The sequence below is a fragment of the Chelon labrosus genome, assembly GCF_963514085.1.
Source record: "Chelon labrosus genome assembly, chromosome: 14".
NCBI lineage: Eukaryota > Metazoa > Chordata > Actinopteri > Mugiliformes > Mugilidae > Chelon > Chelon labrosus.
The window spans coordinates 9446035-9730728 of record NC_140347.1 but is presented as its reverse complement, the minus strand read 5'-3'; the positions used below and the strand labels follow the sequence as shown (position 1 = coordinate 9730728).

General features: G+C 43.0%; 10 protein-coding genes across 11 annotated transcripts; 5 read left to right on the top strand and 5 right to left on the bottom strand.

Annotated features, from left to right (window-relative positions):
- Positions 1 to 58745: 58745 nt before the first annotated feature.
- On the top strand, positions 58746 to 75949 carry hsf2 (heat shock transcription factor 2). 2 transcript variants are annotated; one of them, XM_084560601.1, is made up of 12 exons: positions 58746 to 59158; positions 59643 to 59751; positions 61304 to 61431; positions 61746 to 61870; positions 61972 to 62047; positions 63427 to 63488; positions 63681 to 63741; positions 64621 to 64754; positions 68163 to 68447; positions 68906 to 69008; positions 69411 to 69474; positions 72724 to 75949. In XM_084560601.1, the coding sequence occupies exons 1-12, from the start codon at positions 59066 to 59068 to the stop codon at positions 73050 to 73052; spliced, it is 1569 nt and encodes a 522-aa protein (XP_084416727.1). In that variant the 5' UTR covers positions 58746 to 59065; the 3' UTR covers positions 73053 to 75949. The 2 variants fall into 2 exon arrangements, with proteins under 2 accessions (XP_084416727.1, XP_084416726.1); XM_084560600.1 differs by having other exon boundaries at positions 58748 to 59158; positions 63663 to 63741.
- Positions 75950 to 77627: 1678 nt separating this feature from the next.
- On the bottom strand, positions 77628 to 84792 carry serinc1 (serine incorporator 1). Its single transcript, XM_084560212.1, has 10 exons — positions 84644 to 84792; positions 82944 to 83105; positions 82472 to 82665; positions 81897 to 81976; positions 80843 to 80980; positions 80567 to 80736; positions 80186 to 80276; positions 79042 to 79183; positions 78711 to 78935; positions 77628 to 78591 (listed from the first exon to the last, which is right to left on the bottom strand). The coding sequence occupies exons 1-10, from the start codon at positions 84680 to 84682 to the stop codon at positions 78453 to 78455; spliced, it is 1380 nt and encodes a 459-aa protein (XP_084416338.1). The 5' UTR covers positions 84683 to 84792; the 3' UTR covers positions 77628 to 78452.
- Positions 84793 to 85217: 425 nt separating this feature from the next.
- Positions 85218 to 96685, bottom strand: slc35f1 (solute carrier family 35 member F1; the record flags this gene model as incomplete). Its single annotated transcript, XM_084561045.1, has 8 exons — positions 85218 to 87260; positions 89603 to 89757; positions 90568 to 90620; positions 90861 to 91017; positions 91158 to 91317; positions 92995 to 93122; positions 93994 to 94169; positions 96591 to 96685. 8 exons carry the CDS (start codon positions 96683 to 96685, stop codon positions 87027 to 87029), a joined length of 1158 nt encoding a protein of 385 aa, XP_084417171.1. The 3' UTR covers positions 85218 to 87026.
- Positions 96686 to 98787: 2102 nt separating this feature from the next.
- On the bottom strand, positions 98788 to 104395 carry nus1 (NUS1 dehydrodolichyl diphosphate synthase subunit). Its single transcript, XM_084560583.1, has 5 exons — positions 103757 to 104395; positions 101953 to 102081; positions 100993 to 101145; positions 99750 to 99849; positions 98788 to 99651 (listed from the first exon to the last, which is right to left on the bottom strand). Exons 1-5 carry the CDS (start codon positions 104166 to 104168, stop codon positions 99561 to 99563), a joined length of 885 nt encoding a protein of 294 aa, XP_084416709.1. The 5' UTR covers positions 104169 to 104395; the 3' UTR covers positions 98788 to 99560.
- Positions 104396 to 104688: 293 nt separating this feature from the next.
- On the top strand, positions 104689 to 112462 carry psmc6 (proteasome 26S subunit, ATPase 6). The gene is made up of 14 exons (XM_084560276.1): positions 104689 to 104898; positions 105384 to 105463; positions 106478 to 106517; positions 107749 to 107801; positions 108252 to 108319; positions 108804 to 108918; positions 109499 to 109586; positions 109710 to 109771; positions 109882 to 110005; positions 111320 to 111381; positions 111507 to 111627; positions 111728 to 111808; positions 111894 to 111965; positions 112051 to 112462. The coding sequence occupies exons 1-14, from the start codon at positions 104814 to 104816 to the stop codon at positions 112167 to 112169; spliced, it is 1170 nt and encodes a 389-aa protein (XP_084416402.1). The 5' UTR covers positions 104689 to 104813; the 3' UTR covers positions 112170 to 112462.
- Positions 112463 to 114075: 1613 nt separating this feature from the next.
- cgrrf1 (cell growth regulator with ring finger domain 1) lies at positions 114076 to 120197 on the bottom strand. The gene is made up of 6 exons (XM_084559696.1): positions 119770 to 120197; positions 118471 to 118607; positions 118133 to 118310; positions 116646 to 116793; positions 116123 to 116230; positions 114076 to 115409 (listed from the first exon to the last, which is right to left on the bottom strand). Exons 1-6 carry the CDS (start codon positions 119871 to 119873, stop codon positions 115095 to 115097), a joined length of 990 nt encoding a protein of 329 aa, XP_084415822.1. The 5' UTR covers positions 119874 to 120197; the 3' UTR covers positions 114076 to 115094.
- A 178-nt stretch (positions 120198 to 120375) lies between these two features.
- Positions 120376 to 134144, top strand: ddhd1b (DDHD domain containing 1b). The gene is made up of 13 exons (XM_084560211.1): positions 120376 to 121460; positions 123057 to 123233; positions 123558 to 123686; positions 124093 to 124240; positions 124335 to 124444; positions 126316 to 126422; positions 126651 to 126907; positions 127893 to 127968; positions 128381 to 128530; positions 128684 to 128748; positions 128882 to 129060; positions 129465 to 129716; positions 130537 to 134144. Exons 1-13 carry the CDS (start codon positions 120701 to 120703, stop codon positions 130719 to 130721), a joined length of 2595 nt encoding a protein of 864 aa, XP_084416337.1. The 5' UTR covers positions 120376 to 120700; the 3' UTR covers positions 130722 to 134144.
- A 1649-nt stretch (positions 134145 to 135793) lies between these two features.
- stxbp6l (syntaxin binding protein 6 (amisyn), like) lies at positions 135794 to 141903 on the top strand (the record flags this gene model as incomplete). The annotated part of the gene is made up of 6 exons (XM_084560368.1): positions 135794 to 135815; positions 137618 to 137785; positions 138685 to 138815; positions 138910 to 139228; positions 140748 to 140882; positions 141602 to 141903. 6 exons carry the CDS (start codon positions 135794 to 135796, stop codon positions 141772 to 141774), a joined length of 948 nt encoding a protein of 315 aa, XP_084416494.1. The 3' UTR covers positions 141775 to 141903.
- Positions 141904 to 158991: 17088 nt separating this feature from the next.
- On the bottom strand, positions 158992 to 178890 carry meis2b (Meis homeobox 2b; the record flags this gene model as incomplete). Its single annotated transcript, XM_084560027.1, has 12 exons — positions 158992 to 159050; positions 159461 to 159550; positions 159697 to 159755; positions 160279 to 160355; positions 164065 to 164204; positions 173569 to 173683; positions 176900 to 177046; positions 177183 to 177233; positions 177380 to 177430; positions 177625 to 177766; positions 178095 to 178327; positions 178873 to 178890. The coding sequence occupies 12 exons, from the start codon at positions 178888 to 178890 to the stop codon at positions 158992 to 158994; spliced, it is 1182 nt and encodes a 393-aa protein (XP_084416153.1).
- Positions 178891 to 205646: 26756 nt separating this feature from the next.
- Positions 205647 to 210344, top strand: LOC311499896 (uncharacterized protein). The gene is made up of 6 exons (XM_084561035.1): positions 205647 to 206427; positions 206524 to 206708; positions 206789 to 207045; positions 208594 to 208714; positions 208952 to 209087; positions 209191 to 210344. The coding sequence occupies exons 1-6, from the start codon at positions 206244 to 206246 to the stop codon at positions 209379 to 209381; spliced, it is 1074 nt and encodes a 357-aa protein (XP_084417161.1). The 5' UTR covers positions 205647 to 206243; the 3' UTR covers positions 209382 to 210344.
- Positions 210345 to 284694: the final 74350 nt, after the last annotated feature.

Genomic DNA, 284694 nt, shown 5'->3' with positions numbered 1-284694 from the left:
GGATGCAGCCTGACACACTTTAGGAACAACTAAAAAAAAACATGAAGAACAGCACAAGGTGTTGACCTGGCCTCCAAATTCACTAGATCCCAAACTGATCAAGTATCTGTGGGATAATTCACATGATGAGGCCCCTCCCCTCAACCCATAGGACACAAAGGCCCCCCCACTAACAACATTCTGTTACCAGACACCACAGGACACCCTCAGGAGGCCCATGTCCATTCTCTGATGAGTCACCACAAGGGAGGCCTACACAATATTGGGAAAGTGGTCATAATGTTATGCCTGATTGGTGTATAAGTCTACCTATAAAGTTATTTTGCATAGAGAAGGATCATCAACAATGAGCCTCCATGCCAAGTTTGGAAACACTAGCGCTGTTGCACAGAAACGTTGCACATCAAAACAGCGTGGGCTAATTTACGTTAGCTTATCTTTCTGTTGACGTAACGCTCTCCACTGCTGTTTTCTTTTGTTTAATAATTGCCAGTATTAAATTGTCATATCCATGCTTATCTTTCATTTGTTAAAATCAGTGTTTTTCAACTCGCCAGGAGAGGTTTTTCGTTGCACAACCAGAGGGACACAGCTCCCACAGGGGACAATGAGGATATGTCTTTGGCATCTGGAAATTTGGGGATATTAACAAAAAAACATTTTAATCTGAAACATTTCTACGTGGTGTAATGTTCTCATTAGTCTGGTCTGATGCAACTTTGATTAATTTTGCTTTCTAAAACCTCTCAAGACTTGTTTGTGTTCACAGAAAGAGGAATTTCTTTAGATTAAGTTAGCTCCAGCGCCGTTATTAACCCGCCTCCCTTTGACCTGTGACCCGTCTACGCCAAGCGTTGCTGTCTCAGGACACTATAACGTCTCCGTGTCTGCTTTGCTGTTTAGTCTTTCACAACAGAAGCGCGACTGGCACTTTGGAGCATAAATGAAAGTGACCCGTGTTCTTTACGACAGCTTTTCTCATCATAAAGTTTTTCGAGTCACGGCTGCAGTTAATTGCTGGTTCAGTCCTCCCGGGGAATAAAAATAAAAGGCTTGCCGCCGTGCGTCCGCGTACGTAAATGTCTCTGTCCCTGTGTGTCTGTGTGTGGGTGTGAGGTTTAAGGGTGTGAGTTTTACTGCCCAAACACGGTATTTTTGTACTTGCTTCGCTCCATTCACACAATATTAAAAGACAATTCTCTAGCCGTGAGACTAAAGAATTGCAGTTTGAATTATTCTTTATATCCTCATTTCAATTGAAAGTCTAATATTTGCTCTGTTTTCATATTTCCATGTCCTTTATTTTCTGTTACTGCACAAATTGATTAATCCTAACCCTAACCCTGTTCCACTCATACTGATATGATAAACAGCATTTGAATGGGTTTAAAGTGCAGGAAGGGGCAAAGGGTTTCAGAATCATAGCCGTTTCATGCACAGGTGTGGGATATTTCCTCATTATAAAAGGCCTAGAGTCCCAGTGTGGCATTTGCCTTGGAATCTGTGGCTGTGAACCCATATCATCCATCAGAGAGAGACAGCTGCTCAAGTGAAACAGGCCATCCTTCGAGAGCAATAACCAAACACACCCATCCCAGAGATGCAGGGACACAGTCAACAGTGGTACATTCTTACACAGCAGACTATGTCAAAATGCATTTATGTTATCAGTATCTTCCGACCCATGGGCTCACAATGAGAAACACTTGGGGAATTATTTTATGTTTCAGTGTTTTCAAGCAGTTGTAGCACTGTTTAAGTCCCATGAATCACTTCAGTCGTGGGAAAGACTTAAACCAAAGGTCAAAAGTCACTAAATGCTGATGAAAGTCGTCTGATAGTGGTACAATTCAATTTTTATTTTTGGAAAATCTATAACAATCAGCATTGTCTTTAGGTGCTTTATAGAGGCCAGAGCTGGAAACCCACAGAGCGAGGAAAAACCCAAAAACCAGCTCATGTGCACCCAGACAGGCTAGGAAGGAGGTGAGAAAATTACAAGCAAGCAGATAAACTCAACCAAGACATCAATCAATGCCACATTTCTGACCTCAGTTGTTTTCTTTCTATGTTTCCGACTTTTGGAAGCGTATTCCTTTCTTGTTCCAAGTTGGGTTACTGTTTGTAATTGAAAGCAACACGCCTGCTGGGTGAGACAATCAGCCTTGTATTTGGGACACAGGCTTAGGTAAACCTGACACAGGTGGCAAACCAGGTGGCAAACCTATGTCTAATTAAAATTCACGCATGTATTCCATTTCCATTCCCTTTCCAGTAAAGATATTGTTTAAACTCACCTGCCTCGTTGGTGTTGTGCCTTTCGAGATCTTCTCAACTGCCTTCAATAGCCACATTATGAACTCGGTTGACCTGTGACAGCACTCTCGGACTCGAGACTCAATGCCTCCATTGCTGGCTCCCCCACCTCGGCTCCAGTTATGAGCCACCTCTCCTAGCCGGAATGTTTTTTTCTGAGGACTCCAACAATTGTCAACCATATTCGGTTCAGTGCAGCCTACGTTTTCAAGTACAGGCCTCGTGCCTCCCCTCTGATCATTCCAAGGTAGCGTTTATCATTTCCCATTTTTTGGGCTGAGGATAGGGCTGAGTAGGACAGAAATTCTCCCACGTGTTCTCGGTGGAACTTTTTTCTGGAACCCTGCCAGGAATTTTGAGCTTCACTTCATGAGTCAAGACAGGGCTTTATGGGTACTGTGCCAGGGTAAACTGTTATGTGAAGATTGGTTGCCTACAATGTTTGCCACCCAATGCTACGGGTGACCACCTGGTGTTGCCGTGCCTCTTGCTGCGGACTTCCCCTCTCCTGAGTCCGGATAAAGTTTGAGTTGTTAGGGCCGACTAGCCATGCTAGGAGCTGCACTGCATTGCTGCTGACACATTTCTACATGCTGCTGCTTCGCCTTTGGCTTTGCCTTCCTCTTCTTTTACACCAGCCTTGTCGGTAACGTTGCTACAACTAACAGTGTGGTGGCCTGTGCTGCTTGGCCTCCAGGCAACCGTCAGTGTGGTAGTGTGAAATTTGCGTTCCTTTTCTTGATATTGGAGTGACAATCGTCTCTTTTAACATTTTGTCTATTAAAGAAAAACAGTTTTTTTGGGGTGGAACCACATCTTACGCCTGTCTGCATAACAAACCAGGATTTATTGTGAACAATTTATGATCCCTGGGTGAAATTCTGGCAGTAACAACTGAACATAGACTGACTAAAAGGGAACAAGAACTCTCGGACTGCTTTTTCCCGGCAATCTCACACGTGGCTAATTCCCGGTATCCCTTCAGCTAAGCAACTACCACTCCATAGTCTGCTGCTGCCCATGGAGGCCGGCAGAACGAAGCTCTGTCCAGAGGAATGACAACACCGCCTGCCGGAGGCGAGGTCCATCTGCTGTGCTCAAAACAGCCATTACCTCTCAACTTGACAAGGCTCACCGGGAAAGAAGAGGTCACTAAAGCCATACAACTTTCCCGAACCATTCTTCTAGATATCGAGTTAAACTGATTTCTCCCTCTGTTGTTCCAGAACACCCAGTTTTAGTGGAACACAAATTTTATTGACTGGGAGCTTGCTAAAAAGCCGGGTTTATCTTCTGCTTCCCTGGAGGCGTTCTGTTCCGTTATTATGCAAGGTAACCCGCTCCGCTCAAGCCCTGGAACTCATCACAGATAACGTTCATTCTTTGACATCTCTTGTGCCTCTTTTGACACAATCCAGCCTCTCAGAAGTTTTCTGCAATGATCACGACCTGGCCCGGGTTGCAAACTGACTCAGAAGTGGCTGTTTGACCCGCAGAAAACCAGCCGGTCGAATGTGGTGATGAGGAACACGAACGCACCTCAAGGAGCTTAACGATTACGGTCAGATATTTAGCTTTTTGCACCTTCTGTTGTTCCAAATATTCTCTTACACTAGTTAATGGATTTGTTACTTCCATGTTGGACCACTGCAATTCCATTTGTATCGGGATGTTCAAATTAATAACTCCAGCTGATCCAAAATGTTCCTGTGCAAGCTGCAATGTACCTTAAAGTTCTCCTAGTACCTTAACAAGACACTCTCAAAGGGAAGGACGGCTTGTGGTTCCCTTAGTTATGATACTGTAGCCTAAGCTGCTGGGATGCACTCAGCATTTGTCTCTATTCTCCTCTTTTTGTCTCTCTCCCTACATTCACATGCTGCTGCTGCTCTGAGGCACATTATTACCTCTCCGTCTCTCCCTCCCTCCCTCCCTCTTTATCCTCCGATCCCACTTGATTTGCTGTGAGTGTCTCTGGCCTGGATCTGCATGTTTCTCATCTGTGGTGCTGGCCCCACCGACCTACCCAGGGTTCATTGCCCCCCGGTTATCCGTTCCTACCTAACTGTTAATGTAAGAATTCTACAATCAGCTTTATAATATATGAGGTCATGAAACTATAATTATTACTGGAACCAGTAAGCTGTTACAACAGTCAAACGATGGTTACTCTCAGATAAGATGTGATTTTGCTCACTTACCAGCTCTGGATTCATTATCTGCACACAATAAAGCAATCCAGTATGGCATCCCTAAAAGGCCTCTACATTTCTTGGTGTGTATGCATCGGTTAGTGCGATGGAAAAGCAGTTTTGTGTGCAACTGAGCTGCACTGTAGTTAATATTCACTCCTCCTCGTTTATGTGCAGTAAGCACAGTAAACAGGACTCGATAAAATAAGCACTCCACCGGATACACCCCTCAGTCAGTATATTAAAACGGCGTCATGGTTCAGTGGGTGAAGCATTGCAGTGTTACAGACATGTTCTGCTGAAAATCAAGTAATTCATTTGATGTGCTGCTGATCAAACTGAAACAGGGTGGTATTTCATTTTTGATTTTTCATTCACAGTCGTGAAAAACTATTCATTCACACAGGCAAAAAAACGTGTCTAACTCATGCATGCCATCTAGGAGTTAACACGAGTCCTTGAGCTCTGCAGAGCCATGAAAACACACCAGGTAGTCCAGCTGAGGTTATGCAACCATTAGTAACAAAAGCGCTGTGGGACTTTTATTTTGGATGTGCCTGGGAAAATGTGAAAAGCACTCCGAGAAGCCCTACCTCCATACTGCCTCTTTAAGACCCACTTCGATAGAGCCTTTGCCAAAGTTGGAATGAAAAGCTCATTTTGCCTCTTCCTCCGAACCAGGAGAGTGCCCAGAAACTCCTCCAAAGTCTCCTCACAATCCCAGAGCTCTGTTTTATGAAAAAGCAATATGACTTTAGCACTACATGCCTCTTTGGCTTAGGTTGTAATGCTTTTATTATTTAGACAACGGTGTGTTAAGGCAGTAAGGTTCAAAACATACGCACACTTAAACATCCAGCGTTCCTGGTATCTGGGAAATGCCACACTTCTCCACCACCAGCATCTAATAAAAGTGTCCTAAGAATGTTTCATTACAAGACGGTGTATCCATGCTTGTGAGACTTTCAAGTTCTGTGAACCTATGCCAAAATGAAATACGGTTGAATCTGCTCCACTACCTACACTTTGCACTTATTTGAACAAAAATAAGAATAAATTGAGGCGTAAGTAAAAAGAGACATATATAAAGATTATGGGCTTCACATCTTTGGCATTTGCATGCAAAATGAAAACAAATATGAGCAACATCTACAAGTACAGTTCGCCCATATGTTATGTGCGTCACAGTCGGAGGAGGCTGGAGGTGCTGGGTGGTGCAGCACAGTGGAGCCTGATGGCTTTTGGCAAGAGAGAACCTCCCACATGGTTTTTGTGGCATGTGGCTGAATGAGTTTGTGGCTGAGCTGCCTCGGCTCAGCGTAGAGAGGACGGTTTTCAGTTTCCGTCCCGTGCCTTTTTTTTTTTTTGTTTCACAGTGTAACTGTCCAGGTCGCCACTACAGAGCTGGCCTTCTTCACCAGCTTTCATAGTTTGCTGGCACTGCAATTCCTGGTGCCACTTTTCCCCAGAAAGAAAACATTGGCCCTTCAGACTAGTAGGACCTCTGTCGCAGTCTAGTGTGCACAATTAGAGGACCTGAACCTCTTTAGTGTTGTCTATCATGGTGTATCCAAAAAGCATTTTAGAAAAGGCAAAAGCTTCTTTAGTTCTAGGTGAGGTGTGTCAAACATACGGCCCACGGGCCAAAAGCAGCCCTCCAGAGGGACTAATGTGGCCCGCATCATCAATTTGCAAAGTGCGAAAATTACATAGAAGGCCTTTCAAGGCCATTTTTCAAAGAAAATAACTGCTATCTCTAATTTGTTCACTGTTTTAGTAAGAGAAATTCTAATTTACTTGTTGTTCTTCTCTGCACTAATACAAATGGAAAAAATCTGGAGTCGTCCATGCAAGTCCCACCCACTAACATGGAGGAGGTCGAGCTTATGACCTATACTGCAGCCAGCCACCAGGGGGAGCTCTACTTGCTTTGAGTTCACTTTTGAGGAGCTGTTCCGCCATCCATCTTTATACAGGTCTATGGGCTGAACATTTAAGACTTCAACACTCAAACCTTTGTGGTGGCTACCTTGCTTGTCTTACTCCCTTCAGCCAGCCCACATCTCGGGAACAGCATTCGACTGGATTCTACAAATCACCATCCCAGGAGTTGTCTGGAAGATAAAGACTTGCACTGATGGTGCCGTGATAAATCAGCAGCAGTCCAGAGGAAATGCTTTTTCTTAGATCTAAACAACGGGTTAAAAGTACATACCAGATGTAATATCGGGTCATTTTAACACAAATGACTCTCCGTCCAGCACCTTTCTACTCAAAACCTTCTTGTACTTGGCTTTAATAAACCATATATACCATGTCAATTGAGTCTAGACTGAGTTTATTTCGTTTAGCAGATGTCAAAAAGCTGACAGTGTGGCAACAGTCTATGGGCTGAACATTTAAGACTTCAACACCCAAAGCTTTGTGGTAGCTACCTTCGCACATTTACACTGCAGGCAACAAAAGCTACGCTTATACGTGGCATATCAAGTGTTGCTCAAGCGCTTGTTGATGTTTCTGGCGACATTATCCCTTCAAATGTTAACCGGTGATGAATGCATACGGTCTGCTGTTGCATCTCCAAGTCAACGGAGTGTCAAAAAAAGTTCAAGCAAGGCCCCGCTCACAGTTTGCGAGCCATGTGATCCTTTTCAGGGGAGGCAAGAGCCATGCATTGGTATCTACTGTGGTAGTTGTCCAACATCTTTGTAATCTGTAAGCTTCTCTTAAAAGTGGGTTCACATAGCTGCAGGATTGAGTTTGTGTTCATTTAAAAATAGAGAAAAGGCTGGAACAGCATACAACTGGATTCTACGTACCATCATCCCAGGAGTTCTGCGTCCTCCATGTAGCAAAGGCATAAATGAAAGGCATGAAAGTTCAGGGCGGTTTAACACATCTGACTTGCTGAACCAGAGTTAATTAAAACTGTAAAAGTGCAACCACGGACCGTTTAAAAACCCTATCCATAACCGTAAAAGCAGTGCACAGAATATGGTAGAATGAAATGAATTATTTTATTGGAAAGACTGCACATTTTTATTTTTTTTTGCTCAAGACAGCCTTTGTAAAGCAGGAGTTAGTGGTGTGTGTCCTCACATGCCCCGGCCCTGTGCAAGAAGTGAAAATGTTCCACGTCACGTAGACACACACACACATTCGTGCACACACATACTTTAGCTTCAGCTGACCATAGACACACCCAGCTTCTAAGACAATTTTACACATCCTGCAGGCATCCTCTCCCTCTCTTTCTCTCTCTCTCTCTTTCTCTCTCTCACGTATTCATAGACACTCACATGCACACAGGAATGTTCTTAATAATATGCCATATAGCGGCAGAAGGTAATGCACGAATGGAAATGTGCTGTTCCCACCTATGTATGTCTCTCGCCCTCGCATTCATCAAGTGTGTTGTGTGGCTGCTTGTAAAGTCCTCCCACCCCTACATGATTTTCAGACTGGCATGCTAATTGAAAACAGCACTCCAGCTTCCTGCCTTTTCAACTTCCTTATATAGATGCTGGCACCCTGACACACACACACACACACACGTGCACATGCACACACCTTCTCCCGAACTAAAGACTCTCATAAGCTACACGAGTGTAGTCCAGAGTAAACCTGGCATTTATACTAATTTAGCAGCTGAAAATATAGATATGCAGCGTTCCCTGTCGCACCATTTCATGTGATTTGGCTTGATGGGGACAGATGTGGTGTGCACATCACGGCGTTTAGAGCCACTGGTAATTTCCAGTGCCACCGTCTTCTTCAGACGTCTCTATTCTGCTGGTTATGGTGGCATGTGGCAACGCATCACCACAGCACAACTTCTTTAGATGAACTGAGTGACATTAAACCATAACCTACTAAAGCTACTAAAAAGGAAGTTAAATAGACCTAGCCACAGCTAATTTTAACTTGACTGACATTTAGAACATTTTTTTCACGTCATATTTGTATTGCCGAAGATGATTTAAAGCATCAAACGGCACATACGTGCTGAAACAAGGCAAGGCATATCTTTTGGGGACGTATTTTCATCACTAATTATGTGTGTACAAGGAGAATCTTCGCCTACGTCTTCTTCATCTTCTCCCGCTTGTCATCTTCTTCCGCTTGTCCGGGTCTGGGTCGCGGGGCCAGTCCAGACAGCCCTCTCCCCAGCCACTTCTACCAGCTCCTCCAAAGGAACCCCGAGGCGTTCCCAGGCCAGACGAGAGATATAATCCCTCCATCGTGTCCTGGGTCGGCACCGAGGTCTCCTTCCGGTGGGACATGCCCAAAACACCTCTCATGGGAGGCGTCTGGGAGGCATCCTTACCAGATGCCCTAGCCACCTCAACTGACTCCTCTCGATGCGGAGGAGCAGTGGTTCTACTCCGAGCTCCTCCGGTATGTCCGAGCTCCTTACCCTATCTCTAAGGCTGAGCCTGGCCACCCTAAGAAGGAAACTCATTTGGGGCCACTTGTATTCACAATCTCGTTCTTTCGGTCATTACCCAAAGTTCATGACCATAGGTGAGGGTTGGAACATAGATTGCCCGGTAAATTGAGGACTTCGCCTTTCGGCTTAGCTCTCTCCTCGCCACAATTGACCGATCCTACCCTCACTCGTGAATAACACCCCGAGATACTTGAACTCCTCCACTTGAGAGAATCTTTAAACTTGAGAGAAACATGGAGAATGTGCTTCCTAATCTAATACATTGTAATAGGTAACAGAATCGGGTTGGGGAGTTAGATGGAGGTGACTGTATAGACCAGGACCAGACATTTTAGGCACCCGGTAAGAGTCTGGCAATGACAAATTTCAGACCAATGCAGATCCATGGGATGAAAAATATGCATTTTTTTTTTATCCATAAAGGATTATCTTTTAAATTTCTTGATGACAAAGGCACATCAAAAAATGCATGAAAACACAATAACCGAGCTATAAATTGAACAGAACTTGAGGTAGTAGAAATGTTTTTCCCAATTAAATAAAAGTAAAATAAACAGAATGAATTGTTTCTGGTCATATCTAAATGAATAAAAATCTTTTAGTACCCCAACACACTCCTGGCAAACTAAACACACAGGTTTGACGTTTGAACTTGCTGGTATTTGTCAGTCTAGATGGGGTTAAATCCATGGTTTTCATTGTCAGTTCTACGTTTCATTGTTGAAAAGGACATGATTTAGACTCGATACAGTGGTACTACTCCTGTTGAGAGTGTTGCATTCACAACCATAACAGACAAGGCCACTCGGGAGTTAGTCCTGGGCCGCATGTGGCCCATGGGATGCTAATGTCCTGGTATAGACTATAGTAGTATTACTTTTATTGTTAAGTAACAGTACTTGGCCTGAACCTGAGCCATCCATTATGCTGAAATAATGGATGTGGTCTTTGTTTTGATTCTAAGCATTTATACAGACAGATGTACATATAAGATTGATGCAAGTCACAAGTTTTGCAACAATTTATTTGTGCTTGTTCTGCAATTTGGCCTCTTTCTTTTGTTTTTAAGATTTGCCCTCTCCAGAAAACTTTGCTGTACAGCTTGTCCCAAGCTTAGAAAGTTTCCTTTGGGAGAAAACCAAAACCAAAATCATTTGGTTTTGGTTTTATTTGCCTTTGTCTGGTAACAAATATTTGAGCTATTTAAGTGAATTAAAAAAAAGACAAGATGTCAGCGTTGGTACCATACTATACCAAAAACAAATACCATTCATTCCCCTCACATGGTCATTAAAACAAAGGAAGTGGGTTTGCTTTGAAATGCAACAGACTGATAATGCGTAGACCTTTGCTTTTCCATCTTGTGACCCAGGATATGAGCTGCTCCAACATTCCTCTGACTCACCGCCACAACCAAACAAAATAATGCTTCCATTTGTTGAACCTGTGGTTTATTTTTAAATCTTTTACTCCTTTATTATTTTATTCCTAATCCTTTCATCTAGAAGTGAACCTGATAATTGCCCTGGAGGCTGCTGAAGATAAGGACTGGTACTGATGGTGCCATGATGTATCAGCAGCGGTCCAGAGGAAATGCTTTTTCTGGGATCTAAACGACGGGTAAAAAGTACATACCAGATGTAATATCAGGTCATTTTAACACAAATAACTCTCCGTCCAACACCCCTCTACTCAAAACCCATGCACTTGGCTTTAATAAAAAGCCTTCGTGTAGCCTTAAGTTATAATTGATAAGTAGTTCCCCTTTTCAGTAAAAAGGCCTTTGGCCATCATGGCTGAAAGCTGTTAGCTTCACTCACACACAGTTTGGTGTGAAAAAAGTATTTCTGCCTCATGGATATAATACCATATCAATTGAGTCTTTTTCTTTTAGCAGATGTCAAAAAGTTGACAACGTGGCACTCTAGCGACAAGTTGTAATTCTGTTGTTTTTTTGGACAAATACACAAAGTCAAATCTAAATTTTGAGATATTTGCATAGCCAACATGGTTAATGGCTGTCACCACTTTGAGCAGGGGCTAATTTTAACTGTGTATTATTTCTGTTTTAAAAGACCAATTTCAATTTTATTTGTATAGCGTCAGTAACAATACAAATTGTCTCAAGATGCTTGCTTTACAACACCCGGACTGTTGCTGACTCATCCATTGCAAGGACGAGTCAGCAAAATAGGCAACATTCAACAAGCTCTAATAAGTTCCAAACTAGCTTTTTGAAAAACCACACCATGCTGAAAAAGTTTCAGTGAGACAGACTATAAATCAGAGATTAGTGGATCAGATATATGGCATCTAATAACCCTAACCCGAACCCTAAGCCCTTAAGTGAGTGAGCAGCTCCAGTCCAGGAACAAGGTAAGCGCAAAGAAAATAAGAGGCAAACATGACTGCTTTGAATGGCTACTCATTTAAAGTGCACTAAGAAAACAGTTGTACTGGTCTAAAATATTGGTTGTATTATGATGTACTGATGTACTCTTGAAGAGCGTTTTCAACCATTAAAACATGAGAGTTGTGAAGACTAATGACAACAGCAGCTGGTGTTGCAATGGCTGACAAGTTTGCATTTGTAAAATTATAAAAAATTGTTGCTAGTGAACAAAGGAAAGGACATGGCAACTTGAAAGAGCACAGTAACAAGATATATCAAATCTACTGAGTTGAGTTCCTGGAGAGCCAAATGTGTTGTTACTGCTATAGCAAAAACTGAGAGTCAATTTTGTTTTCCTTTTGTTTCCTGTTTTATTTTGAAAATGATCCCCTACCTTATGTCCTTCAGTTAATTTACTTCCTGTCATTGTCTGTTTCCCTCCCTTGTAGTTGCTTTCGACTGCCTTGTCTTTCCTTGTTGTCTGTGTGTTCCTTCCCTCGTAAAGCTGACCCATTTCTCGCCATACCAAGAATACACCCTGTCTTTCCCCTTGCCCATTGTCACACAGTCTGTGTTGTCTCGACTTCTGTTGTGCCTGCCTAGTTGTGTGCCTTCCTGTTTTGTATCTTCCTCACGGGTGCCTACCCTTTGTTACGCCCCTTTGGATTTACCCTGTTTTTACTTCGGTTAAATAACTCTGTTTTGGACTTTAACTGCTCATCACCACAGTGCCCTCTGTTCTTCATTTGCGTCAGTCCTCATTAAATTGTGTTGTCATCCAAGCTTTCCTGACTGTGGCTGGCATTTGGGTCCTCCCTTCTCTTGCTCACTGTGATACAGTAATTTGATCATACAATAAACCCAGTGGACACGGACAACCACATGTCTGATCTTAGGAGCCTTTGCTTACTTTGTTCCACATGTTTGATATTGCGACTATTTTGATATGGAGACTAGAGACACTGAGCATTAGCTAAAATTGCGTTGTTGGCATGTTATCTTCATTTCAACTGTAAAGTCATAGAGGTCCTGCTGCCCAGCGGGTTAATCTGTCTCAGGCCTATGCCAAGTCCACACCAAGGATTGCAGATATCTCAGTCCCTGTTCCCACAGATGTCTCTGGTCCAGTTTCCACCCACGAATCTGTTCCTCTGTTACTCCATTCCTGTTCCTGATGACAATTCTGTTCCTTTTCCGATCCAGTATCTGGGTCTGCAGTGGTTTCTGCTCCAATTCCGGGTTCTGCAGACTCCAGCTTCAGCTGTAGCTTCTGGCTCTGCTGACTTAAGCTCCAGTTCCAGCTTCAGGGTCTGTTGATGCTGCCTCTGCTATGGGTTCTGCCAACGCTACCTCTGTTCTAGTGTCTGCTGACGTCAATGACTGTGTCCCTACTCCACTTGTGAATGCCTCCTGCCAAGCCTCTCCCTTCGCCTCCCGCCTCCAACCTAGCCTCCAAAGGTTGTTTGGCAATGGCTTCCCCGACTAGATAGTGAGGGTCACCATCCCTGCCATCATCATCCTCCCAACTGATCTCCAGAGCTTTAGCGGGACCCTCTAGTCTGCTCTGCATCATGGCCTCTACTCTACGTTTGCCTCTGGACCAACCACAGTTCCCCACAGACATTGCAATTGCTCTCGCCTGCCTCACCCTGCCTTTCGTCTGTGTGTCTCCACCCATTGTTAAGTTCCACCGCTTCTTGCTATCCCGTCAGACCTTGTGTTTATATATATCCTCGCCTTTCCCTTGTTCTTTGTCAAGTTGTCTGTTGGGCATTCCAGATGTACCAGTGTTTCCTTGCCTTTTGTTGTGCCTGCCAGTAGCAATCCCTGGTGGTGAGTCTTCCTCCTGGTTTTGTTAGCTGTGCCTTCTGTTGTCCGCTTTTAGATTACTCTCATTTGTTTTGGACATCACCTGCCCATCGTCTTTTATTCTTAATTTTTGTGAGACCTCATTAAACTGACGTTGGCCATCCCACCTGCCCTGACTGTTCCTTGCTTTTGGGTCCTCCTTATTCCTGCTCCACTTTGACACTTCCGGCTTTGGCTGAGTCATAATTTTATCTATACAGTGTCTAGTCTGACATGGGTTGTGGTGATACTGTGTAGGTGTTCTTATCTGGCATCTTCATCAGTTCCTTCAGATCTTTGCTGGTAGTTGTAAAAAACCTGGGCGTGATTTTTGACTCTGAGCTCAGTTTTATCCCACATATCAAAAACATAACAAAGATTGGTTTTTACCATCTTAAGAATATAGCCAGAGTCCGCCCATTTCTCTCTCAGGCCAGCACGGAGGTACTGATGCATGCTTTTATCTCTTGTCGTTTAGATTATTGTAATGCCCTGCTCTCTGGTCTTCCCAAAAAAGGTATCTCTAATCTCCAGCTATTACAGAACTCAGCTGCACGAGTGCTGACAAGGACCAGAGGGCGGGAGCACATTACACCTGTTTTAAAATCGCTGCATTGGCTTCCCGTGCGCTTCAGGATTGATTTCAAGGTTCTCTTACTTGTTTTTAAGTGTCTTAACAGTCTTGGGCCTTCTTATTTATCTGACTTACTTTTACCATATCAACCCTCGCGGACCCTGAGGTCGTCCGGCACTGGCCTTTTAACCATACCTAAAGTTAGATCCAAAACACACGGGGAGGCGGCTTTTAGTTATTATGGTCCCCGATTGTGGAACAGCCTGCCGGAGAACCTCAGGGCCTCAGAGACTGTTGATGTTTTTAAAAAGAGGCTCAAGACCCACCTTTTCAATCAGGCTTTTAATTGACTTTCTAAATTATTATCTTCCTCCTTTTAATCAGACTTTTACATTTTAACTATATGCTTTAGCTACATGTTTTTATCTATATTGTACGTTTTTATCCCATTTTACAGTTTTAGTTTTAGTCCCTCAGTTTTTAGCAATTTTTAGCTTTTAGTAGTTTTTATCAGACTTTTTTGTCATTTTCTTTTCCATTTTAATTTTTAATTTATATGTTACAAATACATGTTTTAATTTTATGAGCTGAAAAGCATTTTATCTACATTGGTCATTTTGTCCTATTTTACAGTTTTAGTCCTTGGCTTTTAGCCCCAGTGTTTCCTCATGGGGGCCGACCACACTGGGAGTTGCTGCTGGTCTACTCACGGGGGTGCTGACCTGTGGGCGGCTCTGGCCCTGGTGGCTGGAGGGCTTTGCACCTTGGTGTGGGGCCTCCTGTCGACCCGGGTCGGGGCTGTCTCTCTATGGCAGTGCTCCCTGTAGTCGTGGGCTGGAGGCCCTCTTGGTGTGGTTGGGCCCCAAAGGTGGCTCTTTCCTTGCTCCAGGTCTCGGTGTCTAGCCATGTCTCTCTTGTGCGGGGTGTGTGTGGGGTGTGTGTGTGGGTGTGTATGTGTGTTGGGGGTGGGGGTGGGGTGTGTGTGTGTGTGTGTGTGGGGGGGGGGGGGTATGTGTGTGTCTCATGTCTCTGTGTTCTTATGGGGTGGGAGGGTTGGATTTTTTGTTCTGTTTTTGCTGTTTTTAGCCTCTGTGAGGCACTTTGTATTGCTTTTAATAGGTATGAAAAGTGCCATATAAATAAACTTGATTTGATTTGATTTGATTTAGTTCAAAAACCAACTTACATCTTAGTGCTGAATAAGTTACGCTGTCTTTATAGTCGAGCACAAGTTTATGTTACCATCGTCAATCATTTAGGATATCTTGTGAAGTAGACCCAATGACTGAAACATGAATTTTGACATTTAAATCTCAATCATTTGTCACAAATTGGTAAATATCACGACAGCAATGGACATTTCAGCACTTTAAACCATTGTCTACACCTTATTTTATAAAGAATCTTGTCTCTGGCGTTAGGTGTGCCTGAGCACTAAGGACAAGAAATTTCCTGTAGGAAGAGTGAATCAGGATATTAAACTGGCAGACTTATGAACACCGGCAAGGAACACGAGGGAGGACTTGACAGTTAAACTGACTGAAAGAAATTAGAAAGGTACCCAACTATGCATATTTAATTATCAAAAGGCACTGTACACCCATCCACACCTCCAACTCCATCACAAAATTTGCTGACGACACTATAGTGGTTGAACTCATCTGAGATAAGATTTTGGGACAAGATCCAGAAACCAGACATTGTGGTTCTCCGCAAATAACCTCATAATTACCGAAAGTACTCTCTCTTAGATTATTCTCAGTAATTATAAAACCCATCTAAGTATTTGAAAATTCTTGAGCAGTATATTTAGTATTTATTGTCTATGTCTGTGAATGGGATTGTAGAATATTTTTAATGTATGTTTACATTTTATTCTTTTTATAAGGCCTTTTGCAATTTTGTTATATCATGCATACTTCAATTCCTTCTTTTTCTACTTTTATTCTAGAGCAGGGGAACTAGAGATCTTGAATGGATGGCCCAGAGGCTGAAAAGAGAGGGGGTCGACACATAGGAACAGCAAATAGGAGGGACTGAAAGCGGGGCCCATCTAAGGGAAGGGGAAATATCAGCTGACTCATAGGAGGGGCTAACAATAACGGAGGTTCCCGGTTTTGGCACTGGTTGACCAAGGTAATGGCCTAGGCTTGGTATCTATCGCTTGACCAAGCAAGACAACTTGGAACGGCGTCAATTAACCGAGGAAGACATTTTTAGAACAAGAGGTACGTCAGCTAACCCAGGAACAGAAGAAATCCACAGCCACTGGTGGATCCTGTGAAGGCAAGACAGCTGACAAGGAGAGACTGGATAATGCCGATGACGATGTGTGCAGTGATGCTTGTTCAGAATATTTAACCTTTGTGTGTCTACAAATACGCCACATAGTATATTTTGTACACACTGCTCACGTATTTCATTGTAAATCCATGGAAGCAAAGCTGTGAAATATGGCCTACGATTGTAAAAAAACTGCACATTTAAAAAGTGCCATCCAGTTCTTTCTAAGCAATAATTACAGTCTTTTCACGTCTTTACAAACAAAATAAAGCCTTTTAATTGCCTTTAGCTTGAAATTAATGCTGTCGCTGCTGTGACTGAGAACAGCTCCCATGCTCCCTGAAGTATAATTGTGGTTGATTTGTGTGTTTCCAACACAAAAGGGAAGATACGAGGCACGTTTACATGCAAACAGAAATCTGTTTGTGTGTGTGTGTGTGTGTGTGTGTGTGTGTGTATGGGGGGGGGGGGGGGGGTAGCTCTCAGAGTCTTGCCGGAATCCCTCTGAACCCTTCACACAGTTCCCATGGCGAGAAGTTCCTGTCATCTCACAGTGACTCGCGCACACACACACGCGCATGCATGCATGCAAACACAAACGCAGACCCCCCCACCCCCCCACCGACCGTCACTTAGTTTCCCTCGTAGCAGGATGTTTGGCTGTGTGTTAGATCTCTCTGTGTACTCTGACTGACATAGGCAACCCGAAGCAGAGAACACATGACAAATTCTTCCTGTGCTGAAGATAGTAACGCCCTCTGCTGATCAAACACAACACCACAGGACACGGCACATACGTAAAAGTCAGACCATATTATAAACACCCTATACAACAAATTCAAATGTGTGATCTAAAAGATTTACTGGTAGTGTTCCTGAGTTTAACGTGTTTGTCCGCAGTCAGTCAAAAGGCTTCATTTAATTTCAAAGAATACCTGTAAGGTATCCTGCAAACAGATAATACTGCAAACAGATAATACTGAACAACATGGCAGTGCATGGCAGACGAAAAACATTCATCCAGTCTAAATGACTAACTTAAATGGACTACAAAAGTAAAGGAAGAAAACTAAAATTGTAAAATAACAAACACAGGTGCGTCTTTATCGTTTATACTATTAAACACACTTATAATAGAAGTATGACTATCAGCAAACACTAGCCTAAACATCTGAGGAGGAACTTGATGATTTAAGTTATAAAACAGCCCCAACAACCTTTCACCCAGTAACAGCGGGGACTGGACACCCTGCCCTCTCCTACTGTTTAAAGTGTATCGCACCAATTGCATCTTATACATCAGAGATGGGAGAAGGCATCGTGAGATCAGCTGCTGGCTGGAAGCAGCTGATCTGGCAACACCTCACTGGACTGCAACAGCGAAGGGGGATCTGACCCCTAAGGCACTCTACATTCCACGTCATGAACTCTGCAAAGACAGGAAGAAGAAGGAGACACTGCTGGCACAAGGGACTGAAATACGTTTTACTTGCAGACTGGCTGGCTCTCTGTGATAGGAGTTGCTATGCGGAGCTAGTTGAGGCTTTACTTGCACACGATTGGGATGCCCCCTTGCTGGGTCTGCCAGGTCAGTTCAGAAACTGCTGGAGAGATTGTGTTGGCCGGCTAGCATATGAAGGCTGGAGAAGGCTGCGGGGAACGTGGATATCTGGGCTTCTCTATGTTTGATATTGCCACCAACCCCCGATTCAGCTAATTAGTTAAGAAGATGTAAAGGTGCATGGATGGATGGATCCAAAAATGTCTGGGTTTGGAGACACTTATTGCAATTTAAGACTTTTTCCCGATTATTCATAATGACATTTCTGATGTAGAGTGAGCTCAGTATTTGATTCTGTAAATGTCCTGAGTGAGGGAAGAATGATGTTCTGATTTATGAGTGGATTTGTATTCACGGCCACAAGGTTCTACCAGGAAAGAGGTTGTCCTGAATCTCTCTGTGCAGGCTATCAGCCGAGGAACATTTATTGAACGAAATGTAAAAAGGAAAATAAAAGCGTTCTGATTGCACAGACACACACACAAAGTGAACATAGAAAACAGTGTTGTGCTGTTTTAATGGTCTGGACAATTGAGCCCCTCTATGCTGTTGGTTCTCCATTTAAGTAGAAAAAACTGGCAGCAGTTCAGATCCTCTCTTTTCATTCCAGCTTCTCGCTCTCAGTGTCTGTCTGCCAACTTTGACGCCAGCCTGCCCATCGGGGCCAGTGCTTCAGGCTGCCATTCACCTACCGAGCATAAGTATTCAGACATGCCTCAGCGTTGCTAGTGATTTGAATGCAAATGATTGTCTTCTGGACAAGTTTCTTTAAATCCTACATCAAGACATGTACGCAGACATGTCCTTGTTTCATAAGATGCCGTATGACATGCTGTTGATTCACGTAAATGATTGTGATGCTGACGACTTAGGTAAACGGTTGGGCTAATTGTTTTGACATTACTGAAACCTGAGGTTGGGCATGATTATAACAGTGAAAAGTCAAACCTAGACTGGGAGGCTCCAGAATACTTCGTACATTTCTTTGCACAGAAGCCTCTTAACAAACCAATAATCCTCCCTCCACCAGTACCATGTATTTAGGAAAATGGATAACAAATGATTGTGATGCTGACGACTTAGGTAAACGGTTGGGCTAATTGTTTTGACATTACTGAAACCTGAGGTTGGGCATGATTATAACAGTGAAAAGTCAAACCTAGACTGGGAGGCTCCAGAATACTTCGTACATTTCTTTGCACAGAAGCCTCTTAACAAACCAATAATCCTCCCTCCACCAGTACCATGTATTTAGGAAAATGGATAACAAATTGTTAAAAATTTAAATGTTGATTATGAGACACCCTTAAAGGGGAACTGCTGTTTTTTACAACCTGGACCTTATTTCTGGCATAAAATACAATCGTTTACTCAGCCATATAACTTTGGTGTAATTTGTATTGGTTCGGGGGATAATTAGATCAGCATATATCCATATAGTGTGACTGACTGGGGCACCGAAACACAGCCTCTAAATAACGCATTATCTGCTGCGAAACTCGTTCATTTCACCAATATTTTGTTATGATACACTAGTGCTATTCCCCATTGAGTCCGAAATTACCTGTTATCATCATCCAGGGTCTGTAGACAGACCTACAGACCCTGGATGATGTCTTCTGACCTAGATGATGTCATCTCTGAGTGCCGTGCGCACCTGCGATGGTCGGCTTGTTTACCTGTAATTTGTTAATGCTATGGTGATATGATGATAACAGGAAACTCCAGACTCAACGGGGAATAGCACTGGCATATGATAACACAATATTGGTGAAATGAACGAGTTTCACAGCAGATAATGTGTTATTTAGAGGCTGCATTTCGGTGCCCCAGTCACTCCCACTATATGGATATACGCAGATCTAATTACCTCCCGAACCAATATAAATTACACAAAAGTTATATGGGTGAGTAAATGACCATATTTTATGCCAGAAATAAGGTCCAGGTTGTAAAAAACAGTAGTTCCCCTTTAAGGTTCAGTAAACAGGAAGTAACTTTAAACAGGAAGTGTCAACTCTCAACATGGACGGGGGAGCACAGATTATTTGTGTTCAACAGAGCACATTAGTGGATCCACAGAAACCATTGCGCAACCCAGTGCTCTCATTGGTTTCCTTGGAAATTGAGGAAGACTTGATGTGTGCTTCTATAATCAGGTTATCATTACATCATTTATTTTTTGCACCACCCGAAGATCAGCTGCTGCAACGACCCGCAAACAGAGAAAGGAAGGCATGTTATTGTAAGTAATACAAGTAAGATATGAAGATCTGGACAGACATAAGCTAAAGTGTGTTGTGTTACTAATGTGACGTGAGTCTAGTTGCAAATAATGCAAATCTACAATGTACAGTACATCAGACAAGACTATTCATTATATTAACATAATATTAAATGAGGTGCACATATTGGTTGTTTTTCATGATCTTTTTTTCTGCAAGGAGGAAATAGCTTCAGTGTATTGCTTGGTTTCATTCCCTATACGTTTTTGAATATGTGCATATAAAATTTTACCAGTGTACCAACGTTTAAGTTTATTATATAATCTTCTTTGCTTAATTATTTTTTGGTGTCTTTAATAAAGACAACAACAAACAACACATTTTCATAATCTAAAATTCCAGCCAGTGTTGTTAATAATAAATCTGCTCAGTCTCTTCTAAAGTTCTTTGGTGTTGTCACTGTGCCAGAGCAAATGAAGAGGGGCATCCGGGACTTCATGACAATAAGAGGAGTTTACATCAGCATTCTACCTTTTATTCAACTTAGCTAGATGATGGTTGGTAAAATAAGTAAAAAAGCAGGAGCACTGCATACCGGAGAGTACTTGTCCTCTTAAAGCTGAGATATAAAAGCAATCATTTTCTCGTTTGTGGTCTGCACCAGCTATGAACTCAGGCTCAGGGCTTGTGTAGCCAGAGGGAGCGAGGCATTCAAAAAATTCACTGGACTTCTATCAGGATTATAATCTGAGCTGTGGTTGGTGATACTCTGATCATGAAAAACCTACTGGTCAAACGTGTGGCCCTGTACTGCTTCTGATGGTGACGTGTCGTGATGCTGCCCCACGCTGCCTTTTATTGTTGGGGTGACTGATGCTTTAATGTTTGAGCTGGCAGGCCCTGCACTTTACCATCTTCTGCAATGAGGGCCTACCTTGACTCATGGAGCTTTGTCCCGGAAGTATGCGTCCATCAAACGTCACAGTGACCTTTTTCTTCAAACGCAGTGATGCAGCCTCACCTGTAGCAGAAGAGAGTTCTTCAATTACAGCCTGATAAAGCCACTGTAGCTCCTTCATGAAAGTAGGATGTTGTGATCGTATGAACTTACGGACAATGTTGGAATTGGTCTTCCACGTACGTTGAAATTTCTCCCTTTCAATATGTGTCGAGTCATTCAGGTTGTGGTCTAGTTTCCTCAAATGGTCATCAGTGTGGGGATCAAATATTATCCAAGCCGTAAGCAGTTCTAGAAGGAGGATTATTTTCCTTCTCTTTTTAAGAAACTAGTTGGTGTTAGTTTGGACATGTGCATCACACGCTTCTGCTATCTGTTGTTCAGAGGTGCAGTTCATTTTTGAAGTTTATTTTAGGACTGTCCTAAAATATTCAAGTCCCACATTTTGAGGTATTAACCTGCATGAATAGTATCGATTACCAGAAAATTTGAAAAGTGCTATACAAATAAAGATTATTATTATTATTATAAGATAAACTTCACGTCTCCTCTCTTTCAAGAGAGATTGCCTCTGCTCAAACTTCATGGTCATCGACCCTGACCGGACCTCTGGGGTGACGTATCACTCGCATATTACATCTGTTATCTGCCAGATATACGATAACTAACGTGTTTATACGATACTTTCAGGGCCTATTCGATATATAAAATGGCAAATATACGATAGATTCTCATTTGGCAATGAATAAAGCAGTTGTTTCTATAAAAAGGCTCAAACAAAAACTCACACAACCTCTATTAGAAATGTCTAATGAATCATACAACACAGGAACCTATTAAGACTAACCATGATAGCTCTATTCCTTTAATTTCCGTAACTGTTTGTCAGTTTGGGCTCTGGATCTTATCCCAGATTATCCCAGAGGCGGGGTACACCCTGGACAGGTCTCCAGTCTGTCACAGGGCTAACACAAAGAGACGAACAACTATTCACGCTCACCTACGGCCAATTTACCAGCATGTCTTTGGACGGTGGGAGGAAGCTGGAGGACATGGAAAAAACCCACGCGGACACAAGGGGAACATGCAAACTCCACACAGAGGGGCCACAGCTGGCCAACCAACCAGTTGTTCATCATATCAGCCCATTAGTTTAATGGGAGTTGGTTTCCAGAAGGCTGGAACAATATCTTCTGTATATAATACCAAAAGCTATTAGCGTTGCCCATATAAGAACAAAATACCAGACCAATGCTAATCTGAACAACATGTGAATTTATTTTTAATTGAACAAAAAAAAAATAATAAATTGCACAGTCGATTAAAATCTAAACAACACAAAGCTGTTGTTTAGATGTCTCCGACGATTCCACTCTGTTATGGAGATCTCAGCTTCTATGGACTCAGTCACGGGCAATTTATTTTCTTCCTGAATAATAAAAAAAAATAAAAATGTACGCAACAACATTACAAAGCAGCTCGCAGGCAGCAAAATATTATTTCAGTCCAACACCAGTAACCACAATCAGCCACAGGAAACACTGGTGGTAGTCACTGAGTGTATAAATAAGTTTTAAATGATCTGCGGCCTCCGGCATTAACGTGTTGTCTGGCGTAGCACGGTTGCGATAATTGCAAGTAAATGTGAAGTATGACACGACGGAAGTGTAAACGTGATCCGTCTAAAATTAAACTTGGATAAAGAATAAGAAGCTAGCAAGCCTTGGTTTCTCATGACCCTGTCACCAGTTGACTGCTTTTCCTTCTTTGGACCACTTTTGAAAGGTACTGACCACTGCGGACCAAAAACACCCCACACATGATACTGTTCATATGCAGTGCTGCTTAAAAGTATATGTACCTCTCAGAATTTTCTACATTTTTACATAAACGACTCGAAACATCAGCAGGAGTCCCGTCAGTAGACAAAGAGAAGACAACCAAGAAAATGAAACTGTAATATTACGCTTTTGTGTATGTTTATTCAAGAAAGCTATTAATTTGTACATATTTGTGGGATGCAAAAGTATGCAAACCCTTGCTTTTAGTATCTGGTGTAACCCCCATGTGCAGCAAGAACAGCAGCTAAGCGTTTCCTGTAACTGCTGATCAGTTATTACAGCGACTTGGAGGAAGTTTTGACCAGTCCTCGGAAAACAGAACAGCTTCAGTTCTGAGACATTGGTGGGTTTCCTCACATGAACTGATTGATTCAGGTCCTTCCACAACATTATTTATTAGATTTTATGAGTCAGGACTTTGACTTGGCCTTTCCGAAATATTCACTTTGTTCCTCTTTAACCGTAACATTGTCGAACGACTTGTTCTTGTGGTCGTGGTCTTGCATGGCGCCGTTTTTCTTCAGATTCATCTCACGTAGTGACAAATGTCCTGACAATTCATTGGCATAATTCAGTATTCATTGATCCGAGGACATTACCATCCCCATGTTTCACGGACGGGATGAGGTTCTGATGCTGGACCACAGTGTTGTTTCATCTCCAGACATGAGCCTCTCATTTAAACCAAATAATTCTACTTTGGTTGCATCCATCCATAAAACGTTTTCCCTGCAGTCTTCTTGCTTGTCCACGTGATGTTTAGCAAACTGTAGATGTGTAGAAATATTCTATTTGGAGAGTGGTGCCTTTGTCCTTGCCGCTCTGTCATGTTCTCCTGATGGTGGATTCATGAACATTAACATTAGTCAATGAGAAAGAGGCCTTTAGTTGCTTAGAAGTTACCCTGGGTTCCTTTATGACCTCTCAGACTATTATGCATCTTGTTTTTGGAGTGATCTTTCATGGCTACAGATTTGTCGATTCCAAACGTAGAGATGGTTTTGTAACCTTTTTTACAGTCTGGTGAGCAACTCAAAAAGCTCCTTTGTCCGTCCATACACCTTCTCCATTGAGAAGATCAGACTGTGGCAAGTGATTTGATTGAACAACACATGAGTCTCATTACATTGACTGGAAACACTTCTGGAACTGACGGAATCTAATTTAGCCTAGAAATTAACTCGTTACCCGCTTACTTTTGCACCTCGCAGCTAAGTTATATTGGCTCATTTTGGTTCTGAATAAACACATGCCAAAGTATATTACGGTGTTTGATCAGGTTCTCTTTGTCTGCTTTCATGACATGTGTAAAAAGTCCGCCATTGAAAACCAGGGCAACATGCTTAGATGACTGGGGCTACTGCAACAAAACATTCACAAATGAGGGATGAGTGCTGACAGAATGTTGCTATACAAGCAACCCCAGTGAACGAGGATGTGAGACCAATGGGAACTTTGAAACCAAACATATAGAAACTCTACTGAAGAAGCTACTCGGATGAGTGGTGAAACGTCTTCTCAAAAAACTCTACATGTCCAGCTGCCTTTTTAAATGCCTTTTTGGATATACCATGACCTGGATGACTGAGAACCTGCCCACACACCAGGGCAACTGACCTGAGATTGAAGATCATTAAGTAAGCTTGACACCAGGAACCTCCAAGGCCGGTTACCAAGACTAAGTGATAGAACTTCTGAAAGTCTACTAGAGGATGTGAAAGCAGCATTACAAACAATAAGATGAACGACAATCACAAGGAGCATGGAGGCCAAGATCAAGGCAACATGGAAAGAGTACTTTTCTTACTCACTTACGAAAAGAGGGCATATCACCTCGACCACATTTATCATCTCTCAACATTCATTAGCAGAGTTGACCCTCCTCTTTGGTAAATCCTTTCCAATGTCACTCTGTTACTGAAAACCAGACCAACTCGGAATAAAAGTTATTCTAAACAATGAGTCGAGGGTTTAAGCCTCCCTTTTTCACACACCCTAACACACACACATGCACAAGGAATCACACTCCCGTGCTAAATATGGAGCTCATGTGATGCCGTCACATGAATAACTGGTCGATTTCATTACAAAATAAAGTCCGCTTTTAATGGGCTCTAATTAGACCACTGCAGCACCAAATTACAAGTGAACAATGAGTAAAAACTTTGTACTTCTTCAGATAATAAGATCAGAGCTTGTCCGTGATTCTGCATTTCTTCTGAAGAGAGAACTCTGGAGCAGTCAGGTTCAGACGTGAAGACAACAACCTGACTTACCTCCAGATTGCAACAGATTTTTCTTTGTGTTACACCTCATTTTATACCAAAAAATATCTTCCTCTTGGGCTGGCTTTTTGCCTAAATTCAATTCCTTTTTTGGTGTTATCAACGTTTATCGGCTAATTTTCTATCTAAAATCCACTGCATTGTGTACTTTCTTTGTTACTCTAAGAGCTCAAGAGCATCACCATACGTGAGCTGGCCCTGAGATCCCCCTGCCACCCCTATGCATAACCTGGCTCACGTCTGTCTAACCGTCTGATGAGGGCATGGGTTGATGCTGAAACTTGAGACAAGGCTTGTTGTCCGATCATCTCCTTTGGATGGTACGACTGAGCAGGGATTTTCCAGACCTCCTCCCCTCTCTGCTTCACTGTTCCTGGCTCTCTGTTCTACACTATATCCATCTACTCTACGCATGTTTATTATAATTTTTTCGCAGATGCATGCTCCCAATACAGGTTATATATATTTTCACAGGTTGTCTTGTGATTACTTGTGCAAATAACTTATAAAAGCCTCTCTCAGACTATTATGTGTCTTGCTTTTGGAGTGATCTTTGTTGGTCTACCACTCCTGTGGAGGGTAACAGTCTTCTTAAATCACTGACTGTGAATTTGTGAATTCTCTTTGGAGATGGTTTTGTAACCCTTTCCAGCATGATGATCAACAGCAACTCCTTTGTCCATACCATCATACACCTCCACAAACGTGTTGTGAAGATCAGACTGTGACAAATCCTGGTCTCATGACATTGATTGGACACATTTCTGGACAAATGGACTCTAATTTGACCTCGAAAGGTTAAGAAGGTTAAGGTTACCTTAAAGGTTAAGGTTAAGAAATGAGTGATACAGACAATTATAACAAATGCCACAGACAACCCTAAACTGCTTCACTGGGGCAGTTTAGGTTGCCCCAATGATCCACTGGACCTTCACCTCATTACTAGCTTACAGGTAAGGCATGTAGTAGCTTTGTTTATGGACTTTGCAGAGTCTTAGGATTATGAAAAGGTATAAGGAGCAATACTTGTTGCTTTCTGACTGTCTCGGACACCAAATAACTGAAGTACTGGTGTCTTTTAGTTCGAAAGTCAGACCAAATTCCCCCTCCTACAATGTTTTTGTGGCGGGTCTGCTTCAGTAAAGATCTGCTCGGCCAATCAAATCGCTTGGGAAGAGTGGGTTGGAATTCGTTTACAATAAAGTAGCTCTGATTGGTTTTCCCATCCTTTTGAATCGGCTGAAACACACCTAATATTGAAATCCAAATGTCAAGTGATAAGAATTCTGATTCTGATCGACATGATCAACTCACACCCTGTGTGTGTGTTCACACCTGGGCTTTGCACTGGTCACTTGTGATCGGATTCCCAGGGATGGATGTTAATGCACAGTCTGGATGGGATCTTAATTATCCAAGCTTTGGCCTTTTTGTGCACCTCTACCTGTTTTTTGATTTTAATTTCAACTGCGATCTGTGGGTATTTTGATGGACAACAAACGGGGGGGATGCTGTCTGGTGCAGAGAGTTGACAGATAAACGCTATCAAATAATTGGAGGTTAAGAAATTCTGGAAGGGTAATATTAATTCAAAATATGTTCCCCGTCGTTATTTATACTAGGGGCGGCACAGTGGTTAGAACTGTCGCCCTGTTGCCTCACATCGAGAGCGTTTGGGGGGTGGTTGGGTTGGCCTCTAAAGCTCTGCATATATGTGCCCATGAATAGCCCTTTGTCCAAATTGTCCAAATGATGCAGTATCCCATGGGTGCCAAGTGTCTGCCCAGTGTTTCAATAGCCTGGTCAGAGGGGCCCTGAGCCTCATTATGAGCCTGACTACCATTATGTTGTGGACACACACACACACACACATATATACGCGAACAAACACACGCACGTATGGATTTGTCTCTCAGTTTAATTATTATTTTAATCTGAGCCCAGGTCTGAAGGCTGAACCTGCAGGGGGAAAAAAAAAAAAAGGACAAGATCACCCATTGATCCAGGCAGCGCACAGCCAAGAGAGGCCTGGTCTGGGTGCCAGTGCCCGGGAGATCACCAGGGAAGTGGCACCCAAACAACCCAGCACAAACACTGAATTTCTTCAGCAGCAAGAGATAGGGCTTAGCAACAGCTTTGTCTCAGCGCTGCTGGCCAAATTCGAACAGCACAAACATACTAATGCACAGAGAACACACTCACACAGAGAATCCATACTTAATTATATTTTATGTATAAGCCACTAAGATACTAAGATTTAGCTCTTTAGTAAAACATAATTTGCAACAGAAGAAAGTCTCTGTTGACTGATTTTAGAGAGAAACTTGGTCTCAACTCACTCCACTGTGTAACATCTTTTTCATTTCACTGTCAGTATCTCTACAGAAGTGAATCTGTTCACGCTCTACTCCACTTTTAACGTTAAAAGAAAGTTTAATGCAAGATAAGAACCACTCATCTACCCGGTTTCTTCTCAGCTTTTCTTAATGTCCTGAATACTGCACCCGTGCACTGCAGTTGTCACCGTCTTTGGATCTCTCTCGGCAAGCAATAAAGTAATTTTACTGTCCATAGTAAGGACTACTCAGATGAAACAAAAGTGCAGTGTGTTCTGTAGCTCTAATGGAACAGGAGGACACTGAACAACCATGTCCACCAAACCAAACCAAATCCACAGTTCTCCGAAAAGAACATTTCTACCTGGGTGCAGTTTTCTAAACATCGCGTACACAAGCCAGAAGACAATTGGGGAAATGTTTTGTTTCATGATTGGCTTCACTTTACTTTCAGGGCTTGCATGAAAGTAAAGCAAAAAAAAAAAAAAAAAACTTCCCCCTGTGGGCGGTCATTTTCCTCGAAACTCAGGTTTCTCTTCCAGAGGCCCGGGAGCGGTGCAGTATCTTAGCTGTTCCTAGCACAGCATGCTTCTGGACCGAGATCTCAAGCGTGTCCCCAGTGGGTTGGGTGGCAAGGAAATTCTCCCTTTTAATTGGAGGAACCCATCTGCTTGAGGGTGGAGAGACAGAAAAAAAGACAGAGAAGAAAAGGGAGGAGAGGAGGAGAAGAATGCAGCAGATGCATTCATGCATGCATGGATGAAACGTGCATGCAGCATAAAAATCTGATAGGAGTACATGATACCAGATGATCCATTAAACATGTGAGATTGAAAATAGATGAAAGGATACGTAAAGCCACCATACAAAGTATTATCCAGATAATAGCTTTATAGGTATGTTCATAAGGTTACTGGTATGATAACGAACCAGAGCACAGAGGCATGAAACTACACTGCCTGGCCAAAAAAAAGTCACCACCAAAACAAACAAAAAGGTCACACAGCCTAGTATTTTGTTGGACCGCCTTTAGTGTTGATTACAGCACGCATTCGCTGTGGCATTGTTTCGATAAGCTTCTGCAACGTCACCAGATTTATTTCCATCCAGTGTTGCATTCATTTTTCACCAAGATCTTGTATTGATGATGGGAGAGTCTGACCACTGAGCAAAGCCTTCTCCAGCACATCCCAAAGATTCTCAATGGGGTTAAGGTCTGGACTCTGTGGTGGACAATCCATGTGTGACAATGATGTCTCATGCTCCCTGAACCACTCTTTCACAATCTGAGCCCCATGAATCCTGACATTGTCATCTTGGAATATGCCCGGGAACATCAGGGAAGAAAAAATCCATTGATGGAATAACCTGGTCATTCAGTATATTCAGGTAGTCAGCTGACCTCATTCTTTGGGCAACATAATGTTGCTGAACCTAGACCTGAGCAACTGCAGCAACCCCAGATCATAGCACTGCCCCCACAGGCTTGTACAGTAGACACTAGGCATGATGGGTGCATCACTTCATCTGCCTCTCTTCTTACCCTGATGCCCCCATCACTCTGGAACAGGGTAAATCTGGACTCATCAGACCACATGACCTTCTTCCATTGCTCCAGAGTCCAATCTTTATGCTCCCTAGCAAATTGAAGCAGTGTAATTATCTAAGAATAGATAAGTCAAAGCATCATAACATAACTAAATTTAGTAACACTTAGTTTCTCTGTACGGAAGTTCATATGCACAGATGAGCTTGTGCTACATTTTCTTGTCACTTAAAGTACTTTAATTTTTGCACATGCTAAAGGGAAAGGACGTTGGTCATTTGGCTAAATTACATTCCATCTTGCACCTAACAAGCTACCACAGAAATAAAGTCACAACCAAGCTTTATTCCAACACACATTTTCACAAACTGAAAATGCAAGCCATGTGCTCGTGCACCGTGGAGGGTTTGGATTAACACAAAACGCTATAATGCTGCTCAGGACGGTGTGCCAGAGTCCTGCTGTTGTCAGGCAGAGGTCCTTGATCCTGGAGGAGAAAGAACTTGATTTGACAAAGCGCACTGGCTGAGACAATCAGCCTATCAACCTGGCACTGTTCCTTGAATCTGTCGGCTCCACCGCTCCCTCTGCAGCTGAGCAAATCCGCACCTTGCTGCCACTTGGTTTAAGTCCATGGATGAAGCTGAAAGAAATTCCTTTCTTTAACGAACGGAGCGCGTCCTGTGCCACATGTACATGATGCAGGATGTTACATCTCAAGCAAAGCTAAAACAGATGCAAATTGACTTATTTTCTTTAAGACATCTCTAGAACTGAAGAAGTAAAGAAGCCACTTGCATGAGGGGTGAAAGCTCTTCAAGAAAACTGAAGAGTAGTCACAGGCGACCTAGCATGTTAGTGTTGTTAGCAGCCATGCACGTTTGCAAACAGTCTTTGTAAAGTCCACAACTTTGTCCCGATTTTTGTGCATTCTTGCTGGAAAAGATACTGCCACACAGCTGACAGGGATAGCCTTAGTGTTCTCTTACTTTTTCTTACTCGATTTCTTTTATGCATTCATTCATTCATTTTTCATAACCGCTTGTCCTCAAAAGGGCAAGGTCTTGCAAAATCTAAACTCAGCAACATCTAAACTGAGCCCAATGTTTACTCAGTAAACACCGGGTTCAATGGCAAGTAAGTCGAGAAAACAGAGCTGAAGAATTGTGAACTGTGAAATATTGTGCCACAGTGCATTGTTCCAAGTTACAAGCTTTTATTTTTAGTATAAAAACAAAGGCTTGTAACTTGCTTGAGAGTACGAGGTCATCATTTTGATTCCATAGATGGCCAGTTAACCTTGCTGCCACCATAACCACCTTCCTAATATTATATAGGTCTCCCTTGTGCCTCCAAAACAGTTGGGACTCATCAGAGAATGGACATGGGCCTTCTGAGGGTGTCCTGTGGTATCTGGCAGCAGAATGTTGTTAGTGGGGGGAACTTTGAGGGGAGGGGCCTCTGTGGATCATCCCACAGATACGTGATCAGTTTGGGATCTAGTGAATTTCGAGGCCAGGTCAACACCTTGTGCTGTTTTTAATGTTCTCTGTATCTTTATTTTTCCCTTCCTTCCTCCTTTATAATGTTATGTAGGTTATCTTATTATTTGTTTTATTTTGTTTTATTTTCCATAATTATACTTTATCTATTGTTATCCCATTGTTACTGTGTAATCTCGGCTTCACTGAAAATGAGGACTACCCTCAATGAACCTCCGAGAATAAATAAAGATTGAATGAATGAATGAATGAGTTGTTCCTAAAGTGTTTTTGTGTGTGTTCCTGTGTCAGGCTGCATCCTGCAGGGGATGGCTGCTGCCATCAAGGAGTGTCATTGCTATGGGGTGGGGGTGCCTGGTCTGGTCTAGGTGGGTCCTACATGTCTAAGTAACATCCACATGAATACCAGGTCCAAATGTTTCCCATACTTCATTAGTGTATGGGTATGTAATACTATCTAATGTAACTAAAAAGTAAATCACAAAGTGTGCTGATATTATCAATTTTCTGAAACCTATGTGTAGACAGGTCAAGACTCAGCAGCAAAATGTGCCAAAATGTGTCCGTCTAATAAAGTTGTTCCAAACACACAAGTGCTGCTGGAGTCTTGACCTTTCTACAACTTCTTTTCCTCCTCTGTGCACCTTGGTAGCAGTTGAAGTTGCGCCAGAAATACATGTTTTTCTGAAACTTATTTGTGTCAGGTGAAATAGATGGCAGTATATAAGCAATTCCGAATCATCTGGCTCTGGCTTAGATCTCTCAAATCTTGTTAAACTTCTAACATTTTAATAAAATCCTATGAAATGAAACAACACTAAAAACTAAACAAAATAAAGAGGAGGACTTGGAAACAAACAGTCATTCCAGTCAGAGCAGAAATATAAATTACATGCTCAACCTAACTCGCACAAATAACTCATGATTCATAGGTTAAGATTAAGTTTAAGGTACGGGTCGGGTTTGGCTGTTATGATTGGGGTTAGGGAAACCCTCCAGGAAATGAATGTACGTTTATTTAAATTCCCCAAAAGTGTGTTTGTGTGAGCTTCTGCTCAGGAGCTGGGGGGATAAAACGCTTTGAGTCAACTTTACAGGAGACCTTTCGTTGTTTATTGAAGTTGTCTGGAGACTGCCGCCTTAGGACATCAGGAAATTAAATCATTGTTTTAAAGGTAGCGTTTCTGAGAATGCCACAGCTGAGTTCACAGGCTTTGTCTGTAATGTTCTGTGAGGAGTTATTTGCTGTTACACAGATGTGTTTGTAGGATATCGTTACCGAGTAGGCCACTATTAATCACAATATTTTACTAGGGAGACTTGAAAGTGTGAACAGGACTAAGACTGGATTGAATCCTATCTGTCAGACAGATTCCAGTTTGCCCATGTCAACAATGTGTCCTCCACTTCTACAAAAGTTAGTCATGGAGTTCCACAAGGTTCTGTGCTGGGACCAATACTCTTCACAATGGACGATGTTATTTCCTCTGCCGATAACGATGACACCCAGCTCTATTTATCCATGAAACCAGATTAAACAAATCAGTTTCCATGCGTGTCTTGAAATCCTAAAAGCTTGCATGACCTGTAACTTCCTACTTCTTGAGTCAGACAAACCCAAAGTTGCTTTGCATTTGTGTTTATTCCCAAAAACTTCCTAAACATCCCAATCATCTAATCATATGGTTTCTCTGGGCGGCATTACCATGGCCTTGAGGAACCCTAACCCTAACCCTTTTGCAGATAAAACAAGTGGCAAGGACTACCTTCTTTCACCAGCAAAATACTGTAAAAATTAGGAACATCCCATCTCAAGTCATTTGTTTCTTCAAGGCTGGAATACTGCATTATAAAAGGTTGTCCAAATAGCTATCCAGAAAGACTCCAACTGACTCAAAATGCTGCAACATTAAAGGGACTTAGAGAGATCATATTACTCCAGTTTTAGCTTCTCTCTTCACAAGCTCCCTGTAAAATACATATATGCTTACATACGAGGTCCTTAAAGGCCAACCTGGTAGCACCATATTACCACAACAGTGCTGCTCTGAGCACCTACCTCTAATTATACTACCTCTAATACCTCTTCTTTCTCTGTGTTCATTCTTTCATGGGATACTACTGAATAGCATTGTATGTATGTGTCATGGTTCTGTTTTTTTGATTCCTGTGTTCATGTTTTGAGTTTCGTTCATGTTTCATGTTTTTCAGTTTCCTGTTTTATTTTGTTGATATTGGTTTCACCTGTTTCTCGTCACCTTCCTGTCCTGTGATTTCCCGCCTTTGTAATTGTCTGCCACGCCCTGATTGTTTTCACCTGTTTCTCCTCTGCCTTGGTGTGTATATATAGTCCTGCTTTTCCCTTTGTCTTCTGTCGCATCATACTGTTTTCTACTGTTTCTCTGTGTTCCCACTGTTTTCTGTCTCTAGTCTCGTGATGTTACGTTTTTGTCTTTTCTGAAAGTTTGGATTTGTGTTTGGTTCTCCTGCCGCCTCAGCAGCGCTTTTTGTTTCCTTCTGTTTAATTAAATTAATTTTTGCCAACTTCTGCCTCCTCCTCCTCCTGGTGTCCAGCATTTGGGTCCTACCTCCATGGAAATCCACAACAGTATGAATTAATCTGCATCCTTCCGGTGTTCTTTTCTCCTGCTCTCCAGTTTTCTTGTTTATCTCTCTTTTCACTGTCTCTACCTAGTCAGGCTCTGGGTTTAGTAAAGCATCTTAAGTCAGTTTCCGTCATTATTGACACTACATAAATCGAATTGAATCAAATCAAATTAAATCTAATCAAGTCATATCAAATCCACTTCGAGCAGCTGTCAAATGCTCGATTGGATTTTTTTTTTTTTACTGTTACCTTTCGTGTACTTTAGGCTTCTGTATATAGGTTGTCATAAGTTGGAAAGTTTAGTATATTCTAAATAATGTATTCAAGCATATTAAACATGCCTTGTTCTATGGACAAATGTAAGGTGAAAACTGGTGCGCTGCTTTATTTTAAAATGCAAACATAGGCTTACAGACTGACAGGAAAGTTAGTAGACAATCAGGCAGGTAACAGATGACTGCTTACAAACAGTCAAGATTGCAGAAATCAGGAACAAATATCTAATATGCAGAAGGGCTGACAGGACAATAGGGCAGGAAGCTGAAAGGAGGACGGGAGGAGCCAGAGCAGATAGATAGAGCCATTAAAGAGAAACACCAAGAATGCAAAGCAAAGCAAAAAAAAAAAAAAAAAAGGCAGGGGTGTTCACGAGGACAAGTAGGAGGCTGCCAGTGAATGTGAACCCCTTGCGAAGGTCAAAGCAGGCTGATTGATCATCTGGCTGGATGTCAGACTTCAAGCCAAATGCGTGGGCAGTTGAGGAACTGTGGTGCTGAGCAGCTGAAAGGATCACCGATGCACCAAAGCCACGCTTTACTCTGGAAATGGCAAGGTCACAGCGAAACCTTGATGTCTGCAATGTAACTCGTCGGCATGCCCTGAGCGTGCATTAGAATACGTGAATATACTGAACTTGATGAAATTCTCAGGAACGGACCTGTATTACTCTGACAATATCATTTCTGGGACATATATGCACTCAAGCCCCAATGACATGGCTTTCCAGACTCCTGTACAACAGGAACTTCCGTGGCCAGTTCCAAAGATCAAGCAAAGTGCCTTGTGACCTACTACTGCCTACTAGAAGATATGGGATCCTTCAGGTTCTTGGTTATAAGGTGAACATCAATCATATGAAGCAGTACCTATCACAGTGAAAGAGATTGGAAACCAAGATCAAGGCAACACGGACAGAGGTTAGCCAGCTATTTGAACTGCATAAAGGTGTGATGAGAAATGAGTTACTTAAGAAGTAGAGCAAACTGGGAGCAAGACTCCCAGTCCTAACCATCTGAAGAGATACACCAGGAGAATAGACAGGATGTCCTCCATGGAATCAAAAGCCTAAAGCCTACTCTCAGTGGCCGGTTAATAACATGAGAGCAGATCCAGCAAGGCTGAAGAACACATGGGAGAAGAATGCACAGTGGCCAGTGGACCTAAGAACAGACCACAGCGGCCTCCGTGAACAGGATCCAGTAACCATCACAGTGGCGGACGTCCAAGAAAGGGAATCAGGAATTGAAGAGCTGGACAGCACCGGGCCCTGACATAATCCTTGCCTGAGTGTCTCCATGAGCGCCTCGCAGCACAAATGAACCGGCTGCGTTTACTGTTGACGTGAACCTGTTACCGTCGAGCACATGGAGTCTCCAACGCCATCAGCGAGCACTCCTTTGAACACAAGTTGTGAGTTCATAATTTCCAAAAGCAAATGCCACACATTTTGATTGGACTCTGACTGACGAAGATTAAATGAAGGAATCGCACACACCTGAAAAAAAAAAAGCCTTTGAATGAATTGTCCAATCGTCTTTGGTCAAAACTGTTTTTTTGTGCAAAAAAAAAAAAGTGCCTATGGTGCCGTCTAAATGCAAAGCATGTTGCAGCGAGCACAGAAACTGCCAGAGCTGTTAGCGCTAGCAGTCGTGGTCCGAGTATGGACAAGACGTGTTGGCATCCCAAACTGTTTTTTTTTGTTTTGTTTTGTTTGTTTTTTAAGTCAATACTGTTCTGAAAAAGTACTTAAAATGCCACTTTAACTTTAGGTCTGTTCAGTTTTGGCCAGGGATATTCATTTCATTTAATATTTAAATAATATTTAATTTTTCCAGACATTAAAAGAGCTTGAGTTTACAATATTCATGTCCGTGTCTATTAATTGATTCAGTCCTCCACTAAAATCCATTTAAATTGAACAAATGTTGCTTTTTAGGGCAAATATTGTTATGCGATTAAAATGCGATTAATCGAGATTAATTAATTACAAACCTCTAATTAATTAGATTATTTTTGTAATCAAGTCCCACCCCTATATTTTACACGTAATTAGTTCACAACTTTCAGGACAAACTTTACAATTTCAGTCTAACTACTGGTAGGGGACAAACTGGTACTTCCACTGTGCACATTACATAACTGTGCAACGCCAACAGTGATTTACAAATTTACTTGTCAGTCACTTTAAATTCAGATAAATAAATTCCGCTGTCAATGAAAGTTCCTCCAATGAGGTGAGCACTGTCATTGTTTGCATCATTTCCAACAATATGCACAGTACTTTTTATGATTTTGCTTTCCTTACATCAGCCTAAAACATCTCTTATGTATGACCCGATATGACTTGAGCAATTATGTGATTAGACTGAAGCTGTCTTTTATACCTGTAATTTACATAAAACATGGCCAGAAGTGCTTCTAAATGCTACCTGAAGTCCCTTATTTAACCTTGATTTCAGTCCTGCCATTATTCGGCCTGTAAATGCGCTCATCAGATCACTCTGCAGTCCACCGATGGAAGCGTAAAGGCGTGGTTTGCTTTCAACAAAGTTGCAGCTTTACACATACTGAGCTGCGTGTGGTTTCCCCGTCGCCTGAGCACAAAATTACCCACTGAATCTGGTTGATTTTGTGAGAGGCTTAATTAACATTCCCTGAGTGTTTACAGTCAGTTATTCAACCAAGTGGCTTTCTGTGGGAGCTACTCATTACTTTAACGCTGTCACAGTGAAAACAAATCCTCGCTTTAAGGGAAGGAAATCACGGGGGTAGGGGACTTTTCAAAAGATTGTTGTTTTAAAAGTCTGTAAGTTAAGTAGCCTACTTCTGTATGGGATCCACTCATTCTCAAAAATCCCTTTTTTTTTTTTTTTAAACAGACATAGAAAGTGACCCAGTTGGGTGTACACTGTGATTCAGTGTATCACAGCTGGTGACAATGTGCACAGCCACCCTGCGAGATGTGGGATAGAGGGTTGAGCTGTTTAGCCTTTAAAGTCCATGTAAATATACAGCAACCATTCAAGCACTCCGCACCGCACGGTTTCCCACACTGTTTAGGATATACAAACATCCCATGCCGAGTTCTACGTTTTGATCAGAGCATGCATGTCAGATTGGTACTGTGCATATCTGCTGGTTTTGATATGAAACAGTCTAACTGCCTCCCTGACAAATATACATTCATACGGTAGTTACAAACTCAGATCGTGTAGAGACACCGACATAATTTTAAAACCTCCCACCGCTGAACGAGCATGCAGCTCTGCCGCTGTCGAGTAAACATGCAATTACCCATCATTCTCAGCTCCACTGCTACTTACTTACCGAGTTAAATTCTGGGTCAAAGAGTTAGCGAGCAGAGGAATGTAGTTCCAACCAAGTTCATGTGTTAGACAGTACAATGCATTAAAGGAAGCACCGGGGTCACATCCATTTAAAGCCAGTAAATATATGGAATAGTTGGTGAAAGAAGCACTTTGTTAGAGTTCAACACGCTTTGTGGAAAAGTTGCAAAATATGCAACTCCTAGTTCGTCAAACTGCTCCTTGTATTTTTCAATCAGACAGACAAGATTGGAGTTAAAACATTCTCCCAAACTCCCTCTTTTAATGATTAACGAGCACATGTTTGAATTCGTACATTGTGTGTTAACAAGATGACTTGAATTTTACAGCTGAGCTGAGCTGAGCAGTAGTAAGAGGTCCCAATCACACAAATGAAAATATATATATATATATATATTGTGTTTGCGCATTTATTTATTCAAGAAAATTAATTATTTCTGCATATCTGTGAGTTGCAAAAGTATATGAACCCTTGTTTTTAGTATCTGGTGCGACGCCCTGAGCAGCAGCAACCTAAACATTTCCAGTAACTGCTGATCAGTAGCTGATTGGAAGAATTTTAGCCCATTCTTCAGTACTGAGAACCACTCCAATTTTGAGATGTTGGTGGGTTTCCTCACATGAACTGCTTGCTTCGGGTCCTTCCACAACCTTTGCTATTGGATTAATGGGGAACTACTGTTTTTTACAACCTGGACCTTATTTCTGGCATAAAATCTGATTGTTTACTCACCAATATAATTTTGGTGTCAGATATTTAGATTTGCGTATATCCATATAGTGGGAGTGACTGGGGCACCGAAATGCAGCCTCTAAATAACGCATTATCTGCTGCGAAACTTGTTCATTTCACCAATATTTTGTTATGATACGCTAGTGCTATTCCCTGTTGAGTCCGGAGTTACGGACGTGCAGCGGTTTGTTGTTCTTTGGCCAGCTGTTCCTCTCTCTGCCTCCACATCCTCCTTTCAACGAGCTCCTCATCCGTATACTCTGGCTCAAAACGTTAAGGACATCCATCATAAACGAAATCGTCGTCCTCAACCTCAGAATCTGAAAAATATTCAGCCATGTTGCAAAAAACTAGCAGTAGCAAATTACAGGTAAACAAGCTGCGCGGGGTGCGCGGGGTTCGCACGGCGCTCAGAGATGACATCATCCAGGTCAGAAGTTAGTAGGTCAATCTACAGACCCCGGATGATGATAACAGGTAACTCTGGACTCAGAGGGGAATAGCTCTAGCTTATCATAACAAAATATTGGTGAAATTAACGAGTTTCGCGGCTGATAATGCGTTATTTAGAGGCTGCGTTTTGGTGCCCCAGTCACTCCCACTATATGGACATACGCGGATGGACTTCAAATGACACCAAAGTTATATGGGTGAGTAAACGATCATATTTTATGCCAGAAATAAGGTTGAGGTTGTAAAAAACGGTAGTTCCCCTTTAAGGTCACGACTTTGACTTGGCCGTTCCAAAACATTAATTTTGTTCTTTGTTTGCTGTCTTGCTACATGTCCCAGTTTCTCTTAAGATTGAGCACGCGGCCAGATGTCTGTCCGCATTTTCTTTTAGAATTCGTTGGTATAATTCAGAATTCATTGGTCCATCAGTAATGGCAAAACCATCCTTGCCCCTATGCAGCAAAAACAGGCCCAAACAAAGACATTACAACCCACACGGGACAGGATGAGGTTCTGATGCTGGAATGCAGTGTTATTTCTTCATCTTCAAACATGACGCCTCTCATTTAAACCAAACTATTCTAGATTGGTCTATAAAAAAATTTCCCCAGTAGTCTTCTGGCTGTTACACACGATGTTTAACAAACTGCAGCCGGGGCAGAAATATTCTTTTTGGAGAGCAGCAGCTTTGTCATTACCACTCTGCCATGCACACCATGGTTTTTCAGTGTTTTTCTGATGGTGGACTCATGAACATTAACATTAGCCAATGTGAAAGAGGCCTTTAGTTGCTTAGAAGTTACCCTGGGTTCCTTTGCGACCTCTCAGGCTATTCTGCATCTTGCACTATTCTGCATATTTGTTCTTCCATCTCCTGCATACGTACTCACTACTCACATTGGCTACCTGAGATGGCGGACGCATAGTCCTTGGTCTTGGAGAAGTGAGTCTTTTCCAAACCAGAACATGAGAATGTGTAAGTGGCTGGTGGTCTGATGCGTCCTTAGAGACATGGGTGAGAGGCCTAGACTTTAATACTGCCTCTGCCTCGGCAAGCAACTCTGAAAGTTCACTGAAGCTCTAACCAGGATCTTCTTCAAGCAGGTCTTCACCGACACCACAAGTCTTTCCGAGGAGCCTCTCCACTTTGACTGGGCATTAGCTGTTGAATCTTCTCACTTCTGTTGAATCTCCTCACTAGCAATGGCTCCATTTGTTCACTTCTTCTCATATATACACGACTGAAGCATACGTGTAAAATCTAATCATTATACAAACAAGAGTACAAGATGTAGATGATGCATGTTACATGAGAGGAAGTTGATAATAACTTACTTTACATTACCAAACAGCAGGGTGAGAACCAGAATTTCTGTGACGTCCTTCGTATCTCAGCCACCCTGCCAGCCATCCTTCAGTCCGAAGCACAGCTTCACTGTTGCCAAGTCAAGTCAAGTCAAAGTTTATTTCTATAGCACATTGAAAACCAACCTCAGTTTGACCAAAGTGCTGTACAAGCAATATAAATATAAATAAAAATGTGCAAGCAAGGAAGAAAGAGTCCAATAAACTATGTTTGCACAATAAAAGACAAAGATCCTCCTCAACCTGGACTGAAGCCCAGCGAGAACAATGATTTAAAATGACCCAAGGTAGCATATAAAAGTGCATTAAACTTAATTTGATGGAAGGAAGGATGCAAAACAGGCCACGATACTATTCCAGTATATGTGCTAAAAAATACTTTTGAAAAATAAATGAATAAATAATGATTAGATCTTAGACTAGACGACAGTGCCAACAGCAGATATGTCTACTGACATGCTCTGAGCCCTGAACCGCAAGTTACCTCCAACAGGCAGGCCAGTGCCTAGCATGGTTGTCTGTTGCCAGGTTCGGTCACCAGGCAACCAGCAGTGTAGGAAAACCTACCGTTTGTGGCCCATTCGATGCTGGAACAGCCCATCCGGCCTGAGGTAGCCTGATTCTGAAATGGCTAATTTGCACGGCTTCGTTATCCCCGCTAGGTGTTTGGCCTGCCCAATTCTGCCACTTGGTCATTTCACCTTACCTACCAAGGTCAAGCATGCCAGCTAAATGTTTGTGTTTGTAGTTTTATTTCGGTCACTCTACAAAAGACCATTGTTAGCACATGCACTACACTAAGCTGCGTATGCACGGTTTGATATCAGGAAAATGTTTAATCAGCTGATACCAGATACTTGCAAACAGGATCAGCAGTACTATGTAATTATTTTATATTAGTTTAAGTGTTGATTCCCAAAGTAGATATGGCATTCTTACTGTAATTGCTACTGCAAGTGCAAATAACTTCAACACATACACTCAGTCACTAGACAGCTCATTATGTACTCTAGTGGACACGAATGTATACTAATATGTAGTAAAATCTTCTCTTGCACCGACACGTGTTTCTTTTATCTTGACAATCTAATTTTAGCAAGCAGGGCTAAACGACATAAATACTTTAGCGTTTTAATTCATCCAGTTTAACAGCATTTATTGCAGGACTGTTATTTTAGCATGCATTTGTTTTCATGCGTGCACCCAATGAACTGCCATGCGAGCGAGCACGCCGTGAATGAACGAAAAAAGCTAAATCGGAGCAACTGCATTCCCCTACGAACACATTAGGTGTGACACGAATACCGCAGTGCCTTTAACTGGTCCCTGTGAAGTTCTTGCTCCATTTATTGATGCAGGTTTAGTCACATTACACGTGTGCTGTGAGTTTGGTATTTGACTGCCAAACCTGTAAATCCCAATTTATTTGCCTCAGTCTTCTAATCATTGCAACAGAGAACGGAACACTTGCGAAACAAGAACAAATGGAATGCCGTGCTAAAAATGTTCCCTCACATTTCTCACATGAATAAATGTTGGTGTATGTGGGACACATTGTCTGCCTAGACCTGTACCTCGTGACCTTCTTTATTTCGCATGTAAAGAGTCCTCATGCCCATCTTGCCACATGGCTTTGTGTTGTGAAATACTTAAGTATTACATCTGTGCAAGGTTAAGATGCAATGACAGCTATACTGCGTTGTATTTCTTAATGTTTTCCACTTATTTCATTATTTTGTTATTTTGTTTGAGTGGTTCAAATCTTGTAAGTTGGCTTATGTACAGTGGTGAACTGATCTGATACTGATTCACATAGCGAATCATGTAAAATGAAGGTTAGCCCTGATAAGAGATCATAGCACTTGTATAGCAGTTTAAAAGCCTACCCTGACTTTATTCATCTTCTGTAACCGCTTGTCCTGTGAAGGGGTCGCGAGGGGACGGGTCTGGAGCCTATCCCAGATGTCATTGGGCCAGAGGCGGGGTACACCCTGGACAGGTCTCCAGTCTATCACAGGGATAACACAGAGAGACAGACAACCATTCACATTCACACCTATTACCAATTTAGAATCACCAATGAACCTAACCAGCATGCCTTTGGACGGTGGGAGGAAGCCGGAGCATGCAAACTCAACACAGAAAGGCCCCAGTCGGCCTGAATTTGAACTCGAAAGCCATCAGTGCTAACCGCCACGCCACTGTTCCACCTACCCCTGACATAATTAAAACAATTTGAGGCCTGTGTACAAAATGATGAATGCTCCCGATAAAGACGTCTTCTTCTTCTTCTGTAACCGCAATTAAACTGGATTGAATTAAACATAATAAGATCTAGCATTATACACTGCCTGGCCAAAAAAAAAGAAGTCGCCTCCAGGATTTAACTAAGCAAATAGGTAGGAGCCTCCTGTTGGGTAATTACTGCATGGGTGATTATTTTTCAGCTGGCAACAAGTTATTTAACCCCAACTGATGCAATGAGTAGCTACAGAATAAAGATAAATTAGTCCACTTACTTCAGTTTCGTACCATTTTCTTCATCCTATCAAGCATCATCATAAAGAAAAACAGTATGGAAGCATAATCAGAACTTCCTGAGATGACTGCACTGCTTGAAGATCTAGCTAGCCTTCAATTCACAGCAGTCTCTTGCCACAAGCCGTTCAACATCTCAAGCACCTACGTCTAAACTTCTGAGAGGAAGACTGCTTGGGTCATTGCCATGACGACATAATTAACAGCTGTAAGGAACACTATCTGGAAACAGCCGAACAGTTATCACCACACCAAAACGTCTTGTATGATCCACCGAGCAAAAGTCGCTGGACAGATAAACACCACTATAGCCGTTGGGGACTTTTCAATTAAGCAGTGAACCTTTCGTGTCCTAACTGTGTGGATATTACATTCTACAGAAGACCACTTCAGACCCATAAAAACAAGCTTAATCGCCTCCATTTAGTCACAGGCCTATACGCACAACAAAGTCCCAGTTGAGGCAGATAACCCACCCCCTCCTCCTCCAACGCCATCCACCCTAAAAAAAATAAAAAGAACACACACAGCAGTGCACAAACACTCCTTTATCCACAGACATTGTGAGTATTTATAGCCTCAATAACTCAATCTGCTTCATTAGAAGTCACAATTCTCGTGGAGAGGCCTTCCAGAGGGCCACCGAAGAAGAGCCTATTGTTCAGTGATTCTTCATCCGAGGCCTTGCATCAGACTCCCGCTTTTTCATCATCCTTCGGACGTGTTTGTTTTAAATACATTGATTTAAAACAAAAGTTATTGTATCTTGGGTTTTATAGAGATATATAAAAAGAGAGTGTGTGCTCTCCCTCAACAAGGGTTAGGGTTAGGGAACCATATTTAGAAAGTCACTTCACAATAAGAGTCTACGGGCTACAACAGAGCCGAAACAAAGAGGGGAACGACTTCCTGGAGTGCAGCAACAGGTGGGAGGGGGCATGGAAGAAACCAACTCATGCAATGGTATTTTTAGTATGAAATGTTCATTCAACAGAAAATATCAATCACATATAGCCTAATAGCTGAATAGCCACTTAATTTGCAAACACACTAAAAACAAGGCTTTCACCTTCGGCGGTGTAACAACAAGTACATTTAGCTGAAATACACTGCATAACACTGCAAAGTAAATTCGACAGTAGTTATGCATGACACCGGTAAAGGAAGAAGAATCTGGCTGAAATTTAAAGACATTGGGATGACAGAGCAGAGTGTCTTGACTGCAAAATGAAAATATATTAAGAGCAGGTTCCACCACAAACCTGCACAAGGACATTTGTACTGTCTGTTTACTGAATTTGTTTCTGTTTTTGCTTGTGTGGATTTGATTGCAGTGTTTTGTTCATTTGAAACATTGAATGCAATATGTATTTGTTGTGTTGGGCTAAAATATTAGGCTATAAACAATACTAAATAAAGACCATTCGGGAACCAAAAGTGCAGACTCTTCTTCGGGAGCCGTGGCAAAAGAGCCGGCTCTCAAAAAAGAGCTGAACTTCCCGTCACTACATTATACTTAGATGACCGTTGACTCTTTACATAAACTGCACTCAGGTAGAGAATTGCGAAGAGTGTGTGTTTTATGCACAGAATGACGCCAGACAAGCTTTTCATTGAAAGGCTGGATAATGACCGTGACTTTTTTGTTGTCGTTTGTGTGCATTACCAGGGGCCTGCAAAGAATGTTACACTTAATTTATTAAAAAGACCAAAAATGTCAGTAAATGTCAGCCGTGACTGGATGGGTGTAAATATGATGTGCAGAGTGCAACAAACCAAACAAAGGAGCAGGCTGAGGAGGATGCAGTAGGCCCTTCTAGAGACCAAGCCCACATGGGCAGGTACATGCAGCAGACCCTCCTATCTCCACCTGAAAGCCAGCATCAAACAAAGGAAGAGAGTGTGAGGGATCGTCACGTTATTCACAGGGAACGAAGCACCGCCAAGGCCGCCGGTGTCGGGGTGATCCGTATCAGGCGCCTTTTGGCATCTGTGCCGTGAGACAACAGCCAAAGGTTCTGCGGGACGGCTCTTGTTACCATAACTGTTGTTGAGGCAAAGAAATATGTTCTCTTAAAAACCAACCCAAAAACCGAAATAGTTTCCTAAAACCTATCTGGTTGAATTCAATTTTATTCATATAATCAGTAGCAATCAAATTTGTCTCAAGAAGCTTTATAGAACCCAGAGGCTGAAACTCCCAGAGCAAGCACTAGAAGGGGACAGTGGAAAGGAAAAAAAAACTTTCTTAACAGGATGAAATCTTGAATCACATGGCATGACTCATTGTTTGAGGCTGAGTTGGTAGAGACAACAAAAAGAGGCAGACAGGAAGAGCAAGTACATGGATAAAGGATAGACACAGCATACTGTATATACATGATATAGGTGATGGGAGAATGATAATGGATAAAAAAGAATGGATAGTGCCATTAAGTATAGAAAAGCTTAGTAAATATACAGTGTGCTCATAAAGTTCCTGTTATAAGAATAAACAACAGCACCGAGGCAGAAAACTATGGCCCTGTTCAGACTTAGCATGTGTGTTGAGTGATCCAAAGACATATGTGATACGTATGTGTGTTCATTATCATTCATCTGAACAGGCGTCTTCAGTCACAACTTATGGTTGGATCTCAACTCTGTGCCCAAAATTCAAATAAGCAGAAAACGTGGAACGTAATGAGCCGTGAATTCATGTAATCCCACCCTGATGTAGTGCAGGGTCCGTACCATAGACTCTAGAAAAGATGGACGACATGACAGCGCCTCATAAAGTGAAGCCAAAGCAAGTAGAGCTCCCCCTGGTGGTTAGCTGCAGTATAGATCATAAGCTCCACCCCCCTCCATGTTAGTGGGCGGGACTAGGGCCAAACTAAATGTCAAACATTTTTTTTTTAGGATTTGTTGATGTATGATCATGTGTGCATTTTTCCGAGACGCATATATTTGTATATATATTTATTTGACGCTATAAATAGAGGGTGTGGCATCATGATGATTGACAGTCGCCATAACAACTACTCCCTGGAGGCGGCCCGTCGGTCCTGAGAGTGTATGAGAGTAGGAAAAAAATAAACAAGTGCGGTGTGTAATCCACCATTCTTGTGTTAATCAAACAAATCAAACTTAAACGTGATTGGGTCTGGCGGAAGTATGGTCCTCAATAACCTCAATAACGCTCTCAGAGAGTACTCCGAACTTGTAAAATGGCACCCCCCCTCCCCCCTCCACCACCCGTTAATCCCTGGAATTCGAGCATCAGTTTCACTAAGTGGAGAAGCGTTGTCCATTTTTTATACAGTCTATGTTCCATAGAAAAGATCATTCCCATGGTATTAAAGGTAAATGAAGGTCACGGTCATTACTGGTGAAATACGGTAACTTATCTTCCACGTGGTCGCTTTGCATACATCAGCATGAACACATGACTAATTAACCACATGCCAATGCCGTTTGTGTGTGGGGAAATTAAAGCTTACTCATATTGAGTCAGTTGAGTAGGACAGTATGCACTAATAAAGATTGTGGTCACAAGTGAACTAGCTCACCATCCAGCGTGGGCCAAGTGATTAGATTTCAGATGCGCCCTCAAAGCATCTTCATGCCTGTACTTTAAGCTGGGCCAGGGAAGGAGAGATGACTGGTCTGAACTCCCACCGAGGCTTCACCTTCCCCTCAGTCTCAAGTTACTGCTCCTATAACAATAATAAGCACATCGGAGCACATCGTGTACAAGCTGGGGCATTAGTCAGCCCAAAAGCCATTACCAAACACTCACAGTGACCACTAAGATTGCTGATAGCTGTCTTCCATTCACCCACCACTCTAATTAAAACTGAATGGTAGGCATTTCTGAGATTCTGAGGCCCCTGGCAACAGGGTGGATGGTCAGATGATACCAGCGGTTACTAACTTCTCTATGTGTTTCACCACGGCTCCCCCGCAGGAGCTAAGGGCCAGAAAAAGCATTCATTATGAAGAGTTGACGCTGGGAGCATCTCGGTGACGCAGTCTTATGGACGGTGTTTAAGTAGTGGGCTTCTGAGTCAGCTACACGGGCTACTCCAAACATCTTGGCGCAGCCATAGTGCCAAGGCTGAAGAAGGATCATAAGAATTACCCTAACCCTGGTGCTGCCACCTAGAGGCAAAGGTTGGAGGTCATCTGAATCCTCCAACACAAAAACCTCATTCTTTGGGCAACATAATGTTGCTGAACCTAGACCTGAGCAACTGCAGCAACCCCAGATCATAGCACTGCCCCCGCAGGCTTGTACAGTAGACACTAGGCATGGTGGGTGCATCACTTCATCTGCCTCTCTTCTTACCCTGATGCCCCCATCACTCTGGAACAGGGTAAATCTGGACTCATTGATTCATTGGCTCACTGGCGACTTAATGCATTTTGAATATAAAAAACTGTGCTCAGCCATATGAAATTAGCAAATGAATGAATGAATGTTGGGGTTGTCGTTGATCTGAGGTATAGATTTTGAACTTAGTCCACAGTGACCCAATCAAAGTTGGTGAAGATTTGTTTTCCACAGCATTAAGCAATGGAGTGCGAATATATATACACTTGCCAGTTCATTAGGTACTCTAGTGAAAACTAATTTATTTTAATGTAGCAGTCCTGCATTAATTCTTAAATACCCTTTCATTATACACTACCTGGCCAAAAAAAAATGTTGCCACCTGGATTTAACTAAGCAAATAGGCAGAGGCACCTAGTGGATAATTACTGCATGGGTGATTATCTTTCAGCTGGCAACAAGTTATTTAACCCCAACTGATGCAATGAGTAGCTTCTCATTTCTTAAACAACCATGTCTAAAGACACATCCTGTGGTCGTGGAAAAGATGTTAGTCTGTTTGAGAAGGGTCAAATCATTGGCATGCATCAAGCAGAGAAAACATCTAAGGAGATTGAAGAAACTACTAAAACTGGGTTAAGAACTGTCCAACGCATTATTAAAAACTGGAAGGATAGTGGGGAACCATCGTCTTCAAGGAAGAAATGTGGTCGGCGATCACTTAAACGTTTGGTGTCCACTAGGGTACGTAAGGAACTAGCTAGTTAGTGTATATGCATACTTGTTGTCCTTAATTATACCTAAAATGTGTAAATAATATTCATTTTTAATACTTTGGCCCTAATCCTTGAGCCAACGGTCATAAGCAACAAAATAGTTTTCCTGCCTCGTATTGACTGGCTAGGCTTGTACTTCAGCAGTCTTCGCTTGTTATTAGCTCTTTTGTTTTTCTTCACAAATCAGGTGACTGACTCAGCCATTTCAGAACAGTCTGTTTCCTTTGCCCCCCCCAGAAACTCCTGAATTGCTCTCACAGTATGGTTTGGGTCACTGCCCACCTTAATCTCCGAGTTTGCTCTATGATGTCACTTCTCATTGCAGTCTAACCACCAGAATATTTATTCTCACAAGCTTTTTTTTTTTTTTTTACCTCGGTAAATGTTGCTCTGTTACTTCCAACTTGTTTCTCCTTATTGAACTAACATTTACGGTGCTGATCCTTTCCAAGTTATGCCCGACTTAGAACAAGTTATGCATTTGCTGTGTGTGATATCTCAACGCAAAGGAAGGAATAACTTAATGTATCATGTATGCAGAATATATCCTATTATTTTTGCAGGCATGAGAGCCCAGATACATAATTAGCATTACACTGTACATTTTATCAACACTAAACGAGCAATTAACAATTCTCCCAGCTCCCATAGACATACAGTAGTTTCCTGTGAGATTTCTTTTTTGTTTTTGTGGCAGCTTTCTTTTGTAAACCATATTAGGCTGCACGGAAATGAAGATTTGCACCAAATATAATGGCAATTAGCCTGACAACTGTTGACACTGATGCAATGTTTGCCTTGACTTCAAAAGCGGAAGTTATATGAGCAAAGAAAAGTCAAGTGGAAGCAAAATGCCATGTTTCTTGCCAGGACTCCATGTAGTCTCAACAGCAAAGTCATATGTTGTTGTTTTGTTTTAGCTTTCAAAGAAATTTAAAACCTTCCACCGAAATGAATCTTAAGTTCTTGTGTAAACCGCACGCAAGAAGAGACGAATAAAGACAAATGGTTTTATAATGGTTTGAGAAAGAACTGAAAGGGAGGAAAAGAACAAATGTGGTGTAAAAAAAAAACAAAAAAAAAACTGTGAAGATGTGTTTTATTGCTGTAATACACAGGTTACAAATACACGGGGCTTTTTGGTGAGATCATTTATTTTCAGTTTTGCGCTGGGGGTGAGAGGGATTGAAATACAGAACCAGTTAATATAAAGAGGCATACCTATTGAGTTACATCTAATCAAATGTTGTTTGAAAGTGCAGTAAAATCCATGTTTTGGCAGTCTAGGGTAGCTAATACCCGCTTGGCTGACTCTAAAACATATTTATTCATTAGGCTTAAAAAAAAAAAAAAAAAAAAGTCTGTTGAGGCCAGCAGTAATGCCACTCTTTTTTTCCTGTCTTTTTTTTTTTTTTTTTTGTGCAAGAGAACAACACATATAAAACCAATGTCCAAGTTCTCCATCCAATGGAAAATGTTAGTTCATTCCAGCCACTCTGTTCCAGATCCACAGAACAGCCTGGTATGTAGTCTTTTACCTGCTCTGAAACACACACACACAAACACGCACACACACACACACACACACACACACACGTTGCGGCATTAGCCAGGAATTCTTGGAACAGCCACACTGACCTACAGTAACTGTGATGTGTGTCATCAGATTACCATCAATTGTCAATTGTAACAGCAAACTTGGAAGAACTTTTAAAGTCAGGGTCGAAGGCCGTGTTTAAGACGACTTAACTACTTACTATCACCAGTGATGCTGTATTCAGTATACCGGCATATCAGTTGTAAAAGCGAGCTGCTTTAGACCCCTGGATTTCTGAGGTTCTGAGGTGTTATATGAAGTCTGAACCGCCCCTAGGAAGCAACGGTTTCTGCAACAACGGGGGTATGAAAGGGTACGCTGGAACCTGGAGAAAATTATCCTTGAATCAAGCTCCACTTCTCCTTCAAAGAATGAGAAGCCCTCTTTTCCCCACACTTTTCCAGTATTGGACAGAAGGTACTGTTTACCGTTTGCTACAAAACAAGCAGTCCAGCGTTTATAGGCACTCAACGCCATGAATGGCCAGCTAGGAAACAATTTCCAAATATTACAATGAATCATTCATTAAAGTCTAATTAAGTTGGCAGCTGTGGTGGCTTAATAATATATTTTCCAAAACTTCATCAGTCTGCTGAGGCAAATTGTGGGACAGCTCTAGTTGGTGAACCAATCTAGATTATGTTTATAATATATATTAAAAAAAAAACTCTTAATAAATGTGGTGGACCAAGGTAATACAGTTCACTTTTCAGATTTACAATTATATGCACTTTTACATGTAAAGTTGACTTCACCCATTTTAACACAGAATGCAGCAAAGTAAGCAAAATGCAAAACTAAATGGAATGGAAGAACAGCAAATGTGCTGACAGGAAATATCAGCCACAACACTGAAACCACTGACAAGAGAAGTAAATAACGTTGACCAGCTTGTGACAATTCAATGTTCTGCTGGGAAACTTTTGGACCTGGCATTCATTCGTGTGGATGTTACTTAGACATGTACCACCCACCTAGACCAGACCAGACCAGACTAGACCAGGCACTCCCACCCCATAGCACACATTCCTTGATGGCTCAAAAAACATGAAAAACAGCCCAGGGTGTTGACCTGGCCTCCAAATTCACTATATTCCAAACTGATCAAGTATCTGCAGGATGATCCTCAGAGGCCCCTCCCCTCAAAGGCCCTCCACTAACAACATTGTGTTGCCAGACACCACAGGACACCCTCAGAAGGCCCATGTATATTCTCTGATGAATTCCCAACTGTTTTGGAGGTACAAGGGAGACCTACGCAATATTAGGAAGGTGGTCATAATGTTCTGCCTGATAGATTTATTTTAGTATCAATAAAATGAACATAAATGACAAACTCTTACTTTTATATAAAAATTTAGGCTCTATTCGCTTTATCTCTATTAAATCAGAATGGTTTTGAGATGTGAAAAAAAAAAAGAAAAAATGAATCACATCAGAATAACCTAACGTGCACAGCCTTTAAGATTCGGGATGGGTATCAAAATCTCAAAAAGGTCAAGTGAAACACAACACAGCTTGCATTACCTGAAGTGAATCTGATTTATTCCAATTAAACCTCAACTGTTCTTGTAGAATTTTCCTGGCATCTTCTTGGCTGTGGTCTATTGCGAGAGCCATGAGCCACAGAGAGTTTAAAAAAGCTGCAAGAGCTGCCATTAAGAACTGGAGAAAGCATGGGCACGACGGTGATAATATCAGGAGGCCACTGGCGTCATGGAATACCATTTCCATGAAAGGGTGTGGAACATGGTCAATGCTTCAATGCTTAAGTAAGGGTACATGTCAAAGAAAGATCGGCATGAATTGCTGGACCTGAGGTCTCCCAGCAGACCAACACTCAAAGCCTCAGCCTGCCTCCACCAGCTTTTCATTTCTACATAGTTTACCCTGGTCCCATGTGTTCCCTAGGCAAACAAACTGATGAACACAGCCATGTGATTCTAAGAAAACTGGATTTATCAGACCAGGCCTCCTTCCATTGCTCTGTTCCTTGTACTGGATGTTCTTTTACGGCATATTTTATTGCTGTGGAAGAGGAGGCTTCCTTTGTTTTGTTTTTGATAGAGGGAATGCGAGAGTGGTATCTCGGAATATGTGCCAGAGACCGGGAGTTGGATGGCTGCGTATGGATCTTCACTAAAGGTTATGAGAATGAGCTCCAGTGTCTGTTTATTCTTTAATAATACACACTAATACACACAAACTAGCATTTACTTTTTCAACAGCTTCCGTAGGTCATCTTATGGATCGCACAACAAAGGCCGCTCTTTACTTGTCACCTGCATCAATGGACCTTGGGTTGCCATATGTCCTGATTGTGACACATCAACTTTAAAGACAAAATGTTCACCTTGGATTCGATTTGATTGAAGTTTATTGTCATTGTGCAGAGTATAGGTAGAGATCCAATGAGATACATAATGAGTAGAAGGTCCTATTAACAGAAGTGCAGGTATATACTGAGGTGACGGTACTAGAGCTAAGTGGTGCTTTGGCCTACTTCCATCTACACAGATGGAGAAGTACGCACAGTTGTTTTACATACAGAATGGACAGGTTGTTATTAAATGTACCATACCTAATATAGTACAACCCACTGACAGATGCCATGGAAACAAGATAATCAGTGTTAATCACTTCACTGTCTTCCCAAAGCCTTCAGTGTAGAACATTGAACCTTTTGTCCACAAATCTTTCAGCGCACATTCCCAAATCAACAAAAGAATGAGTCCTATAAATAATTTATGGGGTACCTGAAGACACACATGCACAGGAGATGCCCTCACAACTTGACAGCTCTGGAACATTTTTGCAAAGAAGAGGCGGAAAATATTCCGACATGTGCCAAGCCGACTCTTACCCAAGAAGGCTGAGTGCTCCAACAAAATCAGAGAGTGCAAGAGTTAGGTCAAGGAAGTGCATTCTTATGCAATTGGTTAATTATTTTTTCTGTTTTTAATGTCATTTCTCTAAAATGTGTCACATTGGTTTTCAGTCGCATGCCATATGTTGTTATTTATGTTGTTTACGGTCAAAGGAAACCCACAAGACCTACAAAAACCTACAAATTGACTCATTTAAAAGCAGAAAACGTCAAGGGTGCACGCTACCAAGTAAAACATTTCAACCCTTAATCATACAACCCTCAGAGATTGAGGAAATAAGTAAATTGTAAAAATGCCTTGTTTTGTTATTGTGAAAACACTGCTCACTTAGTGATTGGCTAGTCACGTAAATGTTACCAGCTTTAGTTTTAAAAACAAACAAGCGAAACAAAATCCAACCAACAAATTCAAGATCAAAATTGGATTTAGGTCTGGCAAGCGTGCAGACCAGTCAGTGGTATCAGTTCCTTCATCATCCAGGAAGTCCCTGCATACTCCCGCGACATGAGGCATTGTCGTTCACCAGAAGGAGCCCAGGACCCACTGCTCCAGTGTAGGGTCTGACAATGGGTCCAAGGATTTTATCCTGATACCGAATGGCAGTCAGGTTGCCGTTATCTAGTCTCCCCAGAACACCACTGACCCACCAACCTGGTCATGCTAAACGATGTTAAAGGCAGCATAACGTTCTCCACGGCTTCTCCAGACCCTTTCACGCCCGTCACATGTCCTCAGGATGAACCTGCTCTCATCTGTGAAAAGCACAGGACGGCCCTGCAGTGGCAGACCTGCCAGTTCTGATGCTCAAATGCCAATCGAGCTCCACGGTGCCAGGCAGTGAGCACATGGCCCACGAGAGGACGTCGGGCCCTCAAGCCACCCTCATGACGTCTGTTTCCAATTGTTTGGTCAGACACATTCACACCAGTGGCCAGTTGGAGGTCATTTTGTAGGGCTGTGGAAGTGCTCATGCTGTTCCTCCTTCCACAAAGGAGTAGATACTGGTCCTCCTGATGGGTTAAGGCCCTGTCTAGCTCTCGTAGAGTAACTGCCTGTCTCCTGGAATCTCCTCCAAGATCTTGAGACTGTGCTGAGGGACACAGCAAACCTTCCCAGCAATAGCACGTATTGATGTGGCCTCCTGGAAGAGCTGTCCTGCCTGTGCGATCCTCTGTAGGGTCCAGGTATCAACTATACCTGTTGTTAATTTCATTTACACCAAAGCAGCTGAAACTGTTTAACAACCCCCTCTACTACTTAACTGACCAGATTTTAATCTCATTGTACATGTGTATAGTGACAATAAAGGCATTCTGATCAATATCCCAGACTTTTAACTGACTTGATGCTATATTCTGATTAAAAATTCTTCCAATAACTTTTTGAGCGGTGTATTTACGTTTTATTTGTTTGATTGGGTTCTATTTGTCTCCTGCCAGGACTTGTGTGAAAATCCGCTGATGTTTTGAGTCATATTTATGCAGAAATGTAGAAAATTTTGAGGGGTGAAAACACTTCTAAGCGGCATTGTACGTGAGTCCGCTCAGGGTTCCATGTGTCTCAACTCAAGCCAGTCTCCAGCAGCAAGCTTATATGTCCAAATTAGGGTTGTCAAAGTTAACTAATGTGTTAACGCAAACTCCTTTTAACCCTCTAATTTTTTAATGCATGATTAATGCTCGAATGTTCTATTTTTATGACCCTGGCCCACCCTGTAATTTGGGAAACCAGGAAGTTATCAGAGCAATCAAACGGCGTGGAAAGCAAGCAGAATCTGAAGTGTGGTCGTAGTAAATGTTTTACCCTGCCGAGGCCAGTAATAGGCCCTATAGCGTCAAAACGACCAACAAAATCCCTAAAGAAGCAGAAAGAAATGACTCGGGTCTTTTGAACGGTGGATTCGGCTGCAGAGCTCTGCCAGACGGTTCCCTCAACGAGAACAAGTTATTTACTGTCGTAAACCGAGCATTTGGCTTTAGGAGCGGCTGAGATGTTAAGAGAAACGCAGACTTGTAAAATCCCTTCCAGGTACACGTAAAACAGATTTTAAGAAGTCTGGGAAATTTGTGTTAAATCAGAATTGAACATTTTAATTTAGCCCTGGTCCAAATGCATGAATGCGTTTTTCTGCATCACTAATTTTTAACAATATTGAGCAGATAAAGGGGCATTCCTAGTCACTACTTTTACATGTGGTAATGTAGTAATGCCGTCCAGAGTAAGTGCATGATTAGACACTGTGTTTCAAATATAATGACTTCTGTTTTGTCGGGTTTAGAAGCAGGAATGTACAAGTCATCTGAGCCTTTATGTCTTTAAGATATGCATATACAGTTGTATTATTTGATCATCGTCAGCATTTGGCCCCTACCTGCTTGATCTTAACATTTAGGAGCAGGATTAAAGTATGTCAAGTGACTTTAATCTGATTAACTCGAGGAATGTTGACCTCATACATGTGTGTATTAAGGCCAAGAATCCATTTAAAACATATTTAAGATGAATCAGATGGCAGTGAGAGGCTAAAAAAAAAAAAAAAAGTATTTTAAATTGGTGTAGCTCTTCTTATTAATGTTTCAACATCTGTTTTAATGTAGATTTCCCATTAATCTAAACTCGGTAACCAGTCCAGTTATAAGATTACGTTTGTAAACACGTTTTACACTCATCAATGAATGGTAAATTTAATTTTTTAATTTAGTTTTATATTGTATCTAAGTAAGTTGGTGGTATGGTGGTGCAGCAGTTAGAGCTATCTGTCTTTTTCTTAGTGATTGCACACAACCTCTATACCAATGACCACTGGAACAGGCCCCAACCTCTACAGGATAAGCTGTTAATGATAATGGATGGATGTACTGTATCCCAATAAACATAACTTGTTAATGAAAATGGATGGATGTACTGTATCCCAATAAACATGACTTCAGAGGCAAAGTCACACCCCTACCTATCCTCTCCACAAGACCCACGCACACATTAACACTCACATTCAAACTCGCGCGCACATACACAAATAAACACTTCTTCCTGCAACCCTGCCAAAAACCAAGATGACTCATTCGCTATAAATATTTTAAAAAGTCATTCATCACCACGGTTTTGCACCTAAATCAAATACGTGGTAATGAAAACACTGTGTTGAAAGGTTAGTACTCGGTGTTTGAAAGGGTACGCTTTAGCGATGGGAAGTTTTCTGAGAGCCGGCTCTTTTGCCACGGCTCCCAAAGAAGAGTCGGCTCTTTCGGCTCTCGAACGGCTCTTTATTTAGTATCGTTTCTAGCCTGATATTTTAGCCCAACACAGCAAATGCATATTGCATTCAATGTTTCAAATGAACAAAACACTGCAATCAAATCCATACAAGCAGATCCTTGTGCAGATTTGTGGTGGAACCTGCTTTTCATATATTTTCATTTTGCAGTGGAGACACTCTGCTCTGCTATTCCCAATGTCTTTAAATTTCAGCCAGATACTGCTTCCTTTACCGGTGTCACTCATAACTACTGCACTTGTAAGCCACAGCATCTATCCCCCCTCTCTCTGATTCAGAAAACTTTATTTCTCCCCGTGGGGCAGAGGTGGATTCATTCTGAATGAATGAATCCCCCTCTCTCTGATTTCACATAATGGTATGATCCTAAATCCTCACATGTTGTTGGTCACATGGCGTGTCCATCAAAACAAAGTTCCACCCCCGTCCTCACCCCAGCAGAGATAAACGAGCAAAAGTCAAAAAAACGGTGGCGAGTCGGCTCCTCTGATTCACTACCAAGCATCGGCTCTTAGATCCGTCTCTTTTGCACATGACACATCACTAGTACACTCATCTCTTACCCACAAGTCCCTAGCCCCCACAGCCCTGTAGAGTTTAAATAGGTTTAAGTAATAGGCCATAAATGTGTCACTATAATATATATAATGGTTGTTTGTGTTTTTTCTAGAAACATATTTAGGGAATTTAATCTAAAGACACTTTTATATGTTATATGTCATATTTAATGGCAATAAAAAAAAAAAAACCCGTATTAGAGTTTTGATTTCTTAACGTGTCCTGCACCTGCTACTCCTGTGGTTTCTCCAATGACAGGAATGTTCAAACGGATGCCGCTTACCTGCACATCAACAATCGTCACATTCTCGCCCCCCTACCTCAGCTGAGCTTTCTGGGTAGTCTTGTGTGCTTCCTGGAAATAAACATTATTTCTTGTGCCTGCCAGAAATACAATTGTGTCGTAAACGGGTGTGTAATTTACAGTACACAGGGTTCAGAGTGAGGACGCCTATACACTGAATTATCTTTTTATTTGAAGAATTAACACCTTTGTTGCATACGTTATTGTATATTTCTGGGATTTTCAAGCAAACATTTCACAGAACAACGTTTTCTGTTCAAGATTCTCCAAAACCTTGTTTCTATATACAGTTAATTATCATCCCAGCTGAAATCCGAACGTGCAGGAGGTAAATCTGTACATACAAGTATGCGTCAAACCCTTTGTATGCTATGTAGTGTTAGTCGGACTTTGAGCAGTGTGAAATGAAACCTTCTCGCATACCTGGGAGGTTGCAATGCACTCTGACTCTGGCTCTGATAATCCCCCAGTGTCTGAGTTAAAGAATGTACTAATTACAGCCATTTTAAAGGGAGCGGGTGACATCTTTTGATGTAATGTTACTATCCAGTCCAATTAGCCCAACACTTGTCAGCCTCGCTTAGCACTGACAAGTATACTGACTTGAAAAGGCAGAGCAAGTTACTAGTTTAAATTCACCACAGCCTGCCTGCCTCTCCTGGCTCGTTGCACCAGTGCTTGCTTATTTTTACTCGGTGTAAGCAACACCGTGCTAAGGTTTACAGGTTACACAGAGTAAATCATATCAGTCGCAATGTTGGTTTTTAAAGTGTTTTTCAGGGTCCGATGCCAGCTCAGCTGTTACCTGTAGCTAGTAGTCAGTGAGTCGTCTTTACGGAAAAGCAAGAGTGCTGACCTCTACTTCTCTTTTTCTATAAAGTCCTCATTTATGACTGGGAGGAAAATAATATAAAACAGAATTACATCTAACCCTAACCCCATATGACATAGTGCACATAAGGCACAGGAAAATCTTGTGCTTTTGAGTGTGTGTGTGTGTGTGTGTGTGTTAAATTTAACATAAATAACTGAAAACAGTTGCGCTCTAATGTGTTTACCCCTGGTATGATCATTAGGATAAACCGTCATTAGGGAAACAACCCAGACGCTCCTTTAAAACCAAGATCATTATTATGAGTAAGCATCAGGATGTTGGTAAAACAAAGCATTTTACTGAGAGAAGTATGCATACAGCAGCTGGGGCAGAACAACATTCAGTTTAGTCGGGTATTAAAATGAATCAGGGATTCCATCTAGTGGTCAGCTGATAAAATACATTTTCAGAAAAACTTCTGAAAGTTAAAGGTCATGGCAAACTGCTTAAAGGGTCGTTTTAAATGCAAAAACAATGCTTGGTAAATTAGATAATCTACAAACAACTCTGGTGTGGGGCTTTTTAGAACATCCTGAATTCTGGCACTTCTTATTGAAATGGGAGACATGCCACTAAGGTGCATCGAGCTGGGGCTGCAGTATTGGGCAAAATGACTAGGTTTTGTTTGAATTAGGGAGATCAGGTGTTGAGCTAAATATCTGCTGAATTGAGGGAAATGAAGCCACAGATTTAACAGCAAAGAGAGCAGAGGAAGGCCCTGTTTTTCTGTTAAGTCTCAGGTTAAAAGGACCACCCACTAGTTGAGAAACAAATGGACTTAAGCATATTGAGACTTGTGCACTGTGGATTAAATCAACACTTTTTTCATATGTAAAATGACAGAAACCCCTTTTATAAGAGACAGCCGGATTTTGGTGTTTAGTGTTTTTCTGCTAAATCTTTCTTTTTGCCACAGTGAGGACCGCGACCATCTGAACGTAACAACAGTTTTATCGTGTCTGCATGATGCAGGGCTAAATACAAAGATCTGATGTGGACGTTGCAAATGATCATGGAGGGCAGTAATGCACGCAATATCATCAAAACTTCAAAAATCTCAGTTCTTTCAAATCTTGTTCTGCTATTCTAATCTGACTTTTCTGAATTAAACTGCAGCCGCACAGCTTACTTTATTTGTCCACAGTGTAAACCTGGGGTGTCAGACCCAGGGTCCACATACAGCCCAGTTTGATCTCAAGGGGGCCGGACCATAATAATAGCACAACAACTGTTACTGTCCATTTGCAAAACATTTTATGAGGAACCTGAAATTTCATAACAATTTCTTAAAAGTGCAATTTCAGCACATTGCTGCCATCTGCTGTTTAGTTCAAGCTCTGACTAAAACAGTGTGACCCTTAGACAAATTAGGAATAGCAGTTACTTTTATTGGACAAATTGAAGTTAGCGTCTTCTGCATCATTTTTGCACTTTACATCTTCAACCTGTGGGCCAGGTTGGACCCTCTGGCGGGTTTGTTTTAGCCCACCGACCATATGTTTTACACTCCAGCAGCTGTTGGACCGCTATGCATCTGCCGGAAAAGTTGTTACTATGGTTGCGTGCATCTTTCCTGCACACGTGTGGTTGTGTATGCCCTGTTCAGAGCCTCCTGTATGTCACTGTGATTGCGAAGCAGCCGCCTACCCTAAACTTTTCCAGGAATACTCAATGAACAAATCAAATAAGCACAGCTATGGTGCCATGAGTTGAGTAGGATCATGTGTACACAATTACTTCCTTAGCTGTATATAACTAGTTAGTAACCAAATCTGTGAGGGGTAGATAATTCATCGGTGTGTTGCCTCTTAAGCATGGATCAAGTCAGTTGTTGTGAGTCGGCTTGGGAGAGATGCAGTCTCTTTCTGTTGGTGCATACAATCAGTGTGATCTCAGTTCAGCAGAAACTTCATCTCATCTTCTGTAACCGCTTATCCTGCGAAGGGTCGCAGGTCGGGCTGAAGCTGTCATCGGGCGAGAGGCGGGGTACACCCTGGACAGGTCTCCAGTCTATCTCAGGGCTAACACAGAGAGACGGACAACCATTCACACTCATATGCACATCTAAGGCCAATTTAGAATCACTAATGAACCTAACCAGCATGTCTTTGGATGGTGGGAGGAAGCTGGAGAACCTGGAGAGAACCCATGCAGACACAGGAAGAACATGCAAACTCCACACAGAAAGGAACCAGTCGGCCATGATGAATTCAAACCTTCTTGCTGTGAGGCATCAGTGCTTCAACAGAAACTTTATTTATTTTGTTTAACTAACCATTCAGTTGCATTTGTTTGCAAAAATGTTGAAAATTTGCTCCTTGGATTCAATATCTGAATCAAAACTAAATCTTAGTCCAAAGAATTCATTAGAGGAATATTAATTAACTTGAAGTGAACTTCTTTTGGCAATATAGTGAAGTAGTAATTCCGTTCTCAGCCTTAACACTTTGTCAGGATCAATATTTCTTAAATTAAATACTGGTTTTGGTCCCAAACTGTTGTTTATCTTTTAGAAAAAAAATATTATAAACATATGTTGACGGCATGAAAGTTTTTAGGCAGTATTTATTATAGTTTTGTCAAGAATCACTGCAGCACGTTCACTTTTAATTCCTCTTTAAAACGGTCTCTTTCGTTTGCATGGAGCTCCACGTGAGGAGTCTTACGTAAAATCTCTTCTGACCAATCAGCTGCCGAGCACTAGAACCGGAAGTTGTACGCTATTGGCGTTTTCCTAGAGGCAGAGTGTGTAACCTGTGTTTTTCTCTACGGGGGTAGGAAAAAAAAAAAGAAAACAGCAGTACACGTTGCGCATTTTCAGCGAAAAGTGAATTTATCCTTCTGAAGATGAAACACAACTCGAGCGTCCCGGCCTTCCTCACCAAGCTTTGGACGCTGGTGGAGGATGCAGACACCAACGAGTTCATTTGCTGGAGTCAGGTAACGCCGAAGCTGTGCATCGTTAGCATGCTAGCTAGCTGCTGAAGCTAACAGCAAAGAAAACAACAGCTAGCTAGCTAGCGATATTTACCTTTTATATTTACCACAAGTGTTAAATATGCCACGAAAAATTATATTGAACGAGTACGAGTTTCTTCTGGCCTGCATTATACGCCACATACTCGATTCTACATTGAAGCTATGGGCTAAAAAAACAAAAAAAAACCTTAACTAGGCACCAACTACTAGCTTTCCTGTTATCCTGTGATGAGCAGCTGTTTATTAACAACCCCATTAAATAAAACTGTGTCTAAACTCACAAATCAAGTTTATTTTGGGGCCTTTGTGTCACTGTAAATGTTTATATATGTGTGAACAGAGTTGTGGGCGTGTAGCTAAGAAAGACCACAATGAAATGGATCCAGTGATCACCTGAGGAGATTTTCTGACTGTCCTTGTCTTTTTTTTTTTTTTTTTTTTCCAGGAGGGCAACAGCTTCCTCGTTCTGGACGAGCAGCGCTTCGCCAAGGAGATCCTCCCCAAGTTCTTCAAGCACAACAACATGGCCAGTTTCATCAGGCAGCTCAACATGTGTAAGAAATGCGTTCATCGGGTCGTCTTGTCCTGGACCACACCCTCCCGCCAGTAGTCGGTTCTTTGCAGTGGGTCGACCAAGACCCTGTCCGGTGCTTCCTCTTTTAAAGAACCTTTTCGGCCACACAGCTTGCTTTATTTGTCCGACGTCCGTCCCAAACCCAAAGATATTCAGCTGATTGGTTCAGAAGTTGCACATATTATACATAGCTGTCCGTTCATGCAGCTGTAGACTTTGGTGCTATGTTTACTAGGGATGTCCCGATCAAACCCCGCCCCCCAGTCCGATACTGATCTTTTAATATTCCTGATCTGATCTTAAAGGGGAACTACTGTTTTTTTTTTTTTTTACAACCTTGACCTTATTTCGGGCATAAAATACGACCGTTTACTCACCCATATAACTTTGGTGTCATTTGGAGTCGTTCGGGAGATATTTAGACGATATTAGTCTGTCCATATAGTGGAAGTGAATGGGGCACCGACACGCAGCCGCTAAATAACGCATTATCTGCAGCGAAACTCGTTCATTTCGCCAATATTTTGTTATGAAAAGCTAGTGCTATTCCCTGCTGAGTCCGGAGTTACCTGTTATCATCATCCTGGGTTTGTAGATTCTTTGTCGAACGACTCCAAATGACACCAAAGTTATATGGGTGAGTAAACAACCATATTTTATGCCAGAAATAAGGTCCAGGTTGCAAAAAAACAATAATTCCCCTTTAAATAAACAAAATTTCCTCCCCTGGAGATTCATAAAAGCTTTTCTTATCTTACTCATATTCTCCTAGATTGCCTGTCCACACATTACGTAATATACAAACTGTTGACTGACTGACTTCATTTACCAAAGTAAAGTACTGCCACACAGCAGACATGTTTTAGCAACGTGATCTTCCTTCTCCTTTTTCTTCAATTTCCGTCAGCTGCGCTACGCTAGCCGACCCGCCACTAAAACAGAAGAAGACTACGACACACGCGATGCATGTTACATAAAGATGGACAGAGCTAGCATTCAAAATATTCATTGTAGTGATGCTTGGTATACAGAGTGCTCATTAAGTTACTGTATAGAAATAAACACAAGCTCATGGGGGGCCTAACGCTAATGCCCGGTGACTCATCTTTCTGCAGCGTTACCGGCTCTCTAGAAGAGGACCAGACGTTTTTTTTTTTTTTTTTTGTCGTACGCCGAGCAATATAGCTTGTTAAGCAGAGATTCAGCCAGGTCCTCTATGCAGTCCAAGCGCCACATACAGTCTGTAGCCTGCAGAGGAAATAAGCAGAGAACCACCAATTTGCTGATTGGTTGCTGTTTGTTATTGGCCTTATTGGAGTGTCAAATTTGAAGCCGTTTCATTTGTTAATAATCATTACTGTAACAAAACCTACATCCTTACATGGATAATAAGTAGTTCTGTTAGCGACATGTGACAGTGACTTAATTATCAGGACCGACGTTTCCCAGAAGAACGTCGCAGTAATGAGATCATCGCTGTTATTGATTGACGACGTGGAGCTCTGATTGTGTGTGTTTGTGTGTTTGTTCAGATGGATTTCGTAAGGTGATGCACATTGATACGGGGATCGTGAAGCAGGAGAAGGACGGCCCGGTGGAGTTTCAGCACCCCTACTTTAAACACGGACAGGATGATTTGCTGGAAAACATCAAGAGGAAGGTGGAGTGATCAGTTGGCGCTTTTCTTTTCGGCTGTCGACCGAATTAATATGTTTAAAATATAGTCAAAAGATCCCAAAACCCTTGAATAGCATGGGCTGTCAACACCGAATCAGTGGTGTTTACTTCTATTGACTATTGAGACACACTGTTTAACAGAGTTGACCTGTTTAACCTTAAGACCTTTGAAACATCTGTCTTGTCACTGAACAGGAAATTTAGTTTCAGATGTTAGATCAGTTTTGGTGTCATTTTAAAGTTTCCTGGGTTGAAATTCTGAAAATACAAGAGTTCATTGAGTTGTGCGTCTTCCAGGTTTCCAACGCCCGGCCAGAAGACAACAAAATCAGACAGGAAGACCTGTCCAAGATACTGGCGAGCGTCCAGAGTGTTCACAGCAAACAGGAGAGCATAGATGCCAGGCTGGCCACACTCAAGCGGTGAGTGTAGAGCTCGTAACTGGTTATAGAAAAAAGGAAAATATTTCTGTAAATGGCTGAAAAAAAAATACACACTTGTGAGTAAATGTTTTGTTGTTTAGGGAGAATGAAGCTTTGTGGAGGGAGATCTCAGATCTGAGGCAGAAACACGCCCACCAACAGCAGCTCATCAAAAAGGTTAGTGCTATACCGCACCATTTAGCTGCCATTATGTGGAACTCTGTTCAGACGCGTGGTTCCCATCATTTACCACCTGCTTTCTGAGAGAAACAATCTATTTAACAGAAGAAATAATATTATTAAAACATCCTTTCTGATGACTTTTAAGGATGTTCATACTTTCCTGCTTGAGATAATACTGTGCACCTTTGAATGTGGCACATCTTTAACAGGGAATTGTCTTTGTAAGGAATGTAAGGATTAATTAAACAGCTTTCTGATTGGCCTGCTGACATCAACCATCAGGGGTCTGAGTCATTAACCAGATGACTCAGAATGACTCAGACCGTTCATCAAGTCTTGACTTCCTATGTTATGTTTGGTAGGTTAGACAAGCAATAGGAATGCGGGTTCAATTCCCATAGAAAGACATTGAAAACGAATAGACTTGAGCTTGTTACATACTCCGCAAGAAGCAAGACATTTGTTCTTGTTCTCAAGGTGAGCAAAAACAAGAACAAAGTTTGTTCTGGTTGATTCATTTATACTTTCAAGAGCAGAAGTCCTTGTAGGGCCCTCCCACTGCAGCATATGTCACACTAATCATTGTGGGAGATGGACAACGAGAGGCTTTCGGATATCGGCCAGTCATTTCGGATCCGTCGGATTACGCCCTTCACACACACAGTGTGTTGGTCACACTGAATATTAGCATCTATGAGCTCACAGAGTGGCCGCTAGCATTTCCGCTTTTCCGCGTTAACCACGGCCTACTTCCGTTTTCTGACGATCACAGAACAGTTGTCGCGAGAAATAAGTTCTGCCCAGATGATGTGTCGAGAAGCTGCGAGAACAAAATGACGTCGTTTTGTTCTCGAAACCCTAGCCGTGAGAAAAAATTTCTTGCTTCTTGCGGAGATTGTAACAACCTTGTAGCTAGCATTGCAATTCTTCACACATAAAAACATCTACTATAGTCAATAAGCATGGGTATAGGAGAGGAAAAAGCTAGCATAAAAACAGAAAACTATTGAAAAGACTAGTAATTTCTTGTCTGCCAACGTTGCAACGCTGTCTCATTTCCATTTCACCTCTAGACTCTACACTGCAGATTTTTTTGAACTTTTTCAATAGGATTCACATTGTTTGCTAACGTAGCAACATAGCAACAGTAACATAGGAAGTTGGGACTTGACAAAGGGTAGAAGTCCGCTGGTTGGGGTTCACCAGAAGGCCAAGTGAAGTGAATTTTCAACAGATCAACAGAATATTTTGTCTCCCCCCCATGGCGCCAATGTTTTAGAATAAGCAGGAGTAAACTTTTTTTTATTAAAAGTTTGCTTTTGGAAAGAAAAAAGAGAGAGATGTTCAATCTTAGTCCTTATGTTTTCTTTCAGTTGATACATTTCATCGTCACATTGGTACAGAACAACCGCATCCTGAATTTAAAACGCAAACGGTGAGTTAACATCTGTTACAGCCCTGTTACAAATATGGGGTATGATATTGAAAATAAAATAATGTTGCTGTTAATGACTTGGAAATCAATTATTGATAATCATTTTGTTAAAGGACTTCCCTAACCCTACCCCATAAACTATAGTTTATGAACTTGTCACTGTCTTTTTGGCAGGCCAATTCTTATGAATAGCAATGGAAAGAAACCAAAATACATCCATCAGATCTATGATGACAAGGTGTGTGTTGATCAGGTCAGTAAAAATTTCTCATACGGTTGGTCACTGCTCATGTTATACTTGCCATACCTACATGGTTTGTACTTATTTCACGTTTGAATTGAAATTTTGAAGTAGTTTTCTTCAAGCGATCTTTGACGTGAGGCAGAATTCTAGTTATTTATACCGCGGTGCGTCACAGTCGATTAGGTTCAAGGATGTTTTCCGGAAAAGCTGTCTTAGGTTCGTGCCATGTGTCTGTTATCAAAGCCAAATCCAGGTCAAATTTTTTGAAGTCTCTTTCGGATTGGAGACACGTGCGCTTTTACTCAAACAGTTGGGAGAGTTACCTGTAAATCCTGAGATGAAAGTCTCACTCATGAAAGTGAGATTCTTGGTCTTCTCTTAGTCCGCAATCTGTTGGAACAGTCAGCCCCGGACAAATTGTCAGTTTCTTGAAATGTAGACAGTGGTTTGTTTTTTTCTTACTGTGGAATTTATTACAAATCATTTGGAGATCTTATTAAACCCTTGCCAGGCACATGCAATCACAACCTTTTTTTGAAGACTTAAAAGAGCTTGATCTTGGCTTGACAACACTGCCCACTTCAGTAGCCAAGAACAATGCACCCTTGATCTTAGCCCTAAGAGGGTTGAAAATATTAGCACCTAATCTGGAGCCACTGAGTCTAATTTTGTAATTGTACTGCACTATTTTTTTTTTTCTATGTGCCTGATTTCTTCTTTTGTTTTAAAAAGAACTACGAAAAGACAATTTTTTGAGTGATTTGTTGGCGTAAACCACTTTTTGTAACAGGCCTATATGTTAACAGAAGTCGAGCCAAGATAGCTCTGAAGAGGAAGTTTACTGAGGTTCAGATACTGACAGAGTTGTCATCATCCCCTCCCGTTTAGCCATCTGTCAACAGTCTAAATGGTGTGAAGGGCTCAGAAATATCAGAAGACGTCATTATCTGTGACTTGACTGAGAATGACACAGAGTCGACCGCTGAGATCACAGAGGAGTCACCCAGAACCTACGAGAATGGGTAAGACGCCTTTCTTTTTACTCTATTCTGTTGCTTTCAAACCGCTAACTGTTGAACCCGATGTAAACTAATAACGACTGCAGAACAAATAGGAAGTGTTTGCTTTGCGTCAGTGCTCTCCTGCGTGGTTTAGGGTTGTTCATTAAGGGGGCGTATTGTCATATGTGCAACTACAAGCACTCGAGCCCTGTGAACGTGGTGCAGATTGTTTTTCCTCTGCTTGAACATCCACCCCCGGTGTTTCTGCTATGATTTATTTAGGAATTATTTTACCAGGAAATCTGAATCTTTCTGGTAGCATTGCAATAATGGCATTAAATTATAGACTCCATCCGTCCAGACACCCCTCTCCCCAGCAACACATTCCAGCTCTTCCTGAGGGATCCCGAGGCGTTCCCAGGCCAGACAGGATATATATTTTCTGCATCTACCCTGGGGTCTCCTCCCAGAAGGCTGTGCTGGTGTACCAGGAACATGAGGGAGGCGACAGGAGACATCGTCACCAGGTGCCCGAACGACCTCAACTGGCTCCTTTTGACGTGAAGGTGCAGCGGTTCTACCTCAAGCTCCCTCCAGATGTCCAAGCTCCTAACCCTATCTCTAAGGCTGAGCACAGGAACCCTGTGTAGAAATCTCATTTCAGCCGCTGGTAACCGCAATGTCATTCTTCTGGTCATTACCCAAAGTTCATGACCGTAGGTGAAGGTTGGAACGTAGATCGACTGGTAAATTGAAAGCTTTGTCTTACGGCTCAGCTCCCTCTTCACCACAACACTTAGATGCAGGACCCACTTTATTGCAGCTGCCACTGCAAACCATCTATTTATCCCTCGGTCCATTGTACCATCACTCGTAAACATACTTGAACTCCCTCACTTGGGACAACTGGACCCCAACCCAGAGGGAACAATTGACCATATTCCGTGTAGCCAGACCCTTGTCTCAACCACTTCACAGTCAGCTGCAAAAACTCTCCAGTGCGGGCTGAAGGTCACGATCCGATGAAGCCAGCAACCACATCATCTGCAAAAAGCAGGGATGCGATTCTGAGGTTCCCATACCCTCTTCACCCCAGCTGCGCCTTAAGATCCTCTCCATGAATGTCATAAACGGTACTGGAGACAAGGGACAGCCCTGACAGAGTCCAACAACCACCGGAAACGAGCTCTTAGTGCTAAGGATACGGACACAGCTGTCTTTTGTTCTCACTTTGGTTATACAAGCAACTTGTGTCATCTTCTTGACGGGTTACCTTGACTAATCCTGAGAGCAATGTGAGTGTGAGTATGTGTGGGTGAAGGTTTTTCAAGGACAAGGCCTTGAGGGTGGAGTTTTCTTAAAAGCCTGATGCACTCCTACCCCGGAAGTATGCTTGCGTTTGTAGTAATCTCCGGGATGCACATGACAGGGATGTTTAACCTGACTGGCAGCCATCATTGACGTGGCATCATCAGTAGAAGAAGAGAATTCTTCTATCAGAGCTTGACATGGCTCTTTGTAGTCATTCCTGATACTTATGGACAGCTTTAGAGCTGGCTTTTCCAGATCCCCTTCAAAAGTGTTGGAACAGTGAGGCAAATTCCTTTATTCCATTATTATTATTCCATCTCAAGAAGAATATGAGACACGAGATCGGCATTTCAGCTTTCGTTTCCATTTGGATCTGATAAACTTAACTTAGGAGATATCATTATTTGTAACGGAACACCACATTTTTAGGCAAGCAAAAGTATCGGAACAGACTTAAAATAAATTGAATGAGACTAAATAAGTATTTAGTTGCAAATCATTTGCATGCAATAATAATGCATCAAGCTTGCGACCCATTGGCATCACCAAACTTTTGCATTCTTCTTTTGTGATGCTTTTCCAAGCTTGCAATGCAGCCATTTTCAGTTTTTGTTTGTTTTGGGCGGGGGTTACTCCCTTCAGTCTCCTCTTTAGCAGGTAAAATGTATGCTCTATAGGGTTTAAGTCTGGAGACTGACTTGGCCAGTCTAAGACCGTCCACTTTTTGCCCGCAATGAATACCTTTGTTGCTTTGGCAGTGTGTTTTGGGTCATTGTCTTGCTGCATGATGAAGGATCTCCCAATCAGTTTGGTTGCATCTTGCAATGTTTCTGTAGACTTTTGAGTTCATTTTGCTGCTGCCATCACTGGTTACATTATCAATGAAGATAAGTGAGCCTGTCCCAGAAGAAGCCATGCAAGCCCAAGCCATGGCATTACCGCCACCTTGTTTCACAGATGAGCTTGTATGTTTGGGATCATGAGCAGATCCTTTCGTTCTTGGTCGCTTTGGTAAAGGTTAAACTTTGTCTCATCAGTCCATAAAACTTTGTCCCAGAATGTTTGAGTGTTGTCTCTGTACTTTTTGGCAAATTCCAGCCTGGCCTTCCTCCTGTACTTGCTAATGAGTGGTTTGCATCTTCTGGTGTAGCCTCTGTACTTTTGTTCGTGAAGCCTTCTGCGAATAGTAGATTGTGATACATTCACTCCTGCCCTCTGGAGGTTACTTCTGATGTCACTAGGGTCTTTCTTTACAGCCCTCGCCATGTTTCTGTCGTCAACTGTTGTCGTTTTCCTTGATCTCCCCGTTAGACATCTGTTACTTAGTACACCAGTGGTTTCTTTCTTCTTCGGGACATTCCGAATGGTTGCCTATGGCCAATGTTTGTGCAATGGCTCTGATTGATTTTCCCACTTCTCTCAGTTTCACCATTGCTTGTTTTCCACCCATAGACAGATCTCTGGTTTTCATCTTGGTTACACCTCTAACTATAAATGCAGTCATGCAGTGTAACAGGACACACCTGGGCTACGAAACACACCTGTTGGTCACATGTTGCAATACTTTTGCTCACGTGAAAAAAATGGGTGGGTTCAAACAAAAGTATGGTGTATCAGATCCAGATGTAAATACCTGGAAATAAAAGCTGAAATGTTGGATCTTGTGTCTCATATTCCTCTTTTGATGTCAAACCCAAATGTTTTCAGTCTACAGCAAAGGTTAAGGAATTTGCCTCACTGTTCCAATACTTTCGGAGGGCGTGTAAGTTTGACTTTCTCTCAGACAAAAAACGGGATTTGGGAAAATTAGATGACACACTCTTGGACGTAATTGCAAAATCTGCCCAGATCAGCCTGAATACTACGTAGAGTTGTCTTCCAATCTAATGAACAACACATACTGTTGAGACGTCTCTCATTGTATCTTTGCAGCTTGCAATATGCATGGGCAAGTAATGAGAATGTATTGTTGTTTTGTCTATTTTACAGACTTCAGAACGACAGAGGAGAGTTTGAAATACAGATCCAACTGGCTTTACCTTCTATGTTTAAAATAACTAATAATATATATAGCTGTCTTTATTAACGGCATGCTTTTTTGTTAATATTCTCCCTCAGCGATATAGAAATCGTGGAAGTAGAGCTGGACAGCTGCGTGGTACTGCCAGCTGAGATGGAGCTGAGCACCACATGCGCAGATGACACCAAACAGACGGAGGCTGATGTGTCAGCAGCTGCAGATGCCAGCCAGAGAAGCAGCACTTTAGACAGCAGCAGGCCAACTAGCAGCGCCCTGCAGCTAAACAAGCCCTCTGGCTTGAATCTTGACGACCCCATGAAGATGATGGATTCCATATTGAATGAGAATGGAGCTATATCGCAGAACATCAACCTGCTGGGCAAGTAAGGGCCAACCTTAAATGATAGGATTGCTAGTTTTATGCATTAGCAACAGCGGCTGCTTTAGACGGAGGCTTTATGTTAGTTCCAAAGACCTGAACATTTTATGAAAACGTTATCAACAGCTTGATGGAATTCCTTGGACCACTTGGGCTCAAGATTGCTTTTTACAATGTGGCGGTCAAGGTCTTCATCCTAGAAGTCAATGACCCGTTTCACTGCATCATAATGTTCTGCAAAAACACTTAAACACGCATCTTAACTGCACATATTATATTTGAGGCCGGACAGCTGCAAACACTTAGGTTAAAATACACTCGGGAAAAGTCTGCATCGAAACAACAAACACTGAACGTGACGTTTAAAAGAAGAGAAGAACCTAAAAGTTGCCTAAATGTTCTACACACTGTACTGTACTGCATATTTCTGCTTATTGATGTAATGTGTGTGTGTTTTGTCAGACTGGAGCTCATGGACTATCTGGACAGCATTGACTGCAGTCTGGAGGACTTTCAGGCCATGCTCTACGGAAAACAGTTTGGCGTTGATTTTGATGGCTTAGAGGTAAAATTTTATTATTTGCACTTGTAACTAGAAAACTTGAATCAGTTGTAATACAGCATAGTTTTATTTCAGCGCTGTCAATAAGAGCATCAGAACAAGTTGTACTTTTTCAGTATTACTGGAAGGGGAAGGGAAGAAGGAATCCAAAGCAAGCAGATAATTTCAAACATGCATTTGGATAAAGCATACACGACACAAACAAGACTATGATTAAAAACACTGAACAAGGCAGCATTTAAAGTACCAACAGCTTTGTGTCTGAAAGTCTCTGTATTACAAGTTAACAAGATTACCAAGACAAAAAGCTTAGTCAGCAGTGAGTCATTATAAAGGTGAGCGGGCTGGTGTAATGTACGAATAAATGAATGTGAGCATAATGACTTCTTGCCTGTGTGTTTTCAGGAAAGCGTGTGCTCCAAAGACAATACTGACACCGACAGAGACAGGACAGACGAAGATAACACAGGTGAGTGTACATAATAGTATAGTGCAAAACATCTGCTAGGGTTACTAGTAGACGTGTTTGGAATGGTATTTTTGGAAGACTGTTTGTTGGCTGCATTATACTCTAATCATTCACTGCTGTGCGAGCTGCTGACTGAGAGAATAACACTGCTTTATAATGGCGGTGGTGGACAGAAATAGCTTCTGGAGCCATTAGATGTGAGGGCTAATCAAGCTTTTTTTGTTTTCAAACCACTGTTTTTTGTTGCGTAGCACCTCTACACTGCTGGGAAAATTGGGTGATGCAGCTAACATGAACAGTAGGTTCCAGTTAGAGAAGCACGTATATCATACAGATAGGCTGGTATAGATCTATACAAGCATAACATACTGACCACTGACAGTTGAAATAAATATCATTGACCATCTTGTGATAATTCAGTGTTCTCCTGAGAAACATTTGGACCTGGCATTCATTGGTGTGGATGTTACTTAGACATGTAGCACCCACCTAGACCAGACCAGGCACCCCCCACCCCATAGCAATGACACTCCTTGATGGCAGCAGCCATCCCCAGCAGGATGCAGCCTGACACAGGCACACACACAAAAACGATTTAGGAACAACTCAAACAAACATGAAGAACAGCACAAGGTGTTGACCTGGCCTCCAAATTCACTAGATCTCAAACTGATAAGGTATCTGTGGGATGATCCACAGAGGCCCCTCCCCTCAAAGGCCCCCCACTAACAGCATCATGTTGCCAGACACTACAGGACACCCTCAGAAGGCCCATGTTTGTATGTCTCTACCCAACCAGCCTCAACTCAATGGGTGCCCACTTATGAGCTTCTGCTCAAGGTTCCTTCCATTTTCAAATTCCCTTGCCACCGTCTCCTCAGTGCTACCTCTGGGGGTTTCAGGTTGGGCTTTGTAAAGCGTTTTGACCTAGTTTAGATTGTATTTGTGAACACACAGCACCCCATACGGACAGAAAAACACAGAATTGTAGACATCTTTTGCAAATTTATTAAAGAACAAAAACTGAAATATCACATGGTCACAAATCACACCTGGATTTGGGGATCCCATTCCTCCTTGGAGATCCTCTCCAGTTCTGTCAGGTTGGACGGTGAACACTGGTGGACAGCCATTTTCAGGTCTCTCCAGATGCTCAATTGGGTTTAAGCCAGGGCTCTGACTGGGCCATTCAAAAACAATCAGTTATTTTAGCTGTGTGCTTAGGCTTAGGGTCATTGTCTTGTGAAAGGTGAACCTTCGGCCCAGTCTAAGGTCCTGAGTACTCTGGAAAAGGTTTTCGTCCAGGATATCTCTGTACTTGACTGCATTCGTCTTTCCTTAATTTGCAACCAGTCATCCTGTCCCTTCAGCTGAAAAACACCCCCACAGCATGATGCTGCCACCACCATGCTTCACTGTTGGGATTGTCTGGTTTTCTCCACACATAATGCTTATAATTAAGGAAAGAAAGTTCAATCTTGGTCTCATCAGACCAGAGAATCGTATTTCTCATAGCCTGGGAATCCTTCGTGTGTTTTTTGGCAAACTGCGCGGGCTTTCATCTGTCTTGCATGAGGAGAAGCTTCCGTCAGGCCACTCTGCCATAAAGCCCCTATTGGTGGACGGCTGCAGTGATGGTTGACTTTCTAGAACTTTCCACCATCTCCACACTGCATCTCTGGAGTTCAGACACAGTGATCTTTGGGTTCTTCTACCACTCTTCTCCCTCGATTGCCAAGTTTGGCCTCCCTCAGTTGCCAGTCCTAGAGACTGCCAGCTCTAGGAAGAGTTCTGGTCGTCCCAAACGTCTTCCATTTAAGGATTGTGGAGGCCGCTGTGCTCTTAGGAACCTTAAGTGCAGCAGAAATCCTTTTGTAACCTCGGCCAGATCTCTGTCTCTGAGCTCTTCGGGCAGTTCCTTCGACCTCATGATTCTCATTTGCTCTGACATACACTGTGAGCTGTAAGGTCTTATACAGACAGGTGTGTGCCTTTCCTAATCAAGTCCAATCCATTTAATTAAACACAGCTGGACTCGAATGAAGGATGATCAGAGGAAATGGATAGCACATGAGTTAAATATACGAGTGTCGCAGCAAAGAGTCTGAATACTTGTGTCCATTTGATATTTCAGTTTTTCTTTTTTAATGAATTTGCAAACAAAAAGTTTACATTTCTGAGTTTTTCTGGTGATATGGGGTGCTGAGTGTACCTTGATGAGGAAGAAAATTAACTTAAATTCAAGAATTGTACCCTTTTTGTTCTAGTTGTGTGACCATGGTTATCTGGGACAGTTTTGCAGTCTCCCTATGCCTTGGCCCACATGCCTTGACATGTCTTCAGAAAAAAATGTGTTTAAAATATTAATTTTACTGGTTTTAAATTCAGACAGGGAACAAGTAAGGCTTTAAACTGTGGTCTCATGTCTTCCAGCTAGTAAGTGCCGTCTACAAGCATCCGTTTATAAAAAATAAGTAAATGTTCAGGCAGAAATAAAAACCTTTCATTTCAGTCTGTTCAAACTTCTATTACTCAATCCCCAGTAGCAGTCACTGTAATTCAGAGGGGAACTAAATTATAGTATTACCTTTCAAAAATAGACCTAAACCATGTCTGTACTGCGACCGGTTCAAGAACAGCTTTCAGTTTATTTTGGGTACGCCACGGATAGACGTTAAATAAGCCCTGTACGGAAATGGAAGCACGCCTTCAGATGTGTCTTTTAGTTCTGTAGTCCGTTCCAGCAGTGCTTTATTTTGGAGTTGTTTAAGCGTGTTCTCCATTTGATATGAAGAAATGACGAGTAGTAGGGGACTGTCCTGTCTCCTTTTCTGTTCACTCTTTACACCGGTGATTTCCAGTCCAGCTCTGGGTTCTCTGACAACTCTGCAGTGGTTGGGTTTATTAGAGATGGACAGGAGGTGGAGTATAGGACACTGATAGGAGACTTTGTGGAGTAATCCCAGGCAAACCACCTACTCCTGAATGTGGACAAGACCAAGGAGCTGGTCATTGACTTCAGGAGGAAGAGGACACCAGTGGAGCCCATCACCATCCAGGGCCTGGTGGTGGAAGTAGTGGACCACTATAAGAACCGGGGAGTCCACATGAACAGCAGACTAGACTGGAAAGCTACTGTTACCAAGCAGTTTCCCTTGTGGAAGTGTTCAAATTTAGGGAGATGGTGATTATTTTTAAGCAGTGGACTGAACGGACCTTACTCATCTTATTTTTCTGTCTCGTGTTCAGATAAGCAGCTGATCCAGTACACCTCCTGCCCCCTGCTGGCCTTCCTTGACGGTTGCACCGGTTCTTCAGACCTGGATCTGAGCAGCAGCAGCAGCAGCAGCAGCAGCAGCAGTGTCTCCTCCAGCACCCACTTCCAGCCCCCCTCTAGCCCCGGCGGGTCATCGAGGGCCGAGCCGCCGTCGGAGCTGCTGGAGTCGAAGCGGCCCCCTCGCAGCTCCCTGATTCGCTTGGAACCTCTGACGGAGGCGGAGGCCAGCGAGGAGACGCTCTTTGACCTGTGCAGACTGAGTCCCGCTGGACCCGAGGCAGACTGCCTGACCAGAGTGTAAGCAGTACGACCACAGACTCTGGTCCGAGAAGCAGAACTGAAAAAAAAAAGCAGCAGGCAGGTGGAGGAATAACTGGTTAGCACAGCTTTTTTTGTATTTAAGACCTGTTGCATTTAGTTGCAGAAATAACCAATTTTCATCAAGTATAACCGTTGCTTAACGACATACGGCAGACTAATAATACTAAACACACAGCCACCTCATGTACTTGACGTGTCTGTTTCTTTTTCGTTTGTTGCTCTGTACACAAGGCATCCCGGTAACATGTACAGTTCCATTTACGTCACCCAAAACTTGACGGGAGGCGCAGTATCACAAACAAAAACTCTCGAGGAATTAAGAAGAAAGGGATCCAAAGGGACAAAAGTCATTAAAATATCTCTATCTTCGTCTGATTCATCAACTAAGACCTGATGTAGTAGCTCTGCCTTAAGTCCGTTCCTGCTAATGGCCGCAACCACGAGCAGAAACGTGGACTAGGCTTCAGCTTCGAGGCTAACGGTACTCTTATTTCTGCAACTTTAATGCGTAATACGATGCGAACGGAACGAGCTGTGGCGAGGAAACGGCTTTCCCGTCACACCGATTCTCCGGAGACTCAAGAAGACGGAAGCCTTAGTTGATAATCCGGCCTTTTCCTCACCTTACCTGTAATTAAGGAACCAACCTTTGTACATACATCTGAACTTCTGTTCTGATTATCTTTTGTTACACGTCCGTCTGCAGAGCTGAGGCTTCAAAAAAAGCAGTATTCCTATCAGATAGGAGTATCGCCATCTGGGGCGGCTACTCCTCTTCGGACCTTTTGTTACGTTTGTTAAGTAGAAAACTGGAACACAGAGTGAACAAAAAGCCTAAACCTTGTTCAAAGTCACTTGGGTTTCCTAATCAGTGCCTGGTTCAGGCTTCACCGTGGCGGGCGCTAAAAAGGCTGTACAGTACGTCATTCTCGTGCATGCTGTAAATCTGGATGCAGATGCAAAAAAAAAAAAAAAAAAGATATCGTGAAGTGACTGTAAGCGATGTGATGTGTGCTCGTGACAACACGAACCCCCACAGCGGATCCCGTCATGCATTCCTTTAGCGGCATAACAATAAAAACCAAGTGGTCTGGGTGTCAGAGTTCACGTCTCGTCAGTTTTTGGTGCAATTATTTAGCTTTTTAACGAGGTTTCATTCTCGTGGCTCGTGGGCATACTATCAAGCCGAAGACCGAATCTGTTCTGGAACTTGAAGTCGCTGTATAAATGTGCATTGATCCAGCGACTTGCAGCACATACGGCATACCGCAGACTGTAAATACGCTTCATCTCTCGTTCCCAACTCAAATCTAGATGTTGTGCTTGCCGTGTTCGTGTTCAGCTGCTGCCGTTCAGCAGCCACCATCTTCACTGTTAAGACCTCATAGGATTTCTGTTCATGTGAATCAGAAGCTTAAGTCAGTGTGCGTTTGTCCTATACAGAAGCAGAAGTGTAACATTAAAATGGGACTGGCTGAAAGGAGGATTTAAACGTTACCGCTTGCTGTTACTCGAACCAGATTTGGTTTTCTTTTTGTCGAGGTAGCCTGAGGAGCATTCTTTGAATCAACTTTATGAACAGTAGCGATACCAGGTTGTTGAGAATGGTTAAAATGAAACCAACTAGATGTAATTTGTGGTTGCTGTTGTGATGGGAAGTTCGGCTCTTTTCCGCGAGTCGTCTCTTTTGCCACGGCTCCCGAAGAAGAGCCGTCTCTTTCGGCTCCCGAACGGCTCTTTATTTATAGCCTGATATCTTAGCCCAACACAGCAAATACATATTGCTTTCAATATTTCAAATGAACAAAACACTGCAATCAAATCCACACAAGCAAAAACAGAACCAAACTCCATAAACAAACGGTACAAATGTCCTTGTGCAGGTTTGTGTTGGAACCTGCTCTTAATATATTTTCATTTTGCAGTGAAGACACTGCTCTCTCATTCCCAATTGTCTTTACAGTTCCGCCCCCGTCCTCACCTGAGCAGACATAAACAAGCAAAAGGCAAAAGAACAGTGGGGAGTCGGCTCTCACTGGATGGGAATCGGCTCTTCTGACTCACTACCAATCATCGGCTCTTAGATCCGGCTCTTTTGCGCATGACACATCACTAGTTGCTGTATCTGAGCTGAACTCAGTTGAACTAAAGTGTTAATTCCGGGGAAAAACATCCTTGAGTAGACGCGTTGTGTTTGGCTCTTAAAGGGTAGTGGTAGAGGTCAGCCTTATAGGAGCCGTCCAACGGCGTTGACGGGACATCTTCTACTAGGAGCTAAAGAAAAACATGGCAACAGTTCTGACTCTTTCTTAGTCTGGCTGCTGCAGCGTCTGCTTTAACACAATTTGTCAGTTCACAGCTGACAGTTTTCAGCCCATACGCTGATCATACGTTGCCAAAATGCACCCAATACAGCCCAAAATATTAGATTGGTGTTTAGTGCTATAACCACCCAGATTACGCACGCAAGCGTATGTAGAAGTCACACAGCAACAAGCGGCAGCAGCCACCCACCGCAACTCCTCACAGGTAGCTACCAGGAAGCCATCGGATGTCATCATGTGCTCCGCCGATAGACAGATGGAGTGCTACACTTCTTCAGACTTATTATTTTTATCCTCGTTTGAAATCATTGTTAAGCATTGTCATGTGATGTTTTGCACTGCTATGTCTGATTTGTTTCTAAATAAACTTAAAATCTTCAAAGGAAAAAAGCAGTCCCTGCCCACTTACATCATAGATTCGCTTGTAAAAGGTAAGAAAAAAACTGTCCCAGATTTAGTTTGCTCATTCAATTTTCACCTGAAAAAAATGAAGAAAAAGTGCCAGGTCAGCAACACTGCCTGGCCAAAAAAAAAAAAAAAGTCACCACCTGGATCTAACTAAGCAAATGGGTACGAGCCACCTATTGGATAATTACTGCATGGGTGGTTATCTTTCAGCTGGCAACAAGTTATTTAACCCCAACGGATGCAATGAGTAGCTTCTCATTTCTTAAACAACCATGTCTAAAGACACATCCTGTGGTTGTGAAAAAGATATTAGTCTGTTTGAGAAGGGTCAAATCATTGGCATGCATCAAGCAGAGAAAACATCTAAGGAGATTGAAGAAACTATTAAAACTGGGTTAAGAACTGTCCAACGCTTTATTAAAAACTGGAAGTCAGTCGCTTGTCTAGTGCAGATGAGAGTTGGTCAAATACCAAGTTATGACACAATATTTCGTTTCTGGAGCCACTCATCAGCGACAGATGATGACTGAAGAGAGGCTGTCACTCCTCAGCTTTTATACTAACCTAAACGATGGTCTTATCTGCAGTCACATCACAAGATCACATGTGACTTGACACAACTCATTGTACTAACACCTCAACATCTCATGACACGCATTAACACTTCTCCTTCACGTTGACCATCATTGTGTGACATGCAGTGACAAATTTCCAGAACACAGGGACACAGAGGAGGCACTTCAAATACCCCCTCAGGCTGAACTCCTTCATGTGAGTTCTTTATGTTAATGGAGCGTACAACAACATATCCATTCATTCCCTGCAACCACATGATTATAATAGGGTAGATCTTCTGACCATACCACAAGCTTCCACCTTACAATCTAATGTTGCATCCACATATGTTAATTTCATATATAGTATTAAAATATTAAGGGACATTTAAGAATTTCCCTCACAGGAACCATCGTCTTCCATCAAAATCCTGATTGATGGTGATTGGCGATCACTTAAACGTTTGGTGAAATCAAATAGAAGAAGAACAACAGTAGAACTCAGGGCTATGTTTAATAGTGAAAGTAAGAACATTTCCACATGTACAATGTGAAGGGAACTCAAGGGATTTGGACTGAACAGCTGTGTAGCCTTAAGAAAACCACTAATCAGTGAAGCTAACTGGAAACAAAGGCTTCAGTTTGCTAGGGAGCATAAAGATTGGACTCTGGAGCAATGGAAGAAGGTCATGTGGTCTGATGAGTCCAGATTTACCCTGTTCCAGAGTGATGGGGGCATCAGGGTAAGAAGAGAGGCAGATGAAGTGATGCACCCATCATGCCTAGTGTCTACTGTACAAACCTGTGGGGGCAGTGCTATGATCTGGGGTTGCTGCAGTTGCTCAGGTCTAGGTTCAGCAACATTATGTTGCCCAAAGAATGAGGTCAGCTGACTACCTGAATATACTGAATGACCAGGTTATTCCATCGATGGATTTTTTTCTTCCCTGATGTTCACGGGCATATTCCAAGATGACAATGTCAGGATTCATGGGGCTCAGATTGTGAAAGAGTGGTTCAGGGAGCATGAGACATCATTTTCACACATGGATTGTCCACCACAGAGTCCAGACCTTAACCCCATTGAGAATCTTTGGGATGTGCTGGAGAAGGCTTTGTGCAGTGGTCAGACTCTCCCATCATCAATACAAGATCTTGGTGAACAATGAATGCAACACTGGATGGAAATAAATCTGGTGATATTGGAGATGCAACGAACTTTGACGTTGTAAAAACTGGCACCAACGTAGTCAAGAAAACGGACACATCTTACTTTTCCTCAGTTTTATTTAACGCACTTACAACACTTTTAGGTCAAGAGAAATGTCATTAGGATAAAAGCACAAATGAAACAAAACACAGCTGCACTGCGTCTGCTAAGTCTGTGAGAAACCACTTATATATATATATATATATATATATATAAATGGCAAACACTGTGAAATAACTTATCTAGAGGTTTTAAAAGCAATCCATTGTAAAAACTTCACAACTAAAGTCAAAATCCGAGTCAAAAACAGGAAAGCGGATAAGTTACGCCGGACACAACACGCTCCATGCAAGGTGACGCGCCGTCAGTCGCTCGAACCCGTCTGGGAACAACAAAATCATTTTACACGTAACAGTATTTCCACATATGTTACTACAGTACGTTGTCGTCGTCCAGGGGAAGGAGGGGGGGAGGCAATCAAACATAACATCCTTCATAAAAGCTTCATACGCTAAAGGGTGAGCTAACTGCGGAATGAAAGCAGGTGGAGTAACACCACACAGACGGTCACTTTTTAATGTCACGTCACGTTTTAAGGGAAAAAATCATGCGGCTCTGTCTAGAGGTGTGAAAGCAAACCAACGCGCTAACAAAATACGTACAGCTTATTTACAAATGCGACAAACCACTAGGCTGCTGGATGACGTTACATCTGAGAGAGGAGGCCGGGTTGGTTGGAGCAAAAAGACTTGATTTAAAACAACCCCATTCATCATCGTCACTCCAGCAGCAGCCGACGCGACCTACTGCGAATTTTCCCGAAACAAAACACAGACGAAGCAGAGCGTGAATGAATGTACGAGCGGCGGGACGGAGTGCGAGCCTCAGTCGAAGTCCCTGTTGACCAGGACCAGAGGAGCCACCAGCGTCCACACGTAGAGGGCGATGCAGATCCAGCTGGAGGAGATCTTCACCCACACCGACGGCCACTTGCTGGTCATGGCCTCGTAGTTGGAGTCGGGGCTGCGAGCGCAGAGAAAAGGGACATTTTTCGGGGGTTTTTAAACGATCCAAGCTGCCTCAAGACAATAAACATAAATCACGTCCCCATACAGACACTGTTAGATTAATCTGAAACCTACCTGTACCAGTTGGTGAGGGTCATCATTATGTAGAGCGACGCCAGGAAAAGCATGAAGTGGAAGAAAGAGTACGAATATGTCACCCCGTCCTTCTCGTTGTCCACGGCCCGGGTGTTGGCGCCGTCCTCCTCGAAGCTGTCGGGCTGGGGCCCGTCCTCGATCAGCGCCGACTCGTCGCTGGTCAGGGTCAGCTTGTTGACCTGGCCGTTGGACGAGTTGCGAATGCTACGAACGTACAAACGGAGGACGATGAGAGGCGGTCGTTTTCACGCGCCGCAAGTTACAAGTTATCTCGGCCTGCTCGAGTAAAAATTAAAAAGGAGTCCCTCACCTGGAGTAGAGGACACACATGAGGAAGAGAATCAACCCCACGATCCCCTGGGCGTCCCACCACTGAACCACGTGGTCTTGGCCCGCAGGAGTGGTGCTGTTCAGCCCGATGATACCCAGAAGGCTTGGGTTGCATTTCCTGTCTGCAAAACAAAGCCAAATGTATAGTTAGTTTCAATCTCAAGTCACAGGTGGCTCGCTTAGCTTAGCATAGCATAGCATAGCATAGCACAGCATAGGTTGTAGGGGCGTGCCATCTAAGGCACCTCACGATTCGATTCGATTCCGACTCGGGGTGCTACAATTCGATTATTCGACAATTATCATGATATTAACGATTATCGCGATTTCCGATGTATCTTTTTTCCCCATTCAGGATTTTTTTTCCTAACTCATACTTTTAAATCAGTATCCATTAATTAAAGTAACCAAACAAATTTATCTCCATTATCTTTTATTTAGGTCAAACCATCAAATGATCCAACATATTTTCCACCTTAGAACCAACAGGGATAAAAAAGTGTGCCTGTAGCAGCAGCCTATACAACAAAAATCTGCTCTTATTCACAATTATTAATATTATTATTATTAGTATTATTATTATTATTATGTCCACCAGGTTCTGGGTAATACGGTCTATAGGGGGCGCGACAAGTGACATGTATATATTTGAGTCCTATTGCCTACTCAGTTGGCAGACCCAGCTTTCCCCTAGTCACACTTGACCTCCTGTTAGCTCTTTACCCACCTGCTTTAGCCTATGACTCCCTCTAGTGGCAGACTGAGGCAATGGCATGGACCCCTTTATGATCGCTTGCGATTATCTAGTTATAATTAATATTATATTGGGCTCCAGCGTCCGCATCAGACCACGGAAACCCTGGTTGTTAACGACAGCGTACGGACGTAAATCCTGGATGATAAGATTCGTGTCACCCTTTCAGAGCTGCGGGGAAGTTATCAATTTGATAATTGATGAATCTAATAATCGATGTATCAGCACACCACTAATAGGTTGTAATTTTTTGCATACAGTGTCAAATTCTGACATGAGGACATATGTTTACATCTCAAAATCTGCTCCTTTTACAAAGGTGTGAAGAGTTATTACTATATCCCCTTTATATATACAAACATCCTCTCACCAGGCTCATTGGTCATGGCAGACCAGGTCAGGTACATGGTGTACAGGGTAACGAGGGAGGACTGCAACAGGCCAGACCTGGGCTGGGACTCCTTCACACAGAGAACAGCAGGCATTAGAGCAACGTCAGCAGGCAAAACCAAGCTTACGTCTTTAATAACACATCCCTGTAATTCTACAAGCTGTTCATTTTCTACTGCAGTGATGCACAACGCCAATTGCAGCCTAACCCCTGACGGCTAAATATAGTTTTAAAACACACATACGTACTCTATGCATCAATTATCTTACCAGCTGGATATTAAAGTGAGAAAATATAAGGTGTACAGTCCATAAATCTGCATAAATCAAACATGATACAGAGAAAAGAACCGGACTGAACCTGTATCTGTGGCAGGATGGACAGGACGGAGGCACCGACGCAAAGCAGCATGTTGATGCTGATGAAGACCTTGTTCTCGGTGCAGCCGTCGGAGTGGGTGTAGTAGATGTAAAACATCACCAGAGACACCAGGGACAGCAGGTAGTTGACTGCGGTGACTGACAGTAAAGCTGTGGACGCACAGTTTCATCACATTAACGGCAGCCAAACATTAAAAAGGCAGTTCACAGATTCGACCCATCAACAATCAAGTTTTTCTCGTGCTCGTCGTCGTACCTGCATACCAGCAACGAGAATTCCCCTCCTCCATCTTCTCCACCCAGGACTCGTTCCACGAGTGGGCGAAATCAATGAGCAGAACCAGTTGGATTAGGATGAAGCAGAAGGCTCCAGCCATGCCGACGTAGAACCAAACTGTGGGACAGAGAGGGCAATGACTTAATATTATCATTAGCCGTTTACCAAAACATATTCAACTTACAGTTATGTAACGGATTCGGGGCTTAAAGGGCAGACGCTCAGATTTAAACTGAAGGTCTTCACATCCACTACTACTTCATTTATTACTGTTGGTTTTATGTGCACACGAATAAGACTAAGACTCAGTAGCCTGGCCAGGAAGGTCCACCCAAAGCCAGCTGATTGACATCTTGGCAGCTCTACTGACCTCCGGTAGCTGACGCCACCCTGCACCGGCAATCACAACGCCGCCATATTGGCAGAAAAGCGTCATTTTCGAATTATTATTTGGTTGACAACAGCCAACTAACTTGTCCTCATACCAGTTACATCCAAAAATGGTCGACAGCCGTTGTGACCCAGGACGCCAGGATAGTCGGGGACGAGCATAGGGGAAATCGTTTTATAGGATTCCCAAAGATCCCGCAAAGACGGCAGTTTGCTTGTTTAATTTTTTAACACGATGTCCCAACAGATTTTCCGACACATCGAGAGCCCAGAGAGAGGGTGGAGAGGGCGGGGGGGGCTAACACACCTACTTAAGACTGTGGGTAGGAAGCCGGCGTACCTGGAGAAAGCAAGGGGAACACGCAAACTTACAGAAGGTCCCCAGCCTTCTAATTATTGCCCTGCTGGTACTAAGAAAAATTACAAAACTGGATCAGCGTTGGGTTAAAGTGCGTACATGCAAGTTGATAGCACATGTTGTTGTCCCCGAGACATTCATGTGAGAAAGCTATAAATAAATCCGTGACGGTAAGCAGGCTCAGCGTGCTCCTTGGTGTCACAGAGGTACAGGTACCTGCCGGCTAAGATGGATTTAATTCAAGAGGGTGGAGTAAAAAAAACAGCAGTCGAGAAGAATAGTTACCGGTGGTGAAAGGACCTTCTGAGATAAAGAATGATCCGACAGTTATGGCAACAGCTGCAGCGAACTTGAAGAACCAGAACCTGATAATGACAAAAAAAGTCTAAATTAGATATTCAGTAATCAAACTGTTCTTGAATCAGTCCCATATGTTCTCACGGGAGCTTTTACAGTTTGAGGATTTGCGTCATCTTTGTTTAGTGTCACTGTAAACTAAGTCTGGGCATCGCTACTGATTTCCTAAATCAATTCGATCCTAATTCTTTGTTTTTGTCGATCTCTTCTCTTGCCGTAATACTTTTTAAATCCGATCAGCTCTAAGGGCTGGCGGTGCTCTCAGAGTTGGAGCTCTCCCTCACACGTTGACTAATGTCTTTGTGCGGTTGCAGGAAATAGCATGCACTTTAAAGATCCATTCGAGGACTGAAGAAATAAAGATCGATCTGAATCAGGAAATCTGATCACAGCAAAATATTGCCAAAGCCTGAGTTTTTGTCATTACACACACACACACACACACACACACACACACACACACACACACTGAGGATGACGTAAGTGGTTAGACGCTGACTCACCCATTGTGCAGCGACGCTCGGGGATCTTGGCTGCTCTTAACTTTTATCATGAGCAGAGAGAAGAGCAGGAAGAACATGGCCATCCCAAAGCAGACTCGGTACACGGCCTTGTAGCCGACCAGCACATCGCAGTTCACGTGACCCTCCACGCCAGGAATAGTTGAACCCGTCCCTCCTTCACAGAAACCTGGAATCTAGAGCAGTGCAAGAAGACAGGCTAGGATGCTACACCGGGATTTGATTCGAGTCAACTGAAATGAATGGATTTATATTATAGCATCAACACTAATCTAGTGGCAGACAGACTGGCCACTGAAGTTAAATCACAAGAAAACCAGTGTCAGAGATGATTTTAACTAGAAACACCACTGTATTATTTAGAACACAGCATCTGATTCGCGTACTGGGACCTGCAAACCCTCTGGTTCATGGTCGACCCACTCAAATCTACAGTTCTCAATGAGGAAAATACCTTCTTAAGATGCCCCTCCATGCCGGGCATCAACATGATGCAGGCTACAGCCACTCCGAGCAGCAGGAAGAACGCATAGATGAGGCGAGTCACTGTGGAATTGTTTCCGCTCGGGCAGCATCGGCACAGCAGGCAGGGGGCGCTGCCGCACAGGCACGGTATCTGCATGGGCGAATCAGAAATGATAGCAGTCAGTCAACAGAACAGAAGGAGGGGATGTTACTACTTTCTGTTTGACGAGGTAGCCTGAGGTGCATTCTTTAAATCAACTTTATAAACAGAAAAGAGACCTGTCGTCCCGGTTGTTGAGAATAGTTAAAATGAAACCAACTAGAAGATGTGATTTGTGGTTGCCGTTAGTGATGGAAAGTCCGGGTCTTTTCTGTGAGCTGGCTCATGAGTCACGGCTCCCGGAGAAGAGTCGACTCGTCCAGCTCCCAAATGGCTCTTCTTTTTTTAGTATCGTTTATAGCCTAATATTTTAGGCCAACACAGCTAATACATACTGCATTCAATGTTTCGAATTAACAAAACACTGCAATCAAACAAAGTTCTGCTCCCGCCCTCACCAGAGCAGAGACAAACAAGCAAAAGGCAAAAAAAAATAGCTGGGAGCCGGCTCTCACTGGATGGGAATCGGCTCTTCTGATTCACTAGCAAGCATCTGCTCTTTTCTGAGAGCCGGCTCTTTTGAGCATGACACATCACGAGCTGATGCGTTACTTTCTCGTGTGGGAATAACAACACCCGGCTTACTTAAGTTACTAGTGATGGGAAGTTCAGCTCTTCTCTGAGAGCCGGCTCTTTTGCCACGGCTCCCAAAGAAGAGTTGGCTCTTTACGTAGTATCATTTATAGCCTAATATTTTAGCCCAACACAGCAAATACATATTGCATTCAATGTTTCAAATGAACAAAACGCTGCAATCAAATCCACACAAGCAAAAACAGAACCAAACGGTACAAATGTCCACGTGCATTTTGAGGTGAAGACACTCTACTCTGCCATTCGCAACTGTCTTTAAATTTCAGCCAGATGCTGCTTCACATAATGGTATGATCCCAAGTAATCACATATTATAAACAAAGTTCCACCCCTGTCCTCACCCTAGCAAAGACAAACGAGCAAAAGCCAAAAAAAACAAAGTGGGGAGTCGGCTCTCACTGGATGGGAATCGGCTCTTCTGACTCACTTACAAAGCAACGGCTCTTTTTTTGCGCATGACACATCACTTGCTCGTGTCGCAATAACAACACCCTGCTGTCTGAAGTAACCATCGCTTTACAAGGCAGCGATGTGTTGCAAGAGCTTGTGTTTATACCCCCTGTGACTTGTTGACATCCTAGCAAACATTAAACGTACAAAAAAATACACCTCACAATGACAAATGGAGGTTTAGGAAAAACTGCGTCATCATAAAACAACAACAAAACGAGTATTCAAGGCTTTTTGTTATTTACGCTGTTTATACGGTATTTAAATGGGTCACAATCAAAAGCTAATCATTTTTGCTCCTAAATTAATCTGGTTAGCTTACGCTGTATTCATTTGCGGAGGTCTGTCTACCCTGCGTCGATTATCTCAGCGGCCTTTCGTTTTCATTATTATTGCGCAGTCACTGTTAGCCTTTGTAAAATGGAAGCAGCTAAAAGCGGCGACAACACGCTATCTGGATTTAAAACAGATGAAATGCTTCTTACCCAGCTTGCCATGGAGCACAGTCCGAGAACGGCCCCCATGATGGATGTTGTTTATTCCTTCTCGAGTCCAACGATGTGTCTGGTAGCGGATGAGATCTTCTTACAAGATGGAGGGCTCCCCTTCTCTTACTTCTTTTCGGTTTTTTTGTTGTTGTTGTGGTGAAATTCAGCACCGAGTAGTAGCTGCATACCGCCACCTGCCGTACCGGCGGATGTACAACAGCTTCGTCCACTAATAAAGACGAGGATCCTCCTACTGGCATTGGCATGGGTGACTCCTTACCGTAGACCAGAGCTGTCAAAAGACACCACCTGGATTTAGCAAAGCAAATAGGTAGGAGCCTCCTATTGGATAATTACTGCATGGGTGATTATCTTTCGGCTGGCGACAAGTTATTCAACCCCAACTGATGCAATGAGTAGCTTCTCATTTCTTAAACAACCATGTCTAAAGGCACATCCCGTGATCTAGGAGAAGATGTTAGTCATTGGCATGCATCAAGCAGAGAAAACATCTAAGGAGAGTGTAGAAACTACTAAAACTGGGTTAAGAACTGTCCAACGCATTATTAAAAACTGGAAGGATAGTGGAGAACCATCGTCTTCCAGGAAGAAATATGGTCAGAAAACAATCCTGATTGATTGTGATTGGCGATCGCTTAAACGTTTGGTGAAATCAAAGAAAAACAACAGAACTCAGGGCTATGTTTAATAGTGAAAGTAAGAGCATTTCCACACGTACAATGTGAAGGGAACTCAAGGGATTGGGACTGAACAGCTGTGTAGTCTTAAGAAAACCACTAAGGTCTAGGTTCAGCAACATTATGTTGCCCAAAGAATGAGGTCAGCTCACTACCTGAATATACTGAATGACCAGGTTATTCCATCAATGGATCATATTCCAAGATGACAATGCCAGGATTCATGGGGCTCAGATTGTGAAAGAGTGGTTCAGGGAGCATGAGACATCATTTTCACACATGGATTGGCCACCACAGAGTCCAGACCTTAACCCCATTGAGAATCTTTGGGATGTGCTGGAGAACGCTTTGCTCAGTGGTCAGACTCTCCCATCATCAAAACAAGATCTTGGTGAAATATTAGAGTGTGTGACCTTTTTATTTTTAGTGCCAACTTTTATTTTGGCCAGGCAGTGAAGCTACAACTTGTACTAAAAAAGATTGGACCCTCTGGCCATATGTTTGACACCTCCGCCAAATATCATCATCATCATCATCATCTTCCAAGACCTCCAGGGTTTACCGTTTCCTCTCCACATGATGTAGCCCTAAGTTACTGTCTCTTTAGGGAAATTTGTCTTGAATGAAATGGAAAAGAAAAGTTAATAAAGAGACATTCTTCAGAATATTCAGATGATATTAGTGTAACATCCGATTAAATGCCAGGACCCAAGTTTCTCAGAAGAGAAATTATATTGTAATGAGATCGTCAATGTAAGTCACTTCACGGGTGGTGGTTTTAATGTTTTGGGCGATTGTTCTAAGTGGAACAAGCATTGAAATATGTCCAGAATTGTGTATTTTTTTAAACGTCAGGGTACATTTTCTCAACATGGAGAACAAATATTGTGCAGCACAGGGCTTTTGCCAAGTCCTCAACACCAACCAAAGGACGCAAAACATTTTTTCATCAGTTCATTTATTATTTATTTTTTTATTTTTTATGTAAATCATTATAATAAAGCCTAAATGCCTTTTAAAGCCTTGTGTCCAACTGTCAGACTGACATTCTGGACACTATGCTTCTCGGTGCAGAAGCTGTCAACTTTAACACATCGAGTCTAAATACAGCGGGTATATCGGTACCAACTTATAAAATATCCAACATGTGGAAAATACAGATGTTTTAATGGAGTTTACTAAACTGCAAGTGGAATTAAAACACCATCGGATAGTGAGAAATCAAATGAATCCAGTAAAGAAATGAACACAACTTGGTCAGTTATACAGATATCGAGCGTAAACATTCTTGACGGATATAAAAAGCAAATGAAATCAAATTACAGCGCCATCTATTTACATGATTGATCATTTACAGTCGTTACCGTCTACTCAGTCGAGTCGTTGATCACAGTGAACACATTGCTATTTGTTTTAATCACGTTCTGGTCGGCCGTTTGTTAGGTACATGAATGAATACGTGAAATTGTCTTGAACTTGGTCACTGAGAGGACTTTCCTCAATACAGGCCATGAGATGAAAACCTAGACCTACACTGGCGATCGCCCTGCTGCCCAGCTTAGCAGACTAGTACAGCCAGCGCTATTTTTATGTACAGTACACAACTGTGGAGAACCTGCAGGCTGCAGCCGACACGCTGATTCACCAGGTTACAGACTAATCTCCGCCTTTTCCGGATCATCTCAAGCTACACGAACAGGAAGCTCTTCACCGCCGTCGGTGCTCAGGGTAGTGTAAGTGACAGCGGGCTCCATGACTCCGGGACTGAGCGGGGACGGGTCAGAGGTCGGTTGACTGCCTGTGTTCCTGAACTGCTTGTAGACTCGTGGGTCGTGGACCACGTAAGTCGGGGAGGAGGCGTAAAGGACCAGGCCCATGATGATGATGAAGAAGGAGAGCAGATAAAGCCCTGAGAACTGCAACACAAAGACATACTTAAAACAGTACAATGTTCATTCATTCATCTTCTGGAGCCTATCCCAGCTGTCGTTGGGCGAGAGGTTGGGTACACCCTGGACAGGTCACCAGTCTATCAGACAACCATTCACACTCACACCTACGGCCAATTTAGAATCACCAATGAGCCCAACGAGCATGTCGTTGGACGGTGGGAGGAAGCCGGAGTAGCTACCCAAAGTTCAAAGTTGTCTCTAGTTATCCGAATTAGGGAAATACTGCGAACAACAGCAGCTTTGACTCAAAAATCATCATCACGCATTAACATCTGTCCTTGGAAATACGATCGCAAGCGGCCAGCTTAATGTACAAGTGTAAACACGCCAACGATGCATTGAGGTCGCATTTGAGAAGTCCGATCTCAGACCACATTTGGAGGAGAATATGGGACGTATTTGACCACGTCTTTGGCAGCGTGAACGCAAAGTGCGTCCTGGGTCACATAAAAGACACAACCGCTATTCTAAATGACGTCCAAAAATATTAATTATTGATGACGGGTGGAGTTAACATTAACGTATCATTCCTCAACGATGATTTATCTTTAGTACTGGAGATTTTTTTGCCACTGTTTCAAACAGCACAGATGTGAAATTATGCCATGTATGGGAGCCTACAGGGTCCAGTTAGTGCAGAGATAAAACAAATAAAAACTCAACACGCGTGATTTCAGGGAATGGAAAAGATCTTCTGTGCTTGTTCCAAAATATGTATCAATACCCCAAGTCATGACGCACACACGACAAACAGCTGTTTGTGGTTCTAATACAGGGGTAGCCATTGATTAGAGTCAACTGCGGTTCTAATAGTCTACTGCACTGCGAATTATGTCCTCATGTGATGGCTGGGGACGCACGTGGGGACGAATTTTAATGCCAGGCGTGAGGACAGTTGCTTAAAGCTGACCACTTGCATATGGATTGATCAGGCTCAGATGTTAATGCAAGGTCTCAACGGGGGCTCAGTTTCAAAATCAGTTGGTGTAATCCGGGAATCAGGGATGTCATTAACTGTCTTCCTCTGGGAATCCAGGGTGGTGATCTAGAAGCCATACACTCTCCGTTTGCATTATGCGCTAACATATAGTGCATGTTTATTGCAGACAATGTTGTGGAGTGTACTTTTTACAGTGTATTGTCTGACTCAGGTGGACAACCAGCCCAGCAAGAGGATACAGGCAGAAGAGACCATCTGGAAATTTGCTGAAAGCAAACTACATTTGCTGACATCACAAAGTGAATCCTTCTGCAGCCACTGATTTGTTGTGATGTTTTTATTAGACACTGCGGCCAACACAAGACCCGAGTCAGTGTTTGTATTACAGGCTAGGGCGGTGTACATGGAGACTCTGAATAACCCTTATTCAATTTATACCATTTTTTTCCCCCTAAGACTGACGTTGGTGTCCGCGACTCGTTCCAATCCTCATCGGTGTATTCATAAATCGTGCCTTCTGTCTGTTTATTTGCAGCTAATTTTCGCAATTATATGTGACAGGGTAGTGCCTGTTCAAAACCGTATTCTTGGAAGACCTGTATTCTAACTGAGGAAATCATTAGTCAGCCAATAAATGGACAGCAGACTATATTTTGTGACATCAGGCTTCACATCTCATTAAGGACTGAGACCTCACTGTGTTGCCCAAACGTCCACTGAAGAACAGCCAGCAGATAACCAGCAGTCATGACTGACACTTGTCTCCTTGTAAAGTTGGAAACGAACAAATCCGACTTGACAAAATGCCAAAGCAACACATCTTTGGATGCAAGACATGCATTGGGTTTGTCAGTGTATGCTTGTTTTACTGATTTGTGCATTGGAAGTGGTTTTAAGTGGTGTGCAATGCTAATGCACAACGGTCGACCAGAATAAATCCTCTCGGAACTACAGCCTACTTCACGTGTCAACCCTTAAGACTTGGCAAATTTGCAGCAGACTTTATTTTCTCTTACTTTCTTAAGCCACTTGGACGAAAGGGATAGCCTTCCTCGGATCCCTCTTTCAGTTACACCCCTTATACCTTCCTTGAGTTAGAAATATTTTACATCTAGACAATCTTTTGAGGGTCTCCCAGAAAGGGTTCTTTCAGATTCCATTTAGTCCAAGCGTCCTGGGACTCTCATTTTACTGCCTTTGACTTATCTTCCTTAAACGTCTATACCTCTCCCTGTATCCTTTTGCCCAAATCAGAATAGAGTACTCACAAAAATTATGATTGCACTCCCAAACCACAGCACCACCATGCACCATGTGTTGAGTCCTACTAGGTATAAACATCTGCGATTTCTGGTAGTTTCATTACCTTGTAGTGGAAGAGAAAGAGACCACAGAAGAGGCTATAGAGGTCGGCTGTGAGCAGAGAGAGATTGACTGAGGTGGCGCTAGTCTTTTTAATCACCACCGGCATGAAACTGTACAGGCCGAACATAAAGGCAGTGAAACCGACGTAGAGAAGACCTGCAAACAGAAATAACAAAAACAAAACAGAAAATGTTACAGTAAAATTACGCCACATTTGAAATGGAGCCTCCTGTTTAATTAAACCTGGCCTGTTTACCATGAATGTGGCATTTGTGGCGCTATCACCATACTAACGTCACTTCTCTGCATCCACCAATTTTCATATCCTCCTGAGACCCGACCTTTTGTTTGGTATGCATTTTTAATTTCTCCAAGGTATTAGTAGGACCAAAGAATTATAAAATCTTAGCACCATCTTTGAACAGGAAGTCGTTTTTGAAAAAAATTATGTCCTCATATGTGGACACGGCGGTTATTTCACTGTATATTACAATAAAGTCACCAATGTGTAACAAAATATAAAACTGTTTATTTTAATACCTGAACATTGCTGTGCAAAGACAGAATTGCAAACAATGAAGTCCCAACGTCCTTAAATGAGTACTTGCTAATTAGCGATGTGGTAGCTTGTTACTATTGACAGTATTTGTGTGTCATATCAAACTAGAAAAGTTAATGAGCATAAATAAATGGGCTGTAAAATGAATCCGCTGAAATGCCTGCTATCATGTTTTTACACAGACTAGTGTATTGACCCTTTGCTACCACTAGATGGATGAACAAAAGTGTCTGCTCATGAGGTCAGCAGGTTTAAATGAAGTAGAATGAGCTGCCACAAACCTAAAACTTAATGTCCCCATATGAGGACACAGGGTCTCAGGAGATAAATATGCCAGGCTGAAATGAGAATCATCCTTAAAGTCAACATAAAAGATATGGATGATGTGTATGTGCGTCCATTGTCACCTATCTGCCAGTCCCAGGGTACCTTCAGCAGCTCCTTGTGTTCCATGATGGCTCTGCAACAGACCATAGACACTGATTAAAAGGGTTTCCGCTGTTCATTCTTGTCTACAAATATGTCAATGCACGGATTAAATCCGAGTTATTTATAATATTGATAAGTGGAGTAAGGAATCAGTAGAAAAGTTACAGCATCAAGCACTGCTGTTCAGTAAATTAAGTTCTGTACCAAGTACTATATATCGAGAATCAAGTACTCTCTCGTGAGCTGTATATTTTCCTTCACACAAACTCACAACTGAATTCCACTGAAAAAGGATCCAAAGAGTCCCATCATGCCGAGGAACTCCACACGACTCAAGTTCTTCACAATGAACTCTTCACAGATGTTGGAGATTCCGTAAAGCGTCGCTCCTCCCAGAACCAAAAGGTCGCCATACAGCTTCTGCTCTCCTGGACAGAACGAGAAACTTTAACATGATGCTTGAGCAAATGGAATTGGAAGCATGCGTGCATGTGCCCCCAAAGTCTGTAGTGCAAGTATGCATCTGTAGTGCTGTGTGCTGTAAGTGTCTATGTGAGCGGGTACTCACCGAGGCCTTGTTGCCGACCAAGTAGGACATCAGTTCCTGCCATGCAGCCAATACCCAGCAGACACAGTCCTGCCCCAACAAAGTGAACAGCCTTGTACCTTACCAAGAGGAAGAACCTGGACAGCAGCAGGACCACTGGGATGGCAAAGCAGTCTAACAGCTGAGAGGAAAAACGGAGTTACAGAGAAGACAACGTGACTGGCTTTACAGTTCACTTAGGCCCCATTCAGACATTGCATTGACATCTGTCCTGGGCAATCCGATTGCAAGTGGCCAGCCTGAGTTTCGAGCTCTGTATGTAAATAAACAATTCATTTCTTTGCTACTATTTGTGTGGTTCTTCCACACCAAACTCACTCATCCATGTCTTTATGGACCTTGCTTTGTGCACTCGTGAGCAGTCATGTTGGAACAGGAAGGGGCCATCCCCAAACTGTTCCCACAAAGTTGGGAGCATGGAATTGTCCAAAATCTCTTGGTATGCTGAAGCATTCAGAGTTCATTTCACTGGACCTAAGGGGCCAAGCCCAGCTCCTGAAAAACAACCCCACACCATAATCCCCCCCCCCCCCCCACCAAACTTCACACTTGGCACAAAGCAGTCAGACAAGTACCGTTCTCCTGGCAACCACCAAACCCAGATTCGTCCATCAGATTGCCAGATGGAGAAGTGTGATTCGTCACTCCAGAGAACGTGTCTCCACTGCTCTAGAGTCCAGTGGCGGCGTGACTTGTGATCGGATAGCCAGGGAAGGATGTTAATGCAAGGTTTAAACAAGGCCTCATTTCCAGACATTGGCATTGTTAATAAATAGCAATCCATGATAGAGAGCACTTACTCCAATTATTAGCCTACGGTGAAGTGATGGTCAAGTATCCCTCAGTTTAATTAAGTCCTAAGCAACTGAGCCACTGAAGGCAAAGCACACTTATATTGTGAAAACAATGGTTTCTCTGATTGTAGCATCGAACAAGGAAGAAAAGTCACACAAACGCATGATTTTGATCATGACTTTGAATTGATGCTAGTAGTCTCATAATTAGTGAAATGTTGATTGACCGAGTCCAGTGTCTTGAAAGGTCTGTTCACTGGTCAGTCAGTATTCCTAGCTACCATTACAGCAAAACGAAGCACACTGTGTTTGGCATCCCCCAACCACTGCACATCACCTTCACTGTGAAGCATGGTGGTGGCAGCATCATGCTCGACACCAGACTCTAGGCTAGGGGTGCCCAATCGCAATCGACAGGTATCTTGCAAAGGTAAATCCCGTTTCACCTCCAGAACAAACAGCAAGACAAACTTTTATCTTCTTTTTTTTCAACTACATCTCAAGACTACCGTCTCTCTTAAAGGGACAGTGCTATTTTTCTAAAGGTGCTATGCAGCAATATTTCTTCTTAGAACAATAAAAACAAAGATGGATAGAGCTTTTAACACTTTAGCAACAATTAATATGACTGCCAAAGAAGCGTGGGCACCACTGCCCTAGATCATCTGTAGGTAGAGAGTAAAATGAATGCAGAAAAATCTAAGGAGATCCTGGAGGACAATCTGATTCAGTCTGCAAGAGAACTATTATTTGGAAGAAGCTAATGTATTCAAAATGACACTGCTAGTGTTAAGGCTGAGGCTGAGGAATCTCTTACTTTCTGATAATGGGTTAGGCTCTATAAACACTGGATGCACCATTTTCCATGATGCTCAGAAGTTTTTTTTTTTCTTTTTCACATCATGATGTGTCGAGCCGACCAATGACTTTGTTGTAAAAAAAAAGTGGTGTAGTGCCACTTCGATGTTTTACCTGCAAACCTGCACACATTCACACAAACCAACCTGTACGCTGGAGAGCGTAGTGTACTGGTAAGCCTTGAGGACCAGATAGTTAGCTTCAATGTCGATCAAACCCAGAATCATGTATTTCCACCAGCGCTCCTTCAGAATGGCCAGTAAGTTCCCTTGCCCTGGAAGGAGAAAGAGGAAATTTGGGGTGAGGGGTGGGATTAGGCTCTGACCATCAGCATCATTTACACAGCATGCAGTGCCGCTTGAGAGCATTTGCACTTGCACTTGTTTGAAGTTATGTGCATCAGTGAGGAGTGTCAAATGGCAAGTTGTTGCACTTCAGATTTCACTTATTTCACTTATTTGTTTGCAATGTCTGGAGGCCAGGCCTACTGCAGACGCAAACAGAAACCGTGTAGAGGCATAAACAAGTGGTTGGGAGAGTGTAAAGATCACTGTGACACCTGTGCCAAGCCCGCTTTAGAAGAAAAAGAAATAGAGCTCCTGTGGGATTTTTAAGTTCCAGACTGACAAGTAGCTGTCGGACATTATGGCAGTTGATGAGAAGAAGAACAGAGTGGATGTGGCAATTCCGGTGACAGTAATATTGTGAGCTCCACAGCGGGATAGTGGCTTCAGCAAATTCAGAACACAACATCTGATGCCCAGAACAGTGCATCCCTAGAATCAGCAAAGCTAGGGACAGCAAACAGCAAAGCTCTACGCTCTAGTCACTCAGTTTGATTGTATGATGTACACCCAATCTTCACTGTATTAATCAGAGACAATACTGTGTATTTACACTCATTCCACTTTGAATGATAGTTAGGGTTAGGGTTTTTATTTAGGTACGCAAAAATGTGTCCTTCACTTGTTATATTAGGTTCTGGACACATGAACGCTCTCCCTATTGTATGGTACAATATCCTAGAATTCTACACTTTGTAATTTTAATTAGGTTTTAACTAAAATAAATAAAAATTTATATCAATAATGCTGATCGTGGCCCTTGTGTCAACTGCTGCAGTATTAGACTCTAGAAACATCTACCTTGCCTGACTGCCAGCGTGGTGGTATAGACCAGAAACAGAAGGATGTAGTTGAGGAAACTCTGGAACACTGGGGTGCTGGCGTGGAAGTCATCAGCCAGGTACTTGCTGGTCAGACCGATCCCACAGATCAACAAGGACAGGACCTGACCGAGGGCCAGGGTCACCAACAGGTCCCTGCGGAGGACAAGAGGTCATACAACCATTATGGTCGTAATCGTAAGGCAGTATAATGATAACTGACCGTTGAGTAATACTGCACAACATGGCAGGTATCGGTTAATCATGTTTACATAGGGAATAAGAGGAAATATCAGCCGGGGTAACTGCACAGGGGTAAATATATACACACAAGGGCTGAGGGTCAAGCTAATGAGGAGAGGAACACACAAGGAAAAACCAAAAAGTACGAATTCACCATCTTACTATTGGCATTGACGGGCAGGTGCAAATCCGCACAAAAACGTTGAGAACGCTTAGTGTTTTGTTTTTTTTTCAGTAGCAAATACAGGGGTCACACATTTTAACAACCAAAAATAAAGGATCATTACCAAAGGGTGAACCAAAATCATCCACGTTTGAAACATCTTAAAAAAGTCCAACTTGTTGAGCTTCGAGAATTAAAATTTTTTTGAATTTTGCTTGTTTGATGTACAAGGTGTTAACGGACTTGCCCCACATCCCGTGTCTGACTTTCTAAAAAAAAAAAAGGGCTCACAGCGGTCTCAGAACAGAGGGGACTTTGAGGTCCCACACAGAAAAACAGCCTTCGGAAAAACCATCAAAATTTACCTCAGGCAGTGGTTGACAGCAAAAGAGTCTTGTACCCATTGACTTTCATCTTCTTAGTGATGTCTTATGTTGTGCTCTTATTGTGATCTATTGTCCTGTCCTATGTCTTATCATGTATTTGTGTTACCTGCCTAGGGACTACGGATGCAAATTAGCATTGTTGCTGTAATCTGGCATCCTTTTTTTTTAAAGTGATCATTATTGGTTGACCATGACCCCTGTGGAGGGTAACGGTCGTCTTAAATCTCCTCCGTTTGTGCACAATCCGTCCGACTGTGGGTTTGCGGATTCCAAACTCTTTACAGATGGTTTTGTGACCTTTTCAAGCCCGACGAACAACGACAACTCTTTTTCTGAAACCGCCTTTGTCCGAGGCCATCACATACTTCCGCAAACATGTGTTGTTAAGGTCAAGACCGTGACAAATCCCCTGATTTCTCATTACATTGATTGGAAACACTTCTGAAGAGATAGACTCTAATTTGTAATCCCAGAGCTGCACTTGCTTTTGCGCCTCACAGATATGTAATATTGGCTCATTTTCTGAATAAACAAATACACAGGTATAATCTTTGTACTCCAGCTTCCTCCCGCTGTTCAGAGACATGCTCGTTAGGTTTATTGATGATTCTAAATTGATCGTAGGTGTGAGTGTGAATGGTTGTCTGTCTATCTGTGTTAGCCCTGAGATAGACTGGAGACCTGTCCAGGGTGTACCCCGCCTCTCGCCCGATGACAGCCGGGATACTCTCCAGCACCCCTGCGACCCTTCACAGGAACAAGCGCTTACAGAAGAATGAATGAAAAGCACACTTTGCCCAGCGTACAAAACCATCTGCACCTGTTTGCCTCCATTCATCGTAGCACAAATTCAACCCTAATGCTGCAGGAGAACATTGCTTAAACATGTCAAGAAACGCACGCCTTCACAGAGGAGCTGCAGATTTCTTCTCTCCTTGCGTCTGACAGAAGATTTAGACGGCAGGTTTAGATGCTCGCATTGACGGGCAGGTGCAAATCTGCACGCAAACCCTCGGAGACGGCTGAGGCTGAATATGTGGGTCACAGATTTTAACAAGCAAAAAAAATGAGGGATCGTTACCAAAAAAGGGTGAACTGAAATCACGCACGTGGTCAACCCAGAGGTCATACCTTGTTTTTCTTTCCCTAACCTGCATATCATGCCTTCCTTCCTTCTTTTAATAAACAGTAGTTGCAGTAGCATCCTTGGCTGTGAGGATGACAACACTAACCACACACTTTGACGTGGCCCTTCCTTATGTGCTGGAAGCAAGGGAGGGTTATTGTGTGTGTGTGTGTGTGTTGCCACTGTTGAATGTGTAGATGCTTGAGAAATCCAGAGTGAGGCAGGTGGTGGGCAGATGAATGAGGGTCCAACCAGATTAGGAAAGAAACAGCAGCCATTGTTGCAGTGAAGACTTTTTGCAGCAGGCTAATGAACCCAACCATGGGAGCGTCCTCCTGCCGGTATAGACACCGAGCCAGGAGGCACTGCTCCGGCACTCTGCGGTGCAGGAATGCCCGCGTCTCACACGCTTCAGCAGACGTGCACACGCAAAATAAAAACGTCTGGCTATTAGACAAACATCTGTTGCACAGATGAAAAAAAAAAAAAAAAGAAAGAAAGAAGGGGGGGCCTGCAGCTGAAGACTATAAAAATGACGGTTCTGTGTTTGCAAGGTGGGCTTGAAACAAAAGGGGGACAACTGGCTGTGCCCTGCCCGCAGCCGATCAGCGTGGAGTAGACGGGGGGGATGCTCGCCGCCGCCGCCAGTGTCGTCTTACCTGGACAAGACCTTCCTGATCCGCAGGTAAAGGCTCGGAGCAGGGGTTCCCGTACCCTTGGGGACGCTCTCCGCGGTGGAGATGACAGAAATCATCCTTGTGGGGAGCGGGCGGAGATCAGCGCATTCTGTTCCGTGCCAGAGGAGGATGAGGATGAGGAGGAGGGAGGAGGAGGAGGAGGAGGAGGAGGAGGAGGAGGAGACGGGGCGCAGGCTCACCTCAGCAGCGGCGGAGTTGCGGACCCTCCTGATCTCCGTGTCACGGTGAGGAAGAGTAAGAGGAGGAGGAGGAGGGGTGGTGTGGTAGGGGACGGTGTGTGGAGGCAGAAGTGGAGTTAAGATGGGGTGCAGGTGCAGCAGCCTGGTGGTTGAAGTGAAACAGTCCCTCTGCTGGGATGTCCGTCTCTGATTAGAATTAGATGGATTCAAAAACAGGTCCTGATTGACGCTGATGTTTAGATCCAACCACCAGGGGGCGTCGTTTCACCCGGACACGCTCCCAGGAGCCATATACGTAATAATCTGATTTTAAAGATGAATGTGCACATTGAGGATGAAGGTCTGCTTGTTTTTCTGTTTTTATATGAATAAAATATACAGAGAATTAAATGAGAAATGATTCTTCATAATCATGTTACACACCGATCAGCCACAACATTAAAACCACTGACAGGAGAGGTGAATAACATCGACCATCTTGTGACAATTCAGTGTTCTGCTGGGAAACTTTTGGACCTTGTATTCATTCATGTAGATGTTACTTAGGCAGGTAGCACCCACCTAGACCAGACCATGCACCCCCACCCCATAGCAATGACACTCCTTGATGGCAGCAGCCAAACGCTTTAGGAACAACTCAAAGAAGAAGAAGATGAAGAACAGCACAAGGTGTTGACCTGGCCTCCAAATTCACTAGATCCCAAACTGATCAAGTATCTGTGGGATGATCCACAGAGGCCCCTCCCCTCAAAAGCCCCCCTCCAACTAACAACATTGTGTTACCAGACACCACAGGACACCCTCAGAAGGTCCATTCTCTGATGAGTCACAACTGTTTTGGAGGCACATTGGTGACCTACAATATTAGGATGGTGGTCATAATGTTATGCCTGATCGGTGTATATGATGTATAGAGTGTGAATCTACCAAAAGAAGATTTGGTCAGATGTGTCAAGATATATTATAGTGTTGTTAGTGACAGACGGAGGGGTTGTGGGTTTTTCAGAGTTTCACCAGAATGTTAAGAAAAACACAAACCATCCAGTGACCGGTACTTCAGACACATTTTACTGATTAGACCAAAGAAGCAGACAGAACTGGAAGAACATCTCCAAACGCAACGTTATCAGGCTTGAGACAGGAGAAACAGGTTTTTGTTCATGAACATGACCTGAAAAGAAAGAATCCAAACATCCTCTACTGTTGTTGACCATATGCAACCCTCTATAGCAGGAGTCTTCAACACTTTCCAGGCCAAGGACCCCCAAACTGATGGAGAGATGGAGTGGGGACCCCCTACTTATGTATACATATATTTAAAGACTTAAAGATTTATGGAATTTTTTTTTCGCAACCCCCTATTGAAGACCTCTGCTCTATAGTAATTTCTACATAAAGCACGATAATTCAATTTAATGAAAAGTTGTCTGGAAGTTGTCAGGTTTAATAAGTTTAACGACATGTTCAGTAGACTTCGGCGTTCTTAAACTGTTTAAGATCCAAACTTTTCAGCATTTAAAAGCATTTGGCAGAAAAAGAAAAGTTGACAATATGAGGACCACCAACGCCATGTGAGAAATAATTCTGATTTCATGACTGGTCTTCTTATTCTCCACGGTTGTTAAATGTGTCGCTAACATTAAAATAAGCATTCATTTCTCAGAAAATAAACTACATATCTCGTCTTTGTGGTGGTTTGCGCTGATGCCTCACAACAAGAAGGTTCTGGGTTCGAATCTGGGTTCCTCCCTGTGTCTGCGTGGGTTCTCTCCAGGTTCTCCAGCTTCCTCCCACCATCCAAAGACATGCTGGTTAGGTTCATTGGTGATTCTAAATTGGTGTGAGTGTGAAAGGTTGTCTGTCTCTCTGTGTTAACCCTGAGATAGACTGGAGACCCCCCCCTCCCCCGACCCTCTGAAGGACAAGTGGTTACAGAAGATGAATGAATGAATGTTGTCTTTGTACCATTGCCAATAAAATACAGGGTGAATTAGTCAATTGAAAATGTTTTCTGGGGTGGAAAGGCAGAGTGGTATTACTGACACGTCAAATGTATGAAAATGAGATGCGTCTTTAGTGTGAAAGTTTATTTGAGGACATGTTTTAGGACAGATTAGTCCAAACTCGTTGTAGTCTTATTCGTCAGGCAGATCTCATGGTCTACATTGTTGATAGAGGCTCGGCTAACCTGTCATCACATGACCCACACATGGGTCGATCAGGGGGAAGTTAAAATGGTTTCATCATTATGTACGGTAACATTGATGTGACACAGACGGCGCATTTCTTTATTTCACACCTTGGTCTTTCAGACAGAAACTTTGCACGTGAACACGACTAACAGCTGGATGGAACACAGGATCTCACGTAGCTCATATTTACACATCGTTAAACACTTAAAGCTTAACTTTCACCGTTCAGCTCATTTGGTGTTCGTAGGCCGTAGCTGCGTTCGTCTCCTTTGCGGTCCTCACGACAGTAGCAGCTGGAGAACCGACGTGTGCCCGAGGGCTTGCAGTCGATGCAGAACCTCTTCTCACGTTACCGTTCGTGTTCGATGTGCTTGTTTTTCTTCTCTCGGTTTGCAGAGCGTGTTTCACAAGTCTTGGAATGTGAACTTATCAGACGAGACGAGAGCTGGTGTCAGGGGAGTGAGCTGGTCTCTTCGGTTGCGCAACTTTCGAGCCGTCTTGCTGTTTACCGCGAAGCCCGCGCGTCTTCATTGCGGCAGAACGTGACGCCGGTCCGCACATCACTGCCCGAGCCGCTGCTGACACGTACTGTACCGCTGCAGTGCAGCCAACAAGTCCTCGTAAGAGATGTTTCTGTGGGAGGGCAGGGAGCTGAGGGCACAGAGCAGGAGGCCGACTTTAGACAAAGGACGTTTCAGACCCTACGCATCTTTTAGCACATCTGAACAAGCAAACAAACGGTAGCTTACATAAACTCAGTGAGCCTTATGTGCCAGGGGAGGAAGCCCAGAGCGCTGTTCACGGGACCAAACTTCACCACCAGCTCAGGGTCTGGAATATTCTTTGTCTCTGGAACGACAGAAAGACGGACAGTACGTAGCTGTGACTTCTGTACACAGACACAGAGGATACAAAACACAGTAGAAACCAAGACTTTTCTTCTGTCTTTGTTAGGGATGCACCGAAAAATTTTGTCCGAAAACCGAAAATGCACTCTTTTTGCTGCGGTTGCTGCTTTTTGCTGCGGTTGTTGCTTGCACCATCACAACATCCTGTTTCGGCCGTGTTGTTTCGGCGATAAAAGTCCGAAAATTTTCGTCTGAAAACCGAAAATGCACTTTTGGGTCATTTTCGTCCAAAAGTTTTTGGTGCACCCCTAGTCTTTGTGTTTAAGTGGTCTGTAATGACTATTTTCTTTTGTCTGGCTCTTGGGGGCCTGTTCAGACCTCGCATTAAGAAGATCCGATCTTTGCTATCCGATCGCAAGCGGCTAGCTTTAAGTACGTGGGTTCAGACCTGGCATTAACCTGGATGTGTCTCCAGATCCGATCTCAAATAAACCCAGACGTCCCGTGGGGTGCAGTGTCTGTAAATTCCTACTTAGTTAGTTAGTTAGTCAGCTACAAGGACAGGATATTTGAGTATAGGACGTCTTTAATGTGACCCAGGTCGCATTGTGTTCACACTAACAAAGGAATACAGCCTACACCACCTCCAACTGTGATCTCAATGCGTCCTGGGGGCGTTCACACCTGTCTTTTACGTAACTGGATCGCCCAGATCGGATCTTAATGCGAGGTCTGAACGTGCCCTGTAGCGTGTCACTAGCTGTGGAGCTGAGTCAACATTAGCCTCTTGCTAAAGGACCCACAACGTCGCTAGGGTTGTTTTTACAGCCTGAAACATCTGCTTGCTATTTGCTTCCCAAACCAGACTCTTTGTTGGGCTAAGGAGCTCTGTCAAACAAAACACATAAAACCAAAGTCATAGCAAAACCTGTAACAAACCAAAGAAACACTGCATCTTCTGCTTAGTAGTGGGAATGAGAAACACTGCAACATCCAACGGACGCGCTTGACGTTAAACAACACACTTGTCTACACAGGTGATGGTAGCCTCAGCATGCACATTGGGTAAAGGTTCAAAGTGTTTGGAAGAGGAGCTTCACAGTCATGAAGCTCTTTCACCCGCCATCCAGTCATGAAGTGGTACCTCTGAGAAGTGTGTCCAGCATGGAGACGCTGACGTCTTTGGAGCTCCTCTCCTTGTTCTCCACAGAGCTGCAGAGCTGCTGCGCTGCCTGGACGATGCTCTGCTTCCCGTCCTCTGGAGACAACACTTTCACCGTGGGTCTGCAGGACACAACTGAGACACACACCGCCACCTTCAATGACTCACAATTTAAAATTTGAGCATTAAGTACCTTCTAGTTTGTTACAAAAACATTCTGGTTCTGCATCTTTAAACTAAGACTGACAGTCGTTCTGCTTTCTGATTTCTGTGTCCTTCAGTGGCGTCCGGAGCCGAGTGCATGATGATGGGAGGTCTGTTTGAAGCCAATAGCTCGTAGCAAGTAGCAAGAAGCAACAAACTGGACTTAAATACAGTGTCCTCCAAAATTTTGACCTGTGAAGCTTTATGGAAAGCACCAGAGCTTCCTACTTCCTCTTTAGTTTTAGTTTTGAGTAAGTGTAGAGTAAGTAATAATAATAATAATAATAATTTTTATTTATAAAGCACTTTACATCAAAGATCTCAAAGACAACTTGTGAACATATAGGCACCATTGGACACTGGACACAGCAGAGATGTCTTGGCAATAGCTGAGCAGCATTGAGGTGGTTGGCGTCACAACTTGACGTCGATTCTAATCATGAATACGAGCTTAAAGATTGAACGCCTTCAGATGGAATGGTTCACCTCTCAAGCAAACCTATCACTGATTGATTGGATGCATTGCTGTGTCAGTTTTAAAATTGCAAATGGCACAGTTGTTGCAGGCTAAGTGGCGATATATATGTAGCTGCAGTTCTAGGAAGGTGAGCGTCAGGTCGCGGCCCAAGTTATAAACGTACCGTACAGTTTCCCAAATCTTTTTTTATTCTGCAAAACAGGTTTACTTTAAGCAAACAAAACAACTCTGTTAAATCTACTGTAAAAACTTTTTTTTACCATGGTACTGGTGGTCATTGCCATTCCTCAGGAACTGCACACTGTATTTGGGTCCATCTACACCCAGAAGGTCCTGTTGCTGCTTTACTACCTGCTCCAGTACATGAGAGTTGTTCTTCTGAAAAACACCTGAGCAAAAACAAAAGGACAGATCATAATCAAGAATCAAGAGAAACAAAATACATTCCTGTTTATTCACTTTACTGAGATGAAGCAGCAGGAAGCAGTACAGCAATGGATGTAGGACATTTAACACTCTGACTCTGCAGCCGTTAACTGATTACTTGTTACAAAATGCATTTAACACATATGCGTAATCCAACTAACAGTTTACTAAATAAAATGAACATGCATCTTTTCATCCACGATCAGAAAGAACAGCTCCAACACGTGCCGCCTTGACCTCTGAACCAAGAACAAACATTTGAAAAAGTCGCCAAACATTTGCTTCTTTCTGTAACTCTGTGGCTGGTTTGAATCTCCCGTACGCACCCCGTCCTTGTGCTCTTAACTTGGGTCATGTACAACACATTTGTGGCTTTTTGTCTCATGTTTAATATCCAAAAAGCGTTTTAAAACAAGAGGAAGAACATCGTCATCCCCTATGTGGCTGGGGTGTTGGAGAAACTTGGGAGAATTTTCACAAAACACCGCATTCTAGTTTATTTCAAACCCGGTAACACACTTAGGCAGAAATTGGTCCACCCTAAAGACAGAACACGAGGTAGAAACAGATTAACACGGTGTACGCTGTTCAGTGCAGTGAGGATTGTACACACTTGTACATTGGGCAAACTAAACAACCCATCCATAAACGCATGCACCAACACAGGAGAGCCAGCTCATCAGGAAACGACCCAGCGGTGCACCTACACCTGAGGGACAAAGGACACTCCTTTGAAGATAACAACGTCCAAATCTTAGCCAGAGACGACAGGTGGTTAGAAAGAGGAGTAAAGATTGGAAAAAGTGGACGTAGATTTAATCTGCCATCAATTTACAATAAAGTTTCAACCCCATTCACACCTTGAGACTGGAGACTCTGACTGATAAAGGGAAAGAGGACAGGGACAAACAGTCCCTCCCTCAGCGCCAGGTAAGTACCTAACCGTTAAGGGGAATTAGCTGCACCAGTTTACGGTTGCTTACACAAACAAAGAAGTTTCTGATGGGTCACCCCCAGAGTTTCCCATTTTAAACCTCAAACTTCCCACCAGTCCCCTAGAACTGAAGACTCTGAGATAGAGACTCTTCTCAAAAAAGCATGGATATACGATGACCTGGATGGCCGAGAACCTTCACAGACGTCTCAGATTTAATCCACAAAATAACTTTCGCAACTGAGGAACACGTGGAATGAATGACCTAACAAAACCTCTACAGTCAGTCACATGACATGACTGAAACTAGACACGGTGGAGATGAATCATTTCCCTAGTGGGAGGAAGGTTCACTTAACCAGAGTCAAATGAACCTTGTATGTTTTGTAAAGCCGATTAACATTATTTTATTTTTTTAAAAACACACAAATGTGGTGAGAAGATTTATGAAATATAAAGTCAAACAATCTCTTCAATGTAGTCAAACAGGACTCCCTTTAAAGTAGGCACTCAGAGTCTCCTTTAAACATTACTACGGTGCAGTTTGTACATCTGATAAGTCATTAATAAAACTGCAGAACTGCACAGTTTGTGTATTTACTTTCAGAGGGGAGAAGTGACTTTAACACTAATAAAACTAATAAAATATTAACACAGAGTGTGCATCATTCACACAGCCTTATAACTAAATGAGCAGCCATTACCGTGATTATCATAGACGCTGACATATGATATACCGACAGCCATGCACCACACCACCAGGTTCGCTATGTCCGTGTAACTGGGCTCTTCCTCCGCCACCAGCAAGCCGATGTGGACCGGCAGCTTCTCCAGAGACTTGCCGTCTGACAGCCACTGCACCCGCTGACCGTCGGCGGGGTTTCCGTTCACGCCGGGGGCTGCGCCGGCACCGGCACCAGCACCGGCGTCGGGGTTACGCTTCGACTTCCTCCGGTGCTCGGAGAACCGAGCCGACAGGAGCCCCGCGGCCGCAGCCCACTCCAGCAGGCGGCCCTTCAAGCTCCGGAGACGGACGCGGAGCCAGGAGACGGTGGCTCTGTTGACGTGGAAGAGGACCAATAGGAGTCGCCATAAGAAGCCGAACAGCACCGCCATTAATGTCCCGGGTCCGTGCGTGGCCGAAGGTACCGGTGGGAATTCGGGGTAGCGACGTTTCCCTCTTGTTATTTTCTGTCAAGGTAAATCTGTCTCAGCATTGCATGGAGCTCGTACCACCGGCCGCCATCTTGCTTTTTCTTCTTCTTCTTCTACGGAAGTTGACATCCTGGATGTTGCGTTACCGCCACCTTCAGTTTTCTTTATTTGAATTTGTCTTTCCAGTCCAGTCATCCTTAAAAAAAAGCGTCTTCTGTACCAGCAAGGAATATTATGTAGTCATTAAAGATTGATTTTTCTTCTTCCAATAAATGTAATAACAAGTTTAAGTGAGCTGTACGTTCCTTATTCGATAAAAAGAGGGATATACAATGGGGGAGGGCTCATGGATAAGACAACAGACAGAGAATGTAGTTACACGAAGTTATAGTATAACATTTTTAAATAATCAATCTGATAAAATATTGTAAAGTTTGTTTGTATATTTTTCTTATTTAATCTAAAGCGCCGCACTCTAGTCCGGTGGGTGGCGGTAACGCACCTCTAAGCTAGTTTTTTGCCAACCGCCATTACAAACCACAGAAGAAGAAGCAGAAGCCGAGAGGAAGACGCGGCTGTTTTTTCCCGGCATTCAGTGGGGGCGTCATGGCGGACACAAGAGATAAAGCATTGCAGGACTACAGGAAGAAATTATTGGAACACAAAGAAGTCGACGGGCGGTTAAAAGAGCGTGAGCGAAGATTTGACTTTCAAATTTGCCGTTTTGTGAGAAACGCCCGTTGTTTTTGCTCGACCAGAGCGGTGTCAGTGGACAAACGGCAGCAACTCACTGAGCGGCTAGCTTATGCTTTGTCATGCAGTTAGCATCCTCGTAGAAATGAATGGAAGCAAACCTGTTATTGCTAGCAGTACTAACTTAGCAAAAGCAACGGAGATACAGTGCCTAACAGCAATTCGGTTAGCGACTTCACAAATCAGTTAATCTTAAAAGCGAGGCCGTTATTTTGATACTGTAATGTCATGTGTGCTAACTTCCTTTAACGGCTAATGTTGACAGTAGACTGCTAACGCTGGCATTAGCAACATGTACAGCACAGCACAGTGCAGATACACGACAGTTTGAGCTTTAATCTAGGATTTAACAAACAGTTCTTGTCTGTGTTTGTGTGTAAGTAAGTCACTTCATCCTGGCTGTCCCTCTTGTTTGTGTTGCAGTGAGAGAACAGCTGAGGGAACAAACTAAACAGTACGAGAAGTCAGAAAATGACCTCAAGGCTCTCCAAAGTGTTGGTCAGGTAAGAATATAAGTCTGTGATCTGTGTACGGTGTAACTTCTGCAGTTAATTAAAGTAAATGCAACAGGAGACTTTAATTTGAGCCCCCTTTCTCTGGGACTAGTTTTACCTGGGGGGCTGTGATCTTAAAACCCTGGGCGAATTAGTCATGTGTACAATTTGTAAAGTGAAAATTAGAACATAAATGACCTAACACAGAGGTCCTGTGCTGTGAATCTGCATCACTGTGTTTAATTCACATCTTTTTTATGAATTAAGAAGCATGAAGTCTGCGTTACGCATCAAAGTTTGGACCGATGTTAGGGTGGAAAGTCGAGATGTCTCTGACCCTTTCACCAGAAAAAAACAAACAAACTGAGATGAGATGATGACGTGCGCGGCAGGATATTTTAATGTGTTGCATCAGTGTGTTCATCACATCAGTAAAGGTGGAGCTGATTTAAATGGTGCCAGATATTTTCATAAATTCTCCCCTGGGATCAATACGGCCGCGTCATGTCATGTTTTGTATTTAACAGATATGTATTTTTTTATTATTAATCTGAATTGGCAAAGTAACTAAAGCTGTCAGACAGTGTAGTGCTTATAAAATGTATGATATTACCTCTGACATGTGGTGTAGTGAAGCTGAAAGGAGACATCACAACTATGGACAATAATTTAGAGTAAAACACAGATGCACCACACAAAACAGAGTAAACCCCAGACATAAGGGTGTTGTTTCTAAATCATATGACGTCCCCACGTTATACTAATCCCATGCAAATAGGGCTTAAGATGGCCGTACATATTTCTGGCAAGGGTGGAAAAAATAATGGGATTGAGAAGCGTATTTATTTACCCCCTAAATGTACTGAAAGGTGTTTGCTCAGCTCCGAATATCTGTTTGGTGAATAGAGGGTAGAAGGTTGAGTGGTTGAGGAGATTTGAGGAGACTGGTCCAGACAATTATAAGGGACAAGATCGTAAGCTCATTAATTCTGTCTTTTTACTGACCACGCGTCTTCTCTGCAGATTGTTGGAGAGGTGCTGAAACAACTGACTGAGGAGAAATGTAAGTTCATTCACAGATATCATAGATTTGCATGCGTCACAGCACAGGTGGGATTCAGTTCAGTTTTATTTATATAGTGTCAGTAAAAATAGAAATTGTCTCAAGGCGCTTTACAAAATCTGGTCTGAAATTCCCGTCAGTGCTCTTGCTGCGGCATTTTGAATCAACTGGAGGCTTTTTAAAGAGCTATTTGGACGCCCAGGCAGTAATGATTTACAGTAATCCAGCCTGGAGGACGTAAAAATGCGTGAACTAGTTTTTCAGCATCACTCTGGGGACAAGATGTTCCTAATTTTAACGATATTACTCAGGTGAAAGAAGCCAGTCCTGGTTACTTGCTTCATGTGCGAATTAAAGGACATATAGCAATGGGCGATTATGCCGTGTTTCCTAATAATATCGCCTAAGAGAAGAATATATAATCTGAAGAGTATTGGTCCTAGCACAGAACCCTGAGGAACTCCATAGCTTACTTTTGTATAAGTAGAATTGTTGATATGGACAAACTGGAATCTGTCAGACAGACAGGATTCAAACCAGTCTAATGCAGTTCCTTTAAATCTTGATCACACCTTCAAGTCTCAGTAGCACAATATTGTGATCGATAGTGTCAAATGCAGCTCTAAGATCTGACAGGACGAGAATAGAGACAAGTCCATTGTCCGAAGCCGCGAGGAGATCGTTGGTGACTTTAACCGGAGCTGTTTCTGTACTATGATGAACTATATAACCTGACGGAAACTCTTCAAACAAACCATTCCTGTTTAAACGCTCACACAGCTGATTAAAAACTTTTTCTAGAAATAAAAGGAAGGTTGAAAATTGGTCTATAGTTGGCTGAAACATCAGGGTCTAGACTGAGCTTCTATACCAGGGAGCTAGCCTCCTCCGATTCCGTCACGTCCGAACTGGTTGAATGAGCGGGGAGCTAAGCCTCCTCTACCCACCATCTGGTCTTGTGTCTTGTTGTTTCATCTGTTCATTGGGCATGGTTGGTTCCAGTTAATTCTGGCTACCAAATAGATGCATCTCTACTTTGTTGTCTTCTTCCTCTACTAGTCTAGCATCTACTCTCTGTCAGGTTTATATTACGTAGTACTCACCCTTCTAAATGTACGGCAACCAATGAAGAATAACAAATGTCCACCTGTGACTGTGACATGCAGTACATTCAGTCATTGTTGTTGTTGAGATATATGATGTCAGTTTATTTTCTGTGTTTTAATTCCAGTCATTGTAAAGGCAACCAATGGCCCCCGATACGTTGTTGGATGTCGCAGACAGGTATGTGCTCCTCAGACACTCTTGTTGTCCTGTATGTGTCATCTTCTCCAGGGTCCTTTTTGATTTAGGTCACAAAAATGTGCAGCATATTTAGTTACATTTGCAACAAACTGAAGTATTTATCTCCTGAAATTAGAGTATTAGGAGGAATTAGGACGTTCACGGGACACAGAAGCACTTCAAGTGTTTTCAGGTGTTGGGAAAGTTATTACACTGTTCAAAAAGTCCATAGTGTCTCTAGAGGGAGTTCAGCTCTGATAATTGTCAGACTGCAATGTTGAAAATGATGTGCAGGAATGTAGAATGGAGGGAAGTAAGCCCTTAGACTGCCCATATTACGTGGTTTATCTTTTTATTTCTGGATGGATTGATCACTTGGTTGAAAAGCCGCCTCAGTAAATGTTCAGTATGTAGAATGTGAATTGTGATCTGTGTTATTTTTCATTCCAGTTGGACAAGTCACAGCTGAAGCCAGGCACCAGAGTGGCTTTGGACATGACTACGCTCACTATAATGAGGTACGCTGAATAGGACAATTAATAAGAACGGGTTAAAACACTATCAGAACATGTGTCTTTAAGTTGATATCATTTAAATAATAGCTGATGGCTATAGCAGATTGATTAAATCATCATTTACTCTTTTCTTGCTTCCTGTCACATATGTAATGTTACAGTGTGGGATGTTTAAATTAAATGTAGCCTAAGTTAAGAATAATGACATCAACCCTAACCTACAACCATATTCCAAGACGACAATGCCAGGATTCATGGGGCTCAGATTGTGAAAGAGTGGTTCAGGGAGCATGAGACATCATTTTCACACATGGATTGGCCACCACAGAGTCCAGACCTTAACCCCATTGAGAATCTTTGGGATGTGCTGGAGAAGGCTTTGTGCAGTGGTCAGACTCTCCCATCATCAATACAAGATCTTGGTGAAAAATGAATGCAACACTGGATGGAAATAAATCTGTGTGACGTGTGTCCTGTTCTTTCAAAGGTACCTGCCCAGGGAGGTGGACCCTCTTGTGTACAACATGTCCCACGAGGACCCCGGCAGCGTCTCCTATTCAGAGATCGGAGGCTTGTCTGAACAGATCCGTGAGCTGAGAGAGGTACGACACGTCTTCTCCGATGAGATTTAAAATTCAAGTCGTGTTTATTGACGGTTCCACAATACGTTAACAAAAACATACTGTTTGTGTCAAACTTGTTTTAGTTCAGAGGCTTCATACAGCCCAGTTTGATCTCAAGGGGGCTGGACCAGTAACACAACAGCATATCAACCTATAAATAACAACAACTCCAGATGTTTCCCTTTGTTTTAGTGCAAAGAAGAACATGGAATTAATGTTTTCAGTGTAATTTTTGCACTTGGAAAACTCATCCCGTCGGCCAGATTAGACCTTCTGGTGGGCCTCTTCTGGCCTGCAGGCCTTATGTTTCACACCTGTGTCTTAGTCCCACTACAACTACTTTACTGCACTATTCCATCTACTACTCTATAACATTAATAAGTAATCAAATCAAACACAGCAGACATTTTTAACTGTTCTGGGATTCTGTTACGTGTCAGGATGGCCACGTCTGCTTTATTTGGATTATATGTGTAGTAATGTTTTTACGGTTGAGCTTTGAATGTGGGTTCTGTTTTTACCAAACGATATAAATCCTGCCTCTCTTGTTTCCTTGCAGGTCATTGAACTTCCTCTGACCAACCCTGAGCTCTTTCAGAGAGTGGGGATCATTCCCCCTAAAGGTTGCCTGCTCTACGGGCCTCCAGGTCAGTAGCTGAATCGCTGTCACCCCGGTGTCATCCATGCTTGCTCTACGTGTAAAACCATAAATGTAACGTAGCGGTGTCACTTTTATATTTTATTTAATTGAAATGTTCCTTTTGAAACAGGCACCGGGAAGACTCTTCTTGCCAGGGCGGTGGCCAGTCAGCTGGACTGTAACTTTCTTAAGGTGAGAGTCGGTGTCGCCATCGGGGCGTGTGTTGCCGCGCTGCAGTGCACTCAGTCAGTCAGTCAGTCGGTCAACTAGTCAGCTAATGGTGTCTTGTGTGGTCGCTGCAGGTGGTGTCCAGCTCCATCGTGGACAAATACATCGGTGAAAGCGCCAGGCTGATTAGAGAGATGTTCAACTACGCCAGGGACCACCAGCCATGCATCATCTTCATGGACGAGATCGACGCCATTGGTGAGTGGTGCTGAGGAACGGGGGGGTTTGGGTTTGTTCCTCCTGGGGCTTTAGCATTTTTAAGGATGCAGTGGATTAGTTTTCATATCTGCTCAGCTTGAAGCTGCAGTTACCATATGGTTTATCCAAACTGGGCTCGTGTCAAAAGCACAAAAAGTGACACCCCAATGAACAAAGACGAAGACAACATCAAGAGGAGAAGCTTTGTCATCTCTTACATGGCTGCAGAAAAACTCACTGCATCCCAAGGCACTTCAAGCCCAGAGACGGACACAGAGACAGACGCTTGTCCACCTCAAAGACAGTGTAGGTCCAGTTCATGCGGTTCAGACACAGGAAAGCCTTGAACTTGGCCGTCCACCTATACCTGATTGACAAAGGACACTCTTTAGAGGACAGCAACGTCCACATTTCAGTGAGAGAAGACGGATGCAGAGAAACCCTCTCTCTGAACAGTGGAGGTTGACTGAGAACACAATCTTTCCATCTGTTCCCAAGAAGCTTCCCCCTTCTTCCCAGGTACTATATAGGTATTATAGGTGTTATAGGTGTTATAGGTATTATCTGGTCGTCAACAGACCCTAGTCATGTGAGTTTCAGGTGGGAACCACCCACAGATGTTCCCAATCAAACCTCCCCACCAGACATTTGGAGCTGAACAATCTACTGTGATGATCGGTCCAGCTGCCCGTGTTTCTGCTTTGTTGTTTGGATGTTGCAGAGCTAAGATTAGCCCCAGAGCTAGGAGGTGCTACATAACCGCCTTGAGGTGTTGGGTTTAAAGTTGACACATTAGTTGCATCTGAATTGTTTTATTTCAAATTAATTTCAAATTATGAACATTTATCCCTGCACAATCGTTTGCAGGCCCAACTGTATTTATGAGGAGAGTTTATTCTGCTGTTACAGATCAGAATCAGTCGGAATACTTCATTAATCCTTCTAGGAAATTGTTTCGTTGCTGTTGCTCCCATAAAGTGACAGTAGCAAGAAAAGTTAAGATGCATAAAAGGAAAAATAAACGAATAATGCACAAGTACTCACAATATACAGAGGTAAGAGGTTACAAATAAATTAAAGAGTCTGAAATGTTAAAAGTGACTAACACTCAGTGGGAGGAGTTATAAAGTTTGATGACCACAGGCAGGAATGAGCTTCTGTGGCATTCGTTCCACCTCCTGTACCAACATGTGTTGAAATGACAGTAGAACTCCTTGAATCCTTGAATCCTGAAGGTTCTCCTTAGACTGGCCGGTGGTCGGCTCCACTCCAGGCCCTGAGTTCTCTCTAAATGTTGTGTGTCGTTCCCTGCAGGTGGCCGTCGTTTCTCGGAGGGAACCTCTGCTGACAGAGAAATCCAGAGGACTTTGATGGAGGTAAGTGGATCACAGCCCGTTTAAATGTTCTGCCTTTTCTCCTTTCTTTGTTTAAAATGGATAAAATCGCAAAAGTACAACTAGCTGAGGCTAACGGGAGGGGGATGTTAAATGTGTCCCGTCAGCTCCTGAACCAGATGGACGGCTTCGACACGCTGCACAGGGTCAAGATGATCATGGCCACCAACAGACCGGACACTCTGGACCCCGCCCTGCTGAGGCCCGGTAGACTAGATCGTAAAATCCGTAAGATCTCATCCTCCTCCTCAGTCCTTATTTTTTATTTATTTCCTCGTCAGCTCTACGGACGCGTTGATGCGACTAATGTCCCTTCTTTGTCCTTCAGACATAGAGCTGCCCAACGAACAGGCACGTCTGGACATCCTGAAGATCCACTCGAGTCCCATCACCAAGCACGGAGAGATAGGTTTGTGAGCATCCATATATCGTTGGGTTCTGTAAAGTGTCTCGAAACGACGACAACTAACACAACACCATCCGGTCGTTTTCAGATTTTGAAGCCATCGTGAAGCTGTCGGACGGTTTTAACGGAGCCGACCTGAGGAACGTGTGCACAGAAGCAGGTTGGACCGTCGTTCGGCTTCAGTTTCCTTCATCCTCATTGCCTGTGGACTGCTGTAGGTGAAACTTGTGTGTTTGTTTTTCCAGGGTTGTTCGCGATCCGCGCCGACCGCGAGTACGTCACCCAGGAGGACTTCATGAAGGCCGTGCGGAAGGTGGCGGACTCGAAGAAGCTGGAGTCCAAGCTGGACTACAAGCCCGTATAAACCCTCCTTTTTTTCCTTTCCACTGCCTGATAATAGTCGTCATTGTATTTTCATGGGTTTGCTGTGTTCTACTCTTCGAAAGCCAGAAACATTTGTGTTCGTGGGGGGAGGCGACATTAGAGAAATGTTATCATCTTTTTAGATACCGACAACGACTTCCACTCAGTTAACTCCCGTTTCCACCTGTTAGTCCTACTTGCCGTAGCGAGGCCGCCACGTTAAAGAAACTTCTCATTCTGGCATCCTAAGAAACACTTAAATGACTTTCTGTATTAAAATATACCATATATTGAGATCTGTGTCTTTCAGTTTATTGCCGTTCGTTTCGTTTCACGCTGGGGAATTGCAATTTGCCTTTCTCGTGACTTCCGATGGTTAGACCGCTCTTACAGACGATCGCGGAGACGTTTCAGTGACCAGGTAATGTTTGTCTTGTTTTGGTCAAGCACTCCCGTCCCTGCTTTTCAAACTATTATAACTTTCTGGTGCCAAAAATAACGAGGTTTATTAAATATTGTAGTGTAGTTAATACTACAATATTGTAGTATTGTAATAATAGTATGTTTGATGGAAAACTATAGATATGAATAGTATTCTGTATAATACTGCGATACAGGAGCGTGGCTGTTGGGCTGATAGTCACAGTAACATAATATCGTACGTTACTAATGTTGAGGAGTTAGTTTTTGACTGTTATGGACTACAGTTATTAAAATGGTGTATGCAGTCATCATCATCGCCTAGATCACAAAACGAAATGCCTAAACAAGGGGTGTTAAACATACGGCCCGTGGGTCAAAACCGGCCGGCCAGAGCGTCCAAATCTGGTCCGTGGGATGAATTGGCAAAGAACGAAAATTGCATATAAGACAATAACTTGGACGGGAGGCGGGGTTGTTAACCTAGAGGGTGACAATTTTTCGGTATTCCCGCGGGAGTCAATTTCACTGTTGGTAACGTGATAGGTACGGGATAGAGCAAATAATCAACGGGAATGGGCGGGAGCGGGACAGAGGCGGAGATTAAATTTAAAAAAAATGACACATGTATATCTTAAGTGTAGCCTAAATTTCCGAGGCAACTTCAGTGATTTGACCGCGATCAACCAAACATGCTAAAGGGGGGCAAGTTGGGCAACAGTCTGATAACTTTAGACAACGACATAGGGAGCGGGACGGGATTTAGGAGTCTTTCTCTCGGGATTTTGCGGGACAGGATTTTTTGGAGGGGATTCCCGTGTCACCCTCTAAGCCGGAGTACCCGGAGAGAACCCACGCAGACACAGGGAGAACCCAGTCAATGCTGGCAGTAACTGCTATTCCTCATCTTTCCACCAGGGGCCACTGCTTTACCAAGAGTTGCAGCTTTAACAACAGTGAGAACCAGAACTCAGCAGTAGGTGGCAGTGATGTGCTGAAATTGCACTTATTTCTCTTAAGAAATTTCAAGTTGTTGTAGTTTTTATTAAATGTAAACATTTCCGCAATCCTTTGCCCTAAAACAAAGGGAAACATTGTCAGTATTTTGCTATGAAGGTACTGGTCGGGCCCCCTTGAGATCACACTGGGCTGTATTTGGCCCTTGAACGACTCATTCTCAGTGCTCGGGGCTTTTAGACGTGTGCTTCATATATTAAATTATTGTTTTTGTTAATACACGTCACTGGCACTCACATTAGGGCTTGGGTTTGCATCCAACACAAAGAAATTGTGGCGTTATTGCTAAGTTTTTCTCAAAACAGAAGTTGCTGTGTGTTAATGACCATATTCACCCACGGAAAAAAGATTCTCACTTTACAAACGCGCTTAGTGTAACAAGGGGGATCAGATTAGTTCTGAATATGGACTTAAAGCCTTTTCAAACTGTACTTGCATTGACTCTATCAGTAACAGGGTTGATGAAACATGATTATATCTGGAATAAATACAAAAATAACAGACTGAGATGACATATTTTTATATTTTTCTGGGAGATAGGGATCAATTTGATCAGAACAGGGACTTGAAACTTTAAAAATAGTACAGTACGACCAACGCATAGGCCTCAGGAATAGTGAGGCCAGATTAGACGTGTTAAAAAAGCGGGCTCGCTCTAGAACGGCGTTCTTCGGGCAGATGAAACTAAGATCCACGTGTGCCACATGAATGACGGGGAGAAAAATGATCCAAGGCGTCAAAACAGCAAATAGTAAATCATATCAGAGCTGAAGGTAAAGGAGTCTTTATTGTCACTGTACGCACGATACAGTGGAAAATATACACAGACGCAGAATACTTTCAAAATATCACTATCAATACTACAATACAAACTAAAGACCACAATAAATATATTGCACAGTGTGTGTTCAGAATACTGAATTGTTCCAGATGTAAAGGTGGGCTGCACAGTCACTAAGTGGGTTTATTGGGGGAATGGTTTTGGGGGGAAAAAGCAACGTTGTAGATTGTTGTTTTCACTCTTGTAGGGCAGTACTCGGCCACCAGCAGCTTACCGCACAAGTTGATTTTTCTCCAAGACTCTCGGACAGTGCAAGTCTCCTTCAGCTACCTGTCGGCTTCTTCTTCTTCTCCTCCACCACCACCAGCATCTAGACTCCGGGGCGTCTTGGCTTCAGATCTATGTCGCCGCTGCTCTTGGGAGTCTAACTACTACCTTGCATGTCTCCTCATTCTTCTTCCTACTTGACCTCTCTCCTTATTGAATTAGCTTCAGCACATGCAAGCAAGTTCGTCATTCCTCGTTGCACCTGCTGCAAAAACACGCCGCATCTTCATTGACACAATGTGCAGCGAGAAGATATGAACAGGATGACAGGAATGGTTTAAATCAGAGTGCTGGTGGCAACTGAATGCAACGTAAATAACTCAAGATCAGGACTCGGCGTCAGGTTATCTCTACCGTCCCATTCACTGGATCATTATGCAGTTATTGCTCTTCTGCTGCTGCTGCTGCTGCTTGGCGTGTCAGTACGAAGGACTCCACGATGAAAGCTCTGCAAATGGGGCAGTGCTGGACGTGCGACACGCAGCTGTCGCACGCGCAAGCGTGTCTGCATGGCAGCAGCACCCTGTTCACCGTCGCATTCTGGCACACCACGCAGTCCTTGTCCGTCCCTTCTGACCAGTCCTCGTCGTCCAGCGCGGGACTGCGCTCCGCGCCGCCGGCTTCCTCGTTGGATTCGCTCGGCTCGGGGTTCTGCTCCGAGTTATGAGGCCCGCTTCCGGCTGACATGAAGAGAGGCTGCAAGAGACAACAGCAGCGGTATGAGATTAAAGGAGAACTACAGTTTTTTACAACCTGGACCTTATTTCTGGCATAAAATACGATCGTTTACTCACCCATATAACTTTGGTGTCATTTGGAGTCGTTCGGACGATATTTAGATCCAGTGGAGCGCTGCGTATATCCATATAGTGGGAGTGACTGGGGCACCGAAACGCAGCCTCTAAATAACGCATTATCTGCCACGAAACGCGTTCATTTCACTCAACAGGTAACTCCTGACTCAACGGGGAATAGCACTAGCGTATCATAACAAAATATTAGTGAAATGAACGAGTTTCGCGGCAGATAATGCGTTATTTAGAGGCTGCGTTTCGGTGCCCCACTCACTCCCACTATATGGATATACGCAGCTAAACATCTAAATATCTTCCAAACGACTCCAAATGACACAAAAGTTATATGGGTGAGTAAACAATCGTATTTTATGCCTGAAATAAGGTCCAGGTTGTAAAAAAAAACAGTAATTCCCTTTTAAGGTTAAGACCACATGAACACAAGATGAGATGGTGACATTAAATGTGTCTTGTACTACCCAATTCATTTTTAAATGTCATTCTTCATCATGCACGCACACAGATTCATAGTGATTTCGTACGCCTTGAATTAAGAATCATTTTCTGGGTTGCCAGGTTGTGGATGAGCAGAAAATCCATTCCAAAAACACGTACCTTTAACTCATACATGTTCCCCTGAGAAGTGAGAAGGTACTGAAAAAGGACCCGCGCAGAGAGGTTGTACCTTTCATCTGGAATGTGAATAACGGTCACGCTCGCCACCTGAAACACGAAGGACGGCGTTGTGAGTTTTCATCTGGTTTGGGAACTGTGTCGCCAACAGTTTAGTCATTAGCAAGTATTAGGTAGAGAAAGAGCTCCTTTCTCACGCCTGCATTCTGTAGCCTTGTACTTAAGCTTGAGCAATGACAATAAAGTTGTAATCTGGGACTAGAAATCTAATATATTCTAATCTGCACACAGTGTTGCCAGATACAGGTGATGGTTTTACAAACCGCAGCAGCCAACTACTAGCTACTGCGAAGTCAACTGATGATGTTATGTAGTGCACTGATAGGGCTACATATGTCCAATGAAACATGTCTGCGGGGAAAATGCAGAGCTGCCACCGGGACCGCCGACGAGTCTGGTGATCTGACGCAAAGGACACAAGCAAGACGAACGCAGGTCAACTCACAATGTTGTAAACGTCCGTGGCTTTCGCCTCTTCCACCGTCAGCACGGCTACAAGAGGGTAGTGCTGTCTTGGCAACGGCCCGAAATCTGTTATCTCCTGGTCAGCGGGAATCTGCGCGTGGCGTTCCTCGCGGTCGTCGCGGCCAATACTGAGGGGGTGGAGTCAAAGAGGCTGAAATCGAGAGCTTCTTGTTCCGGCAAACGCAATATGAGCATGTATTGTATCAAGATCTCGTGAATGTGAGTGTAGTGGTTGAATTGAATTGATAGCGGGTGTAGTTATTTTATATCCCGTAAGCTGCCCTGACTTCGCCCCGTTCACAAAATGTTTGCAAAAGAATATTTGTCTTTGGCCACTCTGTTGGGAACTGACGATGCACCGGCAAAGATCTGCCCGGTGAATCAAAACGTCAATGCGATGATGGACAGAAGTCTTAGTCATGAGTCACCTGACTGGTTGTAGGACTATCCAATTGTGCCCAGAGGTTATTTTTTCGCTGTATTGGATTAAACAGAACCCCTGAAAAAGCCCCTCGACCGGATTCTGTCTCTCCTTCCACCCTGAAGCACTGTGCTGACCAACGTTGCCGGTATTCACAAATATCTTTAACACCTCATTGGGGACTTGTCATGTGCTGGTTTGCTTCAAGACCTCTGCCATTATTCCCATCCCCCCACCCAAAAAATAAATCAAGGATCACAGGATTTAATGACTACAGACCCGTCGCCCTGACCTCTGTGGATGTGCTGAACTCAACAGGAACCTACGCCAAGATCTAGTTTGTGGACTTCAGCTCGGCCTTCGACATCATCAGCTCGGCCTTGCTGCAGTCTCCTGCGTTACATTAACGCACTTTGTTAATGCATGCTTTTATTTTTACACCCTTCCTATTAATGAACATATTTTTAAGGCACAATTTGTACGGTTTATTCTGTTTATTTTTTTTGGATGTTTCTTGTATTGTTCAATTTTCCGGACGTGACAAAAAAATACGATTCTGATAATGAAATCCCAGTTGTGCGTTACCAGACTCACATTCTTTTAAGAACCGCTTACTTGGTTATTTTCTACACAGCAATAATGACCAAGCAGTTTTGTCAAGGTTTGCACCGTTTGCATTGCTTCTTGTTATCCATATGTAGTGTTATTCAGTTCATGTTTGTTTTTTTCAGTGCTGTAGTCAATGACTCGTCAATGTCAGTTAGGGATTACGTGTTATTTCACATTATTGTCCTCTTTGTAAATGTGACCAGTCCTCCAAGATGCATGAAACAAGCTACGTACCTGCCAAATACCCAGAGAAACTAAGAACAACTGAGGAGAACTTGTGCTGTTTGAAAAAGCAAAGGGTGATCACGCCCTGTATTGATGACACTGCATCCCCAATTTACTTTTAGTGGCTAAAAGTGCATAGGTGGTGCCAACCCACGATTCTTCATCAAATAATCTTGTTCCCTGTCAGTCTTTGTCGGTAATGTAAAGGATACTGGAAGCTCTGGCAGTAGTGGAAGCGGTGGTGAAGGGCCTCCTGGAAACGTTGGGGGTTGCTGAGCCTTGGGCCGTGCTGGTGGGCCTGCAGTGCGCCCTGCAGAGCGCTGACCTCGCAGCCCCAGAAACAGGTCAGGACACACGGCTCCAGACAGCCAGGCCTCACTGACACACCATCTGCAAAGGCGTGTTTGCTAATGTTATAACAGCCTGGGCAGACACAACAAAGACTGCTCAGTGGTAATACTGGCTATATAAGATGTTTTGATGCTACAGGGACACGGCAGACCTCAAACAAATACTACTGCATTATATTCCCAATGATGATGGTTCTCACCGGTGACACTTGCTGGCCCGGAGCCCAACTCCAACGTGAAGGGATTAGTAACCTGAACCATTTGTTTCTCAGGGGTTGGTATGATCGACTCATTCTCTTCATAACTACGAAGGATCACTGGGACATCAAAGCCAAACCTAAGGACAGGAGGCAAAGTGAACAAAGTGTGAAAGACCCCAAACCTAACAAATAAATACAAAGCTGTTTTATCCACAAAATAAACTTTATTTCTTAAACATTATTTGACCAACAGACCTTACTAACATCCTCCATCAGACTATTATTCATATTTTAAGTCCTTCTCACTCCGTTGATTGTGTCCTATACTTAGATCTCTTGGACTTTTCCTACTCAAATCACTTCATGACGTTTTGTCTCGTGTCACGATCCAGTCAACCAATTAACTCTGAAATGTCTCACCACCATTTATTTTAGATATGCCCAGTAGTGATGTGTCATGCTCCAAAGAGCCGGCTCTAAGAGCAGATCCTTGGTAGTGAGTCAGAAGAGCCGATTCCCGGCTCCCCACTATTTTTTCCTTTTGCCTGTTAGGATTTAGGATCATACAATTATACCGTTTGTTTGCTGAGTTTGGTTCTGTTTTTGCTCGTGTGGATTCGATTGCAGTGTTTTGTTCATTTGTTTGCACAATTAAAGTTTTATTGAAATACTAAACAAAAGTAAGCATGCTTTTGTAAACAGAATAACGGCACAAAATGAGACAATGATTAGGCTCCTCATAAAAACATTGAATGCAAATGGGCTTCTCAACTCACAAACCATATGTATTTGCTGTGTTGGGCTAAAATACGAAGCTATAAACGATACTAAATAAAGAGCCGTTTGGGAGCCGAAATAGCCCGCTCTTATTTGGGAGTCGTGGCAAAAGAGCCGGCTCTCAGAAAAGAGCTGAACTTCTCACCACTAACTAGCGCCACCTTCAGCATAAAACCCAGGGCTGGTGTTAAATAGCAACGCATTTCTTTTACTGTGAATTTAGTTTGTGTTTATTTCTCTTAATTTGCACTTCTCGATTGTTTAATACAGTTTATAACCTGTAACTTACTTGCTGACATGTAAATAATGCTGTAGCTGACTCAAATGCTGTGCAAGTGTGTTGTGCTGTATTATGCAAATCGGTGGTAATGTTGTCTGTCAAAGCATTTAAACAAAACTATGGTGAAAAATAAGTCGACCAACTCCTAAGGGCACACGATGCAGAGATGTTATGTGAAAGTAATTTATCAAACGGTTGCTGCCAGGACAGCGGCTAAGCTAACTTAGCTAAATATCACTTACCAGCCGAGAACCATGGCGGCAGTTACAACAAAACACAAAGAAACCACACAGATGTAAAACAACGGGGAGTACTCGTAAAGAGTGACCAGAAAAACAGCTGCCATTTTATATAATTTGTGCCACTTAACGAACCAGTTTATGTACACATATATATAAAAAATGTCAGGCTACGACCAAAACAGGAAGTCCTCACCGTAAAACTACGGTGGCCTAAGAGGTACAATAAGGCCTCAGCAAGTAGATCTAATCAAAAATAAATTACGCATTAATTTTAAACGCAGGTTGATTTAATCGCTTATTTTAAAATGCGTGAGCTTACTTAGATTTTACTGACAAATTTAAGGCTTAATATTTGGTTTCGGCTCACAATCTAAATGTCTCGGCGTCAACCGGCGTCAGGATTTTCAAATTAAAAGCACGTATTTTTGACCATCCGCCTGAAATCTATGTTTGAAATTATAATCTTAAAATATATTTTAAAAAACTATATAAGAGTTGCATTTTTTTTCTTATAAGTACACTTTTAAATACGTGTCTAATATGTTTTTTTAAAATCCGCTTACTCTTCCACGCCCATATAGATTTTACGTTGACCGTTGAAACCGGAAGTGCTTTTCTTGTTATTAACTTGACGTCGAAGGACAACTGAGATTACCACATACGCTTTTATTATTATTATAATTATTATTATGGCAGTTTTTAGAGGGGGGATGAATGTTTACTGGATAGTGTGCAGTCAGTAGGGAACACGGTATATGTGTCATCCGTATCTTTTTCACATTGACCGTTAGGATGTTTCTGCACAGACTACAGATGTTACCAGCTGGGCAGAAAGAAACCGTTAATCCAGTGCAATAGCCGGACGGTTGGGATATTGTTGGACATTTTTTGGGGACTATTTCCATCGGGTCTGATCGTTCTCGGTCACAGCATGAGCTATTTGGAGGATAAATCGACTATTCGCCAGCAGAGCTCGGATAACAACTCGGTCAGCAGCAGTGAATGGGACATGGCAAACGATGTGTTCGTGTCTGGCTACGACGACAACCCGATGGGAGACGGCGAGGACGCCGTGGACAGGGACCCCTCGCAGCCCGGCTTGGACAGACACTTGCCGCTGCTGAGGAGGGACCGGCTGTCCCAGGATGGCATGATGCTGGGCTTGGCGGGGGAGGAGTACCCCAGCTCGTCCTATCTGGACCCGAACTACGCCGACGGCGAGGAGAACGTCGCCGCCAAGAAGCGCATACGGTCCAACAGCTCCAGGCACCGCGGCGAGGTCGTCACCGAGCTGGGACCGGAGGAGGTCCGGTGGTTTTACAAGGAGGACAAGCGGACGTGGAAGCCGTTCGTCGGACACGACTCCCTGAAAATAGAAGTCGTCCACCGGAGGTTCTGCGAGCAGAACCCGGACAAGGTCAAGCGCCCCGTCGAGCCCGTCGTCGCCGTCGAGGCCAACGGGAGTGATGCAGCCTCGACCGAGGAGATGCCGCCGGAGAGCTGGGCCGTGGACGACGGAAGCGTTCGGGAGGAGCCGGTGGCGGCGGCGGCGGCGGCGCAGGGCGGCGCGGAGGAGGAGGCGGCGAAAGACACGGGCAACACCGGCGTCAGCGTGGAGGCTGTGTGTGTCAGAGGGGGGCTCTATGAAGTGGACATCAAGGAGAAGGAGTGCTACCCCGTTTACTGGAACCGTGAGCACGTTAATGTTTTATAAAGCGAATGGCGTGATGCGTTCAAGTACCTTTAATTCACGTTTTTCAGTGATTAAGTTCATAAGTTCACTTATTACTACCTCTGCTGCTGCTGCTAATAACACCACCTCTTTCTTAAGACGTTTTGTAATTTAATTAATACATGAATTAATCCATCACTATCTGCTACTTCGTGAGATTTAAAGATCCTTGTAATAATACATATGTTATTGTTCACATTTCTATTTATTTTATCATGTTTAACTGAACTGAACAATAATTAGTACCGACCAATCGACCAACATGCCGAACAATCGGTATTATGTCGACCAATCGACCAACATGCCGAACAATCGGTATTACGTCGATACCGATTGTTTGGTATAGTGGTCGATTGGTCGACCTAATACCGATTGTTCGGCATATTGGTCGATTGGTCGACGTAATACCGATTGTTCGGTATATTGGTCGATTGGTCGACGTAATACCGATTGTTCGGAATTCATAACATGTAAAATACGTTGTTTTTGTTTTGTTTTGTTTTTTTAGACATATCAAAGATAAATTAACTGATCAAAAGATTAATAGTTGGCACAGCTCTATGTAGAGCCTTAAAAATAGTGCATCAAATTTTGAATTTTCTCAACTTTTGTGAATTTTACAGTGTCCTTCAGTGGCATACAGTGGCATTCATCTCAACTAAGTGCCTAACCCTAACTATAACCTAATTGTAACCTTCACCCTAAAACCAAGTCTTGTGAAGAAATCAAGACTGGCCAGAGTGTCCTCACTTTGTATAAATGTCCTCAATCGAATGATGTAAAACTCTAACTGGTTCTCAGAAAGATTTCTCAGATTTTCATACCCCTCTCCCTGTTTTAAAATTTTTTTTTATTGAGAATTTTCCTTTATACAAGTGCAAAAACAACGTAAAAACAGGTAAATACCAAAACAAACATAAACATGCAGGAGTTACAGTCTTGTCAGTCTGTCAGCAGTTTGTCAGTAATCCTGTGGTCTTTGTCGCTGTTCAGTCCAGAGTATTGTCCGTTTCATCCATTTTTTTTTCTAGTTGAGCTTCCTCTAATCTTAGGCGATTTGTCATCTTTACCATTGTGTAGATATCTTCTACAATAAGTGTCCATTGTTATGGCTATTAGTACTATTTTAATCAAGTATCTGTCCTTTGATTGTATATTTTCTTCACATAAGTTACATAGATATAACAGTGTACAAGACATAGGGATCTTATATCCGAGTATTTTCAGTAGCGAATCATATAACTTTTTCCAAAATTGTATTCTTTTATCATCTTTCCAAAAAAACATGTGAGTGATCCACGTCCATTACTCCACATGGTCTCCAACAAGACATATTTTTGTTTAATTGTTTAATTGATCTTTCCAAGAGAGCTCCCTCCAGATCTGCGAATTAGTGGACGCATTCTCCACATAGTTAGCCACTCTCCATCAGTGATTCTTATCTTAAATTCTGATTCCCATTTTTCTTTTATGTATTTAGTTGATAGCCTGGCTGCGTGTAGTTCCTTAAACAGGATAACAAGATAGCAAATAAACTTCATGTGTCGTACCCCAGAACAAGACCGCATTCCCGTGATGAGGGGCCAGTGGTTCATCGATGGAACGTGGCTCCCCCTCGAGGAGGACGAGAGCGACCTCATTGAGCTGGAGCACCTCGCCCGCTTCCGGGGTCAGCAGATGAAGGACACCTATGAGATGGAGTCGGTGACCACCACAGTGGACATCAAAGATGGTAAGGATTGTAAGGCAGGGGGGGTGGACAAAAGGTGAATTAAAATGTTCTAGGTTTTGATTAAGAGGTAACCGTGTGTTAAATGCATTTGAGTATGGCAGGGGAAACTTTTCTTGTTCGAAGCAAGGCGACAAAACATGACGTGTGCTGTTGTTTTAGCCGACTAGCTGAGCCACTGAGCGTGAGCACGGGTTTGAATCGTGGCTTTTTGTAAATGGACTCCAAGCGCAGTGGAGTTTCGGGACTCTCACATGCAATGGGTGATTGAATTGTGCTGGATGCATTGTGTCAGTAGCTCTTAATCACAGTGTGACCCTATCGCAGCCGTCCACAGCCTCAAACTGAGCAGGAGTCACGTGGACTGGCACAGTGTGGACGAGGTGTACCTGTACAGCGACGCGACCACCTCCAAGATTGCCCGTACCGTCACTCAGAAACTGGGCTTCTCGAAAGGTATATGGAAAAATGTGGACGAGGAGAGTTAATCGGGATTTATCCCATGGCTGCGACGTGAGTAAAATGTGTGGTCATGAGTTACCATGGGACTGTAACTATAGCAGGCAATGAAGTATTGTCAGACGGAAAGGTTGTGTTTCTCTGAATGATAAGATAGATCTTCTTCTCCAACCAGAACTTAGTTGATCTTCTCTTTGGTACCTGAAGCAACATACAACCGCTAGCTGTTGTGGCTTTGGTTAGCACTGTTCTTTTTTCCCCTTCCCATGGTTATAGCTGCTAAAACAAATATGCAACTACATCCATAGCTACCTACACTGACTCAAGGAACACAAACATGTACTTTGTGTCCGAAAACTAAACTCAAGCACGTTGTTGTGGAACCTCTCTCTCACGTCTTCAGCCTCCAGCAGCGGGACGCGCCTCCATCGCGGCTACGTGGAGGAGGCGGCGCCCGAGGACACGCCGCCGGAAACCACGCACATAGTTTTTGTGGTGCACGGCATCGGCCAGAAGATGGACCAGGGTCGCATCATCAGGAACACCAGCATGTATGAGATGTAGTTTTCCCCGTTGAAGGGCAGGGAATTTAGCTCAGCCGGGAGTAATCCTGGAAGTAACGGCTTTGTCTTGGATGGTGGGCAGGATGAGGGACGCCGCGAGAAAGATGGAGGAGAAGCACTTCTCTGACCGCACCACGGAGCACGTGGAGTTCCTTCCTGTGGAGTGGAGGTCGAAACTGTGCCTGGATGGAGGTATGCTGCGCTTCAGTTTACGACCATCCAACAGCAAAAACTGATATTATTCCGGTCTCTTCTGCCTTGAAATGCAAAAAAAACCTTGTAGGTAAAAAGCCTGGTTGCACAAGTCACTTGTATACTGACCTATCCATTTTGAAAATTGGCGTCAGAACTATGCAGTCAAGTCACAATTGCCGAGAAGAAAGAATTTGATTGAAGTCTAAACCAGCAAAATTGATAAGTACCGTATTTTATTAGCCCCAGTAGATAACTTGATACCTCTTCTGATTTCAGTACAAAGGTGTTGAAGGAAATACAATAGACACTGACACTTAGTGTGTAGTGACTATTGTGACGATTGGTAACTAGTATCTAAGCCCAGTTCCAAACATTGTTAAGTTATGTGGCAACGAGGCAGGACCCAAATACAGGCACCAGTGGAGGCAGAAGTAGGAAACTTTAATTAATCTTATGAATCTGGACACAAAGAAGTACAAAATCTCAGGGCAAGGAAATCCAAATAACAATACAAACCAAAGAAAACGGAATGAATCCAAAAATGTTTACTCCAACAATAGATATCCAGATGAGACCCAAGGGAAAAGGTCCACATGTTGGGGAGGTAGTGGGAGAACGTAATGGACAATACAAGTTGGGGGGGTCCTGATGAGATGGAGGTCAGGTACTGTATGTCTGCTGCCAGCACCAAAGAAGCCACGCCCAGCCACTCTAAAAGACACGCCTCCTAATTAGGGAGGCCAGAACACAGAGAAACAGGGACACAGGAGTGAGTCATGACAAAAAAAAAAAATGGCATTAGGCAGTTAGAGAAAGGTCTCCTGGGTCGTCAACATTAAAAGGATTTGGAATAATCCCTTTTATTTCTCTGGGATAAACCCTTTTATGTCATGATACGACGCTAAACAAGGTGTTTAGGTTAGGTGTTTGATCCCCGCACCACGTGCCGAAGCATCCTCGAGCAAAACGCCGAATCCTGAGTTGTCCTGAGTTGCTCCCAGTGCTTGACATTGGCGTGTGATTATGTTTGTGTGAGCGAGTGGTTAAATACAAAGTACAAAGCCATTAACCATATGTGTAGCTAACATTTTTACCAAACTTAAACAATTATAACTCATTGTGGACAGACTATGGAAGTATTTCTGTGCCATCTGAGTTTGAACATAAATTTCTAAAGCTGAATTTTTTCAGCACGAATTTTAAAAAATCATCAAATTTCTAGCCCTGAGTTGTTTTTTTTTCAATGTTAAAAAAATTCAACCTAAAAAAAAAAATCAACCTACAGAGATTGGTTGCTTCTCCCTGGTTACCCGGATGCTGAGTCTTGAGGTTGAATTTTTTGAGGTTGAATTTTCTGAGGTTGAATTTTTTTTGAGGTTGAATTTTTTTGAGGTTGAATTTTTTTTTGAGTTTCAATTTTTTGAGGTTGAATTTTTTGAGTTTCAATTTTTGGGGTTTGAATTTTTTGAGTTTCAATTTTTTGAGGTTGAATTTTTTTTAACATTGAAAAAAAGCTAGAAATTTGATGATTTTTAAAATTCAAAGTCTGATTTTCATGCTGAAAAAAATCAGCATTAGAAATTTATGTTCAAACTCAAATGGCACAGAAATACTTCCATAACAGGCCAGCAATTCTTGAACTGATGTCTCACGGTCACCAAAATCATTGGTGACTGAAATGTCACTTGACTGATTTGTCAGTTTTGAAGACTTAAGCGTACGAGGTTGAACAGATGGGTAAACTCAATGATCATTACTGTCTACTTATGGTTACCGTAAAACATGAAAATGTGTGTTTTATATATGTACATGTGCTGCAGGGCAGGATTACAGTGTCTTCCTAAGTATTTGTATCTTTTTTCCTGCAGACACGGTGGATTCCATCACTCCAGACAAGGTCCGAGGGCTCAGGGACATGCTGAACAGCAGTGCCATGGACATCATGTACTATACGAGTCCTCTGTACAGAGATGAGGTGAGCCTGGGACTGTGCTGGGCTACAGCTTCCCAACTTCTTTTAAGAAACACATCCAGCCTGAGGTTTGGTTAAATCTAACAGGCTGCGTGGCGCTTATGACCGGATGAAATAGAGGATCAGTCAAGAATCCAACGGATCAAATATAGCCAAACCTGTTTGAACGACATCGCCGCAGATATCTAACAAAATGAGATAACGCATTATTGCTGTCGTGTGTTTGTGTAGATCACGAGGGGTTTGACTCTGGAGCTGAATCGCCTGTACTCGCTCTTCTGCTCGCGAAATCCAGACTTTGAGAAAAACGGGAAGGTGTCCATAGTCTCGCACTCTCTGGGCTGTGTCATCACCTTTGACATCATGACAGGCTGGGACCCAGTGCGCTTTCATCACCAGGAAGTGCTAGACCCGGAGGAGACGAATGCCTGCTGGCCCCGGGACGAGGAGCGGCGCCTTCAGGAGGAGCTGCGACTTACGCGCCTCAGGTGAGTTGTTTTTCTGGAACAATTTGGGAGCTTGATTCCGTTCTCGTTTTTGGCCAAAACTACACTTAAAGGGGAACTACTGTTTTTTACAACCTGGACCTTGTTTCTGGCATAAAATACTATCGTTTACTCACCCATATAACTTTGGTGTCATTTGGAGTCGTTTGTCAGATATTTACATCCACGTATATCCATATAGTGGGAGTGAGTGGGGCACCGAAACGCAGCCTCCAAATAATGCATTATCTGCCATGAAACTCGTTCATTTCACCAATATTTTGTTATGATATGCTAGTGCTATTCCCCGTTGAGTCCGGAGTTACCTGTTATCGTCATCCGGGGTCTGTGGATTGACCTACCAACCACTAGCGTATCATAACAAAATATTGGTGAAATGAACGAGTTTCACGGCAGATAATGCGTTATTTGGAGGCTGCATTTCGGTGCCCCATTCACTCCCACTATATGGATATACGCGGATCTAAATATCGTATTTTATGTCAGAAATAAGGTCCAGGTTGTAAAAAACAGTAGTTCCCCTTTAAATGTACAGGTAAAATTATAGAGATATCATGGTTGCTTGGGGCTTTGTATATAAGATTTTAAAAGGGTTTTAAAATTTTGTTTGAATGAGCCAATGAAAAGAGGCTGAAATAGGGAAATACAATTTCTTTTTTTAATTCCTGTCAGTTTTATTTTTGATCAGCTGGAGGCTTTTAATAGAATTATTGGGAGATCCTGATAATAAGGAATTATCAAGTAGTCAGGCTACAAGTGACAAATGCACGAACTAGTGTTTCGGCATCGTGGAAATCCAGTGCACGTAAGCCAGTGTTGGACCCTGATTGTGTGATAAATCAAACGGCAAAACACAATCACAAAACAAATGCCCCAAAACCACGAGTCACCATAGAAGTGAAACTAGCTGACAAGCATGTAACTGCCTTGTATTGGAGTAACTCACGATGTCCATCATTCCGTTCAGGCTGAGGGATTTGGAGGATCAGTTCCGGGGTTTGCAGACCTCATCCTCTGTTGCGATGCCAGCCTTGAAATTTAAGGTAAAGCTGCCACAACCTACTACCGTTCTGTACGTGTCCCAGATAGAATTACAGTCATAAACCTGCTGACACACTACACTCTGATTGACTCTGCAAAAAAACAAGCATACAAACTACAAGCCTTGTGATTCGAAGTGCTGCATTGTCCCTGGAAGCATCACGAGCATCTAGGATGGACATAGAATGATTTAACTGAGAAACATGAGGCACGGTTGTTCCCAAACTTTTCCTGTTTTTCTATTTCTACCTTAGTATGCATGTTCATTTTCAGAAACCTACTTGTTTAAAACATAAGAAGTACACGCTCACACCTGAGGTACAGCTAGTGTAGGATAAGTATCTGACAGGCTTCACCTGGCACTGCCTCTCCTTCTCTTGTGGTAAATAAATCTACCTGCTCTCTGTTTGGTAGGTTGACAATTTCTTCTGCATGGGCTCTCCTCTGGCCGTGTTCTTGGCACTGCGAGGGACGCGGCCCGGAAACAATGTTGCGCAAGACCATATCCTCCCCACGTCTATCTGCAAACGCCTTTTCAACATATTCCACCCTACGGACCCTGTGGTGAGTCAAACTGGGATTACCTACGTACTTTCGTGATCAGCCGAATCGGAACAGACTCAACGAAAGATTTAGTGAAAAAAAGGTGTAAAATAAATGTGAATGTGCTAAAAAAAAAACATTTCTAAGAAGTTATATTGTCTTTGTTTCTTTCAGGCATACCGATTGGAGCCTCTTCTCTTAAAGCATTACAGTAACATTGCACCTGTTCAGATCCACTGGTAAGACAAGAGCTGATTATTAATGAACAACCAGAGTATCCAGTATTTATCAAAACAGTGAATCATTTTTACACCATGAGCAAAGGTACAGCTAATTAAAAACACGTTATATTACCCAACTGTAACTGTGCAGGTATAACACCACCAGCCCAACACCGTACAATCAGATCCGGCCCACGTTGCTCAACCCCCAGAAGGAACCCACATCTGTCTCAGACCCGGAGAGCCTCCCCAGCCCCTGCACCTCCCCTCCGCAGGCCCGACGGCACTATGGCGAGTCCATCACCAGCCTGGGCAAGGCCAGCATCATGGGTGAGCAGCCAGGGACGGACTTTTGGCTTCATTGATTGTGGTACAACATAACGTAGTAAGCAGCTGGTTTTATATTAATCCTTAAGAGTGAACAGGAAAAGACCTGCACTGCAGCTTTGAGATGCAGTAGAGTAGAAGTAGAGGGTGGCTTGAGAAGACTCTGACTTGACAATACCGTGTACTTGTTATATTCCACCTCTGGTTACCTTGAACCACAAGATATCAGTCAAACACTGCTGCTCAGTGCTGGTTTCACTACTGGTTTTGTTTTTCCAGAGCTATTGAGCTCAGAACAGCTGCATAAAGCACAGTGAGTGACAGTTCTGTCGATGGTTTAATTCAGTTTTATGATGATTTCAATGATGAGTAAACAATGCTAAACAATGGACCTTCCTACCCCTCAGGTGCCGCGAGTCTTGGAAAAGGAATTGGAGGAATCCTGTTTTCTCGCTTTTCGCGCTCCAGTGGCCAGGTGGGCGGAGTGGAGGAAGATCCCGAGGGCGGAGCCTCTGAAGTGGAAAACATGGCGCCGGGAGAGGAAGGGGTGGCGGAGGTCGAGAGCGAAGAGAAGGACAAGCAACAAATCGAGGAGGAGAGGGGGGAAGTGGAGCATACCATGTCCCAGTCCACCTCAGTTCTCATGGACAACACCTCTTGTAAGTGCTGTGCTTTGGGTGAGAAACCAACCATGCAAGTTTTTTAGGTCGCCCACAATGTTCAAGTCCTCTCAACTGTCCAGATCAAAAATTCAAGAGATTAGGTCTACAAGGGGCCTCATGCAGACATTGGAGAACTTCTAGCGTCCTGTGGCTGCAGGTTTCACCAGCAAACACTGATGTATTTCTAGCTGTATAATGCATGTATGGAATTTGTAAATGTGTCTGATTCATGAAGAACTCATGAAGTTTTATAATTCAGACATGCAGGAGATGAACAGTACAATGATTGTGCGTTAGGTGGAAGCTTGGTGGTAGCTTCTTCAGTTCTAGGGGACTGATGGGAAGTTTGAGGTTTAAATAGAAGACTCTGTGGGAAACACATCAGAAACTTGCTTGACTTCTTTCTGTAAACAACCAAAAACTGGTGCAGCTAATTTCCATTAGCAGTCAGATACTTACCTGTAATTGAGGGGGGACTGTTTGTCCCTGTCCTCTTGCCCTATGAATGGTGCTCTAACAACCCTTTATCAGTCAGAGTCTCCAGTCTCAAGGTGTGAATGGGGTTGAAACTTCTTGGGGATAGAAGTTAAAACTGTATTGTAAATTAATGGCAGATTAAATCTACGTCCACCTCCTCTGTTCAGAGATGTTTTTTCCAATCTGACATAAATGGCTTCCTTTATTCCACTTTCAAACCCCTTGCCTTCTCTGGCTAAGATTTGGACGTTGTTATCTTCAAAGTAGTGTCCTACTTGGAATCTAGCTCTTCCTGACACTGAATGCAGTTGCTTACTAACCCTTTTCTTCTCTTTTGCAGTGGAACTGGAGCGACGCATTGACTTTGAGCTTCGGGAGGGCATGGTGGAGAGCCGTTACTGGTCAGCGGTGACCTCGCACACGGCCTATTGGTGTTCGTACGACGTGGCTTTATTTCTCCTCACCTTCATGTACAGACCACTGGAGCCCCCCGAGCCTGCAGAAGACAGCCAAGACATCTCATAACACAAGTGCAACGTGGACCATGGAGTCATCTCACCTGAGGTCATTTCACTTTCAACTCACACAGTTTGGAAAATCAATTGAAAGGCCAAGGAGAATTGAATGACATTACCTCATTTATCATTCATTATTTTTTTTCAAACTATTATGCGTCACACAATTTTTGAAATATGTTATTTTAAATATAAATTGTACATGTTTTAACACATCATTTGGAAGACCTGTGCATATTTATTTACTTATGTTTATATTTTTGATTGATCAGTTTCACACTGAAGATTAATACGAGATTCTTTTCTAACATTGCAGATTCATTTATTTTGAATGACACTCAAGGAATATTATAATCCATATTATGATGATTAATGCTACTTGAATTATTTGTTATGGTTTGTTCGGAAGAAGGTCTGAGAAGCAAGACCCTCTCCTTTTTTTATGTTTTTACTACTCCTTTTTTTCAGCATGTGTATATTTGAATCCCTTCATTTGGCTGCTCGCATTGACAATTGCCCTGCCGCGCCTCAGCACATTAGCAGACAAGGCAGCAGCTTCAGTGTGTAGACTGCATCTTTAGAGGATGTGTCCAGGCTTTTTGTGTGGAAGGTTAGACAAGAGGAGAACCTGATGTCGCCCTGCTACATCCTCTAGAATCAGCTCTGTCAGTTAAAAGACGACTGCGCTATCGCTAGTGTGAAGGTGATATTCTAGAAAGGGATCGCCTCATGTCCACTATGGACAGGAGAAATGACTACAGCCAAAAGAAATCTATCCTTTATTTGTAAAAACAACATTATGGAGTCTTAACTGTCCTCTCATATCAAGTACTGTGTTTCATCACTAGGCCACATCGACTGAACTGTTGTTTCTCTCAGGAATAAAACACATAATTGGTGGCCAAATGTTTGTGAGTTGCCAACAGACTAGTTGTTCTTATTGTGGTTACTCATGAGCGTGATTCTGACTGGAATTTGTTTTCAATATTCTGTCTATTACTAGACTAAAATACACTGCCTGGCCCAAAAAAAAAGTCACCGCCTGGATTTAACTAAGCAAATAGGTAGGAGCCTCCTATTGGACAATTACTGCATGGGTGATTAACTTTCAGCTGGCAACAAGTTATTTAACCCCAACTGATGCAATGAGTAGCTTCTCATTTCTTAAACAACCATGTCTAAAGACACATCCTGTGGTCGTGGAAAAGATGTTAGTCTGTTTGAGAAGGGTCAAATCATTGGCATGCATCAAGCAGAGAAAACATCTAAGGAGATTGTAGAAACTACTAAAACTGGGTTAAGAACTGTCCAACGCATTATTAAAAACTGGAAGGATAGTGGAGAACCACGGCATCAGGGTAAGAAGAGAGGCAGATGAAGTGATGCACCCATCATGCCTAGTGTCTACTGTACAAGCCTGTGGGGGCAGTGCTATGATCTGGGGTTGCTGCAGTTGCTCAGGTCTAGGTTCAGCAACATTATGTGCCCAAAGAATGAGGTCAGCTGACTACCTGAATATACTGAATGACCAGGTTATTCCATCAATGGATCATATTCCAAGACGACAATGTCAGGATTCATGGGGCTAAGATTGTGAAAGAGTGGTTCAGGGAGCATGAGACATCATTTTCACACATGGATTGGCCACCACAGAGTCCAGACCTTAACCCCATTGAGAATCTTTGGGATGTGCTGGAGAAGGCTTTGTGTAGTGGTCAGACTCTCCCATCATCAATACAAGAAACATTAATGCAACACTGGATGGAAATAAATCTGGTGACATTGCAGAAGCTTATCGAAACAATGCCACAGCAAAGCTAAAGGTGGTCCAACGAGTGTGTGACCTTTTTTTTTTTTTTGGGTGGCGGCTTCTTTTTTGGCCAGGCAGTGTATGTGACAGTACTCGACTGGACTACATTGAGCTCCGCCCCTGCTGACCTGGATAACAACCTGCTCACTGAGGACAATGATAAATTCGGCCCATCTCTAGTACAAAGCAATAATCTTGGGCGTCAGTGATCAAAGATTCAAAGAGTGTCACTCCCTCTTTTCATTTGACACGGGTGGCTGTGGCTTTAGGTAAAAGGAGGTTGTCCTCAGATTAACCCGTTCTAACCAGAGGGTTAGTGCTTCCATCCCCCGATGGACCACATGTCCGAAGAGTCCTTGAGCAAGACACCGAACCCTGAGTTGCTCCCGGTGTTTGTCACTGGTGTGTGAATGTGTGAACCATTGACTGTTAAGGAACGGGTAGAAACAAGGCCATTTACCAAGAGCAGAGATTGACAGTGTCCTCCTCTTGTCAAACTTCTTAACTTTCCTAAGTGGTCCATAATCTCCTTGGATGCACTGTTCCTTGTTGTTCCAAGGACTAGAATGGTTCTCAAAGGTGATAGAACACTTGCAGTCAGGGTTTCTACACTTTGGAATGACCAGCCTGACTAGACTAAAATATCATACTGCATGTGATTTGATATTTTACTGTCCTTTGTACTGAAACAACTTACCAAATGATCTCCCATCTGTTGCATCATTAGTGAGGCTGTCGGGATAAAACAGCTAAATAACACGTAGTCTGTCATTTTGTATATTCGTCTGTTGAGTTCACTGTTTATTTTTACTTTTTAAGGAACTGAAGCCACACTGTGGCTCCGGTTTGAAGCAATCTTATGAACCTTACTCTTGTAGGCCTAGAAAAAAATGTGTGTTGGAGACAGCTAGTGTGAAAAAGCCAGTTCCAAAGAGGAATATAGCTTATAGCTCTGCTCAGTGATTTTAAATTTTGTTCTCAACTGTGCCTCCAACAACAGTTTGTGACAATTAGTCTTCTCCCTGTCTGCCAAATCATCTGTTTTCACACTTATGTCAATGCTACATGATGCTACATATGACTGTAAATCATAGAGACTATAGGTAGCCGCCTGGTCACCAGTCAACCGTGGTTGGTGTTTGTTTGCCAACTCCTCCTCCTCCTGTGTTTCAGTGTCACCCTGAATTGCCAAGAATTTGCCAACAATACTTACGCCCTTATCTGTGTTTGACATTATTTGTGTGGTTTCATGTCTTTACTGTTAAACACCATAGGAACAAACTAGTTTCCCCTTCTTGTGGAGCACCTTACCGTTACCTGTGCCATATCGAAGTACATGAATATATGTTCTAGAGAATCCTCGTTAGGAAGTCAGACTGGGTAACCTAAACATTCTCGTACATTTTTATGAATATTTAACAAAACAAATGTGTCCATATCAGATTCGGAGCCCTGTGATAGACTAGCAACCTGTCCAGTCCAGGGTGTACCCTGTCTCGGGCCCATTCCAGTAGGGATAGGCTCCGCCCCCCCTCCAGTACCTGGACGGATCATATTCAGCAACACAGATAAATGTAGAATGTTTCTGACAACCACGTAATTTGTGACCGCGATTGGACATAACAGTATACTGTTTACATTTTGTAAAATGCCCTTTTTAAATCTTTCCTTTTGTTAAAGGCGAATTATTTGAATGTTACTTTGCAGCCGATTAGTAAAATTCTTTGGCGACCACTTTGTGTCAGCTTTCTTGATTGAGTGCAAGTCAATGAGTCACATGAGAACTTTGTCATTCCTCTGTCACGCTCAGCCCCTTACTGCATCTCTAACATGACGGTGTTCTTTATCCTATAGATCTTTGATTTTGGATTAAACTGCAGAGGTCCCACCTTGATCCCTCTGGTCTCAAGTCATTCTTTTAACGTCAACAGCTCAACACAAGTTAACTTTTGACTCATACAAGAAAGGTAGTGTTTCACAGTTTTCCCTTCAAGCCTGCTGTTATAACCCTGGTTTATTAAAAACTCTGGGTAGTTTTGTCTTTATAAACTCTCAAGATACTCTGCAGAACAGGTACATCCAGTATGTGCTTCTGATTTATCATCAATATAAGTATTATTGATAAAAAATGTGTGATAGAGGCTGACCTACAACAATTTGTAGGTCATTATTTCAGATATTATTTTCTTTCTTTTGCTCTGCTCATCCAGTATGTGCTCTACACACATACACATAATACATACTAAACTGAGCTCCAGCCCTGCTGACCTGGATGATAACCTGCCTGTTATCAGCCCGTCTAGTACATCTATCTATCTATCTATCTATCTATCTATCTATCTATCTATCTACCTACCTACCAACCAACCAACCAACCAACCAACAGACCACCCAATCAATCAATCAATCAATCAATCAATCAACCGACCGACCGACCAACCAACCAATCAATTAATCAACCAACCGACCGACCAACCAACCAATCAATTAATCAACCAACCAACCAACCTATCTATCTATCTATCTATCTATCTATCTATCTATCTATCTATCTATCTATCTATCTATCTATCTATCTATCATCTTCAGCTACTTAACATTACATTTCATCATTTCATTCTGTTCTTCTCTCCCCAACAAATAAACTACAACAAACATAGGTGCTCATTCCATATTCCTTAAAAACACCCAGACACACAAAAGAAATCGACATATCATTCTGTCAACAACGCACCAACCTGATCTAAACATGGCTGCCATATTTTACATTCTGCTTTTCTTGAGCAAATGTTTGGGTTTGTGACCCGACATGTTTTTTACCACTTTCCTACACCAATATCACGAGACAAGAGCTGGAGTCGGTTATGTGTCTGTGTCATCTCAAATCAGCAGCCAACATAACAATAACAAGTGAATGTGTATTATTCCAAGTTGAAGGAATATTTCACAGTCTCCACGTACGTGTTCATTCTCGTATACATCCATCAAAGTGTCTGTGATAGCGAAGGCTTCCAACAGAGGCCTCTGCTGTGACACAGCTGCTGATTGTTCCTCGGCTCTAACCACGTGCCTCTCAGCCTCATGAAGCGGGCTGGCCTATGGCTGATCTGTGCGCTCACAGCGAGGCACGTTGTTTGGCGCACTCCCCCCGGTATAAAGTCATGGCAGAACCCTTGGATATGTTTAATTTAACAGCCTACTAATCTGAACAACTAACACAACACCCTCACTGGACTAGAAACCGCTTCAACTCTCCGGCGTCAGGCATTTGGATGGCGAAAAGGACAAGACCTGGTAGGATGACTTAGTTATAGAAGCAGAATCATCATCATAAAGGTAGTTTAGGAAATTATAAGATTCATTTATCAATTAAAACTGTAATCTGTGCTTTATTGATTGCTTTACATATATGTGATATTTTGGCCTGGTATTGTAAAAATGTATAGCACAGTTCTACTGCAAACTCTACTGAAGACTAGCTTTTTTAATACTTCTTTTTTTTTTTGTTTGAAAAATAATATTTTTTACATATAAACCAGCAGAATCTGAGAAAAGACCTTAGTGGGTTCTAAAGTTATCACCAAAAAGGATGAAGGAAAGGAAATGAAGGAAAAAAATAACCAAGAATTTTAAATTCCAAAAACAGCAAGGTCAGATACAAGCATATAAATGGGAATGGAAACAGCTGCTACCCAATAAGTGCTTGAATAACACTTAATAACACTGTGCTATTGAGTTACCAAAGGAATGGAATTAAATAATCGAAGATAAAGTCTAGACGTTCTAAATAAAGTCGACATCACTGTGGTCACAAGAAAGCTGAAGTTCAGTGATTAGCCTTCTTGGTCGTAGTATACTGGGCCAGTGTTCCTGAGGATTTTTCCCTAGAACTAAGCTTTTGTTAGGCCAGGTGGATCAACAGTAGCTCTCAGCGTTTCTGCTGTTCAACTCCATAGTTGGCGCAGCCATGTACGATCAGGCTTGTAGGCAAATAGATGTTGGTCCTACGTCCCTGGTGCATGGTCTCATTTTATTTGCTTGCTTAATATAGCCTTGTTTAAAGAGCAGGTGCTAGAACTACAAAACAGAGCAACAGTGGAACCAAGAGAAACAAAAAAGTATGGATCGGACTGCATGCCAGAGATGAAGCTTTTAGCACCTGAGAGAAAGCTGGGTGTGCAGTCCCGGACCCACCTCATTTCTTTGTGTGAGGCGGTACAACGTTGACCCAATTTCTGGGAACGAGTTAAATTTGGCTACACATGCAAAACTAATACACTGCCTGGCCACCTGGATTTAACTAAGCAAATAGGTACGAGCCTCCTATTGGATAATTACTGCATGGGTGATTATCTTTCAGCTGGCAACAAGTTATTTAACCCCAACTGATGCAATGAGTAGCTTCTCATTTCTTAAACAACCATGTCCAAAGACACATCCTGTGGTCGTGGAGAAGATGTTAGTCTGTTTGAGAAGGATCAAATCATTGGCATGCATCAAGCAGAGAAAACATCTAAGGAGATTGAAGAAACTACTAAAACTGGGAAAAACTAGAACTGTCCAACGCATTCAATAAAAACTAGAAGGATAGTGGGGAACCATCACATCAGGGTAAGAAGAGAGGCAGATGAAGTGATGCACCCATCATGCCTAGTGTCTACTGTACAAGCCTGTGGGGGCAGTGCTATGATCTGGGGTTGCTGCAGTTGCTCAGGTCTAGGTTCAGCAACATTATGTTGCCCAAAGAATGAGGTCAGCTGACTACCTGAATATACTGAATGACCAGGTTATTCCATCAATGGATTTTTTTCTTCCCTGATGTTCACGGGCATATTCCAAGATGACAATGTCAGGATTCATGGGGCTCAGATTGTGAAAGAGTGGTTCAGATTCATTGATGTAGAGTGTATCCAGTAACATTAAGGCTTTATATAGCATACTGTCTTTGCATTAAGCAGAAGTATGAATGTGAATTTGTGCCAGGGTTTTCCCTTTTGCCTTTGTAACTGATAGTTTCCCACCGTCCACACTGTCTGGAACATCTGGTTTCTAAACACCACACTAAGTACAGCGATGTCCATCCATCACTTGTGTAGGTCTCAGGACTACAATGAACATTCAGTCTGCCATCAACAAAGAGGTCTTCATTCCTCGTGGCGAGCGGATGCTGGTGGCAGTGGAGGTGAAGAGGAGGAAAAGGAAGAGGATGTCTTTCCTGCCTATCAGAGCCAAAGACGACTATACCACATTCATCTGCGTTTCAGGTAAAGATATGGCTTTTGGACTCGCTCTGTCTTCAATGAAAATGAGCCAAGATGGCTGAATATCAGTTAACGGAGGCATGTAATTTATTTAACAAAACATTTAAGGTGGACAGAACAGAAGATGGCAAACAGTGAAACACTTTATAGGACACTAGTCCCATCAATTCTCTTAAAATAAGCATCGCTTTGTCAGACTTAGCCATCCACAAATGACAGCAGTAGTTAGCTAGATGCTTAAAGAAACATACATCGCAGTCTTCCAGTTGGAATTGAACAGTGATGCTGCGCTTTGGACTGAAGGATGGTTGGCCATGCACTGGTTGCTGTGGCATTGTCCTGTGTTTTGTTAGCATGAAAAACAGTTGTTGAGTTTTCACACTAGATACTTAATCCTCTTTGTTCCCGGTGGAACATAAGGCGGCGACTATCTGCTGCCATCTGGTCCTATCCCGTGCAAGCATGCTGTGCCTCACCCCTTGATAGGTTTGCCGTCTTCAGTTCTGAGGTTGCAGTTGATATATTCCTCTTTTCAGGTGGGGTCCATCTCAGGGCTACTTTGGGAAAGCAGCCTTGGTCCGTTCGGAGTCAACAGGGAATAGCACTAGCGTATCATAACAAAATATTGGTGAAATGAACAAGTTTCGCGGCAGATAATGTGTTATTTAGAGGCTGCGTTTCGGTGCCCCAGTCACTCCCACTATGTGGATATATGCGGATGGTAATATCGTCCGAACAACACCAAATTACACCAAAGGTATATGGGTTAGTAAACGATTGTATTTTATGCCAGAAATAAGGTCCAGGTTGTAAAAAAACAGTAGTTCCCCTCAAAAGAAGTGTTAAGAACAGAACGTTTATCAACTCAGGGATATTATTTGCATTACTATCTGTTTACATAGTGACCAACACCAGACCACATCAACTCCTCATCACAAAGGTGAAGAGGTTTGGAGACTCCACCTCCTTCACCAGGAGGTCCCAGTGGATGGTGGAGCAGCTCCGACAGGTCAATGGAATCAACCCCAACAAGGTCAGCAGCATTCAGACATTCTGTTCTTACCAGCATTGATCTCTTGGCATATTTTATACATATTGTTCAGTTCTCCTACACTCTACTCTTCCAGGACAGCTCAGAGTTTGACTTGGTGTTTGACAATACTCTGGACCAGTGGGTGGCCAGCTCAGCGGCGGAGAAGTGCATCTTTGTCCAGATCCTGTATCACGCCTGCCAGTGCTACTATGACGGGAAGGCAGGCAGCCTGGGGAAGCCCGTGAAGCTGGACAAGGCGGGCAGACAGGGGGGAGCGAGTCAGAGTTCCGACAACGAGGCAGGAGTTGTTCCTCGTGATCCCTCGGCGTCCAGAAGCCTGCAGGCCCGACGGAAAAGCTACGTTCCTCCCAAGAAGACAGAGTTCATCAACTGTCAGTCCAAACTCACAAGAGGTAGTTTCAATGGGATTTTTAATACGTTACGTCCCACCTAATACCTCAGGTGGGAGAGCGTTAAAGGGGAATTACCATTTTTTACAACCTGGACCTTATTTCTGGCATAAAATATGATCGTTTACTCACCCATATAACTTTGGTGTCATTTGGAGTCGTTCGGACGATATTTAGATCCGCGTATATCCATATAGGGGGAGTGAATGGGGCACCGAAATGCAGCCTCTAAATAACTATCTGCCACGAAACTCGTTCATTTCACCAATATTTTGTTATGATACGCTAGTGCTATTCCCCATTGACTCTGGAGTTACCTGTTATCATCATCCGGGCTCTGAAGATTGACCTACTGACCTCTGACCTGGATGATGTCATCTCTGAGCGCCGTGCACACCCGTGACCGTTGGCCTATTTACCTGTAATTTGCTACTGCTAGTTTTTTGCAACATGGCTGAATATTTTTCCGATTCTGAGGTTGTGGACGACGACTTTGTTTATGATGGACGTCCTTACCGTTTTGAGCCAGAGGATGAAAGGAGGATGCGGAGGCAGAGGGAACAGCTGGCCAAAGAACAACAAACCACTGCACGTCCGCGAATAGATAACAGGTAACTCTGGACTCAACAGGGAATAGCACTAGTGTATCATAACAAAATATTGGTGAAATAAACGAGTTTTGTGGCAGATAATGTGTTATTTAGAGGCTGCGTTTCGGTGCCCCAGTCACTCCCACTATATGGATATACACGGCGCTCTGCTGGATCTAAATATCTTCCGAACGACTCCAAATGACACCAAAGTTACACGGGTGAGTAAACGATCGTGTTTTATGCCAGAAATAAGGTCCAGGTAGTAAAAAAAAATTTGTTCCCCTTTAGAGGTCTCTGGTTCAATCCTAGGTTTTGGCAGCGCAACATCATTGAATTCCATTTAAAATACCCTTAAGTTACCTCCCAGGGACGATTAATATTTTCTGAACCTGGCTTCCTCCCACATTCCCAAATACATCCATGCTTGGATAATTAGTGATTCTAAATTAGCTGTGGGGGGGTACATGTTGTCGTCTCTCCCAATGCCAGCTGGGATAGTTTCCAGCCCGACCACGACACGCTAAAGCAGGGCCGTCAAACTCATTTTAGTTCAGGGGCCACATACATCCCAATTTGATCTCAAGGGAGCCGGACCACTAACATAATAGCATAGTAACCTATAAATAATGTTAAGTGCAACAGAGTACAATTTCTTAAGGAAAACAAGTACTATTTTGGCACATTGCTGCCATCTGCTGGTTAGTTCTTGTATTATGTCCGCAAATCTTACTAAAACAGTGAGACCCTTAGTGGACATATTAGGAATAGGTGGCAGTTTAATTGAAAAAAAATAAATAAATGCAGTTCATGTTCACTTAACAATTTAAATCCCGCGGGCCAGATTGGACCCTCTGGCGGCCTGGCCTTATGTTTTACACCTTACTCATGAGCAATTACTTGTATGTGATCTGTCCTCCTTGTGCTTTCAGATGCCCGCACCCTGAACCTGGTCATCTACCGCTGCAAAGCCTTTCTGAATCGAATGAAGAAGATGGTGACAGCAAACCAAAGCCGGTCACCGGGTCAAAGTAAAGTAGCGTCCTCTGCAGCAGCTTCATCTAAAATTTGAGAAAAGAACCCACTGTGGTGATATTTATTCAACTGACCCTTGACGGGGGCAAAGCAACATTGTTTTAGAGTGCTCAGAGCTTAGCTGCACCTCAAAATGATTAGAGAAAAGATAGAGAGGAAATATATTGCGCGTCACAGTCTCCTTCCTGCCTTCACTCTGCACCGCTGTGACTTGTCGTAGCATCTTTAGCTTGAGTTTCTGGGTCATTTTCTCTTCTGTCTTTCTGTCCATTGTCCCCACTGTGCCTCTCTGTGATGTAGCAGTGACATGAGAGGGGGACTTTGTTCGTTTCTGGGGAGGCCCACACAATAGTGTCGGTCTTTTTTGGAGTGCTCCGAGGCCGAGAGGGAGCCTGGCACACCATTGAACTCGCTGACAGGGCCAGTGTAATGGACGGGGACGTGCCAGGTCGCAGCGGGATAGCAAATTACAGTTCAACGGCACTTGTTATGTTTAACACCAGTCAACCTGGAATCATTGGTTTGTAATTGGAGTATAAGATTCATACAAATCACAAAATAATATGTTTTTTTTTTTAACCTGAAGGCCCGGAAGATCAAAATCCCAGTTATGTCTATATTTATTTTACGGACAGTGAGTTTATTTTAGTAGGAGACTGTGTGTTTTTAGAGGATTTATGTTCTAGTGTTGCGTTATATCACTGCCAGCGCTCTGAATGATCACTTAAATAAACTGTCTTCACGTGCTCAGGTCCGCAGGGCGTCAGAGAAAGAACCATAGGTAACGTAGTTCAGAAGATGAGCGTGACTCTGGGGGAGCGTGGGGACAGGCTGACCCGCGCTGAGGACAAGACCATGGAACTGATGCACAAAGCCCAGCTGTTCGCAGACAGCGCTCACAAGGTGACACAAGCATCCGCCTAGACGTTGCATAAAAATATGCGCATTAGAAAAGAATACAGGTTGCTTTTGCATTGGTGTTAATCTTTATGTTTCCTTCCCCTCACAGCTGTCTCTGAAGCACTCAAAGTAGCGTCTCCCCGGAAGACGATGTAACACGGACACTAACAATGTCTGCAGTCCTGGATCCAACAGACGCAGATGAATTCATGACAAGGCCGTTTAGCGAGGACGCGAGTGGAGGAGAGTGACTCTCGGGCTTTATTCTGCCACTAAAACGCTTCTTTCACCACCGTGTGCGGCGCAGAGAACTAAATATCCCCTCTTTGTGGTTTTAATCTTTGCTTTTCTCGCCGGGGACGCCACTTCCCAGACCTTCCTGTGACAGTTAATGGACTTCTTTCACCCTGGAGTTACAGCACTACCAGCCTGACCTAAGCTAAGAGTGGTTCTGCTTCACAGGGTGAATGACATTTAATGTTTTATTTGATCTGGAAACATTCTGTATCTGACCGGTGTCTGAATTTCATTATGTTTCATCTTATGCTAGTCTGAAGTTTGGCATCCCCACCTGTTGCTGTCCTTTTACGTGGGTGCAGTGCACATGTCCTTTGTGTTGTCCTCTGTGTTCATGCCCTTGCGTCTCAAACCACTGTCCCTCTCGTTTTTTGCCGTGTTTCCTCGTCTGCGTCCATTGCTGTCTTGTTGTGTTTGCGTCAGAGGTCTTGTCTTGGAAAGCTGGGCGAAGTTTTGATCAGTAGCTCAGTATTAACTTGAGCGAGCATCCCGTGTGGGAAAAGTCAAGGCGCCCTTCACGTTTGCATCCCTTTTTTCAGCACTCAGGTTTAGGACTGATTTAAAAGTGAAGGACTTTGCATGCGCTAAAGAACCCGAGGGAATCAATTCAAACCAAACTCCTCTGTTTAGTCGCTTGTTTGTATGTGAACTTATCTCTGTCTCAATTAAATAATACGCTGAGCTTTGTGTCTTGGACTCATGCAGGATATTCGCTGTGCACATTTTGAGTAGTCACTAGGTGGCACTAAAACAGCAAGTTGTACAGAGTATGTAACTTAGAGACACCACTTCAGGCCTGTCGTCCATGGTAACAGACATCACATCTACTGTACACTGGTCTGTCTGAAGCATCAGGGGTTTCGGCTTAAACAGGAAGTGGATGAACTTTTTCAAAAAGCTGTTTCTGTGAATGAAACTCTCACTTTCGCATCAGCTAAACATTCATTCACTGATTCATTCATCTTCTGTACCTGTGAAGGGTAGCAGGGTCGCGGGGGTGCTGGAGCCTATCCCAGCTGTCACTGGGCGAGAGGTGGGGTCCACCCTGGACAGGTCTCCTGCCACGAGGTGCAAAAGAGTGGGCTATTCATTAGTCGGAACTGTAACTCGGAAAATGTTAAAGAGAGGAAAGAAAACACACATTGATTGCCAACATATTTACAGGGATTCTTGCATTTAGCTCCAAACGAGACGTGGCCAAAAGACAGTGACACTGACAACCATCTTTTATGCCCCAGTTTATAATCCAGTCACTGGGTTTGTCTTAAGATTAATCATGAATCGTGCAGCCACAATGCTTCTCCCGTGTAATGTTATATGACGTCTGTGTTGGGCCACCCGACAGTCAGCATGGTTCTGATGAGCCCTACGGTCATCAGATCTTCTTCTAAATAATTACACAACATTATATGAAAAGCATTAAAGAAAATTGCATTTCCCAAGCTATCTGGAAGATACGGTACGAAGTGGGACGACTATGCAATCTGCTGTCATTAATTATACCACTAATAACAGGTAATGGTTGAGGGCTTGCTGGTGGGGCAGTGTGTCTGTGGGATGGAGTTTGCCGTGTTTTTGTCGTGTTTAATGGGAGTTAACGTCACTATGATGCAATCTTTCCACAGAGAAATACAATGACGAGAAAGCGGGAAAAAGAAAATGAGGTAGAAGACCAGAACAAGGTCTCGTTGTGTTGCTGCAGGATGGATTTGCAGAGGACTTACTGTCTCCCTGATGCCACTGAGCGATGACTAAAACTGACAGACTGATGGGTTTTTGTTAAATTAGACCTGCACTTATTCACGAGCAGTAAAATAATTGGCACTGCAGGATGCCGTCTGAAGTGCTACCAGTGGTGTTGAACGGACAGCTCCACCTGTGTGTCACCCACAGAGACTCTCAGGTGGAGCTGTCCGTTCAGCACCACGGACAGCACTCCAAGCTTAAAAGACAAAGTTTACTTTAAGAATCTCTGCTCTGATACACCTACATTATCAAAAGTATTCACTCCTCCTCTGGTCATTTGAAAAGTCCCAATACACTCAAACTCCTTTTCTTGCATGGATGCTGAACATGTGTTACTCTGAGGGCGACTCATTTTAGCTCAGGGGCCGCATGCGGAGCCAGTTTGATCTCAGGGGGGACCAGACCAGAAACATAATAGCACAATAACTTATAAATAAATAACTGCAACTCCTGATTTACAACTTCAGTGCAAAGAAGATAATGTCTACATGTAATGAACCATCTTTTTACACAACATTTCATGAACAATGCAGTTGTCCACAGCTCTGAAAAACAGAACAGTGCGACCCCTAGTGAAGACATTAGGGATAGCAGTTAATTTACTTTGAAAAACTGCAGTTATTATGTTATCCTCCTGACTACCAATAGTTCAAATGCGTCTTCTGTGGAGGACATTTGTAAATCTGAGTATCTCCCATCCACTGCATGCTACTGAATTAACTCCTTTTGCTGTCTACAGAGGACATTTAGGGCTTTTCAATGATACCAAACATGGGGTGGATCCTTGGTACCTTTCTCTTTCTCATTAAGGAAAATGTCGTCCATCAGTTATATATTCAAAAATAAAAAATAAATTGTTTTTTTCCCAAAAAAAAATTGTAATAAAAGATTGGGCATTTCTTTTTTTTTCTTATTTAAAAAAAAAAGAAAAAAAAGAAAAAGAAAATATTGTCCATCACATTTACAAAAAAAAAAAAAAGAAATGTGATGGACAATATTTTCTTTTCCTGGCAGTCAGGACGATATATGTAATTTTTCTTTTTTCTTTCTTCAATTTCACTTTTCAAATTCTTTCCACGGGCCAGATTGGAGCCTCTTGGGACAATTTTGTCTCCCATATGTACCTCAACAACAACCGCTTGTTCCTGTTAAGGGTCACGGGCGCGCTGGAGCCAATCCCTATGTCATGGGACGAGAGGGGTGGGGTACACCCTGGACAGGTCTCCAGTCTATCACAGGGCTAACACAGAGAGACAGACAACCATTCACACTCACACCTACGGCCAATTTAGAATCACCAGTGAACCTAACCAGCATGTCTTTGGACGGTGGGAGGAAGCTGGAGAACCTGGAGAGAACCCACGCAGACACAGAGAGAACATGCAAACTCCACACAGAAAGGAACCCAGTCGGCCATGATGGATTAGAACCCGGGACCTTCTTGCTCCCAACAACAACACACAACAAAACTAGTTCTCATCAAGCATGTCCCGGTTTAGCACTGTGGTTTCACCTCAAGTGATAATGCTCAAATGCTGTAGAAAGCAAATTGAACAACAGTTCATTCATTCATCTTCTGTAACAGCTTGTCCTGTGAAGGTTTGCAGAGGAGGTTGGAGCCTTTGGAGAGAGGACCCTGGAGTCTATCTCAGGGCTAACACAGAGTATTTCTTTGTCAATTTAGAATCACCAATGAACCTAACCAGCATGTCTTTGGACGGTGGGAGGAAGCTGGAGTACCTGGAGAGAACCCATGCAGACACAGGGAGAACATGCAAACTCAACACAGAAAGAAAGGCCCCAGTCGGACCCAGAACCTTCTTGCTGTGAGGCATCGGTGCTAACCACCAAGCCACAGTGCCTCCCCGAACAATAGTCATAATATTAACTAATAATATGGTCTTACCAGAAAAGTTATCATCCATTTACTTTAAATGGATTTTCACACTCTTCATACAGAAGAGACACTCTGGTTAATCTTATTTGGATTCCACACGTTTGTCAGAGTAAGATTTATCACCAGGGGGCAGTAGCACGTCACTGAGTCCTCCCTCAACTACATCGATTCAAGATAAATCACAAACACCATTTAGTCCTCCGGCAGAAAATCAATAGCTCAACTAAAACGCTGCTTCCTAACAAATCTAAATGACGACGTTATTGTGCCGTAAAAGAGATTCCTGCTGTTTCCCCAACACTAACAGCTGCAATACAAATCTTTTTAAAATCATTCTGGAAGTGGATTTCTGTCAGCAAAGCAAGAAAAAAAAAAAACAACTTCACTCCTCCTCTTGCTTGTCCGTCCAATTAATTCCTGCCCGCGACCGTCCTCATCTCCCGCGACATGGCAGGACAAAGCAGGCCGTGATGGATGTGACATTAACGGGAAATGAAGCCGGGAGACGCGACATCCCAGTCCAATAGTGGCATTTGTCACTGCCCCGGCCATGCAGATAGGGCCCGGCCTCACCCGGTGACTAAGATTAATGATGACGGTGGTGGGCCCCGTCTTTGTCTCCATGTGTGGCTTCCTCAAGCCGGCCTAACCCCGGCGCAACACGCACCCTGACATGCAAATATTAGCTCATATTCCAAATGGTGGAGGCCGGATGCCAGATTTTTAATAAATTATATGAGCAGTATTTAATTTCTAAATGGTAGACATGGCATTTAATGTAAACTGGTGGTGGTGGTGGTGGTGGTGGTATATAAAGACATTATGAAGCAGCTTGTACTCAGATTAGTTCACTGAACTGCACATTCTGCAGGGAGATCTGGGTTTGCAATCAAGAAACGAAATAAAAGCCAACACCACGCACCGTTGCACAGAAAATGGCTTTTCCCCCCTGACAGATGAGGAAGCCGGGGCGGGCGGGCTCAGATGGATGGCAGGTTTAGCCAGTTGTATAAGACTTCAGGTATGCAGCACACTCCCTCGGTCATCCATCATTCGCTGGCACATCCACTTACATCTGCACCGCACGTACGTACAGATGTAATCCTGTGTTTTTTTGTTTTGCTTTTTTGCAGCCCAGTAATCCCTACTCAACGCACGTTTCGGCGAGGTCTAGCCTCGTAATGCATTAGTTTGTTTTTACGGTGATTTGGTTCTGGCAAATTACAAAAAAAGTATAATGGGTAAAAACATATTCTTTGACTCTCTTCTTGTGTATTGTGTTGATTTTATTTGTCCAGGTTTTCAGATATCTGTCTCCGAGATGCTGCACAACACTATTCAACACATCTGTATGCGATATATTATTTTATTTTATTTATTTTTGGGGGGCACTGTGAGAATTAAGGAGTCGTCACTCATGCAGATTTTCTTAATGGAGCTCATCTCAGCTGTGGAGTCATCTGCCCTGCACCCCTCCCCCACTGTGAGGAGATCCACTCTCTGTGTGCTCCCTTTCAGTCCCCTTCTTTTAATAATTTGCTCTGTTACCCCCACGCAGGGTTTCAAGCCCTAAACTTGGCTGGAAAGGAGCTTTTTCGATCTTCGGGCCTGTATTGTTTTACATGAATGACCCTCCCGGATGCGCGTCCCAGATCTCGGCGTTCAAGTGTACGCAGACGACGCTGTCATTTTCACAAGCGGGTTTGGACCACCGACGTCTCCTCATCCAGACTCGCAAATGCTTCAAACAAGGTACAAGATGGGTGCCCCAATTCAAGTAACTCTGAGTCATATTGGACTCCAATTTCACCTTTAAAAAAGACTTCAAAACAAATCATTGATAAACTTTATTGATCCACGAGGGATATTGCTTGATCACAGTAGCTCAGTTGCACATAAAACAAAAAAAAACACTCTTAAGAACCACAAGGAAAAGAAAGATTAAATAAAATAAAATAAAATCTAAGTAAAAAAAATACAGAATTAGCATATGAACATATGTACAAGAAACAGAGACGGAAGAATATATATTATATACACAGGAATTATAGTAAGGTGCAGTAGTGTCCATTAACATGAATGACATGGAGTTATCTGTTACGGAAAGGTGAGTTGTTGTCCAGCTGGATGAGATGGATTGTCCATGATGGAGAGCAGTTTGTCCAGTGTCCTCCTGTCCCTCACTGAGACAAACGTCTCCAACTCACTGCCAATAACCTTTCGGGTCAACTTGTCGATCCTACTTATGTCCTTCTTGCTGGTGCTGCTCCCCCAACAAACCACAGCAAAGTACAGACTGGTAGAACATCTCCAGAACTTTGCTGCAGACATTGAAAGACCTGAGCTTCCTGAGGAAGTAGAGTCTACTCAGGCCCTTCTTGTCCACAGCATCACTGTTGTCCCTCTAGTCCAGTCTGATTTTCATGTGGACTCCCAGGTTCTTACAGTGGTCCACTACTTCCACCTCCAGGCCCTGGATGGTGATGGGCTCTGCTGGTGTCCTCTTCCTCCTGAAGTCAATGACCAGCTCCTTGGTCTTGTCCACATTCAGGAGTACGTGGTTTGCCTGGGACCACTCCACAAAGTTTCCAATCAGTGTTCTGTACTCCTCCTCATGTCCATCACTAATGCACCCAACCACTGCAGAGTCCTCAGAGAACTTCTAGCAGGTGGCAGGACCCAGAGCTGGACTGGAAATGGAGACAGGACGGTCCCATGTTTTGCTGACAACAGTATCGGACAGGGAGCTATTTATCCCGGATGACACTGCTAAATCAAAACCCCACTGCACGATCATGTCTCATATGGAATACTGATTTACAATCAATTGCTTCATCCAACTTGCTCTTGACCCTGACCGATGCCTGGGTAAACTCAGACCATTACAGTCAGGAGAAGACCCAAAGGCAGCTCATGCCTGGGGGCAGGGGGCTCCCTTTCACTCCCAAGGGGATATGGATGTTGATTAAATATGTGCTCAGCCTTGGATGTTGAGTAATACGTCGCGGCGCACGTTTCAAGTGTTTCTTAATTTCAACATCGCATGGAGGTTTACAGCCCATGAACCATAGAGGGAGAGGACTGAGGGTCAGTGGGGCATGACCAATAGGTTTAGTGTCTGAGGGGGGCTAGGACACACACCCTCGCCTTTGTTGTTAGAAATGGTGCAACAATTTGTTTCTGTTGTGTTCTGTTTATTTAAGCAGTTTGCCGCATATAAATGATCATGTTCGACATTCCTTTTTGCGTCAATCACAGTCTGTCGATCAGCGAAAGAGTTCATGAAGGCGAAAAACCCGCCAACATTTAGCTAAACTGCAATCACTGACCGAACCACCGCTGTGTGTATATGTTGTGTGGTACTGAGTGCTGGTACTTGTACTCATCGATTTAGCTCTAGGCTGAGTGTGTACGTAAGGTTATCTTGTGCGCATTTTGTTTTCACGTGGTGTGTGTTTGACGTTTTATGCAGCACTGCAGATGGAAATTAGCTTCTGCTAAATCTGGTGCGCCCACCTTTTCTTTTTTCTTTAAAAGGATCAATGTAAGCGCATGCTGTACTTAAAGGGGAACTACCGTTTTTTACAACCTGGACGTTATTTCTGGCATAAAATATGATCATTTACTCACCTATATAACTTTGGTGTAATTTGGAGTCGTTTGAACGATATTTAGATTTGCGTATATCCATATAGTGGGAGTGAATGGGGCACCGAAACGCAGCCTCTAAATAACGCATTATCGGGCACGAAACTTGATCATTTCATCAATATTTTGTTATGATACACTAGTGCTATTCCCTGTTGAGTCCGGAGTTACCTGTTATCATCATCCAGGGTCTGTAGATTGACCTACTAACCTCTGACCTGGATGATGTCATCTCTGAGCGCCGCACGCACCTGCGACAGTCAGATTGTTTACCTTTAATTTGCTACTGCTAGTTTTTTGCAACATGGCTGAATATTTTTCCGATTCTGAGGTTGTGGACGACGACTTTGTTCATGATGGACGTCCTTACCGTTTTGAGGATGAGGAGCTTGTTGAAAGGAGGATGCGGAGGCAGAGAGAGGAACAGCTGGCCAAAGAACAACAAACCACTGCACGTCCACGAATAGATAACAGGTAACTCCGGACTCAACGTGGAATAGCACTAGCGTATCAAAACAAAATATTGGTGAAATTAACGAGTTTTGTGGCAGATAATGTGTTATTTAGAGGCTGCGTTTGGGTGCCCCAGTCACTCCCACTATATGGATATATGCGGATCTAAATATCTTATGAAGGACTCCAAATGACACCAAAGTTACATGGGTGAGTAAGCCATCGTATTTTATGCCAGAAATAAGGTCCAGGTTGTAAAAAAAGGAAATCACGGAGTCATGGAACGAGTAGGGTTTTATTTAAAAGCCCGTCCTCCACCTCACTTGGAGCCTTAAAGTGCACAGAAAGAATAAAGCAGCTCCTCTATTTCCATTCCCCAAACTGCACAAACCTCATATTTTCATTGTCTGCTCTGTCCCCTTTTTTGCTGTAAGCTTTCAATGTGAACTTCCTTTATTTCCCCCAGTCCGATCTAATGAGCATCATCTCGGTACGGGGATGCAGGTTGAGGCTCTCCAGCCTCCTTTGTGTGGCTAGACAGGTGTCTAACTGAATGATGAATGACCCTGTTTCTCCGCACATAATTGGCTCCTTGCTATTTGGCCCTTAGACTGGCTACATGTCTGCTGGGCAGCCACCTCCATCTGTCAATCACAACCCGCTGCAGCCTTGCTGGACCTCTGATAGCTATGCTAATGTGCGGTACTCGCAGCCCCATTGGCCAAATGTGCGCTGGTCCAAGCTAATCCATTACAGCCCTGACAGTAATAATCTCTCCCCAAACACAGAATTCCCAGTGTGCTAACCGTTATTTGACCATTCCTGTCATGTCGGTGCTGCCGGGGTACCGGTGAGGTGATGGATGAGCCTGGTCCCGGCCCCGCTCATTCATCACCTGCTGACTCGTTTCGGTGCCGTATCAATAATTTAAAGGTTTCTATGATGTCTGATTAGTTTCAACAACAGGCGTGTCCTCGCACCTTCGTATTATTGTCAGAGCTATGGAGAAATTTATTTTTTTTGTTGGGTGGAAGCGAGTTAATGCTTCATTTACAGAAACATGCGCGTTTTAAATGAAGCTTTGATTTCACAGAAGCAGATGACGGATTATCAATGCCCGGGATCAAATGTTCTAACGAGAATCGACGCTAAGCGGACTGACTGATGTGTTGACTCAGGAAAATAACTGACTCATGTGGACGGATGTGATCCGAATCAAACAGTCTCAACTGATGACACCAATATACCGTTCACTCTGGGTGTACTTGGTTTTATTTTGCTTTCACTTCCAGCAGATGTAGAGGGATAGCCATGCTCACCAGATGTATTTCCATCCAGTCTTACGTACATTTTTCACCAAGATCTTGTATTGATGATGGAGAGTCTGGCCACTGCACAAAGCCATCTCCAGCACATCCCAAAGATTCTCAATGGGGTTAAGGTCTGGACTCTGTGGTGGCCAATCCATGTCTGAAAATGATGTCTCATGCTCCCTGAACCACTCTTTCACAATCTGAGCCCCATGAATCCTGACATTGTCATCTTGGAATATGCCCGTGAACATCAGGGAAGAAAAAATCCATTGATGGGATAACCTGGTCATTTAGTATATTCAGGTAGTCAGCTGACCTCATTCTTTGGGCAACATAATGTTGCTGAACCTAGACCTGAGCAATTGCAGCAACCCCAGATCATAACACTGCCCCCACAGGCTTGTACAGTAGACACTAGGCATGATGGGTGCATCACTTCATCTGCCCCTCTTCTTACCCTGATGCCCCCATCACTCTGGAACAGGGTAAATCTGGACTCATCAGACCACATGACCTTCTTCCATTGCTCCAGAGTCCAATCTTTATGCTCCCTAGCAAACTGAAGCCTTTTTTTCCAGTTAGCCTCACTGATTAGTGGTTTTCTTGAGACTACACAGCTGTTCAGTCCAAATCCCTTGAGTTCCCTTCACATTGTACGGGTGGAAATGTTCTTACTTTCACTATTAAACATAGCCCTGAGTTCTACTGTTGTTTTTCTTCCATTTGATTTCACCAAACATGAAATTTCTTCCTGGAAGACGATGGTTCCCTACTATCCTTCCAGTTTTTAATAATGCGTTGGACAGTTCTTAACCCAGTTTTAGTAGTTTCTACAATCTCCTTAGATGTTTTCTCTGCTTGATGCATGACAATGATTTGACCCTTCTCAAACAGACTAACATCTTTTCCACGACCACAGAATGTGTCTTTAGACATGGTTGTTTAAGAAATGAGAAGCTACTCATTGCATCAGTTGGGAACTTGGGCCTCTCTATGGACCTCTTTGGTTTTGTCGCTTGCCCGCATCCATAAACAATACACAGCCAGTGGTGGATTTCTCCACACGGGAAGGATGAGGAGGTGTAGAGCGCGGGAGCAGAGCAGAGGGGCTGGGGACGTGCTAAGTACAGCGCGAGGGGCTGTCACACGGGCTGGACAACAGTGGAAACAAAAAAAAATATCAGGTGAAAAACCTGGGACGACATGTGTCACTTTGATTCCGGAGCAGAGGCCAGCGCTGCAAGTTCGGTGTCCCGCGTGTCTGTCCGAATCCTCATCTGTCTCGTCTCGGAGCTGAAAGAAAAACACACATATCCAGAGCCGGATGGACAGAGCTGCAGGGGGAGAAGGCCCCGGCTGACAGGAAATACAGATTTCTTCGGAAAACTAAGCGAGCGGGACACTGATGGTATGGCTTGGGCAAGAGGACACTGCTGCTGTGGCGACACCACGCCGTCACCTAAGATCATTTCTAATCAGAATGAACGCTTTCAGATATCACATGCCACGTTTGTTAATGCTATAAATAAATAAAGGTTTATCAAGTTTCAGACGGCCCACAGTCCAACCCCGAGAGTAAATTCATCCGAGACGACGGAGGCTCAAAGAGTGGACCATGTGATTCTGGACATAGAGATGAACGGGTAACTTTCTGCACTCTAGTTTAGAAAGGAAACCGACTGTAAGAAAGAAAGAAAGAGTGATGTGAGGACACTAGGGAAGGACGGGGGTGGGGGTGGTGCACACGCAGCATGTATTAGGGAATGGGTTCGTGCATGCATCAGCAGTAAATATCTGGGACAGTGGCTGCGCCTTGTTGACAGGTTGAAGACGTGATTGAGAAGATGAGTGCTGTGGGACTCGTCGATGCACCAGCGTCACCGGCTCCCGGCTCCTCTCCTTTCCAGTCCTCTCGCTCCTCGCTACGCAGAACATGGTGACCTGTGTTGCACAGGGTGGGCAGTTTGGAGAAGGCTGCAGGTCCATAATCCCAAAAGCAACATTACATGTCCAAGTGACAGTTTTATATATATCTATATATATATACTGTATCTATATATATATAGACATAGATATATATATTAGCCGTTTTAAGATTGTTTTTTTGTCCAGCTGTAAGGAGTGGTTGCGGTGTTCATCTGTTTTATATATTTCTTTTTAAAACTGATTTATATCTGCAGAAAAATACGGAATCCATGTCATTAGTCTGTACAGCCTTGCTTAGCCAATGAAACAAATGCAAACAGCAACGTTGCGACCCACGTTGCCAGTATTTGGCTTTGTATTAGTGATGCCATTGCCTTCCCAGAGCTGCAGTGAACCAGAACAACTTGAAGTGCAAACTAGTAACACTGTTTGGATTTTGGATGAATAGTGACATTAGTGTCACCTTTCATCTGCAGTATTCTCATAAAATAACCCAACATCTGGAGCCTCAGCAGGGAAGTTACAGCTCGATCATTGTCTGTAGTTTTTTTTCATGATATCTGTAATTTGTTTTTTAATTTTTCTGGCGTAGCCAATAAACACAGGTGTTAGGTGACAGGAGAATCCTTCAATCCTCTTATTTCACATTAGGGCATACGTGTCAAACATAAGGCGCGGGGGGCCATAACCGGCTGGCCACAGGGTCTAATGTGGCCCGCTGGATGTATTTGCGAATTGCAAAAATTACGTTAAAGACATTAACTGCAATTTTTCCAATAAAAGTAACTGCTATTCCTAGTAAGAGTTGTGGACATAGCACAATACTAAGAGCTAGAACCAAACAGAAATTTTATTTATTTTTCTTAAGAAATGTCCAGTCATTAAATGTAAACATTTTCATAATGTTCTTCTTTGCACTAAAACAAAGGGAAACATTTGGAGTTGTCGATTTTTATAGGTAAATACGCTATTGTGTTATTGGTCCGGCCCCCTTGACATCAAACTGGGCTGTATGTGGCCCCTGAACTAAAATGAGTTTGACACCCCTGCTTTAGGGTGAAGAATCCACGGTGGTTCTGTTCAGTTCATATGTGCTTTTAAGATGTTTTGATGGAATCCATGACATTAGTCTGCTCAGCCTTGCTCCCAGAGAAGACGACTATTATTTTAGAGCCCAGGCAACAAATGCAAACTGCAACGCTGCGACCCACGTTGCCAGTATTTGGCTTTGTTGTGGCCATTCCCAGAGCTGCAGTAAACCAGAACAACTTGAAGGACAAACCAGGAACACTTTTTGGCTGCAGATATAATATGATGGCACTGTTTGGATGAATAGTGACCTTAGTGTGTCCTTTAATCTGCAGCATTCTCATAAAATCTCAATCACTATTGTAGTTTTTTTCATGATATCTGTAATTTGTTGTTAATAAACACAGGTGTAAAGTCCTCATACTTCACATTAGCAGTGGTTCTGTTCAGTTAATATTTGCTTGTGTAAGGGATTTTGTTTTGCAATGGTGTCAGAAGGCTACATGCATTTGAACAAAACGCAGAGAGCTTCTTTAAAGAAGTTGTTCCTTATCTCGCTGCTGTAGCTATACTGTTAAAGCTCGTAGGCCTGCACGGCCTGCGCGCCCCGCAATTACGGGAGCTCCTGAATAAAAAGCAGGATTCGTGCATCATCGTGCCGCGCCGCTCTTCCGCTGCAGCTCTGACCCACATTTCACACGGACACGCATTTTGTTTCCAGCAGCCTTCAGAACGCATTTGTCTTCAGCAGCGCGGTCGGCAGGGACCGAATGAATCAGGCCCGTTAGAGCGGAGAGAGACGGGCCTTCCTGCGGAAAATCACTCGGATCTCTGCGCAGTTTATACCGCGCAGCACTACAGTCTACAGCGAGTGGTGCACAGGAGAAGGGGCCTACTTTAAAAAACGAAATGTTCGTATATGTTAAAGAAAGAAACTAAACTTGGCTGCAGACTGATCCTCTCTGTGTGACAGATGACACTTCCTTTTTTTGAGCATGACAGTTTTTGGCTTGTGTATTCATTCTTTTGATTTTTAATATTTAATATTTATTTTTCTTCTTCTCCATCGTTTTGTGTTTCCAAATTTGCGCATTGCCTGTAAATTTCTGCTGCGACACTGGAACTAACCAAGTTTGGGATTTATCAAGTATCTATCTATCTATCTATCTATCTATCTATCTATCTATCTATCTATCTATCTATCTATCTATCTATCTATCTATCTATGTGTGCAGTCAGAAGTCAGTAGAAAGGAGCAGTGCGCAATAAATGCAACTGTCCTTTTTGTTTAATTCAGTGTTAACGCCTCAGTTGTTCCATTATTGTCATACAATTATTATTATTAGTTCATTCTGTAAATGTGTGCAGGCTATTCTTTTTATTTATATATGTATTTTTTAATATTAATATATATTGTAACTGAGACGGACTTCACAAGGTAGCCCCGCCGCACACCCAAGACCTTAGTTGACAGTTATGTCATTTAGCAATAAGTCTGTATTTGTTCATTTGTTCATTTGACCACTCAACAATTTAAAAAGTGAATATAGACGGGAAACAAACGGTGAGCTTGTTTTATATGAATGTAATGTGAGGGCACATAGAGCCTTATTGCGCAAATTCAAATTAATATAATATTAGCAATAATACATTATTTTTATTTTTATTTTATTATTATTATTATTTTACAAACCAAAATGAATGGCTTACTTCATTATAGCGCATTAAGACACTCTCCATTCCACTAATTTCTTTGCTTTTATTAGTTTTTGTTTTATTATTATTATTTTTGTAGGCTCTTTATGTCGGTGTCAACAGAAAGTTAAAAATTCATTCCAATAAAAAAAATAATAAAAAAATCACAAGTGTCTCTTTGAAACCGAAGGAATGTATAAGGCTGATTCATTCCGGCGTGTGCGCGTGTTCCTGCGTTCGCGCGGCACACACACGTACACACACGCCCACGCGCACACATAATAGGCTACAGAGAAAGGTTTGGTGAAAGCTGCCGGCCTCTGATTTCGCTCTGATGTTCTTGAATTTCGAGGCCGGTCATCCATCATCCCTGCCACCGTCCGGCTGAATGAGGCGAGACAACCGCAATCCCGTCTCTTATCGAACCGCGGCTCCCTACGTGACCTGCTCCAACAACTAATGTCGGTTTATTTTTTTATTTTTTGCTCCAACCAGCCAGCTCCCTCGTCAAAAAAGAGATGGCAAGAAAATAAAATAAGAAAACGGAAACAAAGACGCTCTCAATATTAAAACGATCTACTCCAATGTTTTCTTTCTTTCTTTCTTCATTTAAGTCTTTATTTTGGTTAGTGCTGGCGTCTTCTTTTATTTTGGTGGTATGAAACGATTTAAAATACTGCCCCCCCCCCCCCCCCCCAAAAAAAAATAAAAAAAATAATAAAATAATGTTCATTCCCATTGTAAGAAAACAATCAGCTCAAGTGAACAATAAAGAGAGAAGAAAGAGATGCAGTGCAGTAACGACCGAGCGGTCTCGCTTTAAGTTAAAAATAAAACCACAAAATAATAATAATAATATAATGGTCAAAAGCTCTAAACGTCTAGTGAGCACAGTCTTAGACATGGACAGAAACAACCAAATAAAAAGCACTCTACACCACAACAGTTAAAAATGCTTCATATAGTTTAAAACAATAATAATAACAAAAACATATCCCGTGGTATTTGTTGTGTCATTTTCGTTGTGTGCACTTTATTTTGCTTGGGATGGGGCATGTGGCACGGTTCGGCCGAGCCGCGCGAAAAGAAGAAAAAGGATAATCAGTCAGTTTCCCACCGCAGCAGTCTGCCTTTGTAAAGAAATAAATATATAATTTAATAGAAAACGAAGGAGAGTCCTTCTGCTTCTTTTTCGAGAGTTCCCTGGTCTGTTTATTTTCCCCGTTGCAGCCGCGAAGCTCCTCAGCTCCTCAGCTCCAACCGAGTCTCCGTCTCACTTGCGCGGCCTCTGGGGGGCTGAGGGGAGGTGGGGGAGGTAGGCGTCCCCGCGGGGTGATCCTCTGGCGGGCGCGCGTCGTGCTGGCTCGGGCTAGGTGAGGTGGCGGTGGTGGTGGTAGTGGTGGTTAGGTGGGTGTGGCTCGGCGGCGGCAGCGGTGGCACCTTTGCGCGGCTTCGAAGCCGGATGGAAGGAGGTTCCCTGAGCCAAGCCTGGGCAGAGAGAGCAACGGGTTAGGGCGCACCGATATTTTTTTTGGGGTATATATTATGATCCGGATGAGTGAGACTGATCCCACCACATCCCATCACTAGGCTAATTAGAGCTTAGGGTTTAGGTTCAGACTCCCTTTCTCATAAGTTCACACCTTTATGCACATTTCCTGCGTATATTCCACGCAGAGCTAAAGAAAACTGACAAATTAAGAAAAGCACTGGCTGAATTAACTGATTTTCTCTGTCTTTGGGTCAACAACATGACCGAATCAACTAATCCAGGGTGTCTGTATTTCTGAGCAGACCCAGACTCGTTTAGAGTCTCCTGAGAGAAGTCTTAAAATTATAAAGACATTTTGTGTAAAGCAGAAATACTTCAAATAAATTTTTTTTTTTTTTTTTTTAACTGATAACAGAACTGAAAACAGATAAAATAAACCCACAATGCTCTCGTTTTTATCTCATGTATGAGGGATTAATTGAAGGCTTTCATGGGGGGAAAAGTAAAATGAGATTAAGAATACGAGATGTTGTTGAAAAGCTAAAGATCCTGACCAAATGTTGTAATGCCATTCCGACTAATTTCGATTTTAATCCAACAAAAACTGAACTAAAAATAACCCCCTCTATAACAGCTGAAGCACTTTAATGGAACTGAATCCATAATACGCATTAGTTATTCATTTGTTTTCACAAAAATATCATCCCGGGCGTAGAGTCGAGATGTGCACATGGTGGAGCCGGATGGATTGTGCAGCAGACGGGAGAACAGAATAAAAAAAACGCACGTTAGGTAATATATTCTGTAATGGCTAAATGTTATGACTCGTGCTTTATTGTGCATGGAATGGAAAGAAAAAACCCTCCTATTACTCTGAGCGTGGCTCTCTTAATTCCTGCAATCCTAATGAGATTTGCTGACATGTTTAGCATACGCTTTCAGCACAGATCAAATTAGGGGAGGGGTGGTGGAGGAGAAGAAGAGTCCAAAAAAAACACGGAGATTTACTGAGAAGTTTCAGTAACTAGTCAATGATCATTCAGTGAGAAATAATTAGATTGAACGGCCTCCGAAAGTTTATATTATTCAGGTTGAGAGCTTGATGTCTTTATGCAGACGCGGAGGGATTTTTAGATGTTATAGTTCTCCCCCGGAACCAAGCTGGGGTAATTATCCACCAAGAGAAGAGAGGGGGGCTCTGCTGGAAAAAATGAAGCAAATGCAGCAGCTCCTATTTACATATAAAGAGCTCTATTAATCAAGGTAAGTGTCATTACAGCGTGGCTCATTGAGCAGTGGAGAGTGGGTGTTAAATAAAATTCTACACACTCGGGCGCCCCCGGCGAGCAATATGTCTTGATTTGAGATCTGTCAGCGGCGGCGGCGGTGCTGCTGCTGGAGGCTGGAGGGGTAGGAGGTGATTGCAGATTGCAGGGGAGGCGCGGGGGGAGAGAAATGGAAGAGGAAGTCTTGAGAAGACGAAGTGACGTTTGAAAAGAAAGATTTTTGGCGGCATAAAAGGGGGGACGTCGGCTATCGGGTGCGTATGTTCTCGATAAAACAAACATCAAACCAGAAACGTAATCCGATGTCGTGAAAAGGTTTATGTCTGACTTCACCGCACGTCTCGGTTCACGTTAGGTCGCCAACCAAAGCAAAGATGCTCCTTTGACGTAACTCAACAGTGACAAAGACAGCGCTTCTTACTTGGTCCTGCTGTTCAGGCTCGCCTTAGTGGAGTGGTTTTACATGTAGTGCCACTGCCCGTCCATGCCCATGTTCATACCCATGCCGCCCATTGGCCCTGGAACAAGAAGCAAATAGAGCATGTTAGCTGGGAACACTGCAGAATTTATATGCAGCCAAATTTGGAGTTAGCAAAAAAATGGAGCCTGCTAGCTTGTGTTCCTGCTTAGTAACCAATGCAATGATTCATTTGTGCAATTGGACGTTCATAACTTAGGAAAAGGAACAGGTTCATTTGATTTCAAAAGGTCTTGCTGTGCTGTGTTCAGTAAGCAGCAAGGCCTATATTCATTCATAACTGTGCTACCAAAAAAACAGGCGCACGTTCAGTATAACCTACGCGGCGTGCTATTGCAGAGAGCTTCGAGAAGCACGTCGGACCTTCTTGGAATACTTTGAAAATGAGCTGAGTGCAAGCAAAGACACTACAGACGTTGACCCTGGCGTCTTGGTAAAAGGCTTCCTCACCTCCAGGTCGGAGACCCATGTGTTGCTGCCCGTCGAGAACGAAGCCTCCTAACGGCTGGCCGTCCGGACTGTAGGCTGTACTCTGACTTACTGTGAAAGGAGAAGAGAACCGTGAGGAACTTCTATCGCTTTCAAAACCAGAAAAGCTGCACACAGAACTGCTGTGGAGTTATCAAGTCATACCAATAATAAACCAGAATCTGGATGTGGATTCACTGATTAAACTGCATCTTTACCTGCTCTGTTGGACTGGTCAATCATAGGCTGGACTATTCTCCTCCTTGCATTGATAAACCTGGAACAAAAGACAAATATCTTAAATTCTTAAAAGCTTACGCAGACAGTCGGTGTATATCAAACCTCATCTTTTCTTGTAATATTTAATAAAACTGACTCTGACAAAAAAATATCACGTTAGATCACACAAACGGTCAAATGCTTTGGCAACAAGTTAGAAAGTAAGCAAACCTAGAGTCACTAGCAGCACAAGTAGAGGTTTACCATGTGTGTTCCATTCGGTATATCAATTTCAGGGTGGGTCCGGCATATTTGAAAGCGTATCACCCTGTAAATGATGTCTGGGTGCAGAGGGGACCCCCTCTCTTAACAGGACACCGCCGACATTAATCAGAGCAGTTCCTCTAATTGTAGGTGGGGATCTGCAGTTGTCATTAATAGATCCGTGTGTACCACCCACAGACGCTCCACATGAAAACCCAAACCACTAGCCAGTCATTTAGACCAATAAAATACACTACACAGAGCAGCGTTATCAGGTGACGCTGCAGATTATCAGGGTTTGTTTTGGAGTGACTTACCAGTTGTTCACTTGGAGTATGGTGAGGCCTGTGTCCTGTGCTAGCTGCTTTTTCTGTTCCTCTGACGGATATGGGTGCTGTGAGAGACAAAAAAAATATGGAAATTAATTTAAATAAACCGAGATAAAATGGCAAGGCTTTGACTTCATACTGTATGTGCGTGCGCAAGAAAGCTCTTGAAAAACTATCTGGCAGTATTTCAAATTGTTAACAATTCCTTACAAACAATCGGTAGGAATTTTAAGCGGCACAATGGTATGGCCAAGCTCCATCACCCCCCCAAAAACCTTTCCTGGTTTTCTCCATCCCCCTGTCCCCCTGTCCCCCTGTCCTCAGTCCCTCTGTGAGTCTATGTGTGAGAGAAAGAGAGTGGGAAGAGGGTGGCAGATGGTAGACAGAGTTGACCCGTGCATTGAGGAAAGGGTCACAGGCGAGTTCCCAAACAGCAGCAGACACTCACGTGGCTGTCAGTGAAGGATGAGCTTAAACTGCCTTCGAGGCCGAGTACTCATGTGGGCGCACATGCCACATGTACATACAGAATATTACTGTATTTACTAGGGGTGGGACTTTAACGCGTTAATTTACGCGCATTTAATCGCAGTTTGCATTCCAAACAACATGGAACGTTTGTCAGAGCACGATTTCCAGGTACACTAATTACAATGATGAATTGGATGAAAGCACGATGCTAGGACTGACGGAAGGCAAATTAAATAAAAAAAAAACTACCCGATGGGAGCTTTGATAAAAGCGTGGTTTTGTGCAAATTGTGCAAAAAAGAGTTTGCATACCACCAAAGCATTTCAACCCTACAGTGCCATCTAAATGCAAAGCATGTTGTAGTGAGCACTGAGACCGCCAGAGCTGTTAGCGCTAGCAGTCCCGGTCTGAGTACGAACAAGACATGTCGGCAGCCCAAACTCGATCAAACGACTGGCTTCAGGACCAAAATTAGTAAGTCGACATCGGAAAAACAAATTCTCTCAAAATGGATTCCTCTGGACTGTGGACCACTAAGGGGTTAGAAAATGTGCTACAGATAGCGACCTGTGATCCGACTTTTCAACTGCCGTGCAGAAAGACTATTTCAAGCAAAATTCAACATCTTTATGACACTTGAAAAGCTATTTTATTCAGTCGTCCGCTAAAACACATTTCAATTAAAAAATGTTGCTTTTTGGGACAAATATCGTTATGCGGTTAAAATGCGATTAATCGAGATTAATGGAGATTAATTAATTACAAAGCCTTTAATAAATTAGATCTTTTTTTTTTTTTTTTATCGAGTCCCACCCCTAGTATTTACATATGCAGACAATCATACGTGCACGGAGTCAAACGCAAGGATGTACATTCAGATACACACAGATGCACTTAGAGCAGTGGGATTGAACCAAGGACTCATGAATCTGCCAGAAAAAAAAAAGGAACTGCAAAGACCGCAATATAAAATTCACAGAACTGTAAAATGTGTATTTCCAGTCTGCAAAGCTACTCTACCTTTTCAATATATATATTTTTTTCATGATAGATGATGATTGATGATAGAGTATAATCAAATGCCGGTGTGACTTCAGACTGACTTTCCAACTGTCAAAGATTTTGTGGGTGAGAAGACCCCCAGGGTAAATTATACAATATTTAGTCTTAAAGGATAGAAGATCACTGCTCTTTACAAGGAAAACAGCCTGTGTCATTACTAGTATACCTGTCTAGTATAGTATTTATCTTTCTATTTGTGGGCCCCACCTCACCATGACTAAATGCTCTGCTTCTAGCACTTCCTGTTTGCACTGTAAAAGTCAGTGCGTGTGCAACAAACACTTGGAAACATTGATAACGATATGGCTGTTGCTGAAATTTAAAGAGATGGGACGCAGTCGCTGTTTTGTAAGCCACTAGCGAGTTTCATGTCGTCACGCTGAGCTCCCAAGTCTCAGTTCCTGTGAACAAGTCCTAATGTGCTCTTCAGCTCATTTAACACCATTAATTGGCAAGTACACTGCCTGACCAAAAAAAAAAAAGGTCACACACTCTAATATTTATTTCCATCCAGTGTTGCGTTCATTTTTCACCAAGATCTTGTATTGACGATGGGAGAGTCTGACCACTGCACAAAGCCTTCTCCAGCACATTCCAAAGATTCTCAATGGGGTTAAGGTCTGGACTCTGTGGTGGCCAATCCATGTGTGAAAATGATGTCTCATGGTCCCTGAACCACTCTTTCACAATCTGAGCCCCATGAATCCTGGCATTGTCATCTTGGAATATGCCCGTGAACATCAGGGAAGAAAAAATCCATTGATGGAATAACCTGGTCATTCAGTATATTCAGGTAGTCAGCTGACCTCATTCTTTGTTCAACATAATGTTGCTGAACCTAGACCTGAGCAACTGCAGCAACCCCAGATCACAGCACTGCCCCCACAGGCTTGTACAGTAGACACTAGGCATGATGGGTGCATCACTTCATCTGCCTCTCTTCTTACCCTGATGCCATGGTTCTCCACTAGCCTTCCAGTTTTTAATAATGCGTTGGACAGTTCTTAACCCAGTTTTAGTAGTTTCTTCAATCTCCTTAGATGTTTTCTCTGCTTTTCAACATGGTTGTTAAATAACTTGTTGCCAGCTGATAGATAATCACGCATGCAGTAATTATCCAATAGTTAGACTTGCTGTCCATCCGTCAGTCTCAGATAGCGAGCTAACATTAGACTTTTCCGATTGTTTATTGATTTTATGAGAGAAAATTACAACTACTAACTGCCTCTACGGCTGTGTATAAATCTTGGATGCGCTGAATGTGTCTAGCCTCGGGCACAAAAAGCAGCATCTGGATCACACGGGGCAATCAGATGAAAATCATTCATTTTTAATGAAGAGCATCATTTTAAAGTTATGCTACTTAGCGGCGCGTTCGCTTAAACAGGCCATTGCCGTGCAGTGGCTGGAACGCAGTGGGGGAGTTGCCAAATTTTGGGTTTGCTCAAAATTTGGCGTCGGAGAATGAGGGTGGCATGGAAACCAACAGCTACGACGAGGCCAATAATGAATAATATAATGAATCTAAACCTTTCACAGCTTTTTTTTTTTTTTCTCCTGCAGCTTCATCAGAAGGAACTCTTTTAAAGGTCTTCAGAATTGGCGACAAAAGCAGGAGGGTACAGAAACACCACCCCCCTCCTCCCTCCCTTCACAGCCTTCCAACCACTGGCCTCACACTTCAATGTCCGACAAAACATTACCCCGCTCTTTTAACACGTTCAACAGCTGATGAAAGCTTGATCGCTTGGGTGTTGCAATTGGCCTTTCAGAGGCCAAAGTCCACTTGCACACTTTTCACAGGCACATCCTGCCACGGCAAACACTTGCGCTTAAGAAATTAGACTTGAAAGGAGATGGGGAACAGACAGGGGATAATTCAATTAGTCTCCCTTTTTATCTGGGAAACCTAAATGGAAGCTTTGCGAAAGGAGGGATTACTTTGAGTACATGACCTGTGTGGGTCTTTTAACAAACTAAACAGAGGTAGAAAAACCCAGGAATCTGTGGCGGTGGTATCTTTTGAACCTTTGGTTGAAAAGGTAATGTGGGGGCTTGCCCACGCCCTGAAGCCGGATGAAGAGGCATCATGTCAAACAACCGTTGCCCGACGGAGGAGCCGGGGTTGGATACAGCAGTAATTGCCAGCATTATGTGAAGTAAGTGTGGGTGCGTAGAAGAAAATGTTGGAAGTGTAGAAAATCGCAACAGCTTGAGAGGATCTGGGGAGGATTCTCCTACCGTAAGGTGCTGGAACAGCCACGCTCTCATTATATTTGTGGCCACTTTGGGGAAGATGCCTCGCTTCTTTTGCCGTTTCTTGTCCTGGTCGTCTTCGTCTCCCGTGCCCGGCGACGCCAGGCTGTTGTCGAGGGCGTCTCCTGCGATCAGCGAAAACAGGAGTCACGTTACGGGGGGAGGGAAATCATTAAAGCATCCTAACTCACCCTTGCCTTCCTCCATGGCATGGCACCACAAGATTTCTTCCGTCCTTCTCACCTCTGCTTGACTTCTCAGCTGCTGGATAATGAAGAGGAGCTCGTAGTGTGGGAGCTCGATAAAAAAAAAAAACCCGAGAGCTATTAATTCAATCGGAGACGTGCCTTTGACATGAGGTAATGACTGCGGGGAGCCGCGCGCCCTGACGTGAAATAATGAACATTCAAACCACGGTCAGCAGAGTCAGCGTGCTGCACGCTCTTTCTTCTTCGTATGTGACCTCCATTTGAAACAACAGCAACGATTCCCCTTTACTAAAAAACAACAAAACTAAATCTAGACTTTGAATGAAGTATGAACCCAATGACTTCAAAGCCTGTCAGAGCATTCAGCCTTCATTTGGGGTACTGAGGCAGAATAAGGGGCACGTGTGGGTGGGTTGGTGCATTGTCGGGGCGTGAAGCCATCACCCTTACACAACCAGAGTTGGACGGTCTGCAGCGCAGCTTCATGCAGGGCAACAGATCCTTCCATTACTACAGTAGTATCCCGTCTGGTTTCGGCAGGAAGACAACCAGGATCGAGGCAGGAGGCTTCCTTTAAATTGACATTTCCACCCCTGCCGACTAACTCGCCCCATCTCCCAATGAAAGGGGCGCCACTCTTTCGTATTCTCCTCTCCGGCATTAATTGTGTATTAGCCGGGATGATTCACTTTTAACGGCGGTGTTTTTTTTCTTCTTTTTTCTCGCCCTCGGGGCAGAGAAGCCTTGAAAGCCTGCCCGGAGGGCGTGTGAATAATGCATCTGAGAGACTCCTCCCCCCAAGGCGGGACAGGAACCCCACTTTTCTTAAGATTTGGCCTGGCATGTCTTTTTGTTTTTAGGGAAGCATCAATCAAACCCACCTATATGAGGCAGATTCATGCATAAATATTTCAGCTAATGAATGCTGACATTTATAAAAAATAATTTAAAAAAAGTGTCGGGGGCCTTTAAGGCTTGTTGTCCAGCCCTTAGTTGCAAGAAAAATATAGGGTTCACCCTCAACTCTGTCCTCTATTAGTTTGATTTTTTTATTTTTTGTGCAAAGGGTTGCACATCTATATTTAAACATCGTTAAAATATTTTTATTCCACGCTCTCTGACACCGTAAGACTCTCCGTGACAGTCAGTCAGCGTGAGCTGTAATATCAAACTCAAGGCTCCGTCTTTAAGCTAACCTTGCGACGTCCTAGCTAACCAGCATAAAGTTTTATTAACTCCTTAAAGAAAGAAAGAAAGATGGAAAGGAGAGGACATGTTAAGCACAAACTCTCCTCTCCTCCCCTCCCCTCGTCCTCCCCTCTTCTCTCCGGAGAGGCCGCGGGGCAGAACGTCTGCTACACTAATCGCTTCTGACTGTTCCCCGGCAAGGCGGCCGAGCTAACCAGCGTATATGTACGGCCTCAAAGTCATGCACTCGTGCCAGTCTCTTACGCCTCCCCTTCGCCCCCTCCACTCTTGTCTCTCTAACACCACCCCACACCCCCCTCCCCCTCAACTCTCTCTCTCTCTGATCCACCCCTGCCTGCCAGTGTTTGCTTGCATGACACTGGAGGGGGTGGGGTGAGGGCATTACCGCGGGGATGACTGGAGTATTGCCCCGGGGCTAAAACCAACATAGACACAAAAAAAACCCAGCACCCTAAGATATGAGTTCTTTATGTCCTTTCCACCCACTTCTTCTTCTTCTTCTTCTTCTTCTTCTCTCTACTGGACGTATACCTCCGTTAAACGCCTCTTTCTAGAGTCCTAGCTTTTTCCTTTCTTTACCAAAGTTTATTTTTCATGAGCCTGTGTTAAAACTGGAGAGGAGACACGCTCTGCTGTTCAGGCAGATACAATATTTGCTTCTTCTTCTTCTTCTTAATTTGCTTTGTAAATTACCTTTTTCATGTGTGCGTACTGTGTGCGTGGTTATGGGGATATTACTGTGGTGTACACTTTATATTTTTAACATCATTATATCTTACTCTTAAATGTTAGGGATGGGTTAAGTTTGATGATCTGAAGAATAGTCCAGAATCTAGACAACAGCTTCTTAAAACCCATCTCTTGTCCCTGGCACCCTTAGGACAAGAACCGGTACGATGTCAATTTTATTTTATTTTATTTTATTTTGTTTATGAAAGCTGGGTTTTTTGTGTTTTCACTGATGTTTTTTTTAATTGATGTCTTTTATTTATTTATTTTCGCATATATGCCAGTACTTGTATTTTTTTTAATTCTATTTTATGTTATTAATAATTCTTTGTCTATTTTATTTTATTTTTTATTTTTATCTATTTTATTTTATTATTTATTTTTTGTCTATTTTATTTTATTTTTTAGTCTATTTTATTTTATTTTTTATTTTTTTTCTATTTTATTTTATTTTTTATTTTTTGTCTATTTTATTTTATTATTTATTTTGTATCTATTTTATTTTATTATTTATTTTGTATCTATTTTATTTTTCATTTTTTTTATAACCTACGCTTTTTACACTTTGATATTTTTTCTGCCCTTAATTATAAATAAAGTTGGATTGGATGCACAATTGTTCAAGTTTCTTAAATAAATGACAACAAACCTTAGAGGACTCATTAACAGCTAGATTGAGACCTTTTCTTCATTTAAATGTCTTTATCTTAAGTGACTGCTTTAACCGTTGACTGAGTGCAAGCTTTTTGTCATGGGTTCGCAAATTTTAGTGTAAACAAAGAAGCAGCCGTCGCTATATCTGTCTTTACACATCGCATGTTCTTGAGACATTAGTATTATTTTATCTCTTAACTTCTCCTTGTTGTTCCTGGGTGCAGTGTCGCCTACATTAAGACAGCGTGGAATAGATAACTAAACCACCCGAGGTTGCATCAGGTCAGGGAATCCTGTCTAATGAGATCAGCAAGGGTCCTCGAACCATCATCGGTGACACCCCATGACTTCTCCCTCTTATTAGACATTAGACACACATCTAATTGGAAGAGACGGGCGGATTTCCAAACACATGGGGAATCCTCCACTGGAAACTGTTGTATGGGGGGGGGGGCTGCATCTCCCCTTTCATGCTAGAGGATGCTCTCCAACACCCAAACAACGCAAACATACATATATGTGGATTTTAATTTGAGGTAGTATTTACACTTAAATTGGATGAAAAGTGCAGAAATTACAGCTGCTGTTTCACAGCTCTTTTTTTTTTTTTAAAGGAACCACATTGGACAAATCACAGCATGGGCAGGTGTGGTCTATTCCTCAATTATTTCTTCATCAATTAGGCATGGCAAAGGTTTGGAGCTGATTGTGGCATTTACATTTGGAAACTGCTGATGTGAACCATAGACTGTATATAAATATGGACAATGCGTCACCACTCCCTGGCATTGGCCCGACTGACGCTAGTTTCTCGCATTTTCATTTAATTAATACGACGCTATGCTCTACCTCCACCAGTTACAAGGTAATGTTGGATTATACACTTTTTTAAAAAAATTTCTTTTTACAACTCCCTCAGTCGGTTGGCATGGCATCTGGTAGTCATCATGATGTCACATCCTGTTTCTATAGCGTCAAATAACTAAAATGAAACTTATCCAAAAAACACGAACATGCATCAGTATTATATTAACTACCTAAAATGACAGAAACCATCCTTGAAAAAAATAAATAAATTGAGGTGTACTTTAATTGTTTTAGTTTGGCCCAATCCACTAACTTGGAGGGGGTGGAGCTTATGACCTATACTGCAGCCAGTCACCAGGGGGAGCTCTACTTGCTTTGGCTTCACTTTAGAGGAGCTGTTCCATCGACCATCTTTATTAACAGTCTGTGGTTCAAACCATAGTCAGAATATCTTTATTTAGTCCATGATGCGAGCTCACAAAATGCGTCCAAAGGCCCTCTAATTGCCACTGAAACAGGTCATCTTTACGAGAAAGCTAGAAAATTTGTGGCGGCACGATCAAGAGAAACCTTGAAGAGAATGTGGATATCCACAGAAGACAACGTGGGCGAATGATCGTGTAAAGATAAAAACCCTTACAACACCTAGACAAGAAGACACTCCAGGAGGGATATTGATATCCAAGTCCACTATAAAAAGACGACTTAATTAGCGCAAATACAGATGGTTCACCATCAATAACCCCCAAGCACCAAAAAATACCTAAAATAGACAAAGCACTTCTGGAACTGCATTTTTGGAAGGATGACATTGAGATCGTACTCGACCAGAATGACAGGAATGCTTTATGTGTAAATTTTACCACTTATACTGCAGTTTGTGCTTCAAACATATTTCCAAGTGATTGACATGCTGCAAAACTGCATGGAATCAGTGAAATGCTTCCAATAGTCCAGTTATGAACATCTTAACTGGCATACATAAGCTACATCTTGTTTGTTTTAAATATTTGCATACTCTTGAATGATTGCTAGCTGAGACGAAGCAATATCAAGACTGTGTTCCCTATGCTTCACATAAAAACCAGTCAACTAACCACAATAATAACAATAATACTTTTATGAACACATTGAACTGTCCCATTAAAAGTGGAATTAAGCCTGACGCTTCAGTGAAGCTGTCAAGTCATTGACACTTGGGCATCTCAATTGCACCTCATTCCTTCCTCCTGACTCAAAGTCTTTCTGCCCAGCTTGAACTGCCTTCTGTTTTGTTTGGGTCTTTGTGATGGGCATGTCAAGCATAGCCCTCACCCTGCCTTGGCCCTTTCCAAACATTCATGGGAGATCTCAGCCGTTTCAGTTGTGGTCAACGGTGGTTGCTCCGGTGGTGGAGCTGTCACAGCTCTGCCATCAGCCGTCCATGAATATTACACCGGTTACAAGGCAACAACCAAAACCTGGGGGAATCTGTGTGCATGAGCTGGAGCGCCATTTACATACTGGATGGATACTCTGCGGTTAGCCAAGGCTGGAAGCTGCATTGCCGCCAATTAAGTGCTCCCAAGTGACGGTGGATCTTAACGAGTTTCGTCAGACCACGGAAGGCTTGCTAGTAACATCCCCCTACAGGACAGCACAGTCGCTTCTTGTTTGTGGTTTAGAGACTCCAGTACTGCCAGTACATTTCAACCTTCTTAACAACCTAATCACGTTTTCAGTGCGTGAGGATCAATATCATTTTCGTGGCATGAGGGGCCTGGAGTCAGCCAACAGGTACCCAGCATCCACAGCCTTGACAGTTCTGCCCTCTTCTGAACCTTTGCTCCTCATACATAAAGTGTCCTGCCCTTACATCTCTACAGGGGTTCTTCTGAACCCCCATCCTCTACGCATTTACTCCCAGGTCAAACGGGCAAAGACTTTTGCCGACTCTGTCTGATTGTCTCTTAAAGGGTAACTACCGTTTTTTACAACCTGGACCTTATTTCTGGCATAAAATACGAGCATTTACTCACCCAAATAACTTTGGTGTCATTTGGAGTCGTTCGGATGATATTTAGATCCGCGTATATCCATATAGTGGGAGTGAGTGGGGCACCGAAACACAGCCTCTAAATAACACATTATCTGCCGCGAAACTCGTTCATTTCACCAATATTTTGTTGTGATACGCTAGTGCTATTCCCCGTTGAGTCCGGAAGACTCCAAATGACACCAATATGTGTCATTATATGGGTGAGTAAACGATCGTATTTTATGCCAGAAAGAAGGTCCAGATTGTAAAAAACTGTAATTCCCCCTTAATCCTGTTGTTTTGTCTTTATAAAAGATAATTCTGGTGTTCTCTTTAATGCTCTGCTCGTTGCTGCCTGATGGTTTGCAGCGTGAAAAGTTGCTTCAAACTCCATTCTGTTTTCGCTGCAGGCAAAGGAGTCGAAAGCTAAAACAATAAAAAGCCATAAAACCCTTGAAGCTTCCTATTAGCATAAATCACATTAAGGACGGGAACGCCAGGATGACACAAGAAGACCCAAGGCTGGACGGTAGTGCCAGGCAGGAGAATGAAAGTGAAACTGATTGATGTAAAAGGTAAGCTTTTACACTGACAGTCACACTTCTCTTCTGGTCACTTCCTACAACTGTAATCTGATGTCACCTGGACTGGGACTGTAGCTCCCAGCGTAAATGCAGTGACACCTCATGGAATTTGCCACATCTGTTTATTCAAAAAGCTTTAACCAAACGTCAAAAGTGAGGAAATTTGTTGAACAAAGACCCTGATGTCAGGGGTGATTCCAGGATGAGGTTTTTAGGGTTAGGGTTAAGGTTTTTAGTAGGTGGCGCAAATGTCTCCACAAAACAAGACTAATCAAAGAAGACTTTTGCCACAGGTGACCGAAAATGGCCAAGGAAATGCAAGATAGCAAGTGAGTGCAGAAAAATACGATGGTTTTGTCGCAGAAAACGGGGGAAACTGTGTCTGTTTGATATGCAATGAAGCTGTTTCTGTCACAAAAGAGTATACTACAGGAAACCAGACGTCGGACCTACGCTGGTGCCGAAAGAGAGCAGAGGGTTCAACAAATGGCAGCCAGTCTGCAAGCTCCACCACAGTTTCCATGCTAACAATACACGGGACGATGCCTCAATAACCAGTGCCCTGCCAACCATCCTTCAGTCTGAAGTGCAGCATAACCCTAACCCTAACCCTAACACTATTCAGGTCTTAATAAGTCCAACTGGATGTTTCTTTAAGCATAATCTATATCTATAGAGCACAATCCTACCTACATTTATTTGCAGATGTACCTCAAATGAGTGGCCCAGCCCTTCGTGTATTTTTGCTCGGCTAAAAAAAGTTTCGTCAACCCAGATTTAAACAAATAGCATGCTTGCTCAAGCTCAATCAGTTAGCTCCTTGACTTGTAGTCTGCAGGCTACAAGCTGAGAAAGTGAACTAGCTCCTGCCAGATAACATTTTGACAGTGTTTAGAGAACAAATATGAATACGCAGACACTTTCAAGTTACAGCAATGACGCCAAGTGTCCTTCTGTGCTTTTGGTCGCCAACGTTTCAGGCGACGCGTTTCAAATCTTCTTCTTCTTTGTTTTCTGTAACCGCTCGTCCTGTGAAGGGTCGCGGGGTCTGCTAGAGCCTATCCCAGCTGTCATCGCTACACCCTGGACAGGTCTCCAGTCTATCTCAGGGCTAACACAGAGAGACAGACAACCATTCACACTCACCTACGGCCAATTTAGAATCACTAATGAACCTAACCAGCATGTCTTTGGACGGTGGGAGGAAGCTGGAGTACCTGGGGAGAACCCACGCAGATTTTTTTTGCACTGTTTGCTTGCTAATATTTCAGTGTTTTAATCTGCACCACTTATTTAAAGAACGCGGTCTCATGAAATTACCTTTAAAGCCCATTTCATAGTGACGCGTCACTACGTACACCGTAGGTACTTCTCTATGTTCAGTGGCGCAGTGGCTTCACTGACTGTCGATCCACATTTATTAACTTCACCTACAAGTGAGCCGCTCTGCTCCATTCGCCATTTTATGAAGTATAGAGTGACACTCAACACAGCTGACCAGTTGCCAACAACCGTCTGGCGTAATTACAGAACTGTGCTGACACACAAGGCTCAGGTATAAATGCTGCCGGACAGTTCAACAACAAGCGTCGGATGTCAGCTTGTCACTTCATATCAGCAGCTTCGATTAAAAAAAGGGGGTTGTAGCATGTCGCTCTGTTACTGTCGGTGTGCACCATAAGAGAGATAAAGCTAATTGTGATGCTAACCCCTAGCATGGTTTCTGCGCATATAGATCTATAAAACTAAATGACGTACACTTCGATTAACGTTACGCTCTAAGTGGAGGTAAGCGGTGTTTTGCAGGGGTTTGTGTCACAGCATGAAGATTGCGGGTTCAAACCTTTCTGTGCATGTTCTCCCTGTGTCTGCATGTGTTTCCTCTCACATAAGTCATTGGTTATCCCAAATTGTCTATAGCTGTGAGTTTGAATGGGGCCACATCCGGCCCGCGGAATGCCCATGTCTGTAAAGTCGACCAGGTGAACCGCCAGTTCAAATCTGACTGGACTGAATCAGTTTGGTTTCATTTTACTAGAACACGTCGATGCTAAGCCCACTTGCTTGATATTCAAGCAGACCGTAGCCATGTATTGAATGCAGCCCTTCACTATGCATGCGCCAGTTTTAATGGTAACTACTTCAGAAGGATAGCCTCGGCCCATCGCTGTCATTCTCTCACTGATCAGTGAGTAAAAGCCCGTTTATTCTGGACCGTTTGCAAGTCTCATTGTGGTATAATGCTAATTACAACTACAGCACAACTAATAATTTAATTTGTATATGCCACATTTTATACTTCAAATGCTACAGAGCTTAATTTAAAAGACACAAATAGACAACAGTTGTAGAGATGCCGCTGATAGATGTCTCTTAGGACATTGCTGAAGGGGACACTGTTTAACAATCAGCATTTGGTAAACAGAGGTTTGTCAGGCCTCTGTAGAAGAGTCTGAGTTAGTTTTTGTCCCGGTTTGATGCTCAGAACAGGCTTTATGAACCCCCGGCCATCACTAATACTACAAATAACAATTACTGTATACTGCTACAACTAATAATAATGAAATATAAATGATATTTTGGTCCTTGGCTTGCTTGCATGCTTCACAGTATTCAGCCCTTTGGGAAAAAAATCAATTAAGGAAGCCTGGTCTACAAGATCATACGGCTGCATTGTCATTTACAATCAGCACAAGATATTGAAGTTATACAGTATTATTGTTAAACCTGTGTATGCCAATGAATGAAAAAATGTAATAATAAAAAAAAAAAGAACAAAAACACCTTTTCCAAATTACTGTTCAATCATGTTCAAATATGTCATGATTGTATTTAAATTAAAGTTCTGGTCTGGAGGAAATATAGTTGATGGATTACTTGTTTGTTGCAGCCCTACCCTGGACTATGCCCCGACCCCACAGATCCTGGTGGCTCACTAACCACACAAGTGGTCTCCTCCAGACGTTCTGGACCCACTTCATGAGCTACACGAGAGCCTGGTCTGTTTAATGTGGCCCACGGATGAATGTCACCAACAGCTATTATCTGGAGCTCCGAAACCTTTCAACCTTTTCCACACTAACAGACTGATCAGAATTATGCTGTGGCCTGATATAACTCATTTGTCTTTCCCACAGATGTCATTTAGCCATTACTGAAATTCTATTTAAATGTGAGGAGTCTCCATAACTGAAGCTCCTGCCGTCCTTTTCCCAACAAGGAACCCTCTCTAAGTCTTTCACAGAAGAGTCAAAGCTTTGATATGAGACAGGACAGTTACCGAGATCGCTGGCGTTGTCTGTACTCTGGGATACGTGCCCTCCACTGGACGGTCCCGGGGTTCCTACGGAGGGTGTTGAATGTGCGTCGTCCATGTCTCTCCAGGATGCTGGGTTCTGAGAACAGATGAGGAGGAAGATGCAGATGTGAGTTTCCAGGAGAGCTCCATTCTCCAGTTTCCAAAAGTGCAAATACAGCCAGACACATGAGATAAGAACGTTACCATTCTGTCTTAAAGGTAGGTTTAAATATAGCCGCCTGCGGTAAAAGTAGGAGCGCTAGTTTAGAGGTCTGATCAGCAGCTCTACAGCATGTTGACCCTCCTGTGTCCCGGCTGTTTCTGTGACCAGCGTTGGGGAGAAACGCTGTATTTATCAGGCCGACCGTCCCCCCGGCCCACTCAGACGGACGTAAGCCCCAAACCAAACAGCAGAATTCCCTCTTGAGCACCCTCCCCGCGTCAGCTGTTTGCCGGATGGCGATCAGATGAAGAGCTCAGCAGATGACAACAAGAAGCGCGGGGGACAATGGCTCTGTGTGAATGAGCCCTCTCGCTGATGGACTCTCCTTTCTTAGCAGGGCCACACAATACGCACAACTCCTTAGCGCGCGGCTCCTCAAAGAGGTGCCATGTGTTTTGACGTTTGTCAAGCTAATGAAGGACTTGTTTCCTGCGGCCCATCTGTTAAAAACAAATGAGCAGAAACAAAGCTAGATTAATGCGCCGGTGAACCGAACTGAACCAAACTGAACCAAACCCCGGTGACTATGTTAACCCTGTGGATGTCATATGTTTATTCCTGCTCCAGATGACCTGCAGCTACCGTCAGAAAGTAATATTTCCAAATCTGACTTTGGGTTTTGGGGTACATTTGGGGTTTCTATGCTGACCGTGAAGGTTTCACAATACTCAACCAGTGCTAGGTATGACGGACTGCTGCAGAAATATCAGTTGCTCTTAGTTGTAATGCAGGTGCATTACAAATGGGCTGTTTGCATCCAGAGGTACGTTGTGTGGCAGCTGTTCCAGAAGGAGAGCTTGCTGTCAAATCAGCCGGGGGCCACACATGGAGGCACATTTCACAAAATACAACAGTGATCACTCATCATGATTACTGATGAGCTTCACCGAGGCAGCAGGTGGACAATATTTTGTTCCATGGTGCGTATTTGTATAATCACAGAGGTGATCATTCATTTTCAAACCACACGCTTCAAATTCTGATCACAAGTCAGCTTTAGTATCTACTAATAATAATCTTCCAATTACAGGTGAGTGTCTGGTGGTTAACAGACACTAGACATGAGAGTTTCTGATGGGTAGCACCCACAGCTGTGTATTTAAACCCCAAATCCCCACCAGTCCTTTAGGACTGAAGAACAGTGGAGGAGCGTCTTCAAGAAACTCTACAGCTGCCTTTCGCTGAGCGTTCTTGGACGTACTAATGACTGTCAATCAATCTACATGAGCTCCTAACTGTTGAAAAGTAAGTTCCACTGAAACATGTGAACGAAATAGAGGCTGCAAAACTCTGAGGAGCAGAACTGAGGAGCCTCCAAATAGGCGAGAAGACGTTTCACCACTCATCCGACTAGCTTCTTCAGTTCTAGAGGTCTGGTGGGAAGTTTGAGGTTTAAGTAGGAAACCTGCTACTTGGATGAGTGGTGAAACATCTTCTCAAAAACTCTACGAGTCCAGTTGCCTTTTTGGAAGCTCCTCAGTTAACAGCAAGAAATTGCACCAGGCAGGACTTCGTGGCCCTCAAAAAGTGGTGGTCCGTCCATCAGAACCCCCATCTCCAACCTGCAGGACATTTAGATGAAACGTTGCCGGTTAAGAGGCCACGGAGATCCTGGAACAGCCCAGCCACCCTGGACACTCTCTCCATCTTGTCCTCGCTGCCATCAGGCCGGCGTTTCCGATGTCTGAGGACAAAGACTGAGAGGCTGAAGAAGAGTTTCTATCCCCATGCCATCCGTCTGCTCAACTCTGAGCCTTAACTGGACTTAAATGCAACTGCATCACTGCACCTTAATCACATAGCTGCTTTAAAATATTGTAAATGTGTGTATATGTACAAGCTACCCCCTATATTTTATTTTATTTTCTCAGTTTTACATTTACACTTATATTGTTTACTATTGTGCGCTATGTGCAATTATTACAGTTTTTACTGTAGTACTTTTTTACTACTGGCTGCAGGTACAAAAATACTTTTCACTGTGCATTGTACTATGAATAACTGTGCATGTGACAAATGAACCCTTACATCCATGTACCTATGTCTGCTTGTTTGCGTAAATAACCAGAAATTGGTGCAATTTCCAATTAGCCGCAATCCTACTTGGATGAGTGTTGGAACGTCTTCTCAAAAAACTTTACAAGAAGTCCAGCTGCCTGTTTTTGAAACGCTTTTTGGATATACCACGACTGGGACAACAAGAGAACCTTCACAGACAACGGAGGAGCTTCCATCACATCCAAAAATAAAAAATAAAATGGTAGTAGTTTCCTGACAGATTAAAAACAACTATGAACGTCAATCCGTTCACATTCATTTGTTGTAGCAGTAACAGTAAACCCCAAAATACCCCAAAATTTGCTGCTGTATCACTTCCTCGTGTGAATTTGCTTCTCTGTAAATAAACGCAGGTGCCCAAAACAGGAAGGCACAAGGCAAGGGTGACAAAGAACTCCTCCACTCTGGCTGGAACAATCCCACGGAGCGAGAAGCACAAAGAATCCGAAGGCCCTCAGCAAACACTTGCAGCTGCACAGAGTGCTGAGCTGATTAACATTATCATGTTTGACTGTCTTCCTGTTTAACTAATAAAGTGACACATTTGCATATAGGCAAAAGAGGATTAGACTCGAAACTGGCCATGTTTTTATAGTTTTTTTTGTTTTTTTTTTTAATATTCACCACAGATTTCCCAGAATTTTTCTCAGGATCAGCCGCCTCAAGACTCACACCCCATAAAAACAGAAAGGACAGCATCCTTCTCATTAATGTCGGTTATTTTTAAACAACAAGGTGCCTTATAAACGAAACTGTGTGTCGCGTCTCCAGACTGACGCAAATAAAACAAATTCGGAACCGATGCAAATACATTTCTGCGTCAAAAAAAACAAACAAACCCCAAAAGCATTATTTTCTGCACCGTCTCAAATTTATCCCCAACCCCCGAGCACTAAAGTGTCCTTAGTAAATGTTTAAATAACGGGAATGGAAGTAATGAGGACGAACAGCCGGAGACGGACCGTGCCATTCAAGGATTTTGGGGAAAAAACAAAAAGTCCCGTGGTGATTTTAGGTCAGAGAGCGACTCACGTGATCTGGGAGGTTGGTGGACGACTCCGAGAGGTCGTCGAAGTCCGTCTTGCAGACGTCTCGGTCCTCTATGACCAGGTCGATGGGCATTTTGCCTTTCAGGCAGCTGATGTACCGGTGGCAGAAGTTGTCGCAGAGCTCGTGAACCTGCGGGATGCGGTGCTTTCGTTTAAATTAGCCAGAGTTTTTTTTTTTTTAAAGAACACAGTTTTTGCACAAGGCGAGGAAAGACAAGACAAGGTTTACAGGGAGTGATTGGGCGTTCAAAGGTGAGAGTATTTACCTTCTCTAATTCCAGAAGATGAAATCGGAGGACCTGAATCGCTTGGATCATCTGAAACTCAAAAATACAAAAGAATTCAACTTGGAAATTAGAATAACAATAATAATACATGTAAAAGCATCATACGAATTTTACTTTTTACATTTTTGCCACAAAAAAAAAGAAAGATCTGTGCGTAAATTGTGCTCCGAGCTCACCAGATTATCCAGTTCTGTGTTGGAGGAAAATAACGGCTTCTCTGCTCGGATCTGAGGAGGGAGACGAAACGAAATGCAAGGCCTCAGATGAAACTGAATTAGCTTCATTCATTTCAGAAAGAGAAACTCACTCATGGAGATTTTAAACACGGCCCACACCAGTTCTTCGCCCGCATGTTGGAGCTGGGACGGCTCCCTTAGCTCTGGTGTAAGCGGCAGGCTGTACCTGTGTGTGCTGCTCTCACCTGTTTGGCAAACACGGCGATGTCTTCGTTGAAGGAATCGGAGGAGCAAACGTCCCCTCCAGCCACCCCGGGCTCCCTCGGCGTGCAGGTCGCCAGCTCGCACTTCTCGAACACGAGAGCCAGCAGTGGGAATAAAGGATGGCTGCAACACAGGAGAAAAGAGGCCCAACGTGGCCCTGGTTAGGCCCGGACAGGAACCAGTGCATGCATCTCAACAAAAGATAGATTGTAGGTGCACTAAATGTGTTTGCAAAGCAATTCCAAAACCAGTTCACTGTCTGGAGATAGGCTATACAGTCTATGGTCTGGAGTCAGCTTTGGCTGCAGCTTAATGTGTTTCAGAGAAATAAAAGGGTAACTCTGAAGGCTAACAATCAAATGAATTAAACATTAACACAATATCAGCAGCCCAGTGTGCTCTGCTGTTATCATTAACGATATTATTGTCGTTATTGTTGTGTCGTCCGCACCCGTAGATCAGGTCTTTGTCTCTCTTCAGCGCGTCGTTCACGGCGCTGCCCATGCCGCCGGGCATGATGCCGTGCGGAGCGTGGGCACCGTAGTGCTGCGTCGCGTGGGGAGGGGGCCCGTGGTTCAAGTGGTGCACCTGGGGCAGGGCTCGGGGAGCGTGCGGGTCTCCGTACATGGAGGTGGGGACCCCGACTCCGTCCATGGCTCCTCCGTAGTGAGCCAGGTCGTCGTACTAGGGGGGCGGTGAGGGGAGGAAGATAGAGCATTGGACATGACAGTTTAGGAAAGAAACTTTTTTTTATTTTTTTTATTTTTTTCCAGCCGAATTCACAAGAGGAAGATTTTGAGATCATTACAGCATCTAAAGAATTAATTACAGTAAGTTAAAGGAATGTGTTTCTTGTTTTCCTACATTTTCGTTTATTGTGACATACACAGTAAAAAGATTTGAGATTCAGACCATACAATTAATTTCTCACTGCAAGTCTCCTTTACTAACAACTCTAAATAAATAAAATAAATATAAAACATTTAAAGAACCAATATATATATATATATATATATGTATAAATATTATATATATATATATATATATCTATATATAGAGATAGAGAAACAAGGTGCATTCCTATTAACTGTATAAATGATTACAAAAGGCTAAGGGCTACACATTAGTCACATCATGTGTATCGCTTTGGTTTTAAGAATATTGTAAGAATTAACCTTGTGAAAAATAATAATAGTAATAATAATAATAATATGTCAAATTAGACATACCCTTTGCGCCATCTCCATGCGTAAATCCCAGGCGTGTAAACAGAAGTTTGGTGCAGATGAGTAGCTAAACCGACAACTTTTAATTCCAAGAAGAAATTATATCCTCGTCTTCTTCTGTGCCATCGACTCAATCAGTTACACGATCGAAATCAATGCACTGAGAAAAAATAATAAAAAAAAAAGATCAAGGAACCAGCACCAGTCCTCGCGTTACCTCGCCGCCAAACGGATTTCCTGTTATTCCTCAACGAGGGTCTCCAGTTTAATGTGTCTGGTGAAGCCTGCGGTTCCCGAGCGGTGAGGGGGTCCCCTTTCAGAGGAATGCGCTCGTACGCTCCGAGGATCGGTCCTCCGCTCTCGGCTCGGCGCGTCCTCACGTCCACGTCTCTGGCGCGCCCACACGCCCACTGCGCTTCCAATTGGCTGCGGTGGGTCGCTTATACCGGGGAGAGCGGCGGAGCGACAGTGCGCACGCTGCAACTTCTGACGAGTTCCGGTCATTACTTTCAAAATAATCACACGTGAAGCGTTTATTGATCCCGCTGAGGCACGCGTAACTGGAGTAACTGGATTTTATGTTTTTTTCCCCAGTTCGGTCTTAATGCTGTCAACATCGGGGCGGGTGACATTTGTGTGTTCCAGCTCCACCTATTGATTCTATGTACAAAGCTACTCCATGTGAATGGACCATGTGGATTCATGGGACTGGGTCCTTTGGCACGCATCAGTTTTGGATGCTATCATAGTGTGTCTCTCTCTCTCTGTCCAGTTCAGAGGTCACATGTCAGGGTCTCGCTCAGCAGCATTACATTTACTGAGTATTCAACTATTAGTCTTTGCAGGTAGAGGCTTGTGACTCCCCTGTAAACCAATAACAATGACACAGTTCCACCTAATTTATGTCACACCTTTCCACTGAACTCCAGTTCAAAGGGATCACAGCCTGGCGTTGGCGGTTCGCGCGGGTCTAATGGCAAGAAGTGCAGTATAGGGTGATGAATGAGAGGGAGAAGATGGATGTGGAGGCTGTTTTATCAGGCTACTCCACGCTCCTTGGCACAGCCAGAGAGGAGACTCTGAGTGGGTGGGTGGTGGTGGGGGGGTTCTGTCTCGGGCCGGGCCGGGAAAAGCTGCGGACCCCAGATGGTGCCTGAAAAGAGGAGGAAAAGGGAAAAGGGGAAGGAGGGATGAATGGTAGGGGAAGGGGTCAGGTAGGAGGGTGGGTGAGGTCGAGAGAAGTGTGAAAAAACGGTCTGGCCGAGTGGGTAAAAGTAAGCTTGATTTGTTAAAGGGGAACTACTGTTTTTTTACAACCTGGACCTTATTTCTGGCATAAAATATCATTTACTCACCCATATAAATTTGGTGTCACTTGGAGTCGTTCGGACGATATTTAGATCAGTGTATATCCATATAGTGGGAGTCAATGGGGCACCGAAACGCAGCCTCTAAATAACACATTATCTGCCACGAAACTTGTTCATTTCACCAATATTATTCATTTAATTAAAAACACCCATTTAGGGCATCAATTACATTTAAGATTGAGCCATATGTTCTCTGTTCACAGACTGGCATAAGAACAGGCTGACGTTGAACACTGTACAAGAAAACATTGGGTTTTTCCATTTTGAGCGAATTCAATAGCTCCACGTTACAGGAATACGAGTCATGTGACTGGTTTTAACACTTAAATGCGTCACGCAAAACATGCCCTGGGCCACACACCATTCATCATGCATCTTTCCGACCAGTGGAGCTCCATACTACATCTGTTGTCATGGTCTCATCAACCTGCCCAGTCTTCACGGCCTCCTGCAGTTACTCTCCTACCTGAATGAACAATTCTCCAACCTGCCTTTGATTCCTCTTATGTTCTCAAACTGTCCTGTAACATCATCAGCTACATGTTGTATTTGTATCATCATCAGATTCTACATGTACGCTTTAGTCAGTTTCTCCTGCTGTTCTCTCTTTTCCGTCTCTACCCGGTCGGCCTCAGGCAGATGGGTCCCTCCATATGAGCTTAAGGTTCTGCTCAAGGTTTCTTCGTTTGCCACCGTCGCCTCCGGGCTCGCTCTGGAGGCCTCAAGCCAGGTTCTGTAAAAAGGATCTTGAGACAATTTGTATTATATCGTCACACTGTTAAAATAATCGCCTAAGTCATTTTTTGTCAAAATTGTTTTTTTTTTTTTGCCGAAATCATCTCTTCATGACGCCGGCCACCTATGGTAAAATCGCCAACATCCTCAGTTGATCAGTTCATGTGATTTTACCCCTTTAAGATGATGGCCTATGGCAAGGCTGTGAGACTTCTGGTGAAGTTTTTTGTGTTTCCTGAAAAACTTGAAAAAATTGGTTAGGCGATTATTTTAACAGGTTGACGATATTGAATTCAAGAGCAAGGAATCTGGACACGCAGAACACCGAACCAGTCCATAAAGTGTGTTTGCATTCGAACTGTGTGTAACCAGTGGGCTCCTGTGTTGTTGTTGTTGTGACTTGACACACTGCCAGCCCTCGGAGGCGACCTCCATTTATTCCGGCAAACTAGTACAACGGCGAGAAAACAGCCACGCCATTTAGCCGCCCGCACCTCAGCCTATATGTGAAGAAAGCAAATATAAGATGGGAGGACGGTTAGCTCAACACAAAGTGACATTTAAGCTAGCAGTAGTTACCTTAGCATTAGCAGTTCAGGCAGAAACAAATGAAATGATGATGATAAAAACTAAAAAATATAAATAAAAACAATTATAAATACATACATGAATATAGGATTAATTGTGATGAAACGCCATAAAATGATATTTTTCAAACTATTCGATGGGAAAATGCAGAAATTACAAGAATAATTTGAGATGAAAGGGAAATTACTGCATATATTCCAGCAATGCCACATTTCAGAATCAGTATTCTCTAAATATACATTCAGCTTTTTTGGAAAAGTCCCCGCACATAGAAATCATCTATAGGGAAATATATAAATATGTATATATAATATATGAATTTTCAGTCTTTCTTCCTTAAAAGTAAATTATTTCCAGTTTGTTATAATTACTATTATTTTTGATCAAAAATATCACACACACACACTTTGATATGCTCTGTGTGTGAATTATTAAAGACACGTATTTGAATTACAAATACAGCAACTACAGGGACACATGCAAAACACGCCCCGGGCGACACATTTCATTATCGCATATCAATTCCACGTTGTCGCTCTCTTGTTTCCTTTCTTTCCTTTTTGTGTTTACCGACCCCCCCAACCCCCCACCCCCTCCTCCGTCACCCAGGCCGGCCAACGTGATCTGAACGGAGGCTGATTCAGGGTGTCAGGCCCTGTCTTAAATTGCCGTGGAACTAGAGGACAGTCCATCCCTCCTGACACATCTCCAGAGAAGGAACCTGCGCACCACTATCCCTGACCTCGTTTTGTGCCACCCATCCCTCACACACACACACACACACACACACACGCCCACCAGCTTCTCAACTACCCGGATGAAACTCGGATGAAACGCAGATAACAAATTTCCACACAGGTCCTGAAAGTAGACAAAGAGAACCAGATCAAACAAATGAATCAGAAATATTCTGCTTCTGTGTTACTTTATTCAGTAAAATGAGCCAATATTACATATCTGTGAGTGAACCACCACGATTGCAAGTTGAAGCCAAATTAGAGTCCACAAGTTTGGAATCCACAGTCAGACAGACTGATACCAAATGGAGGAGATTTAAGACAACCCTCCACATAAATGGTCAAACGACAAAGATCACTCCAAGAACGAAATACGTAATAGTCTGAGAGGTCATAAAGGAACCCAGGGTAACTTCCAAGCAACTAAAGGCCTCTTTCACATTGAGTAATGTTAACTAGGGATGCACCAAAACTTTTCGGCCGAAAATTGCTGCAGTTGTTGCTTGCATCATCACAACATCCTGTTTCGGCCGTGTTGTTTCGGTGATAAATTTTCGGCCGAAAAACCGAAAATGCACTTTTTTTTCGGCCAAAATTTTTTGGTGCATCCCTAATGTTAATGTTCATGAATCCACTAAAAACATCACGTGGACAAGCCAGAAGACTGTTGGGAAAATGTTTCGTGGACAGAGTAGAAGTATTTGGTTTAACTGAATGGGGGTCGTGTTAGGAGACAAAACAAGACTTAGTTTCAGCTTTAGAACCTCATACCTGTCCTGAAACATGGTGGTGGCAATGCTGCGTTGCTGCATCTGGGCCAGGAGGGCTTGCCGTCATTGACGGACCTGATTTATACCAATGAATTCTAAAAGAAAATGTCAGAATCCAACGTTTTCATAACGTCCTGTGAAGGGTCGCAGGGTCTGCTGGAGCATATCCCAGCTGTCATCGGACGAGAGGTGGGGTACACCCTGGACAGGTCTCCAGTCTATCTCAGGGCTAACACAGAGAGACAGACAACCATTCACACTCACACCTACGGCCAATTTAGAATCACCAATGAACCTAACCAGCATGTCTTTAGAAGGTAGGAGGAAACTCGACACAGAAAGAAAGGCCCTAGTCGGCCATGATGGATTTGAACCCGGAACCTTCTCACTGTGTGATTTTCCCTTTTCATTTTGAACATTTACTGAATCTAGCGACCGAACGTCCAAGGCTGCAAAGCATGGAGTTTAGATTTAGATGCAATGCCGTGTGGTTATTAACACCTATTATCCTACGCCAAGGTTAAAACCAGCTGGAGAACGTATCAAATTGTGTGCGCACATTACGCGCAATAAACTGAGCGAGAATCCACGGTAAAGCCTGTGAAGGAAGGAAGTTAGAGGAGGGATGAGGTGAAACGGTGAGCAGAAGCACTTATTTAGTAGTAAAGTAAGAAATTCTGAGTACTTTGCTGTTCACCTTTGTGTTACCGGCCACTGAGTGGGAGTCAGATGTTGTCAATACTACCACTACTACTAATAATAATGATTTTAATAATTATAAAGAGACAGTTAAGAGACAACCCTCACACAAAAAAACATGCATCTGTGTGTGTGTGTGTGTGTGTGTGTGCGCGAGACTAAGATGACAGACTCGTGTGTGTGTCGGTGTGTGTGTGTGTGTGTGTGTGTCTGTATACTCTTTCCAAGTCTGGGCGTCGGTATTAATGAGCCCAGATTTCATTTCAGATGACTGATTATTTGAGTGTTCATTTGGCTAAGATTTATGACAAGGCCCTATATCTGTAGCCCGCAGCGCTACTCTTGTCTTTAATAATGGGAAATGAACACATTAATCACCCTGTTATCCGCGGAAAGTGCGGAAGCGCTGTCCAATCTGCACCACCGTCAGGAGGGAGAGCATCATCACATATTCATTCAAAGCCCTATTTAGTCAATACTGGCGGGGGGAAAATTACCTGTCCGACCCAATGTGGCTCAACGCTCTACTGAGAGCCTGTGCACTTAAAGGGGGGGGGTTCCGCTTTGATGAAAAGACCTGGACAAATCTCGGGCCTGTATCTGCCGTGGAGGCGGTAAACACGGTCACCACAACAAGTCCTCGGTGTTTACCCAGGGTGGAGCAGGGTCACCGGCCACAAAACCCCATGAGTCACCGAGCCACCTTTCTCTCGCCACACCTGACACTTAACTGGAGCTCTGAGATTTTGGAGCGGCCCGAACAAAAGATCACAGCCAGCGCTGCGCTTTCAGCGCGATTGCCTATCTACAGAAACACTCAGGAGTTACACAGGAATAATGGCGAGCGCACAGATTGCATGGAGCGGCGGCAGCATAATGCCCTGATGTGGTTCGGCCCAAACACGAGGAGCTCAGCCCCCCTTTAAATTATTAATGCATGACATTTTTAAATGGTTCTCTATCGCGGGTGTAATTAAAAAGAGGCTGATATTAACATATACACACATATTGTAAAAACAAAGTGTGTATCATGTTATAAAACAGCACAAATGACAGCAGAGTCGTTTGTTTTTTGGTGAGCTGCAGCTCAAAGATGTCCTGCAGATGCAAACTGGATTTGGGACTGAGTTTCAGTGCCGTGCAGAACTCTGCTCTGAGAAGAACAACATTCATCGGCGTGTATCCGTTCGTAGGGTGTGAAAAATGTGTCATCGTGTCAGGTATCTCAAAAAGAGGCGTGGTGACATGTGAACGCAAATGCAAGAATTGAAACTGATTCACAAAGAGGCGGCTACACTGAATGGACATGTGCACCGAGTATTACATTTGCAGCATTGCAATGTGCAATCTGATGCTTTTTGCAGAGACATTATTTATTGTTAACAACAGTTTTTATAGCATTTTGAGGCCTGAAATTGATAAACTGGGCTCATAATGTGCTCAAAACAAGAGTGAGGTAGAGTTACGGCTTAGAATCTAATCCATAAAGGGTTTTTGATTTGGAGCTTTGGTCAAAACCTAATGGGAGGCACTTTATGTGCAATACAGGCCAATTTCTTCACTGCACTCGTTTCACTTTTTGTTCAAGGCACTAAAACCATCCGCTGAAGAAAATTAGGCCTTAATTCAGCATGCTTGGGAGGAATTCATTCATCTGCTCTGTGTCTTGGTGTCTTATATTAGCCCTGACGTCGCCGCTCATATTCTTCTTTCTGTCCAGATGTTTATTATACATTTAAAAAAAATGAAGACATTACTAGAACCATGCCTGTCATTGCCTTTGGACCTTTCTCTAAACACACACTGTACACGTGTGTAGCTCTGCACCATAGAAGGGAGACACCGCCCCCTGCTGGCTCATCTGTAACCAACACTTCCTGGTTAACTAAAGTAAACATTGCCATCTACTGGACGCATGACGGCACTACTAGTTGTCAACGATCAAGCCTGTGACCACCTGCAACTGCTGCGGCCGTTATCTATGTATTGAATTTAGGAACTGTATGTAAGATATGTTAAATCCTGGAAATTGTAAGTTGTTCCAGCGCAGCACCCAGGAGAGATCCCTGTATTCTTTTCTCTTATGTCGGTAGCTCTCGCCCATTTCTCCAGAACCCAAGATCCTGGCTTCGAGAACAGTTCACTTACTGTACAATAAAGCATCACAGCCTTTGAAATACAAAGGGGGGAGTTCTTTTTAACATAACAAGATAAAAACATTTTTTTTTTAAGCTTGGGTCATCTACCAGAAGCCTGTAGGCTTGGCGTTTCTCATTCGTTCATTCATTCATCTTCTGTAGCTGCTTGTTGGGGCTGGAGCCTATCCCAGCTGTCATTGGGCGAGAGGCAGGGGTACACCCTGGATAGGTCTCCAGTCTATCACAGGGCTAACACAGAGAGACAGACAACCATTCACACTGACACCTACGACCAATTTAGAATCACCAATGAACATAACCAGCATGTCTTTGGACGGTGGGAGGAAGCTGGAGTACCTGGAGAGAACCCACGCAGACACAGGGAGAACATGCAAACTCCACACGGAAAGGCCCACAGTGGGGAAATTTGTGAGGCATCCGTGCTAACCACCACACTACTGTGCTGCCCACAGCTTTACGCTTATCTTCTGTGCATATTCAGCCTACTGCTAATGTTTCTGTACATTATGCCGGCACCTTCATTGTGGCATTCTGTGTACGCCCTACCTGCTAGTATATCACACCCTGCTGTTATGTGCTGCATTGTTTCAGGGGCGTCTTTTTGCACAGCCTGCACCAGGAGCCCTGTCTGTGCGGTATAGTCCATATTCTACTGAGAGTCAGAGACTGAAGTTGAGTCGGACGAAGATTTAGCCAAACTTGAGGGGGTTTGAACACATCACTGAGCTCACCTTCAGAACAGAACAAGCACCATGGTGCCTCCTTACAACCATCTGTCCCACGAGCTGCAGCTCCCCCAGCAGCGGGAGCTCCATGCCATCCCTCCCTGTGGTCCCTCCTTCCACCACATGTGACACTTCCAGCAGCCACCGCAAGCCTCATCTCTCTCTGTGGTCCCTCTGTCATCTTGGCCATCTCCTCTGTTCGCTGTGTCTAAGCCAGCAATTTCTCCTGCTGCTCACTGCTGTGAGTTTCACTACTACGCTGTTCTTAGAATCTCAGTATTTGTTGTCTCACCAACTCCAAAGCTCACATTTTTGTGTTTAAACTTGGTGAAATATTGTCTACAACTTCATTAGAGGACAAAAAATGATTAAAGGACCCTCATTAACTAACAGTACCCCAGCCTGACACAGTTCTTCTAAACAAATATGACAAGGATGTATCTGATTTAATTCAGGTGTTTCATTGGTGCACCGAGCCCCGCACAGTGACCTGTCTGCTATAGAGTGGTGAAGGGCATCTTCCAGTGATGTGTCATACACGAAAGAGCCGATGCTTGGTAGTGAATCAGAAGAGCCGATTCCTAACGAGTGAGAGCCGGCTCCTGACTATTTATTTTTTCTTTTGCTCGTTCATCTCTGCTCACGTGAAGACGGGGACAGAACTTTGATGGGCCCGCCATGTGGCCAATCACATGTGAGGACTTAGGATCGTACCATTATGTGACAGTAGAGAGGCTGACAGAGTAAGACAGCAGACAGGGTGAGAAAGAGAGTATGGGTGCATGTAGTTATGGGTGACACCCGGAAACGAAGCGGCATCTGGCTGAAATTTAAAGGCAATTAAAAACAATCAGGATGTCAGAGCAGAGTGTCTTCACTGCAAAATAAAAATAATATCAGTGGCAGGTTCCACCACAAAAATGCACAAGGACATTTATAGTACAGTTTGTTTACTGAGTTTGGTTCTGTTTCCGTTTGTGTGGATTTGATTGCAGATTTTTGTTCACTTGTTTGCACAATTAAAGTTTTATTGAAATATTAAACAAAAGTAAGAATGCTTTTTGTAAAAGAACAACTCCACAAAATGAGACAATTATTAGGCTTCTCATAAAAGGACTGAATGCCAAAGGGCTTATCAACACACAAACGATAGGCTATAAACGATACTAAATAAAAAGCAGTTCAGGAGCCGAGAGAGCCGACGCTTCTTTGGGAGCCGGGGCAAAAGAGCCGGCTCACAGGAAAGAGCCGAACTGCCCGTCCCTAGCATCTTCACCAAGCTGCTTTAGGTTGTGCTCTGTGACAAGAAGAGGGTGTCACAGTTCACAATTGCGGCACTACAATGTAGTAAACTACATTTATAACACGTATCGCCAAAAGGCAGAGTAGTAACATTTGACACAGCGCGCAGGAGAGAGAAGAAGCTGAGGGAGAGATAGTAGCCGCTGCTAGCCGCTTAAGCTAACGGACCCAAAACTACGTGATTACGTGAGAGTTTGGTATAAAATTCACAAGGAGCCAAGGAAGACACGTGGCTGTAAAGTGTGTAAAGTGTTTGTACGAATTTGCAGCTACACACATGAAGTTTTCGTGTTTTTAAAGGCGCTAAAACAATCTGCAAGAAGCAACGCCGCCAGCCACAACACTACACCGGAAGTGCATAAACAGGAAGTGACGCAATGCTCTTACCTGGTCCGACACCAGACAAGTCCCCGGTCCTCTGTTCGTGTCTGTTGAGGCACAGATTTACAATTGTGAACCCAATGGAATATATATATATATATATATATATATATATTATTGTAAAAATATATTATTAAGTATTAGTAATAGTATTAAAATATTATAAATAACAGTAGTATGCTAAATACTGTTAATAATCATTAATAGTAATATATTATTTGAGAAGAAATGATTAACTTGCTGCCTAATAAATCCTAACCGTTGTCAGGTACCATGATAATTATCACCTATCATAATGTTATGGCTGTTCAGTGTACAAGACCCATAAGACCACCTAGAGAACCCTGATATGCGTAAACAGAAATAACAGTTATCTTTATTTTGATGAGGCAGTCACATTTGAATTGACTTTAGTTTGCAGTAGAGCATGTGTAAATAACTGATTTCAACACTTATTACTTTTACATTGTTGGTTTGATTTACTCTAATGTTTGACGTCAACTGGACTAACGATGGAACTGTTCTAATCAATCAGAAAGGTAAAGAAGATATGTTTCCGCCCGGTCTCGAACCGGGGACCTTTCGCGTGTTAGGCGAACGTGATAACCACTACACTACGGAAACTCACACGTCAATTTCATCCTGCAGTTTCTGACACAAGCCAGCAGGCTTCGGTAGGGAGCCACCACTTTCTTCAGGATGAGCCAAGTCACACTATTCAGAGTACACTAGATTGCCAAAAGTATTGTCTCACCCATCCAAATAATTGAAGCTCAGTGCATTCCAACGTGGTGCTGTGATAGTGTGCCACCTGTGCAACATGTGAAATTGATGTGAAATTTCCTCACTACTAAATGTTCCACAGTCAAATGTCAGTGGTATTATAACAAAGTGGAGGCGACTGTTCTAATGCATCAGAAAAGTGAAGAATATATGTTTCCACCCGGTGACCTTTCGCGTGTTAGGCGAACGCGACAACCACTACACTACGGAAACACACATACCAACTTTGTACAGCTGCCCCGTGTTGCTCGTCCAGTCCAGCTTGTTGTCTAGCCACAGCCCAAGATATTTGTAGGTCTGTACGACCTCCAACGCTCCTATCAGAACTGGACTGGGGTTGGGTCTGTGCCTCCTAAAGTCAATGACCAGTAGTAGAGCATGTATAAATAACTGATTTCAACACTTTTTCCTTTGAGTACAGGAACACATGTACAGGATTACTTTAACATTGCTGGTTTGATTTACTCTGTTTGACGTCAGTGCTTTGTCAACGGGACTAACGATGGAACTGTTCTAATCCATCAGAAAGGTAAAGAAAATATGTTTCCGCCCGGTCTCGAACCGGGGACCTTTCGCGTGTTAGGCGAACGTGATAACCACTACACTACGGAAACTCACACGTCAACTTCGTCCTGCATTTTCTGACAGAAGCCAGCAGGCTGCGGTAGGGAGCCACCACTTTCTTCAGGATGAGCCAGGTCACAGTGTACACTCTAGATTGGCAAAAGTATTGTCTCATCCATCCAAATAATTGTAGCTCAGTGAATTGCAGCGTGGTACTGTGATATGATGCCACCTGTGCAACTAGTCCAGTCGTGAAATTTCCCCACTTCTAAATATTCCACTGTCAACAAAGTGGAAGTAATTGGGAACGATGGAACTGTTCTAATCCATCAGAAAGGTAAAGAAGATATGTTTCCGCCCGGTCTCGAACCGGGGACCTTTAAATGTATTTAAGAGGACTGCATGTCATATTTTCAGATTTCATATCCTTCTGATGACTTTCTCTGCGATAACCAGCGACACAAACTGTTCCACAGAATCCACGGATTCGGCAGCAGCTGCACGTGGAAGTGGGTCAGGACAGTAATTCCTTTTGAGGAGAGAGAGAGAGCGGAGGAACTGCCAAACATGTCAATTTGTGTTACACAGCAATGAAAAGGACCGAGGGCTCAGCGGGAAGGGAGATGAGAAGAGAGGAAAAACAGACAGGCAGAAAATGGGGAAGGAAGATGGAAACAGCGGAAAAGAGGAAGAAGAAATGGCGGGAAAACGATCGTGGAGCCAAGAGAGAGGGAACAGGGAAGGGGTGGGAGGACGCAGTATGGAAAAGTGTGCAGAAGACTGATTAACTCTTAAGAAAGCAAGAGTAAATGGAGTGGTGCGGAGCCGGGTGCAGGCCAAGACTGAGCTGTGCAGCACAACGATGGGATTAATCGAGACATGTGCTGGGGAAAAGAGGTGGCAGAGAGGCAGCTGTGCTGACTGGGCCGATTCTTTTGTCAGAGGAAGAAGAAGATGAAAGGACCTTTTCAAACCTGGCCGGCGCACACATACGCACACACTGCAGGCGAGGCATCTGGAAGTGTGTCATTAGCCAGCCGTCACTGAGATATGGAGGGAGACGGAGAGCAGACAGCAAGAAAGGCAGAGAGGTGAGAAGGGAGAAAGCACTAGTGTGAGTGAGTGACAAAGAGGCGAAAAGGCAGCTAGTACGGAAAAGTGAAATAAGAGATTTATCTATTTGTCACCACTGTGGGAACTTTTTACATCTGTTAACAAGAATGGTGTGTGTTTCTGACCCTTGTCATGGGGGCATTTCATAGGATACACACACATACTGAGTGTTTGTTCACTGCCTGTTTGAGTGTCAAAACTGGTCTTCAAGACTTCATAGAATGAAACTGATGAAAGACAACTTGTGTTGGAAGTGTAGAACGGAAGGGGGAACTTTCCTCCATTGTATCTGGGAACGTCCTCTACTGTAGTCGTACCTTTCTGGAGTAAAGCTCCACGATTCCTATGACCCCAGACTCAAATACAAAATCTCATCTCGTCTCCTTCGGCTTATCCAGCAACCTCAGCAGGGAAGTCCAGACAGCCCTCTCTCCAGCCACTTCCACCAGCTTCTCCGAAGGAGTCCCAAGGTGTTCCCAGGCCAGACGAGAGATATAATCCCTCCATCGTGTCCCGGGTCGGCCGAAAGGTCTCCTTCTCGTGGGACATGCCCGAAACACCTCAACCCGGGAGGTGTCCGGTAGGCATCCATACCAGATGCCCTAGCCACCTCAACCGACTCCTCTCGACATGGAGGAGCAGCATTTTTTGTTGGAAATACCAGATATTTACTTTGATTAATGCATCCTGCATCCAGAATTATTTTGAGGCATTGGGAAGCCGACAAAAGCCAGAGTCTGAAAGATTGGGTTGACGCAATGGTTGAGACAGCTTCTTAAGAGTTTATGCTGTAGAGAATAAAAGGAAACATAGAAGAATGGACTTCCTGGGTCCACTTCTGGACACATATAAAGACCGATAGGGATCTTGTGGCCAGTCCAACAGCGGCTGGGTTTCCTGCATAAGCTGGAGACGTTGTGATTCCAGTCACTACTTGTGGTACTCTGTGGTAGCTACATGTGAACCAGCGATCAACGTTTAGTTTGAAGTGCTCTATCTAACATACCTGCCTTTTCTGTTTGCCACAGGTGCAGCCCACGCTCCAGTTTTCTCAACCAGCCTGCTGCTGTAGGTCCTTTGTTTCTTTTTGGAACTCGGCTCCCAGCTTTTGTTGAACTTCACTCATTAAATTCCTGTCCTTGAGCCTGAACACTTGAGGTCCTGAGCCCAGGTCCTTTTCCTTGAGTTGTCTACATCATAACAACTTGTCACTAACTTTTGTCTCATGGCCAGTCTGAATACTTTCCTTTATTTTGTTTTCCTTTCTCCTGTCAGATGTGCGTCAAATGAGGTTTGTGTGTTCCGCCTGTGCAAGGTTACCCTCAGTTTGTCTTGTTTGTTAAAACTGAAAAGCTAATAAAAGTTTAAAGAAAAAAAAAGGATTCCTGTGGATTGCTCGCCGAGGATTCATCCATCTTTATCCGGTCCATGGTTAGCATGCCAACATTTATTATGGACTAGGCGTAATCAATAGACCAGGTATATGGTCGTGAAACAGTGCGTGGGACATATGGGCAATACAGTATGCAGTAGTGCTAGCTTAGCAAAAAGCAAGAATCCTGAAGGAAAAAAGCAAGAAAGCCTGTACATTTCATGGCAATGCGTCCTGTGGTTGAGATATTTCCCTATAAAACCTAAAATTAACGAGTTTCGCGGCATTTTGCGTTATTTAAAGGCTGCGTTTCGGTGCCCCAGTCACTCCCACTATATGGATATACACAGATTTAAATATCTGACGAACGACTCCGACAAATGACACCAAAGTTATATGGATGAGTAAACGATCGTATTTTATGCTACTACAAGGTCCAACAGTAGTTCCCCTTCAAGGCACAAGTCATAACAGAATTTTGGAACCGCTAATGTAAGATTTAGTCATTTCTGCATGTATGTCAGCCTAAACAGTTGCTATTCCTGGATGGGGTAAAGCAAAGGAAGGGAAACTACCAAGTTAAAGAAGAAAGAGAGAAATGGAAGAGTCGAGGAAGTAAGAAAGAGAGAGAGGAGGAAAGAGCAACAGACAGAGCTGCTGATGACTGGCTGATAAATGCCTCTCTCTCTCTCTCTCTCTGCACACAGCCATCTGAAGCTGTTTACAGCCACTCAACGCTCAGCAGATGGCCATTCATTTGACATGGCGAGCTTCCAATGGAAGCGTTTGTTAACAGTGGCCCCCAGCCATCAGATCAAAGCTAACAGCGATCAGATGGCATTTTTATGGAGGAGCCTTTCATACGCGGTGTCTCCCGAAAGCTCCACTGTCAATAAATGGGGCGCTGGAAAAGGGATGGATGCACCGAGTGCTTATTGATGAAAAGACTTGACTTTACAGGGAGTCAATACGCTGCAAATGGCGACGGTAAGTAATTGCCTGCTGGTGCACTGGAGCTCAGTCCTCGACATCAAAGGGCGAGCGTTTTATGAATTCAGAAGTCGCTGCTCGGATTTCTGACAAGCCATGCGGCATCAGTGAGCTGGACATGAATGATGCTCTTCCAGTATCAGGAATTAGCCAATTAGGAAGCTGCTATGTCATAAATATGTAGCGTGGAACCAGTCCAAAGATTATTATCACAGGAATATGGCAGAAGGGACTACGAGAGCACCCAAAGTGGCTACTCTGTGGATAACATCTTGTTAGTAACAGGCTTTAAATGAGATCTGCAGTCAAAGAGGAAAATGCCACCACTGAATTTATGATGTCCAGATAAAAGTCTTTGTGTTTCTTCGAGTCGGACACCGGAAGAAGAAAATACTTCAAAGGGGATCTTTTTGTGTGTAGCGGCAGGCCTCAAGACGTGTTTTGGTAAAAAAGGCACGGGAACCCACTGTGCATAACCAGTCCAGCCACAAATGGAGGAAAATGGGAGCGATTAGCCAGGGAACTTACACCAATCAGCCACAACATTATGACAGAAGAAGCGAATAACATTGACCTCCTTACCCTCGGCCTGCGTCCTTAAAGGGGAACTACTGTTTTTTACAACCTAGACCTTATTTCTGGTATCAAATACGATCATTTACTCACCCATATAACTTTGGAGTCGTTCTGAAGATATTTAGATCCAGGGGAGCGCCTCGTATATCCACATAGTGGGAGTGACTGGGGCACCGAAACGCAGCTTCTAAATAACACATTATGTGCCGCAAAAGACGTTCATTTCACCAATATTTTGTTATGATACGTTAGTGCTATTTCCCGTTGAGTCTATTCGTGGACGTGCAGCAGTTTGTTGTTCTTTGTCCAGCTGTTCCTCTCTCTGCCTCCGCATCCTCCATTCAACGAGCTCCTCATCCGTTAAACGTTCAAAACAGTAAGGACGTCCATCATAAACAAAGTCACCGTCCACAACCTCAGAATCGTAAAAATACTCAGCCATGTTGCAAAAAACTAGCAGTAGCAAATTACATGTAAACAAACCGACCATAGCGGCGCTCAGAGATGACATCATCCAGGTCAAAGGTTAGTAGGTCAATCTACAGATCCCAGATGATGATCACAGGTAACTCCGGACTCAACGGGGAATAGCACTAGCGTATCATAACAAAATATTGGTGAAATGAACGAGTTTCGCGGCAGATAATGCGTTATTTAGAGGCTGCGTTTCGGTGCCCCAGTCACTCCCACTATATGGATATATGTGCCACTCCGCCGAATCTAAATATATTCCGAATGACTCCAAAGTTATATGGGTGAGTAAACGATCGTATTTTATGCCAGAAATAAGGTCCAGGTTGTAAAAAACAGTAGTTCCCCTTTAAGGTGCCCTCGCCATGTACGTCTTCATATCTGGTATAAAGCTTACATCAGATAGGAGACCTAGACCAGACTAGACACCCCCACCCCATAGCAATGATACTCCTTGATGGCAGCAGCCATCCCCAGCAGGACACAGCCTAACACAGAGACACACACACAAAAACGCTTTAGGAACAACTTCTCAGCAGTGGTTTCATGTCTGTTTCCTCACCGTGAACAATGAAATAAAACTAACAGTTCTTTAGCAAGTAGCTGTGAAACGATTCCTCGAGTGTGCTAACAACAGACCTTCTGGACTGGTTTCTATCAGACAGATGCTGACTGTCACGACGCTCAGGAAAGCGTGGCCGGTCCAAGCGCCGATCCCCCATGCACCGGCTCCAAGCAGGCGAGTCAAATCAACCATTGTCTATTTACAAGAACGCTTTGATTGCTCCCTGCGGGCTGTTGGCTCATCCCCTGTGCTCCGTCTCCTCCCAGGTGATGGGAGTATCAGTGGGCCTGCAGGCGACCGTAATGAATACACATCATCACCGTGTTTTGCAAAAATGAGATCCTACGGCATGTGATGTATTTACAGCTAGAGGGATATCTACGTCTTTTGTCCTCATTATCTTCAGAGGTAACTACATTTGTCATGCCCCTACTTGTAAGAAGATATATTTAGGTTTACACTGGCAATCACTGTTGCTTACTGCAAAACTATTACTATTCTAAGGATTTAAAAAGCTCTCAGCTGGTGCATCAAAATGCACCCGTTGCTCCCAGCACCTAGACGTAGAAAGTGTTCAGGCATCAGGCTTATAGCTGTGTGACGTCCTTCGGGAGAACAGGGGGCTACAGCCCTGTGCTAATACCCCCCTCCAAATTCTGATGACCTTTGTGAAAAGGGGAAACCCTGAAAGACCTTCACAACTAGTTAGGATTACTATTCTACCATGATCTGCTCCGTCTTCAGAGGTTAAAGGGTTTCCCTGCGGCTCCGTCTTGCTTACACAGCTGTTAGCTCAGAACCTTGTAGTCACACTGCATCTTATGTAACCAATCTGCCCATCAAAAAAAACTCATTAAAGCGTGACGCATTCCTGTAAAAATCCTTCAGCGCTATCCACCACGCTGACACCTCACATCTTCAAAAGGCCCCAAATGACAAGCGGGCTGATTGTGCCATCTGCTGTGTGTGCATGAAGTGAACGATGCGAGCATGCGGTTTTACACAGTGCACGATGCACGTGGCTAAAACCAGGGAAGGTTTTCCTGCCATCCTGTTTCAGCTGTTTTGCTTGCAGCTCCTGTCGCCGTGAGATCTGCCACTTCTCCTACTTCTGTCTTTTTATTCATCTCACCGACAAACAAATGCAAAAGATCATCCGTTTTTAATTTGCGCGCAGATGCTGATGAGAGTGTAGCCTTTTTGACCGACATGCAGCCGATCTGGTGTGCACCAGGGAGCGTTTCTAGGCCCAGGTCCATTAAAACCAACATACATCATGTTAATATGCCACATTAAAGAACTTTAAAACAGTTCCAGCTATTCAGCATTGCACATCAATAAACTTCCATGACTTTTAGTCCTCGTGCTGAGTTCAAAAATTCTGCTTGGCCTTTTTCTTTAGTTTGTTTTTAGATCTCCATGCACTTTGTAAAACAGGCTTCTCGAGGTTTTCAGCCATACCCCTGGCCCTTTGAGGCATTTTAAAACAAAACCCAATACTGTCTTTATGACCTCGATAAGACATGGTAGGTGGATGAAGTCAGCGCAGATTTCGGTATTGATATCAAGAATCTCGCGAATAGCAAACTCACAAAAAGAAAAGAACCTGTGGACTGAATCTCGGAGGAAGAAGCGAGCTTGCGCGTCCGAATGTGTGAGTCCGAAAAAAAGAAGGGAATCACCGAGCTATTTAGCGCCTCACACACTCCAGACTTCAAAGAGACTTTAAAATGCATTGGCGCTGTCACAACTGCCCCCGCCATCCATCCATCTCTCTCTCTCTCTCTCTCTCTCTCTCTCTCTCTCCCTCTCTGTCTCTCCCGGTGTATTCTCAGACCTGAATGTTCTGCAAAAACAGTCAGATGCAACCTCAGTAGTGGCAGTGCTGGTGCAGCTTTTCTTTGATGTCTGATTTAAGCTCTTGTTGTGCTGCATAACGAAACTTAAACTGACCTTTCTGGAATAATTTGGGGTTATTAATTCAAAAAACAACATTTTCCTTGAAATACATGCAGAATAAGACCCTGGGAAACCTGTTGGGGTCCTGAATTTGTTCATACGATGTTTATATCATAGGCCTATATGAGTTTGCATGTTCTCCCTGTGTCTGCGTGGGTTCTCTCCAGGTTCTCCAGCTTCCTCCCCCCGTCCAAAGACATGCTGGTTAGGTTCATTGGTGATTCTAAATTGGCCATAGGTGTGAGGTGTTAGCCTCTCTGTGTTAGCCCTGTCATAGGCCACGTCCAGTACGACTGAAAACGCTACTTCATATTCCAGGCCTATAGGTGGCGCTGTTTCAGTTTCAGAAATTCACCAAAAACGGAGAGGAAGAGGCGGAGCATGCGCATAAAGCTTGAGCGCTGTTTACAAATCGGCTTTAGAAGAAACCAAACTCAAGGAGAAATTATATTTTGCCCTAGTAACCATAATAGGCTCAATATCTTCTCCAGCAGGAACACGAGCATATAGTCCGCCATTGTTGTTGATTTTGTTATGAGACGTCTCGCGGGATATAAGAGGTGGAAGGCTGCTCGAGGGGTGTGGCGATGGTGGCGATGGTGGCGATGACATCATCGTATGCGTTTCTCTCCGTTTTTCGCTGTCCACACAGAAACGCAAGAGGTGCGTTTTCGAATTTTTCCACCCTGGGACCCGGTTTCAAAAAAGTGCGTTTTAGGGCTATGCGTTTACAGGATTCGTGTGGACGATCGGCCAAAACGATGCAAAACAAATGCGTTTACACCAAAAAGCGTTTCTGTGTGGATGGCCCCATAGACTGGAGACCTGTCCAGGGTGTACACAACCTCTCGCCCAATGACAGCTGGGATAGGCTCCAGAAGCTTCCCCGGGCAGAGATCTTTCAGTGTTGGCGCCTGTCACAACTACTTTCTAAAGTGATCATCACCAAATCTGTGTGCTGAAATGTTTTTTTTCTTCTTACTTTTGAAAGTTTAACTTCCTTAAGCTGACATTATGAATCCATCTGTTGAGACATATGCTTACGAAAAAGCCTCTGCTTTCACCGTGTGTGTGCTTCTGCAAATGTTTTGTGCGCCGTTCCTGCTCCTCCCCTTATGCAGACACACATTCCCCTCGCGCTCGTTTCCCCCTGCCTCTCGCTCTGTGCCGTGTTTCCTCTGTGGCGACATTACTGACGGGGGGCCAGAGAGAGAGAGTATAGCAGAGGAGGAATGAGAGGCGAGGGTAATGACCCATGGGTACGCTGTGAGAGAATAGATCTTACTGTAAGAGTCCCGAACAGCTGGCTAATGGACCCATCTCCCCCACCCGTCCAAAGGTACCCACCATCGCAGAGAACATCCCAGCATCCGGGATTCGGGTGACGATATCTGTCTGTCTCACACTTAATTGGCCTTCTATGGTTGAAAATACGCTACTGTAAGAGTTGATGTTACAGACAAAAGCCATGTTTCCGAGTTGTTTTTTTTTTTTTGCTGAACCACTAAATATTGCTAGTTCCTACAAAAAAAGACTCTAATATTTCGATGGATCGCCTTCAGTTTTGATTACATTCTCTGTGGCATTGTTTCAATAAGCTTCTGCAATGTCACCAGATTTATTTCCATCCATGTTTTTCACCAAGATCTTGTATTGATGATGGGAGAGTCTGACCACTGCACAAAGCCTTCTCCAGCACATCCCAAAGATTCTCAATGGGGTTAAGGTCTGGACTCTGTGGTGGCTAATCCATGTGTGAAAATGATGTCTCATGCTCCCTGAACCACTCTTTCACAATCTGAGCCCCATGAATCCTGACATTGTCATCTTGGGAAGAAAAAAAATCCATTGATGGAATAACCTGGTCATTCAGTATATTCAGGTAGTCAGCTGACCTCATTCTTTGGGCAACATAATGTTGCTGAACCTAGACCTGAGCAACTGCAGCAACCCCAGATCATAGCACTGCCCCCACAGGCTTGTACAGTAGACACTAGGCATGATGGGTGCATCACTTCATCTGCCTCTCTTCTTACCCTGATGCCCCCATCACTCTGGAACAGGGTAAATCTGGACTCATCAGACCACATGACCTTCTTCCATTGCTCCAGAGTGCAATCTGTATGCTCTCTAGCAAATTGAAGCCTTTTTTTCCAGTTATCCTCACTGATCAGTGGTTTTGTTGAGGCTACACAGCTGTTCAGTCCCAATCCCTTGAGTTCCCTTCACATTGTACGTGTGGAAATGCTCTTACTTTCACTATTAAACATAGCCCGGAGTTCTACTGTTGTTTTTCTTCCATTTGATTTCACCAAACCCAGTTTTAGTAGTTTCTTCAATCTCCTTAGATGTTTTCTCTGCTTGATGCATGCCAATGATTTGAGCCTTCTCAAACAGACTAACATATTTTCCACGACCACAGGATGTGTCTTCAGACATGGTTGTTTAAGAAATGAGAAGCTACTCATTGCATCAGTTGGGGTTAAATAACTTGTCAGGTGAAAGATATTCACCCGTGTAGTAATTGTCCAATAGGAGGCTCCTACCTATTTGCTTAGTTAAATCCAGGTGGTGACTTTTTTTTTGGCCAGGCAGTGTATATAACTAACTAAATTTTAACAGTAACCTTACGCTCACACTTTTACTAAGATGCTCCAAAATGAATGCATGTGTGGACTATCTCTTGTTGGCACATTTTCTGTTTGTTGTCTATGTCTGTCTATCTATCTAGAATTATAATATTTCATATTTTGTGGAAGAGTGTTCATTTTTCAGACATCCTGCACATAACTGGATCTTCCTGTAGAGGGCAGTGCAGCTATACTAATGGTTATGATTCGCTATTGACAACTAGGCAGTCAAAGCTTAAGCTACAGTTATGCCTCTGCTTTATCTTGTCCAGTTTTACACAACGTTAGGTCTTTATTGCTTATTTGAAATAATTAATGGTCACCAGGATGCTTATTCATTTATTAGAATTTGTAAAAGAATTTGTAGAGCCTGGTGGACCAGAGTTTGTTCATGGTCCTTGTCTCTACCACTGATGTCTGAGACTCCAGCCCTGCCCCTACCACAAAGCCCTCCTTCTGGATCAGCTTGTCCATCCATGAGGTGTCCTTCCTCTTAGTGCTGTCTCCCCAGCACACCACGGTGTAGAAGAGGACACTTGCAACGGTGGTCTGGCAGAACAAGATGTTAAACTACCTTAGCCTCCTGAGGAAATGGAGACGGCTCTGACATTTTTAGTTCACTGAGTCTATGTTAGTCGACCAGTCCAGTTTGTGATCCAGCTGTAGACCCAGGTACTTATAGGTCTGATCCACCTCTACACACTCCCCGTTACGGACTGCAGGTGGAGCCTGGTCCTCCAGAAATCCACTACCATCTCCTTGGTTTTAGCTGTACTGGGCCGAAGGCGGTTTGCTTCGCACCATGAGACAAAGTTGGTTCACCAGATTCTTGGAGCTTGGCAGGTTGCAAAGTCAATGGTCAGTATTTAGGCCCCTTATGTCATGATTTTTACAGAGATTTGACTCCCTGACTGGGACCCTGCCAGAAATCAGTCCCTTGACAGGTTTTCTTTTCCTTCCTGCATTTTAGAGAGGCATCGGTCTGGTTTTAGGACGAACCACAGTACCGAGACAGCCCTTTTAAAGATTTTAAATGATATCAGGTTCAACTTGGATAAACATAAACTCACAGTCTTGGTTCTACTGGATCTAACCGCCGCCTTTGATACAGTAGACCATCACATTTTATTAAACAGACTGAAGAACCTGGTCGGCCTCTCTGGTACTGTTTTCAACTGGTTCGTCTCTTACCTCACAGATCGCCACTTTTTCGTGAGTATGGATACATGTTCCTCAGGAACCCATGAGATCAAGTGTGGGGTTCCCCAGGGGTCAATTTTAGGTCCAGTCCTTTTTAATCTTTACATGATTCCCCTTGGGGATGTCATCAGGAGGCATGGCATCAGCTTTCATAGTTACGCTGATGATACACAACTGTACATGGCCGTGTCTCCTGATGACACAGGGCCTATTGATGCCCTTTTTAACTGCATTTCAGACATCAAGTCATGGATGGCAGCCAATTTCCTGCAGCTCAACCAGGACAAAACAGAGGTTTTAGTCATTGGTCCTGAAGGCCAGAGAGAGAAACTTTTAACAAAATTACAAGATTTTAAACCATCACAAACTGTAACAAACCTGGGCGTGATTTTTGACTCTGAGCTTAGTTTTATCCCACATATCAAAAACATAACAAAGATTGGTTTTTACCATCTTAAGAATATAGCCAGAGTCCGCCCATTTCTCTCTCAGGCCAGCACGGAGGTACTGATGCATGCTTTTATCTCTTGTCGTTTAGATTATTGTAATGCCCTGCTCTCTGGTCTTCCCAAAAAAAGTATCTTTAATCTTCAGCTACTTCAGAACTCAGCCGCACGAGTGCTGACAAGGACCAGAGGGCGGGAGCACATTACACCGGTTTTAAAATCGCTGCATTGGCTTCCCGTGCGCTTCAGGATTGATTTTAAGGTTCTCTTACTTGTTTTTAAGTGTCTTAACAGTCTTGGGCCTCCTTATTTATCTGACTTACTTTTACCATATCAACCCTCGCGGACCCTGAGGTCGTCTGGTACTGGCCTTTTAACCCTACCAAAAGTTAGATCGAAAACACACGGGGAGGCGGCTTTTAGTTATTATGGTCCCCGATTGTGGAACAGCCTGCCGGAGAACCTCAGGGCTGCAGAGACTGTTGATGTTTTTAAAAAGAGGCTCAAGACCCACCTTTTCAATCAGGCTTTTAACTGACTTCTTTTATTACCCTACCTTTTAATCAGATTCTTGATATGCTTTAACTACATGTCTTCATGTACAAGTTGAAAGCATTTTATCTATACTTTTCATTTTTACCCCATTTTAAAGTTTTAGTTTTCGGCCCTCAGATTTTAGCAGTTTTAGTTCTTAGCAGTTCTTCTCAGACTTTTTATCATTTATTTATTTATTTTTTATTTTTTTATTTTTATTTTTTTTTATTTTATTTATTTATTTATTTTTTATTTTCTTTTACTTTAATAATATGTTTTAACTACATGTCCTAATTGTACAAGCTGAAGGCATTTTATCTATATTGGTCATTTTTATTCTGTCTTACAGTTTTAGTCCCTCAGTTTTTAGCTCCAGTGTCTCCTCATGGGGGCCTACCGCACTGGGAGCTGCTCTGGTCTACTGACGGGGGTGCTGTCCTGTGGGTGGCTCTGGCCCTGGTGGCTGGGGGGCTCTGCACCTTGGTGTAGGGCCTCCTGTCTACCCGGGTCGGGGCTGTCTCTCTACGGCGGCATTGCCTACAGTCGTGGGCTGGAGGCCCTCTCGATGCGGTCGGCCCCCAAAGGTGGCTTTTTCCTTGCTCCAGGTCTCAGTGCCAGCCATGTCTCTCTCTAACGTGTACAGTGAGTGTGAGCCTTTGTGTGTGTGCGTGTGCGTGTGTTTCTACGTGGGGGGTGGGGGGGGGGGGTGGGGGGTGTGTGTATGTGTGTGTGGGTGGGTGTGTGTCTCTGTGTATCTCTGTGTTTTTACGGGGTGGGAGGGTTGGGTTTTGTTCTTAGTGTTTTTAGCCTGTGTTTTGTCTTTGCTGATTTTAGCCTCTGTGAGGCACTTTGTATTGCTTTTAGTATGAAAAGTGCCATACAAATAAAATTTGATTTGATTTGATTAATGAGAAGGCTGGTATGACAGGAAGAACTGAAGAACGTCAACAAACACCTGTCACAAGGGACGTCGCTCCACTACTGTTGGACTTCATTATCCACAAACACCTGCGAACAGTACGTGTCTATCTGAAGAAGAGATTTAAAGTAAAGAGTTTGACATCTGGTTGGAAGAATTGCATCTCCAGGTGGAAGGATATTGAAGCTTGGTGTTCCATTTTTTAATGTAGCTTTGATGTGGTGACCTGATTGCTTATTATTGTCAGATCTCATCATCCTGTGTCAGAGCAGACTTCACACCTATGAGTTAAAAACAAATTCCTTTGTTTTTTGTTTCCTGTCTTTTGAATCTTTTGATGGATGATTGTCACCCAAAATCCAGCTACAACATCGATTGTCCTGTTGTTCACAGAAGTTAAGATTATTTCAGAAATATGCACAGATCAGCCACAACATTGAAACCACTGACAGGAGAAGTACGTTGACCATCTTGTGACAATCCAATGTTCTGCTGGGAAACTTCTGGACCTGGCATTCATGTGGATGTTACTTAGACATTTAGCACCCACCTAGACCTAGACACCTAGATTCCTTGATGGCAGCAGCCATCCCCAGCAGGATGCAGCCTGACACAGGCACACAAACAATAACACTTTAGGAACAACTAAAAAAAAAACATGAAGAACAGCACAAGGTGTTGACCTGGCCTCCAAATTCACTAGATCCCAAACTGATCAAGTATCTGTGGGATGATCCACAGAGCCCCCTCCCCCACTCCATAGGAGTAGGCCCCCCACTAACAACATTCTGTTGCCAGACCCCACAGGTAACCCTCAGAAGACCCATGTCCATTCTCTGATGAGTCACAACTGTTTTGGAGGCACAAGAGAGACCTACGCAATATTAGAACAAATGGTCATAATGTTGACAGCTGTGATAGGTTCCAGCTCCCCCGTGACCCTCCAGAGGACAAGCGGTTACAGAAGACGAATGAATGAATATATATAACGTTCAGTGTCACAAACTGGATGTTCTTACGATTGGTAAACATGCTTTGAATTTTGAAAGCTTCATTACTGAGCGTCTGCGTATGTATTGCGACCCTCGCCAGTCTCCCGAGATAAAAAACCAGAGAGGAACCTTGTGGCTACAGGTATTAAAATCGTTCAATTACCTTTCTCATTACTCATCGGTACTTCATTATTGTGTGATCTCGTAACTCATTTGCATAGTGATGAATGGGGCTTTTTAATTAGCTCTGTCACTGCCTTGGAGACAAAGCACAGCTGAAAAAGGACCTCTGTGTTTAAAATAATAAAAAAAGGATGCCTTTTCCTTTTACCCCGATATGGATCTCCCACATTGTTCTGATGTCCAGTTAGATGATGTTGGCAGGACATCCTAAGATTCTTTTCTCTCTGTCTTATCTAGCTTCTTTTTGCTACTACTCTATTTACTGAACAGAGTGAATCAAAGGAACGGATAGTGGACTTCAGCAGGAGACAGCAGAGAGACTTGCATCCACTTATTATCAGTGGCTCTGAGGTGGAAAGAGTGGACACCTTCAGATACTTGACCATCTCATGGGACCTGTCATGGAGTCATCACCTGAACACCATCGTGAAGAAGGCCATACAGCATCTCTACCTCCTCAGAGACTTTAAGCTCCCTCTCAAGGTGCTAAGAAACTTTTACACCTTCACCATCGAGAGCATCTTGTGTGGGAGCATCACCAGGCAGGACTTCCTGGCCCTCAAAAGGGTGGTCCATTCAGCGGAGCGGACCATCAGAACCTCCCCTCCCCAACCTATAGGACATTTAGACGAAACGTTGCAGGTTAATGTCCAAGAAGATCCTGGAACAGTCCAGCCACCCCGGACACTCTCTCTTCTTCCTACTGCCATCAGGCCGGCGTTTCCGCTGTCTGAGGACAAAGACTGAGGGGCTGAAGAAGAGTTTCTATCCCCATGCCATCCGTCTGCCATCCGTCAGCCTTAATGAAATAAAACATATTTTATCTTATCATAAAAAAGACATGGATCTTCTCATTTAAACCTTGGCAAGAAATTGAATTAGTGCATTTAAAGTTTTAAGTTATTAGAGCTGAAAAGTGCAAAAACATCCACATTTTGATGAGGACACGGAGACAGAATGAAAGCAACAACCGTCCACCAACAGACCACACACACACACACGCTGTAGACCTGGACCGGCGCCATAATCCATGGACGCCACATTTCTCTGGGAACTGTGACATTGCACAACTTGCGTCTCCAGGACTTTCACACCCGGCTTTGACTCTCTGCTGAGGTTGGGGCTGCGCTCCCGCCCGCCGCCGCCGCCGGCATCCTGGCAAGCGTCTTATAGCTGCTTTTATTTCAGCCTTGAGAGAACGACCCATGCGCCGCACAGTTTCATCTCTCTGTCTCGGAGTACGGGCAGAGCCGGAATTCTGCAACGCTTTCGCTAACGTCAAAAAGGGAATTACTTCTAGAATTTGTGGACCTACAAAAAAAAAACAAACAAAAAAAAACCAACAGATTTTATAACCCAGGGGAAACAAGGCCACGGACAGTTGGGGTAATTCTCTCTGACTGGCAGCTGGCGCTTACGCAACAGTGCAACAGAGGAAAAGTGTACAGTTTGAGAGGTGAAAGCAAAGTCTGGAAGGTCGAGTGTTCTTTAGAAGGTAAGTGGTACAAAGGATGGAGGAAAACACTTAAACTGCTTTTAAAAGTGGTTGCTCCAATTAGTTTTGAACAGTTTGGGTTATTTTGTGAATTTAGTATTGTGAATTGGTATTTGGACATTATATATATTTAATGATGAAATGCTGCTCTTTGCTTGATTCACTGCAGTCCTTGGCCACTTTTCCTGCTTTTCCTTTGATGTCTGAAGGGATCGTCCTTGCACGTGCTGCTCTTAGAATGGGATTAGCTGCAGATAGATACACTTTGGGTTTTTCACATGCCTTTGTGTTGTGGCAAATCGTTTAAAAAACACAGTTTATTTGAAACTTTTTTCATTTCATTTATGCATTTAAACTTCTACTTACTCAAGTATCAAAATTAAAGCTTTCTGAACTCAGCTTGTTTGTTGGCTGGAATGTGGTACAACTTTTAGCATACTCTTTCTGGTATCGGTTGTATCCCAAAATTGTCCAGAGGTGCCTTATACAGTATATCTATGCACATATGGGCAATCAGTATCTAATGCAGTTGAAAGTCTTCCTGTGATTAAGGATTACATGGCCATGTCTCACATTTCACATTTCTGGAACATTCTCTTCCACTCATGACAACAATGACAACAGTCTTAGTATTGCACAAGAAGAACATATGTTTGAATAGTTTCGTTCTGTTAAACGTTGCACGCAAGGAACGACATCTCTGAGTTTTATGAAGCCAATTTAAATAAGTCCAAGTGCTCATGTAGGACAGCATGACCATTTTGGAGAAGTGCCCTTATTCTTTTTTTGTGTCAGCGCTGAAGCATATTGTTGCTGTTGGATTGTTGGATCGTTGCTTTTCTTACTTTTACACTTTATACTGCAAAATGTTGGTTTTCAGTCTTAGGATAACTTCATGGTTTGCGTTAAAATAGACAGTCAAATACGTGGTATGAAAGTTACTTCCTACTGAAATACGTTATTATTAAGTTATGCTTTGTTGCCACTAAATTGAAAATTCTTGTACTAGGACACAAATTTATTTAATTAAACTTCATCTGTTAGTCTGCCACTACGACTGTTTCGAAGTCCAATCAAAATAACAATTTTTTTGGCATCTTGCACTCTACAGGAAAAATGCATCACTTAGCATGGTTGATTCTGGCAATGCTATGGATGGTGCAGAGTGTGGAGGGCTGCCCTGAGGTCTGTAAATGCTCCAAGAAATCTGGCCCAGAAAAGTTAGAGGTCAATTGTCATAAGAGGGGGCTTCATGCCTTTCCCTCCAAATTGCCCCCCGATGTATGGATCATTAAGCTAGGTGAGTACCTTGTATTACTTCTGACATTCAAGCCAAATAGTAATATAATGTGGGTCATAACTGCACCATTACCAATTTCTTTGCTGCTGTTTTAAGGCGAGAATGGTATCACGAACTTGAAGGCAAATACTCTAAAATCACTTCCAAAGATTGAGAGCATCAACCTGGAACGAAATGCGATCAAGTCCATCCACCCCCAGGCCTTCTCCGGGGCGAAGCACCTGATGCTTCTTAATCTTTATGGCAACCACATCTCTAGCCTTCCACCAAGAGGTTTCCAGGTAAAGAGTTGAGGAACTGACAGAAATCAATGAAAAAAAAATCTGACAAACAAAAGTGGTTCTTTTTCCCATGTCTGTAGGACCTCCTGAACCTTCGCTTTCTCATGCTGGGGCAGAACCAAATTGGCATTCTCAAACCTGAGATGTTTGCCGGCATGAGGAACCTGTCGGATCTGGACCTTCCCCTCAACTCACTGACGACGCTCCCTTCTAACGCCTTCAAACCTCTGATCGCTCTCAAAGTCCTGGACCTTTCCCTGAATCACATCCAAAGGATCTCTCCAAAGGCCTTCACTGGACTCAGACAGCTACTGTTCCTCAACTTAGACAATAACAGGTGACGGAAACATCCTGCATCTAAGCCCCGTTATATAAATGCTGTACATCTAGCAGTAGCAAAAGCACAGTGACAGGTGACAGGTTTCTTCAGTGAAAATCTGACGTCTATTCTGTTTATTGGAGCTCTGTCCTGGGGCCTCATGTACGAACGTTGCTTAAGTACAAAAACGTTACGTAAGTACTCGCTCACGTAAAAGTTCAGATGTATCAAGAGTGAAATGTCCGGGAATTTTGTACGTCCCTACGCCAACGACGTGGCTGGCGTAAGTAGGATTCTACAGATATCGATCCTTTGGCGACACTTAGAGGTGATGCCGGGAAACTGTCATCAATGTGAAAACTATTACTCCGACTGATCGGGACTGTGCCGGTCGACCCTGAGCAGATCCATGCAAGCCGCGTGGGACGGAATTATCCGCATGTCGGTCAGGTATATCAGATTCCCATACAATGCATCTGAACAGGTCAACATTAAAGAGCAATCTGCAGCGAGAGACGGTTTTCTGACTGTAATCAGAGCTACTGCACACACATTGCTATAAAAGCGCCATCGCATGAATTTGTAAATGTCAACAGGAAACATTTTCATTCGATCAGTGTGCAGATCATACGTGATGCGCAACTGCAAGTAAACATTGTGGCAGCGTGCCAAAGAACACATTTTACGCATCCCCACTCCAGTGAGTAGCGTCTCCAATTCTATTTCTGTGAAGTTCTTCTTCTTTCCCGTCTTACTCATTCTTATGTTTTCGTTTTCTGATCGCGCAGAGATGGGAATCTCAGGTGCAGAGTCAATTTAAATATAATTTCCATATTTAAAATGGGCGTGGACAGGGAGTTGCATATTTAAAAGGGGCGTGGACAGGGAGGAGTCGGGTACGTTCAATCGGGATGTACAAAGGAAATGTGCTTCGAAATGCTTCTAAATCTGAACTTACGTCACGATTTACAAGGTTATGTAAGCCTAATAGAACTGTTTTTACACTGAAACACTGGATTAGCATGCTTATAAAACACGTTATTCTGGTGATGACAACATCAGATATTCTTTATAAACTGAGAAAGTACCAATTCAATAAGGCCTTCTTCAGGTTGCTGTTGAATTATGACTTGTTTGCAGATTTAATGTTGCCATGGTGTTGGAATAGGGATCAGCTGTATAATCTGCTTAAAGGGGAACTACCATTTTTATACAACATGGACCTTATTTCTGCCATAAAATACAATCACCCATACAACTTTGGTGTCAATTTAGATCCGCGTATATCCATACAGTGGGAGTGACTGGGGCACCGAAACGCAGCCTCTAAATAACGCATTATCTGCCACGAAACTCGTTCATTTCACCAATATTTTGTTATTATACGCTAGTGCTATTCCCCGTTGAGTCTGGAGTTACGAATAACGAATGACTCCAAATAACACCAAAGTTATATGGGTGAGTAAACGATCGTATTTTATGCCAGAAATAAGGTCCAGGTTGTAAAAACGGTAGTTTCCCTTTAAGTTAACAAAGAGGCCGACTGACTGTTCTCCCAAAACCCAGTCTGAAAACCATTCCTGCTGGAGCATTCAAGCCTCTGCGCTCCCTGGAAATGCTGGTTCTAGACGACAACCTTCTGTCCACATTGAGTCTTTCAGCTTTGGATGGCCTGGGCAACTTGCAGGTAATACCTTATGTTGTCCTGGTTTACACAAATACAATGAATTAGGAGGCAAAGTCAAAAACTATTACTTTGAAGCTAAATATGGTAAAAACTCACACATGGACTGCTCTGGTTAGACGAAATAGGCTACTTCTTGCACGTAATTGTTCATTTGCTCACCATGAATACACTGGATCTCTTCAGTGTATATAAGTCTCGTAAAAACAACAGAAATAAATGTGCTGATTATTGAACTAGGAGCTCTACCTGAGGAATAATGAGCTGGAGAGCCTGCCACCTGACGTGTTCAGCAACATGCCCAAGCTTTCCCAGCTGGCTCTCAGCGGAAACCGCCTAAAGACAGTGGATGGAAACATGTTTGCCCGTATGCCCGGTAAGACGACCCTCCCGTTTTGACAGAAAGAAACAAACAGCTCCTAGCGAAAGAATTAGAGATGCCCGCAGGATTCACTTTCTTCCTTTCTGAACCCTCCCAGAGCTGAAGAAGCTGTATCTCCACGACAACCCGTGGCAGTGCGACTGCAGCATCATCTCCTTGGTGAGGTGGATGGGACAGACCAAAGCCACCCTGTCACCACAGACGTCCCTGAAGTGCGTGGCTCCGTCGGAGCTCCGAAACAAGAGCCTCAGCAGCCTGCAAGCGAACAAACTGCTGTGCCACGCCTAATGCAAAGAAATTACAGAACGGGCTTAGGCCCAAAGAGATTTAGATGATGAACTTTTCAAAACAGTTGTATCCCTGTAGGCTCAAAGCTGCAATGCAATTAATAGATTTCCCTGTAGAATGGTAAATTGTGAAACTGTAGATTTGAGAGCTGCACAATGATGTTTTCAGCTTGAAATCTTAAATTGATCACTCGCCCTTTCGGAACCTTTAACATATTGTATTAGTTCTGCAAGTGTTTTCTTTGATCTATGCTACCGGATGTGACTACTATGTACTGCAGTTTATAACGAAACCTGCAGTTATTAGGTTTGCACGCGACAGAGGGATTGTGTCTTATCAAAGCATTTTCCACTGGCAAAGAATTTATCTCTAAATTCAACACTGGGATTAACATTATAATCTCACGTTGCTTGTCGTAAAGAGACTGTGCAGATTCGGAAAGTGATGGATTACATGTAATGGGATTAATCCTTTTCTAGCAGAGGATTTCTTTAATCTTTTATACTTAACGTGAAAATATATAAATAAATGAAAGCTTTTGGTTTGTGAAATGATAGACACTGCCACGATTCCGCTCAGCCAAAACTAAAATTGAAGACAGCTGTAGAAAATATATGTTTATCTCCAGATAAGATTAGAGTCAAATGAGAACGGTGCAGTTGCCTTAAAACTTAACATGAAGCCATGCTTATATCCTGGTTTCAGTTTCCCCCGCGACCTGGTTGGAAAGATTTCCTTCCATTCATCCACAAAAGAAGCAGAAGGCTCACGGTGGCATCAGACCAGCATTACAGGGTGAGGTTCAGGTCAGGACTCCATCCACTCAAACACAGAACTAGTAAAAGACTATTTGTTCACAGGGGGACTATCACAATAAGACAGAAATAAATCTTCGCCAAACTGTTTCAATATGGCCGAAAGCAACCCTTAAACCTAGGTGACAAACTACTACTACTATTATAATAATACATATACCGATCAGGCATAACATTATGATCACCTTCCTAATATTGTGTCGGTCTCCCTTGTGCCTCCAAAACAGTGGTGACTCATCAGAGAATGGACATGGGCCTTCTGAGGGTGTCCTGTGGTGTCTGGGAACAGAATGTTGTTAGTGGGGGGGCCTTTGAGGGGAGGGGCTTCTGTGGATCATCCCACAGATACTTGATCAGTTTGGGATCTAGTGAATTTGGAGGCCGGGTCAACACCTTGTGCTGTTCTTCATGTTTTTTGAGTTGTTCCTAAACCGTTTGTCACATGAACCTAAACATGTCAGTTTGAGGTAGTTGCAATTGCCCTTTTTGGGACTGCCATTCATGCTTTACATGGGATTTCTGCCCGGGTCTGGTGCGGGAATGTATGAATCAAATTCTGGGATTATTCCCTGGTCTTGCTTTTGTTTCCTTCTTGTGCTCTGGAAGGATACAAAAGGTTAATACCATAGACTGTATATAAATATGGACAATGTGTTGCCACTTCCTAGCATTGGCCAAACTGACGGTATTTTCACGGGGACACGGGTGGCGTCATCTTTGGAGCCAGAGCCCATTTAATTAATATTGCGCTCTGCTCTACCTCCACCAGTTATAAAGAAATGTTGGATTATACACTGTACCTATTTTTTTTTATTCGTTTTTCACTTTACTGAGCGATTGGCATGGCAATTGGTAGTTGCGATTTTACTAAAACTAAAACAAAACTTATCCAAAATATTGACACTTGAACATGCATCAGTATTATATTAACTACCCAAAATGACTGAAAACATCCTTGAAAAAAATGTATTTGAGGTCTATTTTAGTGTTTTAGTTTGGCCCAAGTCCCACCCACTAACATGGAGGAGGTGGAGCTTATGACCTATACTGCAGCCAGCCACCAGGGGGAGCTCTACTTTCTTTGGCTTCACTTTTGAGGAGCAGTTCCGCCGTCCATCTTTATACAGTCTATGGTTTATACAAACACGTCATGTTATTTAAAACTTCTGAGGATTTATTGTCCATCAACTGGAGGTGTTGCCCTGGAGCACAACCACCAAAAGTCTCCACGTTCTTTTGGCCGTAAAGTGACTCACGCAGAGAACACAACCTGCCTTGCAGTATCTGCTGCCACGGTGCATCTTTCCACTGCTCCCGTCTGTCAGCACATACTGTCATTTGCTTTTGTTTTTCTGCTGTCAGAAACACACTCCTCAGGTTACATTGACAGCAGAACACAAGACAAAGGAGGCAGTGACGGTAGTTAGATCAGTTTGGATAGATGGAAACAGAAAGATGTAGACAATAGAAGGAAGGGTATGACAGGAGGGCTGCTGGGGTTGAGATGGGAGTTGGTGGGGGATGGGGGAGGGTTGTTAGCAGAGCACAATATCCTGCCCTAAGCTTTCTGTAATTGACAGGGTGACTCCCATCGACCCCCTCGCACAATGACTTGACATGAAAGTGTCGCCCACCACAGTGAGGAAGATAATGTCCATAATTTCCACCTGCATTAAACCTGCTATTATAGGAGAGAGCGCCTCAGAACAATATGATAACTGGGCTTTGTTCCGAGGTGCAGCTTCTTATTCGGCTCTGTTGGTAGCTCCTGTGTATTGAACAGACAGAAGTCAAACAGATTTTTTTTCTGACCCCCTGTTCCTTTTGGGTGTGTGTTATTTAATTGGCTGCTGTTAAACCCATCATCTTTAAAGAGGGCTCACTTTGATCACAGAGACTGTACCACATCTCAGCAGTTCACTGAATGGCAATATTTTCACGACTGTCAGATTTTCCGATTACCTGATTTCAGCTTAGAGTGCGAAATTATAGGAGAGAGCGCCTCAGAACAATATGATAACTGGGCTTTGTTCCGAGGTGCAGCTTCTTATTCGGCTCTGTTGGTAGCTCCTGTGTATTGAACAGACAGAAGTCAAACAGATTTTTTTTCTGACCCCCTGTTCCTTTTGGGTGTGTGTTATTTAATTGGCTGCTGTTAAACCCATCATCTTTAAAGAGGGCTCACTTTGATCACAGAGACTGTACCACATCTCAGCAGTTCACTGAATGGGAATATTTTCACGACTGTCAGATTTTCCGATTACCTGATTTCAGCTTAGAGTGCGAAATTATAGCGGGATTCACCTGCTGCCTGAGTGTGCAGTGTAGACATATCCATCTGAAAAACACATTGTTAAAGGGGAATTACTGTTTTTTACAACCTGGACCTTATTTCTGGCATAAAATACGATCGTTTACTCGCCCACATAACTTTGGTGTCATTTGGAGTCGTTTGAAAGATATTTAGATCCAGCGGAGCGCCGCATATATCCTTATAGTGGGAGTGACTGGGGCACCGAAACACAGCCTCTAAACAACGCATTATCTGCCGCGAAACTCGTTCATTTCACCAATATTTTGTTATGATACACTAGTGCTATTCCCCGTTGAGTCCGGAGTTACCTGTTATCATCATCCGGGGTCTGTAGATTGACCTACTAACTTCTGACCTGTATGATGTCATCTATGAGCGCCGTGCGCACCCGCGACAGTCGGCTTGTTTACCTGTAATTTGCTACTGCTATTTTTCTGCAACATGGCTGAATATTTTTCTGATTCTGAGGTTGTGGACGACGACTTTGTTTATGATGGACGCCCTTACCGTTTTAAGGCAGAGTATACGGATGAGGAGCTCGTTGAAAGGAGGATGCGGAGGAAGAGAGAGGAACAGCTGGCCAAAGAACTACAAACCACTGCACGTCTGTGAATAGATAACAGGTAACTCCCGACTCAACGGGGAATAGCACTAGCGTATCATAACAAAATATTGGTGAAATGAACGAGTTTCGCGGCAGATAATGCGTTATTTAGAGGCTGCGTTTAGGTGCCCCAGTCACTCCCACTATATGAATATACGCAGATCTAAATATCTGACGAATGACAAAAAATGACACAAAAGTTATATGGGTGAGTAAACGATCGTATTTTATGCCAGAAATAAGGTCCAGGTTGTAAAAAAACAGTAATTCCCCTTTAATTTAACTTCTTTGCATCAACTAAGGCATGGTCTTTGTTAGTAAAATGAGTGTTAAATGAGTGATATCGTTTGATGAAATATAACACTACATCACTTTTGACATGACCTGTATCCGTGGGACTTCACCTCAAAGATCTGCTGTTCTTCTGGGACTCAGATTGGTTCTCAGAAGAACTACGAGCTGTTTCAAGCTTGTATTTCTAGTTTCCTCTTCTAGGAATTATGAGAAGATGTTGTAGTTGCTACTCCACACTTGCTGGTTGATTGTGTTGCAAATGAAGTATGTCTGAAGCGTGTCTTCCTCGCAAGAGGATACGGCTGATGTGTCCAGAGCCACTGGAAGCAAACAGTGACTGGTTGTGCCTTTGCACAAATTGCTCTCCAGTGCCAAAAGCAACTGAATCACTGTGCTGTCATAAATTTCAGCTGTTTTTTAGTTTTTAGTTTTTTTTCTGGATGCTGTCGCTGACACCAGCCCTCACCAGTTTGTGTGTGTATACACACTGATGTTTGACTCCTCACTTGAACAAACGTGTGCAGAGACTTTCTTCAGGATCAAGAAGGTGAACTGGAAAAGACAACCAAGGCCAAAAAACAGTAATAGTCCTTTCTCAGCCCAACTAACTGGACACTGTCAACACACTGACCGTGAATATGGCAAGACGGGCGACAAAGTAAACAAACACAAACAGGAAGTATTCGACCGTGTGTCACCGTGAGGTTTTGAAAAAAAAAATTTCTACTATTTCAGTTTCCCAAACAGCACAGCAAATGACTCTCTTACTGCTAATATCTCATTCTCTCACATCTCGAGTTCTAAATAAACAAAGTACAAGGTGACAGGTCAACTGTTTTACCTCCCTTTTCACCCTTTTATATTCATTTGCTCATTGTGTTAGCAAGCAAACACTTCTTCCTTGATTCCCCCTTCACAAGGCTGTTCCCTGGATAGAGCACTGAGATCTCACTAGAGGTCCTGGAATCTATTTAGCTCGAAACAGCAAAGCCTACGTCAGACCTGCAGCGATCCAACTGACAGATATGTCCTTCTTGTATCTGCTTAAACATGCTCGGTATGGTTAGAAGTGTTATAAAACACACAAGAAAAGGTTTTTGAAAAAACCCAATAGAGTATGGGGGATTAAAGGATAAAACGCACATCACATGTAGATTTGTTTATGGTTTGCCAGACTCCCTAATGTCTTACATGTGTCATATATATTGTGCTCTGTGTCTATATCTCTGCTGTGTCCACAAAAATATCTCCTCAGCTGCTTAGAGGAAAAACAAGTGGGACACTGAGTGGGACACTGAGTGGGACCTTTGTGGGACAAATCATCTTTCTTCTTGACCCAGAAAAAAAGCCTCCCTTAAAAGCTTGTTGCTTTGTGTTTTTTTTTTTTTTAGTATCAAATTGAGCATCTTAACATCATAAAAAACACATTTTTTAACCTGTAACGTGTTCTGGGATGACTGACTATACATGATATGTTTGATCCTAAACTTCCATTCATCCTTGGCCTCATTAAGTAATCCACTTATTTAACCGGAGTATCTCCGCTGGGTCTTACAAAAGGGCAACCTGAAGTGTCGTGACTGAGGGCCAATTTAGAAGAAGGCGTACTGAATCAGTGATGCATATGTGGAACAATCCTGTGACTGTCCGCACAGTCACAGGATCTAAACAGGTCAGTATCGGCAGGGACTTGAGAAAACCTGAATTTTCTGGCCTCGTTTTGCATTTATTCAACCATGTCAGTTGTTGTGCACTGGTGCTGCGTTTTCCTGCCTTTCACCCAAGGTCAGCCCAACACATTCAAATTATACTTATGTAATGAGCATGGGCTCAAAGTGCAGACCTTTCAGCTTTAATTCAAGCGGTCCCCACGAAAACATATGAAATGTTTAGAGACTGCAACCCCGTTTTATATTTAAACACTCCATTGTAGTGACAGTTAGTTTTGTAATCATCATGCAGAGTATTCAGTATATTTAACTTCAAAAAGGTTTAACTTCCGGGTTTGCTTTTACACCAGGTTTTGGGTCTCTTGTCCACTTATACTATGAAGAATCCAAATCGGAATTTTTTTTGGAATCTGTGCACGTAGTATAACCCTAAACATTTCTGAATTCACCTGGCTGCTTCCATCTTCTGCCATATCATCAATAAACTCTAATGACACAGTGCCATTGGAAGTTCAATGGCCAGCTTAAAGTACAGGTGTGAACACATACTGAGGACAAATTTGACCACATTCCTGGTGGTGTGAATACACAGTGTGTCCTGGGTCACGTTAAAGATGCCCTACTCAGCAGTGGTTTGAAAAAAAAAAAAAAAATCACCACCACTGTTCCAACTGGTAAGTGACATTAGTAATGAAAGCGTTTAAAAATATGCTATCCTTTAACTAACTAAATAATAAATCAAAACAAGAAAGAACAAAATAAATGATTTGATATAAGTAGTAGTGTGTAGTAGTATTTTTTATTGGCTTGTTAGAGATCTGATCCCCATTCAAAGAAGCCATGTGGAGTTAAAGGGGAATTACTGCTTTTCACAACCTGGACCTTATTTCTGGCATAAAATACGGTCGTTTACTCACCCATATAACTTTTGTGTAATTTGCAGTCATTCGGGAGATATTTAGATCTGCGTATATCCATATAGTGGGAGTGACTGGGGCACCGAAACGCAGCCTCTAAAAAAAGCACTATCTGCCACGTAACTTGTTCATTTCACCAATATTTTGTTATCGTATGCTAGTGCTATTCCCCGTTGAGTCCAGAGTTAGCTGTTATCTTCTGACCTGGATGATGTCATCTCTGAGCGCCATGCGCACCCGCGACGGTCGGCTTGTTTACCTGTAATTTGCTACGCTATGATTCGTCCACAACCTCAGAATCGGAAAAATATTCAGCCATGTTGCAAAAAACTAGCAGTAGCAAATATACAGGTAAACAAGCCGACTGTTGCACTCTTCAGACCCTGGATGATGATAACAGCTAACTCCGGACTCAACAGGGAATAGCACTAGCGTACGATAACAAAATATTGGTGAAATGAACGAGTTTTGCGGCACATAATGCGTTATTTAGAGGCTGCGTTTCGGTGCCCCAGTCACTCCCACTCCATGGATATACGCATATCTAAGTATCTTGCGAAGGAAGACGAATTACACAAAAGTTATATGGGTGAGTAAACGACCATATTTTATGCCAGAAATAAGGTCCAGGTTGTAAAAACAGTAGTTCCCCTTTAAATGTGTAGAGGTACACTATGTACTTTATGTGAGTAATGAAATGTGTATGTGAAATAATGTAAATTAAAAGGTATGAAATGAGATAATCATGAAAAACTTAAAAAACTAACGCTTCTTGACGTTAAAATGTGAGATCCAGTGATGTAGGGGATGTATTTTAAAATGCTCCTACTTTAAATCGTCTAATTTAGATTTGGTATGAGGTCCTAAATGAGTTTTTGGATGCTCTCAGCTGTAGCTGGTTGATATGCAACACATGCAGTACCTGAAAAAGTGAATAGCAGCAATCGCTGAAGCCTGACGTAAGTATCAAGACTCAGCAAGATACGCTGTTATAAACTAATCCCATAGATTTCGTACGTTTTGCCGTACGTTCTTTTTCCTACAGGGGCAGAGATTTAAGCTGTCCATCATCCATCGATGGTGGTTTGACCCAGATTTTTCCACCTTAATCCGTTTTTTCGATTCAAGTCTGATTTGGTTCACGTGCAGAAGATGCCTCACACAATAAGGACTGCAGTGTTTAAAGAGGCTGCAGAACGAGAACTGAGTTGACGTGTGTTTCTTCTGGTTTTGTTACATGTCAGTTTACTGGATGCTGTGTGATTTATATTCTCAGACATTATATTGTCACCTCCCCTCAGTGTGTCTGGGTGATGTAGCAAGAGATAGGAAGTTACATACACCAAGCAGTTTCCTCAGTCTGCATGCGTCTCGTTTTATTTCATGCTGTAAGATTTTAGAGAGTTATCCAGGTGATACAGATTCTGCACCCTCAGGTGTTTGTGTCCTCTTTCAAAATCTCCTCTTTTGAAGCTGATGTCATTGCACAGCCCCTTTTTCTGACCCCCATAAACATGTCAGCAGGAAGAGCAGACAGAATGGGACACACTTTTGTTTTTCTTTTTCCTGTTCTGTGCCAGTGGCAGAAAGTCAGCGTGTCCGTCTGTCTGTCTGGTCAGACCAAATGCAATGCCAGCCTCTAATCTGAGACAGGCGGCGAAGGCCTTGCTGATCTGCCAAGTTGTTGGTCCACATTGGTTAAAGGCAACAGACTGACAGATACGTTTTTTTTTCTTTTATCTTTCCCCTCTTGTCTTTTTTTCAATGACAGGCACAGACAGCATTCCTTTTTACTGTCGACTAGTCGCCGTCAGCCCAACTTTGACCACATATTGGTCAACTTTGATAGTAAAATTTAAGTCGTGCAGACCCTAATATATATAACAGCAGGTCATCTCCATTTATCTATGTGCATTTAAAGTGCATTTGAGAGAGCACACGATAATCTGAAAAGATTTATGAAGCACAAATATGAAAAAACACACGCAATTCAATTAGAACTTCAACTGCTGTCCCCAGGTAAGAAACCAAAAGCATCATGCTGTTTGTCCTTTAAAATGCTTAGGCGGAATTTCTACAACGAAGCTCTAATAAAGCCAAATAACTGGCTAATTGAACTATTTATTCGGCGAGTTTACGACTCAATATGGCAATGATAAGATTAAAAATAAATCTATAATGACTCAGTAAAGTTACTCAGTAAGTTTATTATTCCAAACTGAGGACCCAAGCTTATTCAGATCCAACAACAGGAGAGAGCGCAATAAGACCAATGAGAAGATCCGTCCGCTGGTCCACCAGTTTCTTTTTGAGCATTTCAAAAAAAGCCTTTCAAACCACTCACACGACAAATATTTTGGATTTACATTTGAGAAAAGATCGCATTTGAGAGATCCGATCTCTGACCACATTTGGCGGTGGTCTAGATGGCATGTGTCCGCATGTGTCTGCATTCCTTTGGTAGTGTCCTGAGTAAAGGCCGCCTCTGCCAGGGGTGTCAAATTAGTTTGGGGGCCACATGTAGCCCAATTTGTCAGGTCAGGCTTAAGACTTTCCTTTTTGATCAAGCTTATAGTTAGGGCTGGACTGAACCATCCCTTAGTTATGCTGCTATAGGCCTAGGCTGCTGGGGGATGATACGCTGAGCACATGTCCTCTACTCTCTTCTCTCTCGCAGCAAGTTCTTATCCTGGCACTGAGCTCCTGTCCTCTAATTTCTTATCTATTAATAGTCATATAACTGCTGCGTGTCCCTCTCTCTGACAACAGGATGCACTGTGAGAAAAGGACAAACCAGTGGAGGCAGTGTGATGGGACAGCATCTAAGATCTAGGCGGACCTACTGCTAATATCTTCTCAGTTTTGGTGGAGTTCATTCCTTGACGGGTCAGGGAATTTTTGGCAGAAAAAGGGGGTCGTACACGCTGTTAGGCAGGTGGTCATAATGTTAGGGCATCCTGGGGTATCACATATACATTGGATGAGCTTGAGTGAAACAGAACAGCGCAGTTTATCACAATATGTATCAATAACAGAGTGACTTTGAGCATGCAGTCTCAGGTCTGCAGCACCGCTGTGCTATCTCAACATCCACGCTCCTTCCCACTGTTGCCACAGCAACCCTTGCTTATGTTATAGCCTGCAGATGTGTGCAGCCTTTATGTGATTCCTACCAAGCTGGCAGTCATGTGCTTGAAAATCCCTCTTTTCCCTGGACGTTTGTTTGCACACAGGCTTGTGGGAACCACCCCCGAAACAGCTACAAAACCAGGCAGCAGACATAACACTATTCTCACCATGACACAGCGGTCACGAGGTGTCGCGCACACAAACCCACATCCAGGACGCACGCAGCTCACACCTTTGACAGTGGCAGCATTACACCTTCTGGATGCTGACAGGGCCTGTGGAGGCTGATGGGAAAACTCATAAGAGGCAATAAAGAAGCTAACTCGATCAGAGGGAAGCTGCAGATGTCCAGGATTAGGTTTGTGGACGTTGTTTGGAGGTATGTGGACAGTCACAGGGGCTCTGGGGACGCATACGTGGCGGTTATTTTACCCGCCACCCCCGCAAGTTGGTTTACCAATAATACCGAGGTCAAGGAGATGGAAAAAAAATGGCGGGTCACAGAACGCCATTTTGCAGAACATTACGTCTTTGTTGAGATCAAGTAGTTTGTGTTTGGTTCGATTCTTGTGGGTTATGAAGTCAGTGATGTGAAATCATCTAAAGCTGTCATGGTAAATGGGCAGAAGGTCACAAACCTTGGAGACGGGAAGCTTACAGGTTTGAAAAAAGTTGATTTTCAGTGCCCCATAGATAAGTCTGAAGACTATGCTAACATTTCCTCCAAAATTCACTCAACAGGGCTACAGACTCTGATTTACAATGCCAGGTTGAGGTTTCTAATGCGGCAGCCATATTGTTGTTAACAAATTCAACCCAACGGATGACTACATCGCCATCACTCTTTTGTTCATCACCACATAAAGCCCACACAAGTGATTTGTTAGGCCCGGCAGGTCTTACCCGGAGCATAATCGTTTGCCAGTCGAGAGACTCCACACCAACTTTCTGCCACGAATAAATTTGTAGGCACTGATACTGCTTTGATTTCCAAGCTATTAGTGCAACAAAACCGAGCACAGACGAGTGTTTTGTTTTCATTCCAGAAGTCTGAAATCAATACTCATGCAAACAGTGATGTGAATCAAATCAAAGCCACAGCACTCTTTATATCCCTGTGACTTCCAAATCCAACTCCTCCATTGCTCTGATTTCCTGTTTCTTTCAAGGCTTCTCCTTGAGCAAGAGATAAATAAACATGCAGTCAACACAGACACAAGGAAGTGGAAGGAATTACAAAAGAGCAGCTCTCAAACAGAATTACACAAAGAGAATAAAGAAATAATAATAATAAAAATCAGGCAACCGGGTCTGAAGAGGCACAAATTAGCATGCAAAAGGCAAAGTAGTAAGCGGGAAAGTGAAAAGCTGTTCAAACTAGAAAGGCTCAATATGTCATCTGATAAAAGGATGAGATGATGAGCAGGCAGTAATACAGTTACTTTTAGTTGGAAGGAGAATTTCAGGTTCTTATTGCAAATAAAAATGATAGCTCACCAAAAATGAATGGGTGAGAGTGGGTGCAGCCATCTTGTGATAATCAAAATGTTGGACTGAAAACACAGCACATATCTACTTTATAAGACAAGTCATTTAATGTCACGGATGCCTTTCAGAAATATACCATATTTTATGTAGCTTTGTAGCCAGCATAAAATACTATGCATGCTTTATGCCTCCACGTCAAGTAGGTACGGCATCAGCCCAGACCCTACGCAGACTCAAATGCTGTGGCCTGATGCACCTCGTCCCAGAAATGTAACAGCAATGCCGACCGCAAGCGGCTGTGATTGGTCTGTTTGGTAGTAGCGTATGCGTTTTAGTGTTTCCGGCTGCTTCTCCATCGCCGCAATTTCCGAACTGATTGTTGTGGACCAATAAAGATGGAACACATCGAGGAAAGGTTAATTGAGGAGATACAAACTTTTTTTACGACTCGTCTCCGGTGAAATTTCAGCGAAAGTTTCAGTCGCCATTGTTGAAATTTAAGCAGGAAATAGAAACAAAAAAATTAACCCAACTGACAAAAATGACACTGTGCAACTAGTGTTTGGGTGAAGTTTTAACAGAGCGAGCCAAACTGATGAACGCACAAGTATAAATGGCTTGTGCTGGCGTAGGCTACGTGCGTAGTTAAGCCGCCTACGTCCATCTGTACTTTCAATGAGCCTTAACCTGAGATTCATTCCAGTCAGATGTTAGCACCTGTGTGGACACAGTGATGTCATTAGGTAGGATCACTGACTGCAGCAATTACACTGGATGATTGTGCACCTCGTCAAGAGTGTCGTAGCCAGACTCAAGTCTTCTCAGAATATTAGTCTGGTAAAACTCCATTTGGTTTTCATTAGGGTGTGTTTTAACTGACTTCATCAATCAAAGCCATTTTGTTGTGAACAAGTTCATTTGCACACCTGTAACTCTTCCATCCATCACCACATAAATCCCATAGAAACCACGTGATTGGCCTGGCAGACCTTGTTCCCAGGGTATAAACGGATCCCAATCGAAATCGAGCGGAGGTTGGGCTGATTTTTAATTGCAAAGAAAAAGAATGAGAATTTTTCACCAAACCTTTAGCATACTGTAAACAGTAGGTACAGTATATTTGGAAGTACGCAAGGGACAATATTTTATTGTCATACACTGCATTTGTGTTTAAGAATATACTGTGAAGCTATAAGCAAACCAATATTTATTACAGCCACATGGAAAAAGCTGCTGTGAGCTGTGATTCACCTGAAAGCCAATCAGCAACAGTCTTTAGATAAGCAGTAAACAGTAGGTGAATGAATGTGAACTTCTGAGGTGCCCTTGAAGAGTATGTGAACATTTCAGTATAGCATATGGTTTGAGACACCTCGGGGTGCAGAATAGCAGCATGGTGCAGGGCACTGCAGTTCGTGCAAGGGTGCCTCACGTCAGGAAGCTCCCTTTCTCATTAAAGATCATTAATTCATGTTTTTGTTGTTCTGGTCATTAAAACCGAGCCCCAAGGGAAGTAGCTTTCAGAGCATTAATGCAGATGTTAAGCGAACACGAGAGAAACTATTTATGAACAAAAACAAAGGGAAGGTCACATACCACAGAGCCTAAAAATAAAAAAGAATTTAAAAAATAATGTCTGACACGAGAATGTTGCCTTGGTTTTTAAATACTTTTGTCAAATCAAATTTAAAATGACTCCGTCTAATCTGATTCCTGAACGCACCATTGTCTTGTGATGTAAACGGTACTGACAGATGTCAGCTGTTAGTCAATTAGTGATGTTCAAGTTAGCCCACAGAGTTTCCAGAGTTTCCAAACTTTGTTCAGTGTTGTTGTCGGTGTGATTTAGTTACTTGTCCACCTGCACGGTTTGGAGTGTTTGTTTGCTGGAGAGACTGGACGCTCAGTGGGAGCCTGTTTCCATCGGAATTTCTACTTAATTGATGCTAAACCGTGACTGCACTGCGGACTGTTGCTAGCTAGCTCCTCATGCTAGCAGCATGAGACACTTGTGATTGGGAAACACTTACTGCACCAAGCTGCTGAGAACCTACTGGATGATTCTGAACGTGGACGGACCCTGAGGACGTGTTTCTTCATCACAGTGACGGGACACTGCTGAAGGAGGGAAGTATTAGCCAAACTATATATTGAAATCAAATTTTTCTGTATGTGGCCCCTGGACTAAAATGAGTTTGACACCCCTGCTATACAGGGTGGGCTGTGGAAGTCACAATGGTTGGTTCTCATTTTCTCTAATCTTATGAACATAAGTAGCCACTTCAAAAGCAGCTTTTATTTGTCTCTGATCAACTATCAATCAGAACCACTGACTACTCTCATCTGGCATAACATTATGACCACCAGCCTAATATTGTGTAGGCGTCCCTTATGCCTCCAAAACAGTTGTGACTCATCAGAGAATGGACATGGGCCTCTGAGGGTGTCCTGTGGTGTCTGGCAACAGAGTGTTATTAGTTGGGGCCTTTGAGGGGAGGGGCCTCTGTGGATCATCCCACAGATACTTGATCAGTTTGGGATCTAATGAATTTGGAGGCCAGGTCAACATCTTGTTGTTCCTAAAGCGTTTTTGTATGAATGTCTGTGTCAGGCTGCATTCTGCTGGGGATGGCTGCTGCCATCAAGGAGTGTCATTGCTATGGGGTGGGGGTGTCTGGTCTGGTCTAGGTGGGTGCTACATGTCTAAGTAACATCCACATGAAAGAATGCCAGGTACAGAAGTATCCCAGGAGAACATTGGATTGTCACAAGATGGTCAATGTTATTTGCTCCTCCTATCAGTGGTCATAATGTCGTGGCTGATCGATGTGTATAAAAAAGGGCAAACTACGACCATCACTGTACCTGCGGGAATACAAAATGTGATAAAAAACAGGGACTGAAGTGATGTTGTTTGGAACCAGAGTCTAAGATGTTATGAAAGCTGCTGCAATCTGGATTGCCACTATCTTTAGCCCACACATTTGTTGGTCTCACATTTGTTGGTGTTTAGGACCTGGTTCCAAATTCAAAATACAGTACGGGAGTGATTTAATGTAAAAACACTGAGAAGATGTTACTTAACAATAAAGCTAACTGAAAGTGTGGCCTGATTTTAATAGAGGTAACTCGTGCCTAATGTACGGTTACTTCACAAATAATGTTCTTAGCAGCTCGAGCTACTCCATGTGTTATTTACAAGCTCAGCAGTGAGGAAAAAGAAGAAAAGCTGATCAGTCAGTGACTTCTGTTCTCAATAATTTGGCCACAGAGCTCCGGGCTGCCTGCCGTGTGACTGGGATGTGGAATATAGTCTAGAGATGTGCTGTTCCATTATCAATACTCTGAGCACCAATAATGAGCTTATGCAGGCACCGGGGAGAGCTGCTAATGAGAGAGAGAGAAAGGTGGATGGTGAGGTTAAAAGTAAGAGTCTGCTTTTTAAAAAGCTGACAGCAGCAAAGTTTTGGACTTCAAACTAAGACATATGAGTCATCTAAACTTCGGTAACTATAAAAGTTAACTTGGGGAAATTGGAGGAGGAAAATGCTTGTTTATTTATTTAGCAGGATCTCCGTTACCTTCGGTCTAACTTTCCAAGACTCCAGAAGGGATGTCGAAGAGTTAGAAAAAGCCACAATGTTTAGGTCCTTATAATATACTTGAGTACATTCTTTTCAATGCATTTTCTACTCATACTTTCCATTTATGGATCACAGCATTTTCTGTCCTCACTTCCTGTGCTCACTACTCTGCTCCAGTGTGGACAGAAAACCCCAAAGTTTCCCAAGATGCATCTTCCAACAGGTAATCTACCTGTTACTTTTGGATTCATTGTGTGAGACGCTTTCGCATCTAGAAATACTCAGTTTGGTTTTGGCAAGTGCAGCCTCTTGGTAGAGTTTGCAGAATATATCTGCAGCATCAATGAAATGGAGTGGAAAGCAGTATATAAAAATGCCCACTCAGCGCTGTGAATTCCCAATCAGACGTTCCACAGACTATGTTCTGCTACTACTAGGAAGCTGTCAGTGAGTTGAATGTCCAGTCCGGCCGATATATGTGTCACATTCTGCTCCACCCGGCGATGTCTGGAAAATGTCAAGATTTCAGAGCACGTTTGAAAAGGACTACAGATGGTTAGATTTTGCAGTGACCTCTAGTAAATATACCTTTCCCCCTCTGTCTCCTTTACTGTTCTATCCAATCAATCTGCTCCCTCTGCTTCCTCTCCTCTCTACCTAATGTTGTGGAATCCAGTGAAGACACTGAGTACCTTCTGGCCAAGTTTTCCACAGCAGACTTTCTAAAAACTAGCTAGTGGGAACTGAGCAAGTACTTAGTAAAGAATAAGATCAATATGAAGTAGGTATAGTGCACAGCCAACCGACTTGGGCAACACAAGAACAAATGATCAAAGCAAATTATACGTCATACAGTAGGTTCTGCTGACGGGTCTTTCTCGTCCCGTCTTCTTCCGCTTTTCAGAATCCGGGTCGCAGGGGCAGCAGCCTCAGCAGGGAAGTCCAGACAGCACTCTTCCCAGCCAATTCCACCAGCTCATCTCCATCGTGTCCTGGGTCGGCCCCGAGGCCTCCTTACGGTGGGACATGCCCGAAACACCTCTCCAGGGAGGCATCCGGGAGGCATCGTCCAGAGGGAAGTAACTGATCAAATATAGTTGCAATGTTGCATTTCACCTTGGTCTGAATCGTGTTCATAGGACAATCAAGGCAAAGCAATCGAGGATGCCCTCTGACGTACCCTCAACGGTACATTCTTGCAAACAGGGTAACTCAGTAAACAAACAATCATTGGCATTTCTTGGTGTTCTGTGGTTCATGTGCCACAAAGCACCACAAAAAACTGGACTGGTCCGACCATGCCAGGGTGTTTTATAAGAAAGGCCAGAGCAGTCTGTACCTGCTAAGCTCACTTATGTCCTTCAGAGTGCAGGGAGGGAGGACTACTGAGGACCTTTTACGACTCTGTGGTCGCATCAGTGGTAAACCTCTGATTGGCCTGCTGGAGCAGCAGCATCTCAGAGGCTAACAAGAAGAGACTAAACAGAACGGTGAAGAAGGCCAGCTCTGTTTTGCGCCCTATCCCACCCCCTCCATGGCCTTGTAACAGCACTGGGCATCGCCTTCTGCAGCCGACTGCTTCACCTGTTCTGTGTAAAGGAACGTTACCTCAGGTCCTTCCTTTCTTCTGCTGTGAGGCTGTACAAACAAGCCTTCTCCCAGTAGACCACATACTACTGTTGTATTTAATTTCTATTTTTATATTTATTTAATGCCTGCGATGGACTGGCAACCTGTCCAGGGTGTACCCCTGCCTCTCGCCCGATGACAGCTGGGATAGGCTCCAGCAGACCCCCGCGACCCTTAACAGGAATAACCGGGTATAGAAGATGAATGAATGAATATTTATTTAATGATAACTTCATCTTGTCTCGTGCACTGTCCTTACTATATGCTGCCGTAACACTGCAAATTTCACTCTGAGGATACTGGGCTGAGACCACTGTCTCTCAGTTCAGTTGTTCTGGAATGGAGTGTGATTTCTGTGTTCACACCGACCCAAACGAGCCGAGCTTAGGGATAAACGCTCTCAGTTCCAGAACAACAAACTAGGTGTGGAAGCACTCTTAGTCAGTAATGGAGAAGATATCTTTATGGACAACTCCGGCTGGGTGGCAGACCATCAAAAATGGGGACTATCCCCAGAAAATGGGCAAGTCTGGTCACCTTGAACTACAGTATGAGCATCGTGGAACTTTACTGAAGAGGCTGTCTAAACCTGATTATCTCACAGCATCCTCACAGATGCATCACCACATCCTGAAAAGGATCTTGACATGAATTTGATACTGAGGGATGGGACGCTGAGAGACAGTGAGGACAAAAGATCAATCTGAAAAAAATAAAATAAAAATCACCGTATCGTTGATAATTATACCAGTAAATATACCAGTAAAAGACAGAATTTAAACAGTGTTTGTATCACCTCAGAAGTCGCAGTCACTAACTCAACCGCTGGACTCAGCATTGCTTCTGCCCATGCTGCTCCCTGGTCACACACACATCTCATCCCCTGCCTCTTCATCTGTTATGAACTAATATTTAATTTAGGAAATGCTCTCATGTAACTGGGACTTTTGAGGGGTAAAGTGGTAGAGGAATGATAATGAGGCTGGGAGGATTTTGGTCTCAAAGCTAACCATTAACCATATATCAGCCTGTGTCAGCACTTTCCAGCCCTTATCTTTGACTAGGTTTTCTGGAGCAGCTCTGAAGTAATTAACACTATCTGGAGGTTATCCACATGGGAGGAGTCATAAGGAAAGTAAGTAGAAAACATACTTTGTAAGGTCAGATACATTTTTTGTAGCTGTATGCTAAATTTTCTGTGATAACAATGTTGAACATGTGTATTTTTGGTTTAAAAAAAGGGCTTACTCAGCATGACACGAACATGGTTAAATGTTGCTTCTCTAAAGTGGTCTGAAATGTCAGTTTGACCCATTAGGCTTGAATTCTTGTCTGGATTTCTTCAGGGTCATTGATGAGTCAGCTGAGAGGGGCCTAGATTACACAGGGGGCTTAACAATGCCTCGGCATCCCTTCTGCTGGAGTTGTCAAGGGAAGGAGGGGAAGGCGAGTCATAAGAAGGGCAAGCTGAGTGGGTGTTGTCAGGGGGTACAACACTCGCCCCGCAAAGCCTAGTCAGTTACAAACTGGGCCGCAGTAGGTTGGATGGTTTCGCCTCTTGAAGCGTGCCATATAGCAAGTCACACTTCTTATCCACTCTGTTGCAGGTCATATACTGTGCAACGTTTGCCAGGGCCAGATTTCAAGATGATTAAAATCTCTGTTAATTACAAAGAGTGTACCTGGATGCCAGATCTGCAAGGGTAAGCCTAACCCTAACCCCAACTGAATGAATGGTGTTAGAAGTACGCACTGCAGCTGTCAGTGGTAGAATGTACTACTATGACAGCAATGAAAACTGAAAACATGGAGCAGTTTAGCATCTGGAGATAATTGCCTACGCAGTGACATGACCCTGGTTACACCAATTGGAGCAGCAAGGCTTCCACTTCTTACCGCTCCATTTCTCTCTGTCCACTGAACTATCAAGAAGCTGGCTAGGTCCACATGACAGTCTGTTATTTTACCATTATTTTACCAAGTGTCCATGAGACACAACACATTGCATTTGTGGTAATCATGCTGTCCGCTAACCAGGGCCAAAGGCTTGTCCATCTGATCATGCATCATGCATTTAGTTCCCATAAGAAAAGAGGGAGCACTATAGGCTTGTGTGACCATATGCTCAGACTCCACTTTCTTGCCTTTATGTCCACATTAACTTTAGATGGATTGGTCTAGAATAAATGGAGCTGGGTTATGCCACTGTGCAAATCGAGTACTTGCTTGTAGAGAGTGTGTTTTTGTCCTTGATGTCAGTGACTGCACCATGCAAGAGACGGAAGTTATAGTAGAGCTGAGAGTTTGCCAAGCGAGAGCCGCAGATTAGATGGTGTTTATCATGTTGATGTGGTCTACGGCCGACGGTAGCTTCAGTTCAAGCTTCAATAAAAGCCGAAAAGCCTCCGTAGCTTCCTTTGAGTGAGATGCTACAATATGTATTCAGGACAAAAACATAGATTTCATTGTTGCAAAGCATTACGTTCTACTGTGATTTTATTAGTGATGTCATCGACTTGTTGACACCGACTCCATATTAGTCAACTTTAACAAGTCGGAAGTCGTTCAACCCCTAATATAGACAAATATGTGTTAGGAGGCATTTTCCCTTTTTTTCTGGAAACCTTGCCTCATTGACTCAGACAAATGTGTAAATGTGTCAAATGTCAAGTTACGTAATTTCTGGGTAACATAACAAAACTAGAAAACACAACTGTTTGAAAGCTAGGCTGTATGGTAACACACAAGCCTCAGCGGCAGAAAAGAGCACATGGAGCGAGACACTTTCCTAGGTGGGTGAACAATCTTTATCTCCACTTTGTGTACAGAGAATTTCACTACATGGTGAGGTGTTATGTATTCCCTTGATCTCTACCAGGGCGCTGCCCCAGTGCTAGATGTGCTATCAAAAATATGTCATCAAGGTAGGGGCATGGGCTCTCTTAGCTGTTCTAAGTGACTGGCTGGCCGGTGGGATTTTTCACAAGGAAAAGCCATTTCAGAAACATGTCTGTCAGCGGTTTTGGGAGGCACAGATAAGAGTGCGGCACCGGGGTGAGGGAAGACGGTGGGAAAGGATGGAGGGAGGAGCAGAAAGAGGACCAGAAGTTGGAAGAAAGTAACTGACAGAGACTGACAGGACATTTCAATGTGGAAGGAAAGAGGTTATGAAAGAAAACGAGGGGGCAGGGGAGTGAGAGATGTACAGATTCTATAGACAGGTAGGCTGTCAGGCAAGTCAATCAGAGAGATTAGAGCAAATGAGGAGATAGAAAATTGTGAGCTGGACTTTTTCTACCGCCTTCTGTAATGATACCAGTGGGAAGTGATTATAGGTTACAGAATAACTCACAGGTCCCTCCTGGTTGTCACCTGAGAGCCTCGTCCTCATCAAAGGCTCGTTACATGAAGGGGCTCATTTAATTCAAGTGTGCTGCATGAGCATGGCCTCATCGTTGCTAGAGAAATCTCTTGGGTTACTTATTGCTTGCAACCTCTGATGTTAACCTTTTTTGCTAGGAGACATTAAAACTTATGTCACAATTACAATAACAAAACCTCAGCTCCACTGCGTACAGTGTAGAGAGACCTTCAGAAAATACACTCCTAGGACTGTAACATGTAGCTTTTTAATGATCCCACCAGTCGGTAAAGAAAGTTTGTTTTTCTGACATCAAGCCCAGGATTCAAAGAATTGCATACATATTGGACAGCAACCGATCTGCCACAACATTGAAACCACTGACTATGCAATGTTCTGCTGGGAAACTTCTGGACCTGGCATTCGCGTGGATGTTACTTAGACATGTAGCACCCACCTAGACCAGACCAGGCACCCCCACCCCATAGCAATGACACTCCTTGATGGCAGCAGCCATCCCCAGCAGGAAGCAGTCTGACTCAGGCACACACATACAAATGGTTTAGGAACAACTAAAAAAAAAAACATGAAGAATAGCATAAGGTGTTGACCTGGCTTCCAAATGCACTAGATCCCAAACTAAACTAATACTTCCCTTGCAACTTTTTTAGTGTTAGCTATTACATGTTGTGTACAAACATCCATCTAACGTTAAAATTAAAAACAGAAGATGAGATGCACCAGTCTCCTCCCAGCCTTTCAAGACCTTATGACTCAGTTTCAGGTGATTTTCTCTGCTGTTCGTACCAAAGCTACATGGCTATGAGAATGAATATTTTGTCTTGTCAACTGATGAGTAATATTACAGTAAATAAGTAATAGAGACTGTTCCTGGTTCCTTTAAACTAGAATGAGATGCAATCTGTGTAGAGCCCAAGGATCAGCTGAAACGCTCCCACTGGACCGCTTGATATTATGTGGAAGAAAACGGAGGTGTGATACTGATGCGACTCGGGATGCGAGCGAGGAGTTGGAAGGCGAGTGTAATGAGGTGGAGAAGTGCGTAGCTGGTGATAAACCCAAAGGGGAAACACATAACTGGATGCAGATAACATTTCTCCCGTGGGGGGGGGGGGGGGGGGGATGACAACATACACATAGGTCCCAGTGTTTGTGAGATAAGAGGGTTTAGCCGAATGTCTCCTGGATAATTTTAAGTGTGAACATCAATTACAAGACAGGAATAGAGCGAGCATACAGCCTGATGGGTTGTTCATAACACTCAATATGGAACCAGTGAACCAACACAGAGACAGATATAGATTCACACAGCATTGGGAGTAGGACACAAGACAGTAGTTGCGTGCATATAATGATATCCGATCGGCATTTGACAGGTAGCTTGGATTTAAATAACTATTGTTTATTATGTAGCACGAATTTGCAGTGGTTGATTGACTGTGGGGGATGGGTTTTTGTTTTGCTGGACCACTCACAAGAGAATTTGGCATTCTCCCCATGAATAGAGGACAGGGATTAGAGACGAAAAAACAACCAAAAAAATAAAAAATAAAATAACTAAAATGAATTGTTCCATGTGGGATTTCCTGAGCATGAGTTTCTGCTGTCGACAGGCAGCATTTCTATTTTGGTTTTTGTAAACTGATGTCGAGTTTTGTACAGTCAAGAGCAGGAAAAAAAAGGGGAGGGTTGCTGGACTGTAAAAAGGAACCTGAAACAAACACAATGGTGTAGTAAGCTGATGGAATTTGGACAGACGCAAGGACAAGTAGAGTGGGAGGGAAGTGGGAGAGAGAGAAACAGATGACACAAAAATGGAAAGCTTATGTTGTGTCCGTCTGCTGAGGTGAGCTAGCTGACATTTCGGCTAGACTTTTGGTCAGCAGCAGAGTGTGAAATACCTCCCTGTCCTTCTCGTAGGTGTTATCCAAGAGCTCAACTATCCTGGACAAAACAAAATAAATAAATAAATGAAATAAAGAAAGTGATGAATAGAATATTCTACTTATATTGTAAGTAATCTAAAATAATACAGATTCTCATTAAGACATTATACCTTAATAATAAATGAATAAATCTGGTCCATGGTCCATTTGTTCATGCAGTCTCCTGAGAATAATCCGCTCTTCATTCATTGGATTTGGTTCTATACAGTAGCATGTCTTGCAAGCAATAATCACCGCTCTAATTGCAGAAGCTAAACTCAAATTTAGTATCTTTATTTTATTCAGTAAATGGATAGCCCACAAGTGTCAAGATATCTCCGGTGGTTTGTGTTGTTTTTCCATTACATTAACATATTAATTACCTGCCTTTTTCATGTCTAACGCAAGTTCCTGACCAACAGCCCCTCACCAACTCTGGACTTACAACATATGGGAATAAGTGTCAGAATGACTTCACAGTTCAAAGCGGCGTCTTGTGCGTTGATGATGTGTTTGATGTAGTAGAAGCATGTTTGAAGTTTACCGTGGTCTTTGATTGCTTCTGATCAGTGTATTTCAAATAAAGACATATGTATTTACTGAGTGAATACAGCTGGAGTTTGTATGAGGAGGAAAAAGGCTCCTGTGATCCCTGCTACCATCAATGTCGAGGATGTTACAAGTATCTGGGAGTGCACACTGACAATAAACTGGACTGGTCAAAGAACACTGAGGTACTCTTCAAGAAGGGCCAGAGTCGACTGTACATATCTGAAGAGACTAAGGTCCTTCAACATCTGCCGGACAATACAAAATCAAAAAGTGGTATACATCGCACACTGGAGAGTATTTTTGCTGACTTTATTCGGCGTGAACAACGCGTTTCGCAATTTGCTTCATCAGGTTCACGTTCACAATCAATCTGACATCCGCAGGTGAAATAGATGGTAGCAACATCACATGACCACACCAGACCCAGTGAGAATACTCCCCACACTAACACACCAGAGAATACAATAAATATCATCAAATCCATGTCTTGCATGTTATAACTTGCATGTACATATACCCAATCTATATCATTTAAGCACATTTGTATCCAAGTTATACTGTATGTTAAAAAGTACAATAGATTTTTAATTTAGGTCATTACTCATATCAACCAACAACAATTCATTTATATAGAAAAATATACTCTTTACAAAAATATACAAAAGTATAATCTATATACAAAGATAAACTTTACATACACATCTTATCCCAAGAATACACTTAGATCCAGTACCTCATTCAGACCGTATGGTTCTACTGTGTTGAGTTTATGTATCCAGAAGGCCTCTCTCTGTAAAAGTTGTTTGATTAAATTACCTCCTCGTGGTTGGGGTTTGATTCTTTCAATACCTATAAACTTGAGGGAAGTTGCTGGTCCATGACTCTTATCTCGGTAATGCCTTGCAATTGCGTAATCAAAGTTACCATTTCTAATTGCTGCTTTGTGTTCCGCAATTCTTAATTTTAAATTGCGTTTAGTTTGGCCTATGTACATTAGTCCACAAGGACATTTTAACATATATATAACATGAGTTGAGAGGCAATTAATAAAATCTTTGCCGGACAATGTTGAGGATGTCTGTGGTGGCCTGTAAACCGTTGCATGCCGGGGCAGCAGGCTGAGATTGGCGGATGCTAATAGACTCAACAAACTGATCCGCGAGGCCAGTGATGTTGTAGGGGTAGAGCTGGACTCTTTGGACACAGTGTCAGAGAGGAAGATGTTGGCAAGAGTGGAGACCATCCTGGATGACTCATCCCGCCCACTCCACGATAAACTGGCCAGTCTAAGGAGAACCTTCAGTAACAGACTCATCCTACCCAAATGCACCACAGAACGCCACAGGAGGTCATTCTGGAGTGTCTTATTTCACTCCACTTTAAGACAACGCAAAATCTGTATCCATAACGGTACCTTGTTTTGCACCAGTTGTCTTGATATGACTGCCTATCGGCAATAACGTCACTGTATTCCTCTTTTTAACTTGTGCAGATAAAACACCTGCCTGGGTAGTGTTCCTGTGTTCCTAAAGCTATCGAGCTAGAAAGCTGATGTCTTATGATGATGAGCAGGTGTGAGAAGAAACTCCACGAAGACTCATCAACACAACGCCGTCCCCTTAGGTTGTACGCTTGCTTTCATGGCCCACATATGGATAGGTTATTCCCCGTGCACCTTCATCTTCCACTCCCCTCTTTTTCCCTCCCTTCCTTCCCTCTTTCTCTTTTGCTCCGTCTGTATTACACTCTTCCCTCCCTTTGTTCTTTCTCCATCCCTGGCTCGCCCCAGTGGCCATGCCTTTCCTTTGAGGCCAAAGTATCAAACACATCAAAAGGCTTTGAGCTTCTCCATATATGCACATGTGCATGTTTCTGCCGCGCAACTCCTGTATCGTCATACTTGTCCTCCTTTTATATACAGAGCTTGTTATTCCGAGTGAACGTTCTCTTCTTATCTGTTTGTTGGAAATGATTCCCCTGAGGAGGCCTTCCTGTAGCGCATCCATCCCTCGCTACACAACATAAGGGGTCAGAATGCACAAATCCCTATGTGCACGGTACCCAGTGTGTGTTCTAACAGTCCCGGCATATGCTCAGAATGATGTGGCGACGTGCTCTCTCTCTTATTATGCCTGTTGGCTGTTTTGAGTCTTTCCCTATCCCCCCCCCCCCGCATGCTCATGTGTCTATATCTCCTTGCGTCGTTCCCTCTCATGCTGTCATCCCCAATCTCCGTCTTTGTTGTCTCCTACCAGCTTTGTTCCCCCAGCGTGAACGTATGAAACACAAAGTCGCTCTCGGAGGGAGTGGGGTAATTTGACATCGCTGTAGGTGTTTTTCTTTTTTTTGTTTGTTTGTTTTTGCATCTGGCGCACTTTCTACCTCAATCAATCTGTTTTTCAATTAGAGTCAAACTGCGTTATTGGCACAACAGGCTTCTTGTTTTCTATCGCTGGCAGTTTCTCTCAGCAACCCTCAAATCCGCCCCTTTACCACCCTCTCATTTTCATTAAACTATAACCCACGGCTACGGACAAGAAAGGTATTTTAGACCAAGACAAACCTGTTGGAACTCCTTGCCCTTCAGATATCCTCTAGAATCAATCACTCAGTCCCTCATTTATAACGCAGACGAGCTCACACAGTGTGCTAATGCCTCTTGCAGTATAATACCATCTTGTGGGCAGGTCTATCATCTTGTCATCTGTGTGCACACCACTTGCTCTAATGGTGGTTTAGGTTAAGCAATTATGTTAATGATATCATGTGGTACCAGCTCCCACTTTGGGTTTGAGAGGCTCTCTGTGTTTAAGGTTAGGGTTTACTTTTTGATAAAGCTTATTGTTGGGGTTGGCTCAGGTCACCCACCAGGTGAGCCATCTGTTAGGTATGCTGCTATAGTTCTAGGCCACTGGAGGACTCCCCATGATGTACTTAGCTCCAGCAACCTGCCCAGTCTTCACTGTGTATAGTTATCCATTACGACCTGAATGCATAATTCTCCAACCTGCTTATAATAACACTTATATTAAACATGTACATTACACAAACAATTCTGACGAGATTAGATGGGATTAGATTATGAGAATCAATGTGGACAATACCTTTTGAAAACTGTAGGTCCCTCTCTACCCGCTTTGGTCATCTGTCTCTATTGGACAAATCCAGTGTTGTTAATAAAGCTGGTGAAAAACTTTCTTCTACTATATTTTCAAGAGACTTGACTTTCCACAGCCAGCAGAACCACCTTACAGATGTTAAAAATATATGTTCTGGTTAATGTTTTGGGACATGTTCATTTAATGTCCATATGAACAGTCGGGGTAGATGCATTGGATTAAGGAAAAACTGTCCATGTAAATGTTACTATAAAGCACATGCTACTCATTAGCTAGTTTTAAGTGGTGCACCAAGAAGGGTTCATTTCTTTGATTTTACCCTTTACTTCCATTAAATTGTTATTTTTTCTTCCCTCCATTAGAGGAAATGAGGATTACCGCACTGTGTTAGAGTTAGGGTTAGGGTTAGGGTTATACTTAAGAATGAATACTAGCTTAGTCTTTGTGCTTTTAAGGCACTCTCCTTAAACTTGCCACCTGCTAGACCCTGTTCAAACCTTGCATTAACATCTTTACGGGCAATTTGATCACAGATGTCTAGCTGAATGCATCCTCACATATCCCCCCCAGGCAGCTCTTCAGATAAAGTCTCAGTTTTACGCTATATATGCAAAGAAACACCAACATCATTTGGGTTGGATTAGGATTTTGAACTGTTACTGTCTCTAATTGATTTCTACTGCTGTTTCAGAACCATGAACAGACTGTGTTTTGTTGCGTGCGTGTCATGACTTTGCCACACACATTGTTAAGTTATTATTTTATGATTTTCACCCTGATGGGACTCATCATGTTCACACCTGCACACAGGAAATAAAAAAAGTAAGTAAGTGCAAAACATAAAATCAAATACAATAGTAATTGTATGTATGTATAGTACACATTTTTATTGTACATCAGCTTTTAACTAGCCAGGATGCCAGTGTGATATCCTCCGCATGCAACATTTTTTTTGCAGAAAGTCACACCGTTGGGAACTCCTCATACTCGTTTGGGTGGGTTTTATGCAGAGATGGACAGAAGAGTAGTCATACGCGTCTTCTGAACAACAAAGTGGCTCTAAATGGTTGTAGCACCAACCATTTACATGCAGAGACATTTGTTTTCTCTGCGTCGGCTGAAACACGCCCCCAGAATGAAATCCAAATGGCGTGTTACCACACACCTGCAGACGCAGAAATGCTAAGAGAATATGTTCTGGTAGGAATTAAATGTGACAACGCCAGGCTTCCTTTCAACAGGAAATCAATTCAAGTGTTAAGCATGAAATAATTACCACAAGATATAAAAGGCAACAAGCAGCAATGTAAAAAGACATGAGTCAGTCAGTACCACTCCAATGACAGCTTTATTTGTGAAATGAGAGTTAATTAGAGATATATGAGAGATAATTAGATTTTCAATACCTTTGCAGTGCCTTGAAACAAGAACTGCTGCTTTGTGTTTAAGATTGTCTACATGCTAACTGCACAACATATTTTTTTTTTTTTTGGGGGGGGGGTTGGAAAAAAATAGAAAAACTATGCAAATCAGAAATGATAAAAGGGCCATATTAGCCATATTAAACTGAAGAGCTGCAGGTGCGCTTATTGCCTTTGCAACTATGTGGCCATAACGGCAACATAGCATAGAGGTACACAACACCTTTGGATACAACATGTGCTGAGCCTGCATTGCGCTCTGATCGCGCCCGCTCACCAATCCTCATCCTCCTGCCTCTCTCTTTTTTCTCCCTCCATCATCCCCGTCTCTGTCTGCCTCACATTCTCTCACCTACCATCTCATTACCCGTCCTTTGTCTTTTTATTGCTGTCTTGTTGCAGGCAGATCGTTCCAAAGAGCATGTTTCGTCTTTCAGCGTGGGCAGGAGCCCGACACATGGGTGTGTACATTTGTGTGTGAAGGTAAATATGGAAAAAGGAGGATGCCATTTTCAAGTTCTCACTGTGATAACCTGAAAATTGGGACCATTTACCCAGTAATTGGAGAAGGGCACAGTAATACTAGTTATGTGCGACAGCATAACATTCAAAAACACATAACCCCTAATTCATGACACAACAGACTGCACAATAGGCCACTTGCTTATATAAATGTTAGCCTGCAAGGTGACAGTAAGTTATTTAAAGAATATTTTCATTTAGTACTATTAGCTTTATACACAGCCTGGCCAAAAAAAACAAAAAAACAAAAAAACAAAAAGTCGCCACCTGGATTTAACTGAGCAAATAGGTAGGAGCCTCCTATTGGATAATTACTGCATGGATGATTATCTTTCAGCTGGCAACAAGTTATTTAACCCCATCTGATGCAATGAGTAGCTTCTCATTTCTTAAACAACCATGTCTAAAGATCTAAAAGACGTTAGTCTGTTTGAGAAGGGTCAAATCATTGGCATGCATCAAGCAGAGAAAACATCTAAGGAGATTATAGAAACTACTAAAACTGGGTTAAGAACTGTCCAACGCATTATTAAAAACTGGAAGGATAGTGGGGAACCATGGCATCAGGGTAAGAAGAGAGGCAGATGAAGTGATGCACCCATCATGCCTAGTGTCTACTGTACAAGCCTGTGGGGGCAATGCTATGATCTGGGGTTGCTGCAGTTGCTCAGGTCTAGGTTCAGCAACATTATGTTGCCCAAAGAATGAGGTCAGCTGACTACCTGAATATACTGAATGACCAGGTTATTCCATCAATGGATTTTTTCTTCCCTGATGTTCACGGGCATATTCCAAGATGTCAATGTCAGGATTCATGGGGCTCAAATTGTGAAAGAGTGGTTCAGGGAGCATGAGACATCATTGTCACACATGGATTGGCCACCACAGAGTCCAGACCTTAACCCCATTGAGAATCTTTGGGATGTGCTGGAGAAGGCTTTGTGCAGTGGTCAGACTCTCCCATCATCAATACAAGATCTTGGTGAAAAATGAATGCAACACTGGATGGAAATAAATCTGGTGACATTGCAGAAGCTTATTGAAACAGTGCCACAGAGAATGTAATCAAAGCTAAAGGTGGAAATATTAGAATGGCGACTTTTTTTTTTGGCTAGGCAGTATACATTGTCTGTCTATGAGTCCATCAAAGAAGGATGCATGAACCATGTTGTGGAGTTCCCTGATGTGGAATGATGTATTTAGTCTACTCCAAAACCAGTCAAGGTACAGTATGCTCAGATGATATGTGTGAAAAGAAAAAATGAACTGAAGCAAAAAGTAAAACACAGAAGGAGAACAAAAAAAAAATAGAAATGGGGGACGAGGAGAAGAGCAAGGAACTAGCAGAGGAAAATAAGAAGCAGAGGACAAGGAGAAAGAACTGGAGTGGGAGATGAAAGGAACTGAGGAAAACAAAAAAGAAAAATGACCAGAGGGGGAAAAAATTTAAATTGAGGAGGAAAAAAGGACAAAATAAAGAGCATGGGAAGAAAGAAATGAAAGAAAGAAATCCCTCACACTGCTTCCTCTCAGGGGAGCAGGGTGGCCTCTGCTGGTTGTTTCTGTGTGGAGTTAACTGCTCTTCCTGTGTTAGCATTTAGCATTGGCTTTCTCTGGGAAGCTCCTGTTTCCTCCCATAACCCAGAAACAAAAACCTTAGGCCTAAGTGAAAACTATAAACTGCCTCCAACCAAAAAAAAAAAAAAAAAAAAAACATAATTCAAACATTGGGTGATTGGATGATACATATATTCACGGTGGCATTATTCAACTGATGAACTCTAATGTCACAGAACCTCCTGAAGGAGTGGTTTAATGACACGGCTACTGAGTCTGAATGAACTGCTGCAGTGCCAGCAGTGTAGTTATTAACTGCTTCTTTGCAGGAAGAGTAACACTTCCCTCTTAATATGTGAACCACGAACACAATACTATTCACTTCAAATGCGTTTGCAACATTTTAAACCAACCGCACAACAGTTCAGATGCAATTTGTCAGAATCGGTGAGTAGCCTCTCATCTTTCCAATTTTGCCTCATTAACTTTGATGACCTGCCAGAAACAGCCCTCATCGCTTTTTGTGTTTTCAGGTTACGTGTTCACAAAATACACTGGTTTAGCCCGTTAGTGTGTAATTATTCTTGTAATCGTTCTGTTAGTTTATAATTATATTGTTTGGTGTCCATGTGATGATTTGTTTTTCTGCACTCAAAGGACTGCAAAGGAGAATTTACTTGTATTATCACAGCACATAGCAACAAAACAAATTCACAGTCCTCCACTGGGAAAAATACTATAACACTAAAAATACTAACACTCAGTATGAGCAAAACCATGAGTTGTTGTCTAGACCAGTGGTTCTCAACCTTTTTTCAGTGATGTACCCCCTGTGAAATATTTTTTCAGCCAAGTACCCCCTAACCAGCGCAAAGCATTTTTAGTTGAGAAAAAAAAAAAGACTTAAAACAGAGCACTGTGCCATCGGTGTCTAATTTATTAAACTTTTTAAATGTTAATAATCATTTAATCATTAATCATTTAATCATAAAAGTCAGGTGGCTTACCGACGTGACATCCATGTTTTGTATTAAGATGACGCTGCAGATGTGCTGGCTTCATGCAACTGTTAGCTAATTTCTCCCCACAGAAAAAAACAGTGCATTGGGTGGGTTGCAACTTGTGGACGTAAATCCAAATAAAACATACTCTTCAAGATACAGCCGGAATTTTTTCCGGCTGTGGTTTGACCTTCTTTGCCACTTGTCCCTCCGTGTTTTCAAAAGAATTGCCGCTACGCTTCAACCACGACTCCATCGTTTGAGTTTTAACAGTGATTGACAGGTGATGGCAGGTACGTGACAGGTTGGGTCGAACCATCCTGGTATGGGGGGGAGACTCTGGGTTTTTAGGATAATGAAATTGAATAGCCTACTGAAATATAAAATTCATTTTATGAACTTATATTTTCCTGAAATATTTATTAAATAATTCTTTTTAAAGGATTTTTGCATGGATGCTACTTTTTAAATATATGTATATTTTAAAATCTCAAGTACCCCCTGGAGTGCCTTCAAGTACCCCCAGGGGTACGCGTACCCCCATTTGAGAACCACTGGTCTAGACAATTCAGTTTGCAAGAGTTTTCTGCCATGATTTGATATTAAAACAACACATGGCAGTGGTTCGACTTGAACCCACACCACCTTAGAGACTGGAGCCTTAACCCACTCGTGCCCACTACAACATCATACTTGTGCTTGAGTTTCTGTGAAAAAAAACAAAAAAAAGCGTAGATTTCATCGAGATCAAAATCCTCACCATGATGATTAAGCATTATACGGTCAAGTGACATTGTACCCTTTTGATTTGTCTCCACTCTGGCAAGGCATATTTCAAGTCTCATCAAATAGAGTCTATGATTCACCTTCAGCCACCCCCGAGAGTTCATGTTCTGTTCTGGAAACAGCTTGCCACCAAGCAAGCCAGTCTGCTTACCACCAGTTTGGCTTACATTAACTGAAAAAAGTGACAAAGAAAAGCTAAACAAGGTGGCTGACCTTTTTTATTTTTTGTTTAGCTGCAAGCTTTTAACAGTCCATTGCAAATCTTTACTTCAGTCCAACAAAGTTCCGGGTGCCTTCTCATATTATATATCATATCATATGGGGAATCTGGATCTACGCTCTTGTTGGAAAACTCCAACACCAGACTTGCTCCCGAGGTGCATGTTGGTCTCCTGTTCTAGACAGGGTAAATGTTTGGTTTATCTGGATCTTCATCCCAGACCTGTTTGCCTTTGGAGACTCTGGTAGGAGTATTTCATGTCAGAAATGGTCATTAACTCATAACTGTTAAAGTAAATGAAAATGAACTTTCTCATCTTTCGGTTGTTTTTTGCTTTTTAATTTGCACTGCACTTTTCATAACGCTGTCAGTGTCCATGTCAGACTGTAACATTTGGTTGTCTGACACACACAGACTGAGGTAAGAAGGGAAATGTGCACATAAGGACATGGCTGTATGGCAGCCTCATGACAGCCTGAGTCAGCCATTGGCAGACATGGTAAACAGAAGTTTCATAACATTGTCACAACTTCATCTGTGACTCAACCATGTCCTGTCTTCCGGTCAGTTTCCACGGGGTCATTTGACTCACTTAATGAGGTTGGAGGTGAGCACAGAACGACCCTCAAGTATCTATGGGAGTCGAGCATTCAGTTTTTGTTACGTCTGACAATGCTGGCAGTTATTAGCTTGATTTTTGCAAGGTCTTAGCTACTGCACTTATCCTCCCAAGTCGTCCTGTGACAGAGTGGAGTTGGGGTTATTGTAGGAGTGAACACAGGGCAACATTATGTCGATACTGTACCTTTCTGTGCTTCAGGTAACAGGTGCAACACCATAAGTGGTACCCTACTGATTCACATGGACCTTTGCCTACCCTGGTTGATTTTGGTTTGGGTTAGGGAGGCCTTGTTGAGGCTGGATGAGACCAAAGCTTGTGTCCATCTTAGGTGACTTGAACATGAACTCCAGTTATGTGTCAAAGGTGTCGCACAGGTCTCCAGAAAGCTTGTTGGGTGGACTGATGCTGCAGCACCATGAATCCACATAGGCAGTGTAGGATGCACAAGCTGGAAGTTAGGCCTGATGTGTGGCACCTCTTGCGAAGCTACCCAAGGAGTGCTGCCACTCATAGCGATCATGGCGATCTTCGATTGGGTTCCTGGGATGAATGGGATGCCAAACGGTTCGCCAAGGAGCTCACCCGTCACGGCTGATATTGCACTTGGTATATGGGGCTCCAAATGTTGGATGCCTCCTGATACTCTGAGACTGCACAGGCTGTCCATAAAACCAAGATTGTTGGAGCGGTACGTGCAACCCCCAAGATCTCTCACTCACAGTTGTGGGATGCATGGCATTAGTTAGATGTCGAACTGAATTCCCTTCCAAACCTCCAATGATGATAGTCTATGATCCTTAACATGTCGTTTATTCACACGGGAGTTGGGCCTGGACATATGAGCAGGTGACAAGCATGTGTGTTGGATGGTTCACTAACAATCCTCTGAGACTTTTCATACAAAAGTCCCTCACTGGAGAGGAACTTCCTCTATTTCTGGCAAGAGGATTCCTATTCTGTCAACTCCATTTTGAAAGCCAACTTAAAACTACCAGTCTCATTGTTGAGCGTCTAATCTTCGACCAATATCCAAGTAACTCTTCTCTTCTGCTAGCAGTGAATAAATTGAGTAACTGCAGTTGGCTTCTACAGTATATTCTAATATAATTCTCAGTTTAACCCTGCATACTGACTCTACTCAACTACTCAACGATATCATCATGGTATGTGTCATTTTTGTATTTCTACACTGACTCTGGGACTATATCGCTGAATGAATAGTTAGTGTTACTGCTTAATGATTCCCCGCATCAAGGTCATTTCTGGACATAGCTGGACGTACAGTTTCATGAAATGATACACCCACTACTTATTGATCTCATCTTCAAAAAAAAAGCAACAATGACCTTTCTTTTATCTCCTGAATGTCAGAGACGCTTTGACTTCAATGTGCAGTCTGTCTATTGATCACCCTGTAGTGGGATGAACGTTAGCTAAATGTCATTTACAGTCACTTTTGAGTTCCGCTCATTTGGGCGATTGCGGGGTGCTTTGCGACATGTAACGTACAGATATGTCTATCGTACAGTTTGGGTTCTGATGAAGCTGGGTGCTTTTCTGGCAGATTGTTCCATTAACTCGACTGAATCCGTGAGCAGAAAAAAAAAGCCTCATTAGATTTGTTCATTAGCCTCTCGCTGTGCTCTTGTCCCAGCAAATAATTAGAGCACAACTCAGTTGCATCCAAAGTAATTTGAACATAGTTAGAAAATCTCTCTCTGTAAGAGGAACCTACCAGTTAAACACCATAGGGTCGTATTTCACTAGAATACTTCAAGTCTTTGGCTACATGTCTGTAGCACATTTCTTAGCAGCTTGAATGAAAGTTGGCCTTACCAAATTTGGATCGAGAGTTCCAAATTCTCTGTCTCATTTGTTATTGTTTCACTGATTTGAGTCTGTGATGTCCGCAAGTTCAATACATTAGACATTAACATAACACTACCTAAATTTGTATTTATTTATTTATTTTTGCTCAGGACATTGAAGGTTGGCGAGACATTTGAAACCCAAGTCTTAGAAATCAGACCCCAGATCAAACCTGCAAACTCTATTTTCAGAATCTCGGTAATCTGAGAGCCGTGGTACAATGAACGGTGGACGGTGGCAAACAAACCCCTTCAGTCTAAAGGGAATATGCAATGCATGGCCAATTAGGGCAAACTGACACTAAACTGGGGATTCCAATGCATTTTGACAACACCAGTCCTACTTCGTGGGAAAATCACCTTCAGAAAGGTCGACTGAATCAACAGAAAAAAAGAACAGGAATTACCTGTTTTGGGTTAGGTATGATTTTGTGCAATAAAAGAAGCGATTAGCACCACAGAAGAGATAAAATACTTCATAATAACTGTCATCACATAGTTCAAAAATATACAATCTATGATAATTATCCTTTGCAAAGCTCTTCACCCTTTATTATGTTGTAGACTTAATTTCAAAAAATAAAACTCCCATTTTTTCCCCCATTTTGTCTGTCTTATGAAACATGTTTCTAAAAAAAATCAAAGGCTTCTTATCACTCCAGACTGTGCTCCGGTGAATAGGTGACTAGTGCTGATGACTTGATTCAAGCCCACCGATGGGGAACTGAAGTGACTGGACATTTGAAGGGCATTCGGGAATTGTGTGACCTTCTATGTACCTTTGTATATAAGGTTCAAGGCGCCCTATGTGGACCTTCACTGTAGCATTTAAGTTACACCCTTGAGTGTTCCCACCATCCCACTGGCCTCAGTAATTGAAAAAAAATAAATAAATGAAGAAACATTGGACCCACCATTATTCATTGTGGCATCTAGATAAACTGAGCAAGAACTTGATTCTGAAGGTGACAAAGAACTCAGCAGTTACTCTAAGACAGCTTCAGAATTCCTCTTCAGAACTGGGGATGTAACTGCTAAAAGTACACGAGCCCTCCATCAGTCAAGAGTTTATGGCCTTTCCAGAACTTTAAGGCCACAAGGAAAACGATTTTCTGGTCAAATCCCAGGCATTGTTCATTTCCTGTCTTATACCATCACCACAATGAAGAATGAGGGTGGTGGAACATAGCCCTGAGTTCTACTGTTGTTTTTTTTCCATTTGACTTTCGTTCAAGTGATCGCCGATCACGATCAGTCAGGATATTTTTCCCGACCACATTTCTTTCTCAAAGACAATGGTTCTCCACTATCCTTCCAGTTTTTAATAATGCGTTGGACAGTTCTTAACCCAGTTTTAGTAGTTTCTTCAATCTCCTTAGATGTTTTCTCTGCTTGATGCATGCCACAATTTGACCCTTCTCAAACAGACTAACATCTTTTCCACGACCACAGGATGTGTCTTTAGACATGGTTGTTTAAGAAATGAGAAGCTACTCATTGCATCAGTTGGGGTTAAATAACTTGTTGCCAGCTGAAAGATAATCACCCATGCAGTAATTATCCAATAGGAGGCTCCTACCTATTTGCTTAGTTAAATCCAGGTGGCGACTTTGTTTTTTGGCCAGGCAGTGTAATCACACATTGTATATTAGGGTTTCTCCAACAGACAACAGACAACAGCAAGACTTATTTTGGGTCCCATCAAAATCTTAACCGCCTCCGGAGCAGCATGTTTAAATATAATGAAGTTAGTCATTTTCTCTGCTCTATTTTCATGGCACAGTATAGTACGGAAATAAGGAAGAGGTCCAATCATTCAATTTTTTCAGAGAACAAAGTCTCCATGCCTTTTTGTTTCTTTCTTTCTCTTTTTTCTTTCTTTTTTTTTTTTTTTTGTCAGTTACTTAGCAACGGTGTTCTCCTGACTCTGATTTAACCACCGGGCTGTAAGGCATACCCTTCTCTAGACTCTCACTTGTTTTGAGAAGCAGCTTTATTTCAAATGTTGCTAGACTGAATGGGAAAATAAATGCAAAACGTTTGGAGGGACTTCGTGGGCACAGATGTTTAGGGAAGGTAAAAAGCAATAGTCTGTATAAGAGAAACACACTCCTACAGTTGCATACATTCTGGCAGCAGCCTCTTACACACATACATGCAGTTGGATGCAGTTCCTCTGACTCCGCTCTTTGTTGCGTTTCCAGATGGCTGCTGACTCGAGTCCATCAAACACCGCTCTCCTTGCTCTGTCCACCAAACTTCCTGTTTAGACTGAAGCAGTCAGCTGCTGACTGCTTCTGTTATCTCCAGAAAGCAGCAGCGGCGGCTCTGGAGTGATCAGCGTGTAGCCGAGCTGCTCATTGATCGCAGTAAGACTGAAAGAAACCCCTTCATCCGAACTTGTGAAGCTTGTGAAAATGCTCGTCTGGCTCTAGCAGCTGCTTGAACCTCTCCCCTGGACCCCCCTCTTGGCTCGGCTAAGCCTGCAAAATTAAGAAAGTTAAAAAAAAAAAAAAAAAAAATGGAAACACATCAAGCTACAGTCATCTGCCAGAAGAGATGATGGGATAATTTCGTATGGAAATGAGGAACGCGGAAGAAAATTTGAAAACAGCACCAAAGGGCCTACAGTAATTGAATGTCACTCACAGGAGATGGTATGGTTGGCTGCAGTCTGACAAGCTGTATAATTGCATCACAGGATATTCACGTGTTTTTTGGGGACACATTACAAAAAGGAAAAGCCTGTGACTTTGTGCTTACTCATGTCCGCTATGACTCCTGATGTCCTCTCGCTTTGTCACCAGTTGCTGCGTCATACCAGCTGGAATGCTTTCAGTCCATGTCACTGTTGCGGTCCATTAGCTGGAGTCTATGCCAGGTTTATCAATGCCATTTTCAAATCACAGGCTTTGTTAGAGGATAAAAACAACCACAGATTTCTGGTTGTGCTGGTCAACAACCTAGGGAAGTTTGTAGCTCTGACAGATCATTTCAAAGTGGAGATTTTATCTTGACACTTTTGGACTTTACAAAACCACTTCAGGAGAAGTAAATAATCTTGTGACAGTACAATGTTCCCGCTGGGAAACTTTTGGACCTGGCATTCATTCATGTGGATGACCTGACCAGGCGTCCCCACCCCATAGCAATGACACTCCTTGATGGCAGCAGCCATCCCCAGCAGGATGCAGCCCGACACAGGACACCCATATCCATTCTCTGATGAGTTACAACTGTTTTGGAGGCACAAGGGAGACCTACACATTATTAGGAAGGTGGTCATAATGTTATGCCTGATCAGTGTATGAAACTGTGCGAACTTGTGCTGAAGTGTATCCAAGTTATGAAGGAACATGCACTGCATAACTTTTGTGTTATTTGTAGTCCTTCGGGATATATTTAGATCTGCGTATATCCATATAGTGGGAGTGACTGGGGCACCGAAATGCAGCCTCTAAATAACGCATTATCTGTCGCGAAACTCGTTCATTGCACCAATATTTTGTTATCATATGCTAGTGCTATTCCCCGTTGAGTCCGGAGTTAAATGTTATCATCATCCGGGGTCTGTAGATTGGCCTACAGACCCCGGATGATGTCTTCTGACCTGGATGATGTCATCTCTGAGCGCCGCGAGCACCCGTGACAGTCGCCTTGTTTACCTGTAATTTGCTGCCACTAGTTTTTTGCAACATGGCTGAATATTTTTCCGAATTTGAGGTTGTGGACGAACAATAGCACTAAACAGAATATTGGTGAAATGAACGAGTTTCGCGGCAGATGATGCGTTATTTAGAGGCTGCGTTTCGGTGCGCCAGTCACTCCCACTATATGGACGTACGCAGATCTAAATATCTCCCGAAGGAATCCAAATGACACCAAAGTTATATGGGTGAGTAAACGATCGTATTTTATGCCAGAAATAAGACCAGGTTGTTAACAACAGTAGTTCCCCTTTAAGTATGGATACGCCAATAAAAAGGCATTAGCATTAATCATTTGCAAACCGGAGTTTCCTACTCACCCAGTCTGAAATGATCCATGCTGGCACGCATATATACTTATCATGACAATAGGTGAACCCAGTGATCTCGGGATCATTCAAAAGACCTGAGGCTATATTCTGTAGGAGCTGCTCGTGGCACATAGCTGCAGCGAAACAAAGCAGATAGGAATTATTTTAATCCAATCATAGCGTAATGTCAGGATGCGGAGTTAAACTGTTCTGCCGAATGTGCTCTGCATAGAGCCCCGATATGGGCTGAGTTAGCTTAATAAGTGCCCCGGGGGATGGAAATAGCTCCTCTTTGTCAGAATAATAAGGTATTTGTTATTTCACATGGGACTGCATACATGCTGAATGTGTGCAGGGAGGAGAAATTACATGAGCGGAATTTCATTACCTTGCTTGTGAGGTGATTAGTCTGATTATATCTCAGGTAATCCCCGCTGTTGGAATTGCAATAGATTGGGACGATATTGGCTTCACCCAGATTTGAAAATATTTAACAGGCTAGAGTTTGAATACACCTTCTGGTGCTACTTGGACGCTTCATCAGTGAAGAACCATAGGTCACAGGATGATGATCAGTCCCCGGCTTGTGTCCAGTTGGCGTGTTGCTCCCCTACAGATCTACAGCCACCGTGAGGCCCTCTCCGTGGCCTCCAGGATGTTTCTCATGGCTCTCTTCGATTGCAGTCCTTTCACTCCAAGGAGTTTGAGGGTTCGCAGAAGCGATTGACCTCGGCACCAGACCTCGACCTCCGGCCGTTGTTGCGGCACTCCATTATGAGCACTGCGTACTTGGCCGTCTTACGCCCGTGGGCTTCATCAATCCGGTCTTCCCAGGGGCCTTTTTTTGGCCAGGCAGTGTAAGTTCACCTGTTTGGGTCTATGTTTCCTGTTTGGGACTGCTCTGGAAGTGTAGAGTGGGGTTTCAGAGCTTTTTTACTTTGTTACAGCTGTCTGCATTTAAAAAGTGCACTGCAAGGTGGATAGCTAAACGGATGAAAGCCAAAGGGAGCTGTGGCATTATGTCATAATTCTCTGAGCTCGGCACTGCCAGGGATCCCTTTCACGCTGTCAGTTGACACTGTTGTCGTAAAAAGTTGGATCATAGCTGCTTTGACCACCATGTTTGCTCTTGCCACTGTGAATTCAGTTCAGCAAGCAACAAACGGAGAACCAAGACACATTTCTTACCGTAACTGTGACTATTCCAGCTGGTTGTGACATGACGTTTACACTGATCCCAGAAAGCTGCCGTGGCTAACACCGGCTCATGTTTTACATACCTATTCAACAACAGCTTGAAAGTGGTCCACACCTGTGCTGGTATGTCAGGCTGTTGCTTGTTTTTCAAATAAAAACATTGCAGCTCAGTGATTTCATTCAGTACTATGTCCTAGATGGAGCATGTATTGCACAGTTTCTACAGTCCCTAGGTTGTTGAGGCATATATTTGTCCCTTAACATATAATACTTTCCTGCACAACACCAAAAATGACTAACTTGACCTCCTCTGGTGCAGTTAATCCCACCTGGACAGGCCTTTATATAACCCTTGGTATTTTCCGGAGTGGTTCTTTGCTCGGGGGCCGTAGTGTAAATGTCAAACTAACCATAAGTGAAGCAGTTTTGCGCGCACCTGAGACATGAATTACAGGCAGTGAAATGGATGGTGATTGCTGACGCCGATGTTTGAGAGGGCGGTGACGGCTGACAGCAACAGAACAGCCAGCGCATGCACCAGATCTGACGGAGCACGGGAAGCGAGGCTGATTACTGACAGGTTGTTAAACCACAAAGCATTGTTGGTACAAGCTGAACAAAGCACACACATCCATGCTCATTCATCAGCTATGCAGATACCAACCTTTGAGATAACCTAACCTAGCGTGAATAATTCTTTGTGTTTGACCTTTGATAGACTGGCGACCTGTGTAGGGTCTACAAGCTAAGCAGAAACACATACTTCTGGTCTTCATTCTTTCTTCCGGTTGATTTCACCAAGACGTTCTGTCAAAGCCACAAACTCCTTAGATGTATTCTCATATGTGGGTTTACACTGACGCCTAAACATTTTCCAAATCTGGCATTGACGGCTCCCACGCTTTGCAGCAAAATTGCTCCTCGTGAGTGCACAATAGACCTTAAGAACACCACCTCTCTCCAGAGTTATGCTGACTTCTGGGACGTCCTGTTACGTCTCTGCCTCCGTCTTCCATTGATTTATCCCCGCTGTGGACTCCTATTCTAGTACAGCCCTCATAACAGCTGATGCGGTAATCCGCCTCTTTATTTAGTAGTTGTTCCCTGAGAGTCATATCCACACGTGACTAAACAAGCTTGTTGATATGGACAGGTGGAACATGCAGATGATTAAACCAGAGTATCCTCTGCTGGAGATCCTTAATCAGTCGTGTCATCTCATTTATACTGTAGGTTTTCATTCAGTCAGTTCAGTAGGTAGAGCAGGTTGTCCATGGACTAGAGGGTTAACAGTGCATTAACCGGTACATGCGTCACATTTAGCGCAAGTGTCCTTGAGCAAGACGGTGAACCCAGACTTTCTCCCAGTGCTTGGCACCGGTGCGTGGAATGTGTGCACTCTTGTGTGAAGCACTGGATAGATGTGTCCTTGTGATTGTAAAAGCTTTTTGAATACCAGTAAATAGAAAAGTGTTATATAAATACACGACCGTTTACCCATAAGGTGTATCCGCTTTATGTTTCCCAACAACAAATGTAGTGTTGCACTGCGTCACTGCTATATGTGGTAACATGAATGCTTTTTTGACTGTTGCACAGACTGTATATAAATATGGACAATGCTTCCCCTCTTCCTTGCATTGGCCAACATAATGCTAGTTTCCCGGGGATATGGGGCGGGGCCATCTTGCAAGTTTGGTCTGCGCAGTACTATTTTTTTTCTATTCTCACAGTCCTGCGGGACCGCTTCACAGGGTGGTCGGCATGGCAACTGACGTCACATCCCGTTTCAACAAATAATTAACTAAAATGAAACTTATCAGAACAATGGACATGTGAGTATACATCGACATTATATTAACTACCTAAAATGACTGAAACCATCCTTGAATTTTTTTTATTTGACGTGTACTTTAATGTTTCAGTTCGGCCCAAGTCCCGCCCACTACCATGGAGGAGGTGGAGCTTATGACCTATACTGCAGCCAGACACCAGGGGGAGCTCTACTTGCTTTGGTTTCACTTTTGGGGAGCTGTTCTGCCTCAGTCTAATCTGTTGTCATGATTTTCTGTCATGGCTTGATTAGTTTTCCTGGGTTTCTGTTTATTGTCCTTTTCGTGTCGTACTGTTTCTTTGCCATGCTCGTGTCTTTCAGGTCATAGTTTTTCATGTCTTGTTCATGTTTTCATAGTGTTTTGTTTTTTGTTTTTTGGATGTCGTGCCTCGTCTGCAGCGCCTTTGGTTTTTGTCAGCTTTTTTTTTTTCATTAAAAACCTTTTCGTCTACTCCTAACCCCCTTACCTTGCTACCCTTCCTGACATCTGTAGTCTAAAAGCATGAATATGCCAATACATTTTTTTAGTTGCAAAATGTTTTCATGAATGTTTATTTCTTGAGAAATGGGCAGAAACATGAGCACTCTGATGAAACAAATGAATTCTGTGTTTCACAGTTTGTCCATACCGGGGGAAATCTGCTGTTGATAAAATGGCAAATGTAGACTTAAATAATGTGAAGTGCATCTGGCTTTTTGTGGACTCCTCAGGGACTGGGATCCCTAGACAGTTGCTTGATGGAGCCTTGCTATTTGCCCGCAAGTAATGCTTGGGGGTAAAATGTACCAAATCCCATAAAAATCAACATCTTCATATCAGACATTTGTGCCTTTCTTTGAAGCGTTAACATTACGGTACCAGTAAAGAAATGAAAAGAAATTTGGAATGGCATACAACGTGTGGGCTTGTGTATTATTCAGACCATGCTATCAATGACATCCAGTTGAATTGTTTAAAAAACAAAAACTTTTTATGCTACGCTTTTTGTCATTCAGTTTGCCAGTACAGCATCATGCCAAGTTTAGATTTAAAAAAATAATAATTTTGATTCATAATTCACAGCTTTATTTTGGGCTAGCACTTTTATGGAAGAATGATAAGGCTGTTTTGGCAAAGCCCGACACTACCACGCTGATATTTATATATGTCATTTGTCATCTGTAAATGAATGAATACCAACAAATGCAACACTACCCAGGTGGAATGGTGTCTCCAACAGTTTTAAATCACTTACTTACCTAGATATGAATCCGTTCCAGGATTTCTGCTGCCGTATATCAAGCGGACGAATAGCAGAGACATGAATAAAGATATTCCATCAGTTATCATCCAATTCATAAGTCAGCCTGCTGTCTGCAGCGCACTGACAAACCTGAGATTTAAGGTTTGCTATTGAACGCCTGGACTGTAACTAAAGCTGGTTTGACAGAGCAGTTTTTCAGGCACACACACACACCCACACGCACACTGCCAGATTCATATTATAGTAAGCACAATATAAGAGCAGACAGGGATAATTTCAGAAACCAAATGGGACACCTGGGTTCCATGTTCTGTTGTGCTAACTAATCACTGCTGTCAGAGGCCAGACAGCTGCTGAATGCTGCCGGCGAACCATGAGAGAAGCTGCTCGTTGTAGCGGAACAAAGACAAGATATTGCTAAAACAGTGCAGCTGCAACAAAGTAAAGTGAGAACAAGGGGACACACACACTCACAACTGTGTCTAATAAAACTGGGTTCTGTGCAGCTGTGGAGCAGCGGTCTGATTGCGAAGCGGAGGCGAAAACATTTAGAAGAATTATTTAGTCGAAAATGATTGCCACCATCGTCACAGGGCTTTCCAGCTGGGAAGAGTACAACAAAACTTCTTGAGCACAAACTTGGTCACGCAAATTGTTCAATATGTGTGTAGTTTTTTAACTGCTGATCCTGCTGGGCAGCCGGACCACTTGCTCGGTTTACCAACAACTATTGTATCACTTCACAAGTCCATGCACTTTTGAGTCACATTTCATCGAACGTAATCGATTAAAATACATGCACATGAATTTCTTTTTTTAGTACTGAGTGGGAGCTGTAGTCCACTGTGGGAGGCTGGTGGTCGATTAAGTCGCTCGTCAAATTTTTGTTCAGGAGACATGAGTTTGATTTCCAGTTTGCTTGTCCCTTCATGTTCTTTCAGTTTGGGTTAAAACACATTATGACCACCTTCCTAATATTGTGGAGGTCTCCCTTGTGCCTCCAAAACAGTTGTGACTCATCACAGAATGGACATGGGACTTTGGGTCCAATGGGTTGAGGGGAGGGGCCTCTGTGGATCATCCCACAGATACTTGATCAGTTTGGGATCTAGTGAATTTGGAGGCCAGGTCAACACCTTGTGCTGTTCTTCATGTTGTTCCTAAAGCGTTTTTGTGGCTGCATCGTGCTGGGGATGGCTGCTGCCATTAAGGAGTGTCATTGCTATGGGGTGGGGGTGCCTGATCTGGTCTAGGTGGGTGATACATGTAACATCCACACCAATGGATGCCAGGTCCAAAAGTTTCCCAGAAGAGCATTGTACTGTCACAAGATGGTCAATGTTATTTACTTCACCTGTCAGTGGTTTTAATGGTATGCTGGTGTGTCTTGTCCTACATATTCCTTATTGTCCCATCTGCTCATATGTAAGATTTACACCAGATGTGAAGATGTGCATGGTGAGGGGCATGGAGATTACATGGAGAGTTCTAGAAACATCCAGGGACGAAGGATTTTTCAGGTATGATACATGATCTTAAACCTATTCCATCCTCCGTGTACAGCCATCAATCATGACAGTTAATGACGTGACTGAGATTAAAATTTACATTTAATCCCTACCTCGGCAACTTTTAGGCGTCTCTGTCACATGGCGATAAAGTGAGTGAGAAATACCTCAAAGTCACAGGCACCTCTGAAGGACAGTGCCTAAGGAAGGTTGAGCAAGAGTCTTGTTTTGTTCTGCCGCTCAGCTCATTTATTCAGAGAGAGGAGCTCAGGATCCTCCCCGTTCATTAAAGCTGCTTCAGCAATCAGCTCTTGTAATCAACTCGCAAACGCGACACCTCCGGCGTGTCGAAAAATGTCACCTGCTCACAAAGCACAAACACGGTGTCACTGGAAATAATGAGAATCCATGTAATTAGATGGCTGTCACTCATAAGCACTGCCATCCGCCGTAAGTGTAACCTACTCTGTCACAGAATCTTGAACTCACTATATTGAGTGTTATTCTCTGACAGGTTCTCCAAAATTCCTGGTACCACAACGTTGCGACTACTTTGACAGTTTACCTGAGATAATTGGTTTTACAGGGAAAGTGTGCAAAGAAGATCATGGAAGCAATGCCGTTGCCTAGGTAGATTTCAAGAACCTACAACCAGGACAACACATGGAGCTGGCAGATGGTCTATCCACCTTTCCGTTTTTCACTTTGGATGCCTTCAGCCTAAACTGACAGAACTTTTATAGGTAGTGGGATTGCCTACAAAATAGGTACAAACTAGGTAGGAGGCATAGTATGTTAGGTATGATGCAAACAATGGAATAACGAAGCAACCAACTTTGCAGAGTGGATGCAAACAGGAGGCTGATGCTCAATTTTTCTTTGTCATTTCTTTTTGTCAAGTCTTGCGGGTAGTGGGATAGGACCCAAGTGCAAGGCCAGAGCAGGCTCAGGCATTAGTTGGCACAAAATGTATTTAATGAAAAGGCGCTGCAGAGATGGCAGGTAATCCATGAAGAGACAAAACTGCTAGGAGACCTGAACACAGCAGGGTGACAAGTCCAACGAAGGGCAAGGCAGGGCTATATATATACACACAAGTGGGCAGAGGGGTGATGAGAAACAGGTGAAGTTAATCGGGGTGGAGCAACACAAGGAGAAACCAATGAAACAATCAAAAGGGGAAAAAGACAGAGGCTAGTACTAAACAAGAAACCAAGGAAGAACTTAACAAAATAAATCAGAAAACTCAATACAGAACCACAGGAAAAGTTAACACAGAACCATGACACTTTTAACCTTGACAGCAGCCATTGCCTGACTTTATCTGTAGCCACGTCAGATCAGAAAATGTTGTTGTTTTGCACCAGTGATTTCTGACAGTGTGGAAGGAGTGGAAAAATGCAATATACTGCAACACATTCTACAGTACCTCTGTGCTCTGCCAAGTGCTCTGACAGCGATCACAGCCCGGTTCAAAATAATTATTTTTCCAGGAAGAAAAATCAACCTAAATTGCCCATTTACTTGAAAGTCATTCAGATTTAAAACTGGATTTAGCATTGCCCTCTTTCAGGTTGCACTGCATGATTGTAATGGCGCTCGTGCAGCATTCATGCTGCCCAAATGTTTTCTTGGATATTATAACTCAGCAGCTTCTGGATGCCTTGTAACAATCTGATTTTGTTGGTATAGTATCAATTCTATTTTAAGTGCATCTCCCCTTTAATATTGGGGCTCTTATATCAGCACAGGTCTCCTTTCAAAAACGAGCAAACACACAACAGAACAACAATGAATAAATAAACCTGTGACTCATATTTCATTGTTATTCTCACTTATATCTACTGCACAATTACAATGAACCCTGCAGCTGAGTTTGTGCTAAACAAAGAACTCGAACAAAGGTTACGCAATGAAAGACAGAGAGTAAATTACACAAGTTAATTACACAAGTTTATAGACTACACACATACAGTTATACCAGCAGGTTCAGTTTGTATTAATGCCTCTCTGCTGTCTTGAATATAACAGTGTTTTCTTATGTTTCTAGGTAAACTGTTTTGCCAATAGCTCTGGATCATAGTGTCTCCTGGTCACTTCAGGACCAGTCATTTTGCGTCAATGAAACTATTTCTCAATAATGATCTGGATTGAGGGAGCAAACACTTAGCATGTGAGTTAAACAGTAATGCTATACACTTACATCATCAAAACAACACTGACTGCACAGCATTAACAACTTCAACAACCCAGCTGCATTCTGATGTAAACATAGCTGTCCATAGCAGATAGCCTATTCACATGCTTGCTAATAAATTATTATTATAAGGAGATAGACAGTGTTTTCTATCGTTATGCCTGCAGGGCTAGTTTTTAATATTTTAGTCAGCTCAGACTGAAGATATTTAAAGGGGAATTATTGGTTTTACAACCTGGACCTTATTTCTGGCATAAAATACGGTCGTTTACTCACCCATATAACTTTTGTGTAATTCATATTCCTTCAGCAGATAATGCGTTATTTATAGGCTGCATTTCGGTGCCCCAGTCACTCCCACTATATGGATATACGCGCTGATCTAATTGTCTCCCGAAGGAATACAAATGACACAAAAGTTATGTGGGTGAGTTAACGACCGTATTTTATGCCCGAAATAAGGTCCAGGTTGTTCAGACAGTATTCTGTAAATCAGTGCCCTAACCGTAGTAAGAACCAAGGCCATTGAAACACTTTTCACTTTGTACATTTCTTGAATTTTCTCAGTCGGACCTAAAATGTACCAAACTGGGCCTGCAATACCGAGGTTAATACCTGAACCGCGAGTGGCACATACGATTACGTCAACCCTGCTAACCTAGCTAGCCACCTTTTATCCCCGTTGGGGCATTTATCGACGTGAGCTCATGTCTGTATGTGTGTTCTTGCGCACTTGTAAAACATGATCGGTCACTGCCCTGTCTTGGTTTGATTCAATTCAGAGTATGCATCTCACCAAGTACAGTCCAAATACCCAAATGTGTACTGACTCAGCCCTCTTTATCGAAAATGCATCTAGAGCTAGCTTGTGTGGCCTTGGTACAGCCAGGTACCCCAGGATGCATTTAGTGGTACACTGCTTTTCCAGTAGGACTGTCCTGCATCCTCCTCTCCTCCAGAGTCTTTACTTTTCAAGAGGGTTAGCCCTAACCCTAACCCTAACCCAGATTCAAACTTGTCAGGACCTAACTACCAAGTATGGAAGTCCAAAGTTTGCTTAGTTGGTACTGATAAGTATCCAAGGTAATACAGAAGACAAGTGTTCCTTGACGAAACATAGCATTTGATTTAGTCTTGCCGGTTTACTGACAGCTAAAGATAGCTGTAACCAATGCAGCTGCCAACTGAAAGCTTGCAAGTCATAAACATGGGAGTCTTTCCATAACCTCGCCTCCCACGCAGGGTGAAGACAGCATCATTTTTTTTTTTACGGTCATACGGCTCAACAGATGAGCGTACAGATGTTTAGAATTTTCTCATGTCAAGAAATTAATCCCAATAGAAACCCTCAGAAAGTTGATGTGTAACTAAGAATAATGTGTTGTGCTCTATAACGGCAAACATCACTTAACACGACCAGAACAGAGCCAAGAGCCAGATAGGGTTCAATCAAGCCTCTCATCAGTGCAAAACGCAGCTAGCATGCTGGAATATGAAACGTCACATCATTTCATGTGCAAATGAAGCCGTCTATTAGTAATTGGGATAAATGAATCCTTTCGCTTCCTCATCTCCTTCGTAATCATGCATCTTCCTTTCATCCTCTGTTTTCAACTCTTACTTCCTTTCCTCCTACTTGTCTATCATACTTGATAACCGCAACAAACTGCATCTCTTGCTGTATGTCCTAGTGTGTGTGTATTTATGTTAATTTCAATAGACAGTCTAGGATCTAAAATGTAAATATCCTAACCTTGCAAAAGTATAACTTGGATCTATTGGGTGCAGAAACCCCCCTCATAGCTTCTGATCACCTCTTGGGCTGCACATTGCAAATGATGTTTCTTTTCAGTGAGCTGTTCATTTGCATGTGAATAGCAATTTCTAACTCTGAAGTGAGTGTGACGGCATACAGTGTGCTGTAAATGTAAACTTGCACACAGACACGCTGGGTGTGTTTTCATGGCCGGTGAGGTAGGTATGAGAGATCATGAGTATTGGGTACCCTCCGCCTGGCAACACTGACGTGTCCTGATTGACCTGGCATAAGAATATGTCTTCTTCCAGAACTTCCATCTGTTAGATTTTGAATTGGCCAGAAAGAAAACTCAATCAGAACAAATGGTCTAAAGAATCCCACAAAAACAAATACAGAGCTGGAATGAGCACAATAAGCCAAAATGTAGTTCATGTATTTGGGAAATACTAGATCCCTACAAAGGGAACAGAGTGTGGTTGTGATTTCTGTTCTTCTTACTCATCTCTTCACTATCTGCTTCCGGGACACCACAGAAACCTACCCCAACCTCCATTTTTTTCTCTCCCCGACAATCTCTCCATGTTTTCCAGTCATCTTTGAAACGAGGACAGACGATGCAGGGTGTGAGGATGCGCCAGTGAGCTCCATGTAAAATGTATTAGCAGCTCTGACGTAGCCCAGGCCAAAACTGCGATTGCTTAAGTATTTTTTTTTTCATGGTGAGATGTCAAATGGATGTGTCATGCTTCACGATCATAATTTATACTCAGTTTCCTGTCCCTCTCTGGTCCTATTACTGGCTGTGTGTGTGTGTGTTGCGTTACCAAGCCATCTGAGTTGGTATTTAGTAACCTAGGCATAAATATCCTTCTATATTTATTCATATTGTGCTATTGTGTGGACATAACTTTGGGCCTTACATTAATGTCTGTAAATACATTGTGTGTGTGTGTGTGTGTGTGCGCACTTTCCTACATATGCAACCATCACCTTGTCTTGAGACGAACTGCCAAAATCTATGGTACGGAACATTGGTAAAATGGTACAAATAATGTGTCAACGGGAATGAAACTGCACGACTATTCACTGTATTGAATTGGTTAGTTTTAATTTTTTTTTTTTTTTTTGAGGTCCAAATTTTGGGGTACTAGCATAGCGCAATTTTCACACACCAGCAGGGGTGAACACTTGAGAAACATTTATGCCAAACTAAACTATTACATTAAAACGAATGATTCAGGTGTATTTCTTGTCATGTTCAGGATTAACACAGGGCTAACAGTGCAATGAAATGGATGAATGGATAGTGGTGTAAAGCTGGGATGTTTAAAGGGGAACTACTGTTTTTTAAAACTTGGACCTTATTTCTAGCATAAAATACGATTGTTTACTCACCCATATAACTTTGGTGTCATTTACACTTGTTTAGGAAATAATTAGATCAGCGTATATCCATATAGTGGGAGAGAGTGGGGCACCAAGACGCAGCCTCTAAATAACGCATTATCTGCCGCAAAACTCGTAGGTCAATCTACAGACCTCAGATGGTGATAACAGGTAACTCTGGACTCAACGGGGAATAGCACTAGTGTATCATAAAATATTGGTGAAATGAACAAGTTTTGCGGCAGATAATGTGTTATTTAGAGGCTGAGTGTCGGTGCCCCAGTCACTCCCACTATATGGATAAACGCAGATCTAATTATTCCCTAAACGAGTGCAAATGACACAAAAGTTATATGGGTGAGTAAACGATAGTATTTTATGCAAGAAATAAGGTTCAGGTTGTAAAAAACAGTAGTTCCCCTTTATATGTTTAAATACTTAGTTAATTTCTAAATAACCTGTACAAATTCAAAGGCTACGGTGGTCCCGTGCTGCCTGTTGCAGTTATAATATGCATAATTAAATCCATAAATTTATAATAATACGTTTTGGTTCTTTGGAGAGACCAGAAAAAGTAGCTCATCCTTGGCCAGTGTCAAACAATAGTCCACCGTCAGTAAAATGTAATTTAAGTGCATGCGTGCATCATTAGGTTCACGGCAGAAACCTCTGAACCATTAAAACCCGCTCTTGTTTCCAAACGTGTAGAGGACAGCCCTCCCTCTATTCCTCTCTAATGAACAGCGAACACTAACGAGCGATGATAGGATCGCTAACCCAGACACTCGGTGCATAAATCCGGCTGTATGCGCTGTTTTGTGAGTGTAATACGAGAGGCGCATCTGCGTGGCGCGGTTAGCGATAAACAAAGGAGTTACACCAGCTCTCATTAGCTCTGACAGAAACACACTTAAGTCTGATTTAATCACCACTGTTCATTGCCCCGCAGCCATGGTGGGGCTGCCACCAGCTCAGAATGGCGGTGTATCATTATACTTATTCTACTTATTTTTATTATATTGCCTCTCATATTTTAGATCATTAATGCTTTTTTTAATGCTGAAAAGTCATTCATTCATTCATTCATTCAACTTCTGTAACCATTAACATGAACAATAACTCTGCACTAATTGTATATACTCACTGTACTAACTACTGTATCGTTGTATATATCAGCTCTTATCCTTTAAATTTCAATTTCTGATGTTATATGTACAGATTGAGATTTATTTTTTACGCTTATTTAAGTTCTGTGTTTTTTGTACAAGAGAGCAAAAGTTACTGGAGTCAAATTCCTTGTATGTAAATGCACTGCAAACATGTGCAAAGGCTAGTCCAAGGATATCTTGGTTTGTGATCGTAGCTCTGTATCCCTGCTGCTTCGCTGCCTGAGCAGTCTGCTATTAGAGCCATGAGTCATCAGGAGGAGATGGACACACACACACACACACACACACACACACACACACACACACTACAATCCTCTTGAAAAGACTTTGCAAAAATAGCATCTTTCATCTTTCTTTTCTTTATTTGGTGTGCCATTTCATGCTTTCTTTGACAGATGACAGTGCAGAGAGGCATAAGGAATGGGGAGAGGGGACGGACGACATATGATGGGGATCCTGGGACAGACGGCACAGTTGCATCCTATGTTTCCTGTCCAACTCAGTCACCAGATATCACTTAAGTGGATAAACGAAAGTTGCAAACTGATGTGTACATCTCATACACTTCATGTGTCCATCACTTCATTTGTTCTTTGGTGAAATTTCCAGTGTGACACCTTTGGCACCTGAGTATAAAATGTATTTTCTATTTGCTGCAGATTTCCCCTTGACTTTTCTGTGGATGTGTGTTTTCAACTGGCCAGCCATCACTACTGATGAATGCTGACGAGATCACAGCTTTGCATTTAACACTTAACACTTGGACTTGAGACAATCAAAAAATAGATATTCCGAGAAAGATTCCAGCAGTATCTGAATGCATTTCGATCCATATACCATTTAAGCTGATGGACTTAGGGTTAGGTTAACCTAACTCTAACCCCATCAGGTTAACCAGTGAGAAAAATATAGTCAAGGAAATAAAGAAGACTTGATAGGCAGATGAGAGGAAGTAATCTAAAATCACCAGTTAACCTAAAACGCAAGGAAACCTTTGGACCTGGCAGACCAGACCAGACACCCCAATGAATTCATCATCTAAGCAGCTGTGATTCATTTTCTAGAGGAGCCACAGCTTCCTGCTTTCCTATAGCGTTGCTTAAGTCAGACTTAGGTCACAAAAAGAAGTCTGTGATGATATTTAATGATATGACACTTGAGTTGATGTATTAGATCCATTCCTTGGGAGAGTAAGAGCAAGTTAAACTTGCACCTTACCTTTTCCTCAAAGACGTGTTTTCATCCTCCACTAATCCTAAGGAAACAAAGACTGGACTTATTACACAGCTTCACCTAAAGGACTTCTTCACTGAAACTTAACATGATAAAAGACTTTACTTATTCATAGACTTTACAATTAACCTTGCGCTTCATGGCTTGTGATGTAAGTTCAAGTATCTTGGGATCTTGTTCACGAGTGAGATCGACAGGTGGATCGGAGCAGACACTTAACCGGTCTGTGGTGGTAAAGAGAGAGCTAAGCCAAAAGGCGAAGCTCTCAATTTACCGGTCTACGGTCTATGTTACAGCCCTCACCTATGGTCATGAACTTTGGGTAACAAATGAAAGAATGAGATCGCAAATGCAAGTGGCCGAAATGAGTTTCCTTTACAAGGTGGCCGGGCTCAGCCTTAGAGATAGGGTAAGGAGCTCGGACATACGGGAGGAGCTCAGTGTAGAACTGCTGCTCCTCCACGTCGAGAGGAGTCAGTTGAGGTGGCTAGGGCATCTGGTAAGGATGCCTCTCAGACGCCTCCCGGGAGAGGTGTTTCGGGCATGTCCCACTGGAAGGAGACCTCGGGGCCGATCCAGGACACGATGGATGGATAATACCTCTTGTCTGGCCTGGGAACGCCTGGGGGTTCCTCTGGAGGAGGTGGTGGAAGTGGCTGGGGAGAGGGCTGTCTAGGACTACCCTGCTGTTCCTGCAACCCGGATCCAGAATAGTGTAAGAAGACAACATGAGACGAGACTTGTGGTGTAACTTGATCTATAAAGGACGGATGATTTGATTTGATTTTTTTGTCGCCTCTTATCATCAAAGCCTCAACTAGTCAATTATTTTTTTCCTCAAAAACCACCCTCCTAACTTCCCTCTACCGTAAAGTGGTTTTGAACTTAAATTGACAGAGAGGGATAAATTGGGGCGTTCTGTCTTTATTGACATTAACTGGTGGTATGTGCTCTTGGTTTAGTGCACTATTCTTCCGCCCACATCTTTTCCAAATTTAGATTGCCTTTGGCTCCAAGCACACGCTACAATGTGGTAACTATTTAAACCAACCTCCTTAGAAAACTCTAATGCCAATGACACTGTGTCCTGTTTCCTTGAGGACAAGTTGGAAATTAAAATCTGTCATAAACATCATAATCTGGTGTCAATATCTGCATTTTAAAGACATTAAAGATGGTGAATGTTTTTTTAATATTAGAACAAAATCCCTGCTGACGTAAAAAGCAAGCTGCATGATGTGACATCATGACTGTATGATGTGATTAATCCCTTGTAGCTGATTAGCTGTGCAGAATAGAGGTGAAACGAATGCCTGAGATGTAGAATACAGAGTGGTCTCAAAAGTAAGGCGCTAAATCCTTGAATGGAGGGAGAGATCCACGGGAGAGGGGAAGAAAAATGCCTTTGATGTGCAGTAAATGCACCAACGTTCTCTCGTTCGAGGTAATTGGAGCATTGGTTTGCTGAGGTTTAACTTTCAGCTGAGGGTTTATGGTAATTGATTTTTTTTTTTATATAATAAAAGGATTTTTCACGAGTTAGCGTCGCGCTCTAATAAAAGGCTTAATTCTTAATCCAAATGTAAACACATTTATCTTTAAAGTGAGCGTCAACAGAACGGGAAAATGTATTTATTTTAAGATATGATGCTTTTGCTATATTGCATTCATAGTAAGAGATTTATTAAGCATGGCTTTTTATCAGGCATCCATCAAACATGTTTAACCTATTTCCTGTCCACAGATAAACATATCAGGACCACGTTTCTATGTACTGACTGACTGATAGGTATTGGACACATCATCTAAACTGGGAAATGTGATCTTTTCAATTTCATGCCGTTAAAGACTCAATCAATATATTATATAAATCAATATATTTTTTTGATCACAATCAAAAAAATATATATTCCTGAAAAAGATTCCAGCAGTATCCGAATGCATTTCGATCCGTATACCATTTAAGCTGATGGGGTTAGGGTTAACCTAGGGTTAGGGTTAACCCAGGGTTAGGGTTAACCTAGGGTTACCCTAGGGTTAGGGTTAACCTAACCCTAACCCCATCAGGTTAACCAGTGAGAAACGTACAGTCAAGGAAATAAAGGAGACTTGATAGGTTATCTTGATAGGTTATCTTAGCCATCATTGGATGAGAGGGAGTCTATCACAGGGAGTTTATCAGAAGGCTAAAACAGAAAAATAACCAAGTATTTACGCTCACATGCACACCTATGGGCAATCTAGAATCACCAGTTAACCTAAAACACATGTCTCTAGACTGTGGGAGGAAGGTAGAACATCTGGATAGAAAAAAAAAAAAAAAACACGGGCACAAGGAAACCTTTGGACCTGGCAGACCAGACCAGACACCCCCATGAATTCATCATCCAAGCAGCTGTGATTCATTTTCTAGAGGAGCCACAGCTTCCCGCTTTCCTATAGCTTTGCAGAGATATTCACAGGCTTCTGCTTTGGTCTTATCTTATTTTGCTAGAGGCTGTGTGACACACAGACTCTCGGAAAAAGAACACAGTCGATACAAAAAGCCTTGAGAGCATCATTTAAAATGCAGCAGATGGTGCATAGTGATGCAACAGCAGCTGAGCTGAAGGTGTAAGGGCTGTTAAAACTGACTAGCATTGCATACCCCCCTCCCTTCCCCCCCGACTTTCACTGTAAAATTTGAATATGCAAGTCCTTGTCACTGGCTACCCTGCTACAGACATGTTCTACCACTATTAGATGTATTGCCAAGCCAGAAATGAGCCTCACCAGGAGGCTGCTCAGCAACATATGGGGATTTCACACTATCACCCCGGCTCCTTCCTGCACTGTACAGGAATTCAGGTTGAAAAGGATTCAATTAAAGATACATATGCTTCGGACTTACGTACTTGGTAGTTCAGACCTGACAAACGTGACTTGTGATTCTGAAGTACGGACTCTGGAGGACGCAGAGCGGTCATTCTGTAACTGAAACACCAGCAAACCTTATGCATTCTGGACCACAGTGCATCAAACTGGAAAACAATAGAAAAATGGTGTATGTGCATGTAAATAAGAAATGATAACCTGTGGAAGGAGGCTTTTTCATATGAATTTAGTATTCATTTACAGAGAATTAACCAAATAAAATGAAAAATAACGTCTATTTTCATCCACTCCAGTTTTGCAAATGGTGCCATTGAAGAATCTTTTACTGGTTCTGTTTTTATTTTTTTACCTCTTCAGTAAAATGTAAAGTTTGTTAGATATTTTAGTCAAAAACCTTCACAAGATTTATTAGGTAAGTCCATCTCCAAATATTGCTTTTTAATGACTAAGAAAAGTATTTTTGTAAGTGATCGAAAAAGATTAACTGAGACAGAAACCTCAGCTAATCCCAAATAGATATTTGCTGCTTAAAGAGTTTTTATTTTGTGAACGAATACACACCTGTGAAAGAGGTAGCTCAGCTGTCTTAGGGTCCCGTTCAGACTTTGCATTAAGAGCCTGTCTGTGTGATCCCATCATGTAAAAGACTGGTGTGAACACCCCCAGGACGCATCTAGATTGCATTTGAGAGATCCTATCTCTGACCACATTTGGAGGTGGTCTGGGTCGTATTTGTCCATACTTGAACACTTTCCTTTGGTAGTGTGAACCCAGTGTGTTCATCTTCGGTAACTGTGTCCTGTGAGGGTTTGCGGGGGTTGGCGGGGCCTGGAGTCTATCCCAGCTGTTATTGGGCGAGAGGCGGGGTACATCCTGGACAGGTCTCCAGTCTATCTCAGGGCTAACACAGAGAGACAGACAACCATTCACACTTACACCTACGGCCAATTGAGAATCACTCCTTTGGACAGTGGGAGGAAGCTGGAGTACCCAGAGAGAACCCACACAGGCAACATGCAAACTCCACACAGAAAGGCCCAGTCAGCCCATGGATTCGAAACCCACAACCTTCTTGCTGTGAGGCATCAGCGCTAAGCACCACTCCACTGTTCCACCCTATTCAGAAAAACAACCACCACTATAACTGATTGCCCGTAAAGGCAAAAGTACCATAAATGATGTCCGTTAATTAGTAATGAGAGTCTTTTAAAATATTCTGTCCTTGTAGCTGTTATCTAACTACTGTGTATTTGCATACAGAGTGCGAAACAGAGATCGGATCTGAACACATGTACCCAAAGCTGGCCACTTGCAGGCATGGCACTGAAAATAAAATCTAGACGCTGTGGACATGCATGTAGCGCCAAGCAGACCCTTCAGTGAGGGCCCATTTTTCCTTTTTAAAGGGATTTTTAATAACATTAACTCAGCGAGTCAAAGAAACACCTCCATCATAAGGGTTTGGTCCGGTTATACTGTTCTTAGTTCATTTATACTTCACATATTAATCAAAAACATTCCCATTTAAAGTCATTCACATATAAATACAATTTTAGTCTCTTCTACTCCGACAGTACTGATGAAAACACAGTGCCTGAGCATGTCAGTCAGGCTGCTGTGTCACGCTGAGGTTGTTAATATTTACACGCTGAAACCATGCGGAGCTGGTTTAAAGCAAATCTAAAGGTCTTCCTCCAACACCGGAGATGCACACTGGGAGCAAAATGGGGATCCTGCTGAGACACGTACCGTACACACTCACACAAATGCAAACACACACTGGGGCACGTACACACCCCGTAATCCCGGTGGAAGTGTGGCGCGAGCCGCTAAATGGGTGTCATGTGGAGTTATTGGACCAGAAACCTTTCCCTCTGCTATCTGTCCAAGTGAAAACCCTTTACCCCTCACCTGCTGTAATGTGCATATTCAGAACATGTTGTGAACGTTTGCGAAAATGTCAACAGCCAGGTTTTGAGGCTGTATTTATTCCGGGCTGCAATCTTTTTCTAGTGGCTGCTGGAAGGTCGTTGTGCTCCATCATCATGAAGGCTGTTCAAATGCAAAGGTTGCAGCTCAACACAATATAACACCACAGTTTTACACAGAAATGGACTAATAATAATAATCCAAGTGGTTTTTTTAATTGATTTTTTCATATTCAAACAACCAAACATCTTATTCAAAAGAAGACAAGTGCCGGATCTTAGTGTATTTTTTAAATCTAAGATAGTCTATGAGATGGGTCGTTGCCTTTATCAAGTTAAATTAGATGAGATAAAGAAGCTTCTCAGATGAGTGACATAGCCAGAGCTCTGATCTGGCTATGTCACCAATATTGATTCCAATATTCAGTAATATTTTCTCCCGCATTCCATAAAATCTGGCTAAATGCAAAAATTAAAAGCAGGCCAGCATAGTTGTGAAAGGCAGATTTTATCATATTAAAGGAGTGAGCTACAAATTTTGAGCTAACAGAGGCTAGTACAATCTATAGACAACATCTTTGGATGAGTGACAGAGCAGTGGCTTCACCACCTTTTGCACAACTAGCTGCACAACTAGCTGAAACATTGGGTTAGGGTTAGGGTTAGTCCGTGTAATTTCGGTCCATGGGTGCTGCATTCAGTCCATTTTGCATTATTTCACGACTTGAGGCTCACATCTTTGTTGTCTCAGTTTTCTTGCCTTCAGGATTTACATGGCATGAACTTTGAATATGTAATTAGATGTTAGATGCATGGGCACACACACACACAAACACACAGTCCCAGATCCTGCAGGGAAGGTCGAGTGTATAACAAAGAACCCAGAGGAGCTGAAACCATAACAAAGATCTAGGAATCGAGATGTGGATTTTAATTGTTATACCTTTGTGATTTCAGTGTTTGCGTAGAAATAACAGAATGCATCCAGTAACATTCTGTATATGCTTCTTTTAAAGGCGTTAAAATATAGCATTTATGTAAATCCTGTGCGGTTTATCTCTGGAGCCGTAATCGAGGATAAGATGAACTGTAGATAGAACATGTTGCTTATGGGCTCAGCTGCTTTTATGTTCACACTCATTTATGTAACAGCTTTTCTCCTATCTTAGATCCTCAGTGTTCACGTGTTCTCTTGAGTTTTTAGTTTTGGATCTGTTGGGATGTTATGGTACAATGAGGTCTTCAAGATACGATGGAGCTAGGCCTTTTAGGTCCTTGTATGTGAAGACATGTGTAAATATGTACATTGTTGTTACTCTTCTGTCCATCACATCATAAAGCCCACCCAGATAATTTGAATTGTCCAGTAAATATTTGCCGAGGCATAATCAGACCCTAACAGACTCACCAAGGTCTCACAAAGAACATGTATGAGAAGGATGCAGATTAAGAATGTGTTGTATTCAAGAGATACTTATTGTACTTTAATGGTGATCAGTTTGTATATGAGTGTAATCAAGTGACAGACAACAGAAGTAGATTCAATTTGATAATAAGATTGAATAACTCCATCACTTACCCTTTTCAGGAAGCTTATTGTGTTTCATCTGTGGTATTTAAGCAGATGTTGAGTGCCTGTACAATGAGCAGTGAAGGGCATCCATGGTTGAGGTGCACTCAGAGGTCACACTAAAACAAACCCTCCACGGGTGTCCATGATGGTGGGGCCTCCAGAAACTGGTGAAATACAAGACTCCCAGGAATAACCAGTGAATTTGAAAGCTTAGTAGATGATGGAAACAGGATATTACAGTTTTTCTCTTTCGCTTCTTTGCAGGACATCCTTGTGTCATTTTGTCAAAGCATGACTTGAATGGTGGCTCAGTGTTTTCATCATATAGGCCTAAAGTTAACCTGAACATAGCCTAATCCATCTGTACCGGAGGCACAGATATCCATCATCTAGATGAATCATGGCTGTCTTATCTAAGGCCTGTGCTACAATCCGGACTGGGAGCGGCTGTGGATCAGTAGGTAGCGCAGATTGTCCGAGAACTAGAGGGTTAGCCGTTCTAACCCAAAGTTACTTCAAGTGATTGGAATGAATGTGTGTGAATGAGTGGGTAGATGTGTCATTACGGGTGTAAAGCGCTTTGAGTACCAGTAGGCAGAAAGGTGCTCTATGAATAAGATGTGGCAGTCATGAGATTATTGTACAATCAGATCTTACATAAGGATTTAACACAACAACTGTTTATTTAAATAAAAAACAAAACTATGCAAAGTGGCTGCATTCAGAAATCTTAAAGAGTGTACCGCTGCCCTACAAGACTATAATACATTTCAGCCACAGCAGGGATGTGGCATGAACAACCTCAACATCATGCTTCTGGCTGCTGAGCAGTATAACTGCAGGTTAAGACTCTCTGAAGTCTTTTAAAGAAAGCCAAGCATTACTCATTCACATCTCTTGCCCAGATTATTTATAGGCCTCTAGAGATATCCTCCCTCCTCGGAGCTCAAGAAACGATCTCATTGTTAAAGAGTAATTCCAACAAAGCAACAATGGCTTGTTTAATTGAACATGTCAGAGGATGGAGTGGGAAGAGGAAGACTGCAGAGGAACGGGCGACATGATAGCTTCCACTGGAGGTTGCCGAATGTGGCGCATTACAGCGACACAAAGGCAAAATTCAATACCGGGGGGGCAGGGAAATTGATCCACGAGTCTCTCCGAGGAGCCATTGTCACCGGCTCCCTCATATTAAATGACAGAGAAAATAAGAGAAGATGAGACGGGAAGGGGATGGAAAGACAGAAAGACTGGAAGACAGGATTCCATTGTATTGTCGTGCTTATCATGTTTAAATTGAAAGGCTTGGTCAGCCCATGGTTTACATTTCTTTCCTTCCATGTGAGGAATACTGCACCGCAAAGGAGCAACAAGTGTTGAAATGCAATGCCCAAAATTATATGTCCAAGATAACGGTTCAGCAGGGATGTCCCAAATACAGAATGATGTGGCCATACAGCTTTAATTGTCACTTATGTGTAAAGGGGAATAAAACTGTTTGTTATAGTCTACAAAGTCCATCACCTCCGGGCTTTTGTATGTCATTGCTAGCCTTGCGTAGCTTCACTCATTTCTTATCCGAATATGAGTCTGGTCTGGCCCATTTAGTTTTGATTCTGGGGCATGTTTAAACTTGGAAGCCACACCCACAATTCATTTGTGCGGGAAAATTGGTGTGGAGTCTCTCCATTGGGAACTAATTATGCTCCAACAAAGATCTGCCAAGCCAATGAAATTTTTCGGAAGGGCTTTTGTGTGACAATTCGGAAAGAAGGCTAAGACCAAAAGGTCTTTCAACTGTTCAGCTATGTCCTAAATTTGTCTAAAACAATTTTAGGTAAAATTGTCTCAAGTTTAAATCTGAAGACATACCTCCTGCCCAGTAAAAAATACTTGGCACCACCCACAGCCTTTTAAATAGAGTTCATTCCAATGGGGACTCGTTCAAGTTCCCAACAGACCTAGGTGGACTGGAGGTACGAAACTTATCAAGATGTTGAATAAGTCAGTGTAATTTAAACATTACCTTTTGAAAGATTACCGAACTAAAAATGTCATTTATTACCAACATAACCAAGCCTTCAAATACATGTGTTTCTTTCCAATGAGAGGCCTACATCAGTGCACGCATCAATGAAAAAACAGCCAACCAGAAGAGCGCATTCATTCCCGTTCAAGTTGTTTGTACTTGTACACCTTTCCATGTTCATAAAATTACCCAAGTGGTATTCTTTGTGATGTGTTTTTGTAGTTATTAGAGCAGTGGAGAGGCCCTCCATTATTAATGAAAAGAGCCACAAGTAGCTGAGTAATAAAACAAAACAACAGCTAGGTAGTGGAGTTCAAGGCGTCCTCCTTCACGCATTGCCGGCCAATCATATAGTGACCATGAATGTTAGATCACCAGTTTTTGAATGTTACATCTTTCTGAAGTTGCATTTGGTGAATCTGCGTCACCTATTACAGATCTGTAAGGCCAGTGTTTCTCAACATTATATGACCATCTGACGTTCATATGTAACACGCCACAAGTCAGGCTGCCTCTTTTACAAGCTGGGAGACTAAAAAGGTAAAGCGGCTTCGTCAAAGGCCACTAGATTTATGACAAAATGAAAGAAACAATACTAGACTTAAGCTACCATTTAATGGTTTCTTCATATAATTATTTTACTGCAAATGTGAATGAGATTGCCTCTGGTACAGAATTTTTGCTCTGCAGGTGAGGGGAGCGAGGAGAAAATATGAAATGGCTGATGTTACGCTCTAGTTGGTGGAGTTGAATCATTATTTTTTTTAATAAAGGGGAGGTGCTTTGGTGTCTCACACAAGTGTCCACAGTTCAAATGTTATCACCGTGCTTCGCTTGGAGCTGCGGAACTAATGTGATTGGAAAACCTAAATGCCACTTACGGAACCTGCCAGAAACGTCGTCATTCTGCTCTGGAAAGGCCGACAGTTCAGATTCTCTCCCAGAACAATCTATAAGTGTTAGTGATTTTATTTTTGAAGGTCATCATCATCCATTTTATTGAACCACTGCAGCAGATACTTTTTTTTTTTTTGAGCTGCCATCTGCATTCATTTTGCAGCCCGTCTGCAGCGTGGCGCCCGGCCGCCTTCACCCAGGATGTAACAGTACAGTCATGAACAGAGCTGAGGTGGAGGACTGAAGGTGATGCTGTGCTCTGAGTCATCTCATGTGTCAGCTGAGCTTGCACGCTGCCATCACCATTTGGGTGGCTCATTTAAGCTGTCAAACTCGTTTGCTCATTACGTGCCGCTGCCTATGCATCTCTCGGCTCATCAATGCCACCTCCTCCCGGTTCCCTGTGGTGGAATAGATTGATTTCTGTCAGATTTAAACGGTGATGTTAGGGACGCAAAGGCAAGATGCAAGGAAAAAATAAATAATTATTTACAGCTTAATGGTATGTTTGACTGACATCACTTGTCCTTGTATTGGGAAACAAGTAAATTGTGTCCCAATACAAGGACAAAGAAAATGATAGATCAGTTTGTGACCATAATGATACCGTCTTTGTTATCGATGAACATTTGGAATAGAATTAGAATGAAAGTGGAAATATGTTTAAGCTGGGGATATTTCTTTCGCAATTTGCCTTTTATTAATACAACGTTCTGCTCAATATACACAATATACTCCAGCATTATATTAAAGGGAAATTACCGTTTTTTACAATCTGGACCTTATTTCTGGCATAAAATATGATCATTTACTCACCCATATAACTTTGGCGTCATTTGGAGTTGTTCGGGAGATATTTAGATTTGCGTATATCCATATAGTGGGAGTGAATGGGGCACCGAAACGCAGCCTCTAAATAACGCATTATCTGCCGCGAAACTCATTAAATTCACCAATATTTTGTTATGATACGCTAGTGCTATTCCCCGTTGAGTCCAGAGTTACCTGTTATCATCATCCGGGGTCTGTAGATTGACCTACTAACCTCTGACCTGTCGGCTTGTTTACCTGTAATTTGCTACTGTTAGTTTTTTGCAACATGGCTGAATATTTTTCCAATTCTGAGGTTGTGGACGACGACTTTGTTTATGATGAACATCCTTACTGTTTTGAGCCAGAGTATACGGATGAGGAGCTCGTTGAAAGGAGGATGCGGAGGCAGAGAGAGGAACAGCTGGCCAAAGAACAACAAACCGCTGCACGTCCGCGAATAGATAACAGGTAACTCTGGATTCAACGGGGAATAAAAAATAAAATGACAGAAACCAAAAATGGATTTGATAGTTTGGCCCAAATCGCGTCCACTAACATGGAGGAGGTGGAGCTTATGACCTGTACTGCAGGCAGCCACCAGGGGGAGCTCTACTTAGCTTAGCTTTTGAGGAGCTGTCATGGTGTCCACTTTTTTTACAGTGACCTGACAGCACAGATGTAAGCCACCGAATGACAAGCTTCCTGTTTTACTTATTAAAAAGCTATAAGCTCCACCAACACCAGATAACCCAAACAGGTGGCTGTTAGAATTCATCATTTATGCAGGTACAGTAGGAATAGAAAGTGCCAAACACTGTCTTGTCTTTCTATTTGAAACACATATCGAAACACACACACACACACTTTCTCCCCTAAGAATTGTCCAGGCTTTGTTGTCATCCAGCTACTTCTCTCTTTCTCTTCCTTTTTGTGTGTGTGTGTGCAGACAGTACAAGTCTGACTGTTCTTGTTATTTTAGCCTCCCCAGAGGCGAGGTACTTCTTTACTTCACAGTCAGGCTGCTCGACAGTATGTACACTGGTGTGCCTGGAGTGCAGAACAACACACACACACAAACAGTAAACACTGAGTTTCATTGTCTTCACTGGAGCTGGGCCGAACAATAACCCAATAAAGACAGTGATCAGGTGATAGATGAAGCAATGGTGCAGCATATTTTTGCGACTATGCAGAAAATGTCTCCAGTAAATCATCAGCAAACCTAAAAAGTGACAATATCACATCCATACAGAAATATATCTCCCGCGGCACTTGTGGCACACGCCCGGACAGCCGCACTTCTAACAATAAATCCACTGCTTGAAATCCTTAATAGGCATTATATGTGTGTGGGTGAATGTGTATGATGGTCTGTTCTGAATCCAGTGAAGGGTCACGTCGGGGCTGGAGCCTATCCCAGCTGTCATTGGGCGAGAGGCGGTGTACACCCTGGACAGGTCTCCAGTCTATCTCAGGGCTAACACAGAGAGACAGACAACCATTTACACTCGCACTTGCGGCCAATTTAGAATCACCAGTGAACCTAACCAGCCTGTCTTAGGACGGTGGGAGGAAGGCAGAGTAGACTTTTTTGGTATTTAAAGAAATTAACATAATTCCCATATTTATTTCACTGTTGAGAGGTAAACCAACCAACCTGGTTCTGGTCCATCTCCGTCGTCCTGCAAATCTGCTCCCACCTGCTACCTCTGTCTTGGCAACAAACCGGTTAAATCACAACAACCTCTGGGTTCTGTGACTGAATCTGTGTGTCCTATCCCTACTGACAGTCTTGACATTGCGAATAAATGATTTGCGTCCTTGGATGTGAATTTTCCATTTCTTTTACGATAAAGAGCATGGGTTTGAAAATAAATGATTTCCTCAGTTCCTGGAAAGTAGTTGCGTAAGTGACGTCGAGGCCAACACTGGGTACTCACATTATTCACTACGCAGTGTCTGTTGTTTGTTAAAAATGTTGCAGCCTTCAAGCAGAACATTTATCCATTCATTCATTTTCTGTAACCAATGGTGCATGATGTTCTAATGAAAGTTATCTGGACAGTGAAGATCAGAGGTTGCGCTAGACTTTTTCGTTGTCTGTCATTTTGACTGACAAGGTCATAAAAATCCCGTCATAATCCATTTTTACCCGTCACTTCTTTATTTTTTGTTTAAAATGATAATAATCACGTTCAACAGCATTTAATTTTCATTCATTTTCAATTAATATTCAGTAGCGGTGGAAAAAAAGATTCGGCCGGCCATCAAAGACGACTCAAGAATCATGAATCTAGACTTCTATTTAACTGGCTCGGTTGAGTCCTACCACGTTTGACTGATATATAATCAATAAACTGCACCATTCAAACATCGTACATCTCGAATCAAAACTTACAACCCAACTTGACCACTAGCAAACTAAGGCACTCAGTCACTCACTCACTTCCGCACAATACGCAGAGAAACGAAACTTAACCGACTCATAACCGCTGCTCGTGGATCCCTGCTCAACCGAGAGTCAGCAGCCACTCACTCGGCCAGCAGAGAAACGAAACTTAACTGACTCTTACACTACTAATCAAGAGAGACAAGAGCCAGTTAATATGCTCACTCGCCACCAAGTGGTCTGGAGTGTGAACTGCAATCTGTCAAAATGACAGATTACCTTCAGATTATTTGGTTAACGCGACCCCTGGTGAATACAAACCCATCTCAAGCGCTTCCTTACCGAGGCCCCATGGTGATCACACCAATAAACCAGAATGTCCATTTCCCTGTTCGACGTAACATAGGAACTGAACTCAAGTCACTTTCAACTTGTTCAGTGATCACTACACCAATCATCCCTGAATTGGACAGAAACTTTAAAGGACATTTGCGCGTAACTCATGGAACAGAGGTTAAATGTACTTGCCATGCAAATGCGTTCATTGATTGGTGGGCTGATTAAACATTTTGCCCGTGTGAGAAATTGCCGTGTAACTGGTAACCTTTCTATTGAAACACTGCGCGTCACTCATGAGTCTTGAGCCGTGGGTTTTTCTGCATTTGCCGTAGGATCCGCTGAACAAGTGCTTCGCATGTCTCATTAGAGGCTTCCCCTTCTCAAACTGATAGTTTAGTTGGTGTTCACTGATCTCAATTTCAGTTTAGTCCACATGTGGACCGTTTAATACGTTGAAAATGTTGAAATCACAGTCTGGCAACCTCCTGTATCACTCGTGGTGTTTTCAGTTCGGCGGTCCGGTCTCATGTCATTGCTTATTTCATGTTCTAGCATCAGTTTGGTCTCACAACCTCTTATTACAGTTTGGTCCAGAGGTCGCCCGTTTACTTTGTTGTACATGCTGTGCTTTATCTTTTCTGGTATTCATTCCCGCGTTAATTAGATTGGTATCACCCCGTAAATTATCATTTTAATCCTGTTATGGCCGACAGCAATGTAAGCATGGAGGTGGGGAGCAAGGATTTTTATGCATTCTCATTTATTTTTCTTTGTGCAGCTTCCTGTTTTAAGCACACTCTCCCTCTCAAATGTGCTGACGTCACGATGGGTCATTATCACAAGAGACTCCTCTTTCTTTCTTTTTTTTTTTTGCATGTTATCAAGTAAAATCTTCACTGTTCAATGATGCTCAGTGTATGTTCAAGCAGGAAGTCTGTTTTTATTCTCACTCACACACACTTCTCTGTCTCTGCTTTGAAATAGTTGAAATCTACATCGATCAGGCATAACATTATGACCTTCTAATACTGTGCAGGTCTCCCTTGCGGTGACTCATTAGAGAATAGACATCAAGGAGTGTCATTGCTATGGGGTGGGGGTGCCTGGTCTGGTCTCGGTGGGTGCTACATGTCTAAGTAACATCCACACCAATGCTCTCTTTGGCCTGAACCCTGCCAGCCTATAACATCTGATGAGTCAAACGCATGCTTATTGGTCCTCAACATTTCAGGCTGCATACTGCTTACTTATTCCTAACCCATAAAGAAATATACTCATTAAATGGAAACTGCTTTTTCTTTTGTACTTTTTTTACCCAAATGTATTTTGGAATCTGCTGCATCTGTGGCTTTTAGTTCTACGTCCTGTTCTTCTCCCTCCCTGGTGATTGGGTGCTCTTCTCTCAGCAGTCTCACCTGTGTCTCATTATCCCATCAAACCTTTGTGTATTTATAGTCTGGTCTCTTGTCTTTCGTCTTTTGTTAGTTCGCCTGTTTCTCTGAAGGTTTCACCACCTGTGTCCCTGCCTTTCTCCCTGCTCGTTCTTTGGGATTCTTCTGCCTGCATTTTCCCTTTGTTGGATTGTCTTGTTGGACTTCCCCGCTTGTACACTGCAGAACCTTTTGTTACTCACCAACCCGTAGTTTAATTAAAATTCACTTTTAGTTCCTCTGTGCTCTCATTTGGCTCCCACATTTAGAACTAAAACACGCAATTATTTATTTTTTACTGCACAAGTTATGTAAATTCTAATTTACTGACACGCCAATGATTCCATGTATGACGACCCATCTTCCCAGCAGTCATCTGCGGCTGACACCACACCTCAGCCACACATGAGCAGCTTGAAGTAAACCATCTGGTAGGATGTTGAGAAAGAGGTGAGTGCTCGTCCGTCACTTTCCCCGCAGGGATTTTCCCCGACTATCCAAGACGTCCAACTCGTTACCGTGTGAACTGCAGCAGTCCACCCCGTTGACTGCCTCTCCAAGGGGCAACTAGCACACAGGCGCAAGAAACAACACACACAGGGAACAGTCCATTGTTATAGTTTGGGTTGTAGGGTCTATTTTTGGATCCCCGCTGTCTGATTCGGCTCCAGGACTCTTTGTTAACAAGTAAACCTCCACCACAACACTACCACCCACGTCTGCAGTCTGAAATAGAGATACACAGCAACCAGGTAGAATTTCAGCTTTCAGCATCTCCTTATACTGCCCCCCTCCAAAAAATGAAAACATAATAAAACGGTGTCCAGAGTAAGTCCTGTGCAGACTGGGTGACTAGTCGGTTTGTCGACTTTACTGCTGTGCCATGGCACTTTAAGCATCAAGTGACAATAGCAATGGCTTTAAATGACTCGGATGCGAGACACAGGTTTGAAAATCAAAAGATCACATTGTTGGGCCTGGTACTAAGGCACTCAGTATTGGGGTTTGGCTATCATGAATAATTAATAATTATCAAAAATAATTATTTATTATTAAATAATTGGATCTGAATTACTAGATCACCTCGGGGCACCACCCTTCTAGGAAGGGAAAAGATAGCCAATTAATCAAAACAGTCTCATAAATTATACTAAATTGTCAATTTGGAGTTCGGATTAATAATTAACTTAATAACTATAACCAAAATTACCATGTTAACAACTAGTTACAGTTGAAGGAATTTGGAGTTCTTGACAGTGTAGAGGTTGGCAACATTCACTCTTGTGCAATATTAAACAGACAGGTATGTTTAAAAGACATTTATTAACAAGAATAAAAGTAAACATACAAGCTAACTACAGTGTACTCAATACGTGTGTGTGTGTGTGTGTGTGTGTGTGAGCCAAAATGGCCGCTGGTTGTGTGTGAGCCAAAATGGCCGCCGGTTGTGGGCGTGTCAAGATGGCCGCCGGTTGTGGGCGTGCCAAGATGGCCGCCGGTTGTGGGCGTGTCAAGATGGCCGCTGGGCCTTGAGGTCTTGAACACAAAGGAAACAAGATGGCTGCTGAGTGGGGACACTCATGTGCCGTGTGCTGGCCAAATGCCTTGGTGGAATGTGATAAGAGAATGTGATAAGAAGTGCCAGGTTAGAGAAAGGATGGTTAGTTTAGCATGCAAGCATAATCTAAACTAACATCAAATCACTATACTAAACACTCAATAAAACAAATATCACATCAAATCAAAGTTTAAGTTCTATGCTTTGCTTAGCTTAACTAGGCCCAGGTCATACTACCAGATTTGGTGGAAAGTCAATTTCTGGTGTGTTGCTCCTTTAGCTGGCAGTTCCTGATGGAAAGCCAAACCGGGAAAAGTTGAAGTCCTTGCTGTGTTTTCCTGGTGGCAAACGGAGGGAAACTGGCCGCTCCTTGAAGTCCTTTGAAGTGGCTTGTTAGCAGCTCGGTGCTAACTAGCCGTGTGGCTCCTGTCCTTTGAGAGTTTAGCCTGCAAAACCTTTGGTTTGTTGGCTAAAGAGCTGGTGTAGATTCCTCAGCAGGAACTCGCTTCGCTGCTGTATGGAGAACAGGCCTGCAAGTAGTTGCTCTTTGTTAGCAGACTACCTGGTGCCCAGCTGCAGCTTAGCAGCTGGGGGTCTCCACCGGGGAGGTGTGGAGTGGAGGAGAAGAGGTAAGAGAATAAGAGAGTAAGAGAGAGAACAAAGGCCAAACGGTGCATTTTATATGACCTGATGACCTCATAGGTCACATGCCACTGTCAGCCAGTGAACTGCTTGGTCAGTTTTTCACACCTGGAGGATTGTGGGTAATAGAGTTTTTCCAGGGCTCCTTTGTTCCCAAGACAAAAGCAGCCATGTGGTTACCTGATTATGCACCACCAGGTTCAGATCCCAACATTCCCCCCTTTGGTCTCACGACCTCACTCGATGTGTGGTCGTGAGAGCACAAGTGTCCGTGCATAATCCAAGTTGGGAAAGTTCATTCATGGTAATGACATCTGGGCAGTCTGTTAACCAACTGGGCTGTGGTAAACGCTAACTATCTTAGCTAAGCAAAACAAATTCATCAGGTGAAAAACTGAAATACACATAAACACATTGACATTTACTAACAGTGTTAGTGAGAAAGAGAAGAATGTCAGTGATGTAAATTGTTAGGGTAAGATACAGAAAGAGAGTGGCACCTACAATGATAAAACCATTTCCAAATGTCCAATAGTTTTGGTTTACTCATTGGATCCTATTAGAATAATTATTATTCAATGCAGTACTCGGTCTGATCTTAACAGAAATAACAATTTTGTCCTTCATGCAGATGTTGCTGCGGAAGGATGTCATCACATTTAAAAATCTTGGTTGTCAATGGCTGTATCATTGTTCGAATGTGTCCTAAAATTTGTGTTGGATAAGGACATCTATGACTAGCAAAATACTACCGAGGAGTTGGTTCAGGTGCATTTGCAAAGTTAGACAGTGTGTCTGGGTCCAACCAGAATTTAGGCTTTTCTCAGCTAATAGTGGCAGGTGTGACTATTAGTGAGTTGAAACTATGGAGTTTGCTGCTGTTGCTAACAAATCAACAAGTTTGCCTACTTTACTGCAAAGAAAGTAAAGTACTTAGTACCTATTGGCAATACAGGGATGGACTGTGTTATTATTTCCGTGAGGAAGGAACTCTGAGCTTGTGTTGCCTTAAGTTCTTCTGAACTCGTGGCTCAGGGCTGTAACGCTCCGTGTAGCCAGAGGCAAAGAGGTATTCAGAGGCGTTGTCACTGTCTTCTGAATTATGATCATCTAAACTGCGCTCAGAGATGCTGCGATCATCATCTGAGCAGTTTATTGGCTGATCATACAGCTGGGCCATAATTTCGGAGTAAGGCTTTCTACAGCTTCGACTGTGTGAATGCCTATCTCTGGGAAGTTGGCGGACATGGCGGCTACGCTCAGTGTCCCTGTGTGGCCCTTTATCACCCCCCTTTGGTCTGTTGTGAGGGTGATGTTTTAAGGTGGTAGATCGGGGTGATGCCTTGGTGGTTGAGCTGGAGGGCTCAACTGTCTTCCCTCTTGTTTTGGAAGTGACAACAGTTTCCCAAGCCACCTGTGTCATCTTCCTGATGTCCTGCATCAAGGGGTCACCTTGGCGTGTCATGAGTACAACGTGAGTGCGTACACATGGGTGCAGGTTCTGCAAGAATACGGACTTGAAGGTGGAGTTCTCTTCTAAGCCTGGTGCATTCTTGCCCTGAAAGTACACATGTCTCAAACGTTTGTAATAATCTCTAGGATGCTCATGACGGGTATGTTTAATTTGGAGAGCTGCAACCATTGAGCCGATCTCATCAGCAGTAGAAGAGAATTCTTCTAGTAGTGCTTGACGGAGCTCTGAGTAGTCATCTCTGACAGTGGGAGGTTGTGACTGGATAAACTTATGGACAGCTTTAGAGCTTGTTTTCCATACAAGTTTAACTTTCTCCCTTTGGGTTGCATGGGGCAAATCAATTAGGGCGTGGTCTAAATCCCTAACGTAATTGTCAACATTATGATCACAGCTGTCTGGATCAAAATGTTCAATGTCCTTGGCAAGGAACTCAAGCACTTTAAAGCGGGGACACTGTGGTGTCCGGGCAGGTGCATCACGTGCAACGGTTATCTCTGGTGGAAAGGCGGGGGCTGGGCAAACCTGTGGTGTTGTAGTCCCCCCTTCGGAGAGATGGGCACGGATGGAAGTGTCATACATCATAGACTGAAAAGAAGATTGGGCAGAATATCTTCTTGAGGATAAACTACATATCTCTTCATGGTCTATATCAGAGAGATGGGACGTCAGGTAATTGTTACCTCGGTCTCTCAGAGGAGGTTGAGGACCTGACTCCATTCCCAGCAACTTAGGGTCAGCTGGAAATTGTTCCCATTTTCTAACTGTAGGGGACGTTAACCTTTCACTACAGGAGGAGTGTGAATCGGAGTAACCAGAATCACATTGGCTTAATGACGGCGGTGGGGAGAGACAACCCGATTTAAGCCTTAGCAGTTCTTCTTTGTGTGCACAAAGATCGGACTCTGCTGAGTGCAAGTCTGCTAAGTAGCGCATAGCTTTATTATTGGCCATTTGTACCTCATGGAGGAGACAAGCCGTTTGCGCTTTAAGGGACTCTACCTCCTTTTCTAAGGCTGCTTTGCTCTGAGAGGCAAGGCTGGATTGCCTGTGGAAGTTCAGAAGCAAACATCTTAACAATGGGCCTTTGGATGCAGTCTGTGCATCACACCTGTCCTTCAGTAGAGAATCTATCTCATCCCTGCACTCACTGAAATTCAACTTGTTAATGAATTCAGGGTAGCCTGGGTTTAGGCTCTGTGCAAGGGAAGAAATGAATTGCTCTACACAGGGGTTCTCCATTGTTATGTGGGATGGAGGTGTCAAAACAACAACAACAACAACAAAGCAATGGGGTTAGCAATGCTATGCTAAGTAGCTATGTAGCTTCTAAGAGAGAGGCTAGAAAGGTAGCTATGGCACCATCTAGTGGCTCTAGTGGGCACAACAAATTTGGTAACACAGTAAATGCAAATTTACTCACCAAAACTCAACATGCAATAACTGAAATGCAGGGCAGTAACAGTTAGAGACGTGATTCTCAAAGTTAACTTAGGCTGTAACACGTGTTAGTAGCAGCTAAGTATATATCTTATTTTTCACAGGGCTGGTAGCACACTGTGGCTCTATCTCAGACTCCTTATCTTACTCAGGCTGAAATGCATGGCAGTAACAGCTGGCACAAGTTCTTTCACACAGGGCCGGTGGCACGCTGTGGTTTAATTCAACAGGGGAGCACTTAAATTAACAGGAAACAGCTTGACTGGATTGCATTGAATACGTGGTATTCGAATGCAGAAATTCTTACAACTACGAAAAGTAGGTTCAACTTGAATTAGCTAGCAGCAAAAGCAACTCTTAATGTAGCAGACGGTAGTTATTAATAACGAATTATTAATAAATTATTGATTTATGAATTTCATAAATTATCACCACACTGCACCTGTTCGTAAGTACAACTGGATATCTACTCCTGTGGTAGACTAGTGGGATTGAACGTTAAGACTTCTGGCAAGTCTAAAAGTTGTTCAAAAATATTTTTGGCTTTGGCCAAAATTATGCTGAAATTAATATTGCACAATTATGAATAATTGCCAACAGTACTCTGCCTCACACGGGGCACCATTATGTTGGGCCTGGTACTAAGGCACTCAGTATTGGGGTTTGGCTATCATGAATAATTAATAATTATCAAAAATAATTATTTATTATTAAATAATTGGATCTGAATTACTAGATCACCTCGGGGCACCACCCTTCTAGGAAGGGAAAAGATAGCCAATTAATCAAAACAGTCTCATAAATTATACTAAATTGTCAATTTGGAGTTCGGATTAATAATTAACTTAATAACTATAACCAAAATTACCATGTTAACAACTAGTTACAGTTGAAGGAATTTGGAGTTCTTGACAGTGTAGAGGTTGGCAACATTCACTCTTGTGCAATATTAAACAGACAGGTATGTTTAAAAGACATTTATTAACAAGAATAAAAGTAAACATACAAGCTAACTACAGTGTACTCAATACGTGTGTGTGTGTGTGTGTGTGTGTGTGTGTGTGTGAGCCAAAATGGCCGCTGGTTGTGTGTGAGCCAAAATGGCCGCCGGTTGTGGGCGTGTCAAGATGGCCGCCGGTTGTGGGCGTGCCAAGATGGCCGCCGGTTGTGGGCGTGTCAAGATGGCCGCTGGGCCTTGAGGTCTTGAACACAAAGGAAACAAGATGGCTGCTGAGTGGGGACACTCATGTGCCGTGTGCTGGCCAAATGCCTTGGTGGAATGTGATAAGAGAATGTGATAAGAAGTGCCAGGTTAGAGAAAGGATGGTTAGTTTAGCATGCAAGCATAATCTAAACTAACATCAAATCACTATACTAAACACTCAATAAAACAAATATCACATCAAATCAAAGTTTAAGTTCTATGCTTTGCTTAGCTTAACTAGGCCCAGGTCATACTACCAGATTTGGTGGAAAGTCAATTTCTGGTGTGTTGCTCCTTTAGCTGGCAGTTCCTGATGGAAAGCCAAACCGGGAAAAGTTGAAGTCCTTGCTGTGTTTTCCTGGTGGCAAACGGAGGGAAACTAGCCGCTCCTTGAAGTCCTTTGAAGTGGCTTGTTAGCAGCTCGGTGCTAACTAGCCGTGTGGCTCCTGTCCTTTGAGAGTTTAGCCTGCAAAACCTTTGGTTTGTTGGCTAAAGAGCTGGTGTAGATTCCTCAGCAGGAACTCGCTTCGCTGCTGTATGGAGAACAGGCCTGCAAGTAGTTGCTCTTTGTTAGCAGACTACCTGGTGCCCAGCTGCAGCTTAGCAGCTGGGGGTCTCCACCGGGGAGGTGTGGAGTGGAGGAGAAGAGGTAAGAGAATAAGAGAGTAAGAGAGAGAACAAAGGCCAAACGGTGCATTTTATATGACCTGATGACCTCATAGGTCACATGCCACTGTCAGCCAGTGAACTGCTTGGTCAGTTTTTCACACCTGGAGGATTGTGGGTAATAGAGTTTTTCCAGGGCTCCTTTGTTCCCAAGACAAAAGCAGCCATGTGGTTACCTGATTATGCACCACCAGGTTCAGATCCCAACAACATTTACTAATAAGCTGATTAAGCTGTTGACGCAATGCATAACAGAAAAAGTAAAAGGACTAATCCAAAAATCCAAAAGAGAAAGGCCTGAGGAACACAGGTCAGAAACACAGCTAGGATTCACAGATAGAAGACTGAAGACTGAATGATGGAGAGACTAGAGTTCATATACATAAATTGCAGATGGGATAGGGGAGAAGGTAGTCGCAAAGGTATGGAAAAATTCAAACACAGGAAGTAGAATACACCTGGCCAGGTGAGGAAAGTGACATTTTAGGAAACAAACCCCAAATCATGACAGCTATTTGTAAACCCTTTACAAAATGTTCATGTTCAAATTTTGATTAGAGCAGCTTTAAGAAAATCAGCTTAAGATCTGGACATCATTTCTTTTTTCATTCCAACATGTTTATTTTATTTATTTATTTGATAGGGACAGTGCACATTAACGGACACCTATTCAAACAGCAATAGACGTAAATATGCCGGATTATAGCAGCAATGCTAATTTGCATCTGCAGTCCCTAGGCAGGTAACACAAATGCATGATAAGACATATGACAGGACAATAGATCACAATAAGAGCACATCACAAGACATTACTAAGAAGATGAAAGTCAATGGTTAGAAGATTGGTTTGCTTTCAACCACTGTTTGAGGTATAAGTTTTGAAGATTTGTAATGTGGGACACTCCCTTATGGAGAGTGGAAGATTGTTCCAGGTCTTACTGGCCTTTACGGAAAGACCATTTTGTCCAAAGGCTGTTTCTCTATGTGGACGCAAATATCGCGTATAAGTGTTAAGCATAGCCTTTACTTCCCCCTCTCAAGTCCACATTCAGCTTTTAGCCTCGAGCTAGAGGCAGATGGAAAGGAAGGGCCTTGCGTCTGAAGCTGTTCCAGCGTTAAAGGCCATGGACGAACGGCTCCTCAACCATGGTGTGAGAGTAGCGGTGTTTCTCAGCAGTACGTGTGTGTCAGAGGGAGTGTGTGGGAGACGGTGTGAGCTCTGGCAGCCTTGTGGTTAATGCAACAGTGCTGAAGGTCAGCTCAGCATCAAGGAGAGGAACGTATCTTTGGTAATTAGCACTCCCACAGAGAGCCCAGCATCTGTGTCTAACTGAGCTACATGCACCATCTTGGGCATAGCTCACACACTTGTAATACTATGTATAAGCCTTCGTTAAATGTACTGCATATTGTGATTGAATTTTTTTACATTACGATCAAGTTTTATTTAGTAATCAAACAAATCTTTCAGTCATTCGTACTCATCCATCACGTAGCAAAAATAAAAAACTGAACTGAAGATACAAGCTTCTCATGTTAAAGGGGAACTACTGTTTTTTACAACCTAGACCTTATTTCTGGTATAAAATATGATTGTTTACTCACCCATATAACTTTTGTGTCATTTGTAGTCGTTCGGGAGATATTTAGATTTGTGTATATCCAAATAGTGGGAGTGACTGGGGCACCGAAATGCAGCCTCTAAATAACGCATCATCCGCTGGGAAACTGTAGGTCAATTTTCAGACCCCGGATGATGATAACAGGTAACTCCAGACTCAACGGGGAATAGCACTAGTGTACGATAACAAAATATTGATGAAATGAACAAGTTTTGTGGCCGATAATACATTATTTAGAGGCTGCGTTTCGGTGCCCCAGTCACTCCCACTATATGGATATACGCAGATCTAAATATCTCCCGAACAACTACAAATGACACCAAAGTTATATGGGTGAGTAAACAATCATATTTTATGCCAGAAATAAGGTCCAGGTTGTAAAAAAACAGTAGTCCACTTTAATTCTTCCTGGCGTTGCTATCACTGGGGGTTGCTACATCTATCACTACAGCCATCTAGCATGTCCTGTTTGCTAGCCAACACCGGTTTGTCAGTGTCTGGATGTCCCACAAGATCTTGATTGTCTTGATGTCAATGGCCTCCTCCTTTGGCCAGCTTCTTATGCCTGCTTGGTGTCTGATGACTAGCAGGCCATAGGTGTTGATAGTCCAATCTTCTCCCTCAACTATCATTCTCAGGACTTGCCTTCCTCTGTGCAGGTATTTGGGTATGTGGCCTGCATCTCTCTTGAGGTGGTGAAAGATGCGGACTGCCAATTCCAAAGATGGATTGCCAATGACCCTGATGGAAAAACTCGGCGGTCAATCGCCGGTGTGGCACACACTTTTCTACTATACACTATTTTTCAGTGCTAAGAAACTCTCAGGGAGAATCACTCTTTTCTGTTACACCAAAGCATCAAATGGAGGATTTATGCAGTACAAATGGCAGTGAATGCCGATTCCAGCTTGGAAACATCGTCATTCAATCATTCTGTATCACTGGAGCCTTAGCCAGAGGCTGCAAAGAGCATAAGGACTCTTTAAATGTGGGTTCATTTTCAGACCTTTCTGACATTACAGTGGAATGAGCTCCAAACCATTCCCTTTTGAGATGGCCTCACATTGACACACTTGAAAAAAACACTATAAAGCGTTAGAAAATCAGAGGTATATTATAATACATTGGTACAAAAAAACATGGCACACAGACTGCCGTACATTAAAAACTGTTTATTGAAATAACCAGAAGCTGGTGGGGAATGAGCTGGCTAGACAAAAAAAAAAAAAAACAAGGAAACAGAAAAAAGAGGAGGAGGTACAGCCTGCTGTCACATCGTTCTCATATTTCCGTGCATACCTGTGAGCAATCAAAGACTCCCCCAGGCTATTCAAGTGACAATTGAGACAATCTTTAAGCCACCAGAAGGAACAAATGTACTAAAGACGTCCTGTCATCCCGATGCCACCTTCAGTTCTAGATGTGCATTCAGTGGTCCACAAGTAGGCAGTAAGTAAGAACATGAGAGCATCAT

Excerpts from the sequence above, each read along its gene's own strand:
- LOC311499896 (XM_084561035.1), top strand. The coding sequence starts at position 206,244 with ATGCATCACTTAGCATGGTTGATTCTGGCAATGCTATGGATGGTGCAG. Across the intron at positions 207,046-208,593 it reads CTCAACTTAGACAATAACAG|TCTGAAAACCATTCCTGCTG; the intron begins GTGACGGAAACA and ends CCCAAAACCCAG. Across the intron at positions 209,088-209,190 it reads CATGTTTGCCCGTATGCCCG|AGCTGAAGAAGCTGTATCTC; the intron begins GTAAGACGACCC and ends GAACCCTCCCAG.
- psmc6 (XM_084560276.1), top strand. The coding sequence starts at position 104,814 with ATGGCGGACACAAGAGATAAAGCATTGCAGGACTACAGGAAGAAATTA. Across the intron at positions 104,899-105,383 it reads CGACGGGCGGTTAAAAGAGC|TGAGAGAACAGCTGAGGGAA; the intron begins GTGAGCGAAGAT and ends TTTGTGTTGCAG. Across the intron at positions 108,919-109,498 it reads AGATCCGTGAGCTGAGAGAG|GTCATTGAACTTCCTCTGAC; the intron begins GTACGACACGTC and ends GTTTCCTTGCAG.
- serinc1 (XM_084560212.1), bottom strand. The coding sequence starts at position 84,682 with ATGGGGGCCGTTCTCGGACTGTGCTCCATGGCAAGCTGG. Across the intron at positions 80,981-81,896 it reads AGAAGGTCCTTTCACCACCG|TTTGGTTCTACGTCGGCATG; the intron begins GTAACTATTCTT and ends TCTGTCCCACAG. Across the intron at positions 78,936-79,041 it reads ATGTGTGTCCTCTACTCCAG|CATTCGCAACTCGTCCAACG; the intron begins GTGAGGGACTCC and ends GTACGTTCGTAG.
- ddhd1b (XM_084560211.1), top strand. The coding sequence starts at position 120,701 with ATGAGCTATTTGGAGGATAAATCGACTATTCGCCAGCAGAGCTCGGAT. Across the intron at positions 128,531-128,683 it reads TCCACCCTACGGACCCTGTG|GCATACCGATTGGAGCCTCT; the intron begins GTGAGTCAAACT and ends TGTTTCTTTCAG. Across the intron at positions 129,061-129,464 it reads GGGCAAGGCCAGCATCATGG|GTGCCGCGAGTCTTGGAAAA; the intron begins GTGAGCAGCCAG and ends CCTACCCCTCAG.
- cgrrf1 (XM_084559696.1), bottom strand. The coding sequence starts at position 119,873 with ATGGCAGCTGTTTTTCTGGTCACTCTTTACGAGTACTCCCCGTTGTTT. Across the intron at positions 118,608-119,769 it reads GCCGCCATGGTTCTCGGCTG|GTTTGGCTTTGATGTCCCAG; the intron begins GTAAGTGATATT and ends TCCTGTCCTTAG. Across the intron at positions 116,231-116,645 it reads CCACGGACGTTTACAACATT|GTGGCGAGCGTGACCGTTAT; the intron begins GTGAGTTGACCT and ends TTCGTGTTTCAG.
- nus1 (XM_084560583.1), bottom strand. The coding sequence starts at position 104,168 with ATGGCGGTGCTGTTCGGCTTCTTATGGCGACTCCTATTGGTCCTCTTC. Across the intron at positions 102,082-103,756 it reads CAGCGTCTATGATAATCACG|GTGTTTTTCAGAAGAACAAC; the intron begins GTAATGGCTGCT and ends GTTTTTGCTCAG. Across the intron at positions 99,850-100,992 it reads GCTGGACACACTTCTCAGAG|AGACAAAGAATATTCCAGAC; the intron begins GTACCACTTCAT and ends CTGTCGTTCCAG.
- hsf2 (XM_084560600.1), top strand. The coding sequence starts at position 59,066 with ATGAAACACAACTCGAGCGTCCCGGCCTTCCTCACCAAGCTTTGGACG. Across the intron at positions 61,432-61,745 it reads TGGAAAACATCAAGAGGAAG|GTTTCCAACGCCCGGCCAGA; the intron begins GTGGAGTGATCA and ends TGCGTCTTCCAG. Across the intron at positions 69,475-72,723 it reads GACAGACGAAGATAACACAG|ATAAGCAGCTGATCCAGTAC; the intron begins GTGAGTGTACAT and ends TCTCGTGTTCAG.